Source organism: Argiope bruennichi, chromosome 1, assembly GCF_947563725.1.
Source record: "Argiope bruennichi chromosome 1, qqArgBrue1.1, whole genome shotgun sequence".
Classification (NCBI taxonomy): Eukaryota; Metazoa; Arthropoda; class Arachnida; order Araneae; family Araneidae; genus Argiope; species Argiope bruennichi.
Genome location: NC_079151.1, coordinates 130,303,784 through 130,564,326, shown reverse-complemented (window position 1 = coordinate 130,564,326; position 260,543 = coordinate 130,303,784). Strand labels below are relative to the sequence as shown.

Here is a 260,543-nt window from a genome sequence, read left to right as displayed (position 1 = left end):
GGTCCGCCCCAAAATAGCCCTAGTGTTGCTTCAAACGGGACGTTAATATAACTAAACTAAACTATAGATAATAATGAATGTTTCTTTTTGTGGATATCAAATGAATGTAATGATGGTGGAGGGGGGGGTCCATACATGTGACAGATTATTAGCCTATTACAACTGCAGAAATGAATTATGAAGACAGTAATTAATGAAAAAATATACTCAAAGTTAGTATGTAAATATGTTAAATGTATGACTGAATGAAATACAAAAGCAACTCCTTGCATGTGAATAATGCAGTGTCATTAGACCAGAGGCTGCGACAGAAGTTTGCCGACGAGTTGAAAAGACAACCGATAGGGGTGCAAGCACAATTTCTCTAATTTGGTTTCAAAAACTCATAATAATTAGTTTTATATTTAATTAAAGGAGTTTAAGTATTATTTAGTTTCTTTTTTATTCAGATACTGACCCTTTCTTTTATTGTAAAAAATTTACAAAAATACTTGTAAAAAAATGTTCTCAGTTACTTTTACTTACCATCAAAAGATTGTCAGTAATATTTTTTTAATGTAATAATCACAGCCAGTAAATTTGGTTGTAAAAAACAGATATTTTACTGTTAAATAAAGAATTTGCAATTATATAATTTACTTATTCCAGTGATATATAATGAATTCACATAATCTAGCTACAGTAAAGTATCTTCTTAGCATGCATATTGCACAGGAATATTGACAGATAAGAGTGTTTTATTAAATTTTGTTTGATTATTAACTAGATTTTAGTCTGACAATTCTCACAGTGAAGTAAATAAAATAAATAAATATTAAATTCATTACCGAGGAAGTAACAATTAGATTAATAAAATGACGATTTTAATTTTAGAACTATTATTCATTGAATTCTGAATTAGGAAAAACAACTCTATCGCCCCATTCATGTGTAATATAAAAATAATATTTCCCTAATAATTCTACTTGCAAATAATCGAAATGCTCGATAAAAATAATTTTTTTTCTCATAACTTATGATTACACATTAGCCGAAAAACAAAGATTAGTCAACAAAAATATGACGCCTTACTTACTCACTTGAGAAGGAGTGAAAGTGTTACCCGTCTTCCTCACATAGAATTTTGGATTTGGGGCAAATGCCTTGTAGGACATTGACGCGCAGTCTTGATTTTTGACATGCAATTATCATTTTTATTGAATGATTCTTGGCGATTAGTCCCTGGCATTTAGAAATAGGTACCCGAAAATGGAATTTGTATTTCAGGCATGTAGGTCTCAACCAACTGAAACTAAAAGTTTACACAGAACTACAATTGTAGTCATGAAATCACATACCTAATTTGATATATTTTTGTGCAGGTTGAGGTTCGATCTTGCAACGTTAGGGTTCATAGCCGAGTAACATAACCACTAGACAAAAGTGTACACTCCTCTCCGGAAGTTGTTATCTGGCTTATGATGTTGCCACCACAATAGTCCCCCAACAGTGAGTCGGTAGAGTTTATCGCGCCAGTTATGGCGAGCGACGAACGTGATTATCGCGCCAAGCGTTATGGCGAGCGACGAACGCTGTTATCGCACCAAGTGTTATGGCGGGCGACGGCGAGCATGTGTGAGTGGTTGCTGCCGGTAGATGGAGCCACGACAGCTGAATGAAGGATGCGGTTGTTCAGAACCAGGGTCACCAATGTGCAGGTTGAGGTTCGAACTCGCAAAGTTAGGGTTCGTAGCCGAGTAACAAAGCCACTAGACAAAAGTGCACACTCCTCTCCGGAAGTTGTTATCTGGCTTATGATGTTCCCATCACGAAGTCATTGTATTTTTGAGTCATCACGTTTACGTGCTTGTGAAAGTGCAGACTGTCATAAATCATCTCAATAGACATGGTTCCATATTAGACAAATGCCGACATCTTAGATGTTGAATTGTGCACCAAATTTTTTGCATCTAGCTCTTTGGGTTTTGCAGTTTTGTGTTAATTTATATTCAGACAGCCGGATCAACAGACTACCTCTGAATGGATTTCATTCGAAAATTGATAGAAATCTACAAATTTGATTTAGAGACCATATGCCAAATACCATCCGTCTAGCTCAAACAGTTTTTGAATGATCTTTCTTACAGACAGATAAATGGGCGTACCGACAGATTTATTGCTAAAAATACGGTTTTCAAACTCTGTGAAATTTGAAATGTAAAAATTCGTCAAAATCTTAAGTTCGAATTTTTTTTGATGATTTCAATACTTCGCATATGAGAAAGAGAAAAAAAAAATGAAAAATACATCATTGGAATGCATGTTTATTAAATAATAAATTCATCGTTTTATCTGCCATCAAATCCGCCTAATTAACTATAAACATTTCAATTTCTTGAGAGCAAGCAATGTGTTGCCTTCTTCCGTTGAAACGAAGATACATTTGTTGCGTGCTTTGTAGCACACTGTCACCAAGCACTTCGTTGTGAAAACTGCTACATCATAAATTAAATCTTTTGCTCCTCCTTTCAAAAAAAAAAAAAAAAATCGTTGGTTAGAGCATTAAACTGATTAAAAGATGATGAACGCAAATTATTTGACAAATAGGTCGCGGGAATTTGCATTGGATATCGATTCAATATATATATAAATAATTCCCAATTAAAGATTACAGCTACAGCATTAAAAGTAAATGAGAAAAATAATTAAAAATGCTTTCATTGCTCACAACTATATTAAGTATACAATATTGTTGGCTATTCGGCTTTTAATCTAAAAATAGCATGCAGAATAATCGTAATTTTATGTTATAAATTCCTTGTGGATCGAATAAAACCATAGAATTCAAACTTTGGTGTTTTTCATTTGGCATACAATTGGCTTGAAATCGCGAAGTTCAAGACAACTGCATGCCACTGGATGCGTAATGGGCAGCAATTTTTTCCCTTGTTTATCAACTTTGGTTCATTATTATCTAAAAAAATATTTTTTAATTGTTTTGGGAAATATGATTCCCTTACAACCAATTACAAACTCTTAATGAACAAAATTTAAATAAAAATATTTTGAATTAATATAAAGGATAGTTTGTATTATCTGATAATTTTACCCCCCGGGGGGTATCTCGAAATGAGGATGAGATGTTTCCGGCATGGTGGTTGGATCTCACCACCCTGGAGGGTACACTAATAGGTGGGGGATCTGATTCCTCCCATCGATGACGGGACTTACCTCCTTCGGGGAGGGTTGTACCGTGGCCGGTGACGGCCCTTAGGACTCAACCACAGTTCCCGCCAATGTTGCTGTTGCGGCGGTCCGGTCATTCAGTTTTTATGGTTTAAATCCGTGTGCCTTCGCGGCGGGTCGGAGAGTTAGATGGCTGAATTATCTGATAATTTTTGTTTCGAAATGTTAATGTAAACGTTAAAGCAAAATTAAACATTATAAATTGAATGATACAATTTAATTCTATTAACAATTAATTAATGGGTGCATGATGACACAGTCTGCAAGCCTCAGCAACTAATAACGGTATTTATTAAAACGAATACTCAGATAACAAATACACTGCCGAGATGTACACAAGCAACATTTATAACAAACAATAGTAATCGATAGTAATAACAACACCACAGCACACAAAGAGGCTAGACGGAATTCAGTAGGAGGAGGGAGTCTACGTAGCTTTTTATTAAGGTCTCTCTAAATTCCTGCTATTTTAAACTGTCTCCTCGCTTTCTCTGTACACAACTGCCGAGTAGCTACTACACGATTGGCTACTCATCACACGACTCGATGCTGCTTCAATACTAGGCCCAAAGACTGAGCGCACGGTTTAGTTCTCAATTTTCTAATTGCCCGAACTCCACTCAACCCTTGCGCATCGTTGCACTGATCCATCTGATTCATAACTCATATAATTGATTCATTCATACGACTCAGCACACTCATTTCAACTTGGTCTGCAGGTCTTTTAAAGCTTTCGAGAAAGAAAAGATCCCTATAATTCGCGTAATCGCCAAAAATTCCTTAAGATTCTAGCATCATCCATTTCGTCGTTAAGTTTTTCATTAAGTCCGGCAATCAATGATCCGGCATCCATTCTGCATCCAATACAGCTGTATGTAAAATTATCTTTCTTACGTTAGAATACTGTTGCACTAGGAAACAACAGTAATAGTAACAATAATTAATTCCAATTAAATCGTTTAGTTATATTTTATGTCCGTGATTTCGTCAAATTCTCAATCATTAAAACTGAATTACATTAATTATCTTAAATATGTTCTCTTCATTATGAGCATGAAGTTTATTAATGGAGACCAAACCCATGACATGAGAGTGTTATTGAAAATGTAAAAGTGTAGATCACCTACTTCTAAATTTAGCGGAATTATAACTTCATTTTTTTTTTATCTCGTCTCGTAATACACATTGATATTAAACAGAATTATCTTTCCTTAGATTTTATAAATGGAAGAAAATAATGAGACTAAATATCTGATGAAAAATGGAAAACAGTTTGAATTTCAGGGCAATATATATATATATATATATATATATATATATATATTATTATTATGTTTCAAGCAGAATGCAAGTTCGAAGCAGTGAAGAGACTTTGTATTTTTACCTTCTCTTTAATATCCATCTCGGGAGAGCAATTTATTTATTTATTTACAAGCAGACACATAGCGACACAAAAGCAGAAGTAAGAAAGAAGCGAAAAGGGACGAAACAAATGATCGCTAGTCTTATATAACATGGGATTTCCGGCCACGCGCCAATGCAATATATGTGTTGACCTTCAGAAGGGCAACGGAAGTATCACTTTCATTTGATACGTAGTACTGATGGCGCATTAGTTTTACAGAGGGATTAATTAAACCGAAAGTGGAATTGGATCACGAAATAAGAGAATATTTTTAGAATGAAGTTACTATGGGCTAAATTATATATATACTTGGAAATATATATACTTGGATAAAATCTTGGAAAATAAATAAATTGAAATTAGAATTAAAATATCATTACAATTCCCCCCTCCCCACCGCAACCATGAAAGTGCTTCGGGGCCCTCCACACACAACCATACCTTACAGTGGTGACTAAATTTAATTTAAAAGTATATTGAGAGTGACACCTCAGTTTCCATTACCTTTACATTATACAAATATTTATTAAAATTTCTGTAAATATTAAATAAAAATCTTAATAATCAACAGTAATAACAAAATGTTAATAAATTAAACAGTATACTGCACAGTTATTTTGGCCATTTTTCTGTAAAAACTGAACTATAGAATTTAATTTAATGAAAACAGTCTATGGTATATTTACCTATATTATCTAAAATGCTAAAAAGTCTGACTCAACAAGATTATTAAATTAGAAATGAAATATTAAATTATTAAATATAATATAAATATTGCAATGATTTCACCTAAATGAAATACAGTATGGTTTATGATTTTAAGTAAAGTATTTTAGCTGTAAATAAAAAGACAATATTCAAAACTTCCGGTAACAACTTGGGTATGAAAATAATACTTGCAAAATTGAAATATTTCATATTAAACACTTGGAACTGAAAAAATAAATATAAGATTCAAAAATATTTAATAAATCTTGGAAATGAAAATAATACTTGTAAATTTGAATGGTTTCACACAAAACTTTTGGAAATGCAAATAAATGTAAGATTCATGTATTTCAAATTAATCATTTGGAAATGATAGTACTAATTGCAAAATTCAAAAATATCAAATGAGAAACTTGGAACCAAAAGTAATAAATGCAAAATTCAAAGATTTGAAACAAAACATTTGTGAATGAATGTAACAAATGCAAGACTCAAAATACTCTTGTAGAATTTGGAGAAAAAATATGTAATATAAAAAATATTTGTACACAGTAATAATAGAGGGCAGCTCAATTACTGTCAGTATAAGACTAGTGATTATTTGTTTGGTCCCTTTTCGCTTCGTTCTTACTCCTGCTTTTGTGCCGCGCTGCGTCTGCTTGTAAATAAATTGCTTTTCCGAGATGGATATTAAAGAGAAATTAAAAATACAAAGTATCTTCACTGCTTCGAACCTGCATTTTGCTTCAAGCAAAATAATATTACATATTATTTAGTCGACAGGATAGTTTCCTGTGAAAAATTTTCAATTCCACGTTACATTGCGCCTTCGCAACTTGCCGTGCTCCAAAGATGTTTCATGCTGGCTCGCCCGCTTGCCACTCGCCGAGGCGCTCATCGCTACTCCTACCGGGTTACCTCCCGTGGCATAGCGTCTTCAGATCCGACCACGTCGCTGAAATTCTACGAATGACGATGGTACCTTCCGTAAGCTGTGACCTCATCCGACACTCCGGCTCAATACTCTGCTGTTTTTGTGCTCCTTGTCATCATAGAGAAATTCAAGTTAATCAGTGCTCAAATTTGCCAACGTGGATATCTCCAGAAATACTGTTCTTTCATGATACCATTATCAGGATTTCGCATCATCAGAGCTTCTTTAATGTTCTGGAGTAAACTCATTTGTGCTAAAGTCATCTCTTCTTGTGAAGTAGAAGCTTCCGAATTTGTAAAGAAATGATTTTCTTCCGAGACATCGGATGTCCCACTTTCAGTCACTTCAACGTCCTGAAAGTTTCCACCTTCGTTTTCGCTTCTGATTTCTCCTTCTTCCGAGGAGGAATCAGAATCTTCGTGGAATTTCCTTTCCTTTTCCATATTATATTCAAAGATCGAAACTCTTCTGAAGAGTCAGAAAAGAAACTCTTCTGAAGAGTCTTCAGAAGAGTTTTCTGAACAAGATGAAGATGAATCCTGTGACGGACAAAATAAAGATTTGCAGCTTGGAATTACATATCCCTCATTAGAAAATGGAATAGCTACAAATCCACATGGATCAGATTTTGAAGGTGTTCGATCTTTGAATATAATATGGAAAAGGAAAGGAAATTCCACGAAGATTCTGATTCCTCCTCGGAAGAAGGAGAAATCAGAAGCGAAAACGAAGGTGGAAACTTTCAGGACGTTGAAGTGACTGAAAGTGGGACATCCGATGTCTCGGAAGAAAATCATTTCTTTACAAATTCGGAAGCTTCTACTTCACAAGAAGAGATGACTTTAGCACAAATGAGTTTACTCCAGAACATTAAAGAAGCTCTGATGATGCGAAATCCTGATAATGGTATCATGAAAGAACAGTATTTCTGGAGTTATCCACGTTGGCAATTTTGAGCACTGATTAACTTGAATTTCTCTATGATGACAAGGAGCACAAAAACAGCAGAGTATTGAGCCGGAGTGTCGGATGAGGTCACAGCTTACGGAAGGTACCATCGTCATTCGTAGAATTTCAGCGACGTGGTTGGATCTGAAGACGCTATGCCACGGGAGGTAACCCGACATTAGTAGAGATGAGGGCCTCGGCGAAAGGCAAGCGGGCGAACCAGCATGGAACATCTTTGGAGCACAGCAAGTTGCGGAGGCGCAATGCAACGTCGAATTGAAAAATTTTCACAGGAAACTATCCTGTCGACTAAATAATATGTAATATTATTTTGTTGGAAGCAGAATGCAGGTTCGAAGCAGTGAAGAGACTTTGTATTTTTAATTTCTCTTCCATTTAGCATTCAAATAGTTATTGTTTCGAAACATTATTCAAATAGTGTGGCTCTCAAAATGGTGATCACGAAGAGACAGTTTCAACTTTGAAAAATAAGAAAAAAGCACACGTTGCCATATCTATTGCATATAGAGTTACTTGAGTCGATCTTTTAGTCAAAAATTCTTTAATAGTAAGGACACTATGAGAAGGCGCAATAGTGGTGCAAGGGCCTGAGTAATTTCGCCACAAATATGATCGTTTTCAATATAGGAACATGTTTGAAAATGCTTTTTATTAAATGACGAAGAATTTTCTAACAATATCTACAGAGACGAAACGAAGTGGATGACCTACTAGAGTGTGATTCGTCTATGACGGATTTTTTATCTTCTTTAAACAAATTACACCGCCGAAATACTCTTGTTATTAATAAAAAAATTGTCTCTAAAAATTTTTACATTGTAAAAGTACCTGAAATATAGCAAAAAAAAAAAAAAAAAAAAAATTAAAGATATCAATTGGGGATACAAACTCTAATCTCAAAGAAATTATTCCGACGATTTTGAGAGTTGCCAGATGTTTTTATAAATCGTGAAAAAATTTCTTAAATTATTTGCACTTAATTTTTAATTTATGTAAATCTGAAAAGAAGCATTCCAATATTTTTTAATACAATAGCACAAAAGGAAGAATTAATGATAATTCTAACTAGAGACAGATAAACGAATGAAGTCTAGTGAAAGACAGACGAATATGGGTGAGATATCAGCAAAGATGACAAAGCAGGTAATCGAGGTGAATTGGAGATATCGTCTGTGTAAATATTACGAGTAATATTGCATATATTAATATTCTACAGTTACTTTTTTTATTTCTTTGAAGAATATCCAGACACTCTTTCCAATAAACTATTAACGATATCAAAAACCACCGATGACTTCAAAGTTTATTTATTGGATAAATATAATTTTTTACAAATATAGGCAGTTACACGTTTTTTCCATTGATTCATTTTGGAAGTAAGGTTGCTACTTTTTAAAACTATTAAAAGCTTTTGCAATGCTTTTTCCATTCACAGGATTTGACCATATGATTCTTTAAATGAATCTCCACATATGCTTTCATTGTGAATTGCAATTTATCATTGAAGAGATTTGATTCTCGATCCAATGATGATATAAAATTTATTATTTGTGATAAAGTGTTTATCAATAAAAAAACTGCCATATTAACTGCAATCAATTTAATATTCTTAATTGAATTTATGATGAAATCTAAAATTCTGATCGGGAAAAAAGAAACAGAAACAAGTTGAACTGACTGAACAATAAAATCCGTAATTCAATACAAATTGATTAGATCAAAAGATTCTCTTTCCCAACAAATTCAACCAAGTCCCGATATTGCCTGCATTCTGTCAACAATTAAGAGACTGTCTCAGAAAGAATCTTTCATAAATCTATCTCGGTAGATAATCGTTTTTATCGATTGCATCGAGCCAAGCAAACAAACAAACAAAGTGTGGAGGAAAACTGACAATGCGTGGCGAGAAGATCTTTGGCATGCTTTGATACATCCGCCGGCCTCGCCTTATTTGTTTTACTTGCAGCTGTTTTTGACGTCACAGCACCTGTTCTGTGACACCTTCAACAGAATAGTGCAATCGATCGAATATATTGGCAGGAAGGCAGGTGACTGGTACACATTCGAATAATGATACTTCCTAGCTGGTGAATGGACAGCAATAAAAGATGATTCTATAACTTTTCAAGGTAATGAGTTGGCATGATGACACTGAGTGGCAATTTTGTGAAAGGGTACAAACATTAACCTGTGCTCATCTCATTCTCACCCTTTTAATGCAAGTGCTTTTCTCTTTTTCTTATATAATGTTTCTAGAAAAAAAAGCAATTTATTTTTCATTATTTTTTGTTTTGTAATAATTTTATTTTTTTATTTAAATATATGCAGCATCTATCAAATGGATCATTTAAATTGCTTCCTTTTTTAGATGTTTATTTAAATTACTTGAATAATACAGAAAGCATAGTTTTTGTTGCTATGTTGGTTCTCAATAATAAGGATTAATGCAATATTTATTTATGCGTTCTATTTTTAAAGAAATGTAAATCGTCTGGCAATACATGAGACACATTCGATAAGTTTAGGCGGCAACATGACAAAGAATAATGTTGACAGAAATAATATTGATTCAAGCAACACTTTACCCTTTAAAGATGGATCCTAGCACAGCCCACCTCTTGGTGTCTTTTTGATTTCTCGCCAAACGAGTGGCGATAACGTCGCCAATGTGGCAACCTAGTCAAATTTTCTATATTTATTTATATTATATTTATTTTTTATTCTTATTTTTATTTTATTATTTATTATTTTATTAATAAATAATCAACCTAGACGGATTTTTTTATTTTATTTTTATTATATTTATTTTATTTTTATTTATTATATTTATTTTATTATTATTTATTTATTATTTTATTTTATTTATTTATTATATTTATTATTATTTCTGGCCTTCAAGTATCGTTTTTTAATTGAAAAATAATAATAATAACAAATATTCAATTAGTAGTCAACTTGGCGAGATTTCAAATAAGTCGCCAAGAGGTGGGCCCATCTAGGATTTTACCCACTTTAAAAACTAATCAGAGGTTTAGTGATAAATTTATGAATAAAAATTCATGTAAATAGCGAATGATGAATGAAGAAAAAACTAGCTGGATAGGTCTTTTCGAATCTTTCTCTCAGATCCCTGATGAAGGTGCTATCGACTCTCTCTTTTCATCATAAAAATTTTGACCTTGGGCAAGGTTACGAAGATCATGAGTACTCAATTTTTTAATTTCAGAGTCCCTCACATGAGCCTTTTGAGCTTCGTGTTATGGCGGTAGGCCTAATTCTGGCGATATGCCAGCAAGTATTAAATTCGTCGATAGTGAACAATTTGAGATTAATGGACTTAATCCATATTAATTTTAAAAATAAATTTATTACTATTAACACTCATAATGAATTATCAGCAATTACAAGGAAAGTAATAGCACGTCTACTCAGTATGAATAGGACTGGTAAAAGTTATGTAATTTCTAACAGGATATAGGGGGCGATACCATACATTAAAACACGATGGTATGAACATCCCGGCCCCGTTGAAATACTAATTTCAACAGATAAATTAATACAAATTTGAGAACATAAATACAATAATACATGTTAAATGAAATGAAATATAAGCAAAAAAATTAACAAATAAAGGCAAATACACTAATATATACGTAGTAGAAGAACGATAATTAATAATAAATACATTTTTTATACAGTAAGCAATATACAAACATCTCTGATATTTCTTTTACTTATTTTTCTATCAGGAAGTTTAATACTCACAACTCCAATTTTATTATCTTTCCCAGGAAAAACGTCTGCAATTCTACCTATGATCCATTTGGTACCTGGAAGGGATTCATTTTTAACTAAAACAAGAGTGCTTATTTCAACATTATTTTTGTTAAATTTCCATTTGCTCCTTTCTCGTAAATTATTTAGGTAAGGAATGCTTGAGAAGTAAGATCAAATACAAATTCCAAATGGATCGCTTTCGTAACCATGCATTCAAATAAGCAGACATTAATTTTATTCAGTACACCTTTACCCTGGTTTATGTATTTTACCAAGAATGGACCTCAGAAATCTACTCTACAGTTGTTAAAATCAAAAGTGATAGTAACCCTTTCTTTGGATAAATTACCCATTAATTGATTTGACATTTATTTTTAAAATAAATTATACAATTGTTAACAATTTGGTGTGTTAGATTTCTGCCATTAAGTGGCCAATATTTACAACGAACATGGTGTAGCAAATTGTTAGCACCAATGTGAAAGTATTTATTATGACAATATCTTATAATCATTAAAGTTATAGTATTCTTACTTGGTAAAACTAAAGCACATTTTTCATTGAAAGACAAAAAGGAGTTTTGTAATCTACCTCCAACACGAATAATATTATTTTCATCAATAAAACAATTTAAAGAAGCAAGTTTGCTATTAAAAGATACAGGTTCACCTTTACAGGGGTGTTTGTGGGACCCCAAAAAATCCCCTGAAACTTTTACGGACTTACTACCGGCATTTTGGAGTTTCGAGAAGGGGGGGGGGGAGAGAAATGAAAAATTACAATTATGAAATATTGAATGACCTAATTATAAAAGTTCAATGAATTACTTTTTTTGCAAAATTAATAACCATAAATTTTCAAACATATAAACTACTACATTTTATGCAAATATTTTAAATTACCTGAATTAATTCTTTAAAAAAATTATCTAATTTCTGCTGCTTTTTTTTTTATTTTCTGATGTTTGTGGGCTTGTCTTTCTTTTGTGGTGAACTTCATAATTGCAGGAAGATTGACTTTTATTTTCTTCATTTACAGTTGAAGAAATTTCCTCGAGAACTGCACATGCAGAGGTAGAAGCAGTTTGCTTTTCTGCTAATGTAGAAGGTTTTTCAGAGACTTTTATAGGTGACTCATCTGAAATACATGTTTTTAAGTCCTCTTGATATGTTTTCCAACTTCTGTTCATATTCAGTAAGAGATCTTTGTGAATTGGATCAGTCATTGGATTTTTTGAGCCATATTTTTCACATGAGGTTTCTTTAGAAGCCATTAAATCATATTTAATAGTCTGCACTGCATCTAGGGAATCAATCTTAAGAGAGGTTCTATAGTCAGTGACAAGTGTATCCATTAAGTTGAATGCACTTTCCACTAATGGGCCATGGAAGCAGCTAAGGCAGGCTTTGACCAATTTAGCCAATGTAGGATACTTATAATCATTTGTGAAATCATCTTTTAAATTAAAAACTTTAGACCAATATTTATCAATTGTACACTTGACTTGATTTCCACTTTCATCAGATGTGTAGAGCATTTCTTTGGTGATATCAATATCACTCTGGTATAACCTTATTTCAGCTTCTACTTTTGACTTTTCATTATCACTAAAAATATAGGACATAAAAGATGATAATTTTTCAAAAGCTAATATTGTACTGGTTTTACCTCTTAGCTCTGAATCTAATGCTGTAAAACTAATTAGATATGAATTTTTAAGGGGTAATTTCTGTTTCATATGCTGAAATTTCAAAGTGAAATTCTCTTGCGTACATAAATAAAAAAATATTTCAATAAGAGAAACGAAAAATTTACACGTGCATCAATAAATGAAACGAAAATTTTACACAGCGGAGAAAAAAAAGTTGCGAAGCGATCAATGACAAATAGCTAATACGGCGAAAAATCCCCCTTCTCTACTTATTGGCGCCACGCCAGGAGAGATAAGACCTTTGAACCCAGAGTCACGTGATCGCACATCTGGTCGCGAAGTCTCTCCCTTTTTTTTTCTGCCGCGCCTACTTGCTGAAAAGAATCCAGAAGAGAATGTCCGAGAAACGGGGGAATGAGTCATAACTCGCAATAAGGAAAGAACAAAAAAGAAGTTTTTTCCCCCTTTTCACGCATTATCACTGCCTTTGGAGAAAGAAAGGAAAAGTTTTCACCACACACACTGACCTTGCGTTTTCTGCTTTCAAAGCAAACAAAATCGTCCAGATCAAAATAAATAATTCATTATTATTCCTACTTCCTTTTGAACGACGATCCCCGGAATTTCCGGGTATCGAAGTTCAAAATCCCCGGAATTCCGGGGTTTCCCCGGAGCACAAACACCCCTGCCTTTAATTAAATTTTTAAATTCACTAGGAAATTCTATTTTTTAAACAGTATTTACTAACCATATCTTTGCTCCAGTAAGTTCTTTGTGAATTAAAGGCCCAGTGATGCGTACGTCACTTGCTGACTTGGCATTTTTGATGAATCTGAAAATATAACTAAGAATTCGAATTAATTTACAAAAGTTATTAGTTACAGAAACAATCTTATGAAATAAATCAATTTCAGCTGAGAGTAGAAGAGTTTTAGTTACAGAAGTTTTAAATTCCTTTTTAATGTCATCAATACAGTTGTGAGAATGTTCAGCATGTACAAGCTCTGAAGGATCGGGGCCCTTCCACCAAAGTTTACTCTTGACCAAATTGGGGCATTCAAACCTCTGAAAAGGAGGTCAGCTGAATTATTTTCAGACGATATATGTTGCCACGATAAGTTTTAAGTTAATTCTTGTATTTTTGCACTCTATTAGCGACAAATATTTTGAGAAGATGAGGTGAAGTTCTTATCCACCAACATAGGGAAATTATGGAATCAGAATACAAAGTTATTTCCTGAAGATCAGTCTTCAGTGTAGCCACAACTTTGTTTACTAGCTTGGACAACAGGAGGCAGGTCGAAAGCTCCAACCGGGGAATGAATAGTCTTGAGCGGAGCTACCCTTGATTTACTACAAAGAATGTGACAGTTTTTGTTACCATTCTTGTTGTGAACAGAAACATATACTACAGCTACAAATCCCTTTTCCGAGGCATCAGCGAATCCAAGAAGTGCAATTCTTTCAGGATGCTCTAATAGGACAAATCTTTCTGAGTTTTTCTAAATTCAGTAAGAATTGGACAAATGAAGTCCATTCGTTGAAAACTGTTATAGGTAGTTTCTCATGCCATTCTAATTTAAGTAGCCATAATTTTTGTATGAAGAATTTGGCCTTGCTTATTACAGGTCCTAAAAGACCAAGAGGGTCAAATAGACGTGCGATCTGAGAGAGGACATCTCTCTTCCTGGAGATCGAATTGGTAGGAGGAAGAGAAACTTTGAAACAAAAGGTGTCTGAAGAACTATTCCACAAAACACCCAGAGGTTTTACAGTTTCATCAGATAACTGATCGAAATTTAAGTCAGGAGACTCACTGTTTGCATGTGAGAAACACCATTTGTGCAAGCTCAATCCTGCACTTTTAGAAAAAAGAATAAGTTCAGTTTTTAACAGTCCAAGTTCTTGGATACTGGAGTATCCAGTTAATATATCATCCAAGTAAACATCTTGCAGAACAACATTAGCTGCAATGGGAAAGTTGTCTTTCTCATCCATTGCAAGCTGCTTTAAAACTCGCGTAGACAGGTAACATGCGGGTGTTCCATAAGTGGTCATTTTCAATTTATAAATTTGAACTGGTTCATTTGGACCCTTTTTCCAAAGGATTTTTTGAAAATGTCTCTGTTGGGGATTTATTTCAATTTGTCTAAACATGTGGCATATGTTACAGCTAAAGAAAAAACTATATTTACGCGCACGAAGCATTATAGAAAATAAATCTTCATGAATTGTACCTCCTTTACGCAGAACATCATTAAGATATTTAGATTAGTTTTTTGTGAGCCATTGAAAACTACTCTTAAAGGAAGAGCGCGATTGTCAGATCTAAGTACACCGTGGTGTGGAAGAAAGAATCCATCATCAGATTTTATTTCATCAAATTTCAAAACTTCTTCCATATGATTTAAAGAAAGATATTCTTCAATAAATTCTGTGTAAAATTAATTTGTTATCACGTTCTAGATGTCTCCAGAGTTGATCAAGGAGTTTAGACGCAATAGTTCTAGAATCCCCTAAATTTACATTTTCTTCAATATTTGGTTTGAATGGTAGTGAAACAGAATATCTACCAAAAAGTTTCTTAATGTCCGTTCTTTCAAAATGATCTTCACAGTATGAAAGTTCATCGTTAAATTTAGTTTGCACTTCGGAAATATTTTCTGTTTCCCAAAAAGAGCGTAGGGTGTCATCTACATAACTTCATCCCTTTGAAAGGAAACAATGATTTGGGTACAGTTCTAGAGACGGGTACCATTTGGCGATTTCCAGTCAAATTTTTCAAGCCAAGCCCAGCGGACGCTGTAATCTTCAGAATTGTATTTCTCAATATTATGACTATTTTCAAGAGATTTTTTTTTCTGAAGATTACAGCGTCCATGGGGCTATGGCAGGAGAAAAATTTGGCATGAAGTATACAAAAAGAACAAAAACAAGAATTAGAAATAATTAAAAAAGCACAATTTGAACAATGTTAAATTAAAAAATGCACAAAAATAACAATAAAAATTTTTTTTAACTCACCCGATTTAACGATGTGAATTTCGTTGGTATGGCAGCTATTACTCTTTTTCGATTTCTTTGTCAGGCGGGTACACTTTTATGATGGATTCAAAAAAAACTGCCGGGTGATCAATTTATCCCCGGAGCGGTGACACCGCCTCCAAATGTATTCTGCTAAATGGCCGTCCATACCGTCTTTCACTTTTCTTGTTCCTTTTCAAGATCTCTTACACGCTCCCCAAGTCCCCTCGATTGAATTCGTGTGGGCACCTGTATCCGGGTCCTGGCACATGTAGGCTATGAAGGGAATGAAGCGGCGGACAAACTAGCCAAAACAGCGGCTAATGCTAATCAAGATCGGAATGTAATGAAGCTTCCAAGATGTCATCTGAAGAACATCCTCCAAACCGATATGATGACAAGATGGCAAAAGGAATGGGAAGAAGGCGAAACAGGCCGCTCCACATTCAACATAATACCGAAAGTTTCTCTCTACGCGACCAACTGGAACAGAGCGGATGTCCTTTTCTTCACTGGACACGGCCCATTCCCGACATACCTACACAGATTCCACCTGGCCAACTCTCCTTATTGTAGCTGTGGGGAGATAGGATCCCCAATTCACTATGCCACCAAATGCCTACTGACTCTCTCATGGCACATGAGGAAGCCAGAAACAAGTCTCGAGGAAGAATGGTACAGGAGAGTTGCATCGAATACCCTTTCACGTGGCAAGATCCACTCCATAGTAAACCATATTCATAAATACCAAGACCTCTTCAAAACTACACAATAGCTGAGACCAAAATGCCACTTATCAAAATCAGCCGAAATTATAACTTCAAAAGTGCAGTTCTGACAAAGGAAATCAAAACCACAGGACTCAGAAGGACGTTACAGATTTCTGACTTCTCAGTGATTATTTATATGCTTATACATATCATACAGATGTTCTAAATGTAATTTATCAATTTTTTCAGTTAGTAATCTCGTTTCCCTGTAAGTTGAACCTATAGTGACCATTTGTTTAAGTATCCTTGTCCCCTCTATTCGGTTATTAAGTCACCAAAAAATTAAATACAGTCGTGTAGGATTTGACACCGATGGGATTCTCTCTGGAGAACCCTGGATGGTCTGTCGTCTCTTTCTTTCTACCAACATTTTCTTTCTTTCTTTCTTTTTTTTTTTTTTTTTTTTCCTTCCATCTTGTGCTCATCCAACTGGTTAGATAACTTAGTGTTATAGGCACCGGGGGCACAGGATGGCGTTATGTTATGTATCCGGGTCCTTGAATGTGAGACTATGATTAACTGTCAGGTGCACAAATGCCTCGGATGAAAGACAATCGTACGCCTTCCAGCAGTCAGACATTACTGTGGAACTCGGAAGAACCCATTCTTTCAGTACCGAAATCAAAGTTGGATAGCAATGATTATACGATCCTGCGACAATAAATCCAAATTTAAATTCTAGAATCTGAAATTGAATTTTATTTGGTTTGGATCAAAAATATCAAAAAAGAGTTCACTTCGTAACAAGCAAGAAATCTGAAGGTTGATTAAAATCTTTATCCGAAAGAATACAACCTGTAGGAATTGTAAATACCGAAATATTTATCTTTTTTGAAGGATGCATTTTTATTATCTCTGGAGTGAGGAAAAAGTCAACATCATTCAAGTGAAATGTATCCTCAAAGATCTAAACAGCTGCCTGTGCAAAATGATTAATTCTTGAAAGAGAATTATTTAGACCATGTACGGTGGAGTTGGTTTTTATTTTATTTAATCCTAACTTATCTGCTGCCTTCAACATTAAATAATTATTTTCCGAAAGCCGAATCAAAAACTCAGCGAAGGTTTATTTTGCCCTTTGGACCAAGAAAAAAAAATCATAGCAGTATTGAGCAATCCTTTGCTAATAGAATCGCTTTTGGAAAACAAGGTCACTGCTGACTCAGACGCTTCGCTCGCTGCAGGAGAATTTATTTTTTGATTAGTAATATATTTGTCTTCACATATAAGATATTATGCATCGCGTTAATATTTGTTTTTGTAGTTTATACAGAAAAAAGAACTGGGGCAATTATTAGAATGATTTGTTGACAATTTTCTCCCTTTCAGGAATTGAAAGATTTTTAAATTTATCACATTTATATAATGGATGATAAAAATTACTTTCATTCATGACTCATTTTTTATTTTGCTTGTTTTTGGATAAAAACGATTTAAGCCTAGATGAATTATTATTTCCACTGGCAACGGAAGTTATTTTATTTTTTGCTGAGTTATTTCTTGTCGAGAAATCCGGTTTAATAACAGATTCTAGCTGCATACATCTTAATTCCAAAAATGAAAGGAATTTTTCTAAACTAGGAACTTCAGTCGTTATCAGATTTAATTGAAATAATGGCTAAATCATTGAGATTCCTTCTAAATTTTATTATTTAACACATGCAATATTACAGCATCAGATAAAGGATTAGATTCAAATTTTAGATTTTTTTTTAAAGATCGCATATGATTTCTAACAGTATCGATTAATGATCTAATTTGAATAGGATTTTGGTAAAATCCTAGATGGGCCCACCTCTTGGCGGCTTATTTGAAATCTCGCCAAGTTGACTACTAATTAAATATTTGTTATTATTATTATTTGTCAATTAAAAAACAATACTTGAAGGCCAGAAATAATAAATAAAATAAAATAAATATAATATAACAAGAAATAAATATAATAAGTAAATAAAATGTATAAATAAAAAATAAATAATAATAAAATAAAATAATAAATAAAAAATTCTAAAAATTTAATAAATAAATAAAATAAATATAATAAAAAATAAAATTAAAATAAATAAAGAAACTCCGTCTAGGTTGCCACATTGGCGACGCTATCGTCACTCTTTTGGCAAGAATTCAAAAAGACGCCATTGAGGTGGGCTGTGCTAGGATCCACCCAGGATATTTTCATTTTGCAATTTATTAATCGAAACTATTTCGGATATGTATATATCAACTAACGCTCGTTTATTTTGATATCTATTTTCTAAGGCATTCAACAGAGAATGAAAAGTATCTTGATCACTTTGAATTAACGCTGTTTCGTTTTTTACAGAACTTTTCAGATATATGAGTTTTTGAGTCTCATCCAATGATGGGTTGTTTCCAATAACATTCATAATTGAGATTTGAAGAGCTCAAAATCTTGAAATTTTCCACTAAATGTAAGCAAAGGTAAGTCGGGTATTCTAATATTTGCTTTTGGAATAGTGTAAACAGTTTCGCTTTCATATTTGGAAAGAAACACAAGAAGGCTTACCTTCATTTCTTGAGCATCTTCTTCCAATTCAATAGTAAGTTCTAAAGCATCTTTTAAATCCACATCATCAGGAAGAGCACATAATTCACACTTTATTTGATCGTGTCCTCGCAGAATATCATTGACTGATGTTAGTTTAGTGTTAAGCAGTATAGTATCCTTTTTGGAGTTATCGGAAGGCTGGAATTCCTTGATGAAGGTTTCAATCTTATTGAGTTTAGTTTTAAATGCGCCTCTTCGACGATTTAAAGCCGCGAGCGACATTTTATAAAGCTATCTCTCGGCTCGACGGACCAATTTTATGTTATGGCGGTAGGCCTAATTCTGGCGGTATGCCAACAAGTATTAAATTCGTCGATAGTGAACTATTTGAGATTAATGGACTTAATCCATATTAATTATAAAAATAAATTTATTACTATTAACACTTATAATAAACGATCAATAATTACAAGGAAAGTAATAACACAACTACTCAGTATGAGTAGGACCGGTGAAAGTGACGTAACTCCTAACAGGATATAGGGGGCGACACTATACATTAAAATAGGAAATAGCAGGTGATGCGAACACTTCGTAATATAGTGAAGAAAATAGAGTATGCATTCCGACTTCTCTTTGTTCCAAATTTGACACAAAACTACGATTTTAGCAACAAGATTGAAATACTGAATTTCATTATCTAAGCGGTAATATTTTTACTTTATCGTATACTAGTTTTAGAGAAAGTATAGTAATTGCAAAAAATTCGAACTTGAGGTTTTGACGAATCTGCACGTTTCAGACCTCCTTGAGTTGGAAAGGCACATTTTTGGAAAATGTCCGTCTGTCTGTCTGTGTGTGACTAAGATAACTAAAAAACGCTTTGAGCCAGACGGTTGAAATTTTGTGTTTTTGAAAAACGAAAGGAAATAGAACAAGTTGCTATATTTAATTCTATGGTTCGCCTTTGTGACCAGCTGTTTCGCCAGGGATGTTAATTGTATTTAATTTCACTTAATTTGTTTACATATCACTTCATGTTCATGTTTCCAAAAAATTGTCATATATTAAAACTTTGTTATTTTAACTGTCTTGTGTATATTTTGCTCATTGAATATATAGTCTTTTATAATGAAAACTGGTTCCTAACATCATAGCGCTCTTAAATACATAAATGTCCGGTTCATCAATCCACTAACTATCGTGGTTTTGTAATTTCACGTTTTTACTCTTTCGTGTATCAAGACCAGAGGGAGCAATGTAACAGTCAAAAAATTCGAAATCGCCATTTTGACGAATCTTCGCTTTTTAGACCTCCCCTTCCGAAAAACACATTTTTGGCATTGTGTCCTCTGTCTGTGAACACGATAACTCAAAAACGTTTTGAGTTAGATTGCTGAAATTTGGTATATGGAATTAGAATCAAATTTGAGAACGAAACCATTCACAGAAAATCTTTTTGTCTTGTTGTGCGAATACAAGTGAACTCGACAACTACAAAACGCCAAGAGCGAGGTAAAATTTGGCGCAGTTTTCGAATCTAAAATACAGATAATTTTTAAATTTTGTATCAAATGGTTGACAGTCTATGTGCTTGCATTTTCACGCAAAAATTCTAAAACGCAATCGCTCAAATATATAGAATTTGAGCATCTTATTCTGGTTTCAGTCGGTTGGAAAAATCACGTCTAAAGCACAAATTCTATTTTCGAGTACTCTTAACTGCTTCCCAAGGATTAACCGCCAAGGATTACAATAGATTTTACAAAAACGCTAGATTCACACCAAATATTTATATTTTGCAGCTATTGTTCGCTAATGCTGTGCAAGTCATTCGTGGCTTCACCCAAGTTCCGCAATTTTATGCTATAGTGGGGAAGGAGCTAGTACCTTTATTAGAAAGTATGCGAGAAAGATTTGTAGAATCCATTCTTGTTGGTTCAAATTTGGAAACAATGTAAAACTGATTTTTGTAAGTAATATTTTTGGTTTAGTTTAGTTATATTAACGTCCCGCTTAAAGCAATACTAGGACTATTTTGGGACGGACCTTGTAATTTTGAACCTCGATCAGATGACGAGGACGACACCTGAGCTGGCCCCTCTTCACATCAACGGGAGGGCGTTTGGTTAACTAATTTAAAGTGCAACAGACCCCCTTACACGACGGTTCGTCGGTGGAATCGGGACACGAACCTGAAACCCTCCAGTTCCGAAGCCGAGACCTTACCACCTGGCCACCGCTGCCCTATAATATTTTTGGAGATTATCGCGGAAAATGTGAAGATGAAATGTGAAATGTGCTCAACTTTAACTAACTAAAATTTTAAAAAAAATCGTCCTTAGTTACACGTTTTTATCCGAAATATATATATTTACCAATTTCTAGCTGTATGTTAAACAGTTTGTCCTCTACAGCACCAATATACACACACATTCATCTTTATAATTTGTAGACATTAATGAAGCTTTCTTTAATAGCCATGTTTTCAAGAAGGAAAAGTTTAAAGTGAAGTTTACTTTTAAAAAGCAAATTCTTAACTTTAAACTTTAAAAAAGTAAAAGTCAGCTTGAGAAACTGTAAAGTAAAAATAAATCTGAGAAAGTACCACGAGCACGTGAATCAAAAATCACCAGATAAATAAGTGGGCTCTTTGTTGCTTACGGAAATGGTGGTGTTATCATTGCCGATGACGGATCATACCTTCTGCAGAAGGGCTGGTTCATAGATCGGTGGAAGTTATTTTATAACTGACCGTAGTACCTTTCTTACTTTTCGCTGTCGCTTGTGATTCAGATACACTGGGTGATCACGTATTTGGCTGGGTTGACGGTTTTATCAATAACTTTTAAGTTGTAGACCATTATTGAGAATGTCTAATCTCTAGAATTGAGAAAAATGCTTTATTTAATTAATACTAAAATTTAACAGCAGCATTTTTCTGATTTTGAACAGAGTCAAAATGTTTTTCGTTTGATTATAGATATAAATCTTTATATTTCGTAGAAATTACAGTACCATCGTAAAGAATACGTTTTAAATTTCAATAAGTTTATCTATAAAAGAATCGAAACAAACTGCAGAAATAAAGTGGAATCAAAAAGTGTAATCTCTACAGCCACTTATTTTGAAAACACTAATAGCTATTTGAAACAGTTTAATATATTTTTTCATTAATAAATATTTGAATTCAATGCCAATACTGTCTATTGCTTTTTACTTGCGACGCAAGAATCATGTGGACTTCGCAACTGTATGTGTTCGCAAAATTTTGTAAGATCTTGTCTTCCAGTCCTTGCGGGTTTCTTTCATCTTTAAATATACACATGAAAGTCAATCAGTATAGTAAAGAAACTATCAATCCATAAGTAAACAATGTGCAAAAACACCTATATAATTTTTCTGAATCTATATAATAATAAAATATAAAATATACATTGTATTTAGAGAGCGCTAATGCTACTGCAACTAAAACACAAATGAACTTAACCAAATTAGAAATAAATATTAAGTTAATAGTCAAAGAATCAAAAAGAAAGATTAACTGAATCCGGCCCGAAGACTTTTTCAAGATAGATAGACAAGATAGACTGTAATTGTAATAAAGATATTTATAAAGATTATATAGATGCTGATAAAGGACATATTATAACAGGGAATTTAAAAATTATAGATTCTAACTCTTTAAGAGATTTGATGGAAAGGGGCACGAAATTTAGATTAAGAGAAAAAGTTAACATTAAAAAAATCTTAATTTCTATCGGACAAGATTTGGATATTTTTATTTCCAAATTATCTAGGAAATACCATTGGCCTCCAGAAGGTTTTAGAGAATGGAAAGTAAGGATTTTAGAAGACATTAAAACAGAATTTAATGCAGACAACGTTAGAACTAAAGAACGAGGAATTTATTTCAACAAAACTTTGAAAAAAGAAATAAAAAATTTAAAAGAGAGGTTTGTTATTACAGTAATAGATAAATCGGCAAATAATTTCGGTTTAATTTGTAAATATTATTATAAAGAACTTCTAACTAAGGAATATAACTCTGCAGCAGCATTAGCGCTCTCTAAATACAATGTATATTTTATATTTTATTATTATATAGATTCAGAAAAATTATATAGGTGTTTTTGCACATTGTTTACTTATGGATTGATAGTTTCTAATTCAACTTACAAATTAATTAACACCGGGAAAAAAGAATTGGATAAAAGGATGCTAGCTTTCGCTAAAAAAATTAAAATAAAAACTTGCTCTTTAAACTACCCTTACCTCTTCCCAACAATAAAATTTCATAAAAAACCAATAAATTTTAGATTCGTAACTTGTAGCACTGGCAGTTACAATTACTATATGGGAAAACATTTCTTTAAATACTTAAAAATTGTCCTAAACAAAATTAAAGAGGAAGATAATTTTATTATCAATAGTAACAAAGATATTTTGGACTTTCTAAAGGATAACAATTTTAATAAGCTTAATACTTATGATTTTGAAAATTTATACACTAATCTACCTCATGAAAAGTTAATAGATGTCTGTACTAATATATATGAAGAATATTTAAATAGAGATATTATTACAAAAACTAATTGGTTAGAGTTATGTAAATTTAATATTAAAGAAAACTATGTTTTTAACGGAATAAATTTTTATAAACAAGAAAAAGGAATTCCAATGGGAACAGCTTTTTCAAGTGCGTTAGCCAATATTTTCCTACATTATTATGAAAAAGAAATAATTAAACTTAACTTAATAATAGGCTGGAGATATATTGATGACTTAATTTTGTTAAATGTGGATAATCCTAATGATATTATTAATTGTTACCCAAAAGAATTAGTTTTAACTCAAACAAACGAAAATCAACTTAAAGCTAATTATTTAGATTTAAATATAGAAATTGACAATGGAAAAACTTTGATAGGTATTTATGATAAAAGGGATGAATTTAACTTTAAAATAATTAAACTTAGTAACTACCATTCTAATTTAAACTCTAAAATTTTAAAAAATTTGATATTTTCACAATTTAACAGAATTAAAAAAATTTGCAATAATAAAAGCTCTTATATCTTAGCAACAAACAATCTCATTAAAAATTTAACTATTAACGAATTTCCCAAAAACTTTTGCAATATAGAAGTTTTGATAAGAGAGGGTCTGTTTAATTTCTGACTTCCTCTGGTTTGTTAGCTTTGAGTTTTAATTCAATAGATGGCGCTTCAAGTTTGATGACGATACATTATGACGAAACGTGGGAGGCGGATATAGCTGTAAACGTGGAAAAATTAAATCTTAGTTTAGTTCAACGAAATACATCTACAATACCACGTTTTAACCTCAAGTAGTTTTCTTCAGATTTGTACTTTCATTTTGTAAGTAATTTGCCTTGTGTTTATATTACTTTTTTTCATGTATCTTGTGGTTTGATTTGCTGTGGTCTTATTTGTTTTGCTAGTGTTTTTACTTGTTTTAATCTTGTGATACTAATTTATCTCTAAAACCTCAATTTTCTGGGATTTTCGGGTCGCGAGGGGTCAATTTGTTGGACGAAAAGTCAGACCCCTCACAGGGGGAGTCCCTGGTTTGAATCCTTGCCTGGGGGTGACCCTTGAAAAAGTCTTCGGGCCGGATTCAGTTAATCTTTCTTTTTGATTCTTTGACTATTAACTTAATATTTATTTCTAATTTGGTTCAGTATAGTAAAGTTTTTCACGTCCAGCTATGACGAGTTCCCGCGTTTTCCAACGGCCCAGGTTGACCGTTCTGTTAATTTGTTATTTCATCTATCTGACCGCATAAATAAAAGCCAAGTGCCATATTCTAGGCTATAGTTTTAATTACATAAATTTGCATTATGTACATGGGTTAATTGTTGTGAAATGTACAGCTTTCGTAATTTAAGAAATATTTTCTTAACCATCAACAAACACAAGCCAACTGGACATGGCAACATCTTTTCTTTATCTGATCTGTGATGATCAAATTCTTCAAACTTTCAAAATCGGATATATTCAGACCTTTAAGCCAGCCTGTAAAATAGTTTGATGTCTCATAGGCAAAAGTCTCTCCAAGTTTTGTCCGGATTTCTCTGATGGAGCACAAATTTATGTCTAAATCCTTCTGAGTTTAATTTGAATCTTTGCAGTAAAATGCCTTTGATGTGTGCATAATTTTCGAATTCTTCTTCGGGGACACGTGCAATGAGTTCGACTATGTCTGGTGGCATCAGAGTTATAAGGCAAGTTACCCAATTCTTTTCTGCAATCCCCATCCTCTTCGTTTATCTTTCAAATAGGGATAGATATAAGATAATATCTCCACCTTTCAATTCAAACTTAGACATGTACCTTAAAATATCCAGCGGGACCAAATAGAAAATTGATAGAAAAGAATTTGTAAGAAAGAATGTTGCTTGTGCTTTTGAAACATATAGTATCTACAGTGTTTGTATATATATATATATCTATATCTAACCAATCAAAGTAAGAAATATTTTGAAAACGAAACGAAATAGTTTCGGAATCGCAACTAGAAATTATTTCTTATTCAAACTAAAACCAAAAATGGAACAGGAAAAACATCATAGTATTCAGAGAGCGCAAATGCAGCTACTTCTAAAACACAGATGAATTGAGACAAAAGTAATAAAAATCAAGTTAATAGGAAACTCAAATTAAACCAAATTAAAAAAGAATCCTGCCTGAAGACTTTTTCAAGGGTCACCCTCAGGCAGGGATTCAAAAAAAGGGATTTTTTTCTGTGGAGGAATGCAGGCTAATAAGTCAAATAATGATTCCTCGTGACCCGAAAATCTATATATTATCTCTATATCTATGCAAATTATTGTGTTACGAATATATACGAACTTACTGCACAGTATCTGGTATGAAATATACGACAACGAAAGTATTGCACATGTGACCCAGAAATGTCAAGTGAAAAGAGCTTTCTTGTTCCAAAGCTTTCTCGTATACTCTTTAATAAAGGTGTTATTCCAGAAAACTTCTTGAATGGCATAGGCATACGATAATTACGAAAGATGAACTTATTGCGTGAATGTAGCATTTTTACTGAATCTACCGTGTCATGGCGAATGTTTTGGCGCTTAATCCTTGGCATGCGGTTAATATTATCCGGAAATAGAATTTGTTTTCGAAGCGTTTATTCCAATTGATTGAAACAAACAAACAAAAACCGACGTAAAACTACATTTGCAGCCACAAAATCGTATACCGGATTTGAAACATTTAATTCACTGCGGTTTTGAGTTATCGTGTTTACATGTTTCTAAAAGTATAGACAGATAGACAGTCAATATTTTGTTTGATTGGGCTCAAAATTTAATAGGTGTCTATAGATTTTATATCTGTTTACCGAATTTTATCTACTTAACTCTCTTTGTTTTATAGTTATTGTGTTAATTTATATTCGAACAGGCGGACACACCGACTTCCTCTGAACGGATTTTGCTCGAAACTTGATAGAAATTTGGTATAAAAGTATATCAAATTTCATCCATCAGGCTCAAAGCATTTTTGTATTATCATGAGTTATCATCATCTTTGAGCATTGAGTTGAGTTTGAGTTATCATCTTTGAGTTGAGTTTTGAGTTATCATCTTTGTCACAGATAGACATGATTCCAAGAATGTATTTTTAAAATTCAGAGAGCGTAAAGATGCATCAATATCACGAATTCAAATTTTTTGAAGATCACAGCACTGTATTTATATATCGTATATGGGAAAGTAAAAAATAAATTCTAAAAAGCACTTTTCTTTATTATAATGTACGTTAATTTGTACCTTTACCAAAGTGGAACTCACCACAATCTTAAATGTTTCACGGTAACCGCTTCCCAGTAGAATTTGTTCATCCTCCGAAGAATTTTAACATAAACCTCCCTTTAATAATTCATCTTTTGCACCACTCTTCCCGAGAGCCGTGAAACGTTTATTGATGGGAACCCTGATTCAATTCAACAAAGTGGTTTAAGGAGCCTAACATCTTTATTAATGATTTGTCAAAATATGCCTCTAAGACCGAAAACTGTCCGACATTCTCGAGGAGGGGGGTTGGGGAGGACTTAAGGATAATTAGATTTTAATTTCGTGGGTGCCATTGTTCTGCAGCGGAATTGCCAGCCGCTTCTCCAGACTTCGAGTTCGATAAGACAGAGTGGGGGGATGAATCTATTTTTAGCATCGTTCTGGATTCTATTTGTTTCCCGGTCTTTCCTGCCCTCAGAATCGTTTGCTGTTCCATTGTCATTCCTGCTGAATCTTCACAAAGTAGTAACGACCACTGTTTTATTCCCTGATGGTGGACCAGACCACATTCCGCAAAGGGGAATGACGAAGAGGGGGGGGAGTTCTCGAGTAATTAAATGAAAACTCTTGCGCAGAAGAATCTATTAATTGGTTCTTAATTAAATTTTTCTTCTGGGGAAAGCATTTTCTTCGGTTAATTGCGAAAGTTTGATTTTGACTTTTCCACGCTCAATTTCGCTTCTTAAAATCGAGGAATCCCGGGGTAAGCTAATGGTGTCATTATTCATTCCGAGCGTGTTCCTCTTTGGGGCATGTATGTAATGGAGCATACTCGTGCGGAAAAGAAGTTGATGAAAATCGCTGATGTGGAAGTGATGTATCACTCCAATTCCAGAAGTAAGTTGTCGATAAAATTAATATTTGCATTTGATTTTGATGAAAATGTGCAATTCTTGCAATGAAAGACATTCTACAGTCGGCTTGATTTTCATTATCCTCATTAAGCTTCATTTCTGAAATCGGTTGTTTCAGAAGATATTAGTGGCCTTTTCTAACTGCTTTCAATAAAACTTAATTTAGTGACAGCTTTTTCATTCTCTTTTATAAGGTGGATTTAAAATAACTTTTTCTGTTTAGAGATTAAAATCTTGGAATAGAATGAAACCAGTTTTTATATACACATTGTGGAAGGTATATGAAAATAAATTCGGCGGAAGAAAATATTATACCAAAAGCCACCCATATCTTGCATAGAAGGGAAATTAGAAAATTGGAAAGGTTGTCAAGACCAAAAGATTCCAATGTTAATTAATGAAAGATTATTTTCTATGATTGTTTTTTGTTTTTTTTTGCTGTATGTCATACCTTTATGTGGGAACTTTTTTAATCATTTAATTATTAATGAAATTTCGTTAATTTATTTTCCATGCGTACATAATAATTATTCTCTTTTTGTTCAAGAGAGTCGAAAATGTCTCATATCGCCAACTCTTATTAATTTGTGAACGTGTAGTTCATCTTATTATACCTTCCACCGTATTTATATGAGATTTGGTTTCATTTCGTTCGTTAGTTTTAGCTGCAGATACCTCGGAACAGTGCAAGATATATTATGACGAACCAATATTTGCAGTGGCGTAGCGAAGGAACCAAGTGGCAAGGGCATAGATGCACTGAGATCCTGTCCCTGAGTTCGCCATAGGAATAAAACAATATTTTATATTATTTTTAAATCCAAGCACCATAAAGAAACGAAAATATAATACCATATCTCAAGCGACATTTTATCTTTGTTAAACCACAGGAGTCAATTTGGGGTGAAATATAAGGATTAAGTCCTGGGCGCTACTGTCCCTAGGTTCGCTACTGTAAACAGATACGGAATGACACTCGAACGAACGGGAACAGGTATTCATTTAAAGAACTATATTAATAACAGTAAGAGAAGAGAATAAGCAATGAGTTACTTAAATTATTATTTGCAATGGAATTGTATTGAAAGGCATAATGTTTGTAATCGTATCAATAAGTGATTTTCACAGTTTATTAAATTTTGTCGGCAAAACTGAAGATCCCATAAGAAGTCGATAGCATCATTACAGTTTCTAACTTTTTTTTCTAGATGGATACGTCTATCTAAAAAACAAGAATTTTTTCTTTAAGGTAGATGACTACATTGAAAAATCCGCTTTTCCCAAATTATGTTTTTTTTTTTTATTATTTAATTTTCTTAATGTTTGAACAGGTTTCTTTATAAACCGTTAGACTTTTGTTTCTAAAACTATTTTTTGGAAAGTTAGACGGATTTTTATCTTTGCATTTATATGCATTTTAATACTGTTTTACATCTTTGGATGCTGTTTTCTCAAGTTCTAATCTTTGGTAGAGTTTTCTTAGGAAAAACTTCATAAATTAAAATCTAATGCATGTTTCCTGTTCAAATTTGGTATAATAATTTCTCAATATGCTTTGGCAGCTCTTGAACTAGAGAAGTAATCCATTCATTTAGAATTATTTTAAGTTTCTTTTGGTGTTTCACAATGTTAAAAAAAAAAAAAATTGATCAGTCGATCATTAAGTCCATTTTTTATCAGTCGAACCCCAATATTTAAAGAATGGATAGAGATACAGCTTATTTTTTGGTTCAGGAAATAAGTGATATTTTTCTTAAGGTACTTGCAAAGTTTTAGGCAAATCATTTGATAAACTTCTAAAACCATAAGATTTTTTACTTTACACCTCTTTTCAGCCAAAAAAACATCCCTTTTCCCAATTTTTAAAAAAACCTTTGCCACTTTGGTTTTAGAGGGTTTTTTTCAATATTTTTTTGTGAAAATTTTAAAAAATACAACTATTTTCGAACATTTTCAAAAAAAAATCATTTCGAACGTAGTCATATACCTTAAAGCAAGAAAATAGGAATAGTAAAAACGTCATATATATTAAATCATATATTCGTATTCTATTTAGAGCAAGGTGTCGAACCTATATACTAGTATAGATCAAATATAAAAAGTCTACATGAGCCACAATCCCCTTTTATTTCAATTTTTTTTATAGGACAGTAGATTTATTTTTTAAAAATAATAACGGGAGCAATTTTGCCAAAATTTTTTCATATACTTTCGAATAAAGGCGTCGACCACCTCTTCTTGTCAAAAAAATTTAGATTTTGGTTTTTAACCGAGAATGTTTGCCAACAATAGTTACGGAATATAAATCTTTGGTTTGAATCTAGCATTTTTACTGAATCATATCGTGTGAATATGTACAGTCTTTTCCCTGACCGATTGAAACCAAAATTAAATATAAATTAAATACATACATTTACAATCGCAAGGTCACATGCCCATTTTCATATATTTAAATCATTGCATTAATGAGTTATTGCGCGGGTATGAATGAGAAAATACAGACATGAAAGAAAGTGCAGAAAATCAATTCTTTTAACAGATCTTGTACCAGATTTAGATATCTACATTTTAGCTGTTAAATCTGTGTACAAATTTTTATTCATCTAACTCTGTTCGTTTTATAGTTATCATGTTCATTTATATTCGGACAGCCGGACATCCTTTGAATGGTTTTAGTTCTACACTTTATAGAAATCTATAAATTTGGTGTATACACCGAATTTCACTTGTCTAGTTTAAATCGTATTTGAGTTATGGTGTTCATTTTCAGATGGATGGAGGGATGAACAGACATAATTCTAAAAATGTGTTTTTCTAAGAAGTCTGAAACGTGACATTCGTCAAAGTCTCGAGTTCGAATTTTTTGACGATTATGATATTTTCTCTACACTTCAGTTAGCAGAAAGAAATTCAGGGTTAATGGTGGGGCTAATATTTTCTTTCTAACATTTGTCAAACATCGCTGCTCGAGTAATATCTTGTTCAGGCTGATTACTTTCAAAACTGGTCCAAGAAGAATAATAGGAATTCTGAATCCGATTAGAGATTAGATTTAGAAAACACGACAAAAATAATTTCTTCCACTGTTAAGTTAATTTCACAGCGGTAGCATATTGCTAAAGTCTCGGTTTCAGAGTCAAAGAGTTTCAGGATTGAAACTCGATTACATTAAAGATTCACCGTGTATATTGACCCAGTGAACACTAAATACAACGTCATAAAACTAACAATTTTAGCGGGTTTTGGTGAGAAAGCTTGGAGACTGCGCGTCAGCTGAAGCATCTTCATGGTCTCCGATGACGGCTCAAAATTACTGTCGTATTCCTTCAAAACAATACACTATTAACAAATATTCTAACAAATATTTCTAAAACTCAATTATACTCGTAACAGCAGTAGAAACTTAATGTTACTGCAGACGTATTGTTTTACAATGGGTTCCTGAAGGATTGGCTGCTGTCACAGGCCGAAATATCGTATCGTTATAACATGATTAGTCTTTCACGGCTGACAATTAATTAACTATCCCATACTCCAGTCCTTGTTTATATTCCTTCTTGTATACATAATGGAATAGCTGTAGGTTGGATGATGTTAAATGGAATTATAAAAAATAAGTTACAAAATTTTTAATACAAATTTTATTACATTATTTTATGTTTGCTGAGACTAAACGCTATATCTTTGTAATGCTGCTTCCCTGTGCAGTTAGTTTTAAAGTAAGGGAGATCATTTTATAGATAGCTCTAACGCAGTGTTTGCCAAACTTTTGACATATGTGTACCCCTTCTATAATTTTCGTAACGCTGAGTACCCCTCGTCAAAAAAAATGGATGTATTTTAATAACAATCAAAAATATATTTATTTTTTCTTTTTTTGTGATATACATAAAATAATAAGAAAAGAGAAATAAAATTATTCATAATAAAATATAAATAAAAGTTACATTGTAAGTAACATTTATGTGGATCAATGAGAAGGCTTACAATATAAATACAATACAATACAATGTATACTTATACAATACAAATACTTAGAGAAGACTTACAATATAAATAAAAGTTATATTGTAAGTAACATTTATGTAGATCAATGAGAAGGCTTGCAATATAAATACAATACAATACAATGTATACTTATACAATACAAATACTTAGAGAAGACTTACAATATAAATAAAAGTTACATTGTAAGTAACATTTATGTGGATCAATGAGAAGGCTTACAATATAAATACAATACAATACAATGTATACTTATACAATACAAATACTTAGAGAAGACTTACAATATAAATAAAAGTTATATTGTAAGTAACATTTATGTGGATCAATGAGAAGGCTTACAATATAAATACAATACAATACAATGTATACTTATACAATACAAATACTTAGAGAAGACTTACAATATAAATAAAAGTTATATTGTAAGTAACATTTATGTGGATCAATGAGAAGGCTTACAATATAAATACAATACAATACAATGTATACTTATACAATACAAATACTTAGAGAAGACTTACAATATAAATAAAAGTTACATTGTAAGTAACATTTATGTGGATCAATGAGAAGGCTTACAATATAAATACAATACAATGTATACTTATACAATACAAATACTTAGAAAAGATTTACAATATAAATAAAAGTTATATTGTAAGTAACATTTATGTGGATCAATGAGAAGGATGAAATTATTTGTGCTGAGATGACAGATCGTCATAATTTGGTTCCCTGTTTGTTAATTTTAATCTCAGATGCGGTTACGCGTCCAACATTCTGTTCTTTTATTTCGACTTAATCTCTACAAATACTGAAAAAGCAACTTCACATAAATATGAACTTGGAAAAGGTAAGATGTATTTCAGAACTTTTTCTATTAAGACCGGGATACACATGTTGTATTTGTAACCTGAATGATGTTAAGGTACTTCCCCTATGTTTCATTTTCAAAAATCCGTCTGAAGCCAATTCCAACAATTACTCTTCTTCTGCATACGTCAAATCTTCTGTTATGGATGTTGTGTTAATATTAAACTGATCTATTATCCATTCAATATTTTTGTTTAAATCAAGGAAATAGTTTTATAGAGAGGGACAGTGGACCATAGATGATTGGGCCTTCTTTCATTTTGGACAGAGTCACGTGATTTTCTGGGGGGGGGTGACTTTTGCCTCTGTTGTAGCTCCCATCAAACTCTTATTGTATCCCTGTGGGTATGTTATACCCCACTTTGGGAAGCACTGCTCTGACGGATGCTGTATCGACGCTAGGTTAGTGATTCCCACCCTAGGTAACCATTTGGCGACTTGCCAATGAATTTAGCAAATTTGACTACAAAATTAAAGGGCCCTGAATTTTCGAAAATCTTGACAGTAACATCTTTAGAATCTCAGTTACAGCGGTTGATTTAGCATATTCAATGTCCTGTAACGACACCTATAAAATTTTTGAATCAATAGTCGAGTTAAGAGAAAGAGTAGTTAAATGGATTCTATCTTTCGAATATTGATCTCAAGCGAGTTCTTTTTGAGCGCTTTATGATGCTTCAATTGTTTAATAATAATTTTCTGCAAATGCTGTTTTGTATACGCTTTGACTGCATTTCGATATCTGGGTTTCATGCTGTAGCTGGTTGTGTGTATTAATGCCAAGGAAAGATGCCTTCTTGTCTCTTTTCTTATTTATTTTGCACACACACACATATAACAACACATGGACGATGACTTCACATATATAAGGTAACACATAATACTATATACAATTAAAGTAGAAATTGTCGCTAACAAAGAGCGAACGAATACTTCTTTTTGCCGCTAACAAAAGAGCGAGCGGTGCCTACTTGCACCAGTTTCACACCAACTCTCAGGGAGAAGTGTTTTCAAAAACAGCTTAAGTGCGCTTTCCCCACATTCCAAACATACATATGGGTTAGCGCATACTGCGCCATCTATGTTCAGTATTAATCTTTACTGTATGAATACATATACAAAGAAACAAAAATACAAATAAAGTAATTAAATAAAAACAAAATATTATAAATAATAAAATCACATAAACATACTCCCACCCATCAAGAAGTCATTCTTGATGCACAGGTAAGATACACAGTTTAACTATAGACCTTTTAAAAAGCCCTTTCAAAGTTTTTAATGTAACTACTCTTATGGCCCCATCCTTACCAGGATGTATAGCTACAACCTTACCAAGAGGCCATGTTGCTGGGGGAATATTGTCTTCTTTAATAATTGCAATATCACCGATTTTAATGTTTGGATAACAATTTTTCCATTTTCTCCTATTTTGTAATGAGCTCAAATAATCGATATGCCATCTTTTCCAAAAATTTAATTTCATTTTTTGGACAATATCCCAGCGCTTCCTCGATGAAAGTGCAGACACTTCCAGTGTCTCAGGTGGACTATTAATTACATCTCCAATTATAAAATGAGATGGTGTTAGAACATTTAAGTTATCTACATCATCATTATCTACACTAACTAGGGGTCTTGAGTTTAATATCGCCTCTATTTGAGTTAATAAAGTATAAAGTTCTTCAAAAGTTAAATTTGAATTTCCTAAAACTCGCTTTAAGTGAAATTTTACCGATTTTACACCAGCTTCCCAGAGTCCACCAAAATGCGGATTACACGTCCGATTCCTTTATTGCTGCATGTAGAGCTGGTTGTGTGTATTAAAGCCAAGGAAAGATGCCTTCTTGTCTCTTTTCTTATTTATTTTGCACACACACACATATAACAACACATGGACGATGACTTCACATATATAAGGTAACACATAATACTATATACAATTAAAGTAGAAATTGTCGCTAACAAAGAGCGAACGAATACTTCTTTTTGCCGCTAACAAAAGAGCGAGCGGTGCCTACTTGCACCAGTTTCACACCAACTCTCAGGGAGAAGTGTTTTCAAAAACAGCTTAAGTGCGCTTTCCCCACATTCCAAACATACATATGGGTTAGCGCATACTGCGCCATCTATGTTCAGTATTAATCTTTACTGTATGAATACATATACAAAGAAACAAAAATACAAATAAAGTAATTAAATAAAAACAAAATATTATAAATAATAAAATCACATAAACACATGCTTTCGTTTCGAATAAAGTATCTTTTTCCGTTGCTAAATCTACTGTGTTTTTTCACCGTATAACCACCCGATTTTATTTTTTTCACAGTAACATATTGTGGATCGAATTCGATGCACAAGATGCTAGTTACATATTCATGATTTTGAATCATTGTTCCTGGATTATATTAAATAGAAAAAATATATATAAATATGATTTTTTTAAAAAGTAATGGATATCACTGAAAATTGCAAATATAGTTGAAATGACGCAAAAAATTATGCAAATATTTAAAGCAAATGCTATCTTGATATGTTTGTTTGTATGATATCTTACTAGCATTCTTTATTTATATGATTTTTTACGTATGATTTCACGGAGAAAAGTTTTTAAATCTTCATCTAAGACTTCATATTATTCTTACAACTAGTTGGAAATGAATCCTCCAACAACTACGTATAAAAAGCTTAATTTGTTCAAATCACCTTGTCGTAATCTATTCTTATCTTGGGCGAACATGTTTCAAAGCATTATGCACTTCTAAAGCTTCTTCAACAACTGCGTTCAAAAACACTGCAACTTAAACATCGGGCCTTCATCCACTTTTTCAATTAAGCAATCATTAAATTCACATAGCTTTTTGAATCAATGCCAATTTCCGGACACTTTACTGAAGAAGTTCGTCTTTCGTTGTTTTGTAACGGTCCCATGTATACGATAAGGTTTTGCAAGTTTCTTTTGCTTTATTTCTTGGCTATGTTCAGAGTGCGGAATATGTGCTATAAATAGGTCTACTAACTGAACAATGTTGCGTAAAAAGACAATTCTTTTTTCCAAGCTTTTATAATATTGTATTCATAATGAAAATACCAAAAACAACCGCAATGTCGAAAACAAATAAATAGATGCGATTTTTTAATGATCTAGGAAATCATTTTAACGATTTAGGAAAAATCTGTTAAAAATACAGCTCTTTTTCCCATTTTGCGATTGTTACGACCGAGATATTCCTAAAATAGATTTCTGTTCAATAAAATAAGTTCTAAAAAGGATGGAAACAAAGAGATATTTTTAAATTAAAAAAAAAAAGAATTTATTTTACTTGGAGAAAATTCTATATACGAAAGGCTTGATATATGAGAAAATTAAGTAGTATTATTGAACGTGTTTCTGTATAAAATCTAAAAGAACTTGTTAGATTGTAATAGTTTTAAAAATCTAGTTGCGTTCAAATAGTTTCTAATATCAATTAAATAAGCGAAATGATGAATTAAAAAAATAATGATTCAAAAGTTTAATAAAAAGAAAAAAAAAAAAAACTGCGCAACTGCTAATTAAAACCAGCTACAGGATTTGAACTGCCCCGGTGCAGCATGCATCTTTGTACTTTCTTGTATACTGTAGTGAATAGCTTATAAGCCAGTTAATAGCTACCCTACCCGATCGATTGCTTTTGTATCGTGGTCATATTACTGGACAGCGAACCACAAGGTCCCAGGTTCTATCCTCGCTCAATTCAATTCACCACAATACAAAGAATAGAGAAAGTATTTTAATAATCAAAAAATTCGAATATTTGAAAAATATGCAGGTTTCAGATCTCCTAAATCCGAAAAATGGATTTTTGCCATTATGTTTGTGAATACAATAACTGAAAGCTTGATGACTGAATATTGGTATGTGGAATTACGACCCTATTTGCAGATTTTTTTCAAATTTCGAACAAAATCCATTCACAGAAAGTTTGTCGGGCTGGTTGCTAGAGTAAAAGTAAACTCGATAAATCCGAAACGGAAAAAGCTAGTTAAAAAAAATTTTTCGTGCACAGATTTAATATCTAAAATATAGATACTGCTCAAATTTTAAATGAAATCCATTAAATGGTTGATTTTCAGTTGATCTGCAATTGTAATCAATGACATTCGATATGTTATTTTATGACTACAGCTGTAGTTTTGTATCAAATTTTGGTGTTAATGGATCGGCAAAAAAAGGCGTCCAAAACGCATATTCTATCGAAGATTCTGTACAAAGGCAAGATTCATGCCAAAGATTAATATTTCATAACTATCGTTCACTAGTGTCTTGCAAGATATTCCAGGTCTTACTAATGGCCCATAATTTAATGCAAATATGAGAGATAAGACTTTTAATGGAGAGTATGAGAGAAATTTTCAGGAAAGATACTTCGGCTGGTTTCCACTGTTCTGCATGCTATTGTAGCTGTATGAGATGCGCGAGGATAGAACCTGGGATCTTGTGGTTTGCAGCCCAGTAGCATGACCACAATACAAAAGCAATTGCTCGGGTAGCGTAGCTGTTAACTGGCTTATAAGCTATCCACTACAGACTCTCCCTCCAGTGAGTCGGAGGTGAGACGAAAGATATGGCTGTTGAGTGGTGATGAGCTATTGATTCTAATTCTCCTGTACCCATTTGAGCATTTGAGAAGCGCCAAGCATTATAGCGAGCGTGTGTGGGTGAGTGGTTGCTGATGCTATTGCTACGTCAAGTGAGTCTGACGACTTTGGGTTGCTGAAGCCTTTTAGTGTTTCTGCGTCAAGTGAATCTGATGACATTGGTTTGCTGTGGTAGATGGCGCCACAACAGCTACACAAAGGTTGAAGGTTCATCGTCCGAGATCACCAATGTAGTGGTATGTTATGCGCGAGGATAGAACTTGGGTCCTTGTGGTTCGCAGCCCAGTAACATGACTATGATACAAAAGCAATTGCTCGGGCAGCGTAGCTGTTAACTGGCTTATAAGCTATCTACTACACTGTAAAGTCTTTTTCCCATGAGCAGGTGTTTAACATTTATTGTTTCTAAAATGGTATGCTAAAGCAAGAAGAATGAGCTCATATGATATCGGGGCACTCCTTTCATATTTTTTGCAATATACTTTCGCTTTTCTTAATATTATATAGTATCACTTAAACAGTTTTATGCTATATAGAACCTCTTAAAGAGTACTTTATTTAATATATATATAGTATCTAATCCATCTGATCAAATTAATATAAAATTTTATATAAATCTGAAATTTTAGTATCAATAATGCAACTTGAACTTTATCCGAATAAACAAGGTGCAAGCTTTGGCTTAAATTCAAAAGTATTACAAAAGTTGCTTTAATAAATCGCAAGTAATATTCGACTGCTAACCGCGTAAAAGTTTAATTTCAGCGCAAGCAACAGAGCTGTAAGCAAAAATAAATAAAACATATGCCATTATTTTCTCTTAGCATAATCATTTTCTGGATGAATTATTAATAAATGAAATTGCATACCATTCGCTTGTTTTATTTGTTGTTATTATCATGTAAGAACATGATATTGTTTTACTTAGGGGGGGGGGAAGGTTGAGCTCTAAATAGCGTAGGCAATGAATATTGAAGTTCCCAATCACGTAGGCAATGAATAAAGCATAAATAGCAATTTTCATCATTATCTTTTAATTGCATATATATTTTTATTTGCTTTTACCAGCATTGCATTATTATTATATATGCTTCTTTGAAAGAAGATGCGTTTTTAAAAGGTTGGCCTGCTTTTGCCAGTATTGCTTTATTATTACGTATGCTTCTTTGACAGCAGATGCGTTTTTAAAAGGTTGACATAGAACTATGACATCATAGCTGTTATTTCATCTCAAAATAGGTCGAGCTCCAAAACTTTGTTTGCCAGCAAGAAAAATTGAAAATGAAAGTTAAAAAATAAATTGAAAATGAAAGTTTAATTAAGACAAATAATGACTTAAAAAATAATAATAATCTGACATGATAACTTGAAATTTGCGATCGTAGATTTCATTTTAATTTTCAGTTTTTTTTCAAATTTTTATACATTTATATTAAAACTCTCCTTAAAACAAGACCTCGGAAGTTATTCATGTAAATTATTGACTGATTCCTTGTTTTAACGAGTAAAATATAGTAATTGTATATGAAACGAGCAAACGATAATTTCTCTCAAAAAATACATTGTGTACTATTTTATATTGCGATTGGAATTTCTTTCGGTTTACCAATAAATTGCTTAAATTATTATTTACCTTTCTCTACAGTCGGTTCGTAATGTATATTGGTTACATTTATTTGTAAAAAATCGTTTTGGTATAATATCATGCCCATGATACCGTCAAATTATCAAAGACTGATGTTATTTTAATTGTCTGACATGGATTTTTTATATTCTATCCATGTACCTTTCTAATGGAAACCAGTTAAATGATATTATAGCTCTATAATAAACATAAATGCCCGATAATTTTCATAAAGTAGTAACATTTTTTAATTCGTATTGTAAAATACACAGATACATTCAACAAAACTCTTCTTCCTTAGCTTTTAGCATTGGAAAAAAATAATGATTAAATATTTAATGACAATTTTAATTGTTTCCCTGGCGATTTCAATTTCAGAAAAACAATGTAATATATTATAGAAAATTAGGCAAAAGAATATTTTTTTAAAAAATTGCCAAATTGTAGTAAAAATTGGCAAGACCATTGAATTAGTATCATCAAAAAAGAACATTTTTCAAATTTTTAAAAGGTATAAAAGTCATTCTTCTGCAATTATATTTTTGGAAGTTATCGTAGAAAATACCCAGAATTCAATATAATATTTAATTAATCATAATTTTAATTAAAATTTTAAAGGAATGTCCACATTCCCTCCCTCTAAACTATATACATGCCAAATTTAGTTACTATAGATTTAACGTTTTGGCCAATAGAGGGTCAGCATACACTATCATATTTATTATTAATAAATGTATTTTTACGTTCAGTTGTTTTCGCATAGTTTTTCCTTTGATAGATTTGAATCAAATTGATTGACGTTTAAATGCGCATGAATAGACAAACAAACAATCTTTTTTTTTTATGTACATATCCCAAATTTAATATTGTAGTGAAAGCTTATAAGCTAGTTAACAAATACGCTGCAAGAGCAGTTGCTTTTGTATTGTGGTCATGTTACTGGGCTGCGAACCACAAGGTCCCAGGTTCTATCCTCGCTCATACCAATTCGCTACATTGGTGACCTCGGACGATGAACCTTCAACCTTCGCACAGCTGTTGTGGCGCCATCTACCCACAGCAAAACAAAGTCGTCAGATTCACTTGGCGCAGCAGCAACAGCAACCACTCACACACGCTCGCTATAACGCTTGGCGCTACTCAGATGGGTACAGGCGCATTAGAATCAACAGCTAATAAATACATCACCACGCAGAAGCCATATCGTTCGACTCACTGGAGAGAGAGTCTGTAGTGAAAGCTTATAAACCAGTTAACATCTACACTACAAGAGCAATTATTTTTGTATTGTGGTCATGTTACTGGGCTGCGAACCATAAGGTCCCAAGTTCTATCCTCGCTTGTAACAATCCCCACAATATTTATTAACAATTGGGTGCTAAAATTATAAACGAAGTTTCATCTTTCCAGCTCGTTACGTTTTCCTCTATTATTTTACCAGATAGACAGGCAAATAATCACAGCTTCATTTCTTTAACGGCGATTTCAAACGAGCAAATTCATCAAAATCGTGAATTCGAACTTTTTGAATTCACGATTTTTCTTATTGAATACTTCATATTCAAAAAAATTATAAATGTTGTTTATTTAATAAAGATAAATGAAGCAGCACAACTCGTTTAGAAATTCTCTTTTGAAAGTTGAATAGGAAAATTACCATTAATATTTAAACTTTCATCGCTGGCTATGCTGTCATCCTTAACATCTGACAACGATCAAAATTACGAAGCCATCTCAAAGTATTCCTTGTTTCTCTTCAACACGGGACCTTCATATATTTAAACTAAATAAATTATTGATAAATTGATTCCAGTATATAAAAATTCCCAACTAAAAATTCTTAATATATATATATATATATATATATTGAATAACAGTTCATTTTATTTATATCACAATGGTCATCGTGACTTAAAAAAAAAAAAACTGTATTTGAAAAATAAAATTGTGATGATAAATTTTACATCATTTTTATTTCTGCTAATAATAAAAGAGAATATGAGTCTCTGCTTGTGTAAGTGTGGCTATTGCCGTCTTTAGGCTCTAATTTTGGCCTACAGCTACCAAATTTGGCATAGATGTACGTTGAATAAATATTGGAAATGTACACCAAAATAATTTTTGGAATTTTAATTAGAAACTTAACTAATTAAGGATATTCCTGACTATAATTCTTGAAAATTTTATTGCATAAACTTAATTTTCACAACATTTTAAAATTTGTTTTTTTCTTCAGTAAATTAATATTTCTTTCTTGCAAAATTGATAATTTTTAAGAAATATTTTTAAACATTAGCTTTTTGCTCAAACCTCCTGAATTCTTACAATAAAATTCAGGACAGTCTGATTGTTTCGTGAAATAATTAATCCCGTGTTTTTCTGCCTTTGTTGAAAAAGTAAAGATTCTGATTATTTATCAGAAGAATCAGAAAGGAAATTACTGTATTGTCAAAGAGAACACGCAAGTTAAAGATAGATTGCCGGATAGTTACGTTTTAATGGCACTATGACTTTATTCCATTAAGAGCGATCATGTGTTTACAATGAATAAAACAGGTATAATAATAAAAAAAATCGTACGGTTTTAATGCCTATCACGATTTTAAAATACTTTGTAAAGAGAACCATAAATAATGCTGTGTGTAAGTTTTAATTCAAATTAAACATAATCAATAACGTTATTATTGGAAGCTGGGTTAAGCAGCAAATGGGGTTATTTTTATTAAATTCTGGTCATCAAAGACGACTGGAATTTAATAAAAAAATGCGCTTGGTTCTAATCATCAGAATTTTTTTAATGTTTCATACTTTTTTAAATCAAAATTATATTTTACATACATTAGAAGCTATAGCACCTTTTCCCCTCGAGACCTTTCTCTGAACACAATAATTTTTTATTTTCCAGAAATCAAAATCAGGTAAGATAACGAAATTTTAATTAATGATAAATGAAAAAAAGCATTATTTTAACAGATTTTAATAAAAATTTTTAAATCTAGATTTACATTATTTTATGTACATCACATTAAAAAAAGTAATAAACCCCTCATTACAATCGTCACCATTTTTTAAACGTTCCATACTTTTTCCATGAAAATGAATTTGCTAATAAAGAACAGATAGGCAGTCTTTTTTTTTTTTATTCTATTTAGTTTGGCGACATTTTCGAACTCCTTCCGAGATTAAAATTTCATTACCTATTTCTCCTCGGAAAACTTCTTAACTAATCTGAGTAGAAGAGAGAGAGAACCCATCTGCATAAACGAAAGAGATATGGAAAAAAAAAAAGAGAAAAAGGAGCGAACGAAATTTAATTGAAACTTGCATTTCTGTCTTCTTTAAGCTCCGTTTTTATTCCCTCTTACTTTTCAACAGTGCTTTCGCATGTAAGTTAAAATTAAACGAAAGAATTTTTCCTTCCAAAAAATTTTTTCGTAAAAGAAGTAGAAGCAGTGGAATGTGAAAAAAAAAAAAAAAAATGGTAGAAGTGCTGCTTACAGGGGAAGAGTTGAATCTTTTCAATTTTCCACCACACGACTGTCTTGCAGATATAGAACTAGAAAAAAAAAGAATGTTGGGAAAATCTGTCCAATTTCTTTCCAGAATGAATATATATTTTTTATGCTTTAGTATTCTTAGCTTCCTTAGTGTGTGTGTAAGATGGATCTGGCATTGCGCCAATCCTACATATAGTTAGAACACAGAGAAAAGGCAATGAAAAAAGAAAGAACTAATAAATGTCCTAACATGGAGATTCTGTCCATTCGTGTTCTGTAATTTCCCGAGGTCCCTCAAGGGACAAAACCACTTACAATGGAATTTGTTATCCAACACGTCCATTGATGTGTTCCGGCTGCCCTTCGCCTTGGCAGTTTCATTAATGTATGGTAAACAAATTCTGTTAACTTGCTCAATTTGCATCTTAATCAATTCGTTAGGTAAAATGCGGCCGAAACCCCAACAGACACGTGGAACAAATAGTCCTCCCCTGCCAGACGAGCGTTCTGGACTGAAAGCTCAATTCTAATTTTTTTTCGTCTCCTTCTCATTATTTCTGGGAGATGTTGCCATGTTTAATAGGTGAATAAATAGAGATGCTTCAAAGTGCCAGAATAATTTTGTTCGTTAGATATTTATTCATTCGATTTTCAGTTTAAAGAGATCAAATAAAAATTGTGAAATTTTTCTGTTTAGAGCAGAATAACATGACGAAAAAAATATGTAAGAGTTTTGAACGAAGTTATCATTTGTTATTAATTCGTCGAGATTATTGGTTGTATTAAATTTCGATTAAACATATTGTTACGAAATTTCCGAGGTTCGTTTGGATAGTGGAAGTTATATGGTGTGGAGGACGCTCAATCACCAGTAGAAAATAAAACAACGACATTTATTTACACGAAGACACACAGGACAGCACAAGGACGACAACTATATACAGCATAGAAGACGATTATCTTCAGACGAGAAGTGCAGCATACAACAAGACTCTACTGCAGACAGTAGCATACAGCTTAGTTCAGCACTAGCTTGACTCCGTCGCTGCTCCGCTAATCCCTGGAAGGCTAGTTCTCCACCGTCGATCCCGACCACTCTTTTGTCGCTTCCGACTACTCTTCGACTACTCAATTCACCACTACTCCCCGCAGATGCAGCTCCTTTTATAGGTATCAGGAGGCGGGGCTAGAAGCCTCTCAACCAATCAGGAACGTCCGAGGCGTATCTCGGTTCCTACTGGACGGATCGGGAAAATTCTCGATGTTTCGAATATAATCTATTTGGCGCAAAGTCGCCAAATTCGTCGCAAAATGGTCGCCAAGTTTTTCGCCAAGCTCCGAGACCTCCAACGCGACACCCAGACTCCGCCCAATACAGATGACTGTAAAACAATCTTTCTGATGATGGAAACTATGCTGGGAAGCCGCATCACAGATTCGTAACAATATGAACATCAAGTTATGTCTAAGAGATTTACTTTCGTTTAAATTCCTTTTGCATAACTTGCTGCTCATGATTTCCCCATCAAAGCCTTTTTAATCATAATTATAACAGATATTAAAGCAGCGTTATTTCTATAACCTTACACTTTTTCTGTTTATTTTGTACATGAACCTAATGAAGTCGAGTCCTATGACATCATACTGTCATTAAAAACTGTTCCGAGTACTCTATTTTGAATCTCAAGTTGCCTTTTTTGATAACGTAACTCCACTTTTTGACTTTTCATGAAAATTATAGGGATATTAAGCAGAATCTTTCTTTCTTAATTTTCAGCAAGGAGAGAAAAATCACACCATTAAATATCTAGAGACAAAATCAAAACGGTTTGAATTTCATTACAATAAGGGAATATGTTGGCTTTATATTACAAAGATCTGTATTTAACTATAACCCCAATACTTTTTTGCTGATTGTTTTTGTAGAAGAGTTTGAATTGTCAGATTTACAGCAGCCATTCTTTTGTGATGTCTCTAAAGGAGAGCATCATTTTAAATACATTCTAAAAATTAACTTGATATTCTGCTAAATTAATTTTATTGGAAATACGGTCCGTTTAATTCAAAAGAACAAAATAAAATGAATTATTAGAATTTTTGCAAAACATATGTCCAAAAAAATTTTAAGAATCCAGAAAAAACCTCCATGACAACTGAAATGACATCATTAAAAAGAGGATTTTAAATTTAAAAATGATAAGCAATTCAAATTTGTGCAGTAGTATTTTCAAAAATTAATTCGAAAAGACCAAACTCCCCTTATCTTTATTTAGCTAAAACTGTAAAAAATAACCGCTCTGAGGTACACATTCTTACCCTTAATCTCTATATCTACTAATAATAAAGATGTATGTGTGTGTGTGTTTCAAATTTTAATAATCTAACGGAGATTTACTTTTGTGATGATAAAATCGTATTGCCAGTCAATAATCTAACAGAGATTTATGAATTTGGTTATAAAATCGTATTATCAATTGGAATAATCTAACAGAAATTTACGATTTAGGTAATAAAATCATATTGTAAAATTCAATAATCTGCAGAGATTCATGATTTGGCATATAAAATAGAATTGTAAAATTCAGTAATCTAACAGCGATTTATAATTTTGGTGATAAAATCCTATTGCGAAATTCGATAATCTAACATAGAATTACGATTTCGGAAATAAAATTGATTTGTAAAATTCAATAATCTATCAGAGATTTACTAATTTTTAGTGATAAAATCGTATTGGACCTTTTAATAATCTAATTCGTCGAATATATGAGTTTTTGTATTCCTGTACACATGGTCATATATAGTCAGACTTTCCGTTTACGAGTTTTGTCCAAAATATGATAAAAACTGACGGAATTAGTGAAAAGAACTGGGAATCAAATTTTATCCTTCTTGGTCTTGCTTTTTCGACGTTTAGATTACCAAAAATATTTTTCTAATGAACCTCAAAAAAATGTCATACAGAAAGATTTATCGAAATCTAAAGGTTGAATATTTTGACCATTATAATGCCTTCTCATTGTATTATTTCGCATTGAAAAACCAGCTGAAATGGTCTCCCCAAAACCTTCTCCCATGCTCTCTAATAAGCTTGTCATGCCAGTGAACGCCTTGCATGGTATTGGCGTACAGTAGTAACGAAATATGAACTTTTGGCGTGAATTTAGAATTTTGGCTAAATCTATCGGGTCATCCTTGGCGAAATTTTTTTTTATGACTAATCCCTGGCATGCAGTTGACAGAATCCAAAAACCGAATTTGTGTTTTAGACGAGTTTTTTCCCAACCGATTGAAATAAAAATTTGACATAAAAATGCACTTGTAGCCACAAAATCCTGTACCAAATTTGATATATTTAAGTCATAGCGTTTTTGAATTGTACAGGCCGACAAACAGACAACCTGTAGTTGATTTGGCTCAAACTCGACAGGTATCTATGCTATAAAGATTTAGTCTGTATATTAAATTTTATCTATCTAGGATTTATTTATTCATCACAAACATGTGAGTTTCATTGACCCATTAAGCATTAGTCAAAACGCCGCGATAGAAACCGCTAACATCCTCATGAAAATGAAATTACGCAATCGTTTCTCTTATCGGCGGAGACAAAGCCTAATTAAAAGTCTGTCCGGGCTCCCAGACAGGAAAGGGAATATTCTAATGAGAAATCTATCTGGAGCAGAGTTGGTTGCTGAGAGAAAGGGCTGCATTTGATCGAGACCTACACAGTCAGATCGTTGGGAATGGGGTTCATTGATGGGACATAAACACGCGTAACTGCGCATGTCATCTAATGTCATGTACTCTGAGCATGCGCTGGAGGTAATTATCATTAGTTGTAATTCAGGCAATATTAAATAGGCAAAGTAGTTAATAATTTAAAGGCCTCTCAACTTTGGGAAGCAGGGGAAAAGCATGCTCCCGAGATTTCATTTACGTGGTATTTTGAGAATACTTGAACTCTATGCCTTAATTTAATTATAAACGCTGTTTATAATTAAATGAATATTATAAACAGCGTTTATGATTAAAAATTTATTCAAATTAAAGTCACGTATTGTTTAAATTTTAAAACCTTATTCCATCAACAATACCAGTTAATTACTTTTTTGCAAGTTTTCAGTCACGCTATTTTATAATTGTAGAGAGAAAAAAATGTGATCTTTCATAGTTTAACTGACAAGTGTATAGTTTCTGTTAGAAAAAATATTCAGTGATATAAAGAATTTTATATTGTTTCTGTTAATAATAGTAATAATAATAAACGAAATGTAAATTTTTATACATTCCTTCTGTCCTATTAGTGATTTTAGTAAAATATTCTTAGCATACTAATATTTTAAACAATAAAAAAAATTCCACTCTTCTGAGATCAAAATTGATCAAATTATGAAGCTTAGAATTTCAATTATTTAGACTAATCAACGACTGTTTCTAGAAAAATGTCCTTTGAATTGGCTGCCTTTTTCGTTATTGAAATTATCTAAATCGAATAAAATAGTGTTGTACTTTGTTTAAAATATTAGTATACCAAAACTAAAATCCATTCTTGTAATTAAATATTATTTAGATAATTTTAAAAAAGTTATATATATATATATATATATATATATATATATTATTACGGAATTTCCGGGGTTCGTTTGGATAGTGGAAGTTATATGGTGTGAAGAACGCTCAATCACCAGGCGGCAGTAGAAAATAAAACAACGACGTTTATTTATACGAAGACACACAGGACAGCACAAAGACGACAACTATATACAGCACAGAAGACGATTATCTTCAGCCGAGACGTGCAGCATACAACAGCATACACAGCAGCATACAAAACAGCATAAACAGCAGCATACAACAGACTCTACGGCAGATAGTAGAACACAGCTTAGTTCAGCACTAGCTTCACTCCGTCGCTGCTTCGCTTATCTCTGGAAGGCCAGTTCTTTACTGACGTTTCCGACTACTCTTCGACTCCACTGGCCCACGACTCAATTCCCCGTCGGTTCACAACTACGACGACTCCACTGGTCCACGACCACTCTTCTCTGTCGCTTCCGACGACTCCCCGATTCACCGCTGGTTCACCACTCGACTCACCACTGCCCGGCAGCTGCGGGTGCTTCCTTTTATAGGTCTCAGAAGGCGGGGCTAGAAGCCTCTCAACCAAGCAGGAACGCTCGAGGCGTATCTCCTTTCCTACTGGACGGATAGGGAAAATTCTCGATGTTTCGGGTATAATCTATTTTGGCGCCAAAGTCACCAAATGGTCGCCAAGCTCTGGGACCTCCTACGGAACCAACTATGCTGGAAAGCCGCATCACATATTCGTAACATTGTCCCCCTCCTAAGGACGTGCAGTCCTTAGGAGGGGGACAATGTTACGAATCGTAGTAGGTCGCTGGATCGTAGTAGAGGCCTCCGGAATGAATTCTTGCCTTGTTTACATTGTAGATGTTCAATATGTGTACCGAATTTTATTCATAGCTCTCTTCCTTTTGTAAATACCTTGCTAACTTACATTTGAACGACGGACAGACAGTTTTCCTCTGAATGAATTTTGTTCAAAACTTATACATACTGTCTGGCATACAGACAGACATGTTTTTTAAATTGTGTTTTTTGAACTTAAGAAGGTCTAAAATATGGAGATTCGCCAAAGTCTTGAGTTCGAATTTTTTGATGATAATAACACTTTCTCTGTACTTCGCACACGACAAAGTAAAAAAACTACAGGCAAATTACGAGTGTCTGAAAGCAGATGTTTCTGAAGAGACCGCTATCCCCTAAGGGGTGATTGATGCACTCGCATTAATTCATTTAATGATCGGACGAGGGTGTTAAATGATAATGACTTCTAGCCGCATACAAGCCTTCTTACACCCACACGCGGCTAGATGATTATCGATGTCTTTGATCTAGCGCGGTGGACAGAACACAAACCTCCTCCGAATTTTGAAGTTCTTTTATACCATTACGCTTACTTAGAAATTTATTAAACCTAATTAATCTATGAAATCTTTATCGGAATTTCTCTAATAATGGCTGATTTGCCAAATGAGGCTTGACTTGCCTGGATTGGGAAATAATGTTACATTATTCGAGAATCCTGAACCCCTTCTTTATGTTTAGTAATGGCCGACATTGGCTACAAACTAGTGCATTGGGAATATTGTTTATATTTAATTTCCCTTGAAGTGTTTAAATATAACTTCATATTAGTGATTCCATCAAATTAATAGGCACTAAAAGTTGTGTTATTAATCTTCTTATATACGCCCTGTTCATTGTATACAACAAACTGGCAACTCCGACCCTCCCTAAGGCACACGAAAACATCTGAATGACCGGATCGCCGCAACAGCAACACTGGGGGAAACTGTAGTTGACTCCTAAGGGCTATCACCGGCAACGGTACAACACTTCCCTAAGGAAGTAGTCCGATCATCGATGGGAAGAACCAAACCCTCACCTTTTCGTGTACCCTCAAAGATGGCGAGAACCAACCACCATACCGGAAGTTTCTTATCTTTAATTACGATGTGACCCCCCCCCAATGAAATATTCATTCTGTACATGAACCTTTTTAATGGAGACTAGTCCCATCACATCATAGCGTTATTAAAAAGGTAAATATACCTTTCTTCTGTCTTCTTAATTTTGCAGTGTTATAACTTCACTTTTTTAGTCGTCTTGTAAACTTAATATGAATAACTCATATGAAACAGAATCCATCTGTTTTAACTTTTAACACTGGGACTGTTGTCTAAGACAACTTTTAGCAGAGTTAGTTCCCAATGAATTCTCATGAAGGTAGCTCAGTTACGATATCAGGTTTTCTTTAAAATAATTTATTAATAATTAAATTAAACATAATTCAAACTACTCTTTAAGAGAAAAACTATAAATTAATAGCATACTTATCTAACATATTTCGTTAGTGCAAAAACAACCCTGATCTCGAACGCCCCCCCCCCTTTTTTTTTCCACGACTGCGACCTTTATATATATTCCTTTCGTTTGAATCGTTGCCAATCGCAGATGGTGAAATATGTGCAGATCGAGTTGGAATCACCTGAGATCATGGCAGGGAAAATTGAGTTAAAAAAATAAACAAATATAAAAAAGAAAGAGGCACTATTCACCTCGTATGCGAAATTAAATTTCGTCTTAAATTTTACAACAATTTGCAACAAGAACAAAATAATGCAATCAAATGTTTGATGAAACGATGAAAGCAATTTAAATTTCAAATGCAACGATATAATTTATTATTGTAAATTAAGCAATAATACTAATAATTTTTTAAAAAATTGCCAAAATTTAGAAAAAAAATTATTAGACTTTTAGATTAGCATAATTAAAAAGACAAATTTTTAAATTTTCTGACTATCAAAACTCATTTTTGTGCAGAAGTAGTTTCATAAGTTATCGCAAAAGACGCCAAAATTTAGTTCATTTTTTAATTAATTAAAATTTATAAAAAAAAACTCTCCGAAATGCACATTTTTATTCTCCAAAGTATATGTACGTCAAATTTGGTAGCAATAGTTCAAACGGCCTGGCCTGTAGAGCGCCAACACACACATTCATCTTTATTATTAGTAGATAGAGATTTGTATTCTGAGATGATATTTGTCTGCATCGCCAATGGCGAACTGATCGGCTCCCTAGTAGCGCCTTTCTGATTTGAATTAACAACCTCGGTTCGATCTCTAACATTTTCTGTATTTCGTTTGTGTGTCGCTTCCTTTATGTATGGTGTAAGCTTTTGCCAACTCAATATTTTTTTTATTCATTAAAGCATATTCATTCTTGTGCTAACTACACAACAATTAGGTATAGTTTATTTTTACTTTAATTGAAAGGACAGAAATTTATTGAAATGCTAAAAAGAAAAGTTCTGGCGTTTAAAAATTTTGATTAAATTTCGAAAGATTACAGAATTTTAAAATATCAAACATTTTAGATGGAGGTCGTAATTGTTTAAAGCAGAAAATTTCAGATTAGTTGTTGTTATAACTACATAAATCTGTTAATCTAGAATTCTTACATAATAGTTATAAAGCATATAAATTTGAAGGAAACGAAAGACTTTAAAAGTTTTTTATTGTGTTTAACTTAGAAAAGGCAATAAAAAAAAAGTCCGATGGAAAATTTTGAATCTCTTCGAATCTCTGATCCGAAACATTGTAGACTTTCTAGGCTTGATTTGACTGAATTTATATTATTTGTGAAATTTTACTTAAATAATAATAACAATAACGTGCACGTAAAAAAAATTAATACCGTCGCAACGTGGTACAAAAGTAATTATTAAAAAATGAAAACTCTACTTCAAAATATTTTTGGATCACACTAAACAAAACTGTTACTGAAAAATCTTGAGGGGTCACCCTCGACAACATTTTTGCGGAAAAATCACACTTGAAGGATCATATTTGACAACACTGTTACGGGAAAACCACACTTGAAGGAAAAAGTCCCTTCTGTGGGTATTCAATAAGCTCAATAATGAATAAAGACGTTTTATTCTACACGACACAGTTAAAAAATCACCGACGTAGTGTCTTCTTTAAAAAATACAAAAAAAAAAAAAAAAAAAAAAAACAGCACTTGTAAAAATCATCTACACACACGCAAGCAACAAATAGTTACGCTTCGAAGTGTGCATTGAGTAGTCACTAGAGATGAGCACTCCAAAGGGAGAAATGACTCGACTACTTTTTCTCTCGACTCAAATACTATTGACTGACTCTGCATCCAATTTTTATAGCTCCCATGACAGAACTCGGTCTGAAAGGAGATATCATATTTATGATTTTATGAACAATGGACTACTTTATTTATAAGTTGCTCGCTTTTTTTTTTGTTTTTACTTTAAAAAAACTTGATTTTTTTTGTGCGTGTATTTATGTCTTAAAATATTTCCTTTTTATTTGTGAATGAAGCTATATTACAACAATATTATTTTAACAATATTATGCTATTAACTGCACCACTATCGAAAATTTGCTATGTAGTAAAACTTTGCCTAAGTTTCCAAATTAGGACTGAGATGAGTAATCGGAAAACAGATATATCTTGGTACTTATTGCAATGGCAATTGTTCGGTGAAAGGGGTCTGACCAGTTGGACAATGGGAAATGTCGTTTTATTCCTTAAAAAGTAAGAAGCACAGGTTTCAAAATCACAGTCGTGGTGTACTCAAAGAACAATATTTGTAGAAACTCACTATAAAAGCAGGCAGCAAAACACTAATTCAATATAGTAACAGAGCTCAGAGGGAATAGCTAGAGAGCTTGCTCCGCGATTAACACTCCAAAGAGAGAATTATGTGATTCATTCGCTTTAACCTCTCGCATTTACATAAGTTTTCCGACAGGCAATGAATTTTCTATATGAATCTCTTAAAAAGCAAAATAGCTCATAATAAAGATTTCACCATAATTCTTATATTTTCAAAAACTTTCATTTTTGTCACCAAAATTGTCAAGATCCCGGATCATTGACCTGACACTGATTGAGCATCCAATAAAAATATTTTAAATCCCTCTTCCTTACCTTCAAACTAAAATACAGATTAAAATAAATTACAGATTTGTAACAATATGCAGATTAACGTAATTTTACTATAGGCTGTGGACAAAATCTAAATTAAAAAAATTTTAAGTGAATAATACGTATTGCATTTAATTTTAAGAAACGGTAGATTTAAGCTTCATTTCAAAACATAGTAATGTATTTCAATGCATAAATTTATGTAATTTTAAAATAATCTGTTCAGTACCTTCTGTCTGTATGTTTGCTGATATTGTTTAGACTCTAATGAACAATAGAAACTGATGGTTAATCGAATTTTATTGCTCCATATCACATGGATTTATTTTTAAGTATTATTTTTTAACCAACAGTTTCTGTTTTACAATTCTTATTTTTGCAAATGCCTTCTCATTGTTCTTTTAATTTAATGCATGATTCAGAATGCAAGCGAAGTGAACTTTTTTATTCATAAGCTACTGGTTCATTTCAACGAACTATTTTTTTTCCCGCCTGCATCGCTGAGATATTCTTTTTTTTCCTGGTATTGAAAAACGTTCATTTCGTAATACCATCATAAAAATATTAAATACCTTTCTCAGCATTGTTCCTTATCTCATTCTCCAAAAATAGATTTTAGCTTATAAAAAAACCGATTTCCATCCGGCAAGCATATGCTCGGAATCTAAAAATCAATAAAAAATTAAATCCAAAATAAATACGCAGCTGAAATGAAACAATTTGTATTGGAAGAAATCGTTTGGCTTCCCGTTGCCTCTCACATTTGTCTTTTTTGATTTTATTATTTCTGTAGTTATGTTTTATTTTTCCCTTCCAAATAAGTTAACTGTAACTGAGAACTGTTTGTTTAGCATAACTAATCGAATAACTATTTTTTTTTGTTTTTGTTTCTAGAAGAAACTGGTATGAGAAAAGTTTGTTTTAAATAAAAATTTGTTTCTGTAGTAAAGTGAAAAATTGTTTTATCGATGGTCCAATGTTTTATTTTATTTTAACAGAGACTTTATTGAAAACTAATTGATTTATTTGAATACGCATTATTTTTGTTGTTAAGGTAAAAGAATTATGTTATAACTACATAAATCTGTTAATCTAGAATTCTTACATAATAGTTATAAAGCATATAAATTTGAAGGAAACAAAAGACTTTAAAAGTTTTTTATTGTGTTTAACTTAGAAAAGGCAATAAAAAAAAAGTCCGATGGAAAATTTTGAATCTCTTCGAATCTCTGATCCGAAACATTGTAGACTTTCTAGGCTTGATTTGACTGAATTTATATTATTTGTGAAATTTTACTTAAATAATAATAACAATAACGTGCACGTAAAAAAAATTAATACCGTCGCAACGTGGTACAAAAGTAATTATTAAAAAATGAAAACTCTACTTCAAAATATGTAGGAAAGTGAGAATTCACGGAAATCATATAAATATATCTCGTAGACAAACTATATGTTTAAAAAGAATGAATTTTATCTATGAACATTTTTGTTTGCTTTTAGATATGAGATAAATTATGTTTTTATTTAAAAGTAATGATTAAATCCTTAATTTTAATCTATTCATATGTGAAATTTTTAATCCTTTCTGCCAAAAGTTACATCCATTCAAACTAAGACTATAAACAAAACAAAAAAGAATATACATACAGTGGCTCAAAAAATTGAGAGTACACCTTACTTTTACTTGATAAATCCGACTTTGATCATAAATAACACATTATCGGGAAGTGCAAACATGTTTTTATTTTTACACGTAACAAATGGTTTAATTTAGAGTAAAAATAAAGAAAGATCAACGAGAAACTTCTAAATTGAAAAGTTTCAGAAACATTTTAAATAAACATACGCAGAATTTTACCTCAAAAAATTGAAAATACACCAATGAAATTCTTGTAATATCACGCATAGAAAGAAAATGTCAGTATTTAGTTGCATGTCTTTTGGCTTTTATAATGGCCTCTAAACGTCGTGATACCGATTCGATCCATTTTTGGTGGTATCTGAAGATATTTTACCCCATTCTTCTTGACCACTTGTTTTAAATGGGTTTTGTTTCTAATTTTGTGTTTTTGGACCACTGCTTCGAGTGTGGCCCACAGATATTCTATGGTATTGATGTTGGGTACTATGGTAGAGTGTGTAACTGCTGATTACAATATAAAAGACACCATATTTTGACGTTACGAACATTCTGTTGCCCTACTGGAAAATGAAATTTCTATCTAAACCCAAATTTTTAGCACTTTCCTTTAGATTGCTGCGACGTATATCCAAGTAAACCATATCGTTTATAATGCCATCTGTACAAATTAAATTTCCTACCCCAAATGAAGCCATGCAACCTCAAATCATGACGGGGTCACCATCATGTTTAACTGGAGGACACAAGTTTTTTTTTTTTTTTTTTTTTTTAATTCAAAACAATATTAGGCTTTCTCCATACTATACGATGGCTGTCACGGCCAGAAACGTTGAGTTTTCATTCATTACTAAATATATCCTTCTTCCAAAGATTATTGATCTTCAACTGATCAGTTTTTGCAAACTTCAAATGCTTTTTCTGAATTTGCAAATTGATGAACGGTTTCTCTCTAACAATGCGATTTTTATATCCAGCTTGTCTAATGGCACTTCGCGCAGTTTCAACCCTTATACTTCTGCCTATGATTTGAAAAGTTTCTGCAACAAGTTGGATGAAACATATGATCGCAGCAATCTAAAGAAAAGTGTTAAAAATTTGGTATTAGATGGAAATTCCATTTTCCAGCAGGAAACGACCCCAAACAGAATGCTCGTAACTTCAAAATATGGTGTCTTTTATATTGTAATCAGCAGTTACACACTCTACCATAGTACCCAACATCAATACCATAGAATATCTGTGGGCCACACTCGAAGCAGTGGTCCAAAAACACAAAATTAGAAACAAAACCCATTTAAAACAAGTGGTCAAGAAGAATGGGGTAAAATATCTTCAGATACCACCAAAAATGGATCGAATCGGTACCACGACGTTTAGAGGCCATTATAAAAGCCAAAAGACATGCAACTAAATACTGACATTTTCTTTCTATGCGTGATATTACAAGAATTTCATTGGTGTATTCTCAATTTTTTGAGGTAAAATTCTGCGTATGTGTATTTAAAATGTTTCTGAAACTTTTCAATTTAGAAGTTTCTCGTTGATTTTTCTTTATTTTTACTTTAAATTAAACCATTTGTTATGGGTAAAAATAAAAACATGTTTGCACTTCCCGGTAATGTGTTATTTATATTGAAAGTCTGATTTATGAAGTAAAAGTAAAATGTACTCTCAATTTTTTGAGCCACTGTATGTTACCGTTAAAGTATATAATGCAGTTATTTCATAGAATACCTAGTTATTCCATGAAATAACTGATCGTGTCCGTTAAAGTGTGTAATATGTTATTAATTTGACACTTTAACTAGTTATTCTATGAAATAACTAGGTATTCTATAAATTAACTAATGAGAGACAGTTAAAGTGTAAAATAAACAATTTATCTAAAATGAAATTAAATTAATGATAGACAATTAAAATGAAAAAGAAGCAATTTATCTAATTTATGCAGCGTATAAATGGTATTTATGGAAACGTACCATAAAATCATTTGTTACATCAAGGATTACTGAAATGACACTTGGAATTACAAAGGACATTATTTCTAAAACAAAAACATTTTTTATTTCTAAAACAAACAAACAAAAACATAAATGCAGTAGGGGTGGAAGGTAAATGTATTTGTCGTGCGAGATATATGATATAGATTATTTTACACTTTAACGAGCTGCAGATCGTTATTCTACGAAATAACTAGTTAAACCATGAAATACAAGAGAGTTTTACACTTTAACGGACACGATCAGTTATTTCATGGAATAGCTACTAGGTATTCTATAAAATAACGAATTTCATACTTTAACGGTAACGTATATATTTTTTATTTCGGAAATTTATAAATGCATCACGACATTATTGAATAAAAATTGTGGTAAACTTGCTGAAATTTTCATTTATGGTGCTGACTTTGGACGGATATCAATCATTTTGAATTGCTGAGATCTTTTGTTTTCACATATTTTATTATACATAAGTATGAATTTGTTTAAAAAGTACTTTTATTTTCAAATTTTTTTCCTAAAATATATTGAAAAAACATCTATAAAAACAAAAATACATCAGTTAAAAGTGCTTTGATAATAAAAAGAAATATTATTTTTTTAGGCTAAAATACATAAGTAAGGTATAGAGCAAAAACTTTCTTAATTAGAAGTTTATTAAATGATTTTCTCAAAATTGTGCAGATAATTTAAATAATTACGTACCTGGCTTTTGAACTAAGAAATAAACTGTCTTTCTATTCTAATCTTTTAGTTCTAGGGTTAGTTCTGTAAAAACGGAATAAGAGAAATTTTTCCGTTTTTACGCGTTATGAAACATTAAAATAGCAATAAAATGTTTTTAAATGAATGGGTTACATATTCTTTAGCTCAGAAAAGCGTAGAACATGCTGGAACATTATTATATCAAATTGATTTAATATATATATTAAATTTTCATTTATAAGAATTTTCGAAATAAGTTTTTACCAAAATTTAGAGTTTTAGAAAAAAGTATTAAAACTTGAATTATGAATTTATAAAAATAACTGTAATATTCTGAAGAATGACCACAGGAATAAAATTCAAAGGTTTTATTAAAAAATTGTTCAAAAATTGAGAATATTAATTAAAAATTATTTAATTTTTTTCACCAAGAATCTAAGAGTTATATTATATTAAATTACAATAACTAATATAATATAATATAACTAATCAACTATATAATCAACAAGTTATATTACATTATATTATAAGAGATGGGCAGAGAAATGGTGCGAGGACGACTATCCCCTACCGATGATGGGACGTACTTCCCATGGAAAGGGTTGAACCGTGGCCAGTAATGGCCCTTAGGATTGAACCTTAGTTCCCAACAATGCTGTCGCGGCGGTTCAGATTTTATTGTTTATTTTTTTTTTTTTTTTTTTGTATTTTCCTTTATAGCTTCCATTATTGCCAAAGAACCAAATTCCTAAGAATGTATGATACAAAAACAGGCTTTCTTCTCCGTCCAGATACAATGGATAACTTATCTAGGGTTTCAATTTATTCATAGTTTTCTTCAAAGCTGGCAAATGGTCTTATTTATAATCATTTTAACGTTTAATATTGCCTCAATGCGCACTGATAATTGTATTGATAATAAACTTAAAAAATAAAAATATGATCTTTTAAAGCAAACAACAATGATATTTGAAGCATAATTCGCTGAAAGGATTCGCTAATCGGAAAATTCAGTTTTTCAGTAAATTAAAAGTTTCAATTTAAATAAAATTTTATTATTATAAAAGCTTCATTTTAAATAAAATTAACTGTTCATGCTTCGAAAAAATTCTTTTTGAAAAGATATTTGCAAATATTTTAGTAATACATATACATATACATTTAATTGAATTTTCGGTATACAAATGTTATTCAAAGTGTAATCCTTAAAGTATATTTCCATAGATCCTTTTATTTGGGCTAATTGCTTCAATATATTAAAAGCGATTTTTTTAAATTTTATTTTATGGTGGTAGAGAAAATCTAGATAATTTCACGGCATTAAAAATATCTGCCAAAAATCATGCAAACGATAAAAAAATAAACTGGCGCAAAAAAAGCTTGCAGGTTTTTGTATCAAAGTATTTACTGGGGACAGAATAAAAAACGTAAGGAGCAATTGTAATTTCAACAGCTAATATTGCTTGTATAATTTTTCACAATTTATTCATTAAAGTATATGCATCTTCGTTTACTTCGCTATTAAAAAGACTGGACGCAAGGATAATAGAAAAAAAGTATTAAAAGCTCCGGAAAAGTTGTCATTTGTGGAGATTTCCACTTAAAAGTATGAAACTATCTATCTTTACAGCTTCTCTCAACGGTCATAGTAAGATTTTCGTGAGAAGAATATCGAATGAGATTTGAGAAGCTTCCAAAAAAGGAATCACCCAGAGCATTTATGGATTGCAAGTATCAGGAAAAATCCAAAATTCGATATTCTGAATTAATTATATTGCTATTTTGATTTCATGTAATTCAGTAACATTTTTTGAAACAAAAAAAAAACTATGTCAAGTTGGGAAGATTTAATTTGAATTAATTATTAATTATTATTCTGAATTAATTATATTGCTATTTTGATTTCATGTAATTCAGTAACATTTTTTGAAACAAAAAAAAAACTATGTCAAGTTGGGAAGATTTAATTTGAATTAATTATTAATTATTATTCTGAATTAATTATATTGCTATTTTGATTTCATGTAATTCAGTAACATTTTTTGAAACAAAAAAAAACTATGTCAAGTTGGGAAGATTTAATTTGAATTAATTATTAATTATTATTCTGAATTAATTATATTGCTATTTTGATTTCATGTAATTCAGTAACATTTTTTGAAACAAAAAAAAAAAAAAAAAAAACTATGTCAAGTTGGGAAGATTTAATTTGAAGCAAAATATTAAATAGATTTGAAGTATTAAACGTCTAATAATTTATGAAGGGTTATGGAAGTATGGTCTGAAGCATCGATATTACACTGACCAGAATTTCCAGCAAGCATAGAGGTTGGAGTAGAGAGACCATGTTTTTTTTCAGGATACGATTTGTTCCTGCATTCATTGTTTCATTCTTAGAATGATGCCAGCTGCAAATGCAGAAATAAGAGAATTCAATTACAAATTATTTTTAAAATACTTTGATTCTAATGCAATAAATTACAATGCTGGAAAATACTCCCACCAGTTGTTCTCAGGGGCAAGTTTCCGAATTGTAATGCGTCTTACAAATAGTCTGCTAATTTTTCTTTATTCGATTCAATTCAAGAACTTATTTGAAATACCAATCACTTAATAATAACTCTATAATAATTGAATTTATTTTAGTAATCTCTTTTACAAATGTGCCAAAATAAAAAAAAATAAATGTAGTCATTTTCATGAAAGTGACTAAAAATTTACTCATCCTGATGTATTTTGTTTAACTATTTTTAATATCAAACTATTTAATATTGTATCATTATCGTAAATTCTCTAAACCTAAACCTCTTGATCTCATCCTATGATGAGATCCGTGACATTCCTCAATATGACGTAACTAGAAGATGAAAAACATTAGGTTTCATAAAAAAAAGAGTGTTTTTTTTCACTAAGGCTAAATATTCAAAAGTTGACAGATAGATGGCGCTGTACTCATTATAATATTTTAATTAAAATACTTGACATGCTGTTGTGGCACTCTTTGCTCAAAGCCATCCACCACAAGTTGATGCCAAATCGGTTTTTAATTGCTCCGAAACCAAAACCCGTAGAAAAAACAAGAATGAAATCGGTTTTTAACTGCCTCTAAGCTAAAAACATAGAGAAGAAAATCTAATGAACTAACCTAATGAAAATGATCTCGGTTTTGAATCATTTTATAAATTATTTTGGTCATTGGATTTATTTTAAAAAATTGGCATAGTTTCGAAAAACATTGTTTTAAACTTTTAAATAATTCGAAATTTTATTCATAATTTATGTATTAATGTAAATAATTATTTGTCCAATAAAATGCTTTTTAAAAGAATTCCGATTTAAAAAGCATACTTGTTTGAATATCGTGTTTATTATTATTATTATTATTTACCTTGGAAAATTGCAAATATTTTGAAATCCTTTGCAATGCGTTTTGGCAATATTCGAAAGACGTTGTTGACCGATAATCAGCTAAGAAAGTCCAGATTAGCTGCAGACAAGTATGTGGAAATAGCACTTTGTTAACAATAGAAGAATGAGAAGATAAAAATCGGGGAAAAGTAACTTCACCCGTAAACAATGATTTATCTCTTTTCTCCCATTTCTCTATTTTCAAACGATATATCTTTTTTAATATTTTTTTAAAAATTTTTTTATCATTTTATGTTCCAAAGAAATACGAAATACTTTTACTTGTTACGAATAATTTAAGACATGGTAAAGGTTTCTTAGCAATATTATAAATCAAAATATTTTATTTTTGAACCAAAATAGAGGTGAAAGAATTAGCATTGATTTATTTTTAAAAACCAAATAACTCATATTTTATATGCTTTTTTTTGTTTTAGAAATAAGTTTCAATTCTCCTTTTAATTCTAGAGAAGGGATCAGTCACTTGCTTATTTCGCTCGCCAAAATGGCGTAATATGACCAAACCTTTGAGCTAAAAAATCCATCAAGCTTTATTTTTTAAAAAAAATCATTAGCATACAACATATAAAATCGACAAAAAATTTCCAATCAAGTTTCTGTGAAACATCGGAGAATAGAGATTTAAATTCTAAGTTATTATGTGACAGTCAGAAGATGGATTTCGATTGTTATGTAATTCGATATTTGATTAGTATTTAAATGACAGATTTGAATTCTTTAAGCCACGCAACAACTTTTTCTTATTACCTGCGGTGAAGCCATACTAGAAACGCAAACGATAATATCAAAGATTTAATGTCATTTAACGTTGGCTTACTAAAGAAAAATAGATAAATAAATAAACAGAAAACTCTTGACGCATATGTCGAAGGAAAGAGGCGGATGTGTATATTCTTTTTAGTTTTTGTCAATAATTTTTTAAAAAATTGTTTTAAATTAATTCTTTCAGACATCCTGTAATTTCTGCAAATTCACTTAGTACACAATCCATTTAGATATAAATTTTTTGTGTTATATATTGAGCTAGGTTCCAACTGCCATAAACTTCTAGAGCTTATTAATAATCCTTTTAAAACAATTATTTCATCAAAGAAATAAAAAGAAAATCTAGAATGATTCAAAAGTTTGGTTATTTGAATTTAAAATGGTACAGTTATTGTTTCCGATTAAAATTTCAAGCTTCATACATAACCTTGGATGCTATTAATTATTAGACAGTAGATACATTTTTCTTTACAAGACTTAAAGAGCATTTTTTTTTGGGTGGCATGAGGGTCTTCCTTGGCCTAGAAAGGAAGAAAATGGCGTTAATTTATTTCTTCCGTTCCAATTATTTCGATGCCAAAGGTTTTTAAGCTTCTATTTATAAATTTAAAATTTTAATTAGAGTTTCTTTGTCTTTCAAACTTTACTACTATTTATAAAATTGTATAATTTTGGTAGGAATGATATTTAGACTGGACTGTATTAGACTTGATTACAAGAATAGAGTCTTTTTTTAATTCATTTTTACTTTCTCATAAACATAATATAGAGAAAGTATTGTAATCGCAAAAAAAAAAAAAAAAAAAAAAAATTGAACTTGAGATTTAAAAAAATTTTTATGTTTCAGACCTACTTCAGTTCGAAATACACAATTTCAGGGAAAAGTCCGTCTGTCTGTCTGTGACAAAGATAACACAAAAACGCTTTGAGTTAAACGATTAAAATTTAATATACGGTACACCAAATCTTCAGATTTCTAATAAATTTTGAATAAAATCTCTTAGGGGAAGTCTTTCTGCTTTGTTGCTCGAATTTAAGATAATACGATAATTACAAAACGAAGAAAGCTAGATAGATAAAATTTGGTACACAGATTTACAGATACAGATACATCTATAGTCAAATGTTGTAATCGCCAAAATGTCAAATGTTGAGTCAAATACAACTTCGGGTTGACTGTCTGTCGGTCTGTACTTTCAGAAACAATTAAACGCAAAAAGACAAAAACGCAATGACTTGAATATATCAAATTTAGTATGGGATTTTCTGACAACAAGTGCAGTTTTGTGTCAGTTTTTTTTTTTCCTTCAAAGAATACTATGTAATGCTCGAGAATGCGACAATTTTGAACAATTAATGCTCGAGAATGCGACAATTTTGAACAATTCTCTTTTAGATTAAATGCATTTTTAACTGCTATTAATGATTACATTTTACCTTTAAAATATTCCATCAATATAACTGTAAATTTTTCTTTCGGTTGTATTTGAAAATTTTAAAACATTCATATTTATATAGAATGCTCGTTAAATGTCCTTTCTTTTGTTTCTATAGCATTAGATCATTATTAGTTATTATGTAATAGAATCAGATCATTTTTGTACCATCTACGTTGATCATTTCTAGAAGATCTGCAGTGATTGAAAACTTCTGTAGAATCTACATAGATATTAATCATTTCTGAAGGACTATGTTTCTGAGGATCGTATTGTTTCGGTAAGATTTACATTAACTTCTATTAGAAAAGTTATGCCAAAATAGATCCTAAAGAAGTAATTTCGTCTGATGCTTTTGAAGAATTGAGCTTCTCAAAATGAAATAATAAAAATATTTGCTTCAGTTTCGAAGTAATTTTTAGCATAATTGATGTGAGAGTAAGAGCTCTTTTATCTACTTCTTCCGGTAGCTTCAACTGAAATACAATGAGGACGTAAAAACTAATTCCATAAATAGAGGAAACAGCGCGCTTCTTCACATTCACATTCCGATAGAGAATCCGTCATTAATCGGTTAACGTCACAATGTACGAGAATTTCCGAACGGCGAGCCGACATTTCACGAACAGTGTGTGACGTCATGAGACGCGAACGATCCGGAGCCAAAAGTTGACGCTGCGCTTGTCTCATTGGTGGGAGAGATTGTGTACGCAACAGACGGCAGGTTGTTTTGCTCTGATGAACGCTGCTTGACTATTTACAAGTTCGTTGCAAAACAACAACAGTATAAAAATTACGGATATTTGTGTACTACAATTTGTGCTTTTCTGTGACGAACCTCATGTGATCTGTAATGAAAAACGATTTTCGTTGTAGCATTTATTTCTCGATTGACAGCTGTACTTTTTATACCAAGTAAGTGAATTTATAATGTATTCTCAGTAATGGTGGTTGTGTACGTCAAAAGTTAGGTTACGCGTGAAAACTAACTTGTTGTGGAGGTCGAAATAAGATATCTCAAAACATGGAAAAAAAAAAAAATTCTTGAACGGAACTTAGAATTCTCTTTTAGAATTTATGACACACTATTTCTAATTTGAATAATGAGTATTTTGTCTACGTATTCAGTTTATTACTTGGTAGGTTTTGATGTAAATGTTAAGTAAATCCTTAAATAATTTCATTTACATCTTTATATTTTTTTTAGTGTAAAATAGTTACCTACGAAATTGCATTCTATCCACTTTTAATTTGAAACTACACGCATGTGTTGTTGATTCGCCAAAGCTGTGTTACTAGATTCTTATAATTTTTTTTAGAATAAACTTATTACAATATCGTCTGCTATTGTAAAATAAATGGATAAAAAATACCAACAAATCAACTTTAAATTATGTATGTGGAAGAATTTGGAAAATTTATATTGGATTTTGTCCGGATTTAATTATTATCACGAACGTGTTTGTTTTTATGGCCTCGTTTTTTTATTTTATTTTCGTATATATTTTTTTTAATACCATTCAGTGCTCGTGGATATGTCACTTTGGACAGATTCTGTAGCATCGTGTGTAATATTCTGAACTAGTGTAAATGATTGCATTTTAGCCTCTAAGTATTCTTTCTACTTTGTAATTTTTTTTTTTTTTTTTTTTTTTTGAGTGTGAATAAGTAGAGTGTTTGTATTTATTCAGAATGGTTTTTGAAATATACCTGCTTAATGCTAAAGCTAATTGAGTATTTCTCTTCAGCATTTATTGTATGAAATACATTTTCATTCATATTAAAGTAATAAAACATGACACTTTAAATCCAACACTTTAGTGTTATAACACTTTAAATCCAACACTTTAGTATTATAACACTTTAAATCCAACAAATAAAATTATATATGAGAATAAAAGGTTTATTTTTACATTTAACTTTACATCATTATTAATGTTTATGAACATATTTTTTTTCATAAAATATAGTCTTTCTTAGCTCGTATATTGTAATGTATCAAGTATTGTTAATAATGTAAAGTTTAATTTTATGCTTTTATATATGGGTAATAAGTGTTTTTAAATATCACATACTATTAGCTGATTTATGAATTATGCTATTCAGGCATTATATATCTGATTGAGGAAACCTCAAGTCCATTTACGATATTTTGCTTTTTTGTTGTTGAACATATTTTCTTAAATGTAGTGAGAAACAGTTATGTTTAATCATAATGCATTTAATAAAAATGTAATTTACCTCTAAATACAAGATTCATAATTTTTTATCCCGATCCTAAAGATTATTATTTTGATTTTTAGGAATATATCAGTTAACAATTCTTCAAATATGCTTTTAAAAATAAATTATAGGCAAATATGTATGCTGAGAAATAATGTCTGGGTTAATTGGATTGGAAATTTAATTTTCTTTAAATGTTAAAAGCAACCATTCGCAAAAAAAAATAGTAAAAATAAATATAGTATGAAATTCTATGAAAAAAACTCATCAAAATAATGTTATATAATTATTTTACATATTGCCTTGTGAAAAATTATCTCGCATAGAATATATATATGTCCTGAAATTCATTCCCCTTGTAATCTATTCAACAATAAGAATAGATTTATTATTCTTATAATTTGAAAAAATACTTATAGAACTATTCCTGAAAGCATATATTTGAAAATTAAGACAATTTAATTTTTCTTATAAGCTTACTTTTTGTAATGAAGAATTTTAATAATATTTCATCTCTTCATTTTGCTTGCTACTTTTAAAAAGTTCTTTCCTTGTCCAAAAATTTATAGTGTGTTAAGTAGTTTATCAAATTGCTTAACGTGATCAAGATTAGTGAATTTCCAAAAGAAAAATTTTAAACTTGCCTGTGTCTATCTAAAGAATTGAGAATTGTACAATTTATTATTCTATTCATACAATTTTATATCAAAACCTTACAAAAAGAATAGGATAGTGCTTCCAAAATGTTTTTAAATAAGTATATAGTTTTAATTTTAAAATATAAATTAAGTTTTGCTTAAATAATCTTACTTATTTATAAAATTAAATTTAAAATAATTTGTAGAACTGTTGAAGGATAGGTGTAATACCAATAACTATGAATGTAGTCTGTAATTTTGTGAAAATTATAGTTTAATTCTTTTTACTTTATTGCACATATTAATAATATTTATCTATAATTTACTTTTTTGCTTATTATATTTTCTATCAGTTACTTATATTTTTATTTTAATAATATACTAATGTATATTTTACAGAAAAGTAATTCAGTATAGTAAAATTTTGTAATTCATAAATAGATAAAGTTCAGCAAAGTGAAGTTCAAAATACAACTCATTACTATTTACATAAATTTATGAATTGCAAACTGCAACAACATAATGGTTATTCTTATCTAAATGAAATATAAATGTATTGTAATTGCAATATATATGTTGGTGATACACATTTTGTAGAGATAGATCAGATTTTAAATATTGAATCTTAACTTGATATTGCTAATATCCATTATTACTTTTAAAAAAAAATATTTTTATGAAAGATTTCAAAACTATTTTATAATTTGACATAGAATAATAAATTTTATTTTAAGTGGAAAAATGATTTTTAAAATTTATAAAATATCTTACACAAAACCTTATATCTTACATATAGCAACCAAAATATTGTTTATAAATTATCAGTGAAAAAATTAGCAGAATCAAAGATCATCAAAAAAGTTTGCATATAAGGATCTCAAAGTTTAATATTAAAAAAAAAAATCTGCAGGTGCAGTTTCAGTAAGAATATGAATTTTATTAATGGCAGCTATTAAATAAGCCCAAAAATTACTTTTCGGGAAAACTAAAGATAGTTCCATTTTGTTACTGTTCGAAATGCTTACTTCAGAAACAAGTTTTATAAAAAAAATTTTGAATTTTGAATTTCTAGTATGAAATGTTTTAACATGATAATATTTTAGGTTTGATTTACCTTTTATTATTTCTGAAATTTAATTACTTTGAATTAGGTAATGTGAAAATAAATAACCTGTACAACATGTATGTTTATAAATCAACCACTAAAACAATGAAAAATCTTGGGAAATGTCTTGAAAATTAAAAGAACTAAGAGAAAAATGTGTGCAGAAATAAAATTGATATTACTGAAAGGCTTATTTTTTAAATTTTAAATATAGTGTAAAAAATGTCTCATATAATTATGACATGACTTAAAATTATTGAAAAAAGGTATCAGAATTTCAATTGATATTTTCCCCCTTAAAAGTATAATTATAATTTAGAAAATCTCTTTCATAATAAGTATTTACTACCCAAGAAGTAATTGCTTGACCAAATGTGGTAGTTCTAGATTCAGCCTTCTGGCCTGAAGAGCATTTTGCACGATTTTTAATAATATCGCCATACGCACATTCGCTAATAATAGGTAGCATACGAACAAATGGACATTATCATATTAAAACTTCGTTCATTATTGATCTAAAATTGTTTGCATCAAAAGAATAGTAAATGGTAAGACTCAAAATTAAAAAAAAAATGTACGCTTAGCATTGTTTTGATTTTAGGCTACAGTATGCGATATTAAATAAAATCCTCAACATTATTTATATTCATTTCCGTGACATGCAGCTGTGGGCACAATATGAAGAGTTAAGCGGGTTGAAAAAAAATAATAAAAGGAACCTTTGAGCTGGATTCACTTGACAGAGGCCTTTTAGAACTAACAGTATCTTTCCTCCCTTGACGTGACCTGCCTGAGAGTTAACGGCCGCTCTTGACGGAGCGTTGGCGTGTGGATCCATCCACATGTCCATTTTCCCCACTGTTATTGTTAAACTATTTATTTTTTAAATATCCCTAAAGCACTAGCGCGTTACGGAACCCGTATTTCTTATTTGCAGGTCAAATATAAATTCTAAAGTTACATTTCAGCCATATATCTCTTGAAATCGATTATCGAATTCTTCTCAGCTCTTAGCGTATATTGTAAATATCTGTTGTAATTAGATGCTTTAAATTCTTTGTTTAACGTTTGGCTTTATGTTATTTTTTTTAAATTCTCATATAGGATACGGAAAAAATCGTTGTGTTATGTGACCGTTGTGTTATCTTTAACATGTTTTTTTTTTTGCATTATTTAATAATTTAAAAGATTCCCCTATTTGATTTTAATTACCATTCAGCACTGACCAAAACATATGTTAAAGTAAAGCATAATTTACTTGTAAAAACAAAAGAAATTTTAAAGTAAAGCATACTTTACGTGTAATAACAAAACAAATTTAAAAGTAAAGCATAATTTAAGTGTAATAACAAAACAAATTTTAAAGTAAAGCATAATTAATGTATAATCATGTAATAAGTATAATATTTTTATTGTCTCTTAAAAATTCTAAGTACAGATTCGTGCATATATGTATAGTTTCATCTTCAATATCTATTTTCTTAATTCCGGAAAAAAATCGTTTGATTTTCTAATAAACACGATTGAGAAAAAATAAAATTCTTTTTTAAAACTATATAGTGTTTAATTATTTTATGAAAGTTATTTGAAAACATTCATTTCAGTATTGGCATGCCCATAAAATATGTAAGTTTTCTCAGATGAAATCGACATTTTAGGTCTATGAATAAAAAAATAATACCATGCAAATTTTTCTTTTGAATGGTATCGGTAATTTAAAAAATATTTATTCATTTGATCAAAATTGATACATTTCTGCATTTTTCCTTTTATATTTTTCTGTTCCTGTTATTTCTACTAGTTTTGGTCTAATAGTTATTTTATAAATAGTTATTTCAATGTTTCTTAAATAATGATTACCGTCTACACGGTCAAGTTTAATAGTTTTCCATTTTAGTCCATTTAGAATGTTACATTACTTGTAATTTAACGGCTAAGCACTTAAAATTGATTTTACTTACTATATTTACAAAATTTATTATTTGGGAGATGATTCTTTTTAATATCTCTCATCTAAAATACGTGATGTATTATTTTTATATTAAATGAACAAAACGCAATTCATTCTTTTTCTATCAACTACCAATTTTTTTACTTACATTTTATAACTATAAACATGTTTTTTAAGCAAGAAAAACTTTAAATCACTATATGTCTGAAACATTCATCATGCAGTAAATCTGATTAAATTAAAAAAATATATATTTTTATCAATCTTTATCCAAATCCGTGAAACAGTTATACACCATATTATTTAAATGGAATTTAATATTTTAAATTCAACTGTTAAAAAAAGGAAACGTAAATTAAATGCGTATGAATGTTTTTAAAGTCTGAATAATTGTTTCAAAATCCTGAAACTGCCAACATGATAAAGGTTCAAAGTTTACGAAAGTTAAATAAACAATTATTTAATCGAGAAATAAGATCGTTTGCGATTAAATATAGGTATCGATTTAAATGAATTTTAATAATTCCTTCGAATTTATAATAGCTTCTTCTGCAGTTTACTTGACAGAAGTACACATATACAGCTTCTTAATATCAAATGTTTGCTGACAATTTCCGCATACTCAATTTTTATAATTTCTGAATACATGTATTTGGTAAATATAAGAATACTTCTTTTTTATTCGTTTTATACTTGGAACTATTTTACTGATTAACGACGCATTGATTTACAGATCTGTTTAATTTTTGCTCTTTTCACTTCTGATGTAAATAATTTATTATGTCAACAAACCAATCTTGCTACAAGTTGAAAAATTTCAATTCGTAAAAAATTGCAGATGCAGCATTTCTTGATTAAATGTTTAATCGGGCATTCTATAACTTTTCTCTTTTACTGGAATTCAAAGTTCGATTTTGTCGTAACTATCGGTAAGTTTTGTCATTTGAAAAAATCGCAACTCTCATTATTTAAAGCTACTCCAGTTAATAAATTACGCTTCGCTGTCATTCATTATCAGGATCACTGAAACTTGACATCTTATTTAAAAGTAACGTATAATTACTAGGAAAATGAATAGTAATTTTTCCAACATTTCTCCCGGGAAGATATTTTTCACCTTTTTTTTTCATTGTGATGTTAATAGATTGCTCCGCTTAATGTTGTAGAAGGTAGTAATTTTTAAGTTATCTTTCATACTCTGCGATTTAGTTCAGAATGTGCGAAAGATTTATCGTTTTTGAACAATATAATTTTTGTTTAAGTCTTCTATGAGAAAATTCCTTTGTCCTGGTTCTTTTCATTGTTCATCTTATAAAGAATCTCTTGTTCTGACTTCGCTAGTTTGAAGTGCCTGAAGATTGAGTTTTTCGTGGGCGGAATGTTGAACAGAATAATTTAAAATGGTGCTACTGTAAATGCTTGAGTTTTCTTTGAATCAAATTAAATGCCACACAAACTGTTTTTTAAAAAAAATCTATATTAAGGCTTATCTTAATAATAGAAACATTTTATTTATTAATGCGCATCCCCTTACCCCCACCCCTTTTTTTTAATATTCTTAGTTGCAAACCCTTCTTTTTAGATATGTGGGGATATAGGATGATTCCTCCACTTAAAATATTCAGAGCTTCAAGAAACGACGCAACACCATTTTTAACAGGAACAAGAGTATATTTATTTTATACAAGAACAAAACATAAAGAGTTAACTGAAGAAGTTGAAGTAGCTCTTTCTAGCTGTGAAAGAAATATTAAGTTCGTGCCGGTCAGATTACATAGTGAGTAGTGAAATAGCAGTACCCACAGATATACTTCGTATTCCGCTGAAACATGTTTTATAAAAAAGATCTTGAATTCGAAAATTCTAAAAGAATTGTTTTAAAATGCACATTTCTGAAGAATTGACATAAACAGTTTAAAAAAATATATAAATTCGATATTTTATGCAATTAAATAGAATTTCTTTGTTTCTCTATATCTAAGATCTTTCAGGAAGCTATATCAGTTTTCAAAAATTTAGCTTTTTTGACGTTTAATTTTGTATGTATTGTGTACACGGGCCGAGTTTTCATTAACTTACAACTTTGAATTGAAAGCATCACTACGCTTCACTGTGAAGATGTGCAATAAGAGAGGGCCTAAATTAAAATTATTTATCGTCATTCGTACCTTCTTTCTGTGTATCTTTTTAACTGTCCTATTTTATTGCAAAATATTTAGTGAAGTGCTGAAAATGCAACATTATTTCTACAGAAAAGGTCTCTGACATTACAAAGCAACCTAACCGATTTAGAATGAAAATAAGAGATGGGATAAGAAATTCAGTAGTTTTAATTGTGTTTATAATGATTTCAAGAAAATGATTTTACTTTTTGCACTATTGTATACCTCTGAAAATTGTCACTTTGAAAATTTTGTCTATCAACTTTCCTTCCCAAGTTTCTGTTTAATTAAAAAGAAAATATAATATTTTTTTGCAACGACTCGCAAGTTTTAACGAGCTAAAACAACTTTATATACATTCTTTTTTCTTTGGGTATCCAAATTTTTTAAAATTTAAAACTGAAATATCCTTTAATCCATTTTATTCAAAGTACAATTCTTCTTTTATTATCTGAAATACGGGTTCTTTTTAAATCGCTGGCGTGTTTTTCTGTTCTGTTTGACCTACCGCTTCGGAGGATTATAAACTAAAAAGAAATAAATTGTTTTCAGTTTTGTGTCTTTTGACCCAATACCGCAGAAACAGGTTTGTAAGAGAAAGAAGAGAAAACAAATTCTCAATCGACAGCTCGTTGAACCTCTTTTTCATTTTTAAGACATGTGCAAAAAATAATCTTACTAATCTATGAATTTTTTTTTTTTTTTTTGAAAAAAAAAAAAAAAATAGAATTCGGTATCAGAAGAGGATACGTTCCATATATCAAAAATAATTCTGATTGCTCGAATATTATTTATCCATATTACGCGTGATCAAAGTTTTTGAATTTTAATCCAGAATGCTGTGGAATTCTTACTTGCAAATTTGGGATTCTTTGGAATAAATGTAAGTATTGGGCAATATTAGCAATAAAATAACTGATTATTAAAGCATTAAAAAAAAGAAAAAAAAAAGTTGGAAAATATATTAATGCGGTTGTTTTCATATATATAATTTTTTGTACTGTTTTCCTTTAAGGCTGATTTATCCCTTGTTATGATATTAGAAACTAATTATTTTTTTAAAAGAACGAAGTTAAAAAAAATCCTTTTTAATATAAGTTATTTATTAACTACTGAAAAACTAAATAATCTAAATTATTTCTTGCAAATTCTGGTTAATTTTCGTGAAAAGTGAAAAATTGAAACTTGTAATCAGATTATGCGTATTGTATTTAGAAGTCATTTTTGTTAATTTTATTTATGAATTTTAATCTATCTTCAAAACACTAATCTATTTCTTTTATTAAATAGTAAAATGCATAGCAACTTAGAGGATCTTTTTTCAAACAAGTCCTGAGCGACATTTCTTTGCTTTTAAACTAACGATATTATTGTGTTCATAATCGAATTTTTTTTTTTTTTTTCCGTATGAAATAATAACGTAATCTGAATAATTTTTCGGAGGTTTTAATTTTTGCTAACATATCGTTTTCAAATTTTAGAATGCATATATTTTTTTGGGAATTTAGAATCGGGTTTTGTTGTTATTCTTTCCATTTATTTGTATTTGCTATTATTTCTTATGATGGAAATTTTAATGGCATTCTTTTCAGCTTTAAAAATCGTTTTCTGAATTTCTGTAGCATCAGTTGTAAAATTCTTGCTTTTAATAACATTTATCTATAAAATGAATCTATGAAGATGCGCTTATCAAAATTGCCATCGATGTTTTGTGAAAAGAAACCATAGCCATCGGTTAAATAATGAAATACGCTTTAAACTTTCAATGTGTTTCAAGATAATTAGTAATGTTTCAATAAATATTACATGGCAATGTTACAATTGCGAATAGCCTACGGATTCTTTTCTTACTGTTTTTAAATCCTGTTTCGCATTCAATGCGACATTGTCCGGGAACTCGCAATTTGGTCTTTAATCACGGTCTGTCGCTCATCCATAAAGCAAGTCTATTTGCTTAAACAAGCAGAGTGAGTGCTATCAATCTGTTGAAAGTTTGTTAAATTTTTGTTTTGAGGTAAGATGACCGTCACTGATTTATAACGGTGCGGGTAGATTAGGTTTGGATTGGCGGAACGGCAAATGCATCGTCATCATGATGATGACGGCGTTCATTCATTATAGCGGAAAAAAATAATCGTTTGTTTTCTCAGTAATAACTCCCCCCCCCCTCCCCATGATAATGTTTTTTTCCTTTTTCTTTTTTTCCCGATATTTACAGCAAATATGGCTTGAAGGTCCTATTAAACAGTCGCAACCTAGTAATTTGTTTATGTATAATAGGTAAAGTACTTAGGAGACCAAGCTTAGCACTGCAGTTTGGTATTTTTTTTTTGGTAAAATTGTAAATAAAATCCTATTCTATGGCCCGTTTAAAGTTATAAGTCAAATCGAATTGAAATAAATATAAAAGTCAAATGCCCAAAATAAGTCAAATCGAATTGAATTGCGGAATCAAACATGGGAAAAATGCATGGGAATCAGAAACCCTAACCAGTATTCCATCTCTAATACGCTTATGTATAGAGGCCACATTTCAATATTTAGTTATAATTTTGTGTGTGTGTGTGTGTAAAATAGCATTTTATCAGGAAAAACACTTATATAGATAACTTAAAAAGCAAAACCTTATCTAAATATAACATTTGATCCAAATCTTTAGAGCTGTTTCCGAGATACGCGAAATAAATTTATATATATACAAGAATTGCTAGGTTTAAGTTAAAAGATATGTGATTTTTTGTGTTTATTCAATGTTCACTCAATAAATTAAAAAAAAAAAATTCTAGCTTTAAAATTTTAGCTCGAAAATGACCTCATGTACTAATAAACGGGACGGTAATTTTATTAAACTACAAAAAATATTCTAAACAATTTTTTTTCTCTTTCTGGCAACATAAATATGAATAAAATAAAAATCGATTTAATCGATGTCGAATATAATTTTAAAAATCTGTCGATTTTAAAGAAATGAAAGTTGTATTCTTTCAAGAATTCAATCAAATGAATCAACTAAGCACAATCATTAGTACAGAATTTTAAAACAATTTTTGGGGATTATATATATATATTTCCATGTGACCTTTGATTCAATTTTTTTCCAGTATTATTTCCTTGTAAAGTACATAACCATTCTCCAACGACCTTGCCTTTCATACTTGCCAGACTTGATTTGTTTTTGCGTGGTCCGCGCGTCATCACTTAAACACAAGACTAGTCTTCTGTATGCACGCAAGGACTAAAAATGTACATTCGGGGCTTGTTAGAATTTTATTTTTTAATCTACGAGATACAGAGAAAGATTTTTCTTGACATCTTGACTCGTAGAAGGATAATTCAGAAATTAATCATTGTTACATACTTGTAGAATCTGGCATCACGCGATTTTCGTATTGAGATGTAAGGCAATTTAAAAATAGTCTTGAAATTAAAGTAGCTCTGGATATCGCTCATTTTTTTAGAGATAGAGATTTTTATTTGTAAATCGACATCCATGTTGAAGTTTATCATGCCGTGGGAATTTTGATAAACATGTTTTATTTTATTTTCCTCGAATTGTGATTGTTGGATCTGTTTTTGAAACGTTCATTTATTCTCCATTTCATCGTCTCATTTTACTGGGTGAAATATATAACAGTCATTTCCAAACTCTTCATGTTTTTCACTTTCTTGTATACATCGTAAAAAATTTTTTACTCGAGATTTTACGAATCTCCACGTTTTATATCTCACTGACTTCAAAAAACACATTTATGAAAAATGTCCGTCTATCTGTGACAAAGATAACCCAAAAGCGCTTTGATCTAGATGGATGAAATTATTCCAGGGCAGTTAAAAAAATTTACTCTAGTTATCCTATTCGCAAGATAATATAGGCAAAGCTTTGTACGCATATATATATATATATAATAATGTGTGTGTGTGTAATGATATTTTTAACTCTGATTTCAATTCTAATTAATTTACAAAGTTTTATCTTAATTTAGCCCATAGTAACTTCATTCTAAAATATTCTCTTATTTCGTGATCCAATTCCACTTTCTCTATTTAATTAATTCAAGAGAAGCTTTGTAAAATTGCTGATTCGGTTAAAAGTCTAACTTTCCCGCACTTCGCTTGAAGGGCTAGAAAAATGCCCAGTAAGCACATTCTTTTTAAAACCTCACTGTGTTTCCCCTGCCTTGTCGGCGCTTGTAGCGAAAATCCCTTTCGAAATCTCATAATATATTAGCAATGTAAAGAAATATTTTCCCTATCAAAATCTCAGGTTATATAAGAGCAGGGATAAAATGTTCAAGAGCTTTTCCCTCACTTCTTTCTGTATCGTTCCGTGTTGTGTGTGCTGCTCGTCGCTGCTGCTTGTAAATAATGCGTGCTTATCCAAGATGAGATAAAACGACGTCACGAAATCGAAAGTTTCTTCACTGTCTTCGAAACTGCATTCTGCTTTACATAAAATAATGCATATATATATATATATATATATATATATATATATATATATATATATATATAAACATAATATAATATATTTGAGCAGTTTCGTGGCCGAAGTGAGAGCAGACACTTTGAATTTTTAAACTTTCCTTTATTCCATCCCGGGAGGCATAATTTATGTACGAGAACCGATGACGAACTGATGTCCGTTCACAAGCAAGACAAGAACAGAAAAGAGCAGAAAGAGGCCAATGATTATATACTGTGAGATCTTGATAGGGATTTCTGTACACCTGAGGATTTAGGTAAAAGGAATAGATATCTTTTAAAAGAATTTGTTTAGCTTGACAGATTTTTATCCTTTCACGTGGAGTGTGAGAACCGCTGATTTAAGCGTTTTTACTGAGGTCGTGTAGAATTAATTAAATATAAAAAAAAGGTGGAATTGGATTAGGAAATATAAGAACATTTGAATGAAGTTCATATGGGCTAAATTAAGATAAAAATTAGGAAATTAATTAGGATTTAATTTAGATTTGAATATATATATATATATATATATATAGTATGGCCATGATCGGTGAAGAATTGAAGAAATTTCCCCGAAGTCTTATCATGAGAAGAACTATTGCAATAAGTAGTCTCCTTATAGGAATCTATTTAAAATTACATCTTGTGTTGAACATGAACGAAAAAGGAAATGACACTCTTATTATTATCTTTAAAATGTCGTTTCGATGTTTTTCTATAACTTTCTTTGCTTCTATTTTCTCATTGTTCGAAACGAATCACAACTCAAATTTATTTCTGTTGGCGAGCGTGTAAAGGATAAATAAAAAAACCCAAAGCTACCAATTCTCTTGAAACCTTGAATTTCGTATTACAACATCATTTTCTATCATTGCATGCTGCGCTGTCATTTTTTTTTTAATGTTGAATGGAGCGTTAAATTCGGTTTAAAGTAAAGGCAGTTTTTTTGACAGAGGTATTTCTTTTTTGTTTTGAATAATTTGACGTATGCGTTGCAGATAACATGTGACAAAACATTTCTTTGATTTGTCGTCATGTTTTCAGTATCGTGCATTCGCATTTCCTCGCCTAGGCAATATTTCCAATCCAGACTGTTCTGACAAGTGAAATTTTAACTTAATATGCATCTTTGCACAAATCATAGCGATAATTGTAATACTGTATAGCAAATTTAGAAGACTCATCTTGGATGGAATATTTTCCACTATCGTTCTGATTTTATTTTTCGTTTGCTTCATGTTTTCCCATTGTTTTATGCTTGTCATTAGCTCAAAAAAGTAAGGTTATTAATATTTCAGTTCTTTTCTTTTCTTTTTCTTGTAAAATTATTCTGTTAATAGTTCAAATATATTGTAATACTTTATTTAGATGGTTTTATACATAATTTCTCATTATAAAACTGTTGGTGCAATTTTAAATGAAAATAAAACAGTTTCTAAAGTTTTCGTTTTTTATTCATTCTCAAATTTACTTATACAATTTCTTACGAAGTAAATTACAAAATTTATTCATGATTTATAGATCTAATAAATGTATTTTTTGGACCAATATTTGATGCCTAATTTTACAAAATTGTATTGTTAATAGGCTAAACGCTATTGTATATTTGCGACATGCATAATACATAACTCGATAAAGACACTCTCTAGGGGCGATCGTTCGATCTAGTGCTACCAAATTTGGCACGTAGTAACTTCTTAGATAGCAGATGGTCATTAAATAAAGAATTTTTCAAAAATCGAAATGTTAATGTTGTTTTTTTAAAAAATAACTTTGGAGCATATTATCACATGAAAACTTATTCTACAATATTTAAAATTTGAGGATATTAGCTTTTTTCCTTTAATTTTTATAAATAATTGAAAAATATTGTGAATATATTTTACAACATAGCTCTTCATTGTTTAATTACTGCATCGCATCTGTATACACGAGCATTGCAGCGATTTTAAACGAATTTATGAGTTCGCGCATATGTAATATTTGTGCTATATAAGTAAGAGTAAATTTTTAAATATAAAATAAAAATATACGAATTGAACCTAATTTTTAATATTATGTAAGATAATGTAAGATATTTCGGGCACGAGGTTCTAATCTACATATTTTATATTGATGTTGTAATCTTTACAATTTTTTTTTCTAAATGCAATCGTAAAATTATTTGTTCTAATACTGTGTTCGCACAGCGTTATTTCAACTGATAGCAATTATTGAATTAACAATCTAACTCGACCTTATGGCCCTGAATTTTATAAAACGTAGAATGATATATTTTAATTAGTTATTTTATCAAATGAAAATTATCGCGTTGTCATTATTTAACAGATTTTGATTTATAGTTTATTTATATAAGTCTAAATGGGACAGATAGTATGTATGGCTACACTGACCTGCGTTCGGTCAAACCGATAATTTTTATAGAGATACTAGTAATATCGTAACTACTTTTATACGATAACACACACACACACACACACACACACACACACACACACACACACACACACACACACACACACACACACACACACACACACACACACACACACACACTGTTTTATAGAATTGTATAGCATTTTTTTAGACAGTTCCGGTAATTGTAATGAATAGCATTCTTCAACTTTTCATGCTAAATTAGAAGAACTGTATTTTTTTTTTTTTTTAATTTGGCTTTGCATTCCATATCCGTAATTATTTTTTTTATAAAATAAGATACGAAAAGGATCGACATTTTTAGACATGGCTGGTGCCGATGTTAATATTTATATTATATCCTGATATATATTAAATATGTGGAGTCCAACTTCTTACTGATTTATTTGGTTTGAAACTTTGGAGATTGATTACCGAATCAGGTGTACTCGTCGTCAGCAACCAGGATTAAATTTTTTTTTAAATATGACATTAATATAATTGATCTTTTGCTTTTATTAAGCTTTTGAGTTGAAAACATTTTAAACCCGGGCTTTAAAAAAAAAGATAAATTTTAAGGGCACAAACCATACTTCATAAAACTGAGATTCATGGAATAAAAACACAATCGAAATTCTCTTAGTAGTGACTATTAATTGCATTGCTTGTTTTAAAATAAGTTTAAAAATTAATTCATGACATTTTTAATATAAATTGAAAAAGATTTTCAAGGAATGACGAGGCCTTATATTTAATTTTCATTAGCTATATATTGTAAAACGCTAACGTACTTGGCACAGAAATCGCTTTTATTACTTATTGCCGAATGGCAGAAATCAAATGTAAACAAATCTCTATAAAAACATATCAGAAACATCATCTAAGCATCTTTATTCAAGTATTTTGATATCCAGTAACTGTAACTTTTTCGGTCCTATGGGATAACAGCCTTTGTCGCTATTTCCCTCACTGTTTATATTCAAGTTCAAGTTCTTGCTTCATTGAATGTTTTTACTGCTGTTATAATGATTTTTACTGAAATTAAAAAAAACTCTGCAGAGAGTTTATTGTGTCTCCTGAAATCCAATCAATCAGGCAACAAAATGTAAAAGAAATAAGAGTTATGTAGAAAGTTTAATCGAGCGCAAAAATAGGCTTAACCATCGCCAGATGATGAATTGCAATGACTTACGGAAATGGATGACCATATCTTTTAAAACTATCTCAGATAAATGCTGTTTGTATTACTTTAAATGACAAAAAATTACTTTTTAAATGATATCGGTTTCATTTTACAATTTTTTCATTTTTTAAAATTTTTTTAATACACAGTCTAACAAAGTTTTTTATGTTATGATTAAATTCACACTCATTCCTCAAAACATTCAATTGCATGCTTTTGTCAATGTTAAGATTAAAAAATTGCTTCCTTGGCATTAACTCTGAAATAGGATTTTTACTTCTACTTTTATTCGTAGAATATACATTTTTAATTTGATCCTACAGTAATTTGTAACATATTGTTTCAATTAAATTCACATTTTTTATCGTATCAATAAGATGAATTTGAAAAAAAAAAAAAAAATACAACCCACATTAATCATTTAAAAACATAAAAAATAATCTGTGCTGGAGTTGGTCTCCAAATGCGGCTAGTTATAAATTAATTTATAAAACCTTTTAGTTACAATAACGTCTGCTGTAATCGTAGCGAAATATTCCGAAACTAGTAATTTTTCATCTACTTAAAAAAACATTTGTCTTATCTTTTAATTAAATTCGCGTGTTTTGAAAAGATGGAAATCAGTAAATGAATGTACTTCCACATGCCAATTCATTTACTGATTTTCATGACTAACATTATATAAATGTTTACGAAGTGTGCAATTTTTCGTTTACTCAATGCAGTGCGTGCACGTGTGTCCTACATACCGAGACAGGCAAGTAAACAGCCATTACCACTAGCCATGGCAACAGAGTATTCGCAAGGCTTAGGCAAATCAATGTTAATGATTATAACTCTCGATTCCTTTCTGCACATGATACGGTGAATCAATATCTAAATACCTAGCGGATTGGGCGTCATGAAACACCAATTATTAACGCTTTCGAATGCCGACGCTACTGACTGCTGTATTCATTCACATTTTAAGAGAAGTTTGTGAGTAAAATGTTTAGTTGCACTTCGTAGATAATGCATGAAGGTATATTTTATTATGCAAGCATCCTCTTCCCTCGGGTAATGTGATTGGTTCTGCATTCAACGTATGTCTCTGGTTGATTCGAGTGGTTCGGTGCAATCGTGGGCTAAATGTGTTAGTATCGATGACACGGGGCTGTGATAATTACGCCTGGGATATATTTTGTACAGTCAGAATTCGCTTTTATGTATGAGCAAAATGAATGAATGAATGTATGTTATTAGAATGTTTCGATTTCAACTCGTATGAAAATGTTAATTAATGTTGTTAATTAAATCTGTTAGATATGAATTTCTTCAAATAATTCTTTTGGAATTTTTTAATGATAATTACGTTTGGACTATTTTATTATTATTCCTGGAATATATTTTATAGACTCAGAGTTCGTTTTTATGTGTGAGCGAAATAAATGTCTATTATTAGAATGGTACGATTTCAACTCGTATGAAAATGTTGTTAATTAAATGTGCTAGATATGAATTTCTTCGAATAATTCGTTTGGAATTTTTTAATAATAATTACGTCTGGACTATATTTTATTATTACTCCTGGAATATATTTTATAGAGTTCGTTTTTATGTATGAGCGAAATAAATGTCTATTATTAGAATGGTACGATTTCAACTCGTATGAAAATGTTGTTAATTAAATGTGCTAGATATGAATTTCTTCGAATAATTCGTTTGGAATTTTTTAATAATAATTACGTCTGGACTATATTTTATTATTACTCCTGGAATATATTTTATAGAGTTCGTTTTTATGTATGAGCGAAATAAATGTCTATTATTAGAATGGTACGATTTCAACTCGTATGAAAATGTTGTTAATTAAATGTGCTAGATATGAATTTCTTCGAATAATTCGTTTGGAATTTTTAATGATAATTACACCTGGAATATATTTTATTATTACGCTTCGAATATATTTTATACAGTCAGTTCGTTTTTATCTATGAGCTAAATGAATGCCTGCTACGATTTTAGCTCTTATAAAAATGTTTTTTTTTTTAAATGTACCACAGTGAAGATCACAGAATTCATGTTAAAAATGTGAAAATTTTATATCCTTTAACTTACTTTTTCTCTAATAAATTCTCGAAATGTGCAGTGCAATGTCAAATCCCAAATCCTTCGTAGACAATCGCGAGAAAAAAAGTCACCCAGTTTTATTCTGATATAATTTATTATATAAACATGAAAATAAATCCTCTCGCAAGCTGGAAGGCATCCTTTACATCTCACTATCTGACAACATAAATTGTTGATGTTAGAGTTTAGTTAGTTTAGTTTAGTTATATTAACGTCCCGTTTTAAAGCAACACTAGGGCTATTTTGGGACGGACCGCGTAATTTTGAACCACGGTCAAATGACGAGGACGACACCTGAGCTGGCACCCCCCTCTCCACACCACACCACACCAGCGGGAGGACGTTTGGTCAGGACGGATTTAACGTGCAACAGACCCCCTTACATGACGGTTCTTCGGTGGAATCGCGTCTCGAACTTGAAACCCTCCGGTTCCGTAGCCGAGACCTTACCACCAGGCCACCGCGGCCCCCCTTTTTTTGGAAAAAAATTGTTGAAAATAATTTTTTAAAAATTACTTTATTTTGCAGTTATTTTCTTTATATTAAACCACCTTTTTAATACGTTGAACATGGCATGTAGTTTTCGCATGACAAATGAACTGATTTTGCTTAAAATGGAAGTTTATTTTTAATTTTAATTCAATTTCTGTCTGTCAATGTATGTAATTTTTATATAAAAATGCTCATCATCATTCTACTATAGTGTTTTGAAAACCATTTTCTTGCCCTTCAAAATTCTATGCAGACATAGCATAAGAAACTTCTTTCTTCGTTGGAGGTAAATAATGATTGATGTAGTGAGGGAATGTAATGATCTGTAGTGTCTAATAATAGATGACCCATCGGTAAGCCCGCATGTCTAACTACTGAACTCACTGTGACCCACCGGTAGGTCACGAACGTGTCGAGATTGATTATGAGAGTCATTATTCAATTTTTCAATTCTCTAAAATCAAGGGTGGGGGGGGAATCATTCTTCTTATAGGAAATTATGAATGAGTGTTGAATTAAAAACATCGATTGGTTTCAAATTGATTACATGTTATTTGATTGCATGTCTTTAAAAAAAGGCTTGATGGCATTTTTAACTGTTTCTCAGCAAAACTGAGATTCTTCTCAGCAAAGAAGCATTTATTTTTGTCTGTGGCTTTCAAAATTGCTTCGAAACTTCCCATTGGTACCTCTGACCGACTTGCCGATATAACTAGGCGCCCTTGACCTTCAGTGTTTGAACTCGTTTTGTGGGGAGATCCTACACGACTTCATGCGGTGTCTACCACTGCATTGGTCATCAAAACTTGTCGGTTTCTCAGCAGACGGGAGGAGGTAATGCCCTATTATAAATCCGTGATTTATTTGCAATGTATTGTTTACACTAATAAGCTCACTATTTATTTTTGCCAGAAGAATAAGAGTTACTTAATTGGTATTGTTATCTGACCTGTTAGAGGTTTGTAAAGAATCAAGTGATCGGGGAGTAAGATCTTGTCTTTAGAATTGGAAAATCACTGGCTCGAAATTGGATTTCATCTAAGATCTCTCATGCATGTAGACATGGTGTTTTGTTATGTCTACATCCGAGGGATTGAATGTGAATATAGGCCTGGTGTTTATTATACTTACATCAGAAGGACACACCAACATGAAGTCAAGCAGCCTTACTTTGGTGTGGCTTGGAAGTTTAATGAACGGAGCGCTAGTTTAGATTCCGCTTATCATTTAATCACGCTACTGAATTACTAGGTTAATCTTATAATGCTTCAGTGTCGCTTCAAAGATGGCGGTTTATTCTAACAAAATTAAAGATTTTAAATGCTCAACATGGCAATGTTTTTTTTTAATCAGAAAATGCCTTTCTTTGGGATAACTTTTTACTGCAACAGCTGTCATTTTTAACGATATTTCAATAAAAAAAAAATCTCTTTTAATTGATGGTATTGCTTGAATCATTATAAAATAAATTTGTGTCTTTACTATTTTTATCAATAATCGACTGCTGGTAAATAAACCTAAAAAAAAAAATATTTGCTTCCAAAATGTTTAGGTATATATGTGTGTGTGAGGGGGGGGGAAGGGATGAGAACCCACTTGAAATAATCCTTTAATAAGAGACATCGTCTTGAAACGAATAAACAGCCATAAGAGCTCTCTGGCATCCATCGCATCCTCCTAACCGGAACAATTGGTGGCACTCGCAGCGATGGCGGGGCATTATTGCACGGCACAATGGCAGCGTTATTAATTTCTAATTCGAACTCCCCCCCCCCCCGCCTCCTGTGCGAACCAATAGTTCCAGTCATAAATTGCTCTCCTTCCTAAAAAGCCAGTGTCTATTCTATTATGGATTGATAAAAAGAAAAGAGAAAGAAAACAGGCGTGGCTGTCAGTTGCATTGTCGAGGTCCCTCCGTCGGAAGTTGCCATTGTGTTCCGTTCCTCATGGAAACTTGAGTTCGTGCCTCGGCGATGAGTTTAACGGTACATGCTCCAGTGAATCTTCATTAGATTCGTTTTTTTTCTTTCTGTTGTTTGGGGCATTCCCCCTGCCTTCCTCACCACCTTCTTTCTTTGGTTCCATCGCGTTGTGGAGACGGAGTTCAGGTCAGTAAGGGTCATGGTCGCGCGTGGGCCCCGTACCCTCTCTCTCGGGAGTGCGTTGAGTGTGTGTATCTGTGATAGCTGGCGTCTGCGGAGTTTTTTTTAAGTATTACTGCTATCAAAACCAGTTATTTTTGGGCTGTTTTCCTTGAGGTTCTTGTTTCTTTTTATTTGTTACTGTACGAGTGAATAAATAAACAAGTTTGTTTATACAATACAATAAACAATTGTTTGTGCAATATAGTTAAAAGATTTTAGATATTTATAGCATTAACCAAAGGTTTAATAAATGTGATTGTATTTTAATTTTTTAAAATTATATTTAAGTTCAATTAATATGGATACATTTAGCTGAAAGCTCTAAATTTCCAAAGTCTTTTCTACCTGTGTTTCAAAATAATGAAACAATTTGGGCGCTTTATGGAATAGTTCATGAAAAACATATTTTCTTGGCTGGAAACGAATTTTCTAATCGAAAATTCCGGCATAAATGTCGAGGAGAATACTTATTAAGGTTTAATAGACAGAAGATGACAATCATACAATGTTTTCGTTGTTAAGAAATATATAATATTTTAATAATAGAAATATCTTAAATAGGTAAAAATAATTCATTTTAAATTGAAAGCTTTAAAAATTTATTAAATATCGAAAGAGTCTTTTAAAATTCATGTGAATATAGAAAGAACTTAGCAATAATAAAAGACAATCAACGATGCTCGAAATAAGATTTCTTCCTTTTTTTTTTTTCAATTCATGCATTTTTTCCGTCCTTGAAGGAAGTATATAAAGAAAAAAAGGGTTGTCAACAAATTTTTTATCGAGATTTTGACGAGTCTCTGCTTTTTAGATCTGCCCAGTTCCAAAAATGCTAATTTTTGGATATAGAATGTATATGTAACTACAATCTAGCTAAAGAAAATATGGCCAAAATATAGAATAAAATCCATTATAAGTGTATTTATTATGATAGTTAAATGTTTTACACGGTTTTTCCAGTCGTGTTGAAGCGAATTGGGTCAAAACAGGGTAAATATAAATTAATAACCGTGGCTTTACTGGCTGTAATTCGACAAAAAAAAGTATTTTAGTTATGAAAGTAAATACCTCCTTTGAAAAATCATAACATTCAAATTTTCTTTTCCTCGGATAGTTATATATGAGTTCTATTTCTCTCTTTTCCGATAGGCTACACACATCTCTACAGTAATTAAACCTCTGCCACATCCAGAAATTTCGAGATGTTTCGTTGCCTATTTTCGTGAAAGCATTCGTAATATGATTCGGGCAATGGCGACACACACATAGTACTATAATGTCGCCCGGAAAAAAGAAATCATACTACGTAAGATAAGGAGATTTTCAGATCCATTGAAAAAGAATTAATTTGTGAACACCACACAAACCAATTCGTTGTCTCTTGATACATCAAACCTCTTCTTTCAACTATTTAATGTGAGAGTGCGTTCTCGCAGTATCTAGTTGTTCACATGGAAAAGTGAAAGTATGGAAATAATAATTTGCTGCGTTTTTTCACCTTGTTTGAAGCATTGAAGATTAATATTAAGAACCCAATGGTAATTTTGTAATTAATGAAAGCGTTTTGAAACTTGATAAAGATAAATTATGTACATTATTGTTATTCTGTTTTAAAACTCTAACAAGTTATTTTGTTATTTCTTAGTCAAAAGAAACGTGTACTTGTGGCGCTATATTTGATGCTTGTGTTTTGTCTAGAAGATTTTATTTTAAGTTGACTTTGAACATGCGTACACATCCGCATACAAATCCATCTATCCTGACTAATTTTCTTTGCAAATTTTTGGAGGCCGCTGTGGCCTGGTGGTAAGGTCTCGACTTGTGAGCCGTAGGGTTTCAGGTTCGAGACCCGATTCCACCGAAGAACCGTCGTGTAAGGGGGTCTGTTGCACGTTAAATCCGTCATGCCAAACGACCTCCCGCTGGTGTGGTGTGGTGTGGTGTGGAGAGGAGGGTGGCAGCTCAGGTGTCGTCCTCGTCATCTGACCGCGGTTCAAAATGACGAGGTCCGTCCCCAAATAGCCCTAGTGTTGCTTTACAACGGGACGTTAATATAACTCAACAAACAAACAAACAATTGCAAATTTTTGAGCGTTGAAAAAAATATAAATGCGACAAAATGTTCTTAAGGTCATATCTGTTTTTAAAATATCAGCCTTATCGACGTGATTTTTCGAAAAAATCAATTTCACGCTCGTTCGATGATTTTCTCATACTAAAAAGACTCGAATTATAAATAAAATTTATCTTTAAGAATATCCCATTCTTGTGTAGTTCTTTACGTCATTCCTTTTATCATCTCTAACTCTAGAGTAACATAAAATTAGTTAAAATGTTAAATAAGACGTTGGTTTATAACACTGACTAATCATGAAATGCTAATTCTGGGAAGGAGGCTCACTGGCACTTTTCCAACTTAATGTCTATTAGTAAACGGGCTTCTCGGGAGAATTACGACACCAGGCATCGCATTAAAGCGACAAATTCATTATGCAATACTCCAAACAGTGGTGAACAGTTACCAGTAAAGGACCAGGACATCCTGTATTGCAAATGGTGCTTTTCCAGAAATAGAGAGAGCGAAGAATTAAATGTCTTGTGTAAATAAGCAATTATTTGAATTCCGAAGCGGCACAAATTAGCTATGAATTTGTTGCCGGATTCAAAATCAAAACTCGTGTTTCGTAACATCGTTCCAAATTAAAAGCTTTTGTTTGTTGTGCAGTATTTATCTGTCAGTGTTTTTATTTTGCCGATAGAATAAATGGAATAATTAGCTCCAACTGAATTTTTAGAACTGGTTGGAAATTTTGTTTGGAGAAAGCGTAACATTGTGTGCATTTAGATGTTTGATGATATGCGCATTTACGCATGTCTTTATACTGTGTGTATCTCAACCTAGCCAGAGGCCATGCGGGAATTTACGTATGTCATGAGAATTGATTCCATTATGTTTAAAGGATTTGATTGCAGCCTTTCGATTCAAGTACAGTATTGCTTATAATTGAACGTTCACTGATAAAATCATTTAATGCAAGAATTCTGTATTTTGTGCAGTTCATCATTTTACTTTCCACTTTCAAATGATTTGTATGTATATTGTTTTTAAACATATTACCTATACTCGAAATAAATTACAAAAACGAATATATATATATATAATATAAATTTTATGTAAATTTATATTATATAATATACATTTTATGTAAATTTATATTATATAAATTTACATACATTTTATGTAAATTTATATTATATAATATAAATTTTATGTAAATTTATATTATATAAATTTATATACATTTTATGTAAATTTATATTATATAATATAAATTTTATGTAAATTTATATTATATAAATTTATATACATTTTATGTAAATTGATATACATTTTATGTAAATTTATATACATTTTATGTAAATTTATATACATTTTATGTTAATTTATATTACATAAATCTATATACATTTTATGTAAATTTATATACATTTTATGTTAATTTATATTACATAAATTTATATACATTTTATGTTAATTTATATTATATAAATTTACATAAATTTATATATAAAATTTATACTATAAAATTAATTATATAAATTTTAATGTAAAGAATATAAAGCATTTTATTATAAAATAGCATGCTTAGTATAAAGCATATAAAGAAGAATGAATTAAGTTTTAATAAAACTTTACAAAATATTTTTATTTTTTAAAGAATGTTATTGTAGTTGATTGTTTGTTCTCATAATTAAACTAATTTCCACTTCGACCCATTCTTTTTTTTTTCTTCCGTTTTGATTATATTTCTCGAATTAAAATTGTTCTTATATGCAAGTTATTCGACCATTTGTTTCTTGAAGCAGTGCTGCAAGAATGCTCATCATTTAGCTCTTTTGTGTTATACTATATCGCCATCATCTCTCCCAGAATAATAATAATAAAAAAACGAAATGTAAACAAATTTTCTTCTGATTTTAGGAAATCTATTTATTTCTTGAAAACTGGCTTTTAATTTTGGGAAAAAAAAAAAAAAAAAAAAAAAAAATTAAAGGAATGGAACAGACGAAATTTTACATGTTCGTAAAATATTTTACCTTAACTTCATATGCTGCTTCTATTAAGAGAATAATATAAAGTTTATAAAAATGTTATTTCATAAATATGTTTCTTTCCCTGTAGTATTTCAGTATATTTATCTGCAATCTTGTAATAAATTTAGCATTATTATTACACATTTATGACGTACATTAAACGCTATCTTAGATATTTTCTGTTGTTGCTTTTGCTGTCTATTCTTATGATGTCAAGTCATATGTGACCTGATGGAAGCTGTTTCATTTTCTTTTCAACTTGAATATTTGTGTTTGTAGATCATATTTTTAATTGTGGCTGCCCCAAATTGGATTAAAAAGACTTAACACATTTTTAATCCCTTTGAGGTCTGTTTAAGATACTCTGATTTTGACCGTAGTGGTTGAAAGAGTGCTTTTGAAATTGTTGGAGGTATCTCAACAAATCATGGTGTGAATTCTTTATATGTAAATTATTTCAGTGGTTATTGATTATGTTAATGGATAATCCATAATCCTACAATATGAGCAGCCTTCTTAAATATTTTGTGAAATAAAATGTTGCATGCGACACATTTCCATTATACAGTCATGAAATTTGATTCATGTTTATCGTTATTCTTATCGTGTCATTCAAATTTAAATTAGCTGACTTATCTACCGTCTACGGACGACTGCTGTTATACGACTTGAATTCCACGTCGTTAAGTACAACAAACTTTCGCTGTCAGTGACTTGGCATTGGCCTTGGATGCGATCATTGCTCTATTTTCATTCAACTGTTCCATAATGGATCATCCAGGAACTTACCAGACTTGCATTAGCGATTGTTTTTCATTTTCGGGTTTACGCGCAATCAGCGGTCTCGAATTCTGCGAAATGAACTAGGCTTTAATTTGGAGACATATCCATTGTTTTCCCACATCTGCCGCCTGGTTCCGGATTAGCATCGCGCTGATGAGCGCTTCGGTTGTGTGACCGGCGATTTCATTTGTTTCCTGCTAATGAAATCTTCGATTCTAATACGCAGTTCATAGGTTTATGGGTAATATGCAAATGATCTTATTGAAGGTTATCGATTCTGCGGATTTTATTCAACGGGATTGTAAGTAGAATTCTTTAAATTCGATTAGTTTAAAACCTTTAATAAAATGGTATGTTTTTGAGCATTTACTCCTCTTTAAAATTTTACTTTATGAATTCATATAATTTTGAAAGTGCCGGAATTTTCTTTTTAGTTCGTGCAATTGTAAAATTAATAGTTTCCAAAAATTTATTCCTTTTTTTAGAATTTTGCATCAACTCTAGAGTTTGTAAGCACTGGAATTTTCTGTTCAGTTCGAACCATTTGTGAAATTAATAGTTAATTTTCGTCTCTGTAGGAAATTATAGATAACAATCAACCCTAATCACAATCGTTTTTCAATATGAACGTGCTGCTATATGATGCTTATATACGAACGGCAACAAATTTGTGATGTTCATTGTTTGGATTTTGTAACTATATTTTTAACATAATATTAAATTTTCGCTCCTATGGGATAACAGTCTTTGTCGCTTTATATTCAAGTTCAGCATGATAATGTTGTTGTTGTTTCTGACGCTGTACCACCTGCATAAAACCAAAGATCTCTAAACAGTCCAAAACTAGCGGATCCCTTAAAGTCTCAAAAGTAGTAAAATTTAAACATTTAAGAATATGATTGGAGGAGGCTTGATCCGACTCGCACCAAGGACATTCAGCAAAGGTCCTCCGGCTGTGTTGGAAGGTGAGAGATTTGGTGTGTCCACTCAAAAAACGAGAGCCGTTTGCTGTTTTCTAGAGATATCCAGACGGTGACACCAGGCGGGGACTACAATGTTTTTCAAGAAGGCGGAACTTTCTGTAAATTGTGCGATATAATCAGCCGGAGTTGTCTCCTCGAAACTTTCTCGCATACTCTCTAATGAACTTGCCATCTTTGGAACGCCTTGCTGGACATTAGTATATACAATACAGTACACTCCCGATTATCCGCGGAATTGGGTGGCGCGGCCTCCGCGGATAATCGGAAAAAAGCTAAAAACGGGTATAGCAAGAGAAAAAAGTTATTCCAACTTTGAAAAATCGTTTTATGTACAATAAAGCGTAAAATAAACAGCAGGAAATGTTTAACTAACGCTTATTATTTTAGTATATCACTCAAAACTAATCGAAAATGCATTTTGTTAATGAAAACAGAAAAGTGCTTTGTACTTACGAGAGGCGTCAAGGATACACAGAAAAATTAATACATATGTACTGTTTTAATACTGTAATGTATTATGTAATTACAAAAGCATAACTGTAAAACTACACCTTTTTGAAGAAATCAGTCATTTGTGTTTGCTTCTTGCTTTGGAAACATTTTCTCTTTGCTTATAAGGGAAAAAAAAAAAAAAAAAAAAAAACTTAAGTCCGGCAGGCGCGGATAACTCGCCCGCGGATAATCGGGAGTCTACTGTACTTACGAAATATTAATTTTTGGCGAGAATTTAGCATTTTTACTGAATCTCTCGTGACATCTTTGGCGAGTTATTTGGCGATTAATCACTGGCATGCGTTGATAGTATCCGAAAATCGAATTTGTATTGTAGAGACTTTTTTCTCAACCGATTGAAACTAAAATGTTACTCAAAAACGACACTTGTTGTCACAAAATGCCATACCAAATTTGATATATTTAGGCCACTGTGTTTTTGAATTATCGCGTTGACATGTTTCTGAAAGTACAGACCGACAAACAGTCAACCCTTACTTGGATTTGGCTGAGATTTTACATTACTGATATTAAGTCTGTGTACCGAATTTTATATGTCCAACTTTCATCATTTTATTATTATCGTGTTTATTTAAATCGAACAGCCGGACAGACGAAGCTCACCTGAACAGATTTTACTCAAAATATGATAAAAATCTGCAAATTTGTTATCAAGACTGTATATTAAATTTCAACTATCTAGCTCAAGGCATTTTCGAAATATCTTTGTCACAGACAGACGGACATTTTCTAAAAATGTGTTTTTTGAACTCAGGGATATCTGAAACGTGTAGATTCGTCAAAATCTCGATATGTTCGTGTATATCTCTATATTACTTATACGAGAAAGTGAAAATCATAACACACAGAATGTATTGTTCTACAAGGCGGACCTCTAGATTTAGAGCTCCCAAATTATGTATGTTATTACTTCGTGATTGGCAGATGCTTACTAAGAAAAGTTTCCCAAAATTTTAATAAATTAAATTAATCAATATTTACCTCATCTTATTACTGCTTTAAAAAAAAATCGATTTCAAAAAACTTCCATTACTATGGAAGTTTTTTGAAAATATTTTAAATAAATTTTTCTAATTAAAAATAAATACATTTTGCTTCAATACTCTTTATTAATGTCATAAAATTCCAACCAGTAACAACCAGTTTTATGGGGGTTTTTTTTTCTTTCTTTTCTTTCTTTCTTTCACCTTTTTTCTTTTTTTCTCCCTCTGTGAAAGTTAATGGTTAAAATAAATTGCTTTATTTCTAAGAAGAATTTTCATTCGTAACATAATAATGTTTTTATGTGGGCATTTTTTCTCCCTGTAAATTGTGTGAAATAAAATTCATTACATGTGAAATGAATGTTGCGACTGATGCAGTTAATTCAGACATCATCGAGATAGATGTAGCAAGTCTAAAACATTATCATTATTTGGTATTTCGGATTAGAAACTAATATTTTCTTTTTTTCTTTGTGTTATCATATTTGTGAATAAATTTCTTTTTTTAATTAACTAATTAAATTTTTAATAATGATATTTCATAAATCGAGAACTAGAAAGTGTATTGGTATCGAAAAACTAGGTAGCATTTTAGGATTGAAGAAAAGACAGTATTAATTATCTTTTCGATGCAAACATAATTTGTTTTGTAAAAAGTATAGCATAATTCTATTTGAAATAATGGTTCCAGTTATTTAGGATGCTAAATTGTTTGAGATTTTTTTTGGTGAGACAACAAATAGATAAATTAATTTTTAAGCGAGAGAAGAGTTCTCATTGGATTCTTCAAAAAATCATCTGAGAACCATTACTCAAAGAAAAACGGCAATTAAAGGACTATTCTGAGTTAACTATTTAAGCTGATGGTACAGCTTAGTTTCATCAGTCATTCGCTTTTTTTATATCAAATCTAGATCCCTTAAATTTTTATTTAAATAAAAGAGTAGCGTTTATAATTCATAATAGTTTGAAACAAATCCTCCATTCTACGTCATCTAATGAAATTGTGTGTCAACTTGCTCAAACATTAATTTATTTGAGTTCTTTCGTAAACTTATTAGTAATTTAAAATTAGTTCTCCGCTGCAATTAAAAGTTAGCGTTTTCGCCATCGGTTCTTCCATGTATCAGTTTAGTTACTGTACAGTCTAGCTGAAGAACCACAAAAAAGAGCCATTCGAAGTAACTTTCCAACTTCTTTTAAAATTGATTATGCACCGACTCGTGGTTCATGAACTGCGTGCTTGTCGTGTTTTTAGTCAGTTGTGGAGAATATTTTAATGAGCAAAGCCGTCACGATCAGTGGTTAAAGCGGGCACATGTGATGCGGAGTTGCCAGCTTTTTTTTCCTATATCGTCTGTAACGCAAATAAGTTATTAATTCGAGACTTCCTATTTTAGTTTACGTTCCATTTTTATAAAAAGACTAAAATATCACCTTAATTATCAAAAAAAATAAAATAATTTTATGTTAGTTTTACACTCGGCCCGTTATAAGATGGCGCATGCGTAGAAAGACTGATAAATGCTGTTTGGTTCATGGCAAATCCGACGGGACAAAAACATGCAGCTATATTGTATTTTTTTCTTACTGCGCATGCGTTTTGTAAAATTTGGCGGTTTTTTTGGGGGGGGGCATGAAAAAATTGATCACTTTTTATAAATTTGTTCCGACATTTTCTGCTCTTTGTTATTTCTGATACGAGGTTGTTTGTGTGTGTGTTTTCCATTTTATTTGCCATTTTTTCTATAGTTTTCCAAATTTAAATATGTTGACCATTGTTTTTTTATTTTACCATGTTTCTTTGTGTAAAAATATCCATTTATTTAATACGATACGCAGTAAAAAAGAAAAGTTCAGGGACGCCAAGACGGCTAATATGTAGTCAAGAATGGAATGCCTGAATCTATTTTATGAAATTGTGGTAAACATAAATGTTCCTTTCTACGCATGCGCTGTCAACTGGTCGAGTGTTAACCCATCATTATTGAAAAAATCTTTGCACAACGGTGAATTTAGAATACAACTGAATAAAGCAAAGTATTCAAGCGAAAAATTAACCACTAAAATTGACCACTTGCGTGCTATGCATTTCATTTAAATAATTAAGACTTGAATTGAAAAATGTGATATGTGATGTTGAATTGTTTGTGTTGCTTATACATAACTAAAAAGGCTTGTTGTAAACGAAATATTTTCTACTTTTATGAACTTACTATTCATCTATTTAGTTTATATTCAATGATTTATTTTGTATTAGTTTGTGTAAAGATAGAAATTATATATTACATTTGGAAAATGCAAATTTATTTTTTCTTGTCCACATATAACTGTTTTAATAACAATTTGTAACAGCTCCCAGCTCTCATCAAAGCCCTTTCTTTTTATGGATTTGCGGAAGAGTTGGCAGAGTGTTTGAACTCATGGTTCTTAATCTCCGGACGTTGGCTTAGCATTAATATTACTTAGCAGGATGATGATGATTGTATTTAGATAATTACTAGATACTTAGTAAATATTGAAACGAATTAAATATAAATAAAAAGTGATTATTACATAATAATATAGTAATGTGTAATCTTCAAAACCCCTCAATTTATCCTCATCGCCCATGTAATTTTAAATGGTGAATATTGATCTTTCCAGCCAGATGAGCAATGTTGAATCAGGGTTTCGTATTTCATAAAAAAAAAAAAAAAAAAAAAAAAGGATCGCGATAAAAAAAAAAGTGGAGATATCTTTCTACATTAATGTTATATTTAAAAAAAATAGAAGATGAATCTTATATATATGACATCACCTGTTTTAAAATTCCATAAAAAGGACACAATAACTAAGTTTCTCGCACTCAGTAATATTATATCGGAGTATTTCTGACTTTTTTCCCCCCCATATCAGATACTATGCGGTTTTGTATTCATATCAGATGTGAAAAAAGTAATAACTATTGACACCGAAATCTTTTTTTTTCTTATGGAGACTTCAGATAGTTGATATTGTTTATTAAGCAATGATATGATACTTATCTTTTTGTCGCAGTTCTGAATTGTAATGTTTATCCATAAAAGTTATTGTGTTGCTATAGCTTCAGACTGGGATATTACCAAGCAAATCGATTAACTCGTTTTTGTAAAATGCCAATAATATTTCCAAGGACTTATTTCATTTTTGGAAAATTTTTGTATTTATGAACAAAAATTCCTTATATGTAAATATTTTTGAGGACCTTGTATCTAACAACTAGATGCTTAAATGATCCTTTCTTATCGATTATTACAAATCATACGCTATCTAATATCGTATATGTAGAATTGTTTTAAATTTTCCAGTACTGCATTATATAAATAACTTCCCCAAATCATAATGGCAAGAATATGTGCAATAATTAATGGTTATGTTATGAAGTTGTAAGTTCACTAAAATGCTTATCGCAGATATTCCCTAACTTATCAATCATGTTTATCAAGTTGGATTTGAACAGCGATAATTATTTGACCCTTAAAAATGAGACATCTATTCTGATAATAAATTTCTCCAACAGGATTATTTTTACTTGTTTGAGCAAGATTTCTATTTGTTATGTACCAGGATTTTACCCCTTGTATTCTCAGTTCATTTTTTAAATTGATCTTTTATTTCTGTCTGGAGCTTTTAAATCTTTCATCGTTATTTAAAATTTTTAAAGAAATGAATAATAAAGTTTGATTTATTAATTGCGTCCTTTGCTATAACTCATGTTCGCTCCTTGGAAATCAAAATTTCTTTATAAAAGATAAACATACAGTGAAACCCTTGATTTGCGTTTTAAAACGTAGATATCCCACCAAAATCACGACTGGAGAAGCATGCACATGTTTCTGTTTACTCGGCGAACATGTTATCAGTTTGCTTGACATTTATCTCCACTTTCATAATCTTTTAAAAACTTGAATAGCAAGCAGGCTTACGAAGCGATAATAAATTCTTTAAAATCATTGTGCTGACATGCAGTAGCCTCAATAGCATATGAACGATAAATGCAATCTGAATTACTTGACTTTCAAATTCCTCATTTATTGAACTGCAGTGGAAATAAAATTATCGAAATTATTAACTGTAATTGTTGAAATTTTATATTAATATTTAACCTGCTACTTTTTAGTAATTTGATTTGATTATATTTAGATTAACCCTTTAAAGGGCATAATTCAGGGGTATTGACAAATAAAAAATTATCAAAATTGATGATATAAATGCTAAAACATCCAAAGTTCGCTGATTTGTCATTTAATTTATGAAATAAGGGGTGGTAAATATATTTACCAGAGATCGTTCAAGGGAAACTGAAAGTGATAAGCATATTTACCCCTGAGCGTTAAGAGTAAAAAGTATCATCGAATGTTCGCTGGTAAATATACTTAGCATTTAATTTTAGATAATTTAAAACAACTTTATACAATTTTTGTAGTTAGAAATCTTGGAATTGTTTTGAATTCAAATTAAGTAATGTGTTACATTAAAGTTTGAAGCTCATTTTGCATTTGTTAGGCTGTCTGGGCGGATTTCTACTTTGCATGAAAATAAAACTGTTCAAATCTGATGCAGTTCTATTAATAACATTTTAGCTAAGCTTTGCGTTAAGAAATAAACTAAAAATGTCATAAATGACACTATTCAAATAATCAGTACACCAAAAATAAAGTCAAAATATGCATAAAGTCATTAACAGGAAGATTCTGAATTTTAAGAAATTCCAACTGCATCAACAGTTTTTGTTCATTTTTAAAAATGAATGTTGAATTTAAATGAAATAAATTCAATAACAAATAATGATAGTTAAATATTAGAATATCTTGGATATAAGGAACACAACACAGTGGTGTCATATTTCTGATAACTTTTTCAGGAGTTAAAATTTAATGACAAATGTCGGAACTTCATGTCTCTATGAAAACCCTTACATCGTGAACGGCCAGTGGTAAGCATATTTACCACTTTTGAATATAAATGGTATTTAACTACAGATTTAATGTTTCTGAGCTAGCTGAATCGTATTTTAAGCATCTGATTACCCTATTTATCATTTTGCAACACTTTTTTGAGCCTTCATAAAAAATCTTTTATAAGTAGTAAAAATATGTACCAGAGAACGATAAAGGGTTAAAGCATTTTATTTTAGTTAATTGGAAATGAAAATGATCAAGATACAATTCAAGCATCAAACTAACCATAGCAGTAAATTGCGTATTTACTTTTTTTTGTCCAGAATCCTATTGGGGGGGGGGGAGAGGAAAAAAAAGTGTCGCATACCATTGTAGTACTGAATGGAACATTGCTTCGAATAGAATGTCCAATGAGGGAGAAGGGAAAAACATGTTCTCTTCTTTCGTATCTTATTTTGCAAGACATTCCTGTGCTTTTTTTTTTTTTTTTTTTTTTTTTTGAAATTCATGGCTTTTGTGCACTCTCTGTTGTTCCCTTGTATTTTCCAGACCTGCATACCATACTTATCGATGCGTTGGAAGTGGGTGCTCTCTTCGTTTAATGTAAACGAGTTTTTTTCCCTTGGGCGGTGTTTCTGTAAAGAACGTGTGTTTGCATCTTCATATTTTTAATTATGTTTCTGATGAATTCACTTTTCTGTCTTTTGCAATCACATAACTTTTAAAATTATTTAAATTCAGTGTATCTAGGAAACTTAAATACACACAAAGGATAAACATTTCTAACTATTAGTCATTATATATTATAAGTTAATGAGCGTGGACATACATTTATTCTCAATACGTTTATATTATTCATTCAAAATTGTATACAGTTCGCTCTTTTCCTCAAAAGGTGTCAGATGCAATGTCTGGCCTGTAAATTAAGCCGTTGCACTCGGATGGTGCCTCTCACTCACCATTCAAGATGGTGAATCATTTTTTTTGATGTTTTATTTATTTATTTTTCTATTTTGATTTTAAAAACGAAAATAAAAAGATATATAGATTAATTTTCCAAAGAAATTCGATTTAAAACAATTGTGTATATTTATTTTTCAGAGCAATAAACAAATCTTTGTGTATTAGGTGAATAATGAAGCATCGAATTACTTTTCCGAGTTCAAACGGTTAAAATGGCACTACTGTTGCTAACAGAACTGTATATATGACGTCAAAAGAGAAGAGCTTGAAAAATATGAGTCTTGAGTGAGTTGAGACCGCGTAGTTGCGGTGAATGAACGAACAAAAATTACATTCTGCTTTTGAGTGTTTCGTTTTGAATTATGATATTGAAGTATTATGAAGAATTTGAGATTAGAGTTGATTCCAGCGGCATATGTTTCATGCGTAACAAATGGCGACACTCTTCTTAGCGCGCATTTAACAAAATTGTGTAAAAAAAAAAAATGTAAATTATTTACTTTGTATTCTTTATCAAAGGGGTCATTTTATGTATATTTGATATATATCAAATGTGCTGTGGCAATTCAATTTTGAAAAAAACTGCGTCTCTTTCCTTTGCTATCGTGATCCTTTACCATAACATATCGTCTATCAAATCTAGTTTAGAGACGCATTTATTTCTATCTTGCGATTTAATTTCATTGCTGCTGATTTTGAACGAAATGATTAGAATTGTAATGTATTTCCATGGCTAGATCTTTGCTACGATTGAAGGCCCAAATCTTGACTCCTCCATAGATCTGGCTATATATAATGTCAAAAGTCATCAAGGTGATAGAAAGTTGAAATTTTGGTATGGAAGTGCCGGCTCAATTATTGACCTCGTCATCTAATTATTGTTCAAAATAATGAGGTTTTTCCAAAATAAACGTTGTCTAATCTAAAATTTAATGTCGGTAAACTAATTAATGGTTGCTTTAATTTTTTTTATTTTATATATTATTATTATTATTTCGTGGTGGCCTGTTGGTGTAAGGATCCTCGTTTCGTGTCACTTCGTGTATCAAGCTTGAAACAAATTAATTCCGTCATGGCTTGCTATCCTCCTGCTAGTGTTGTGTGAAGGAAGGTGTCTACCGACGTTCTCATCCTTTGACCATTGTTCAAAATTATGAGGTCCGTCCTAAAATAGCTATTGCGTTTCTTAACAGGATGTAAATAAACTAGTAAATGCGAAATTTAGAAAGCTAAATTGAACTTTTCTTTTTTATGAAAAATTTGGCAATGAGTTAGTAAAATATATTGATTTTGTTCCTATATATTATGACTTTATTTGCTATTTTTACGAAGTCTTTCAAGTTTGAGGTCGCAATAACTTTATTACCTTTCCCGTTATGGAATTTTTGAGATCAGCAGCTATTAAACTGTTTGAACAGGTTTGACATCAGTAAAATTGCTGGCACTTATTTTGTGCTTGTTTGTAACATCCTGTTTTTCTTCTGAGTTAAACTATGTGGCTTGATTTTTGAAATGTTTTTATGAGGGTGTTGGTAGATGTATGAAACGAAAAGAATTTGGCTGAACGGATGAATGAGTCGATTCGAATAATAAATAAATTTCTTATGTACTCAATATGCACAGCTGAAAGAAATGCAAAACAGAATTGTAAATTTGGATATTGCGGAACTGAATGCAATTGCTTTTTGTGTCTTTGCACACAGTAACCATTTCTTGACTTAAGCAAAGCTACTTACTTTGTTTATTGTTGTTGTCTTATTTCCGTTTTTAAAATGGGAAATATATCTTAATCATAGCAGAAAAACTTTTGAACATACCTTCAAAATTTTGTTTATATATATAGTATATAATATTTTAAAATCGAATTTAAACTTATTTAATTTCCTAATTTTTTGCTCAATTGAGCACCTATTAAATTCTTTCTAAAATGTTCTCTTATTTCTTGATCCCATTCCACTTTTTCTATTTAATTAAGGCAACAGAAAGGGCTGTAAAAATACTTTCATCAGCTCCGAGTAAAGGGATAAAAAAAATTCCTGACATAAATAAATTCTTCTAAAAGATCTTTATGATTCCCTTGCCTGTGGTCGACATATGTAAGAAATCCCTATCGGAATCTTATGGTATATAAGATCAGGGATAAATAATATCTCTCTTGCCCTTTTGCCCCTACCCGCGTCAAGGAAAAAAAAAAAAAAAAACATTTTTAGAATTATATGTTCTTGTTTGTCTGTGGGAGCAATTATTCAAAAACATAAGGAATTAGACTGGTGCAATTTCCTACGTAGGTTCGTCATCAAAAATAGATAACAGATCAGCATCAGACTTTGAGCCAAATCTATCAAATTGCTTGCTTATATATATGTATGGACCCCCGGAGAGGCACCTCATATATGGGGTTGAACCCCCCACCCCTCAGAATGGGGTGACTATCTCTATTCGATGACGAGTCATGTCTCCTAGGGGAGAGATTTAACCATGGCCGGTGATGGCCATTAGGACTCAACCATAGTTCCCGCTTACACTATCACGGCTTTTGGTCTTTTGGATTTGGTTCAAAGGTCAGGTCAGGCTGTAAGTATTCCTGTGTATGTAAACACGTTACTTGAAATATACATGAAAAAGGAATTTCGCTTATCGTCTTTCTGTTCGAAATTTTAGATCTGTATCCAATTTCTTACTCGGACTCATACCGGGTTTACACTCGGCCAGTTGGCAGTGCATGTGTAGAAAGGCTGAAAAATGTTGTTCGGGTCATTACAAGTAATTGTCCCGAAGGCACAACAACATGCTACTGTATTGTATTTTTTTTCTTCCTTATTACGCATGCGTTTGTAGAATTTAGCGGGTTTTTTTAGGGGGGCGTGAAAAAATGGATCACTTATCATAGATTAATTCCGACATTTTTTGCTCTTAGTTCTTTCTGATGCGAGGTTGTATTTTTTTCTTTCATTTTATTTGCCATTTCTTTTATATAGTTTTCCAAATCTAGATGTATTGACCTTTTTTTTTTTTTTTAACCATGTTTCTTTGTGTAAATATCCATCATTTTAATACGATACGCAGTGAAAAAGAAAATCTCAGGGACGCCAAAACGACAGTTTATAGTCAAGAATAGAATGCTTGAATCTATCTTATGAAATTGTGGGCAAACATAAATCAGTCCCTCTCTACGCATGCTCTGCCTATTGACCGTCTTATAACTGGCCGAGTGTAAACCCAGCATGAATATGAATAGATTAAAAAACATATAATGGATTCTCCATATTTTACAACGAAGCTAAACGCAAAACTAGCCGTTTTATTGTGGATGCATACGGGAAAATCGAGGGAAGAACGCTCCCTCTGGTTCTTTTATCCAGTACGCACACTATCCAAACGGGCTTTCAGGAAACTCATCAATGGGCGATTACAATTGCTTCCTTAATTGTTATCGACATCGGATGAGTCTACACAGGACGCTTTAGTTGAGTCACCTCTTTGGCCTTGAACGGCGCCGATTTCCTTGCATCTAAATATCAACGAACTTCATCCTTTTGATATGGAAATTCAGCTCTTCCGTTTATGGAACCTCTTGAATGGCGGGGCGGGGCTCCTTAGCAGCTAGCTCCTGTGTAGTGAAGTGTGGACGAAGAGATAGCGTGCTCGATCGGGTTGAAAATGAAACAGGGTTAAGTGGGTCTATTTTGGTGACATACTCCTCGAATACTGGCGATAAAAACGCAAGAAGAATGTTTTACGACGTTCGGATAACTGCAGTTTGGGTCTCTCTTCACTGGCTGCCTTGAATGAATGAATGAAGGGAATAAGAAAGGCGTTCATTCAAGACGCGGGAGAAGGACTTTTTAACTAGTGACGCCTGACTAAAATGTGTTTGAGACTAATCATGTATGGGATGAATATTTTTCGCCGTGAATTTTCTTTAAAAAAGTATTTTGCAATTTAATTATGTTTGGAATGTAAAAATTTAGCTTAATATTGTCGTTTGTAGCGTGATGCGACGGTTGATCTTGAGATATCGAACATTTATCCAGTGATCCTTCCGATGATAGCAAAAAGTAGAGCGCCACATTCAAGTAGAAGACGCGATAAAAGAAATCTGCATTACTACGGTCGCCTTGTTATGGTTTATTGCTGAAGATAAATGCTGCCATCAATTCCTCTCCCCTCTTTTTTCTAGTTCCGATTCCTGTTCTTTGACCTATGCATGAATCATATCCTATTTCAGCAAAACACTATCTCTAAATACAAAACTTTTAAGTTGCAGTTTTCTTTTAATTAGAAAATAAGTTAATAAAAGATGAAATAAATTATCCGTTTGTTTCTTTCGCCTATAAGTGTTAAATTCATTTCTGTTATATTGTTTCAGTAATTTTTTTTACCAGTTGACTCCTTTTAAAGCTTATCTTAATAGAATTAACTCTTTGCACTCAGAAAATGAATTCGATGCCTAATAATTCACCTAATACAAAGACTTGTTTATTGCTCCGTAAAATATATATTATTGTTTTAAGTCGAGTTAAGTTAACCCGTTTAATTAATTTGCATCTTCTTACTATTTTGTAGGTATTTTTAACAATCAAAATTAAATAAATAAATAAAAAGTCAATATGATGCACCGTCTTAAATGGTGAGTGAGGCTCCATCCGAGTGCAAATAGTTAAAAAAGTATGTTTTTATGTAGTATGTCATTATGTAATATATAATGTTTTATATTATTATGTAGTTGTTATTTAAAAGTATATTATGTTGCAAATCTCTTAAATAATTGGGACGAATTCAATCAAATTTTGTGCATTTATATCGTTATTATTTTAGTCAAAACAAAAATATTATTAACTTTAGAAAAGTGTAAAAGCTATTTAAATATTAATAAAATTATTCCTTAAAACGGATTACCTTAAAATTTAAAATGTCACCATTTCAGTGGTACCAGTTTCATTTCCGAGCAATTTTTCTTTTAATGTTTATCAATTTTCCAACTCTTGATAAAGAATTGAATAGATGCAGTAGAGGAGGTTATAAACAATATATTCGGGAAATATCATAATCTAAATCTGTTAATAGACATCTAGCAGACGATTCCTTTTCAGACATTTTATAACTGCTACTATTTTTATTTAATTAAAATATTATTAAAAAGTAAAAGCAAACGATTTTTTCTTTGATAAATATATTTTATTAGTGTTTTCGCGTTTATTTTTTATATAATCACTAAGGATCAGTCGTAAACCTTTTGGAATTTGGCAATGTTTGTAATATACGCTTGTTAAGTTAAAGGAATAAACAAGCCGATGGAATTCTAAAATGCTTGGAGTATATTTTAGTTTTTAAGAATTTAAGATGCTCTGCAAGCTATAGTTTGAAGCTTAAGTAAACGGGTAGTTTTCTAGAAAGCATGCAAAACAATCCATTACTAGGCAGTAAGACTTTGAACTAATGCACTTTTATTTTTAATATTTCTCTCTCTTTTTTTAAAAAATGTTTTTTAATGTTTTTTACTAAAAATAAAATTGTATATGATAGAAAGATTTTGTGTTCGATACTATTTTATATAAAATAAACTTTTGCATTAAAAACAAGTTGTTTTAAAAGGTGTTTGTTTACGGATGTGTCGGGATTCCGCTGAATGCTAATATTAGATAGATTCTTTATTTTTCCCATACAGCGCATTAAAAGATTCCTCAAAAGTACTTAAATAGAATGAAGAGTTTAATAAAGTTTTGTAACAATGTTATTTTTTATGAATAAAAAGAAAGTTTTATTCTGAGCAACGCTAAGTATTTCATTTAGCACCGCGCTGGAAAGGAGAAGAGAGAGGGGGGGGGGGAAAATGCTTTTAACATCTGAGCAACATTTATTGTTTTGTGATAATTTTGACTCATTTCAGTTAAGTATGTTTGCATTTGCTTATCGCTTATCGTAATCTTATGTTTCGCTTTAGCATATTCTAAACATATATGTTTTTATTTGTGGGCCTTAAAAGTTCAACATTTATGGCACTGAGAGTGAAAGAGAGTAGTGCAGTAATTGTGATAGTTTTGTCTAGACGAATAGCTTGTTTTTAAACCAGCGGAAATAGTTTCTCTAAAACTTTCTCGCACACTCTCTAATAAAAGTAAATTTGTATTTTAGGTGCATTCCCCGATTGAAACAAAAATCTGACATAGAATTACTATTGCAGACACACAGTAACATACCAAACTTGATACATTTAAATCATTCAGTTATCGCTTCAGAAAATACAAAACGACAGACATTCAACCCCTTGTTGGTTTTAACTAAAACTTTTATAGGAGTCTACCCTATAGATATTTAATCTGTGCACCGAATTTTATCCATCTAGCTCTCCTTGTTTTGTAGTTACCTTATATTCAAACAACCGATCGGACAGATTTCCTTTGAATAAATTTTGCTTAATATTTAATAGAAATGTACATTTTTGATGTAAAGACTATATACCAAATTTCATCCATTTAACTATAAGCATTTTTGGGTTTTCTCTGTTGTCGTGCAAAAAGTGAGGAAAGAAAGTCTCGGATATTGTCAAAGGTCCGGAGACCACTGCCGTCAGCTTTGGTGCTTTAGGACTGTAAAGGATCTCCCGAAGTGGATCCATCAGCGGTAACCAGCCAAGCTTTACAGTATCAGTGTGTGGGTTTTCTCTGTTACAGATATCAGGGGTGTTTGTGCTCCGGGGAAACCCCGGAATTCCGGGGATTTTGAACTTCGATACCCGGAAATTCCGGGGATCGTCGTTCAAAAGGAAGTAGGAATAATAATGAATTATTTATTTGATCTGGGTAATTTTGTTTGCTTTGAAAGCAGAAAACGCAAGGTCAGTGTGTGTGGTGAAAACTTTTCCTTTCTCTCTCCAAAGGCAGTGATAATGCGTGAAAAGGGGGAAAAAACTTCTTTTTTGTTCTTTCCTTATTGCGAGTTATGACTCATTCCCCCGGTTCTCGGACATTCTCTTCTGGATTCTTTTCGGCAAGTAAGCGCGGCAGAAAAAAAAAGGGAGAGACTTCGTTCGACCAGATGTGCGATCACGTGACCTGGGTTCAAAGGTCTTAATTTTGCAAAAAAAGTAATTTATTGAACTTTTATAATTAGGTCATTCAATACTTCATAATTGTAATTTTTCATTTCTCCCCCCCCCCTTCTCGAAACTCTAAAATGTCGGTAGTAAGTCCCTAAAAGTTTCAGGGGATTTTTTGGGGTCCCACAAACCCCCCTGAGATATACAGAGATAATATCAAAAACGAGAGCAGAGAGATCTCTGATTTTTTTTTTTTTTTTTTGATGTTTACAGTACTTTCTCTATACTTCGTATTCGAGAAAATAAAAAGGTTCAGAGACAAAATGTTCTAAAATAACAAATATTGGTTAACCAGAGAATACATATTATGTTGAGGAATTTTACCTTCTAAGTCGGATGAATGAAATGTCCTAAATGCGTACATGCCAGTAGCATTTTTTTTTTTTGATACATTACATTGTAATCAAAAACCGATTGTTGGAAATCTCCTTCGTTTGATGCAAGATTACATTGTGTGGTCACTTCTAACTCGGCCATTTCTACGTAAAAATATTTTGAAACCAAATTTGAGCATTACTGACACAAATATCCACCACCCCGTCTCTTTGCTATTCAATTAATTAAAACTTAAGAAGTGCTTCCCTTTATTTTGAAATACTATTGTTAGGAATTGAAAGTAATCCTTGAAATTGTGTTCTTTTTCTTGACAAATAATCATTAAAGAATCATCGCATGTTTAGAATTTAGCCGTTTTCATTGGTATATTGTATTGATAGTGACCTCGTTCGGATCCATTTACTGCTGTTATTATTTAGACTTTTACGCTCAGACATTCACGGAAGTTTTCTAACCTAGCGCCAGAGTGTTTGTGGAAAGTTGTTTATTAAATTGTACAAATAAAAAGTAATTAAATAACAATTAATTTAGCTGCTTGTTATAAAATTATGCATGTAAATAATATTATTTATTGAAAGTATTGAAAAACATCACAATTTATTTTAGTTAAATTATATATTTTTTAATTAAATTTCTCTTTAAAATAATTGTAACTAATAATAATAAAATTTAATTAAATATTATTAACATTATCTCATAAAATATTTTGTTTTTCTTTAAAATTCAAAATTTTATTATTCCAGTGGATACCATTTTCATTACAAAAATTAAACATTACATTAAAATTTTTCTTTTAATTTTAATTATTTTCAACATTTAATAAAGAATTTAAATAGACGCAGACGATTTTGAATTGGAGAAATTTATAAAAGTTCCTTTTTAGGCAGCAATGAGCCATTAAACTAATATATATTTATTTTTAATATTTCAGTTTTATTTTTTAAAATGCTTTTTGGGGAAGTTCTATATTAGTTTTGAAAGAATGATAGTTAATAATGGTTAATAATAGTTAATACCCACATTGCCAATGGCGCATCATTGGGAAAGGAAAAAAATTCTGTTCAAAACTTATGATTGATGTAAATCCAAATCACAGATTTAAAAGAAAAAGAAAAAAAAAAAGGAAATATAAATATAAAATTTAATACAAAGAATCTAGTAATTTTCCTCAGTGAATTCTATCAGAGCTATTATAAATTATTAATGCTTGTTTAATTTGTAATGATACCATGTTTTTTTCATCATTATGTTGACTATTTAAGCTAATTAATTATATTTGATCTGTACATATTTTTTTGTATTGGATCGTCTTTATCATGGGCTTGCTCACATGAACACTCTGTCAGATGGTAGTCAGTTACATATTGGTCACCCTCATCTCCACATGGATTGTGCCAACATAATTCCTTGAACATACGAATTTACTCTATTCACCTAGAACGTCCGGAGGTTATGAACCTTGAATTCAAGCACTCTGTGATACTGTCCTCCAATCGGCAAATGAACATATGAAATGCTCTTCTACTATGTGGGTCGTTTGATTGGAATGTAATAAATGGGGCTGAATTATTTTGTATTCGCCGTGTACACGTTTAACCTCTAAATTGTATGCATTTCCGCTGTTGTTCTGTGGAAGTTTGGAGAGTGGGTATTGGATATACGTGGTTTAACATCTTATCACGGTTCAAAAAATAACGTCCGGCTTATATATTCATTGTGTAACTTTAGAACTTCATTTTAATGTTATAGTTTATATATATATATATATTTTTTTTTTTTTTCGTACTAAGCATTTTGCCAAATTCGTTGTAAGAGTTATAGTAGTGAAGCTGAATTTTTAGTCAGTTTAACTAAGAATTATTTTAAAATGCATTTTATTAATGTATTTCTTTTTCTTTAATTCTTCTCATCAAAGCATTGGATAAAATGCAATTTCTTAAGAAACAAACCCCCTTTCCCTCAATGAAAATTTTGAATTCAACCGTGTCAAGAGAAATGTGCTTAAAGAATTTCGCGTTCCTAATATTTTAAAACTGGATTGTAAAGGTGTGTTAATTTATTCCGTAAGATAACTTACAGTCGCAAACTGTAAGCAAATAATTGAGGATATTACTCTAGTGTGTGAGAATTACCGCTATTTCTCTCTAATTCTTGAGCTTGAATGGTCGCGTTGTCTTCTAATTTATATAAAATGTTATGTAGCTTTAATATTGTTTAAGTTTCACCAGGCAGACTTTCTCTGAAATTATTGTAACGTGAATGGCAACAGCTGCTCAGAATTTAGCAGATATGCAAAAATTATTTCTCCAGGGGTGTAATGCATCTTCTTTCCAAAAATTGCTTTCACTTTTGTTTAACAAAAATTCTTAAATTCAGTGAAAGTTGTTTTTCTTTTTATTTTTCTTCTGCGTTTGTAGCAGCCTTAAGTAAGCAGAGCTTGATAATTTCTACCAAAATAATCATTACTTATATATTCATATTTATTTCATCATTTCTGATTAGGGATGCTAGTTGTTATTAACTTCTGAAACGACAAAAATAAATATTTTAAGCCGCATAATTAATTTTTAACTATCAAATTAACTATCATTATTTTGTGATAGTAGTGTGTCAACATCGAACTTCGTTATATATATATTATAAGTTTGTTATAATATATATATATTATAAGTTTGAGTTTAAGTATAAATATATATATATTATAAGTTATATATATATTATAAGTTTGTTATAATATATATATATATATATTATATATATAAGTTTGTTATAAGTTTTTGACAAATTTTTTGAAAAAAAAAAAAAAAAAGAAAAAAAATTAGATGCTTCAATTTCTAGTTTACAAACCATTATGAGATATCAATTTTTGTTAATTATTAATTATTCAAATTTATAACAAGTTAAATTAATTTTATCTGATAAGTTAGGTGAATTTCTATTCTGAAAAAGCTTACCTTACTCCGAAAAGCATTTTAAAAAATGTTGTTGAATATAAACTGTTTGGCATCAGTAATTTTGTTTTCTTTGCATGTACTTTTAATCGGAAATAAAAAAAATATTGATTGTAAATCATAAATAAAATTATGTATGAAATTGACCCACTGCCTTAAAATTAATCATTATAATTTAATTTTGTTAGGGATTATTTGCATTTATAGTAGAAGAGAAATTCTTTATCGTATGAAATTAGATTTAACACTAAGCTTTAACGGGAAAAAAAAAAAAAAACGACCATTGGCTAACGACCTCCTGCATATTTAACACTGAAATGTAACTAAGAAACAAAATCTAACTAAAACGAGCTATTTTCTATTCGTAAATTAGACAAACATTTCTTTTTTGATAAGCGAAGTATGGAGAAATTCCACAACAAATATCTCACTAAGTTCATTTTCTCACTGCTATCTTTTGATCCCCGCGCTTGTGAAAGACGAATTTATCAAATTTTGCTTTTAGATAAGAGAAAGTGAAGAAAATACTACAAAAAAATTGTATGTTTGTAACGTCTTTTTAGAGTTATCTCCATTTTTTTTTTCTTGATTACATTAGGTTCGTAAATCCTGTTATCTAAACTTAAAGCTTTAGAAACACTCATTTGCCTCATTCCCCCCCCCCCCCACACCTCCATCATTCTCTTTTTTAAATGAAAGTGGATTTTATAAAATTCTTATGTTTATTATAGCCTCAATTATTTAACATTTGTATTTTCCTAATTCAAATAATTAAAAAAAAAAGTTATAATTTGACTTTTTTTTTTTTTAAAGCAACAAATGTATAATGCATACCATTTAAAATTCACTAGAAAAAAAATGCTTAAATTTCATAAATTTTTTATACGTCTCTTTGGATTTAAATATTTATCAATGTCAAAATACTTAGAGACGCTAGACTGCAATTTGTTTTGTGTTTTTGTCCTCCTTTAAATTCAGACTAATATATCATATCCTTATATATTTAAAGTATTCTTACTACATTGTAGAAAGTATAGCTATATCATAAAAACGCCAAATTTCGTTGATATATTTTTTTTGGGGGGGGGCGAAAATGATGAAGATTAGTGCGAAACAACAGCGAAGAAGAATTATTTACTTTAAAATGATGATTTTTTTAAAAAAGAAATTTTAGAATCTACACGTTTCAGATTATTCGGGGCAATTCTTGTGCTGAAATTAGATTAAATGCCCCAGATTGTTCCGAATGTGAATTAAAATCCCAACTTGTCCTGAATTAAAATATGTCCTCGATTGTCTCGAATTTTCCATAAAAAGATTGCCCACGTTAAATTTTTCAATACAAAAAATAGTCTACTTTAAAAGTAAATTAAAAGCTTTACCAGATTTAATTGTTTAAAATCTCCCTTCTGTAGAATTCACTTTCGTACTTTTAGTATATACGATATACTATTTACTATACTAATAAAAATAAAAAAATATAAGAGGTAATATAGTCACGTTTTGAATGCAAATATCATAGATTTTCAGTTCGCTTTTCTTTTATTACATGGCTTGCATAAGGCCTTGCAATGCAGCGTTTGCAACAGTAGCTGCTACATGGACTTTTAAATCAATGCTGGCTGTTAAGCATAGAGGAACATACATGTACGACTCCATGTGACAGGGATTTAAAAAATAAAATCATTTAATTTTTAGCCGAATACTTGTGATTATTTCTAATTCGATTTTGTTTTATCACTTTAAAAATACGATGACATATAAATGCATTTGACTCGTCAATTTGTCATAGGATAACATGCGATCGCACTGAAGCGATCACACTGAATTTCACGTAGAATTTTGATTGAGGTTTCCCATGTTTGTGAAGTTAAATTAAGAATATATCATGATTTAATTTAAAGTATATGTCATGTTTTGGAAATATATTTTGATTTCTAGAGATTTGTAGAGAAGTTTCTAAACTTTTTGCTTTTTATGGTGTTAAAATTTGTTTTCATGTTGTAATGAAATCGTTTTTCTTTATTTATTTGTAAACGTTTTTTTAATTATAAGGTGTATTTTTATATCAATGTTGAGAAACGGAATGTAATATGTCTGCTATTTGAAAGGCAGTTGATTAGATATGCCACAATTAATATTTTTCTATCTTAATATGCTAAGTTAAACATTTTATGAAGCATCGAGATGTATATTCAGCTTAGATACTCATTTAAATTTTTGTTACGACCTCTTCGGAAAATGTGTATCTAAATTGTGTCGCAAAAATTTAGCCATGATGAGTATTCTCGTCAGACACAGAGTATGTGTAATATGAAATTATGTTATAATGAAATGACTTTTTTGTTTTGTTTCAATGATCACATTTATTTATTTACTTAAACTAACATGCATTTTTTGTATATGACCAAAAGAAACAAAACATTAATTCACTATATTAATTTGCTGCTAGAGAATGGTATTAAGCAAAGCATAGTGCAACGCATAATAATCTTTTATTATGTTCCTTGATTTCGATTTGGCCTTAAAATATTTTAAACATCTTGAAATTTATGAATATGTCTGAGTTTTTACTAAAATTGTAATTCAAACCGCAAATTGTCACTATTTCTTACTCCTGACGAATAAACTCGTCGTAACGCAAAATGTTGTACTTTTTCCATAACGAGTGTACTCGTCAAAAACCGGTAACTGGTTAATCTGTAATTTGTGATGCTTTGAATTAAGAGATAGAAGTTTAAAAATAATTTATAGAATTATTTTTTTTCAATTCATGTTCAAAGTATCTGATATTATTGACCGCATTCCTAGTTATATTAATATAGTTAAAATATCGATTCTTTTATTTAAAAATTTGTAGCCTTGTTTCTACAAGTGCTAAACAAATTTAAAAATTCTCTAATTATACTGTTATTACTGTTAAAATAATTTTCGCAGGGCTTTAGTTAATCCCATTTGACCACAGTCTCATTTCACCAGTTCGGTTTATTGCGTATCATTTTGTTCAGCGAGAGTTCGTTTCCAAAGCGTGTTTATTTAATGATTTAGCAAGCCATTATGAAAGCGCGATTTTCCTTTTGGAAAAGAGTAGAAACGCTCACAGTGTTGTAATGACAACACATTCCATCTGCTAATGGCTTTTCACTAAGATAATGATCATGAAATAGTGTTAGAGGTCCCAGTTAGAATTCAGAATCGAACAATTTCATATAATGCAATCTACATAATTTTGAGCGTTGCTTAAAATATTTACTTAACTGTAATTGTATTTTATTTATCAAAATAATCTAATAACCGAATAATATATGCCAAAAAATATATATTTATATTATTTTAAATACGTTATTATAGATAACTAAATACATACTATAGAATAGATACTTTAAAAATACCAACTATAGAATAGATTTTAAACATCCAAATTTCAAATTTAACTCACAAGGGCAATAAAATAGAAAAAATATTTTGTGATTTTTAAATGAAGGATTTTTATTTATTAACATTTCTTTCTATATTTTCATGTATAGAAAGAAACATTTTTGTCTTTAATTTTGACATTCCAATTGAATGAAAATACTACAGTTATTTTAAACTGTTTTATTTGCTTGGTTTTTGAGTTGCCATCTACAGTATTTAATTAAATTTTAAAACAGATTTAAAAATCATTAATAATATATGAAAAAAATTAAATTTCTGCAGTTTTTAAAAATCGTCTGATTTAATTTATGTTCACATTTCGAATAAAAAAACATTTCAATAATGAGAAAATTTTGTTTTATAATATTTTATATAAAATTATTAGACATATAAGTATTTTCATTCCGGGTAATGCCGAGTTATATTAACTAGTTTGAAATAATTTTAAATCGTCTTGTGGAAAAGGAATGTTATTGTCTAGCTGTATATAAGGATCTTTTTTCATCTTTCGAAATTTGCGAGTTGAATGAATAGCTTTGATTAAAATTCTACATTATAGTTATCTGATAATTTATTTGAAAATTTGTAAATCAATTATCTGCAATTGTCTTTACATAGCATAGAGCTTAATTTTTATAAGAATTAAACATGGTAAAAATTGTCTTTTCATTGATTTTTCATGGTCGTGTAGAAATTATATATATTGATAATTATACTGATGTTTCATGGCTTGTTAAATCAAAGGTGAATCTTACAGTGCTGTTAAAAAAAAGACTTAGCAACACAAGACTACTACAATGACAGCTGTGGATATTACATAAATAATAAATAATAATAATTCGCATATAAATGCATCGAGAGATTTTACATAAAAAAATTAGGTAAAAATACTGACAATAATTAAAAGTGACACAATTTCTAACTTTCTAAACATTATCGACCCTATCAATTCACCAAAATAGAGCATCTTTAGTGAGAAAGAAGTCAAAATAAGGAAAAGAGTGAAAATGCCAAAAGTTCATTTATTTAGTTTTGTCTGAGTCTTTTGGATGAATGTCTTCAGGAGCTTCCATACTTTTCTTGAGTGAACTGCTTCATAATTTTTTCCTGCGAAGGTTTTCCTTGATTTCTTAGAGCATTTCTAAAAATCTCAGCATTTTCTTCTTTGGAATTTAAGATTTGTTGAAACTTGTTATGAAAGCTGTCTTTGCTGCTTTTAGCTTCTATAGTTGTTGTACGAACGCCCCCCCCCCTTCTAGAATTTTCTTTTCTTTTTCTTTGAATAGGGATGCAGAATTTTAAAAATGCCAAAATTGAATTTCTCAGTAAATTAAGAAATTAAAATCAATTTATTACTTGTATTTATTCACTTTCAACAATAATTTTTTCTCTTGTTTGATCTGTACGCACTATATTCAGTGTTTTAGAGGAAAAAGTATCATCTGCACTATCTATATTTACTAAAAAACGGAGCAACTTTTTCATTCGAAATTCGAACATAATTTTTAACTATCGCCCTCACATTCCATTTCACGGAACAAGAGTTTATTATTATTACTTAGCTGTAAAAAAAAAAATAAAAAAAAAATCGTATTTCCAAACGTGCGTGCTTCTTTTTTAACCTTTGCGCTTTTAAAAATGAAGTGCATGTCTCTTATCTTCTGGCCCAGGTTGAATTTACAACCTCCTCAAAAAGCAACAAACATAACAGAAAAATATTTTCATTTTCCGCCCTGGGGGAGATTTTTATGTTTGGGAATGCATCCATAAGTGGGGCAAGGAAAATGTTTATCAAAGCTCGCCGTAATAACCCTCCATATACAGGCCAACAAAAGGCGGGCACCCTCTATTATGATCGTGCACCCAAACCACATATAAAACTGAAATGACACCTCTGACAAAGACGAGCCCTGGCAGAAACGAGTAGCTGTACCGGAATGGTGCGTTTTTCTTCGCTAACTTAGTAAATCTCTCTTCTTGTTTTGGCATTGTGTATTTTTGTCACAGGTGAACTCATTTTCCTTTCTTTGATTTTTATTGTTTGGGTGTTTGTTTTTTAAATTTGAAATGCGTCTATTGATTTTTTTCATTAGCTTTTTTGACCATATTTTAAATTTTATTATATTAATGTATCATATTTAAAAAACTATATTGTAAACGGGATTTTTTTTTAGTTGACGAGACTTCGTTGTGAAATGCTGAAGTTCAAAGGAAGGGATTTCGATGTAACGTCCTTCCGATAGAACGAATATCCGCATTAAAATGCTATTTTTAAATCTGCATGAAGATTTGTGACGTAAATTGAACTTTTTTTTGGATATCGTTTTTAATTAGGAACTAACTACTGCTTTATAGATTTTGGATTTACAATTTTAAATCATGACCAACAGTGATCTTGATAAGAAAATTTGAAATAAATTACCACTTCATTTAACAGATTACGTATAATGCAATAATTACCCTTTGCAGAGGGATGAGATTTTATAACTTCATTATGAGATAGATGAAAATAATAGACGAGTTTCAGGAACAGTTATTTAATTATTTTCTGTGTTCCACATTTCACAAGACAAAACAAACACGAACACGAAAATACACGACTCTCACTAGAATACAATCTAATAATGACCCCCAAGAAGGATCATGGGAAATATACCTTGATGTTAATAAGGTAACGCCACCTGTTGTATCAAAAGAAAAAGTAGTAGAGTTATGTAACCGCTACACCTTCAAACAATGCAACGTGGTTATTTTTTTAGTAATGTTTTATAAAATTATTAAAATATATTCTCAGGTATTGGTTCCTCATTGCATAAATAAATATTATATCAATAATCTTGTTACCTTTTGTTTAATATTATGATCCCTTATGTTATCACATATTTTATGCAAAATTAAAGGACAAAAAATGTGTCATTGACAACTAAAGTTGACCACCTACTGAAAAATGACGTTTTATGTTCCTACACCTTTAACGAATCTAAAGAAAACTCTTTGAAAAATGAAAAGATTAAAAAAAAAAAAAAAAATCTTTTATTTTAAATCGACTATGTAGAGTATCAATTATCTTTTTTTTAGAATTGTGTTCTCTCTTACCTTACACTGACCTATTCATCTGAAGGATATAGAAAATGGTAATTAAATACCATTTTCTATAGCGTTGGTTAGAGGAAATGTGGTTTCAAACAGTGGTTGCTTATCGATATTCTGTGTAATGGAGCTTCCTATTTAAAATGAAAGTTGTATTACAAATAATTGATAAAGTATATTCGTATTGAAAGACTTGTTTCTACACTAGGATTAAATTTGAAAGTGGACGCGTGGCTATGTCCATTCTATCAGTTTCATGTATCATCGATGGGTATTTTGGTATTTTGTGGCTTTAAGTAAGTGCACATTGTAAAGCTCTTTTTTTTAATAAATTGGTTAATTTAGTTTCACATTTTAAACTTAACATGTTAATGATTTGTTTAAGATAATATATATATATATATATTATTTTACTAATTGTTAAAATGTGTAATATCTTGATTTTTTTACGACTCATAATTTTGCGGCATCCATATTTATACAGATTATTATTTCATTTAAATGCTTGTTATTAATAAATAATCTAAGAATTAGTTAAACATTGCGTAAAGGAAAGCTGATCAATGTTACTTTACAGAATGTTAATATTTTATAATTGATAAAATTAATGGCTTATTATAAACTTATTTATTTGACAAGTTATTACACCGTATTAACCACACGGCCTGCGGTTTCTTTCAGCTCAGTGATCCTAGGCAGGTGCCTATTCTACCTTGTCGGAAATCGCGACTGATTATTATTGACGATGAATTTACTTTTTCGTAGTCCTCTTGCTTAAAAATAAATTCTTGTTCATTATTTCATAATTTTTTTTGTTGTCTATTGCTAATTCGATTGTTTTTTATTACATTTTATCTACTTGATGTAGTGGGAAATACACTAAAGTTAATAACATGTTTGGTGAAAAATTCTTTCTTTTATTTATAAAACTATATGCGATCCAATTGGCTTTTTAATTTTGTAAATTTCGTTCAAATTATAATTATACTGGCTGTAAAAATATCTTCTGACTGTTTCTTATGCTAAGCTTTAGGTATTTTGTAATAAAAAAGACGTGGTGAAAAATTCAAGCGATTTACATTTATATTAAAGTTGTATTACATTGTGATACTATTCATATCAATTTATCATCATGTTTTGTATAATCTATTATAGATGAAACATTCACAAGGGATATAAAAGATTATATATATTTTCATCACCGAGATAGTGTTCTGATTCATTTATTATTAATTTCATTAAATTTGTTGAAGGACTTGGCTGTAAAAAGCAGATTTTGTTTTTGTTCAGTAATGATTTTTATGGAAGAATTTGTCTCTTTCAATTCCTTAATTAAATATCTTCAAAAATAAATTGCAAAAAATTAGCATAGTTGGTCTAGGGACCCAGATTGATCTGTGCATATTTAAAGTCACTATTATTCACCAGTGTTTCAGAGAATTATACACATACATTTTCTATTTTAAATTATAGAATTTCCATCACTGTTTGTTTGTATTAATTGTGTATATTGTATATCCTATCGATATTTGAATATTTATGTTCGGACACTTTCATTATTAAGTTCATTCTCCCTGAATATTTATATTGACATACGAGATGTATTTCTCAAGGCTCCTTGATCTGACACGTGCTGTCCTTGATGTGTGCCGTTTGTTGTTATCTTCGTAACATCTATTGAAACGTTTCTGTTCTTTCATTAATAATGCACCTTTGCCTTGTTTCATGATGAGTAACTATCACTTTCTTATATATTTCATTATCTTATGTCTTTTTTTATAACTCTTTCGAAGATCATTTATGTGGTCAGATGCCAGCTCGAAAGGTTAATATACAGGATAATACAGGTTAATATACACGCTACGTTAATATACAGTCTATTCACTTTCATCGTGACCCAGTAGTTCATGTTTTTAGTTGGAAAAATGCTTTAAATTACGTTAATAATTATATTATTTTTGTTGTGATAGTTAATAAATATATGCATTGCTGAAAATATTAAGAAATTTAAACTTTATGTGGTCTCCCGTCTTAGTTACGTTTTCTTGAAACACGAATATTTTAAATAGAAAAAGTGTTTTCAACTATTTAAACCATTTCAATGCCTTATTCGAAGGATGATCATCCATTCAATGGATTGAGGCAGGCGTTGATAAGTCTGCAATAATGAAATTCAAAACTTCGTAACTCGATAAATTTTAATTGCGGAAGAATGGAACTTTTCTTGACACTCTTACATTTTAAACAAAGAATATTTTACTGAATATGATTAAAAAGAATGGGAGATGTTATAAAAATTTAAATTTCATGGATTAATTAATTAAATGAAATTTAATTGATTTATCTGATGTCATTAGGACAACCTAATATTTTCAGTAAATAAATGTATGTCTGAAAAAATAAGGATTTCTTTTTTTTTCCATCAATGACTGACTGAAACAACCGAAAATAAATTCTCAATGACAATTCATTTTTTTCCCAACCCGAACTATAGTAGCGATTTTAAAATTAGCTATTGGGCCAGGATTAGAACGGACATCCTGTATAAGAAAATCCTTAGCATTTATTTTGAGTTAGTTTGTTGTTTTTGTATTTTATTCAATCAATTTTATCAATTTATCTTTACATTTTTTTTCAATGCTTGAACGAATTGAATGTCTGTATGTATTCGCATGAAAATTCATATTAATTCATATAAAGATGACTGATATTTTTAAGAAAGATAATTCGTTGATATATTACTTCGTGTTAAAATAATTCTTGCGAAAATGTTATTGTATTGCTTAAAACAACGTGCAGTTGCGTATGTTTGACATGTGATTTTGACATTAGATGAATTGATTCCATTTTATAAAAAAATGCTAATATATTTGCCAAACAAATATGAATATATTGCAATTTTATAAATGGAATCAATTCATCTAAAATGTACAGAATTCATAATTGAATGTACAAGTTTCAACAAAAGAAACCAATTTTAATTGAAGGCAGATATTTAGATTTTAATTTGGCAATAAATATATTAGCATTTTTTATAATTGATATAACAAGATATTTTATAAACATCATGAGAAAAAGGTGTATATGAAACCCAAATTAAAAAAAAAGCAATAAATTTGCAAAAATACTTTGTTTATAAAACATATCTCAGGTCACCAAGATACAATTGTAAGTAGAGGAACTACAAAATTAATTAAAATTTGTACTACAAAAAATGTTAACTCTGGTGATGATTTTGCTCATGATTCATCTAGATACAGTCATATGCTTGTGGTATGTCTTTTAAAAATTGATTTTTAAAAAAGTAAATTTTAATAGTAGCTTCTTTTATTTATTGAAGCAAAGACTCACAATTATTGTATGATGTCTTAATTTCGCAATGTATTCAACATGATAATAACAAAAACACAAAACTGGATTGAAAATATGTGAAAAGGAAACTGAGCAGACACTTTTGCACCTTGTCGTGTGCGCGATTATCTTTCCCCATCGTCATCTGCGCCTCATTTCCAAAGTGCCATATTTTCCTCAATTGTCTGTGTGGACAGCTTTTCCATAAAACATCTTCCACTGCAACTGCAGGAAACTATTTACTTTTATCCCTTGCTCGAAGAAGCCAGCTCGCGGTGTGACGTCATTTGATGATGACGTCATTTTATTCTGTTCAGCTGTTGGACTGTTGTCCTCGTGACTGTATTCTCGAGAAATTGCGAAGCAAAAATAGTTTCCTTCAGCGAAGTTTCGGTTCGCACTTATCGAGCAATCCATTCCGCTCGCTTATTAATTTCTCATTTCCCCTCGCAATCGCCCCAACTTCCGCCTGAATCATTGTGCATTTCCGTTTGGGCCCCGGAAGGCTGGAAACACTTATCTAAACTGCAGTTTCTATGTGTATTCCCGATGGAAATTAATGGGTTGCCCCCTCTGGATATGTATTCTATCTGATAATTTTAATGGTCCAAGAATTTTGAGGAACAAATTTGTTAAGTACCGGGGTTGTTGCTGTAAAACGATTTTCACCGTTTACACCGTCACACCGCTTTTCTCCCCGTTTAATGTGAATGTTGGTGCGGAAGTTAAGAAATTCGATTAGTTGGAGAAGGGAAGTGAATAGAAATGCAATTGTAGAAAGTGGAAGTGAAAAAGATTTTAAACTCAAGTTTGGGAACAGTGGTGGATTTTGATAATGTAGGTTCTCATGGTCACAAAATTGTTTTGAATCTCCTCCAATTCAAAGTCGTAAATTTACTGTCAATCTAGAACTACATACACGTTGAATTACTTGTATAGTCCGTCTCTTAAGATTTCGGGGCAGGATGGGAGCGCCTTTGGAGCTTGTGCGGGAAAAAAAAAAAAAAAAAAAAAAAGCATTGCTAATATATGAGCCGAAAATATCGAAATGAAAGATATCTAAATTATGGCGAATTTTTGAAACCAAAAAATGATTACTTTAGTATTGTATTCATAATTTATTGTTTCGCGTATAAATCCGGATAGAATACATTTAGAAGACATGAAACAGTTAGAAAAATCGTAGTTGGAAAGATAACAAAAATGAAACAGTGATTCAAAATTAAAAAAGAAAAGATTTTAATTAAGATTACCTGACATATCCCGAGTTTGAACTGTTTCTCTGGATGTATGCCAAATTTTAATTATATGTCCTGGATTGTCTCAGGGTATATTTATAATGAATACTGTCATTTGAAATTAATTTTTTTAAAGTTGGTTCAAATAAATTTTTAAAATTAACAGTAATGTGAAATTAAATTCTCCTTTCTGTCTATTATCATGTCTATATGAAGTGACAAGGCATTACGGATTAGTTAAGACATTTTCTTTAAATATTCTTGTCTTCTAGAAAAAAGAATCATGTATTCAAAAGTGTTTCGTAATTGAATTAATTATTATCTAGACGGAATTTTTATAAATGTTAGTTCCTGAAAAGAATTGTCTTTCTAGTTTTCAGTATACGTAGAATAGAATTTGCTGAAATCGATTAATATAGATGAATTATCCGGGTGGAAAAATATTTAAGTATTAAGAAAATTTTTGTTTATACATTTTAAATCTGTATTTTTTCTAAAATGTATTCATAATAACAGTTGTATTGTCGATAATCTTTTTAATTATTTTAGAAATTAGTACAGGATCTCGCTTTCGTCTTTCCAATCCTAGCCATTGTCTTTGATTATACCCTCAGAATTCAAAATATCTGATTGAATCTGGTCATATTATGTTATCTGTCTCATAAGATTTTCTGATAACTTTATTTTACCTAACATTTTTTAAGACGATACAAAAATAAAATTAATTATTTTCGCTTGATTTAAGTTAATGCTAAATAAATTTTGAAACGATGTTTGTAAATTAGTGTTTCTTCAATGTGCAGTATTACTCGTAGGCATATTTAATGTTTATTTTTCTCTAAAATTATTGATAATATGATGGATTAAACTTGCCCTGAAATACTCAGTTATAGTCACTGATGCGACGACCAGAACTGTGAAAGACAGAAAGACCATTTCAGAACGTTTTTATTAAAGAATTATGTAACTAATTTTTTTCATGAAAACGATATTTAATTTTTATTAAATATTCTCTTTTTCTCTGTGTATTTTAATATTTTAAAAGTTAAATACTTTCATCATTTAAACATATAATTGGTATTGGGTTATTTGGTGTTTATATTGTTCTGTGAAGTGTAAATATTTTGGTGTTTTTATTCTTTGTATTTTCTATTTTTTTTTCTTTGCATTTATTTTTCCATGCGTTATTGCAACAGAATTTTTCTGTAATGCACATGCTCAAATAAGCAAATTACCTTAGATGTCTACGCTTCTGACTTTCGTAGTACTAAGCTTAAACGAACATCCTGCTATTGAAGCATTTAGGACACGTGTCTCTTTGTCTGGTTTATTTATGTATATTTCTTGTCTTTTATATTCGAAACTAAGTTTTTTTAATATTTAAGTAATTTTTTAAAAATTTAACCAATTTATAATTACAAATTAATTATAATTAGTTACCATTTATAATACAGTTATTAATTATATTCAAATGGTGGAAATCTTGTGATACTTGAGATATTTGAATTTTACAAAGTTTTGAAGCCAGGTTTCAAAACATTCGAAATTTGGTAATCATAGATTGATTACTTATTATTATTTTTAATTATGCTTGTTGAATCAAAAATTTTGTATTTAAAAATTTCATAATCATTAGTAACTATAATTGTGAATTTGCGATTTGTGATTTTTATATAACTATTATAAATTTAATAGATTGTCCCATTATATTAATCCTATTCGAATCGGCATCCTATATTGTACGTGTTTTTGATAGATTATTTTAGCATTTAATTGAATTTATAAAAATACAATGTGAATTTACATTTGTTGTTGCCTTTGCGCAGTTATTATGTTCTTATGGCAAAAATATTTTTATTGTATTTTTGCTTGTTTTTGTGTTTTGGTTGTGAACACTATAAATTTTGCATTTAAGAGTAGGACTTCTTATTTTGAATATATTATAGCGGAATAGCATTTAGTATTCTTATTAAAGGATTTTCGTATTCGTTTTTTATTAATATTTTATTCCGAAGCTGCATTGTTTAATCGTACATTTTTACAGTGACTTCATTTATTTTAGAAATCGTCTATTTTTCTTTTTAGGATATTATTCGTTGAATATAGCAAAACTTGTAATAAATCAATCCAAAGTTGATAGAAGGAAAATTTTCACTTCATTGTTGAGAATGTCATTGATAATACCCATTGTGAAATATTTATACAGTCATTAAAATGAAACGAACGAAAAAACACCTTCCCTACCTTCTTGGATATAATCTCACTTAAAGCAAAAATAAAAATTAAAAAAAAAAAAAAAAAAAAACTCTTAAAAACCGATGATCAGATGATTGCTCTGGTTTCAAAGAACTTTTTGGCCTCTCCAAGTGAGAGTGAAGAAACTAAATTATAACACATGGATTTTTATGAAAAAATATCTGTTTATTGCACGATCTTTGAGCATTAATTATTCTTTGGCAGACATGCTCAATATTTTTCTATTTTTCCTCATTTGTTTCTGTTCATGTGCTTGTTTCAATTGAAGTTTTGTTAAACGAATGTGGCATAACTTTCTCCTTGTACTTTTTCAAAATGAATGAGTCCATTGTGCTCAAATTTCCATGCGTATTATTCCGCATAAATTCTAACCACAAGGAAGGAAAAACTTTGAAAAGTACACCCTTAAGTGTTTCAGAGAGCATCCGGTGTTTTGCATTATTTTATGAACTATTTATATTTATCCTCAATTTTCCTTTTTTTAAAACTCGTCTTTTGCTTTCCATTTTGGCGGCCTTGGGCTGAACTAAATCAATGACTGATCAATCGAAAGTGGGTAGGTTTTTAAAATACGGCGTTTCTTCCTTCTATAAAAAGCTGAGTCATTCCAATGACCAGTTTTGAAGAACCTCTAGCATCTTTGCTTCGGGAAAACGCCAGTGTTATGACTGGGAAAACCGCATCAGCAGGTGCAAAATTTTTGAATAATAAATCGACATTCCTGAATTGTGGTTTCAGTTATCCAAGAATGGAAAGGCACTGATGGCATTTTGCATTCATAATTTTTATGCACCTGTATCATATTTCCTGTGGTCCAACCTTTGGTCTTGGACATTCGCAAAATAATCGTGTTTCTTTATAATATTAATTTCGAAGTCGAACAATGATTCTTAAACTTCTAGAATTTGTGAGAGGCTGCCTGAATATAATTCAATTATAGTAGTTTATTTACACAGTATGGTTTTACATTATGAGATTCACCCTTTTAATAAATTGGTCATTGTAATTTTACATTTCAATACATTTTTAACTCAATCAACGGATTAGTTTATTAACTATGCTCAATTATTTATTTTAATTATTTTTGTAAAAATGTTTTTTATTATTATTAATTGTGACTCATGTCTGTCACTCCCCACATTTGTATATATTGTCGCTTAGATGAAGTTAGCGTCTCGACTAAAGTGAAAGATAGCACTCACTAATCTCAACTTGAGACTTTATTTAAGGAACTAAACCGTAAGAAATCTGTTTTTATCCATAAGACAAAATAACTCGAATCTTCCAGATTTAGAAAGATACAGAAATTATAAGAACATTCTAGAACAAACGAGAAATAGCAGAAAATAAATCAATAACGAAACTTTTTTTAGGCAACTTCAACCTGCAGTCAGATATGAACTTGCTAAGTGTCGCTTTCAGTTCATAGCATCTTACTATTGAGCCATTCAGCCCGCGCCAAGTTAGAGCAAGTTTCGTTGCGATATATTCAAACAGATTCTTGGTGTTAATAAATACTGTAATAAGAAAATGAACATAACTAAACAAATAGGAATCTAATCGAGTATGCGTGACAAAGCGTTTATATTAATATTTAATAATTCATAGAATTTGTATTTTTTACAAATTTATTTATTTGGCAATAGTTTAATAATATTTTTAATCGGGCTCCCTCGGGCTTTCTAACCTTCAGGCCAGTGGCCTAGACAGCTGACTTGTTTGAAATTCGCCACTGCTCGAATGTTTTATAAATTATTATGCATTAAAATATTTAACATGGGATCAACACAAGCATTTCCAAGATCTTAAACCTTTCGAGTTCCATCAGCTGCTAAATGTCTTTTAATATGAAGTTGAAATGTTTTAGTTGCATTTTCTAATTAGTTATGTTTGTTTTATTAATTATAGTAACGGCTGACAATTTTTAAAAACCTTACTTTTAGTTTTTGTCGTTGGTATTTAAGCCGTTTTTTGAGAATTGATATGATTTTTTGAATAATTTAAAAATGAAAATTAAACTATTGTAATTAGAAAAGTAAAAAAACATCGAAAAACATTTTTTTTTTTGACGTATGCCTACAGTCCTCTGTTCATAAATATTTCGGAATGTATTGGTAGTATACTTGTTTTTTCTCTTCTAATTCTTTTAGTTGGATTTTAAAAGCATTGCTATATCTGTGGATTTTGTCAAATAAAAAAATAAACTATTAAAATTATATTAATACTCATTCTAAAAAATTAAGTTTACTCTGTGATAAAGAAAATGCTATTTTATATTAATTTTATATTGGTTTTATAGTTTGAAACCTTCTGTGATTTATTCAGTCATAATTATTTGGTATTACATACGTTATGGACAGCAAAAACATTTTGAGAAATTTAATTAAAGCGAGTTTCAAGAACTTTTTTAACTAGTGTGCTACAAATATTATACATTCTTTGTTTTAATTATTTCTTACTATCATTCAATTTCAATTTTTTATTAGTATCAAGGAATATTTTTTTTTTTCAAATTCACTTCTAGATGATTCCCTGTATTACGAAATTAAAGCATCAAGAATCGATTAATTGACAATTTAATTTTGAAAATATTAAAATTATATATTATCATCAAATATATAAAAGTATATATCATTTTAAAACTCTAACACATCATTCAATAAGCGTAATTAAACACAAAACAAAATATAACAAAATTCCATCTTACAAGTCCGAAACATCTGAAATGAAATAAAACTATATAAAAAAAAGGATAGAAAAAATTGAATCACTGATGCAATAGATACCGCTAATCAACGAACTTAAAATCCTAAAAGGATTACGCCCTTTCTTTAATTTCGAATTTTTAATGAACACAAAATTGTGATTAAAATGAAACTGGTATGCAAGAATCTCAGAAAATTCTAGCAGGAAATCAATTCACCTGGCTTCACGATAAAATAAATGCACCTGCCATCTAACCTCTAAACCATATTGCTTTTCTTGCTGCAAAATTTTAAATGAATTCCAAGATTAAATGTAGTGGCAATAAAGTTTTGAAAGTATTAAAACAGTGTATTTATTGTCTTCAACGGTTGTTCGACGTTATCATGTGAGCGTAAATTAATCAATATCTTCTTTTCTTTTTTATTTGTATAACTTATCAGCACTTATCAGATTTATCATTCCTAGAAAATGAATGAAGTTTTTAAATCGAATGTATTAAATGAACTGTTTGATCTGAAGTTGTAATATTATGTTTCTTCTCTTGTGAAACTTAAAATTTTGTAATTTACTTAATTAATTCCGTATTTTCGTTAAGATGATTGGAATGTTTAATGTTTCAAACGTTGATATATTGTGTGTGTTTTCAGAAATTTGATATGCGTGTTTTTAATATTATGATTTTTGGTAGTTTTAGAAACCGGATATGTTTATTTTCTGTAACTGCTGATCGTAATTCTTAACGAATTGTTGATTTAATATTTTTAGTTGGAATTCTAAATTTTTTTTTTCTTCCTATGCAAATTAGCTTTATGATTCATTTTTAATTTTTTTTTTATTATTTTGTTCTTTGATTTTATTTTATAATGCCGCGAAAAGATTTTCACGGGTTTATTTATGGTTATTTGTATGGAAAACATTGAGTTTATTTTTATTTTTTTTACAGCAAAATCTTTATCTAAACTATCTGGATTGGTCTACTTGTTCGGCTTTAAGAATTCAATAAATCATAAATTTTTGATAACAATTCAGTGGATTTACGAAGATGACTAAGATTTTAGGTATAAATCACGAATTTTTGATATTACTTTTGTGCATTTCGTTAAATATTTCATAGGTATAGTCTACTTTGTGGTAAAATTTTGAATAAATAAATATTAAAAAGATTTTATGAAACTCTTTCTTTGTATATAAAATATTTTTTGGTGAAAATTTAATTTTTTTAATATTATGATGTGGACAGGCTACCATATACTATGTGTAATTAATGCATGATCGCAAAAGTCTTTGAAAACATTTAACAGAGCAAACCAGTTGTATCTAGAGATATTAAATAGGACACTAATTTCTTCTTAAGTGAAAGTTGCTTACTAAGAGAATTTTAGGAAGGTTTTTAATGGAAATTAATCAATTTCTTAATGTTATTCCTCGATAATTTCGAATTATATTATTGCATACAAATTATTTTTAAACTAATATGAATTTTTTTTAAAAAAAAACTGGTTTTTTAGTAATACAAATGATATTGATGTACACGTTTTGTCCTCTTATTTTAATAAAATTTAAACATATCTTAATCTTATAATTATACTTTTTGTTGTTTTTAATTAAGCTTTTATAAATGCACACGTTTCACGGTAGAAAGCACTTTTTGTGTATGTGCGGATTACCGTTGCTTTAATGAACAGTTAATTTTTTTAAATGTTTTAAGGCTCAATAAAAAAATATCTGAGAATGAAATAGATATTATTGAACAAAGAAATTTTTAACATAATAAAACAAATTATTTGTTTTTTTTAGCATCCATTCTTTTTGTAAATTGCATAATGATCAGTCACAGTCATTAGTCATTATTCACAGAAAACAAAGCACGATGAAATCAGCCTATACGAACCAAGTCTAAAACATCGCCATGCTATAATGTTTCAAACATGATATTCCAATCTACTAACTCTTCTCTTCTTTTTCGGACTTTTTTAACATTTAAATATATTAATAGTACTGGTTGTCTTTTTTACATTACCTAATAATTTTTGGTACAAAATTTGGATTAAATATATATTGTAAGTTTTAGTTAAGGGGAAAACAACAACAACAACAAAAACAAACAATTTTTTCAGTTTTTGTCATTACAAAAATTGCTATTGCGATAATATATTTAAACATTCTTATAAAAAATATAAACTTTATTAATTTTTCTTATATATCTTAACTTCCAGATATTGATTTTTAAATCTTAAATTGAAATTTTTTTTAAAAAAATCGTAATATTTTAGAAAAAAAAATTATTTAGAAATTGCGTTGTAATATGTTACTTAATTTTTAAATATATTAACATTTTATATGCTACTTAATTTTTAAATAAATTAAATTATAACATTTCATTTGATTTGAAGTGTCGTTTTTCCAGCTAATATTTTAAAATACCGTGGAATTCAGAAAGCGGAAAATTAAGACGATTCAAGCAATGGAGTATTTTTGGAATAAAAAAAAAAGATTAAACAAAAAAATCTTAACTCTATAATAATTAGAAAAATAATTATTCTATGGCTTTATTGCACGAAAAGCTTAAAGTTCCATTAAAGATCGAAATTCCATGCTACTAACTTCGTAATCATGTGCTTATGACTCCGTAAATAGGTTAAGCATAATGTGTTACATGTTGTTCAGATTTTTCTTCATTTTTTTTTTCATTCTTTTTACTAATGCGTAAATGGTTAATATATTCAAATGTAATGTTCGAAATTCTTCTCCTAAAAAAGAATTTTTGATCTATGTTTCATTTATTCCTTGGAGCTTAAGAATCCAACAGCTGTACGTGTGCGCGCTCGCATTATGCTTAATTCTGCTGCATCAGAAATTTTGTTTTTCTTTTATTGTTTATCCAGAATTTTAGCTGTTGTGTTCCGTAATTATTTTCTGGATCCCTTTGATTTATGCTAATTACTTTTCCAGCTCGTTCTGAGGTCATTTAGCGAACATTAGAATAATTTTTTTTCTTTATTTGCTGGAAAAGTTAAAATACAGGGGCACAGTGTTTACGATTCTCTAATCGACTGGTTTTGGGGGCTAATAATTCCGACTAAGCTTTGATTTCTTTCGTCAATAGTTCGCCAAAGTTCGGCTCTGAGATTTTTATAATTACACAAAAACTTATTTGTTAATTCAAAGAGAAGGTTGAACTGTGATATTTTTGGAAAATAGTAATTCAGTTTTGTGCATTGAATTGAAACTTTGTTTCGTATGTTTATGGAAGTAAAATTTTAAAAATTCGAACTTTTTGTCTGAAACATTCTAACAAGATTATACTTTAAATTCGATTTGTCTATTTTTTTATTTTATTTTTTTTAAATTTTATTCTTAATTATATAGCGTGATATTATAATGCATATAAAATTTTTTTCTATCATCGCGATGTGCATGAGTATACATATTGTAAAATATACATTATTAAGTAAGTACTAATACTTAAGTAAGTAAGTATTAAGTAAGTATATTGTAAAACATACGTTATTAAATATATTATTGTAAAATATACTTAAAATTATTTTTTGAATATTTATTTAGCTTAGGGAAGAAATTGTGCGGTTATGAAATTTTCTTCTTTTATTAAAATTTAATTTGGATAACATTATTTTTGTGCTATAATATTCTTAATAAAATAAAATAAATAATATGCTTTAAATTGTTGAGGAAAAAGCGTTAACTTTCCTATTATTTTTTAATTAAAAATCTAATTAAAATTTTAAAAACTCTTCTGCAGTGACCACCTGCTACTAAAGAACTAATAGTATGCCAAATTTCACGGATCTGGATCCAATGGTCTGTGTTATTCAATAGGCAGATAGTATATAACTTTTAAGCTTTATGGTGTTAAAAAAAATGTAAAGAATAATAATAATAAAAAAAATGATTTACGTAGAGAATGAAGTGTCTTTTTTAGAATTCTTTTTCTTTATTTCTTGCAAGAATTATTTTTAAAGTTTAATTAATTTTTAAAAAAATAATGTTGAATAGATAACTGAAATTGGATCTTACGTTTTTTTTTAAACTTAGTTTTATTTAGATTTTACTTTTATATCACTGGAAGTAAAATCTGGTAAAATAAATCATTTCTCATAAGTAATCTAAATCAATGAATAATTAATCATTTGAAATTGTCAATTATATAAATACTAGCTGCATTTAGCGACAACCTTGTTCATTTAGATTGTTTTCTGATTGAATTTTGTATTGCCATGCATTCTTTTACATATTTTATTTTTATTCTAAACTTCAATATTACTATTTAATATATTGTTAATAAAATGTATTTTTATTTTTAAAGTATCATTTGACATAAATTTTATTTTTTGTAAAATTTATATACAAACATATTTGTTATCAAAATTTCTGACTCCGTTGTCGCTGGACAGCATATATGTAAAAATAATTTCACCTAGATGCGTGGCCGATAAGAAGAAACTTTTGAAATTTAACTTCCATTTATTTCTTCTTCATGGGAGTCATAATTTGTACAAAGTAGAGAGGCGATAATAAAATGACGTCTGTTTACATCGCGATGTAAGAACAAAAGAACTGATATTTTCCCCTTTAGTGATTTTACTGTGAGATTCTGATAGGTATTTCTTTCCCACGTGTCGATTTAGACAATTGAATCTTGGGTATCTTTTTAAAAAGATGTACAGGTGTTAAGGATTTTTATCCCACCGTTCCTAGCGTGGGAACGACGGAGTCAGCATTTTTGTTAATCGCATGTTAGAAATAATTAAATAAAAAAGTGGGATTTGGATCAGGAAATAAGAGAGTATTTTAGAATACAGTTAACATAGATTAATTTAAGATAAAAATTAGGTAAATAATTAAAATTTAAATTAAGAGATATTATTGCATACATACACATAATATATAATTTAAGCACATATTTTTAATCAGTTAGTGTGGCCGAAGAGCGAAGACACTTCGAATTTTAAAACTTCCGATTTATTCCATCCCGGAAGGCATAAATTATGTAAACGACGATGAAACTGCCGTTCGTTCACGACACAAGAAAAGAGCAAAACGCGAAAAGAGACCGAAATATTTCCCCCCTGTGATTTTATGCTATAAGATTCTGGTAGGGATTCCTTGAGACATGTAGATATAGGAAAGGAAAATATAGGTATCTTTTAAAAGAATTTTCTTAGATTAACAGATTTTTACCCCTTCACTTGGAGCGTATGAAAGTGCTGATTTTTAGCAGTATCATAGAGCTCGTGTAGCATTAATTAAATGAAAAAAAAATGGGAATTGGATCAGGAAATAATAGAACACTTTAGAGTGAAGTTAACATGGGTTAAATTGAGATAAAAATCTGGAAATTAAGATTTAAATTAAATTAAGAGATATCATTACACACACACACACACATCGAGTTTGATTTTACAATCTTTACAGCCTTTTTTTCGTTTTATAATATCCATTGGATAGAGTGATTATTACTTTGTCACTGCAGGTAATATTAAATGACCGAAAATCAGTTACCAGTTTGAAAGTCCACCCTCCACAGTGTCGGTTAGATTCCCGATACATATTTGACATGCCCCTACCACTAAGTAATCTTCGGTTCGATTTCCCACCACCACTCCTCCCCCTTCTTGTAAATGGAAATCGAGTCTCCCTTGACACCACAAATGGAGTTCGGTTTCCGCAGTAAAATAAAAACGAAATCGAAATATGTTCCTATTAATTTTTTTTTCCTTTTTTTTTGGTTCGGCGGGAAGGGTAAAACCGTTTATTTTCCCGAATAAGTCTGCTATATTATTTACGACTTTCCTGCTTGAAGCCCGGGATTTGAAGCTTTAGTTCCACTTGGCCTTAAGCCAATATAATCTCTCTCGGTGTTCGTGTCACATTCTGGGGTTTGATCGTGCGCTGCGTTGGAAAAGGACTTGCTAAAGCGCACACCCTCTCCAGTGCCTTTCATTCTGGATGCTGTGGGTTCTTGCAGTAATAAAATAATAATAATAAACTCTATGCTTTGATGCTCTTTTCCGGAAAAACTTGAACAGATTCATTTTGTTTCTTTTAAGAAAGTGGGTTGTTTCATTTTATTCTTGTTGCTGGGCTATTGTATTTGTTCCCTCGTTGTAAATGACCTGGAGGTTTATTTAATTTTATACTTGGCACTTGTTGCCTTTATTTTATTGTACTGTATAAAATAGAGACAATGATTTGATTGCCACATTAAAGATTTCTCTCTCTCTCTGTGTGTAAGTTGCGATATTCGCTGATGAGAACGTGATGGAACTGGGGAGATATTTTAAACATTCATTGTTAAATGTTTTTGTATATATGAACAACGAATTTATGCTGTTTGTAAAAGAATTCTGTTTTTTTTTCTATACATTTTCCTATCTTGTGATAAAAAACGTGGAGAGTTGTCAATTCGAGATGCAATTCATGTATGCAGACTTAGCGTGTGTTAAACTCAGCGGGGCCAGATGAATTTCTTCTGGTGGTGGTACACTGTGAAAGTGTTAAGAGGGAGATTTCAGGTCTGTTTCCGTTATCTGTCAAAGGTTCGAAATGAAGAAATCTGTTCGGAAACAGGTCTTCAAAACCAATGTCAACCCTTTGCATTCGAATGGCGCCTCTCACTCACCATTCAAGACGGTGCATAATTTTGACGTTTTATTTATATATTTTTCAATTTTGGTCGTTAAAAACGTCTACAGAATAGTAAAACGATGCACTTTTTCAAAGAAATTCGGCTTAAAACAGTTATGTATTTTTTTTTCCAGAGCAATAAGCAATTCTTTGTATTAGGTGAATAATTATGCATCGAATTCCTTTTACGAGTGCAAAGAGTTAATTTTACTAAACTAGACCAAACCTGTTTTTTTATTAAAAGATCGTAATAAATACGTTTGAAACCGAACTTATTGGAAAGACAACCTAGCTCTGTTTTTTTTTTTTTAGGGGCGTGGGAATTAAAACATACATGTGGAAAGCGAATGCTGAATGTTAATCGTAAACATTGGCGAGAAGGTTAGAATATTAAACTTGTAGAAGTAGTTGTCCAACATGCATATTTGATAATATTGTAACAGTTTGTTTATTTGATTGCCTAATTAAAATTTTTCCATGATATTGTGCTCTTCGAACATAAGTTTGAATCTTCTCTTGACTAATCAGACTTCCGAAGTCAAAATAGTCATGTAGCCATTCTTTAGCAACAAAGCTCTTGCACTCATTTCCATAATATTCCCTGCTGAAAGTTACAGTTTATATGAAATTAATCATTTGGAATAAAATCCTGTACTTTTAATGCTGCAGTGTGCAGGAGGCGAAATTATTGGATTTCCAGAATAGCCAAGTAATTTATTATCCGTAGTGTATTTAAATCGAGTTGATTAAACTGAAGTTGTTTCAAGTCCTGTATTACCACTTGCGATTTATTTCACGAATTTCGTGAACGATGGCACAAATTCTCTCCTGTACATATCATAAGTTCCAGGCTGTTCATGAGAATATATTTCTAGTAAACTTGTTTGCCAATAGGCAGGAAGACAATCGAAGTGCATGTGTGTGACCGTTTATTTTTATGTGCGAGTTCAGACTGTTATGAATGGGCAACAATTCAGCGCTGCATAACTTCCGTCAAAACATCAATATGTTTTTGTGATCGTTGAATAGGTTACAAATTGGATGTCAAAAGAATCGTCATTCATATTGTATAATACCGTGTGAATGTTATGCCAAGGGAGACCAATCTGCGTGCTCATCGTGATCCATCTGAATTGAACTCTGACGATAAAATCAATTCTCTTTTAATGGTTAATTGATTGTATTCTCTGCTTTTTAACAAAAAACATTTATGGCAGTCATAATATTTTTTTTCATCTGTTAGTCTTCTGCTTTTGATTTATATGATTACATTCTTTATTCGATGATAATTAATGATAAATCTCATTCTTTAACATGGGTCTCTTCCGCTTCTAATTTTGTTCCAATTTTTGCGTCTTGCATTCCCATGAACTTGCCTCCTATCTTCTTTTTCAGACTTAAAACTTGTACCATTTTTATTTATTTTGACTAGTTTCATAGAAAGATAGAAATTTGAACTTTTCACTCGCTTTATCAAGTGTTACTGTTGTGAAATTTTATAAATGTTTTTTTATTTTAAATGATAAAACACTTTTTCAATATTTTTTTAGTGGAATTATATGATAATTCGTTCGCTTTACTAAAATTTAATATCAGCCGCCTTCTTGTCTCGAATTTGAGAAAAATGGATTGCCACTGAACCCGCAATATTTATAGAATGATTTATTAAAAATTAAAAGTTAATAAATTAATAGGAAAAAAAAAAAGAATTTTGAATGTTTTTTATTGCCATTTTTAACTTTCATCAGGTCTCTTGCATCGGGGCAAAGTATTTGCCTGCGGTCTTTTAAGCCATCAACACTTTGCTTTGAAAATAAGAAATATTTATTTTTTCCTTATCTTGGGCTCATTTCCGACACTTTAGCATTCCTCTCCTAACGGGCCTGGAACTGGGACAAAATCCGCAATTGACTGTACTGCGCAAAAAATAGATAAAATAAATGTCGTGAAGTTAACGTACACATCTATACAGAAAAACTGTCTCAGTGGCAAACTTTAAATATCCAATATAAAAACGATGTGACGGAGAAGAAAAAATACTTTCTGTTTTGTAATATTCGCATCTTGTAAGTTAGCAAAATGCTCTCTCTTTCCTGGTAAAGAAATGCAAATTTAGCTGCATGTTTCTATATTTTGGTGCTGCTATTCTGGTCACAAAATGAAAGGAAATAGTAGTTATTTTTTCCGACTTGACCACGCCTGCTTCTTATCATTTTCTTTATATATATATATATATATAGTGCTCGTTTTATGTTCTGATTTCCAATCATACTATCGCCATATCATTTAATCCGTGTTAGTTAAATGGAGTATACTCTCGTCTGCCCAAACTAATGGTGCGGAAAGGTAGGAAGGATGGCAAAAAATCTAGATATGCCTTTCTATTAGTGTTGCATCCTATTCTGCCCATATCATTGAAAACAACACCCTTATGAGCATGACAACACTGAAACATAATTATAGGGATAAAATTTAACATATGGTTATATCATCGTAACTGTAGATTATTAAATTTTGGACTGGATCCATGCATGGGATGTATGTCTGTTCATCCATTTGCCTGTGATTTTGCCGATTTGAGGGCAGTGTCACGGAGTTCTTGAACCAAGATTCTTAACCTCCGGACATAACAGGTGAATAGAATAATGGTATGGCCGTGAGATTACTTAGTAAGTGGATGCGCATAAATAATAAAGATATAATTTAGGAGATTATCTTATTACTAATTAATCGAAAAAATGGTGAAAAATGAAGATAGATTTTCCTCGAATGTTTTACGACAAATTCGGTCCAGAGTCAAGCGGGTGTGGTAATACTATGATGATGACTTAGACAGGAAGGAGATGGCGATGTCTCTTAGCATTTTTTTGGTATTTAATGGGCGCAATTTTCTATTTCTTTAATTACTTTTTTTTTCTTCTTCTTTTTCTAATTCTTTAAATTTACTTTTAATCCAAAAAGATCTTAGTCTCGTAATCTTGGAAGGTTTTCACAAGAGATTATCAACAAGATTCTTTGAAAACATCGCATTTCGCATGTAAACATGATTAACTAAAAAAAACAAAAACATATAAACTTTGCTGGATGAATGCGATTTGATTTTTTAAAAAAAATTACAGCAAGTCACCTCATTGCCACAGAACTAAGCCATATAAACAGGGATTATTGTGACTGACTGTTATGCTCATTAACTATCCAAATGTTTACATAAGAAAACAACGGCCAACAAAAAAGTAAAGAATCTTCAAACCGTTGGTAAAAGGCTAAAAATGTTTCTCTTCATTTTTTTAAAAATATTTTTAAATTTCCAGAGTATTGTAATCTTGTGGGATGTGACTTGACTAGCGGTGTTGATACTAAAATTGTAGCATGTTGAAACTAGTCGATCAAAGAAAAGAGACGGCGAACTTTGACACAAAACGATCTGTTTTATGGAGGTAAAGTCGGAAGAAGGTCACTCCCTATTGATTATATTCGCTTTTGTAGAAGTAATTACATCTGAAATTGTTCCCTATTGCCCAGTAATTTTCATTTACATTGTTTGCTTTTAATCTTTCTCCCTTTCTCAGTGACCTCTTGGGGCAGCCTGGTGGTAAGGTCTTGACTTCGAAACCGGAGGGTTTCGTGTTCGAGACCCGATTCCACTAAAGAGTCGTCATGTAAGCGGGTCTGGTGCACGCTAAATTCGTCGGGATGAAATGTCCTTCCACTGGTGTGGTGTGGAGGTTTAGAGAGGAGGGTGCCAGCTCAGGTGTTGTCCTCATCATCTAAGTCGGTACAAAATTACGAGGTCCGTCCCAAATTAGCCCTAATGTTGCTTTAAATAATATAATTGAACTGAACTGAACTGAACTCTATGTTCTCTTTCTCTTTCATTTTGATATTTCAAGCAACTTCTTTCACTTTTTTCAGGTAAAAGCATCAGAAAAGCTTAGTTCGCCTCAACGTTAGGATGATGCGCTACGTAAATTTTCGCATGAACTTTTAATAAATGATGATAAAACTGCAGATTCTCCGAAAATTAATGAGATGTATAATTTTCTCAGGAATGATACCCTCGGCAGTCGTCCAAATTATTTCGTGCGCATCCTCCCCTCCGGATGGAATCCATCAATTATTTAAAGAACCTTCATTTCCTTTCAGAATTTAACATTGTTATCTTATTTTTCTATCTTTAACTATTAGGTTGGAATACCATTAAATATTGTTTCTCATAGATTTTGGCAAAGTTTTCTTGTCTTTTGCTTTTTTTTTCTTTGCTATTGTTTCGTTCAAGAATAACATTCCTTTGATTTAGGTTTTGTTTTTCTTTATCCTACTATAAATCAATTTTTATTTCATAAACTAGTTATGAAGATATGTTTAAGCATTTTTTTTATCACTTTTTCCATGTTTTAATTCATTTTTTGCTGGTGGGGAATTTTTTTTATTATTTTATATGTTGATTGATGTGCGTGGAATTGTCCTACCCCCCCCCCCCCAATATTCATGTTTCGTCATTGTGTTAAATATTTATGGTTTTCAGGCATGAAGTATTTAATACTCATTAATACATTCGCTATCATTATGTTCTAGCATTCATTTTCATTTTGATCTAAACCACGTTATCGTGTATTACAAACCACATTATGACGTACTCAATTCCATATAGCTTTTGGGGGAAGGGAATTATTATGCATTTAAAGTTGTGATTAAATGGCTCACTGAATCTTAATTTTGTTTTAATTTTTCTTTCTGCCGTCTCCTCGGATTTGTTAAGTACATCGTATTACTTTGTTTTATATAATTTCCGATTTATTCGTATTCATTTCAGTCTTTTTCAGAAAATTCTTTACAACATGTATATTGTGTTTTTGAGCTCAAATATAAGTACTTATATTGTTTACTTGATGCCTTCGGCGACTAGCTGCTTCACCAGGAATACTAGTTGTACTTGCTTTCAATTAAATTGCTTATGCCTAATTTGATGTTCATGTTTCTCCCAAGAAAAAGGCATTGAATTAGAGCAGACATTAACCCTTTATTTGCCGAATTATTTTACCATCAATTTTTCAAATTTATTTTTGAATCATTAGTTAAGTTTTGGTACAGAATAAACCCAGAAAGAAGGGAAAAACCTTTTTAATTAATTAAAATAATTTAATTAATCAAATTAATAATTTAAAAAATGTTATTTTTAGTTCACATCTACTACTTTCTATTGAAATAAGTTCTTCGTGTTCTTTCGAATACTGTAAGAAAAAAAAAAAATAGTCACATTGTGAAGACATGAGCCATATTTAAACGGTACTTCAAAGTACCATTGGCAAATAAAGGTTTAAAACCGTATTAAATAGTTTTACACGTTTTGTTCATTGTGTGCGTGGAACATCCTAATGGAACCAAGTGCCATGACATCATTGCACTATTAGGCAGCGGTGGCCTGGTGGTAAGGTCTCGGCTTGTGAGCCGTAGGGTTTCAGATTCGTGACCCGATTCCACCAAAGAACAGTCATGTAAGGGGGTCTGTTGCACGTTAAATCCGTCAGAACAAACGTCCTCTCAATGGTGTGGTGTGGTGTGGAGAGGGGGTGCCAGCTCAGGTGTCGTCCTCGTCATTTGACTGTGGTTCAAAATGACGAGGTCCGTCCCAAAATAGCCCTAGTGTTGCTTTACAACGGGACTTTAATATGACTAAACTAAACTAAATCATTGCACTATTAAAAATGCTAATGATCTTTTCATCTGTCTTCTAAATTTCACGGTATAGTGGCTTCATTAATTTTTTTATCTAAGTCAAATTCTTCTTAGTTAACTTTTACCATGGAAGCTAATTAATACGTGATGACTCATGGAAAACAGTTTTGAATTTCAATTCTACAATGAAATCTGTTGTTGAAAATTACAAATATATATATATATAATTACCAAAATTTATGAAATTTTTGTTTAATAATTAATTTGGTATTTTTAAAAAGACATTTTTTTAATTTCAAAATTGTGTAAAAATTGATTTTGCGCCAGTGTTTTTTGAAATTATGGCGGAGGGAGGAAACATCAATATTTCGCTCAATTTATAATACAAATTTCAATTAAAACACTTCGAGGTCCATATTCCCGCCATCCAAACTACATTTGTGCTAAATTTGGTAACTCTAGGTCTAAGGCAACAATACATACATTCATCTTTGTTATTAGTTGAAATTTCCCCACAATAAAGTTAATCCCAGCTCGCCGAAACTCGGCAAAATCCCGGGACCAGACCATAGGTTCAAAATAAGAAAATTTTGTGTAAAATTATTACAAAAAAAAAAAAAAAAAAAATCTTATTTTTAAAAAGAAGTGTTAGATAAGAACCCCACGCCAGTGCCGTGACCTGGAAAACTATGTCTGCTCTCGGTGATGTTGAACTAGAACAGGATACATCGTGCGATTCAAAATTACGCATTCATTTAAAATCTGGAATTTTTTAAGCCTTTAAATATTTTAAAATTGATTAATACTGTTTGATGGTAACCATTAGATACAGCAAAATAAATTTAAAATCTCATTAGAAAATAGCCCTTAAATAATTACATTATGTTTGTATGTAGTGAATCGTATTTTGGTGGAAGATTTATTGTTTTGGAGCGGTCTCTTAATAATTTTTTTTTTCTTATTTAGTTTGTGATTAAAAATAATAGAAACCACGATCATATAATAAGTGGTTAACCGATTGTTTTTGTATTTTTTGTGCAAGCCGATAGCCTTTTAAATAGCCTTCAGACAAAACTTGTTTATTTTGCTGTTTAACCTTTCAGCGGAGATCACGAGTTAACTCATCATCACAAAATACTTTTTTTTTTTGGTAATCTGAAGCTGTTGAAGGAAAAAAAAAAATCTCACTGTATCAATGGAATAATTGAATATTTGTTCTGAGCGTGCATTATTTGTAGTGATGACTTCATAATTACTTGCATAGAAAGTAAAAGCGTGATTTCGTCTGCCCTGACAGTGAGTGAGTGAGAGTGAAGTTCAACCCTTTACCACCCCTACCCCAGCCAGTGTTTGAATAAAACATATGTCGTGTCATTATTTATAATGATGTGGTAACTCCCGGCATTAAACCGAGAATTGTGTGTGTGCCCCGGCAACAACGCAACCGCAAGTGTGTGGGCCATGAGTGGCACGTGAGTGTTGTGTGCATGTTGATGTTGTCTCTCTTCCTTCCCCTTTCAGCACTTGAAAAAACAGCTTTTTGTGGTTTGGACGTCTGTTGACAGATAGAAAGCGGTGCAGCACAGAACCTTTTTCGTGCTTTTTTTTATTTCGTATCGAAGCTTGCAGGAAGTCCTTAGAAATAGAAGGGACGTAATTGAGTCACAGATTTCGGGCTTCCTGCTTGTGCGTGCCCTTTGATAATACAGCGGTATAGAGGGGCGTCAACAGGGGACCCGTAACGAGCTGCGTGACATTTGGTCAATTTTTTCGGTCCTGAGAGCCGGGCGAGAACGACCTTCTTCGAATTGCTCGCCACTTGAGGTAACAGAAAAGTTAATCTGCTTGTTAAAGTGCTTTGGGGAACTCAATATTCTGTTAGGTTTGCGAACGCATTTTGATACACCAGTTTCCGTAAGTCGTTAGTCTGCAAATGTGTTGTTAAAAGGGAACGGCTGGCTGTAAGGATTACCACTTGTTTGCTTTCTCTAGGTGTTGTTACCAATCGAACTTCAAAATTCAACTTTCATATGTTTATATATTTTTCTGAAACGTGTAGCTCTTTATTTTGGGAGTGACTGCATATAAGTTGAGGTTTAATAATTTTTTTTACGTATTTAGTTTTTGTTAAATGTTTTTTTAAATCTTTTACCGAAATCTTTATTATCCATTTTTTATACTTTCGTTCGGAGAACGAAAGTATAAAAATATACATGGGGGGGGGAGTCAAAGAATAATGATGCAAAGGCAGGGAAATCGCTTTCATAAGGGGGGAAAAAATGCTCAAAAATAGAAGTAAACTTTTCATTTTTATTCTTAGTACTTACCTCAATATGCAGTGCAAATGAGTTGCGAGTAGGGAATAGTTAAAATACTTTGTAATAATACCAGTATGGGTGGTCTTCCCAAAACTTTCTCGCATACTCTCTAATAAAGATGTTATTTCAGAGACCGCTTTGCATGGAATTGGCATACAATAATTACGAAATATGAACTTTTGGCATGAAATTTATTATTTTTACTGAACATATCATGTCATTCTTGGCGGGTTTTTGGCGATTGATTCCTGACATGTTAATATAATCCAAAAATAGAAATTATGTTTTAGACGCGTTTTTCCCACCGATTGAAACAAAAATTTGAACTCAAAGCTACACTTGTAATCACAAAATTTAATCACAAAATTCTGTACTAAATTTAATATACTTAACTCATTGCATTTATGAGTTGTAAGGGTTTACATGTTTCTGAATGTAAAGACCAATAGACCGGATTTGGGTGAAATTTTTATAGAAGTCTTCCCTAGAAATATTCTTTAATTGATTAATTTTAATTCTTTAATTGCTGTTTTGTATTGTACGGATTTTGCCTAAAATGAAATTAATACTTGTTTGTGAGTGAAATATTGAAATTTTAATGGCTGGTATATTTACAATAGTAACAAATATGTATGCTACATGTAAGATGCAATTACTACTACTTATCAAAATATGCAATCCAAAATTGTTTTCCTTTGCACTTGTAATTCTTTATATCTTCTATTTATCTTTCTTTATTTCTTATTATCTTTCAGTATCATAAAAATGCATATAAATTATTTCTGTTCTTTCTAATACAAATGTCTCGAAACGTTTTGAGTTGGTTGCCAGACTCTTATTTAACTTGACCAATGATTCGATACAATTTTCTTATCTTGGTATTCAGTGACGAGAAGCATGAAATTTCATAAAGGTGAAATTTAGAATTTTAATACAGTGTGGACAAATGAAATCTAACAGGATCATCGGGGGGGGGGGAAATGGAAACGACGGGAACGTTAAATCGGGAAGCATTTTTTTTTTTTTTTTTCTTTCAAAAAGTGTATTTAGTTTTCTTCTCTAGAACGGAGTTATACAAGAAACAATCATTTTTACCAAGATAGGTTTCGCATTCGTCTGACCACTCATCACCAAGGAAAACTTTTTTTACTTACCTGCGTGTTTCCGTGCATTATTTCGTATAACTAAAGGAAAAGCATTACGTGTGTTTTTAGTTATTGCATTCATTTGCGCTCGTGTTACCTTGTTCCTTGTAATGGAAAATATTTAATACATTTTTACTTCAAGGCAAATTACCGTGATTGTAATTATTATTATTAATAATAATGTTGAAATGGGTGAGCGAGCATAGTGATGAAATTGAAGACTCATATGGTAAACACTGCAAGCACGGAAGATAAAAATACTGGGAAATCAGTAAAATATCTCATCAGCACATAGGTGACCATTTTTTACTTGCAAGTGTTTTTTACGCTTACCATTGCTCATTTGTACTGGCTTAGCGTAAGTCAATTTACGACCGGAGCGCTGAATGATTTTTTTTTTTCTTTTTTCGCTCCCAGTCATTATTATTGACTTTCCAAATATAATCGGCGTCCGGGACATGGTATTATTTTTCCCCCTTTCGCTTTTAAAAAGTTACATGAACGCACTAATCCATTGTCTCCTTGTCACCGACCGGAACATCTATATCCCCGGGTCACCACGCCACTGCTCACTTGACATTTTTGTCAGAGAAATTGTGATTTTTTCTTTATTCTTATATCGTTTAACATTGATATTAAATATACACTTATGAAGCTTCGAAGAATATTACATCTTATATAAGAATTATTGAATGTATCATTTGTAGACAGTAGCACAAAGCACCGAGACATAGTAATGGAAATTGATCATTTTCTTACTGATTAAAGTAGCTTTATGTTCTTAAATTGAATGGAATTTTTTTTTCAGTAAATGTGGCGTGGATGTGTGTTGTTACGTTATTTTTTGTTCCTGTTTAATTCTGTTGAGTAAAAAAAAAAAAAAGAAAAAAAAGTGCGATAGCCGAATCTGTTTGACGTCACACAGGGTGTAATATCAAATTTATGCAATGAAATATGACTAAAGTAAGATATTTATTAGCAAACTACCCGGTATATTTAATTTTTATGTTTGTATTCTATCAGAACATTCTCTTGAGTAACGCCTATTTCTGTCTACTTTCTGTTAACATCTGGCCTTGTATAGAAACTTTTAAGTTTTAGAAACTAAGAAGTTGGATAAACTAAATTTTCCGTTTGAGAAATATATAAAGACCGTTAGCGAAGTTTAATTTTTTTTCTAAGGACTCCAATATAAAAGAGTCGATATATTTTTCTTCCTCACTAAGTTTGGTTCATTGCTCCAGCATTAGTTACGGCCTTGACTGAGTATGTTCGTAAGCTTGGATATAAACACAACTTCATTTTTCTTATTGAAATTTTAAATTAAAAAAAAAACTGTATGCTGATGAAATAAGCTTTATAGATCTTGAACCCATCAGTGCATCGTATAGCTATTTGGCTACATGTTTTTATTTACATTTTTAAATTTCGTATGACAAGTTCCAAGAAATAACAATGTTTGGAAAGTCATTTTCAAATACTTTTTTATAAAAATTTGTAGAAAAGACGATGTATTATAATAGCGGTAGTAGAATTAGATTTTAACTGTAAACTTGGAAAAATATCAGGATGGCTGTTGTATAAATAATTCTACCATTAAAAATATAATCGAAATACTTTTTTTGCTTCATTAAAAAATATATTGCTAAAAAGGAACTTTTATTTTTATTGCAGAATTGTTATAATGTAATTTGGGACTCTGAAATAGTGTTTAATTTATAATGTAACCATTTGGTATATTTTAAATTTTTTTAATTCAACGAAAAAATACTTTAAAATTATTTAAATAATTTTCTTGAATTATATGCAGCTATTCGAAACACATTTTTTTTGTAAAAAAAAAAAAAAATCATGCATTGCAAGATTAAATAACCTGAGGGCGGATACCATATTTCTTACTAATCTCATAGATTGTTTCTAAAAAAACAAACAAAAAAAAACCGCATTTTTATAATTTTTTTCTATGAATTATAAACTAAAATTCAGTTTTATGCTCGATTAAAAAAAAAAAAAAGATGCATCATAAAAGATATGTTGATTTTGAAATCACGGAATTGTCTTTTACTTCATTCCTTGTATACATAGCTTTTGACTATCACAATCCACTTGATTTAGGTCTTCAATATGTATGGAGTCTGACCTGCCTGTGCAAAGCTTCTTTTTTGTTCAAAGATTTCTTATTGGATATCTGATACTCTTCGTAACGATGGAGGAAAAAAGGCTGATGAGGCAGTAGAAATTTATGCATCTGACACATACAATTCATCGTTCAAAACTGTGGCTAATTCTCGTGACAGATTTTTTGAAGTCTGGATTTGTCGTCGTGTTATCGCGGCTCCTTTGTTTCGCAAGCAACGTGATTTTTCTTGCAGGTTGAAATACTGCTAAGCTCATGCATTCGCCCACGCGTTTTCGTGTGAAAAAAAACGTCTTAAAAAGAGGTCAACCGTTCTCCTGTTACATTCGTTTTTAAAAAAGACTAAAAAGATGTCCTGGATGCGTATGCTAATGAAACGCTGTCTATTTAGACATGTCCGGGTATAGCTCATGAAGGATTTGTCCTAAGATTTAGACAGTGTCTTATCAAATTTTGCAAGTTCTGAAAGCGAATGAACAGAATTGATTTTTAAAAAAAAGATCGACAACTTTTGATATAAAAGATCCTAATTTAATCGCTTATAATAATTAAAAAAATTATTCCTGAGATATAAATGTAAACATATTTTAGCACTTGCATGGCCGAATAGAAGAAATTTTTGAAATTTTAAAACTTTGATTTATTTTACCATGGGAGGCATAATTTACTTACAAAAAATAAATAGTAAGAAATACGTCAGTCTACACCACGACACAGGAGCAGAGGAGTCCAAAAATTTTCCCTTCAATGGTTTTGCTGTTAGATTTAGATAAAGGATTTCTTTGACACTTATAATCCTGGGAAAGGGAAACTTGTCTTTAAAAAAATGTTGTTAGCATTAGGGATATTTATCTTTCCGTTCAATGCGTGAGAAATTGCTCACGTCAGCAGTTTTACAGAGCGCGGGCAGAATTAATTAAATAGAAAAGTGGGAATTGGATCTGGAAATAAAACATTTTAGAATGAAGTCAGTATGGGTTAAATTAAGATAAAAATTAGGAAATTAATTAAGATTTAAATTAGATTAAGAGATATCGCTACATAAGTATATTTTCGCCGGTAACAAAAACTTAGTTATATCTCTAAAAATAATTATATTTGTGTTAAAATAATAAAATTCCCACAAATATTGCTCTTCTCGTTTAATCAACAAAAGCAATGCACTTCCCTTTCCTGGTAAAGTGTTTATACATCCGGTTGCAAGTAACTGTTTTTACTTTAGGCACGATTCTGAACTAACACGATTTGGAATTAGAATTCTCCTCGTAAATCAACATTAAAAGAATTCTGTGTCAGAAAACAATTGCTCTTGAAAGATTGAGCACGTGTTTTATATTTTATAAACCAGACAATGTATTTAGGATGTATCTACAAAAATACTGTTGAAATCCTCATGCTAAGAACAGCTTTTTAAATATTACAAACTAACCGCTGTTACAACCAGCTAATTCGCCGAAAAAAGTGGTTATTAAAATTTTCTATATTAAATATTTTATGTAGTTTTTCCTTCGTATACTAACTTAGCTAACTATGTTTAAACATTAGATTTTTGCTGCATATTTGTAGTTTGTGCTAATTTAGAAGCTGTACAACGTTCTGTTCATTGTGGAATGCATTCCTCTAATTTTTCGGCATCTCATCTAAAATTTTAAAGTGATTAAACGTCAGCTAATGTAATAAATTTTTATTTTAAATAAATTTATTCTTTTAAAATCTGAGGGTAAAATGTATAATTATATAGCATTGAAATTTGTACTACGAAAACTTTTTCGTAGTTTCAGTATATCTCAGAGGATTATTCGTTGGAAATTTCTGTGATTGAACAAAAATTAACCCTCTGAAAGCGTAATTTTTTAAAATCACTACTTAGATGCAATCTTTGCAAATAAATCAAATCGATCTTTTCAAATATTTTTAAAGCAAAGTGAACTGATACTATATGTTACACGATAATAATATAATAAAAATCTGTAATCGTAAAAATAAACTCCCTAATCTGCGAAAAACGCGGGATGCAATAGAAAATGGACTGATTGCCAACCCGAGGAAATCGCGGCATACGCAGCTGGAAGATTTATACTACATTAAAAAAATGTTTTTAAAGCTATAAAAACAATAATTCTTTTTTATCATCCAATTATGTTACAGGATAGAACAGTAAATTTTAAAAATGGGCCCATTTTTAAAATTTTTCGTCATTGTTTATTTGTGAAGTTAAATATCACTTTTAATTAAAAAAAAACATTTCAAAAATTTCGTTAATGCTTACTTTAAACAGAAATCTATTCAGCATATAAAAACACATTTCGTATTTCTCAGATTTCCACTAACAACAATGAAAGAAAATTTCAAGGTGAAATATTTACAACAATAATGAAAACTATTTAAGTTTTATGTCAACAATGAAATATATAAATTTTTAATTAATTAAAATTATTAAAATATAATTCTGATGTGCACATTTCTACTCTCGAGCGTATATATGACAAATATATATAATAAGCGTATATATGTAATATTTGTAAGACTACGCCAAATAGTCTTTCCTATAAAGCATCAATATACACACACTTCATCTTTATTATTAGTAGAAATAAAGATAAAAAAGGCATTTTTATGCTCATTTTTAATTTTGCTTCAAAGCTACGTATATTTATCTGTATGACTGAATATGACTATTGAGCTACTGTTTGCTTATTCCTAAACTATTACAAACCAGAATTGCTTCGCTTTCTACCGTCATTTTTGATTTCTGTTTCTCCTTGAGTGATCAGAATACGATATATTGTAAGGCCGAAGTCCTTTCCTTGCTGTTCTGTCCGTCGCACGTGCGCAAATGAACCACAGAAAAACCTTGTGGTGACATATCCGCTCTGATCGGATCAAGGACAAAAACTCGACGTTGTTTTCATTTGTAATCTCATTTTATAATTTTCTTTCTCTTTATTCCATTCTATCCACCATAATATTCGATAACTGCACATTTAAATTAGTTTAATATTTTTTATAAATGTTTTTGGTAAATAAATGATGATCAAGTTAAATATATAAAATTCCAACTACATCTGGTGATCCGGAAGTTTAAATTGTCAGCTTTGCAACTACTAACATGTGTTCCAGTTAGGTATATAAACCATGGACAGTGTTTTTTTCTCGACTTTCTCGTGTATTTAAACAATTTAGCTCGCGTTTTCCACCCCTGTTCTTCTTTTGTGCACTTCTGCATCCCTTGTACATATAACAGGGTAGAGAAGTGCCGAGATGGAGGTGGGAAACCCTCGAATGTCACGGCAGTCCGTTAAGTGTAAGTGCACACTTCCTTCAGGGGTGTGATTCTTCCACGGATCCGCGATTTTTCACTTTTATTTTATTTATTTATTTTGTCATCTTTTTCTACTTTTTAAAGAATTTGCAGTTCAATTGTATAAAAAGAAGGACTATTTTAAAGGTAAAGTGGGTAGAAATCTGTAAGCATGAATTCAGCAGCAAAGGACTACAGAAAAGTTCTTAGCAAAATAAATAAATTGTGACATACAATTAAGTCTAATCAAAATAAACTGCAAAGGAAATATCTGGCAAAGCTACCGAATTAGAGAGAAATATTCATTAAACAAAAACGAGATCCCAAATATCAAAAATTTCTTCTACATCTGAACATTGTACTCAAAATGAAGCTGCTTGTTGCATCGGTGTGATTGATGCTCAAAAGCAAACTTTGAAACTCCTAGTAAGTCATACCACTGAAAGATCTGTGAAAACAAACAAACGATAATGTGCCCGAGATATGCCGCAAAGGTCTGTTAAACATTAAAGAAATGTTTGCTAAAATATGCTAGTGAGATACAGCTACAATAATGTGTTGACTTTCCCTTCATACTTGTTGCCCTATATAGTACATTGAAATTTATCCTGGACAATATATTCCTTAAAGTGTCGTTGGGAAAATCATATGCTGTTGACTTCTTATATTTATTTTCAAAATATTTATAAAAATAAAAGCGAGTTGAGCTGTGGTTTTAATAACCTTTTCTATATATTGACTATTTAATTCTATACTTTAAACACATTTTTATTCAAACGTTATTTCATGTCCCTCTTTTAGATATCCTTCCTCCCCCCCCTCCTTTTAATAAATCACATCACTGTTCCTTATATAATAACGCAATATGAGATGCATTGTGCTTTGTAATATATTAAAAAAAACTTTGTAGACATTTTGGGTACCTCATTTTCCATCGATTGGATCGAAAATTGGGCGCAGAATTGCAATTTTGGCTGAAAGTCCCATATCAATTTTTTTATTTATTTAAGTTATATTTTTCAGTTATCAAATTCACATAAATTCGGTATACAATCTAATAAAAGGTCTCCCTTTTAACAGATATGGATCAAATAAAATTAATTCACCTATAATTTTGATGACAAATTTGCATACCAAATTTCATCTATATAGCTAATTCTCCGTGTTTTTCAGCTTTCGTATTTACATTCAAACGGACGGGCAGATGAATTTCTTTTCTGCTGATTTCATCCAGATTTTGGTGGAAGTGTACAAATTTGATATTAAAATAACATATCAACTTTCATCGTTGTGTTAACTTATTGTGTTATCGTCCTCATAGACAGACAGACAGACATAATTCCAAAAATGTTTTTCTCGGACTCTGGAGTATTTAGAACATCGTTAAAATCTCGAGGTCATATTTTTTCGACGATAACGATACTTTCTATTTATTTGCATTCGTTTTTGAGAGAGTAAAAATAAAGTTTTTAAATCCATTGTTTCTTCGCGAACGGTATCCTTCTAACGCCATTCATTTGTAAATAATTTATAAATTTGTTACAGCCTTCTAAACAGCCTATATGTTTATTATAATAAGCGATTATGACTGAAAAATCTTATGGCTCTGATTTTATGAAAATTTTTTAAATCCTTTGAAGTGCAATGCATTATAAAGCTTTTTTTGACGCCATTTAGGATTTCAAAGAGCCTTAAGTATCTAGGCAATTTAAAATAAACTAAAAACTGTTGTGGGAATATTTTGTTTTTACCCCCGCTTCTCGCCATTTAAAAGAAACTGTTACTTTTCAAGGCACTGTTAAGGAGCTCTAAAACAAAATAGCATTGTTTCACTCTACGAACAGAGTGGGGAAAAAAATGCTGCCTAAAATGTTTTCCTTCCTGTTAATTATTAACCCGCTAAGCGTTTTAGCTTCAATCTCCGTCGCGTTTAAGACTTTTCTTTTAACACCGTAACATACCCCCCTGTTAAATACGTATACATCTCCTCGTCGACCATAAACGTTAGCCGTAAAAGAGTACTAAAGGTAGGAAAGGTAATGGCTTTCTCGGCCTGCCCAATATTTTTCCCTTGACACCCGAGTGCGGATAAATGAGGGCCTGTAAAATATTCTCTTCATTTCCTGCCTTGAAAGTGGAATGTAGAGAAATGTAGGATTGCATTATTCTCGGGTTATATTTGTTCTTCGAATGGTGGCATCGGTTCTTTCTCAGTGCAGTCCTGGAATAATTTATAAGGGATGGTGTCCCTTACCTGGTATAAAGTGTTATTACCTCTGCAATCGATCAGTGGCCCGGTGTCTGAAAAATCTAGTAAAAGTCTGGTACGGCATAATGGATTGTTTGGGTTGTACTCTGATTCATTGAGGAGCATTTTTTGGTGGCGATTTAATTGGTTCCTGCTATTGGTTTTAGCTAATTCATTTCGATTAAGAGATTGTTCCATTTTGTTATTTTCTTCAATTGTACTACATGAATGAATGAGTGATCAATCGCTAATTGTTTGTTAGATTCTATAATGCATTTCATAATGCATGATGTGAGTGACAAATGTATCTAATTTTTTAAAAATTCAGTTTAAAAGTAGTTTTTCAGTTCTGATTTGTTTAATTTCTTTTCTATATAAAAATGTCATTCGTTATTTTTTAATAGCTTAATGACTGTGTTGTTATATGAATTATTTCTGAAACTCAGAACTCTTCTTTGATTAATTTAAATTGTAATAGCATCTTATGATTTAATTAATAATACCAATGTATTTAGGGAAAGGCAATAAATGATCGTCCCAGGTTAAATACGGTGCATCTTCATAACTACTTCGCTGCGTAGAGTGATATAGTTACTGTAATCAATTGCAAAATGACCATTTATGACCAACCATCTCCTTTGGTACGGATTGATGCTTGGAGTCAAACCAAACCAAAAGAGGCAAAACCACCTAAAACTCCTTCCCATGGCCGGCGTCCGCCTTACGTCAGGCGCATTTTGCCCTCTTTCCCCTTATTTGTGGTTATGCGGAGACATTTGATATCTGTTCATTTTATCAACAGTTTGCGAGAAGCTCCCGATCGACCTCCACAGGTGACAGTGGTTCTACAATGGGTTAGATGGAAGATTTACATCCCATATCGGTAAAGGCAGCCGTCCATGGGACGGAGCTTAATCCTAATTACTGAGATGCGATACCTAACTCGCCCAACATTTTGCCATTATTTTCTCCTCGCCTTCTTTTACTAGGCCCCAGGGATTTAGCCTGTGGGTCTGGGAAAAGGTACAACCTGCCATCGGAGATGATGTTCACCATTATTGCTGTACACGCAAGAAACCCTAAACTCGACATGCTGAATCTTTTATAATGCCATATTTAATATCTCCATTTTAAGGAGAGATGAATATTTATTTAGGGGTAAATATGCCTTACAGATATTTACTATAAATGCGCCATTTAAATAAATCTAAGCCATCCAACGTACTGAGGGTAGTTAGTCTTCCTTCAGTTAAAATATCAATTAATTACTTTCTTTTTCTTTATCATGATGCATAGCAGCTTGAAAGATTGCATTTAATGAGGACTTGAGAAAAATAACTTATCCGATTTGTGAAAAGTATATTTATTGATAGTTCAACAATGTGGTCAATCATTGTAAAAATTTTCCGTGGGATTTTGGACTATATGGTTGATACATGTGTGTTTCAGTCATATCCTTGTTTTATCTTATCTTTTTTAAAACTGTTTAAATTTTCATCCATTAAAATGATAACGATTAAAAAAGACTTAATGACTAATGACTTTCTTTTTGCTTTTCAGTTTTTAAAATGATACGTCACAGTCTGCTTTTTTGTACAGTCTTCATTTCCATATTTCATTTGTTGCAAGGATTAGAAGATGGGCCAAATGTGTGTGCTAAACAAGAAACGTAAGTTGTTTTTAAAAATAAAATTAGAAATTGTATCTCTACTTTTTTTCCATGATTTTTATGAATCCCATTTCGAAGTGTAGTCTTTTCTGTATTATAAAATTCATCGCTAGCAGTGCTTTTTTTAATTATTTATTTCTATTTTCCTAAAAGTAATTTATACGAATTGCTTTAAATAGATTTTTTTTTGTGTGTAATTTGGTAATTTGATATTCCTATTTTCAGGTACTAATACAGTAAAGCTCCTTTTATATATCCTCCTTTTATATATCATTACAATTACTGTTCATTGCCCAATAATCATGATCATTTTTACCTTTTATTATTTTTTAATAATTAACTTAATGGTTAAATAAAATTATTTATTTATAAAATTTGTTTTTAATCTCTAGACGAAAAATTATAAATAAACACGAATGTCTTATATCACTTGGTAAGGAAGTTGAAATTACAAAAGAGAATTATGCTGTTCTTGTTTAACCAAGCTTGACATTTTTCTTTAAAAAAATACAAATTCTAGTATATTATGTGAAATGCATTTCATAAAAGTTGAATTTCAAAATTAATTTCTAGAGTGAGGAAAATGTATGTTCATTTCTGGCTCTTGATTTTTTTAAAAATCGTCCTTTACAATTGAATAGGATCTATTGAAAATTATTTTACTTTCCATTTTACAGGTATCTTACCACTGTCAGAGTATCATACAATAAACCATATCAAATACGTTCATTTACATGGTGTTTAGCATTCCCACCTAGGTGTTCAAGATATAGGTAAGGATGAACAGTTTTTTTTTTTTTTTTTCGCTGTCCCTTCAATTTGTTTGCCATTTGGTATCTTCTCATTTATTGAAGAAAAATTATATTTTAACATGATAATATTTAGTAATTGGTATGTTTTCTGAAAATTGCAACATGAGTGAGGGGACATACATGATGAACAAAACCATTCCGAACAAACCATTTCTAGAGCTGTTAAATATGGCACATGGTAAGTTTTAGGAAAATAAGCTCTTACTAAAGAAAGAGAATTTTCACAAATTTTAATTAATTGTAATTTTAAAGTTTTCCTTCAATAATTTAGGATTATATAATCACACAAAGACCATTTTTAAGCCACTTAAAAATTCAGCAAAAAATATTTTTCAGATACGCCAATTTTGTCATGTTTCTAAATTTAACAAATTTAGAAACATATATATATATTTAATATTTTACTATAATACTTTTTCATTGTTTTAATGATTGCATGTATATTTGTGTTACTATATGCACACTGAGGTGGCAAATGCCTCAGTGGTTATACCTCCTAATAACGTGTCGGACCTCCTGTTGCCCTCTGAAGTGCAGCAATTCGAGATGGCATGGATTCAACTAATCGTTTGAAGTTCCTCGCAGAAATATCGAGCCTTGCTACCTCTGTAGCAAGGCTCGATAGGCTCTGTAGACGGCTATGTAGACGTTCATTGTTGTGAAAGTGTTGCCGGTACAGGATTTTGTGCGCGAACTGACTTCCCGATTATGTTCCATAAATGTTCGATGAGATTCATGTCTTGGTGACCAAATCATTCGTTGGTATTGTCCAGAATGTTCTTCAAACCAATCACGAACCGGTGTCGTGCATAAAGTTTCCATCGTTGTTTGTATACACGAAGTCCATAAATGGCTTTAAACGGCTTCCAAGTAGTTGAATATAACTATTTCTAGTGAATGATCAGTTCAGTTGGACCAGAAGACCCAGTCCATTCCACATAAAAACAGCTCATACGATTATGGAATCACCAGCAGCTTGCACAGTGTCTTGCTAACAACTTGAGTCTGTGACTTCGTGGAGTCTGTGCCACACTCGAACCCTACCACCAGCTCTTACCAACTGAAATTATGATTTATCTGACCGAGCCATGGTTTTCCAGTCGTCTGATGTCCAATTGATTTTGTCACGAGCCGAGGAGAAGCACTGCAGGCAATTTTGTGCTGTCAAAGACATTCGAATCGATCTTTTGCTTCCATAACCCGTTAAAGCCAAATTTCGCCGCATTGTCCTAACAGATATGTCCGTCATACGTCCCGCATTGATTCCTGCGTTTATTTCACACAGTCTTGCTTGTCTGTTAACACTATGGTTCTACACACTCGCCGCTTGTCTCGACCCTCTGGTGCGGTCGGTCGGTCACTGCATGGACTATGGTGGGTAGACAGATATTATTGGCACTGTGGATTTCGGAATATTGAATTCCGTAACAGATTTCAGAAATGGGATATCCCATGCTTCCAATTCCAACTATCATTCCACGTTCAAAATTTGTTAATTCCGGCCATAATAACCTCAGAAGCTTTTTTTTTTTTTTTTTTTTTTGCATGAATCACTTAAATGCAAATGAAAGCTCTGCCAGTGCGCTGCCTATATCTATATATTGTTCTTGATACTACTGCTATCTGTATATTTACATATTGTAGTTTTCTATCTTTTGTCACCTCAGTGTATTACGCCATTATTAAGTATATTTGTGTGTGCATGTTATCTCTGATGTAATTAAAAGTCGATTTTAAATACAAAATATGAACAAGTCACAGTATATTGTTTCGGATAGAGGATTTTAATTTCTCTTCATCCCTCCCCCGACTGTGTTTCGGAATAGCCTTAGGAAAAATTGGCTGTTCTTTTATGTGTGTATTTGAATTTTTATGCTCATTTTTTATTATTATTTTCTTAGAATCGCTTATACAACAGGATATAAAACAGAGGCAAAAATAAACACCAGGACCGTCAATGCTTGCTGTAAAGGGTTTGTTTTAACGGCTGCCGAAGACAGATGTGTGCGTAAGTTGTGTTTGACTTCCATTTCTTTACTTCGTTTTTGAGTATGGCTACATTATTTTAACTATAAAATATGTATTAAATAAATAATGTCCATTTATTTCTTGGTTCACTATTAATGCTTGTATATTTCGTATGAGTTTTATTTTCTTTGAATCTTTATATTACAATCTTTACTGAAGTTTACAATATTTGATTTTCTTTAAACAAGTTGTTGTCAATAGTTAAACAGACTTTTGGTGCTGTATAATATATTTATGTATTATATAAATTCATTGAGAATAGAAAAATTAGAATTTTGTCACCTTAATATTTAAATGTTCATCTTTTATATAGAAAGTAGAATTTTTATTTTTGTGTTTACAAATAATTTATTCAAAATTGTGAGAGAATTATGTTTCATTAAAGAAAAAATTCATTTGGTTTTTATAAAGCAATGATATGGTTACTTTTTTTTCCCAAGTTATTTGGCCTGTACTGAATTGATTTTATGTTCTGCAAACTGTTAGCCTTTAAAAATTAGAACTATCCTTTGTTGAATAATTGCATTTGAAAACTCTTAAGAATAAACAAAATGTATATATTTTTTTTGTTTCTATTAGAATTTTAATAAATGCTATTTATATTTAATGATTTATGGAATTTTAAGTAGGTTATTTTAAGCCAATTGCATATTCTGAATGAAATTAATTTATATTATCTGACATTCTCAACTTTTTTTGGGCAGAAATAGAAAATACTCTAAATTGACGTATTAATTTCTAAAAGTCTATCTTGATATTTGCAAATGTCTCTACAAAATTGCACTTCACAGGACTCATTTTTTCAGAACAAAAAGTTAAAACTTTCCTTTTATCTACTTAATTTTTTAAATACAGTGAACCAGTTTTAAAGCAAGTTAATTTCTTAATGAATAATTTTTTTAAGTATAAAATAATGAAATTATGTTAATTAAATTATTATAAATTAAAATTATTTTCTTAGCATATTGCACAAATTCCTGTATTCATGGTATTTGCATTGGTCCTGAAGAATGTGAATGTCAAGCAGGTTTCGGGGGACCTACATGCAACATTTGTAAGTACCATTTTAATTTCTTCATTTCTTGCATCTTTATGAATTTCTTTTAACTTTAAACATTTGAGATAATCTGCCTATCAGCTGTACTAAAAGTTTCTTTTTTTCTTTTCATGCTTTTAGTGTATCATGGTAAGCATGCAACTCTTTGCTTTATTCTTCTAAATTTCTTAACTTTGGAATCTTGCATATCAGTTGAAAACTATTAACAAAATAATTATATCTGAAAATTCTAATTAATAATGCAAATTTTATATGTTATTACAGACATCTTTTTTTCTGTATGTGAAATCATTTTTAAATTAAAAGATAATTTTGAATAAAGCCCACTTTTATGTTAAAAGATAAGTAAACTATTGAAAACTATAATCTGAGAATTCTAATTATATGTGTAAAATATGTGCAGCATATTAGTGCATGGATTCTTACGTTTTTTGTTTTTTTTTCCCCTGTATGTGATCTCATTTTTAAATTAAAAGATAATTTTGAATAAAACCCACTTCTATGTCAAAAAATAAATAAGAATTTTAAAATTAACTGTGAGAAAAAAAAAATTCCATAAAAATATTTATTTAAAAAACTGAAAAAAATAACATTTTTATATCAGATAATTTACTTTGCCTACTTTTTAAGAATTTTCATTATTTAACTTTGATATAAAATGTTAAAGCATCTGAACAAAAATAGTAAAATGGAATTTTTGTAGTTCTTAATTTTTCTCTCTCCTTTTATTGACACTGATTTTTAAAAAATTTAATTGCTAAGTAATATTTTTATGATTAATATTTTATTTCTTTAAATGTTGTGGTTTTAGCCCACTTAATGAATTGTCAAATCTTCACCAAAAAATGATCAATCACTATTATTTTTTGTATTTTTATTAATCCTTTAAATAAAAATTTTAAGACATGAATGTTATTTCTCAAAGCTAATTTTTTTTTCTTCAACTTTTCAGCTTGTCCTTCTGGCAAATATGGTCCTCAATGTGAACGAGATTGTATTTGTCAAAACAAAGCCCTCTGTGATCCTGTAACTGGTACATGTTCATGTAAACCTGGTATGTCCTCTGCTTTTATTAATAATTAGCATTTGCAAGTTAAACTAGATATGAGTCTCAGTTTTTCTCAATTTACCTTTATTAGCCTTCATAAACTAGTAAAAAATAATTGATTTCACAGAACTGTCTTTTTTCCAATTTCTTTTTCAACAAATTTGCAGGTTGGCAAGGTTCAGACTGCAGTGAACCCTGCGATGAAGGCTTTTATGGCTACCACTGTGAGCAAGAATGTCGATGTGAAAATGGTGCTTCCTGCAATCCTGTTTCTGGTGCTTGTGAATGTGCTCCTGGTTATAGAGGCCCTCTGTAAGTATAAACTTATTTACCTATATGTTTTCAATGGCATTTTTAATACATGTAATTGTCCTACCTCATGAGTGAGGATTTTTAAAATGATTGAAGATTTGAAAAGGATATTATAAAATAATAATAATAATAATAATGATTGAGATGAGAAGAAAATGAGACTTAAGAATAAATTCCATGTGTTATAGAGAATATAGGTATTGCATAGTATAATTCCTTTAGAATTCTTTCTTTTAAGAGTAGCTCATTGATATCAAAAAGTAGTGATTAACTTGAAATGCTTGTATTTTATATTATTTTAAATTAGCACAATGGCAAATTCATCATTGTAGTTAATACTGCCATGTTTCTTATGACACAATTTTGGGGAAGATTTTTTCTTCTCTTCTCTCATTATTGTTACTGAACTAAAAACTTTTTTTTTAAGTCTTATAATAGAATACATTGGCTATTTATCTACTGAATATGTTAACTAAAGTAATTTTGAAAGAAGTAATATGTTGTTAGAAAAGTGGAAATGGTGATAGTTGAAATTTTCATTTCCCAGTAACTACATTTTAGGGGGGGGGAGAAAAAAGGGCATACCAGTTCAGTAAAATAATTAACTTTTATATTAAAAGTTTTTGATGGCTACAATTGCTTAAAAACTAAGGAATGAAAAGTTATTTTTAACTTCTAATTAACTAACCTGCTATTTAATCTATATGCATCTGACATCATCATTATTCTAACTCTTGTGAAATTTAAGAAGGAAAGGATGGCAAGTGAGATTTTCGTTTCCTCATATAACCTCCAAATATAATCTATTTTTGCTTCCCAGCTTCTGAAAATTTAATTTGTTGTAAGTATGAAACAAACTCAATTTTGCACTGTTCTTCAGACATGTTAAATGATTTCAATTGTAATTATGTTACATTAAATTTTGAACCCATTGTGTTCCTAAAAATTAACATATTAGAATGATTGTCTTTTTATATATATATATTTGCAGAGTGAATCATAAATTCTTCTTTTAAAGATTCAGTTTTTGTTAAATGCTGTGTTGCCAAATTTTATTTTGTAAATTTGCTTTTAATTTAATAATATTGCTTATAATAAATCATTTTTTATTATCAATTAACACTTTTTTTTTTTTTTTTTTGTCTTGGTGGGAAAATGTTAAGCTGTAGTTTTGGAAATAAGTATAATAAATTCTCAATTATTGTTTGATGGATTGCTGCTGTTGTAAATAAAAATTGTATAAAAGTGTTTCCATGTTTTAAATTTTCTGCAGAATTCTGTTATCTGGGTTCCCCCCCCCCCATGACACAATTCTAGAGATCATCAGAAATGTATTCAATTTTATAAAATGTTTTCAACTTACTTTATTTTTTTAGATGTACAGAACCTTGTCCTGAAGGTACTCATGGAGAATCATGTGCTAACAAATGCGATTGTCAGAATGGTGGCACCTGTGACCATGTTACAGGAGACTGTTTCTGTCCATCTGGATGGACTGTAAGTATTTACAAATATATTTTAAGCACATGAATAAAATATGACATTGTAGCTTCAAATCATGTAATATCGTAAAATATTTTTTTATAACTTATATTAAGGATTTTCATCTTCTGGTATAGGTGTCATTAGTGGCTGATATTTTATATTATTTTGGGAATTACAATTTATGCATGAAAAATTTTAATTGATGTTCTCAATAAATATGAAATTTTACCCCTCTTAATATTTCGTTTTAAAATTTATTATTCCAATACAAGTTTTTTTTATTTATTTCTGTTTCAACACCCAGCCCACCCTTTCAGTTGGTGCTTCTAACAATTGTCCATTGGCCATATACTAGAATACTGTACTATATAATGTTCCATTTTCGAAAAAGAGGTCAGTTTTTAAATATTTCTGTTTTATCTCAGGACTTCAAAATAATATAATTCCTCAGACAGAACAGAAATGTTTCAAATGTAATTTTTTGTTAAAAGGAAGAGATAAAAAGTATATTCCTATTAAAGGAATAAACTTATAATGCTTCCCAGTTTAATGCATAGATTGACAGTCTTTGCTATTAATTAAAAATAAATACAGGATATAATTGCTAATTGAACCTGATTTGAAATTAATAAATTTAAAACTCTTCATCTCTAATGAATCGTCATATTTGATATTATCTATTACTACCAACTATTTAATGATAGCATGTATTAATAAAATTATTTATGTGGTATAAAATTTTAAAAGATTGAGAGACCTTGCTCAATACTATTGAAATTTTCACAAAATTTGTTACATATTTAAGCACTAATTTTTTTAAGGGTGCTGTTTGTGCTAATCCATGCTCACCTGGCTATTATGGCAAAGGCTGTGAGGAAAGGTGTGTGTGCTATAATGGAGCATCTTGTGACCATTTAACTGGAAAGTGCACTTGTGCAGCTGGATATCGAGGTGAGAGGTGTCAAGATGAGTGCCCTCTTGGTACCTGGGGGCTGAATTGTTCAAATGTAAGTTTATATGATTCACAATTTTATTTTAAATAATTTTTTTTTGAATTGCATTATATGCTCCTGATTGTAGAGTAGTAAAACCATTGTCAAATGTGGATATATTGATCATGATTTTCTGCATACACATTATCTAAATTGTTTCTGTTTAATTTGCCTAATGTTAGATATTTATTTTAATACAATATGCTACAGAGCACTACCATACAAAAATGATTCCAACGAAATTGTACAAAATTGGCAACAAAAGACTTTCAAGAACAAAAGAGTTATCTGTGAATTAAACATAAAATGGTGAATGAAGAATTAGATGATTCCAGAAGACATTGAAAGCAGTTACAGTGAGGAAAATAAAATGCTAAGTTGAAAAGTTGTTAATAGAAGTTGAGAATTGTTAGTGTCTGAATTTGACAAAAGATTCATCCAAATAAATAAATAAATAAAAAAAAAAAAAAAAAGAAGATTCTGTATGAGAGTTGACAAAATTTTTCTACACATGGGAAATTTTTAAGAAGTTTCATCTGTCATTATCCTGAGCAAAAAGAAAAACACTACCTTTTTAAAGAAATAATATATTATGTACCTACTTACAAAGCCGTCATAAAAATTTTTTTATTAACATTTGTTTGATTTTTCACCTTTTTAATCATGACTACATTTAGATTTATTTAAATTATACATATATTTTTAATTTGAACTATTTAACAAAGCTTTTTTCATAGAAGATTAACTTTCCATAGTACATTTTCTCCATGCACTTGTAATCCCTGCATTCAATGAAAATGTACTGTTTTTTTTTTTTTTTTTCATTATTAATTATTTTTCATTATTATCTACTTCATCCATCCTTTTTTAAATTATAGTCCTAATTAGTTATATACAACTGTATTTTCAGAGTGTTTGTATATCTATAACTACAAAATTTTAAATTTCAATTGCTAAAATTTGCCTTTTAAATAAAGAATTTGTTTTCACTTAATTAATTCTAAAAATTATATTGCAACTAGAAAAATATTTATACAGTTTCTGTTTTGAATGTAGCCATGATTGTCACTTTAGCCTTTATTTTGTTTACACTGTACAAACAAATGCACAGTTGTTTACAAATAAAGAGAATTTTAACATAAGGAAATATCATACATCAAATTTTCTGGAATGGGATTTCTTTTTTAAGCTAATATTCCAGGGAAAAAAAAAAAAAAAAAAAAAAAAAAAACTAATTGCAAAATTTTTACTTTTTTAGACAAAAAAAAAAAAAAAAAACGAATAAGTAAAATCAGAAATATTCTAGGAATAGCAACAGCTTCTGTATATTATAAAAACGATTATTCAGTAATTCCTATTTCATTTCTCTTAGAATTGTAGCTGTGATAATGGTGCCAACTGTGATCCTGTTGATGGTACATGTATGTGCCCTGCTGGATTTACTGGAGAACGATGTGAAAGTAGAAGTATGTATTCCATACTTGTAATAAAAATATTGTATGCCCTTGATTTAACATACAACAGATATAATTTAATTAATATAGAGTATTTAGTTGTTGAAAGATAATTGTGATGCTAAACATTTGACCTTTCAAATATGCAACTGTAAGAGGATTTTTTGTTCATATGATAATAACTTGCATTTAATGTTTTCCACTTGTGTTGTATAGTATAATATCTACATAATACAATTCTGATTTTATAAACTTAATATTTTATGGACAACTTTTAAACCTCAAATAATCCATTATTTTGAGTGTTAATTGTTTTTATATCAAATTTTTATGTATGAGATTCAAAATGATCTTCTTTATTGATCCCCCCCCCCAATAATATTGATAATTATTTTTCCCAGTCATTTTAGTTCTATTAATATTTTATGAAATATAATTAGTTTATTTGAGACAAACATTCGTGTATTCTAGTATATACTTAAATGTATTTTGTTTTGAATTATTAGCAAATATTTTTTAATTGCTAAAGCAATGCGTGCTGAAATATTCAGTGGATGAAATTGCAACTATTTACTTTTTTTTTGGCATAGGGATTTCTATAATAATTTAGATTTTTAAATTAGACATACTTGTTTTTATTTATATTTTGTACTTTTCAACATTATTGTCAAAAAATTTAGTACAATTTTAACATTTACTGCTAAAAATCTAACTGAGTATTGAATATTTAAAAGATTTCTTTTTGTAAGATTATTTTTTAAATAATTGTGTAATTCTTTGTTGTACTTAATTTTGACCTTTAAAAAAAAAATTTTTTTTTTAAAGAAGTATACTATTATTGAATGCCATTCTTTAAACAAATTTTGTTTATTTCTTTTAGTATGTCCAAAGGAATACTTTGGTCCAAAATGTGATCAAATATGCCAGTGTAAACAAGATAATACTGAACTGTAAGTGGAAATGAATTTCTTATTTAATTAAAAATTCAAACTTATTAACTGATTGTTGAACTTGTTTTATTGTGTTAACATAAAAGAATGTGGGAAATCTAGAATTTCAAACTCTATGTAGTTCGTTTTGATCATATTGTTATTGTTTGGTTTTTCTTTAAGTTCCAAATATACTAAATTCTATAAGTTTGCTACATTATTGCTACTTTTTTGTTCAAATATTTTAAACATAATTTTAATTAAGGACTGTATCAAATTCTTATCAGTTATTGCATTATGAAACTCATTTCTGTTATCTTGTTTATTGTTTTCTTGAAGAAGAAACCTGAATGTTCAAAATTCCCTGATATGCATGTGAAAATCATCTTCTGATTTCATTTCAATTTGTAATGATCATTCATGTAAAAAAATTTTTAGAAGTTTAAATTTCAAATTTTCTTTGTTTTGTATTTAAAAGTTAAATTGTTAATAATTCACATCGTTTATTCTGTTCATACTCCAATTTTATTATAATAGTAAAAAAAAAGTATATATTGAGTTTCAATTTTATGTTATCTATTAAATGCTAGCTTTTGATTTTTATGTATACTTTTCCCAATATTTTTTATTTAAATACGTTTTTTACACTAGCTGTCATCCATGGTCAGGACGATGCAAATGTTTACCTGGGTGGACAGGAGATTATTGCAGTCGTCCTTGTCCTCCACTTACCTATGGACTGAATTGTGAACAAAACTGTGAATGTTACAATGGTGCTCTTTGTGATCCAGTAAATGGGACTTGCATCTGTGAATCTGGTTACATTGGAAAGAAGTAATTTTTTAATTATTTGCTTTTAATATTATGGTATTGCTATGTAATTTTTTAATGATTTTTTTTCTAATAAATTTAACAAAATTGTGATTTCTAATTATATTTTTATATTTGTGTTTTGTACCACAAAATTTGTTTGCATTATTTTTATTAAATTAATGAATAACATAATTTTTTTTCTCACCCAGCTGTTAAATCTTTTAATTAAATGCATTTGAGACTTTTTTTTAAATTATTATTATTAAGTCTATCTCAAAGTTTGAGTGTTCAATTTTCTAGGTATTGCTGAATTAGCAACATAAAAGCAATATTGTTTTGATTTTTCTGGCTTTCCTCAATTTTTTGCAGCAATGATTAAGAAGAGCAGAGGGCATGAAAATCTTGAAAATTACTTTAACAAATCTAGAGTAATATAGAACTTAATTGATGTGTCATATTAGATAATTAGAATAATCAGTTTAAAATCAACTGGGCATCCTTCTTTGATATGCGTATGAAAACGGTTTTTTAATAATCTGTTATATTTTATTGTAGTGCATTAGTGAAAAAAAAAGTTTTTTTCCCCCGAAATAGTTATTTAAAAGATGTTCTATTTGGCTTATTTACTTACTACCCATATGTTAAAAATATTTATATGTATTGATTTTTAAAAAAATTCTTCATTCATAGATAACTGGATAAAATGTAATTTATGATGCAAAAGAGATGTTATTTAATTTCATTTTATGTATTTCAAAATTTTATTCTAATATTTGAATGTAAATTTACTTCCTTAGCTGTGAAGACAAATGCCCTGTTGGCAAATATGGCAGAAATTGTGCCAATAATTGTACCTGTGAAAATGGTGCCAGTTGTTCTCATACATCAGGATACTGTTCATGTACACCAGGTATGAAGCAATTTTATTTAAGAAATTTTTATGATATTGGCATGAAACATGACTAGTTTCATAGAAAACATATTAAAACCGCATTTGACTAAATTCATTAATTTTTTATTCCACAATTTCTGAAATATCGCCCTGTTTGTTAAAGTGTTTATAAAGAATTAAATTTGTAAATAAAATTGTTAGTATGTTTTTTTTTTTTTTTTACCATGTTTTGAAAATGCTGAATTTTATTTCCAGTTGGTATATGTCTTTCTAATATTTAATTCACCTGGCAGGTTGGAATGGCATTAGCTGTAATCTCCCTTGTCACCTTGGAATGTATGGCGTGCAGTGTCAAAACAAATGTCAATGTCAGAATGGAGCTGCCTGTGATCCTGTATCTGGAGAATGCAGCTGCACAGCTGGATACACAGGAGATCATTGCGAGCAAAAGTGCAAAGTAAATACCTTATTTTGTGTTTTCTTCATTTTATCATTCTATGAGCATTTGTGTTCGGGAAAAGTGCAACATGTGTCAAGATATTGAAAAGTTAAATTATTGCTTCTTTGTAATCCAGATTACATGAATTATCAATATTGAAAGGAAATATTGATATGTCTGGCATTTGAAAATTTTAATAAAGATTGTAATAAAATGTTATGCAGAAATTCCAAAGCATTTGTAAAAGCAAATAGTATAGAATGAAAAGTCAATGTATCCAATTCAGTAGCGCTTCTGAGTCATTAAATTTGAATTTTGTAACAGATTTAACTATATATTAACATCTTCTGTAAGGAATTTTAAACTGATTCTGTTGTTGAAATTAATCGTGTATAATTATTCATATAAGTCACCTGTCTAAAGATATTTTAATTTAATTTTTTTTATTGTGCTTCATATTTAATTGAAAAATATAAGAGTGAATTTATTTCTCTTACTTTCATTTTGTTATTCTTTCCAGATTTCTTTTCATACAAACAAATGCTTAATTAAAAAAAATAGCAACTATTATTTTTCAAAAGTTAAAAGTATTTCAAGAAAGCTGAAATGTATTTCGTTTTTGAAGAGGGAAAAACTCATTCTGTATTTGTTTACTTTCAGCATGGTTCATATGGGCTAAGCTGCTCTAAAAAATGTGACTGTGACTGGAATCATGCTGACAGCTGTGACCATGTTACTGGGCAGTGTCATTGTCATAAAGGATGGAATGGTATGTTCATTGGATTTGTGTATATGTATGTATGTGTGTGTGTGAGAGAGAGAGTGAGAAAGAGAGCTAACATTGAACAGGAATATGAAATATGTTTTTGTTTTGTGTTGTTTTAAATTTTTTATAAATATTCCACAATATTCATTTGATTAATAAAATACTTTATAGAAATATCTCAATTTTAAATTCTCCTCAGGTTACAAAATGTGTTTATAAAATCCTTATTATAAAATTTAGCAAATTCTTTATAGCAAAACATGTGAATAAATTGAAACACATGAACATGAAAACTGTTTGATTTCTGAATTTGCAGAATGCTTAAAATATTAAACCTTTGACTTAATCCATTTGCTTTATGATGCAGATTAAATGTAATTTGAAATATAATGTATTCTAAACTATAAAATAATGAATATATATTAATATATTCTAGAATATAAAAAAATGAGTCAAGTTAATATTTTCATGATATATAATGCTTGAATACTCTATTCAAGCATTATATATATATACTTCATTTCTGTATAATCATTAAAATGTATGCAAAAGACTATCACTTTTGTGAAAATAATAATTTTTTTTGAAATCCAACTTTAGGTATAAGATGTGACAGTCAATGTGATCGTGGTCAATGGGGACCTGAGTGTGGCAATATTTGTGATTGCAAAAACAACTCATCCTGTGATATTACCACTGGTCTTTGTGTATGCGAGAGAGGATGGACTGGCAAGAATTGTGATCAGAGTTAGTATACGAAATGCTATACATACAATTTTGTTTATTTTGTCCCTAAGTCTTTTTATTTATAGAAATTGCTCTGTTCTAATTAAGGAGAAACAATAGCCTGGTGGTTAGCAAAATCAAAACATCGTGGATATGAAACCCAGTTCTTTTGATAATCCAACATACCCAAATTATAAATCGACCTGTTGTACTTTAATGCATGAGTTGTTCGAGATATTTATTCAAGTGTTGTACTATAATCCTGCTATTTTGACAAAATTATTAAATCTGACTTCTGTTCAACATTATTAAATCCATCCCAAAATAGTCCTTATGTTGCTGTGACTTAATTTAACATTAATCTAACTAAAGTAATCTAAATGTTGTTGATTATGTATTTTTATTTCCTGAACTTTTTACTTTTTACGTATTCTTAAGAATAGTTTTACTTTCTTTATGTTGGCTTTTTCCTTTAATTTTATGACCAAAGATGAACACGGTGTATGATAAGAAAAATTTTTCTTTCACAGTTTGTCAACCTGGATACTTTGGATACAACTGCTCAGAAACATGTCCACTTTGCATTAACAGTAATGGAACTTGTCACCATGTCACTGGGCGGTGCCATTGTAACCCAGGTTTCACTGGTCTAAGCTGCAGTGAAAGTAAGAATTAAATACTTCTTCTCTTTCTCATGAAATTTTTTTATGCATCCATTCTTCTTTTTTGCATTCATTTGAACCAATTTAAAATGTGGGCATAATTTAAACGAATTTTTAGCATGTCCCTCTGGTCATTATGGAGCTCGATGTGAATTTGTTTGTAAATGCAAGAATTATGGGCAATGTAATCCTGCTACTGGTGAATGCCAATGTCCACCTGGTTGGAAAGGGGACGATTGCAGTATTCGTAAGTTTTTTGTGAATTATTTACTTTTATAGATAATTGAAATGAATTGAATATATCACTCTATTTCATTTTTAATGTATGTACATTAAAAACCTATATTTTCCTTTACAATACTTTGAATATTTTTGTTAAATTTGAGGTCTAGTATTTATTTCTTAGCATTATTTTACACTTCTTCTTCTTTGTTGCATGTAGACAATTTATTTCTTGTTAATTTGAGATAGTTTAGTACTTGGATAATACTTAATCAATAGAAAAAACAAATTAGAAAAGTTATGATTTAAAATAATTTAATTCATATATTGTATTGTAAATTATATGTAGGATATTTCTAAAAATCTTGCCGCAGACTTTAGGATTAGGTCAGATACACAGATTTTTTTTTTTTTTTTTTTTTTTTTGCTATAGAACTTGAAATTGTAAACATAAATAGACAGAACATAATTGCATTATTTGTGAACTAAAATGTTTCACTTTTTTTGTTGCTTCTTTGTCTTTTTACCTTTTTCATGATTTTTGCTTATTGATGGTATTTTTATCATACAGATATCTTTCTAATTATATTTATGATTTTTTTTTATTCTGAAGATTGCATTTAAATGAAAGAAAACATGATATTGATTTTTAAAATTTTATCACTATTATTGTAACTGTGGGAACTGAAATGTTTCTCACAGAATTCTTGAGTCAAAAAAAAAAAAATCCAAATTTCTATTTAATTTCCTTGAATGGTATACAATTGCTAGGAACTCTCATATTGGTAAAGTTTTTAAATAATCATCTTGTAATTTTTTTTTTTGACAGAAGACAATTCCATGTTTCTGTTCACCCAGTCTATGCTTAAAATTTATTCCATAGTTTCTGAAACACATTGTATACTTTTTCATCAGAGATTAGAAAACACTATATTTCTATTTGTCTTTCCAAGGATAATTTAGTAAAATAAGCTTAATTATTCACAATTACTACAGTATTCTTTATACCAAAGGTTCTATATTAGATTCATTTTGAAGGAGTGGTTTTGAAACAAGGTAGTAATAAAATAAAATTTACTTAGTAAAAGAACAATCCTTATTTTTTTTTCTATTTTTATTGTGATTTGATTTTCTCTCCATTTTATTTATAAAGTACTTTTCATATTTGCTCAATCGTAATTATTTCTACAGTAATTATATTTTTTTATATAAGTGTTCTGAATTAATTCTTTAAAAATGTAATTATGTTGAAGAATCAGAAGCCTAGTGTACATTAAATCAATCGGGGTAAAAGGGTCTTCTTTCAGTATGTATGGAAGTTTAAAGAGAGAATGCCTATCAATTATTTCATTAAATAAATACTTTATGAATTAATTTTTATTATACACTTTAATAGTATTGTATGCAAAAATGAAAAAAAAAAAAAAATGTTCTTGCACACTGCATTAAGTTTTAAAATTTGTAATATTTTTAGCTTGTCCAAATGGTACATTTGGCCTTCTCTGTAAAGAAAATTGCAGCTGTTTAAATGGAGGGTATTGTCGCAGAAATGATGGTGTTTGCCGTTGTTCTCCAGGATGGATGGGTTCACGTTGCACAGAAGGTAAAATGTTGCTTTAGCAAAATTTATACCAGAATGTGAATGTGTTGCTTTCAAATGAATTATTGTGCAGTTTTTGTATTTTCCTTTGCAATTATTTTCTGAAATCAATAGTTTAAAAAATTAACATTTGATCATTTATTGGAATTCTTTTTATTCATTTGTTTCACGCATGAATTAAAAAATTTCATGCTTTTCACTTTTAATAATTAATCAATAACAAATTATTTACTAAAACAAATAAAATAGTTTAAGTTGTAAAAAGTTCAAAGAAATTGCTTAAAAATCTGGTTGTATTTCTGAAAAATGTACCATTCTTAAGAAGGAAAATTTGTTTTTCAAAACTGTTGGCCCTCGCAGAACTGGAATGCTCAATACTGTTTATTGTTTTTGATATTATATTATGCTTAATTCCTTTACTATTTACAATATTATTGAAGAATTAAACGTTTTCTAATTACATTCATCTGAAGTGTTATATAATTCTTACTTTTTTATTAAAAGTATTAAAATTCTATTGATTACCATTCAGATTCTTCAGTTATAATGAAATCCGTCATATGCTTTTATTTATCTAACCAGATATTTATGCGTTAATTTTTTTAAAAAAAATGCCATAATTTTCAAAGCTGGATACTAAAATATGTTAATTGTAAATTATTATTCAATAATATTAAACTAAATACTTTGACATTAAGTTTCATAATTCTCATTTTGTTTATTTATTGATTAATAAATATAAATTTCTCTCTAAGTTAGAAGATTTATTATGTTAAAATGTTTTTTAATTCAAATTACAATAAATGTGTTGCATTTTTTTGACAATAAAATAAAAATAATTTTTTGCTTTAGTTTTTTTTTTTTTTTTTTTTCTTAAATAATTTCCCATGCTACTTGTTCGGTTAAATCTAAAATGCCTTTTAATATAATCAAAAAAATTTTCTTTAGTGTGCCCTGAAGGATATTATGGTGATCATTGCATGCAGCAGTGTCAGTGCAAAAATGAAAACTACATATGCAATGCCATATCTGGCTGCATTTGTAAATATGGTTATGGAGGAGAAAACTGTGAGATACGTAAGTAGCCTATTTTCTCTCTTTTTGTATACCATTCTATTATAAATATACAGGGTGATTTTAAAATATTTGACAAAAGTGAAAAATTGACTATAAATCACTGAAATAGCAGAACAATGGTTTTATTATTAATATTGTGTGTGTGTATGTGGAAATGGCACTTTGATGTGGTAAAGGATAATGATGAAAACAACATTTGAAATATATATAATACCTGTAGTTCTCATTCTTACAAATTTGAAAGTCCTCAAAGTCACTATCAGGAAAAGTTTGAAATTAATGTTTAGAACTATTTTAAAATGTATATATTTAACATGACCATATATTATTCTATTACAATGAGATTATGTCTATAGAATACTGTAAGCTCATTATGTTTATCACTACTATCTTAATCATTTGAGAACCTTGGGATAGTATAATCGGATACTCCATCAGAACCAAACATGTCATAATTAAAATATTTATGATTCTGTGAAAATAAGCACCTTATAAACTGTTATAGAGTAAAAAAAATTCTGATTCACTGATTAATGCCTTGCAATTCCACCAACCAATGCCTATTCTAAAGCAGTTCCCACCTTCTTTAATTGTATTCATGATTTACTGTGGTAAATATATTATCGATATTTAAAAATATTTATATATTGCCTCTGTAAAAATATGGTTTTGACTGATATGCATATTTATATTACAACAATGATGGTTGTTTATTTAAAATCTTACATGTTTTTACTTTTAACTTGTTTAAGATTGCAACTAATTCTTTTTGTTTTTAAATTTAAAATAAAATCGATATACAAAATTTTTAAGCACCTTTGATTACCACCAATTTGCCTATTGCATAAGATGGCACTGATCTTTATGTAATATATTTTTCTGAATTTCCAACATTTCACACATTGCATGATCCAGTTCATTTCAGTATTATCTTCAAAAGTTATCTTAATATTACATATGATTCGTTCTTTATTCAGATGGCATGAACGGCTATGCTACTTTAATAAGTAAATTTGACATTTTTGTTAACATATTAAAAAGTTATATCTAGTGCAGTAAATATCTAGTTGTAAGATTTCTAATGGGTACTAGAAATTGCCAGAAATGCTGGAAATTTCTGCTTGTGTATGCCACCAACACCAGTGCTTTCAAGCTTCTGTAAAAATTAAATTGTTTAAACTATTTTTTTTTTTCCTTTTTATTTTATCAATTTTTCTTATAGATCTGTTATTTGTATTTTCTTTAAATATCAATGCTTTATTTACCACTTTGTGTGTACTCTTTTTATTACTAAATCCGCTTATTTTGGTTACCTCAAGCATTTATATTTTTGTAAAATATTTTAGAATCCCCTTATATATAAAATTACTGGTGTTTTAAAAATGCATCCAAACAAGTTTAAAGTTTGTAGAATTTTTTTTGGTCTTTTCCAATTTGATTAAATTTTTTAATAAAAATTTTTGTCAAATCTGTTTAATTGCATAAAAATTTCAGAAAGGATTTTAATGACTATTCCTTGATTTAATGTTTGATTGATATATTCTAGGTTTGATGGGCCAGAGTGTTCAAAAAATGGATGAAGACAGTTCATCTACGAGTGCTGGAGTTGTTGGAGGTGTTACTTTAGCTGTCATTTTATTAATAGTAATCATTCTAGTTATCCTGTATTACAGAAGACGTCTGAAACGATTAAAGGATGAATTAGCTTATGTGACGTAAGTTGTCTTGACTATTATTTTGCTGCTTTCAGATGAATATATAATAAAATTTCAAATGATAATAAATTCAGGACTGCTTTATTTATGTAACTCAACACTAATTTCATGTAAAATAAGATTGATAGAATTTAATATTTTTTGTATATTTTGCTTTCATAAATCTATATGCAAGGCAAATTTTTAATTCCTGATATACATTGTACAGAAATTGAATGCAAAATATGTTTTTAATAATTTTTTTTTTCATCCCCCCATAGGTATGCAGCTGATCCAAATCCATCCCCAGGTATGGAATTTTTTATTATTATTGCTTATAAGTATTTTAAAAGTTAAAGATATGGGAAATTTTGTAAATATTTCATGGATATATCATGGTTTAGAAATTTTTATTGCTATGCATTGTAAAACGAAGTAGCATTAAAAATCATTCAAAAATATTTATAGCATATCATATTAAAATTATGTGTGTGAGGTGTTATAAGTTACTAGTGGTATATATTGTAAATATATTGAATAAGCCTTATCTCTCTTTATTGCATATTAATATTTCCTTTTTAAATCCTGTTAAATTTCAAAGAGTGAATGAATTGTTGTATCATAAATATTTAATTTCTTGAAACTTGTTGCAGATCGTAGACATTTTGACAATCCCGTGTATGCTTACCAAGGTGTTCCACCTCCAACTACTTCTCTAAATAATACAGGAACAAAGCATATTTATAATGATTTGGGAATGAAGAGTAACCTAAATAAGGCAAAATTTGGAGACGAAGATTCCGAGACTTATGCTTGTGCGGAAAAAGGTATACAGACTAATTTTTTTAATATATATACTGCTAAAATATGACTTTTAAAAATTTGTGTGTATAATATAACCAAATATGGCCAAATCTGGCAAATGCATCCTTATGAATGTGTATGTGATTATTTGAAATAAGTTACTTAACTAATCCAGAATTATATCATAACTATTTCATTCAATTGTATTGAAGACACTATGTTAGATATTAACTATTCTAGGTTAAAAAATTTTGATGCTGCAAATTTTTTATGTTGTTTCCATTTTGATAAGAAGAATGTTTTAAAGAATATATTCTATTCAATTCAAAACTCCAACGAAATTATCTGTCCTTAATTATGTAACTGCCAATTGGGAAAATGCCATTTTAGATTTTGGCCAAGTTTTTTATATGCTTCACTTCACTTTCATGTATGGGGATTGCTACATTTAATAAATATGATCCATTTTTAATTCTAATAATATTTTTTATGTTGAATTGATTATAAACGTGGAAAAATAAACTGAGTATTTCCAAGTTGATGTGAATTACAGAAATGAAATACCTGTTCCATCTGTGAAGTAGTATTGACCTTATGTAAGCAAAATAAATGAATAAAAGTTTTTAAATGTTACAAATTAAATTTTCAAACATTCATATCTGATTCAGAGTGTCTGATCAACAGTTTTATCTTATATATTAATTTAAATGTCAGCAAAATGGCATTACAAATATTCCTACATGGTGATCAATAGGGGCCCAAACCAACTTTGTTAGACAATTTTGCATACATAAAGTTTCTAAATAATTGTTCTTAATTCAAACTAAAGATTCAATTCATAATATTGCAAATATATTCTATAGTTGTGTTGCACACAAAGATTATATAACTTTAATAGGTTATTTGTTTTTCTCTGGTCTCTCTCCAATTTGTGTGTTAATATGAAATTTTAAAATACTCTCTAAAATGGATATGCTGAGCAAAATCAGAATGCAGTCATATCTCAATTTTAAGATATTCTTTGAATCTTTAGAACTGGGGAAATTTTTTTCACAAATTTCAAATTAACGAGCAAAAATTCATGTATAGAAATTCAATGACAAAAGAAAGAGTAATTAAAATCTAAATAATGTCCTTTTGGATTTAAATTGATTTGTTTTCTCATGTTTTTTAATTTGTATATTCACAGGTGCATGTGGTGGCCTGGGAGAAGATGTATGCTTAAAATCTAAAGTAGATTTGGAATATAATCCTAACATTTATCACAGCATTGAAGACATTAAGCCCAATCTTTCCAAAAAAGAGCCATTTTATGATGAAGTAAAAGACAGGAATTTTGATGGTAATTTCTTCTTATTTATATACTTTATCTTTTATTAGCATTTGTATATATCTGTTGTATAAATCTCTTATTCCTAATTTTCATATATTTGTGACTAACACCAATATATTGCAAACATTTTTAAAAATTTATGACCTGTTCATCATATAATGATGAATATTTGTATCCCTAATATTTATGTGTTTTTAAAATTTATCTAAAATACGTTTCTAATTTAATAAAGCAATTTACTTTTGTAATTTGCTGATGCATTTCTGATGTAAAAGGAAAGTTTTAAAAACTTCTATTAAATCATTTTAATTTTTAATTAATCACTTAACATATTTATTTATCAATTCTTCATATATGTTGAGTTATTTTTTTTAATTATAACCTAAAATCAGTTAAAAAAAAGTAATCTGTTTTTCTTATTTGAATAAATTCAACAACACTATTCCAAAATAGAAGGAATTTAATTGAAGTAATTGTAAAAAAATTAATAGAAACTTGAGTTCATTCAAAATATTTTTTATCATGTGAGAACATGATAAATGGTTAGGGGGTTTTGAAGCTCGAAATCTCGTAGGCAATGAATATTGAAGCTGGAAATCGCGTAGGCAATGAAAAAAGCATAAATGGCAATTTTTATCATCATTTTTAATCGCATATATTTTTTTTACCTGCTTTTTCCCGTATTGCATTATTATTATGTATGCTTCTTTGAAAGCAAATGCGTTTTTAAAAGGTTGACCTGCTCTTACCAGAATCGCTTTATTATCACGCATTGCTTTATTACTGACAGCAAATGCGTTTTTAAAAGGTTGACGTAGAACTATGACATAGCTGTTATTTCATCTCAAAATCGGTCGATCTCCAAAACTTTGTTTGCCAGCTAGAAAAATTGAAAATGAAAGTTTAAAAAAATCATCATATATATAGCGAGAGGGATAGAGAAGTCTTGTGATTGTTTCAAACCGGTTTAAACTGGTTAATGACTTAAATGAATTAAGACAAATAATGATTTAAAAAATAATAATGTTCTCACATGATAACTTGAAATTTGCGATCGTCGATTTCATTTTAATTTTTTTGGTTAAATTTGTCCTGATTCTTTAAAACCCTTAGTACTTCTTTTAAAATATTTTTTCCAGTATTCCTTGTACTCATTCGTGCATATTTATTAAACTGTGATTAAAATACAAAAATTTAAGAAGAATAAGGCTCACTGATATTTAGCATAATATTAGAATTTATTTAATATTAGTTGGGTTTTTTTTTTTGTAGTTTTATAATTAGATTTTAATTAACTTAATTTTCTGATTTCTTTAAAAAATTCGTTTTTCTTTCAGTTAAGGCATCTGCGTCCAGTGATACTGGTCTTTACGATCACCTGCAGCACAACAGACCCACCAATGACATCAAACCACAATATCATAGAATGGAGGACTCTTTAAAGAAAGGACAACGTGCAAAAGACCTGTAACTCTGTTGTCACTGTGTTCTGTGGACACAATTCCTTAGATTTGCAGTGAGCTTATGCATGACACCCAATTTTAAAGTTCCAAATATCACTGGAGTGGAGTGGAGTGGAATGGGGCAAAAATTAGTTTTACTGTAGAGTATTTAAAAATTTCAAGAACTTAGATAAAACTTGAAATCAGAACTGTAGTTTCTAAAGTTCAACAAAGAAAGTTTCTTTATTTACCGTCAGAGTATTTATGACTGTAGAATAATTGTTGTCATGAAATGTGTTTATATAATTTGAAAGTAAAAGCTTTCATTTTATGGTGCATGAGAAATCTGCACTTATGAATTGTCATGCTTATGTTAAAGGGGAAAAAAATGGCATAGAACTTTTATGGTGCCATTTTTTTCCCATCCATTTATCAAAATTTCATAGACTTTTGAATGGTATTTCTAGAGCAGTATAAAGTTAGTAGAAATGTATCATAGCTGTGCATTAACAATCAAAAATTAAAATATCTAATGACAGTATTTGCAATTAAATTATCTGCTGTACATTTGCAATTTTATTTATAAGCTGAAAAATATGGTTACTTTTCATATATTTAGGGAGCTTTTAGTTTATTTCTAATGTTATTTTTAAGTGAAAAAAGTAAAGCTGGTTTTGAAGTTGAACTCCAATAGGTAATTTTACATCGTGGATGAATATTCAGTAGGCATCACTATGTGCACTTGAAAGCACACTACCGAATTCTGGTTAGCTATATAGTATAGTCAGATTTTAACTGTGATCTTGAAGCAGTCTAGTTTTTGTTTTTATATTTTGTTTCATTTTCGAATGTGTTCTTGCAAAAAAAACCCATGACTTTTTGTTACTGTCAGAATTTGAACTGTAGTGATTTGGAGAGTGCTATGAAACTGCGCTTTCCAATGTTTTAAGTCTAAAAACTTTTCTTAATTTTTACAGAATACACAGATTTAACTTAGATGCAATGCATTTGACTATCAAAATAAGCAAATAATAAATAAAAGGTTGTTGTTATATTCTAATTGAGCTTTTAGTATGAACGTTCAATTTTTAGAATTGTTGTGTGTCTGTGTTCATGTTTATTATTCAATTTTATCAGTACCTATATGTAAATATATGTATATGTTTTATTTTTATAAAGTGTAAAAGGTAATTTAAACCACTAAAAAGACAGTTGAGTTCTTTATGTAAATTTAGTAGGAATATGAATATACTATGTAATATTTTTAATTCTGAAATTTTTATTGTAATATTTGATCAAGGGTATCTAGTTTTGATAATTAGTTTTTTGAGGTGTTTTTATTATGTATATTTGATGTTAATACTGTTCTAAAAATGTATTCTCACTTTTTTAATTATTGTTATTCTTTTGCAAGATTGCTTCAATTTAAAATGAATAGAGTTTTTTTTTTTTTTTTTTTAGTTTAAAAAAAAATATTTTAACAATTATTTTTAATTAACATCAGTATTGATTGAAATTTTTTTATATGATTGAAATATATATATGAGTTAAATAGCACTGTGCAAGTATAGCTTCTTTTTTCTCATTGTAAAATGTTTGAATAGTTCACAGCATTTAAGCTCATTTTACACTTTTTATCTGATATTTTTTATCAGATTTTAAATTGTTTCATAAATGTATTTTAAAAGTTGAACTTTTATAGAATAATGCATGATTAATTAGTTAACCCACACATACAAATGCTGCCATGAAAACTGTAAAATAAAAACACAGGTGGTTATTAAAAACTGAAATAATCTTACTTCTTTGTCTTCTTGAAATGTTTTTCTCTGTGTTGAATTTACAGATACAATTTTTGGTGTATAAGTTCAGACAGTGTCTGCCATCACCATAAAGGGATACAAGTACAAAAATCTTTGGGAGTCCTAAAATAATTTTTAAAAATAAATATTAAAGGATTAAAAAACAAACAAATGTGATGAAAAATGCATTTATTTAATTTCACTTATATCATTTATTCTTATTTGTATTCTTTGCAATGTAGCGCAGGACATATAATTTTTGCAGTACTTGTTGTGTGAAGCCTCGCAGTTAGAAAAGTTAAAAAATTTATTTATTTTCAAACATAGACAACCAGAACATGTCTGGCCTTCAAACGTGCTCCCCCCCCCTTTTTTTTAAGATCATTAAGAATTTTTTTCACCCTAATAATAAGGTAATAATTCAGCATGATCATAACTAAGTATGTAAAGGAAGTTAGCCAGTGGTTATCACTTACTATTTAACCGAGTCAACAAAGTCATCAAGACTAGCCAAATATGAAGGACATCTGTGCTTTATAGCTATACATTTGTCATATACTTTCAATACTAACATTACCTTACATCCCTTTGTTATACTGGAATTTGTATTGCAGGCTCACCAGAATTGTGTTTTATAGCATTTAATTCTTGATAAACTTGAGGACTTTCTCATATAATAAGGTACAGATAATTGCATCCTCCTAATGGCCGGTTCAGAATAAAAGCATTGAAAATTGTTATTGCCGTTTTCTTTCTTTTTTTTAAAGAAAATTATTAAGTTTATTTATTTATTTTAAACAGATTTTCAATTGCTGTAATTGTAAAATTAATTATCTGATAAGTTTTAATATATGAACAATGGAAATCTTTTCATTGATAAAATTTAGCTCCTTTGCATATTGAATTTCATAGCATTTTAATTTGCATCTTCTATCAAAATTTGGCATATGAATATGATGCCGTATAATTACTGCTTAAGTCTATCTTTATTTTTATTATTATTTAACCTTTAAAAACATCACCTCTTAAATGTTGTGATAAAAATGAGGCAGAAAAAGCATTGAAAAATAATAGTTTAAATTTTGTTATACTCCATGAATAAATATTTAAATCAAATGTTTATTTCATTATTATAAGAAAGAAAAAAAGGAGTTTCTGCCAAATATTTTCCCCCCATCTATTCAGTATTTTCGTGTGAGACTGCTGCAAGTTGATGATACTCTTAAATCTCAAACAAGAAACACTCCAATCCTCATAAGATGTGTATTTATTTAAATATGTTGTTATTCCATTTCCAATCAACAAAGTTTATTTTGGGGCATACCTCATAATTTTGAACTAGTCAGATGATAGGACAATACATGAGTTATCTTCACATTAATAGGGGAGGGTGGACATTCGATTCCTGATGTCAGACTTAATGTGCACCAATCTTTCTTACATGTGTCTTTGATGGAATCAGGTTCAAACCAATAACCCTCTGATTATGAAGTCAAACCTTGTGATTGCAGTAGCACCGCCACCCCCCAGTATATGCATGAACCTTGGGGAAGGAATTACAATCTCATTCCATACCTCTGAAGTGGTATGGAAATTTAGAAATAAAGCTGGCTCAAATATTTTTTTTTTCCCCTTTTTGAATCAAATACGTTTATCATCTCATCAACCATTATGAGGTCCATCGCTACTAATAATAGAGGTGTAAGTGTGGTGGTGCTTTCCAGGATAAGACATTTGACCTAAGCATAAGGAATTGGCAGAAATGTTGTTTGAAAACTGGGAATGCACACTTGGAAACAATTTTTAAAAATTTTGATTAATTCACTGTTTGGGTGAAGTTCTGGCGTTTTACCACAATGACTTCAGAAAATATTATTGCAAAATAATAATAATAATTTTTGGATCATTTAAAAATATCTTCATAATATCGATTTAACTGTCACTGATTTTTTTTTCTTTTTCTGAAATGTCGTCCAAGTTTTATTATTATTTATTTATTTTGCATAATTTTAAATAATATATATCATTGCTGCATAGAAATTCAAACAGGTTTAATGTTTCATCAGATATTTAATCAGGATTTTATATCATTGTTGAAAGTTAGATTCTGTTTATTATCTGTGTAGTTTACATAAGGAATCAGAAAATAAAATTCCACTATCACAAAAGACAAAATAAAAAATAGATTAATCAGATATTTAGGTTTTTAACCTCCTAACTGATTATTTTCTTTGTCTGATTAGATGACTTCTATTGTGGGATTTTTTTTTATCGTTTTGATTCAAATAAAAATTTCGAATACTTGATTCATTCGTTATTGAGTAAATTCCAAATAGTTTTTGTGTTGAATCGAAAGTTTATGAATGGCTTGGCTGTTATTTAAAAATGTAAATCGATACAAATGATGCCAAACTGGTTAAGGGATTAAAGACACTGCTTCATGGGACTTAATTTTATTAAGAAGCCCCATGCATAATAAACAGAGCAACTGTAAAATTAAAATAAAATGATTTTAATGTAGTTGACGATTATAGTTTTAATATTTTCTATAATTTGTAGCTTAAAATAATTTTTGAAGGAATTGCGAATATCAAGTTATGCAATTAAATTGAAATTGGACCCACCTAATATTCCTGGCAGAACTACTTGGCCATGAAGATTTAGTTCCTAAATAAAACTGTAAAGCAAGATATTAATGTAACATAATTAAATTGGCCCTTCGTTTAACGTCAAATGTTAATTTCAAAGTAGATTTTTATGGGAAGCATTTAAAATACCTTCATATACATAAAAATAAAAGACAGCGGGGGAAAAAAAATCTTGATTTGTAAAATTTATGTAAAATATATAATATAGTAAAATTATAAGGTAGTAAATTAAACTTTAAAATTTTTTTGAATAAATATTAAACAAGCATCAATATTTTTCCTTACTTTTTGTGATAACATAAAAAGTCCAAAAATTGCTTTCCTCAATTTTATTCTAGTAATAATTATTAAGTAATATTGTGACATTTTAACATGAAAAAAACAATCTCACTATCTAGATTACATTCTGAATAAAGTTCTCGATTGAAATATAAAAAGTTTTCCGATAAATTTTTAATTAATTGTTTCCAGTTGCGCTTTTAACTATTTTTCACTGAATAAACAAACAGGCAATGACGCAACTAGGGTGGGGATAGGCAGAGCAAATGCCCTGAGCGTCATGGCCAGGATCACAAAATTGTGGTGCAATATAATTGAATTTAATACAAAGTACCTTTTTTTATTTATTTACTCTTATTTCCCAAAAGTAAAATAACGCCGAAAGGAAGAAAATTTCTCATTTTAATATATTTAATATTCTGTTATTTCCATTAATTCCCACACTTAAACCTCTAATTAAATTCTGCACACAAATATTTCTGACTTTGACAAGCGAGTCATGAAGGTTTCAAAACGCTTTTTGATCAATGGTAAATATATCTCAATAATATAAGTTAATCATGTGAGCAGGATTCGATAAGTTAAACTTTCGAACCAAATATAATGTATGGAAGATCATAAGGCCTATTACTGCTTTGAAATGCCTAGTATATTGTTTAAAATTGTTATAAACTGAATGAGAACTGGGAATAAATTTCATGAACAATAGAAATTATAAACAAGAAGGAATTTTAAGTGATGGATGGGGTAACCAGTTAATAATTGGATATTTTTCCTGCTAGGCAGGAATGGATTTATTTTGCTGTAAATTCGCATCAAAACAAACTTGAAAACGAATCTTTCAAAAGCGCCTTTGAGATGCATTAATTTTAAACAAAGCATATTTTAAATATTCCGGAACTTGTTTTCATCGAATTAAATTTAAGAAAACATTTCAGTAATTTGCCATAATCATTGAAAATATGTAAAAAAAAAAAAGAAAAAAAAGTATAGAATTTCAAGTTCAAATCTGTTTTTTTTTTTTTTTTTTAATTATTAATCTGACTCTTTTTTTTTATTATTCTGATTCAAATCTTTTCTTTTTAAAAATATTAACCGAACTTAAAAATATATATTTTAATTCAGGAATGTTATTTTAAAATTAAATGAAGAGAATAATGAACTAATATACTGCATTGAAAAATAAAATTACAAATTCAGCTTTAAGCTTTTATAAATGAAAATGTTTCGAATTTTTATGAAATTTATATTTTTTGGAGTTTAATTAGATGATCTAATTGTAGAGGAATGACATTAATTATTTAATGTCAAGTACTGTGGATGGTTGATTAAAAAGTACCCATAGTTTTAGAAATTATGAAAATCTTCTTAATAATTATGACATGACAAGAATAAAAGTCACTTTATACTTAACATCATACTGAGAGAAAGACTTTAAAATTCGTAAGATATAAAATCATGTAATACCTTTTAGTAAAGAGAAAGAATTGTAATCGTCAAAAAATATGAACTTGAAAATCTCCATATTTAAGACTTTCCCCAAGTATAAAAAATACATTTTTAGAAAATGTCTGTCTATCTCTGACAAATATAACTGAAAAATGCTTTCAGTTAAATGGATAAAATGTGGTATGCCATCGTTACATAAAATTAGTAGATTTCTATCAAATTTTGAGCAAAATGTGCTCAGAGGAAGTCTGTCTGTTCGAATATAAGCTAACACAATGAGAACTAGATGGATAAAATTCGGTTCACAAATTTAACATCTATAGAGTAGATACCTATTAAATTTTGAATTAAATCCTATTAGAGGTTGGTTGTCTGTCGGTCTGTACTTTCAAAAGCATGTGAACGCGATAATTAAAAAACATTGGGATTGAAATTACGTAACAGTTTTGTCTGCCATCACAGACAGAAAAGGGATGCATTTTTGACTTTAGAATTAACACATATAAGTGTGAACCAAAATTAAATAAAGATTTCTGTTTCATCTAAAAAGCTTCATAATGATATGTCAAAAAAAAAAAAATAATATTTGAAACGTTTTTGAAAATTTTTTTTAATGAAATTTTGCATCCCTTGCTTAGGAAAGGTTTGATATAGTAATAATTTAAACCAATAAAAAAAATAGACAAGACATTTAGGCAATTTTTTGTATGAAAATTTTCGTATATTAGAAAAATTTAAAAACAATATATAATCGAAACAAGTTTGCTAAGAGCCCCTGTCCCTGATATTCTTGAAGGCACCCTCTGAATAATCACATGTAATGTACATTTCGATTATTAGTTTGAATTTAAATATAATTTGAAATGTTTTTACGCATTTTGACAATATTTTCGTTTACAATTGTGTTTATTGATTAAGATAACTGAAATCACTTATTTTTTAATAAATAGTTTAATTCATCTGTTGGAATAATTAAAATGTATTGACCAACAGCTTGGCCAAATTAGTTCAAAAATATTTTGTATGTAATGATTTAGATTTACCTTCAATTTCCATCACTGTATTAAAAAAATGGGAGGGAAAGGAGAGAATATGAGAATTGTAGTTTAAAAAATTGTGAGGGGCGCTAATTTGATATTTGCTATAGGCGTCATTTTATGTAGGCATGCCTGTGCAAACAGGATTATAGTTAATCAGGTCTATGTAATTTCAACCCTTTCATTCCTAAGATCATTTATTTTCAGGTACCTCTAGAATACTGGAACATCCAAATTTTTCTTTCAAAAATGGGGGGGGGGAATCCCTACTCCTACAAAATCCGCAATGACTATCCATAGTTTTCAATCCTTTGTATAAACAAAACGAGTTATCACCAAGGATGTGCTTGCATTACATCTTGCATCCCCAGTTTGAAACAGAAATCGACAGGGTCAAATTTCCACGGCCAGTTGGACCGGGTCAGTAGCGAAAGGGTTAAAAGGTTGATATAAGAAAGATAATCCTGCTTAGCTGATGCTTTTTAAGCAAATGTATATTTTGAAAGTTCTCAGAAAACTTACTTCCCTGTCCTCCAAACTCATCCGTTATTGAACAAATCACATGCCACAATCAATCAGACTTGATGAAAGTGGAGAAAGGGAATGTATCAGTGATGTTCAGGCGCCTGTCGTTGTTTCGCTGAATGGCCGTTTAGGACCTTTCAGTACTGATAAAGTTAAAGACAAGACAGTTCTTATTTAATTGTAATTTCCAGTAAACTACTGTACTTCATTTTCATTATCCTGAATTGATCGCCAGATTCTTATGAACTTCTAGTCTTTTCAAAGTACTGAACCAGCTAACTATTTCTCTTCTGTTGCATTTCAAACTAAGAATGTTTTCTGTTCTGAAATCATAAAAAGTACCTTCACTAATTTAAGACTCTCATTTTACAATTTGGCATTTACAGCTGAGCTGGTAGTTTTAAGCCTAGTATGGATATTTGGTATAAATTTTCAACTTTTCACTATAAAATGAAACAAAAGATGTATTTGAAATATATTTCTAAAATTAATTTGTGATATATGCTGAAAGGAATAAACAAAATTATTTTTAACTCATTAAACGTTTTCATATCCCTTTTTTTTTTTCGCCCTTAGTAAGTGAACTTACGGGAGTAGATCAACTATATGGAGTTTTTTTAAAAATTATTTCTGAATTATTATTTAGGAAATGTTATTTTTCTATATTGGTGCGGATTTTCCTCACCGCCGGGTTCTTTTGATAGTGGGTGTATGGTGTGAGAACACAATCAGTAGGTGACAGTAGAAAACAACGACGATGCTTATATATAGGAAGACATGAGTGCACAAAGACGACGAATACACAGACGACAAATATTTACAGCCGAGACGAACACAAGACAGCACACAGCAGCAAACAGTAACCCACAAATAGTAATCGTCCACAGCACACGATGCGACCAGACAGAATCCAGCAGGAGAGGGAATCCTCGGAGCTTCGCTCTATGGTTTCTCCAACGGCTGAACTTCTCACTATCTCTTCTCGCTTTAGCTGCCGACTCACTACTTCTCGCAACTGGCTACTACACAAAAGATACGACGCTGCTTCCACAATAGAGAACAAAATTCGGCACACAGCAGTTCAGCACTCGCTCCACTCACCGTTGGCACTCCGCTGTTTCTTCGCTATCCTCCCGAAGACTCGTTACTTGTCGGCGACTCCGACTACAATTCCCGACGACGACTCATAGCTTGAGAGTGCCGGCCTTTTATAGTTTCCGGGAGGCTGGGCTAGAAGCTTCTGGACCAATCAGGCGTATCTCGGTTCCTAATGGGCGGATCGACAAAATTCTCGAAGTTTCGAGCATTATCCATTTTGTCACCAATCTCTGTCACTGATTCGGCATCCGACAGCATCCAATACAGATGACTGTAAAACGGTCTTATGATGACACTATTCATGATGGGAAGCAAAATTACAAGTTTTTAACAATATAGTCTCCTTTAACATCTAGATGGTTAGCTGAGTCTTCACTTAAAATAAATAATAAAATAAAACTACCTGTGTTTATTTTTTCACTATTTAAAGCTGCTTACTCAATGGCAGCTTGTTCATTAAGGGTTTCAATTCTCTCTAACTTCATTTTTCAATGTTGCTTTTTCTTTTTTTTTTCTATCGAATTTCCGCACCTTTCCAGTTTGATAGATACTCTTCGTTTACTTGTTCAGTCTGAGAGTTCGATGATGAACAAAAATTGAAAAAGAAAATAAAAACTTAAATAATCAGATAGAAAATGAATCAAACAAACAACAGAGACCAGAGGCGAGGCGATTCTCCTTACTTATACAATTGAGTGATTGATTTGAAGAAAAGGGCAACTCTTTTCTCCCTTTGAATTTACAGACGTTTGAGCTGCATCGTACAAAATCCAGCTCCCATCCTACATCTGTCTTGGCTCTATTTTTTCCATTTATCTTTCTTACTGGACTGATATTTATGAGTTTTGGTTTTGAATATTGTTGCTTCGATTGAAACAATCTATTTCATTGAATTTTCATTTGTCGTTATTAAAAATTAGGCTTAAAAAAAAGAAAAGAAAGAAAGATAAGTACGTAGATAATTTTCCGAAACGTTATTCACTTGAAAATTTTTTTGAGGACTCAATTATTAATTAATACTAGTAAAAAAGTATGAACATTGCAGAACATTTATTTCGCACCTTATTCAATATTCATATTTGAACGAGGATTATTGGGTTGATTGAAGGAACATGTGTGGCGGAGATACTCATATGTGGTAGAATTCTCACTTCAACCTTCATAAAAATGTCCTTTTGACAAAAAATTGATATATCATAAATTAGTTATTCATTATGCTCGAAATGCCACAAGCATATTGTTACAAAATTGTAATGTTGTTTGCTAGCGCAGCTAATTCCATCGCAATGAAGACAGATTTAGAGACAACACTGATGAATGCTGGATTAATGATCCCACCCCAGCCCTCTCAGATTTGGCGACAAAATGGAGGATTCTAGAATCAACAGAAATTTTGCAAGTAGAACCATTTGTACGCGAAATATTAAGATTCTTTTAGAAGTTTTACCCTGCTGCGGAAGCTATAAAAAGAAGGGAGACTGAACTGGAGTTGAGTTTAAGCGAATAGTGAGAATATTGGATTGTGAGCCAAGTCTTGTAGTCGAGTAATGAGGCAGCATTGATCGGTGTGCTGAATAGCCAGTCAATGTTAAATTGAGCATTGCTTAATATTGAGTCGGAGTCACGTTCAGCTAAAGTGATTAGATAGTGAAGTATAGCAGACGTTTGGAGGGACGTGAATAATTGTGTGAAATCTTTCTTCCTGCTGAATTCTATCTGAGCGTTTTGTGCCTCTACGGTTGTTTACAATCGATTTACTGTTTATTATTAAGTTCTCTTGCGTACACAAGAGTATGCTGCTCTTTTGCCCGCTCAGCTGTGTTTTTGCTTTTTGTATTTTCGTGTTGAATAAACATCTGTATTTGTTATGGAGTCTGTAAAATTGTTTCAATATATACATCCACTATGAAGAACTCATTTATTGTCATTGGTTTTCTGGATATTCGGAAATTTTTTCGCAACTATATATATTATATATATATAGACAAATTTGAATGGAATGAATCTTGGACTACTTATGGAAAAAGAAGCCTTTTGAAAAATGCAATACCTTGATAAATATTTTTTGCAGCAATGCTAATTTCTGTACTGATGAACCGCAACTATGCTCTCTATAAATATCTCACATCCGTCTTTTAAACCTTTCTTGGTAGGCAAATGCAGTATGCTCTCATCATAAGCGACGCACTTCATTGGAAGCGCAAGCTACATTCACACTAAATTCATAATTTTACACTTAAGAATTAGACAAAGATAGCAGCATAATCTACATACTTCAACACTTATTAGAAATGGGCATGCGTCAATAATATCTACACTTTTTCCAAAATATCATTTCCTTCTCCTTGCATATGATAAAAAAAAGCAGTCAAATATAAAATCATTGAGAAAACAAATTATTTGATGAAAACTTTTCTTCTTCTAATGGTTCTTATAGGAGCTTCCAACTATAGGTAGTCGGCAGGTGCTAAGTCTAGATGATAAGGAGAATGCCCCCAGTGTTGTCTAATGAAGTTTCCATCTTTTCTCGTGAGTGTGTGCAACGCCAACTTTGTAAGTCTTATATTATCCAGAGAAAGAGAGAATTTTGGGCCGGTATGTGCTGCTTTAGCTATCTCCAAAAGTTTACAGAAATATACTACATTAATTCTTCGGCTTCCACGAAGAAAATTGACCTACCTTATTCCGATAAATAGTAAATCGAGTGGAACCGAATTTTCAACTCTTCGCAATGATTTTTAAGCACTCAGTGCTACATTTTAAAAGATTAAACTTTTTCATTCGTCGAAAATGAAAATTTGATTATTATCCGTTATGTAATTGGCTGCTGTTAAAGCTGCCTAAGAAAAAACACCGTTTTCTTTCGCTTTTTATATTAAAATAGAAAAACGATATCCCACCGGTAAAAAATTCAAACTTTGTTTATTCCATCTTGGGATTGATCTACAAGTTGCCATCCACAAAATGAGACAGCAAAAAATATTTCTTAAATAACGTTGCCATTCTAAAATAAACAAATAAATAAAATAAAATATTAATACATTTTCAACATCCTCCCACCTTTTGATTATAAATAATAATCAAAATATAATACTATTAGTTAAACACAGTTAAGAGATTCAATAAATGGCAACGTTTTACAAATTTTCAATTAATATTTAAATATAAAAATGAAAATTAATGTGAAAATGTCCAATCAAAAACAAAATAAATCACAAGTTCAGTCTCTCTGGCAATTTAATTCTTCTTCCGGCTCTACTAAATTTCATCTCGTTGCCAGAAGTACTGTCAGAAGTTTTGGTGATGTCATTTGACTTATTCAAATCATCTGGTGTCATCGAAGTGGAGAAGTCATCAGAGGATGTTAACTCTAATGGATATATTCTTTGAATTGGTCGCAGGAAATTCTGCTGTGAAGTTTGCACTCGAACAAGTCGTACATGTCCATCTTTACCTGGTATGATTTCTGTGATACGACCTAAAGGCCAGACAAGTCTCTTTTTATTATCTGCTCCCACCATAACAATGTCACCAACAGTAACTGTACATTTTCTTGATTTTTTATTTCTCCGCTGTATGAGAGCACCCAAATACTCAGATCTGAAGCGATTTCTTAAGTCTTTAAGCACTGCTTGTCTGTATTTGAATCTATTGCTCACAGAATTTTGCTCTACAGCATCTATATCAGGAAGATTGCATTCATGCACATCTTGTATGAACATCGATGGAGAAATTGGTTTTATAGCTTCCTCTTCGCAAATGTAAGTTAGAGGTCTTGAGTTGATTACACGCTCGCAGTCTGCCAAAACCGTTATCATCTCCTCATAATTGAGACGTGCCTGTCCTAACACTTTCTTCAAAAGATCTTTTAAAATTCTAATTAATCTCTCCCACCATCCGCCCCACCAGGCAGCAGTTGGAGGATTAAACTTCCAGCCAATAGAGTTTATTGCTCCATATTTTTGGATGCGGTTCCAATCCAGTTGTTTTAAATAGTTGGCTGCTCCAACAAAATTGGAGCCATTATCGCAGTATATTGTTGTGCATCTTCCTCTGCGAGAAACAAATCTCCTAAAGGCCATTAAAAAAACATCAGTCGATGCAGCAGTAACAAGCTCGAAATGAACTGCTCTGTACACTGCACAAGTAAAAATCAGAACCCAGCTCTTCTTGTCTTTAAGGAATAAAGGTCCAGCCATATCAACGCCAGTTATCTGAAACACCGCAGCATCCTTTACTCTATTTTCTGGAAGGGGGGGACTTATAACTTCTATGTTCTTTGAGCTATATCTTTTACACGTAATGCAATTGGCCACCACATGTTTCACCGCTTTTCTTCCATTTAGGATCCAGTACTTTTCTCTAAGTGCATTCAATAGTATCTGGACTCCAGCATGACAGTTCTTAACGTGAGCATTATAGATTAACCGCTTTACCACTTCATGATTTGGAGGAAGAACAATAGGTTTAAGAAAATCTTCACTGTCCTTGCGATAAATAATTTTAGTTTTCAAACGGATGATGCCAAGATCGTCTTTAAATACTTGTAGGGTTTTTAATCTCTTTTCTTCTTCTGGGAGAAAAGACTCATTCTGTATCATAAATAAAACCTTCATTTCTGCTTCCTGAAATTCTGTAGCGGTTAATTCACCATGCTTCTTCTCAGTTATATTTTTGCAGTTGTTCATGAAGCGGAGGATCCATGCAACAAGACGAACTATTCTATCATAGTTCGAAAAATATCTGTAGTACCAGTTTGCAACACCACAGGCTTCATTATTTGATAATATAAAAGTCGTCTTAGACTTTTCCTTTCTAATCTCTTCTTCATTCCAATCATGGTTGGTGGAACCCATAATGTTTTGAAATTCAAAAGCATTTTTCATCCATTGTGGACCCTCCCACCACAAAAACCGAAGGAAGTCTCTATCCTCTTTACGAATACTAATTTGCAGAAAAGCTTTCCTGATGTCAGCTATAACGCCAAGCTGTCCCTCTCTGAATCGAAGAAGAATATTTGGAATAAGCTCAATGAGATTAGGACCACATTCCAAGCACTGATTCAAAGATGGATAATTTGCTAATCTCGCTGAAGCGTCAAACACCGGACGAATTGGAGTAGTGCTGCTGCTTAGTTTTATCACTGCACGGTGAGGTAAATAATTACCATAAGAGTTCATTTCGTTGGTAGGAACTTCCTCGATTATGTCTTCATCTAACCAATTTAGAAGAATATTTTCATATTTCTCATACATATTCATAGCTATAAGTTTTGAGGTAGTGTAGTCGAGCCTTTTCCTCGCCAAATCCAAGTTGTCGGGCAAAGGTGACTTATCATCAGACCATGGTAAACAAACCTCATATCGACCATCTTTATTAATTGTTACCGTTTCTAGAAAATGCTCCTTGGTCCGAAGATCAATCTCGTTCTTAGATTTTTTCTCAACAGGATCATTGATTCCGATTGAATCTAATTTCCATAAATTTGTGATTTCAGCTTCATTTACAAATAAGGACAGCACTGTTAAAGCCAGGTTTTCTTCCGAAGATTCTTCCTGTGGTACCTTACCCATTAAGGTCCATCCTAAGAAAGTTTCTACAGCGACAAGACCTGAAGATAAGACTTTTCTTTTGCCAGTTAACATTTTCCCCATAACGTCAGCTCCAATTAGAATATCAATGCCTTCACAAGTATCGCTAATATCAGTTAGATTAATCTGATTTTCCTCTAATTCTTTTATCCAGGGACCTTTAAAAACCGGTCTAATATTGTCACAAATGATAGATTGATCCAGAACTTCAAAATTACAGCCGAAATCTCCAATCAAATTTCTCAATTTTACTTTATAACAATTATGTTTAAATTCATTAGTGATAACGCCACCAAAAAGAGAATGTACCAATTTTTCACATCGAACGGGTGTATAATTCATTTCTTCAGCTACACTTTTCAAAATGTAAGATTTGTGTGATGCAGAATCAAAAAGTAACCTCACAATTTTCTGTTTATTATCCGATACCACTTTAGCTTTGAGAGTTTGAAGAAATATCTTAGGGCTGTGTTTATTAAAATTAGCCATATTAACATCTAGTGCGGGTTTATCTTCTTTTCCCTCTACAGACATCTTTTGCGAATCAAGCACATCACACATTATAGGAAAATGTTTTTTAGAACATATCAGGCATTTTAAAACTGCTCGGCATCTTTTAACTGCGTGAAATGGCGATAAACATGCAAAGCAGCATCGTTTTTCCTTGACTATTTTTTGTCTTTCCGATAGAGTCATTTTTTGAGCCGTAAAGCAATCTGAACTTGAATGTTTACCACCGCAAAAAACGCAAGATTTCTTTACATATTTATCTGCAGCAGTCGTTAACAAACCTATAGCTGTAGGTACTTTATTTCTCAAATTCTCCGAGCTATATTGTTTCTTTTTCAAAGGTCTGTATTCTTGGCCCTTTCCTAAACCGAAACCGGCTACAGCCAAACATATTCTTTCTTCTCCTTCAACTTCCGTTTTCAAAAATTGCATCAAATTATCCAATCTTCCTTTCGCGTCAGAGTTAATACTGGAAATATTACTACGATTCCAAGCCTTTAAAAATTCAGCTGGGAAACACGATTCAACCATAGGATACAAAATGGATGCACATTTATCTGTGGTTACACCTAATGTTTCTAATGCTCGTAAATATGATTCAAGCTTATCATACAAAGAAGTTAATGAAAATGTTTCTTTTGTTTGCACAGAAATAATTAATTTTAATAATTCTCTCACATATACTTCCACTAAAATATCTTCTCTACCAAAACGCGATTTTAAACCATCAATAGCCTTTTGATAGTTGGCGCCAGTTGGCGGAAAACTTTCAACAACCTCTCTAGCACGAGAACCAGAAATTGTTGCTTGAACTAGGTACTGAAATTTGTCTTCTGGTGCGATATCCTCATCTTTATGTATTTGCTCAAATTGACTCCAAAATGGGAGCCAATCTTTAATATCGTCGCCAAATTGTCTAAATTCTAATCTAGGCAGTGTAAACTTTCTCTTATAATTATTTAAATCAGCAGTAGAATTAGCAGAAAATGACTGACCTCTATTTTGAGATTGTATTCTTGCCAATTCTATTTCTTTTTCAATTTCAAGCTGCAATCTTCTATCTTCCTTTTCAGCTTCAAGCTGCAATCTTCTATCTTCCTTTTCAGCTTCAAGCTGCAATCTTCTATCTTCCTTTTCAGCTTCAAGCTGCAATCTTCTATCTTCCTTTTCAGCTTCAAGCTGCAATCTTTTATCTTCTTTTTCGGTTTCTTCTTTTAATTTCCTTTCCGAAATAACATTACTTAAAAGTTCTTGAACGAATTCTGGATCATTCTTATATTCACAACTTTTTAAAATAAGATCTTTTAATCCAACTATCGTAATATTTTCTGATACGTCTTCTCCAATTTCAGACGCAACGTATTTCAGATCTTCTTTTTTAAAACCTTTTATTGCTTGAAACATCTTGATTTATTTTGTTTCGAGAAAGTCCTGTCGCGGACGCCAAAAAATGTTAAAGCTGCCTAAGAAAAAACACCGTTTTCTTTCGCTTTTTATATTAAAATAGAAAAACGATAAAAATGTTAAAGCTGCCTAAGAAAAAACACCGTTTTCTTTCGCTTTTTATATTAAAATAGAAAAACGATATCCCACCGGTAAAAAATTCAAACTTTGTTTATTCCATCTTGGGATTGATCTACAAGTTGCCATCCACAAAATGAGACAGCAAAAAATATTTCTTAAATAACGTTGCCATTCTAAAATAAACAAATAAATAAAATAAAATATTAATACATTTTCAACATCTGCTATATCATCGATCAAGAGGATAAATAAATGAACGAGGAAAAATGAGGCCAGATAAATAATAAAAACGATGCCAAACGATTATTCAAGCAGCTTATTATTGTTGTTATGGCAACTAATATAAAAATCGTCTGCCAAATTTAAAAGAATTGTTTATAATTCACACTCTTATTTATTTATGTTACTAATATAAAAATCGTCTGCCAAATTTAAAAGAATTGTTTATAATTCACACTCTTATTCATTTATTTTGCCTGAATATATATAATTCAAGCACTCAGACAATGTTCGGCACTAATGATCATTATTATTGGTGGAGTTTTATTTTGAGAAAGAAAGTTCAAGCAAGTGTACTTTTTAAAAAGTTTTATTATTCAACCACATTGAAACTAACTGGACAATTTCTAGTTTCCATCACTAGAAAAGCTTATATTTACAAGGCTAATGGTAAATAGGACAGAAATGTGTGCGTATTCTCAGAATTCAGTACATTCGTTATACAAATAGCTAATCAAACTCAAGTTACATTTTCACACTCAAAAATACTAAGGATAATATACATTTCACGTATTAGTAGTGAATATATAACAAAGCAATGACGTAAGGAATAAAATATGATTGCATATCTTCATACAAAACGATCTCTAAAGCCGTTGCATGCATTCATCCGCCGACGGTTAAAAATTATCTTGACACATACACAAAACATACTTACAGAGCCAAAAATATAATACTTTGAATAAGTAAAAAAACTAGTTAATAGCGCGACACAGTTAGTACAGCTTACCTATGTACAATGACATCGCCTAGAGTATTGCCAGAGGAAAATATGCTAAGATGTTTAATCACAATTTTTTATGTGTTTATCAATAGAAGCATTTAATCTATATCAATAATAGTACAATAGTATAAAAGCTAATAATCAAGTTTTATTGCTCATACATATTTATATAATAAGTACTTTTCCATTAGCATAATAACAGTCAAGTATGAATGCTGTCTTGAAATATCAACTCTCTGCTACAGAGCCGTTTCATCCAACGGACTAAATATGCTGTAGCTCAAAAGCGTCTATAAAATATGGGGTGGCATCGGTTTTAAAACTTTACGAAGTTCATTATATTTTAAACAAAAAAAAAAAACTTATAATTTTAAATATATCAAAAATGTGATTAAGCTTCCAAGAAAGGGGGGGGGGATATAATAGCTATAGAAAAACATATCAGAAAATATGGAGTATGCCAAAATTATTATTATTTATTTAATGCCAAAAAATGTAAAGAAATGAAGATAAACATAATTATATCAATCAAGTAAATAGTTGTAAAATAATTTGCTGGGCTATATATACATATATAAGTATATGGCTGCTATATTAACTTATAATTTCAATAATCTAAATATATAAAATTTCAGTAAATACCTTTTTTTATACAATAAATCAAAATGCTTATTTTTTGTATCAATCAAATAATTTTTAAAATGTTAAGTGAAATAGTTTTTATTATATTAATTTAACTATTATAAGTATATAACTGTTTTGCATTAAATAAATATATAAAATAGAAAAATACTTTTTTTTTATAATGTAACAATTACAATTTATCATTATATGATGACAACTGACTTGTAAAATCCAATTTTAAAGGATAGAGATTTGAAAAATTATAAAGCATTTAATCTACAAAGAAGTTTTTTTTCCCCATAGCTCTATCTACATCTTATTTTGGCTGATGTCATATTAATGGAAAAGTACTTAACAATCAAATGACAAAAAGCATCAACATATCATTTAATAAACTGTATAAAATAAATGATAAAATATTTAACAAATATTTTATTGCATATAAATGGTAAATTAAATTTACTGTCAATTCATATCTGACTACTTTTACTTTAACTGTTTTTTAACTCATCAAGTAAAAAAAATAAAATCTTGGCTTTTGAATATTTAATTCATTTAACTTTCACAAAACATCACTGGAGGGTAATTTCAAACCACCCTATAACCTACAAAAATGAATAAACTGCGCTCAGAATATCAGCAATATAACACACTCAAAACTTTCTACATAACACGGTTGCTATACATTTAATAATTGCTTAATATTTGAATACATGGAAAGATTGACAAGACACCAGATGAAAAATTTAACATCGAGCTTGACTACAGCTATGAAATTCCCAATTCACTATCTACAAAAAGGTGTTATCACTTTCAGAAGAATTTATCAATGAAAAGAGAGTAAAATTATTTTACAACTATCCAATTTACAGATATTTTGGATAGCTACAAGCGCCATGAATTCACCGGAAACAATATATCAATCAGATAAATAATTAATTGTTATGATAAAAAGTTATGACATTTCACAAGTATACATAAAAAAAAAAAAAATCCAGTTTAATAAGTTGGTTCTTTAAGGACTGTTCAGTAAAGACTGGCACAATTTCCATAGAAAAAAAAATAATAATTTGTACTATATAATTAGAATTATTAGACTAAATCATTTTTATCAAATGTTTAAAGTCATTTTTATTCAAAATGCAATATTTTACTGAACATAATAAAAAGTTTCCTTTCCCCTCTCTCTCTCTATATATCTCAGTAGCTTTCAAGAATTCAAAATCATTCTCTTAATACATGGAGAATCAGAGTGATCTACTCACTTACAGAAAATTGAGTAGTAAATGTAGAACTTGCGCTATCTTTTGGAGAAACTGGAAAGTATTTCAACTATGTAAGACTGCATTCCAAACTTCACAGATGGAAGCTTCATTACATTATATGCAAAATTATTTAAATGCACAGATAATGAAGAATATTCACCTTCATAATATTTCAGACATTTTAATATAAATATAATGCTAATTGGAAAATAATGATTATAGAATGAAATTATTTCTATGAAGGCTATAACTCAAAATATGACCCAAATATGATTTTACTATACAATAGGATATTAAGATCTAATAATTTTACAATTCCCTATGCCTAAAACAGCAAAGGTACTTATTAAATGTATTAGATGAAAATAATTTTGATATTTTTAGCCAATGTTTAATGAACAGTCAAAAACCTTTGGTTACAGATAACTATCACAAAAGCCATTTAAATACATCTGAATAATAATAACTAAAATTTCCAAGAATGAGACTCATTAAACCCAAATCAGATTTCCTGTAGATAAAAAATAACTAAAACTTGAACGATTTTTTTCCATAGTTATGTGGTACCAAATTAGCAATTATAAGCAAATATGATGCACGAAAATATTTTTTGAAAAATGTAATCTAAGTTAATTTAGTAAAACTAGCTAAATTTTAACTAAAATTGATTTACAGCATAATTACTAAAATAAATATGACTAATAAGCTCACAATTAATTACAATGTAAATTTCTTAATAAATATCTACTCTACAAAATAATCATAGAACAGATATTGAAGAATTAATGCTATATGAGTTATAAGAAACTTTCTGGAATTAAGAACAAAAATTTACAAAATTTAATTATTGATTTTCCCCCTAAGAATAAGGAATTTTAAAAAAATATTCAGTTAGCTTAAAACACAAAAAAAAGGTATCAAAGCAATGCTAAAAGTATAAAATGTAATTTTATTTTTAAAAAATGCACATAATAAGAGAATTTTTTCACTCAGAGGAATAGTAATAAATGACAAAATATTAAAAGAAAAAAAAAGGGGGGGGGGAATCCAAGAAGAAGAAACATCTAAATCTAAATTTAAAATAAATCCAAAATATATTTTTTCCCTGAAATTTTTAATAAGCAAGTGTGAGAGAATTCAGGGAAAAAAATAATTTATTGTCTATAGTTTATTCTATTATTAAAATCACAATCTCTTTTTGTAAAATTTTAAATATGTAAATAAATCTATCATTTAATTATATTGAATTTTTATATAGAAAAGGTGACAGAGTATATTATAATAAATGACTAATGAGTTTTTTAATTAAGTGTTGAAATATGAATAAAATAATTTTTGTTTAGGGCATGAAGTATTTGGTGCATATAATCTCCAATTTAATGAAGCCTAAATATATTTATATATCTTATAATATACAAATTTGAGACTGAAACCGCACTATTGTAGAATGCTGTATTTCAGGGGTTCTCAACACATAGTACAAATTTTATACCAAAATTTTAAATGAATTTTCAAAATTAATAAAAAATAGCATTTTTCTTTTAAACATGTGTATCAGGTTGCAGTCACACTGGCCATTATATTATGATACTGTCCTAGATAATTAATTTTTAGATTTTTCATAAATAAATTCCAAAAAATAAGTCATGCAATTTTTAATTAAAAAAAAAAGGTATGGATATATATATTTATGATAAGATATGAAATTAGTAATGCCTTTCAACTCATCACATCTTTGCAAAATTGAATTCTCGCCCATGCAATAACTTTATGAGACATGACTGTAACTTGATTGATTTAATTGTGAAATCAACAAAAATAAAACCCAAGATTTGGAAGTTGTTAAGCTACATCACTCCTCATTGTTAATGCATCTTAATAACTGTATTATTATTCACTATATATTATAATATAAATACAATATTTATAATTCAAGGTGACGTAAAATTTTCATTTAAAAATATAGTTGAACAATGCAAGGATACTTGATTGGAAAATGCTTTATGTTGGCATTTATATGGCGAAAAATTTTGAGAACCCCTCACATTTTTTTGTTATCACAATTTAGAATATTACAAAATTATATTGACGGATAACTGATCAAAGATTTATGCTGATTCATTTTTTCAAAACTTTAATTATTGATTGTATTGATTTTACTGTTTAGGATGTAAAAATGTCACATGATCATATTTTAAAGTTATGAATCCTCACCCTGAAAAACTTTAAAATGAAACTCAAATTTGTATTTTAATTTAAACTCCAAAATGCATTAAGTAGTATATAATGCATATCTAAAAAAACGCCTTAATACAAATTGAAATTAATATTTCATCAACTTGATTGACATAATACAATGCAAGATTTTCGATATCAATCACATTTTACTTTATTCTTATTATCACTTGACAGGAAAAAGAATCAAAGAAAAAGCATAAGAAAGCTACACTGAAGTGCAACTAGCTTAACTAAATTTTGCCAGATAACTAAACATAAAAAAATTTTAAGTTGATAACATAAAAACTAACATTCATAACACAAATATATATATATATATATATCTAAAAGAATTTATGTACATAAGATTCGCCAAAACCAATCCTAAACATATAATTTGTATATTACATGAGATCATTATTTCATCCATTTTCCAGCAATTCTAGATTGCTGGAATATTAAAATTAAAAAAAATCCCCCAGATAAAAAAAATCAAGTAAATGAATATTATCTCTATTTTTGGTTTTATAAAATCAAACTGTACACAGGGAGGAAAATATTTATATACAGAAATGTATTTACGTATAAAGAATCAAAAAATTAACACACTGAAAAGCAATTTATCATGAACAGCAATGAAATAAATGCTAAAAATTTTTCTATATACTTTGCATTCTGCTGTAATACATTTATTGATATCTTATTAAAAATTTTAATAATTCTATAATTCATTAAAAAATGCTGATATAATTTAAAGCAGAAAAAAAGAATATGAATTTTTAATCAAAATTCTTTTCAAAATTTTATTCACAATTTATTCAGTTATGAACTAAGGGTTTTCACAAATATTCATTTGTGAATTCATAAAACTTATTTCTATTTATTAACCTTTTATTGAAAAGGGGGCGATAACCCTATTTTTATTTGAAATCTTATGCAGAAAAATAAAATGAAATAGCATGCACATCAATTTAAACATTATATATTCAATTTTTCTTTATAATTAAAAGTTTAAAAAAATAATATAGAAGATTCCAACCTATTATTTTAATCAACAATTTTTTTTATTAAATATTTAATTTTTTACTAACACTTGGTGACACAAATTAATGCTATTATTTCTTAATTTCAGAGGCATTTTCAATCAAGAGAAGTTTAAAAACAATTTTTGGGTATTGCTATTGAAGAATGTGGTATAAATACAAGATGTCAAGAATAAGTAGATTTAATAAAAAATTTGAGATCGCAAAATTATTCCTTATTTTCTCAATATCTACAATTAATAGAACATGAAACCATGTTTCTAAAAATTAAAATATTTCAAGAATTAAATTAATTAAAAGTTGACAGCTTTATATTCTTTCAAATATTTTAAGCATCATTACAAATTAAAATCTATGAATTGATAAAAATAAAAATTTAATCAATTTTTGAACAACAAAAAAATACCAAAATGTTGTATCACAATTCTCCTACATTCTACAAAGAAATGTTGCATTAAAATATACTTAGAGTAAGGTTTATTCTATACATTGGCACAAATACAGAAGATAGTACACAAAAACCTATCAAATGAAAACATTTGAACTTCTAAAGGGATTCCAAAGAACATTTAATATCATTACACTTGTGCGTTTATTTTTTTTTTACAGCTTTCAGCTTTAATACAGTTTTGCCAAATTTATACAAAGCACAGTTTCATCACATGTTGCAGGTGCAAAATTTGTACTTTTTTAATTCACTGTCTGGCAATTATAGAATGTTCCCCATTTTTACTTTTTACACCAGTGCAACAAATTAAATGCCACATATTTAAAACTTAAAGAAAATATCCATTTAATTAATAATTTTAAATTTAAAAAATATTTTAAATTAATGTTACATTCAGGAAAACATTCATATAATTTTAATAAGAAGTTGATGTTTGACTAGTAACAATCAAATCGTTTAAAAGCACCATATGCCACTTCATATAAATTTGAAAATAATAATTAAAATAACATTTTTAATATGAATTAACAATAATATTCATCTACCAAATTTTCAAATGTAAATTTATATTGGTCGAAACATAGCAAATATTTATAACAAAAGAACATATCATAGATCAATGCTATAATCCATTTCAAGTATTTAAAATAATGAAATTAAAAATAAGAAAAATGCAATATTCTACAGACAGCCTTTAACTTCATTTAATGTCACATGGAAACATTTGATTATATATATCATGTTTTTTTTCCAGTAACTATTTTTGATCAAGTAACAAAGAGCATGTTTAGAACAAAACAATGCAAGGTCTTGAGGAATTCAATTTAAGGAATCACACAATCAAGGGAGGGGAGGGGGAACTACAACAAAGAGAGGGGATAAAAATTTCCTGGGTACTTTAAAAAATGAGTTTAATTTTCACCTTCTTATATATATAAAAATTAATATTATATAATGAGTACTGAAATAAATTAATTAAATATAACTAATGATAAAAAAAAAATTATAATTCAGTTTGCCTTTTTTAGTGTTAAGAAAGTTTTATTTGAGAGGGAGAAGAAAATGAATGTTTACTTTTTTACTCAATTACCTGCCATATTTATGATCCTAAAAATCAATTTTTAAAGATTATATTAACATCATTGTATTATTGAAGATTATCAAATAGGAATAAACACTTTAAGCACAAAAGTTAATTTTTTCTATAAAGGTCAGGGATAATGTACAGTACTTGAGTATGCTAGTAATGCATTACACAGAAATAATTATGTCATACAGAAACTATTGAAAATTTCAGCAGATTGAATAAATCTATCAATGGATACTTTTAAATACAAGACTTATAAATGTATTAAAATAAATCTTTATAGCTACATGTAAAAACAAGACTGCAGTTTAAAAATATATATATGTATATGCATATATAAGTGTTATATGCTTGAGTGCAAAGTAAAATGCAAAGTGATTTTTAGTCACAAAAGACCCAAAAGTGAAAATTAAAGCATAACTATACAGAGAAAGAAGACCTAAAATAATAAAACAAATGGTAAAACTCTACAAAGGATCTAAAGAAATGGATAAACAATTGTTGAATTTTACATTCAACTGTTTTTACTTTACTTCGTACTGCAGGTCTCCATCTTCATTCTGGTTCAGCTCTAATTCCTGTGCAAATTTCGAAAAGTCTGTATCACAATCTCTCAGATCTTCCAGTGTTGTCTGCAAATCTGAATCTATTGTAAGTGGTGGATCTAAAAAGTTGGCCAAATTGCGCCTTGCAGAACTCATATCTACATCGCCAGCATTTTCCAGCCCTGCCCATTCCATCTGAATAGATGGGGCAAGGGCCTTCTCGCGATTCAGAAGGTCACTGCCGAGCACAGAACTATCCTGGCCAGAACTCAAAAGGGGGAATGAAAACATTTGATTTGTCACAGGTGTTGTGGGGTGTGATCTAGGCACTGGGTCCTCTACAGGTTGAGGCAGAAGACAATAATTATTATCTAAGGTCTGAATCATTTGATGCAAAGGAACGGATTGACTTCGATTAAACAAAGAATGGGGCAATCCATCACCGCTGTTCTCACTGTTCTTCAATAAATTCTGTATCTCTGGAGAATAAGTATCCTTCACAGCAAGATAAGGTTTAGTGTAGATGACAGAACTTGAAGCATGTCGTTGACGAACTTGTTTGAAGTTGGACTGGTTGCCATTGATGAGCAAGTCACCTGCACTATCATTTAGAAGAGAATGGGACAACAAGGATGCAGCCTCTGTGACACTGGAAAGATCTGGAAGATTGCTTGTGCAGCTACTCGAAGATGATGCTTGCTCAGAAACTGGAGACAGCGGTGTTGTGGCATTTGAACCAGAATTATGGCGAGATCTCACTTCACTGACCGATGGAAATACAAAATTGGATGGTGGACACTGCTCATTCACCAAAGGTGACAATGGAGCACTCCTAGATAGGCATAAATTTCCAGTCTGGTATGGTCCACCTGGACCAGAACTGTGTCTTGAACGCAACTGTCCCATATTATTCATTGACTGGCTATGCATAATTTGAGGATTATTAACAGAACAAAAAGTTACAGTTTTATTAGAGCTGTGACTTGAATTATGTCTTAATCTACTGACAGGTACTGGAGTAGGCTGGGGAGAAATAAATGGGGAGGAAGAGACAGAAGAAACACCAGAGTCAAAATTCTGAAATGGTGTGTGGCGGGACGTACTGTAAGTGCTCTGACCAGAGCTATGGCGAGAACGGCACATGGATACTGGAGTAGATCTTGGAGAAATAAATGGACTTCCTGCATTGCTGGGAGGCTGTGAAGGCCCCACAGCAATGGACATCATATTTCTTGGGTACTGATTTGGTACTGGCGACGATATATTTGGTGCATTATTGTTTAAAGTATCTGGAACAGGAGTATGTCTAGGAGATATTGGCATAAAATTGAAAGCACGCCTTCTGGTATTAGGACTTTGAGGAACAGATGGTACTTGAGTATAGGTATTGACTCTTCCAGAACTAGAGTTTAAGACTTGGTGACTCACATACTCAAAAGCACTAGACAAATTATTAGTATCTAAGCTTTGTTTTAGATCTGATAAGCCAGTGTTCAAATTAATTTCTCCCTTCTGTGATTCATGTTTTGTAGAATTTAAAAAGATTGTAGGATCAGCAAGTTCATTTGTATTATTTATATTAGCATTTGATTCAGGCGATAAATCAAAAGAAAATAATCTATCAATAGAATTGACTTGAGAATTATTGGAATTAAGCTTATCATTGATAACTGTAGAAACAAGATCAGAACTACACAAGTTATTTAAATCTAACTGATTATTTAGAACATGTATTTCATTAGATAAAAGGCCTTTCCCGGTGATTGCTGATGTACCAATTGTTTGTGACAAAGTATTATTTTGTATGATTGTAGATGGTGCTGATGATGCAGGAACATCCTTCAAACTTGCTGATGATACATTTGACCCTCGTTTAGGAAGATTTTGTTCCAGCAACATTCGAAGTTGTGACAACTGCTTCACTTTATTATTATTACAAGTTAGTTGCCTTTGCTCAGATTCATTTTTCTCTTTCAAGAGTGGTAAAGAATTTGTTGAAGAATTAGCTGTAACTCCACGGAAGTAATCAATAAGAGCATCACCTTCAATATCATGTACACTAACTTCTTCCTCACTCGCAACAGCTTTTGGTTGGATGGGTGTTTCTTGCACTGAAAGACAAGTCAAATTATTCGTCTGATAAGTATCATTTGAATTTGATAAAAATGTTTTAATTAAATCTACACTTTTGTTAATGTCTAAATGGGCTCGCTTGGCTGCCACAGATCCACTATTTTCACTTAAATGCCTTTTGAGAGAACGGTTATCTTCTGATGGAAGACTGGAGTCCAGACTATCGCCTGCAAGACCAGATTTTAATATAAGCTCAGATATGTTACTAGTAGACAAATTAACATGTGAAAGACTTGAAGCTATTTCAGCACCATTAAGATTAGTTTTAGGATCATTATTTTCTAAAATTAAACTCTGTTTCTCAGTTGCTATATCTTTTGGAACAACAAAGCTGTTTCTTCTTGAATTATTTTTCGAAGGGGGAGATTTTAGTGAAACAATTTTGATATTAGAGGTAACATTCTTAGATACATTATCTTCATTACTTTCTGGACTATTTGCAGACTGTAGCCAAGCATGAGAACTACGTCTTCCATCATTCAATTTTGATTTAGGCTTGTTCACTGAACAAGATCCTACAGATCCTGCTCGAGCTCTCATAACTGCAGAATAATTGTCGACTTTTACTGGCTTTGGTTGAATACGCTTGTACTTAGGAGGTGAGGCAGCTTGCTTACTTATATCTGTAAGCTGTGGTAAAATTATTATTCCAGGGAGACTTTGGGCTACACATACCGGAGTTTTCCGAGGTGAAATGAGAAATGTACTCTTCTTCTTAACATTGTCTTCAATGTCATTTGAGCTTCCTGGACTTGGATGTGAATTCTTATCAGCAGAAAGTTGGTCAGAGAAGGCATCCAACTTTGTCGGACTTTTATTATTGGGAATTAAAGATATTGATTCCATTTCAAATTCCTCTTCCTTTATTTCAAAGCTTGAATTATCCTGAAGCAAAATTTCCTCAGAACTGCCTTCACTGCTTTTTGTAGGCAAACTATTTGATTCTTTATCCTGGAAACAATCAGAACAACAATTCAACATTTTTTACTGAACTATTAATGATATTTTATAACAGAATTCACAAATACACAAAAGAGTAAAATTTCATCAAGATAAAATATATTAAACAAAGATAATTTTTAACTTTATGATGAAATAATGCTGCCCTTAAAAGAAGAGAAGCAGCAGAAGACAACAAAATAGATTTATTTTTCTGCTCAGAAGGCAGCCAAGTGATATTCAAAGCATCTCAAAATCCTGAACATGTTTAAAGCTTTTAGACATGTGCTAATGAAATTACAGTTTTTTTTCAATGAATTAAAACATTTCACTGCAATCCGACAAAAAAATGGCCAATAGGAGAAAAAAATTATATGCAATAGAATATCAAATAATTTGAAATAAGAAAACTAATAATAAGAAAATAAAGAACAATACTAAAAAGAAAACTAATATATGAAAATTTATAATAAGAAAACATGGTCAAATGAAATACAGTATTACTTTCCAAAAGAGAGATGATAAAAATCTAAATCTTTTTCATGAAATTACTACAAAAGAATTTCTCTTAATCTAGGAAAAAAATTTCAGATGCCTGCTTTAATTTGATTTAATATTGTTAAATGCTTGTAAAATATATATTAAATTAACACAGTTCCCCAGCATGCAATTTTAAAAATAAGGAAATGAATTCAGGATTCAAACTTTGCCTCTGCATGATTTCGTTTAGAAACTGACTAATTTGAAAACTAAAGAGTTATAAAAATTATTTAAGTACTGCACTCAATGAAAAGTACTTACCAAAGAGAAATCAGTTAAATCAATAGATGATGACAACTTGTTTTTCTTGGATTTTAAAATTTTCTTTTTTGATGAAGGAACCTTGGCTTTATTTGAAATGCTTAAATTAGAGCGCTGCTCTTGAAGTTTTTTCTTCTGCTCTTTGATTAATTCTTTTTCTTGTATTTTTCTTTGAAGATGCATTTGAGCATCACTTTTCTTCATGCCACCTTCACTGTTTGCAAACCCTGGAAGGAAAATAAATAAATAAAGCAGTAATCATAAATATATATGTAAACACATTATTTTGTTTGAAGCAGATGGCAGGTTTGAAGACATAGATGAGATATTTTACATTTTAAAATTCATTTTAATTCATTGGGAAAGCATAATTATTTACAAGCAGAGACGCAAACAAGGCACGCCCACCACAGTGCGTACAAAAGCAGAAGTGGGGAAGAAGCACAAAATAGATTATCCTTCGTCTTATATAACATGAGATATGGATAGGGAAAATATTTTTTTACAGTGCTAACATATTATTAAGATTCTGATAGGGATTTCCAATGCATGTGAATCACAAGTAAGGGAATCACAGGGATCTTTTAAAAAGAATGTGCTTAATGGACATTTTTTTACCCCTTCACGCGGAGTGTGGGAAAGTTAGACTTTTAGCCGATTCAGCAATTTTACAAAGCTCTCTTGAATTAATTAAGTAGAGAAAGTGGAATTGAATCACGAAATAAGAGAATATTTTAGAATGAAGTTACTAGGGGCTAAATTAAGATAAAAACTTGGAAATTAATTAAATTGATATTAGCATTTAAAATATCATTACATATATATGTAAACAATTTTTGAAGCAAAGTCGTGGTCGAAGACAGAAAAAACACTTTGAATTTTTAACTTCATTTTATTCCCATCCCGGAAGGCATGACAAAATGAGGAAATTCTAAGAGAGGAAAAATAATTTACCCAGTGTTTAAATACTATGAGATTCTAATAGGGATTTCTTACACATGTCGAATTAAGCAAAGGAATTATAGGAATCTTTTAAAAGAATGTGCTTGGTTGGACCATTTTTTTTTTTTTTTATTCCTTCACTCAGAGCATGGGAACAGATGACGAAAGAATTTTTACAGAGCTTTCAGTTGCATTAATTAAATAGAAAAAGTGGAATGGGATCAGGAAATAAGAGAATATTTTTAGTTAATAAGAGCTGAATAAAGATAAAACTTTGGAAATTAATTAGGATTAAACTAAATTTTAAAATATAATATAACATGTATAAATGCATATTATTAAAAAATAAAGCAATTATAATAATAATAATAAAGTTACTTGCAGAGTAAAATTAATCATCTCTTTAACCTGCAATGAACTCATCTCTACTAATAATAAAGGATAATGTGTCTATGTTTCTTGGCACACTATGTGCCAAACAATTTGACTTGGAGCTAATAAGAGAGAAATTTTATGGTTTATAAACAGAAGAAGGTCCCTCTCCTCGAACATTTTTTAAGTTTTTAGCAAATGTGTTTGGCAAAATTTAATTGAAGCACTTTTTTTTAAATAAATGCATTCTAACTTTAGTCTGTATGTAAAACACTTTTAATAGGTTTTAAGATATGGAAAATAATCTTTCTATTAATATCAAAATAATGTCAATAAGCTTTTTGTCAAATTTCAAGATTATTATTTTTTCTGATTCAAATAATATTCCAATCTATTCTTTCAACAAATTCAACTAGAGTACAGCAAATCAAAAAGGTAGCAGAACTTACAATTAAAAAGTTGTAATAAATAGTTTTAAATAGTTTTTTGCTCAGATATACATTTTCTGAGTACACATAATTATTTCTTATATATTGTTTAATATTTGCTGCAATTATAGAAAAAACTGTAGTTTCATTTCAAAAAATACTTTTTTTAAATTGTTATATCATATTTATTTGGAATTAAAATGCATTTCAATTGAGCTACAGACAAACTTTGAAGTGTGAACTGATGTAACAAAAAATCTTTACTATTGATTCAAGATGCAACAATTTCATTTTTGATTTTTAAATTAATTGTTTGATCTAAAAATTCAATATTTTATTGGTTTATAGCAATTATTTTTAGAATCTTTAGTTATATCTACCATCTTTCAAAACTAACAATGTATTAAATTTAAAAACTTCAACTCAAAATTACTTCACCGAAGATCTTCCATGCCAAATTATCAATATTAAATTTAAAAAATAACAACTAATCTAAACAAAATGGAAATTTTATAACTGAATCATTATGACTACTAACTTCGGTAAATTAACTGACAGATGAAACTGATTAGCAATAAATAATAGATACCTTTCTCTAAAAGTTCGGGAGATCCCTCTAAAAGGACAGTAAAAGCTGCTACAGATCTATTGTCAACATACATATATTCCAATAAATAAGATGCCAAGCTCTTAAGAGATGTAAATTTTCTGGAGAAGAGTTTTTCGGCCCATTGGAAAATAATGTGACAGGATGCAGACGTAGTTTCATCCATACCGGCTTCTTCTTGGGACTAAAACATAATTTATATATTATAATGGCAGCTCTCAAGGGAATAAAACATCTTAGAAATATGCAATTAAGAAATTTCTATATATTTTCTTAACATGATGTATTTTTTAACCTTTATAATGATATATTTTTAATGATAAGAATTATGACAACAATATTACACAATTAAAAATATTCTTAGCGAATAAAAAAATTTCTTTAAATCATGATTTGATACTAACAAGAATAATTTAATGAGGCATACAGCAATCATTTACAGATATTGAACTGAAAAATGATATTTTAAAATTCAATTTTTAACATTTCAGAAATATTATTATCTCTTTCACAGTTCTCCATCCATAATTAAAAGAAATAAATAATTTAATAGTAAAATGAAACAGCTTTTTAAAGATAAAACAATGTTGAAGAAAATTAAAACAAATTTTTTACAAGAAAAAAAAAAGATAATTTATCTTTATTTTTTTTAAAGCAGAACTCATGATTCAATAATAAATGAACATGCCTCTGATAATATCTTTACATATATATAGAACACTGAAGTGGAGACAAAATCAGGCTAAATTTGTTAAAACATTTACAATTGTTTACATGACTGCGGAAAATCTGAGATGGTGCTATTATTTAATGTTTTCTTTAAGTTGCACAATATGAAAAAAAGAGTTTAAGTCAAGCAATTTCAATTATAAACCAAAATTGTTAAAAATGAGAAATCAATGTAATAGAGGTGTAAAGTGTCTTTGTGCATGGACAAAAGTTCTCAGACTATAGGAGTATCATCAATTTTCGTTGTCAATTAATTTTGCCTTTTTTGAAATATAGCTAACTATTAAAAATGCTGTATCATATTACTTAAGTATGATTTAAAATGAAATAACTTTGACATAGCTCCCCATTGGCAATATTTGGAAAATGACACCTTTAAGTTTCTGGGTTACAAAATAAGCTAAATGAAAAAAATCGTCTACACAAAATATTGCGAATGGGGACTTACATCAAATTTAAAATGATATAGCATCTTTTTGTGATAAAATATAGCTAATCCAGGGGTGTTTGTGGGACCCCAAAAAATCCCCTGAAACTTTTACGGACTTACTACCGACATTTTGGAGTTTCGAGAAGGGGGGGGGGGGAGAAATGAAAAATTACGATTATGAAGTATTGAATGACCTAATTATAAAAGTTCAATGAATTACTTTTTTTGCAAAATTAATAACCATTAATTTTGCAAAATTAAGACCTTTGAACCCAGGTCACGTGATCGCACATCTGGTCGAACGAAGTCTCTCCCTTTTTTTTCTGCCGCGCCTACTTGCCGAAAAGAATCCAGAAGAGAATGTCCGAGAACCGGGGGAATGAGTCATAACTCTCAATAAGGAAAGAACAAAAAAGAAGTTTTTTCCCCCTTTTCACGCATTATCACTGCCTTTGGAGAAAGAAAGGAAAAGTTTTCACCACACACACTGACCTTGCGTTTTCTGTTTTAAAGCAAACAAAATTACCCAGATCAAAATAAATAATTCATTATTATTCCTACTTCCTTTTGAACGACGATCCCCGGAATTTCCAGGTATCGAAGTTCAAAATCCCCGGAGCACAAACACCCCTGCTAATCAAAGTTGGCTGATATGATTAAATGAATTGTATTTTGAATGCCATTTGTGATGATTATTTCAATGTTATTGATATATTAACATATATTACAATAGTTTATTAAAACAGGGAAAGAGAAGTAAATTTCCTTTTGATTTTCAAATATTTTAGAATTATATATTTTAGCCATCTAACATTTGCATATATCTCTCTATGCTACTAGAAAATTTCAATTTTAGAGATTTATAATTCCGTTTTTAGTAACTGATGGCAAAATAATCTTTGTAATTCATGCAATTTAAGTAATTTAACTTAACTTTTAGTTAAGAAAAGTATTTATAAAGTACTATTACTAGTAAAAATGGATAACTAAATGGTGAATGAGTAAAGCAAGCTAGAACCATGCAGGTGTGTAACTCTCAAATATCATTTCCCAGATTGCTGGAAACCCAACTTTCAACTACTACACATCTTAAATGCACAAATTTCAGATTAAATTAACATAATTGATATAAATGCTCACAAATAAAGATTCTATATTACAGAGTTCTCTAAAGTCTTACGAAATGAAAATTGTATTTTTGAGTTACAGGGTGAGGAATAATATAAAAAAAATTAAAAGAAGCAGAATGTTTCATGTTTCTTTTCCTTTGTATGTTTTTCTTACTCATTTAACAATTCTATTTCAGCTTTTTTTTAAGCCTTATGAAATTAAAACTGAATTTCCAAGTTATGGTGAATAATTTAAACCACAAATACCAGAGAATGCCTCGCATAGCATTGGTGTACAACAGTTATCAAATATTTTCGGCATGAATTTGGCATTTTTACTGACTCTATTGTCTAAAAATTTTGGCAATTAATTCCTAGAAGCATTAATAATATCTAAAAATCAAATTTGTGCTTCAGACACATTTTTCTCAACCGATTGAAGTAAAAAATTGACATGAAAATACACTTGTAGTCACAAAATCCCATACCAAATTTGATATATTTAAGTCGTTGCATTTTTTGAATTGTCACATTTATATATTAAGCACAGATTGACAGAAACTCACCCCATTGTTTGCTCAGAATTTGACAAGTGTCTGCTCTACATATGCTAAATCTGTACACTAAATCTTATCTATCTAGCTCTCTGAATTTTGTAATTATCATGTTAACTTATATTCGAAAAGCTGGGCAGAAGGACTTCTGAACAGATTTTACTCCAAATTTGATGGAAATCAGTAAATTTGGTGTAAATACCATATACTAAATTTCAGTTGTCTAACACAAAACCTTTTTGAGTTAACTTTTTCACAGACAAATAAACATTTTGTAAAAATGTGGTTTTGGAACCCAGAGACATGTAAAGCGTTCAAATTTTTTGACACTTAATATACTTCCTTTATACTATATATATCAGAAAGTAAAAATTGTAATGAGTAAAGGTTTTTATGTTTCACTTTCTTTATATGTTTTTCCAAATTATCTGACTATTTTATTTCATTTTTAAAACTATGCATTAATGTGCCTAATTAAAAAAAGCCTTAAAAAAAATAAAAGTTATTGTTACTATACATATATATTCCACGTCTTTTTCGAAACAACTGCAGTGAATTCAACCAAATTTTGTATACATTACATCAGACATGAAAAGGGATTCTCAGAATTTTTCAGAAAGCAAAAATTAATTAACTATTCAATTAATTAATTTTTTAAGTAATTTATTTTGTCTCTTGGCAATACTTTTATTTATTTTAAAATGATGATTTAACCATGTTAACCTAAACTTAAGTCACTCTTCGAAACCAAGACATTTCTTATACTTCAGTATTTGTAATGCTAATATATTATATAATAAATTATGCAGAAAATTAGCTTATGATTTGAAATGATTTTTACAAATTGATTGTTCAGAAGATATTTTAACTCTAATTAAAAACAGATGATAAAGATTTTAAAGAATAAAAGAATTTTATATATTATATTTTATACAAAAGTAATTTTTATATTAAAAATATTATATATGAAAGGATTTCAATTCTGAGCTACAGTCGTATATACTAACAAGTTATTTATACAAATGATTCTTAACTTATCCATGGAATTTTTTGGAAAGAATTTTAATATATTATTAGCTTGAAGATATTATATTGCTTCTTTCTTTATATCTTACTATAAATATTATAAATGTTTATCCATTCAAAATAACAAGTTGACATTTGATAATTATCCATACAAGTTTTTAAGAGATTGTTTTCACATAAATTTTTTTCCAAAAACATAAATAAGAAAGAAATATTTGTCATTTCTTCATACTTTCTAAACACAACAAACATCAGTTTCGAATACTCAGAAAAACTGCCACATTTACCTCAGAATTTTCAGTTTCTGCATGCATATCTGGTAATGTTGGAGATTTCAGATTTAATTTTTTTCTCAATCCACTGTAACAGTACCTAAACAATAAGGGATAAAAGTTTATTAATTATTAAACAATTAAATAATCTTATCCACAGGAACAATACTTAAACAACAGAACTTATATAACTAAAATTAAAACTATTACTCAGATTTTTTTTAAAAAATATACAAAAAGTTATCAAATACAAAATTTTACCTTGAATTTCCTCTAGTACCGAGTCTACGAGGTTTAACAGATGGAAAAATTTGCTTCATCACTTTGCCGAAATCAGCTGCACAAAGGGAATCTGTTCCAGACATTTGGCAAAAAGCTCTGGAAAAGAAAACAATGCATTGGAAACATAAAAATAAGAATTTCTATTTATTATCTATCATTTATAATAATGTGAAAGCACCAATTATGAAATGTTCAAATATACAATTAATGTGATATAGTAATGTAATGGATGCCAAAATCAGCATTAGAATTATATCTAATTTAATAAGGTATGACAGCAAAGATAATAGCACAGTATTATTTTTTTAAAAATTAATTCTTATATTCTAAGAGTAATCTGTTATACAAAGGAAAGAAAATTAATCAATTTTCATAAGAAAATCACATCCTTCTGAACAGTTTTCAAAAGTGAATAACAAATTTATAAAATGGCATTAATTTCTTGGCTACTAAATAATGCATAAAAATATTATTAACAAAAAATTATAGATTATAAAAAATTAGATAATAATTTTTTTATAGATTATAAAAAAAAGGGGGGGGAAGGATATTCTATGGATATTTAACAACAAGAAATAAGTGGAAAGGAAATTAATTGTCTTAAAATCTAACAAAAAATAATGAAGGAAGTCAGATCAACGAACTTTAACAAGTAATTTAAACCAATAATTAATTAACTAAGTGGGACAAATTTGATTATACCAACGAATTTTATTATTTTGTTGAACAGAAACAAATAAAAATGAAAGTCATTTCCAAAAATGATTCATAGAACAGATAACTCCATTTCTTAACACCTACTTCCTTTTTATCAATAATTAGCACTTCCTGTGCAAAGAAATATTAAATTATCTTGTTTTCTCTTTGAGAGCATGAAACTCTCTTTTAAATAAGAAAATGCAAACCAACTACATAGATGAACAATATTTTATGATTTTGTTTTACAATTTCATAAACTTATTCAGAAAAACAAAATGTTTTTTTGAAATGAGGAAAACTTGCAGCTGTTGGAATTTTTTGATAAATTGCACTTCCAATCTTATGAAAGCACAATTTTAAATTACATATAAATAGATATATAAAAATTTGAGACTTTAAGAACTAGATTTTATTATAATTTACCAATTTATTATTTTTAATAAATAAAAATAAATATAATATCAAAAATAATACCAAATTCACTTTTCCCCCCTCCAAAGTTAGAATGGATAAAGAAAAAACATTTGGCAATAAACAGCACTTAGCAAATGGTTAAGTTTCAATTTTTGAAAATTAAATTTAGATTAACAAAAATGAAAGATTTGCCTATTCTGATTTTCTAAGCCCCAAGAAAAGTAGCATGTAAATTTAAACTAATTTTGCTTAAAATAAGACATTAAATCAAAAGCATTTTAAGTGACAAATAATAATCATGAAATGATTCTCAAACAAAAAGTAATTTTTAGAATAATTTCTGATTTCCGTCCAAACACATCTTTAAAACAAATTAGAGTTTATTTAGGTTCAACCATAAAACTAACTCTTGATAATGGATGATACTGGGGTAAGAGAGGAAAAGGCCAAATAAATTATAAAGTTCAGAAATTTTATACCTAAGTTTGTGCTCATTAAAATTTTTTCTAATAATTAGAAAAAGAAAAGGAGTAAAATTATCCCTAACAAACTTCATTATTAAAACTACATATGTGTTTTTCAGGGGGGGGGGGGGGGGAAACTAATAATTTCAAATTTTTATTTTAATGTATGATATTTGTTTTAATAATGTAAGGAGTTTATATTTTGTAGTGAAGTAATAAAATTTCAATACTTGCTTTAAATATTGATTATACAGTTTATTAGATTAAATTTTTTTAACAAATTCATTAAATTTTTGCTAACAAATAATAATCCAAAATTGTTTGTACTGTAAATATCAATTCAATAAGAAGTATAATTATAATTACATATTTAAAAGTTGGGGACAAAGAACTATTTCACTGAAATAATGCAATCAATGGAAATAAAATCATAAAATTAGTACATTGAAAAAAAAAAAAACATACTGGTATTCATTATAAACTTCTTGCTTTGGTAATGAAACATCTGGATCTTCTTCAAAGTGACTTTGAATCCAATTGACTGCAACAAATCCCTCTTCATCAGCTTTTTTCCCAAGTGGATTTTGAGTTTTTCTAAAATAAGTTATAATGACAGTAAATGAATCATCTGCAAATATTTAATGAATAAAAAACAGTAAAATCTGATATGTTTAATAATTTCATAACACTTAAAAAATCTGAAACAAGTAATGCTGTTAAAGAAATAAAATTTGTAGGAATCATATTAAAAAATCATACTGGTTTTTTTGGGGGGAGGGGGGGGTTCATTATGATGCTACTGAAGACGTTTTCTAAAATATAAATGAATATTTAAAAAAAAAGAATTTACCATTCATGAGCTTTTGAATAAAATATTCAATCATTCAATTCAATAATACAAATATTTTGAAGATAATATTTAATCACTATTACATTAAAATAATTTTTTTCCAAAAATGGGATTTAAAAAAAAAAAGAAAATATAAAGTACCATTAATATATAATTAATTAAATTGATTGACTTAATTATTGCATTAAAACTGAACAATAAAAGCAAATGTAGCATAAAATTTAAACAATTAATTCATAAATATTTGTTCAAAAATAAGAAAATGCATTGCAGCTAAAGGAGGGGGGGGGGGAAAGAAAAAAAAAACCCACTGGTTTGCAATTTGGTAATTTTTTTAAAACTTTAATTAATATTTCATTAGTTTAAATAATAATACTAAAAAAAGAATGACCAATACAATGAATATTTTGCTTAAGAATTAAACCTACAACATAGAATATGGTAATTTATTTCAGATAATTTGTAGCACAAGGCAACTATCAATATTATGCATTTCAATTTTGAAAAGATAAATATTGCATAATTCTTCTAATAACAAAGATTATCTGGATTAAAAATAAGGTTATTAAAACAAACAAAAGAGAGAGAGAGAGAGAGAGAAATACATTAAAAAATATAGGATACAAACATTTTGTTTCTATTTTTTTCTTTTAACAATACAATTTATTTATTTATTTCACTCACGGTTTAAAAGGATCAATTTCTAGAGAAGCACCAGTTGGTAATTGCAAATACAGGAATAATTTCTCAACATCTGACAAAGCTTTTACTTCATTCTATAAATAGGAAAAGGAAAATTATTAAAAAGTATTCATTGAATTAATAATGGAAAAAAGCATTCAGTTATCAAATATTGCATTTTTAGAGCATAAAAATAAAGTGAAATATGCAATTCTGTATTGAAAAGGCTTTTCAGAATCATATAATAGTATTTCATTTAATTACTATATTTTTATGATTTAGTAAAAATTAAATAAGCACATATACTTAAAAGAAACAGAAATATATATATTGCATATTAATTCAATTCTAATTATGGCTTAATATGTAATTTCTAATCTATTAGAGGTAGGCATACATTTTCAGTTTAAAAAATACTTTAAATATGATTTTTTAAAAAATTACATTGTTTGAATCAATAAATCTACAACTAAAAAATTATACAAATTTGAATATTTATACAGTAATTTGGTAGACATATTCAACAATCAGACAATACAATGATTTATATTTCCATCCCATTTAGGCTATTATTTTTGTAATTATCTGAAAAGTGTTAAAGAGGAATACTATCATATATTAATTTCATATTTATATTCAAAGACAGCCTTCTCTATAAAGGGGTCTAGGTGCAAAAAAAAAAAAAAAAAAAAAAATTATTTGAGGCACTAAATTTTTTTGTAAAGTACAAAAAAAAAAATTTACAATCAGAATACTTTATACTATTGTGTGTTTATTTATTACGTGATTTAGTTTTTACTATTAATTACTTAAGCAAAATTTCATTTTTTTTTTTTTTTTTGATGCTTAGTATAGCAAGTGTACTTATGTGTGTTTCGACGAAACTTAATTGCAAGAAATTGTGCAGTTTGTGTGGAACTTTCTTCACAAGTTGAAGCTTGAATTGTAACTTCTAAAATCAAAGCAATATCATTGCCAGAATTACTTCATAGACAAGAAAACAGATCTATTTGTGACTTCTTGAAATTTAGCTTTTATACTTTTATCTTTTCTACTAATTTTCTTTTTTGATACAGATAGATATTTCCTTGAAATAGCCATTATTAAATCTAACAATATTAAGTATTTTATGGTGTAAATTATCGAAATACTATAGGTAATCTAACCTACAAGACAAGGTGAATGACCTTAAATCTATTTACTTTATGTTTATACTATGTTGCACAATTGCACCACACTGTAATATATCTGTAAACTTTGTATATTCATTCCAGTTAATTTTCTCCCTCTCTTCTTTACACATTGCTATTATTATTCAGAACATTATTTTAGTTCTTCAACATGTTGGAGGCCCCTCAATCTCGGAGCCCCAGTGCATTGCATCCGCTGTACCCCCAATATGGCCAGTCCTGCTTATATTCAAAGAAAGATTTTTTAAAAATTATGCTATGATATATCATTTAGCTTTCCTCATACTATTTTTTGAGTTGCCACTGATTATGAGGTGTCTTAAGTTAGGAGGCAACAGTTACTAATAGAAAAGAAGACAATAAAATCTCAAAAGTGAAAGACAAGAATACAATTTTTTTGAATTAATAATGCTAGATTCTAGTACTTAAAACCTTCAGTCTGAATTTTTTTCCTCCTCAGTTCACTAATTAAAATAATCAAAGCAATCTTAATTTAATAAATTATAAAGAGAAAACTAATTGGTAGTCATATATTTGAAAGGAGAAAATAATGCTTTTAAATACCTGAAATCGAATGAATTGTTTTGCATATGAATTCCACGATTAAAGTCATGAAATAATTTTAAAACTTGCAATTAACAATAATAATAAAAAAATGGAAACTCTAAATAAAAATTATGTATATTACTTATGTTATAGAATCATTTCACTTATAAGTAAAAATAAAATTAAATTAAAAAAAATAAGTATATACATATACAAGAACATTAATGAAAGATGTAGATATACTTACTAATATTGAAGAAACTTTTTCACGAACATCGGCACTATAAAAAGATTACAATGCATTAAAATATTTCTATACAATTTTAAAAAAATAAATTGTATAAAAACATTTCAAAAATAGATAAATTATTTTGATTTCTGTGAAATTTCTTTATAGGTTTAAAATTCAAAGTTTAATCCTTTTAATGCTATTTAAAGTCATATTTTAATATTTTCATTACATTTAGAAATTGATATTTAGAAACATAAAGTTTATCATTGGTGATAACATTTGTTCCCTATAAAATTTAAAAATAAATACTTTATAAGATTTAAAAAGAGATTATTACATTCCCAAATTCCCATTTCAAATTTTATTCTAAAAATAATAAATAATTTTGAATAATTTAAATGAATGCCAAAAAAATTCTGCATAGTATCTAAATAGATACTATGCAAACTTAAATAAATAATTAATTTTATTCTTTATTAAATAACTTTTATTTAATTTTTTACATAAATATAAACAATCTAAATTATGCTTTTATCATAAGAAAAGTAATCCTGTAAGTCATAAATTCTTTAAGGAAAAAGTATGATATAGAATCAAAAGCAATTTCTAAAACTGCAGGAGTTTCAGGTTCAAATATTGGTGATAAAAGTTATAAAAGACTGCATTGAAATCAGAAAAATATGTTACTTCAAAACTAATGCTAAGAATTTAATACCTTTAAATAATATTAAAGTCATAACTTCACACCTTTTAGCATCACTTTTAGACAGATAATTAAATACCTATTTCAGATGTAAAAAAAGTTAAAACTCTAATGCAGAAATATTTAAAAATAATAATAATTAGCAATGAATGAAAGAAAATTTCAGGAATTAACTGTGAATTATTTATCTGAAAAACCTAATTAAAATTTTGATAAAATCTAAATGCATTATTTTCAAAATGCATAAACACTAAATACAGTGAAATGGAAAGTCAAAATAAAAAATATCTACGACATTAATTAATGCAGCAATTGCAGAATAAAATCTTTTTTTATTATTGACTAATCTAAAAAGAGAGAGAGAGGAGAGAGTTATAAAATAATAATAAAAACATCACATTTTTTATTTTTATATTATCATTATTTTCATAGAATAGATACACAATATCAAATTTACTTTTGTTACAAAAGGCTTAAAAAAAATAAAAACTGTTTTTTCTTTTTAGAAACTTTAAATTATTTTTGTTTTACCAACATAATCAAATATGTTTATTGGGAGATATCTCTATTATTGATCTATAACAGATTATTAAGAAATATCTAAACAATAATAATTAATAATTCTAATATTAATTTTAAATTATATAAGCTTTCAGATGTCAAAGGCGTATATTTTCAAATAATATTTTTCCTTTAAAAATATTATTTGAAACTATACGCCTTTGACATCTGAAAGCTTATATGATTTAAAATTAATATTAGAATTATTAATTATTATTATTTAGATAGTTCTTTTTTATTAAATAATTAAAAAAGCTTCAACCTTCATTGATGCTAGCTAAAATGTCTAATCATGAACATTTTTCTGGGTTTTATGCTTAATTTTTGTCACAACTATCACTGATCAACTTTCTTAAAGATACTTCAGAAGAAAGTTTAATTCTGAATGCAAAAACATCAATAATATTAGAATTAATCACATCAATTAAGGTTTTCTTTACTTTTTTAAAATTTATTTTATTCTTTACCCTACAGTATTTTTTAAATCTTTAGTTTGCAATTGCAAAAAAAAAAAAAAAAAAAAAAAAAAAAAATTGATACTATTTAAGATGGAATTTTCTTAAATTGAGCTTAATAAGCATTTTATATATATTATACAATCATTCATGTAATTGATGCCTACAGCATTCCAGATGTGAGAATTTGTTGCTTTTCATTATTTGAGAGGTCATCTAATTTATCCAAACATTTAAAATAAAAATTTAACTTTCATATTTCAAAAAATGTAAAAAGTTTTATAAATAATTGCAACCTAAGACAATAAAGCAAAATGAAGACAAAAGAGAAAAATAGTACAATAATATTTTGTCTTGCTACAAAAAAATACAAAATCATAAATTATTTATAAAAAAAGCAGATACTTAATTTCAACATAATGCATTTACTAGATAACTAAAATCCTATTTTAATATATTACTTTTCTTAATTTATGGCAAGCAATATTTAAAGAAAAAAAACACTTTTTTTCTTTGTTTAGTATTGTAAAAATATACAACATAAAGTAAAACAATTCAAAAATTTTAAGTTAATTTGGATCAGTTATATGTTTGTTCAAGATATATAAAATTTAAAATTATTTAACACTTTTGTGAATATAAGACATTTAAAAAATACAGAATCTTTACAGAACGTATTATGAATTTTTTAAAATCTTTTTCTATTAAAATTCTAAATGTTCATTAAACAATATGAAAAGAGATTTTATTGTAAAATTTATAAGTGAGATAATTAAAATATTACACAAGATAGAATTTATTCTAAATGCAGCTGCAATATATTTTTAAATAAATAGTTCAACAATTAAGTAATTAAATAAATCACTTTGAACAAAGGGAACTAAAATGCAACAGCACAGAATGATTTATTTGAAAATCAAGTTACCTCAAGTTATGTTAGGCATGCAAATATAACTAAGATCTTACACATTCTTTGTACAAATCTTAAAAAATCAAATATTAAGGCAGCAGTTTTAAATTAGTCTACATACAAAAAAACTAATTAACAAGCCATTATGTACAGAAAAATTTAACAAAGCACTTTTTAATTAATGAAAAAGTTTATTTTGAGACGAAATAAATACATAATTCTATTTCTTAGATGACATTACAAGAAAATAAATAAGATTTATAAGATTTAAAAAACTTAATTTATATAAATTTAATTTTTATTATAAATCACATTTATTTATATGCAATACAGATACGTGTCTTTATTTTCATTGAGATGCTAATCATACTGTCCGAAAAGATATAAGAAAATAAACAAATTTAGAAAGCAAAGAATTTCAATCAAAACAAAGACGGATCATCGTATGTATATTTTGAAAGGGGAAATTGCATTCATTTATTTAAGGAATTCAGTATTTGTGTAATGATACACAGTAGTCAAATTTAAAATAAACATCAAATTTGACATTTTTTATGAGGTAATAAATATAAGATTACACTTCTTGTTATATTTACCTCAAAAATTGCTCTAAGCGTTCTTGCATCTTCTCGGATTTCGGGGGCATTTTATCATTAGGTTTGGGAACAACTTTTTTCGAACGTACTTTCTTAGATGAATTTAATTCCGGGGAAGAATTAGATTTTGTATCATTAGGATTGGCTGGATCACTGGATTTACATCCCAAGCCATGATTATTTAGCAAGGCGTCTTTGTCAGTGTTAAGAAGGATGGATTTCTTCCTAGTGTTTTTACATTTCTTAGCTATGATGGGGACTCTTGATTTATCTTTAGATGATTGAACAGGTAGTTGTCTGTTTTCGAGTTTCATAGTGATAGCATTCATCACTAACAGAGCAACGTGTTTGATTAAGGAAAATTTCAAGAGAGGGTGATAAGGCAACCATCTTGAAAACAGCAATCAGCTGAGCAGAAAGCTAAGGGCGGAGTTATACAGCAGAACTTTGTTTGGGTTTCTAAATTTTTTAGGTTTCGTTAATAAATCTTTTTACTGTCAAACAAGTCTTTAAAAAGTAACAAAAGGAAATGCAAAGAACCTTATAATTTTTTAAAATTAAATTAATATCTCAAAATCTTTGTGAGTTTTGCAAATGAGTAAAATTTTGTAATCAATTACAATATTGCCTTCTAAAACAACATAACTATATTCTTTTGCTTTATATAATGGCATAATTCTTCAATTATTAGTTTTCAAATGTTAAATTAATTTATTGTTATTTTTCTAACATATTTATGAAATGACTTTTCTAATTCCTAAATGCGATTCTGAAACTATCTTATATCTTTCAAAGTTAGAAAAAAATATTATTAATAACTGCACAAATCTTTTACGAATAAACGAAATATTTATTGATATTTAAGAGTTTATTATTTTGCACGTCTTTAAATAAGCCCATATGTATGTAGGTGTCGCTAGCACATTGACAAACGTGGAATAATTGTTTTAGCTTGCCTATGGCATTGTTAGCTATGGTATGTTGCTTGTCTAGTGAGTGTATTTAAATCTGTCAGGAAGAGCAGACAATTAACAAGTATTTATTATCAATTAATTTTAATAAAAAGCAAAGGCGATGGCCAAAACTTATGATTATTTATTTAAACTCTTACTAATCGGAGATTCAGGGGTAGGAAAAACGTGCATACTCTTCCGATTTTCTGAAGATACGTTTAATTCAACATTTATATCAACTATTGGTAAGTTACTTATCTCAACCAATACCGGTTATTTAATTGTTTACTATCGATCAGCCTATTTTGACATTCTTAAGTATATGGCAGATTAAATAATGGGAGTTAATTTTATATATTAATTTTTCTTTTTTGACGTTGTTGTAAATATTTCTTTACTTGGTTGTTTATTTTCCTTATGTAAAAAATCTTCATTTAGATCTGACAGTACTAAGGTCAGATTTAAATACTGCTACGGAGAAGTGCTAATTAGCTCAATTTAAGTGTTATCATTTTGTTCTTGTTATATTAGCTCAGTATGATAAGTAATAATAATAATTTATGTAATTTTTTCCTGCAGTTGATGAAGTCTGCATAGATATTTTATGTATTACTTTCCTTGTAAAATTTTATTTAATTTTTTTTAAATTTTCAACTATAATATGATTTTTCAGATTTAAATAAGAGTTTTACATTCTGTAAGTTATATTGCATTCCATAAGTGAAAAATTTCCTTTAATTTTTAATAATATTTTTGTATCAAAACTATTTTGTTTTATATAGACTTATTATTCCCTTTACTCATAAAGAATAAAGAGAAAACTGGAGAATATTTTGTTTATTGTGAAGTCATTTACTTTTCCAATTATATGAAAGTTTTAAAAGTTTTATAGGTCATTGTTTCCTTTCAAAAAGAGATAAAAAAAATATTTAAAGTTTAAATTTAGGATTTTGTTTTGCTTGAATGCACAGTCTTAATCCCTGATAAACTAAACCATAAAAATGACAACTTTTTAAAATTCTGTTTATTTTAATGTTGTAAATTAAATGTAAATTAATTAGTTTTAATAGGATTATCTTGTGATAATTTTATCACCAGAATAATTATGCAAGGATTAAAGGAAAGGCAACAAACATGTAAAATCATAATGAAATATATAAATATAACTGTTTGATTGTCAAAATTCATGATGTCAATCATGATTTAATTTTTTGTAATGCATTGTTAAAATATTTATTTTATGTACAAAATTCAGGGATATAGTTGAAAATTGGTATATGCAATACTTCTACAAATTCGGTATACTATCTAGATTATAATTTTTACTTAGAAATGTGTAAAAATTAAAAATATTGTCTTATAATTTTTTTAATCAGTTGTTTTTTAGTTTTTATCACTTCATTAAAATTAATATTTTGAGTTATATAATCAAAAATATTTTTATAATTATTGCTGTGCATTTTTAATTTAGATTTTAATAAAGATTATGGTTATAAATTGGTTATATGGTTAAATTGAGTAAGAATTTCTTTATGCTTCTTCCTTTTGGTTAATTATCATGAAATTTAAAAGTTTCATATAATAAATTAAAAATAATATATACATACAAATTGTAGTGTAACTTTTTAGTTCAGTTGTATTTATATCTTCATTGCAACTTATTTTTATATTGACAATATGAAGTTGATCATGCAGTGCAGTTATATGATAATAATGAAGATTTTCTATTCTGAAAACTTACTTTCAGTAAAAATAAAATTTAAAGAAATTGCTGTAGCTGCATAGATAACTTGCTTTAAGTAATAATAATTTAGTCTGAATTTTGTATTAAAGATTTAATGTATATATTTTTTTCTTACTTGGAAAGAATGACAACATTGGGAAATGTTTTTTTAATAGTTATATATCTCATGTGTCACATAATATAATGTTTTCTAACAATTAGTTCTATTGTCTTCATATTTTTGCAGTTCTTATTTTTATCTTAAAAAAATAAAGATGATTGAATTTTATCCAAAACCTTTATTTATTTTGGTACCTGTGTATTTACTGTATGTCATCGATTAATCACCAAGGGTCACAGGTTAATAGGATTCTTTTGTAAATAATGTTTGCCAATAGTGTATGGTTAAAATAGAAGGATCTACTTTTTAAAAAAAATGTTACATGAAAAAATTTACTCTGAAATTGATTTTCAAATTTGATAGAAAGTTCATGTGTTAAACTTATCTGAAGCAGTCTAATAATTTTTAAAAAAAAATCCCAATTGCTGCCAATCAGTATAATTTACCGAAGTTTCCATTTTTACATTATTCTTTTTATAATAAAATTAATTATTCCCATGAATAATTTGAAATGTATTTGGTAAATTTCATTTTAAATTATGCATTATCAAAATTTAGTTTATTAAATAAATTTTCAGAGAGTATGAAAGATAGTTTTTAAAATTATAGTTTACTTTTATTTTAATGGCTTAATATCTAGAAATAATTTATTAAACCTAATTAATGTAGATTAAATCATTTTAAGAACTGTTTTATGTCACAAAGCATCTAATATGAATCCAATAATTACACTAATTATAAACTTTGAGAATACATCTGTTTATTTAGTCATATTTAATAGTGAACCTTTTATTGCTGTGTTAATTTTTAAAGGCTTGTTTTATAAAGCAAACAGAAATATATAAAATGCACTATCCTTGGTTGTCAACTTTTTCAGTTCAAATGTTTCATAAAAATGAAGAATAGGTACTTCAGGTCTAATGAGTACAAAACTTCTTTTAGCTCAGTTACGAACTATTTTATTTATAGCTGTCATTTTTATTAGCTAGTTTTGCAACGAGACAATGACTTGGAAGTTCTAGTCAATTTCTAACTTTATGTCAAGTAAATTGCTTCTGTCTACCCAAAAATTTAACAGATTGCAAAATTTCTTTTATTGATTTGTTTTTCTCCTCTTGTTTATTATAGGAATAGACTTCAAAATAAAAACTATAGAGTTAGATGGGAAAAAGATTAAACTTCAGATATGGTAAGTAGATAGCGAAATATTTTTTTAATTTGTTCCTTAATTGTTAATTTATTTTGCACATCTAAAAAGATTATGTATAAGCTTAAGTATTATTTAATTTAGTGTACCATTTATGTATTTCAAATGATGTAAAATTAAAATGACTAAATATTTTTTTCTTTATATTTCGTCTAGCATGTTTTAAATAATTTAAAATGATTTAGAAGAAAGTGTATATTATAATTCTTATTTAAATTAAAATTAGAGAAATATTCACTTAAATTAATCATATAAACATTTTTTTTTTGTAATTAAGTTAAACTATTTTATTATTGTTTTTGTATTGCTTTTTGGATAGATCTATTAAAAATATTATGTGCACTTTTATATACTCACAGTTGTTCTCTTTAGGAAAATTTATAACTATATTTCTTATTGTAAGGCTATTTAAAATAAAATTTACTGAATACAATGATATGTGAAATTCTTGAAACAGAATTCTGCGTAACTTTTAATATGTAAAAAAGGAATGTAGGACAAGGCAAAGAAAAGAAAGGTTGAATACTTGTTGATCATATCTTATTTTTAATTTGTTTGATACTTGGGCATTATTGTTTTGTTATTAAATAAACTCTTGATAATTCATTATCTTGTACAATTTTCCATAAAGAATATGAAAATATTAAAGTTTAATATATCATTTTAGTCTATTTCTTTTCTAAAATCTAATTTTAATTTTGAAATTTCTAATATAAATTGTAGCCTTTGTTGGAGTAAGCAATTGGATAGAATAATGTGATGATTATCATTTTAAGCAAACATCTGAGAGTAATTGTATCTTTTCTCATAATGCAATTTTTAAAAAAATATTTAACTTTTTAAAAATTAATGATTTATTAAAACAATGATTAAGAAGTAAATATATAGTTGTTTATAATTATTTTAAAAAATTTATAAAATGCTTCAAATTACTTTTTTCAAAATTTTTACTTCTTAATGTTAAATTTTTAAAGAAAGCTCTTAATATATAATTTCAATACTCAAATTCATTCGCATTACATTACTTCAAGATACCTTTTTTTTTTTTTTTTCCTTCTCTTTTTTAATTCTAAGAATTCCATTCTCTTTCCTCCCCACTCATCATGGCAGAAAGTTTTCTGCAATGTTAGAAATATTAAAAAAAGTGTTGATTTGAAAACTAATCTGTTACTAGGTTGTACAATATAAATATTTTTTATGTTCAAATATTTAGTTAATATATTTCTAAAAGAAAAATGTCTAATACAGGCATTAGAAGCATTAAAACTCATCTCCTTCAAGAAATAAACTTTTTGTGGAAAGAGGAAAAGGAAACTGATAAAGTAGAAAAAGTAAAAGGATGCAACTCTTTGTTGTAATGAAATCTAAACCTATTTCATTGTTCAATCAGATAATTCAATCTTGTCTTTTTCTTCTATTGTGACAGTTATGATAAGAAATTACTTCCTTTGGATATTTATGCCTAAGTAAAATGTTCACTTTTATTTTTAACAATAATTATATTTTAAATGCTCCTATCTGAATTTTTTTTGGGGGGGAGGGGGTATTTATGTAATTAAATGAATTGTCTTACGTGTTTGCATATTTTGATACATTTTATTATTCAATACATCTAATTTGATATATCACAGTCCACAAGGACTGTCTTTCAACTTGAGGTCATTGAATTTTTTTTATTATTTTCATGTCACTTCAAAAATTTTGTTAAATTTTATTATATGAGGGACTTTTTTCCGACAGCTTCCAATTTATATTTTTTAAAATAGAGCAATAAGTATTTCCCTTTAATTTTAGCCTCTTACTACAAAATTTTTCTTCATGTGATATTGCAATATAATGCAAAAAAATTACCCTCTTCTCCTCATGTTTTAAATATTTTATTAAGAATGTAAAATATATTAATTTCTTTTTAATAGTTCAACATGTGGCTTAAAAAGCAAATTTTTAATGAAATTTTATAAAATTTTATCTTTGAAGTTCTTACAGTTGACATTTTATTTAAGAAATAACAAATGACAAAATTTTATAATTTATCCTTTCCTAAACAATACTGTTCTTTTCTATTATTTATTTTGAAATTCAATTTATTTCTGTACTACTTTTAATTTCATACTTTTTAATTATATTTATTATATCTATAAATAAAAATTTTTTTGCAGTACTAATTAATTCATGGAGCATTTATTGTTGTATTAGTTGTATGTTTATATTGTGAAAGAATCTATGGTATTACTTTTAAGATCATTTTCAACAGAGTTGTATTACTTAAATTTTGCATTGTTTATATATTTATATATAATATTATGAAATTGCAATATTTGAGGAGATATAGTTCACCGATTCAGAAAATACGTAAACATAAGAAGCATAATAGTTGAAAATTCTTCTAAAATTATATAGATAAAATTTTAAATGTTAGTATCTTGCTCAAGAAAATTTGCATAAAGCAATATTAAGAGTTTAATGAAAATAAATCTAATTAATATGAAACAAATCAAAATTTTTGACTTGCAGGCTGGTCACCAAAAGCTGTTAATGATGTAATTATTCTAAAATATCCCTATTGTAAATTGCTTTTTTTATTATGTCCCTTTTTACTACATCACTATACTAGTTATTCTTTAGATAACTGGGTAAATCTTCCGTAGAAATAATTTATGGCAACTTAATCCAAATTAATGAAATGCAATCTAAGTGAATGAAGAATCACAATGAAATTTTTATAGATAAAATAGTAGATGTAGAAAAACATTTATATACTACTCTTGTAGTGTACAGCTATGGAAGGAAATAAGTGTGGCGCCAGCTCTCTCATTGTAATCAAAGATTTTCTAGTAACAGCTAGCAACTTTTAAAATCTGATGGCTTGACTAACAGAAGTTAATGGCTGTAATTAATTAGAGTTTGAAGAATCAGTTCTTTTAAAAAAAAAATTCTGCTGTCTGCAAATAATCACTCTTTTTTCTGAGCTTCTCTCCTCACCTTTTCTTCTCTCACTGTCTTGATTGATATGACTCTGAAATTAAAATGTAAGCATTTACAATTTGATTAAATAGAATTTTTTGTTTATCCTCTTCATATTTTTTCAAATGTTGATTAACCATTATGAGTAGAATTACTCTAATATAATCTTTTTGATAATATATGTTTGTTTTTTCATTAATCTAGCAATTTTTCAAACCATGCTTGTATATTTGATATATTTCATGTGTTGTCACTAACTCTTTGTTTGCGATGAAAAATCCACAAATGCTCCAAACCCTCATCCTTTTTCCTGCATTTGTCCTTAAAATGGTTATACAAGGAATTAGTACAATTTACAAAAGGCTAGAATATTATGTGCTACAAATTTATTACTTTTAACAACATACAGTTTTATAAAACAGTATTTCTAATAATAAAGTGATTCTAGATTTTTTCAGTGGTAATTAGAGATAGTGTATTCAATCTAGATTGCATATGGAAGAGAGCAATAGAAGAAGTTTTTCATTAATTATTAAATTTAATGTATTTTGAATTACTTAAATGTTTACTTATAATGATGAATTTTATGTTTCTTCATAGGGATACTGCTGGTCAAGAACGGTTCAGAACAATTACTACTGCGTATTATAGAGGAGCTATGGTAAAAGAAGTTCAATTGTTAAAGTTAATTTATTGCCTTTAAAGAAGTAAATGTTTTATTATTTTTAAAATTTTGTTATATTTTTAGGGGATTATGCTTGTTTATGATGTAACAAATGAGAGGTCATTTGAAAATATTAAAAATTGGATTCGAAATATTGAAGAAGTAAGTTATTAATGCATTCCTTAATCTTCTCTTTTAAAAAAAACATTTTCTTTTGATTCTCAAATTCACCGTTTGAATTTATTTTGATGTATTTATGCATTATTAATCCTATAATTATTTTGGCTTTGTTTAGCATGCTTCTACTGATGTTGAGAAAATGATTTTAGGAAATAAATGTGATGTTAATGATAGACGACAAGTTTCTAAAGAAAGGGGTGAACAGGTAAATTTTTGTATGCTTTTAATGTTGATTTAATATGTTTTGTTATTAAAATTCTGTAATATGCTAAACTTTTTTGAGTAGTTTTAAGAAAAGCTTTGCATTTTGTTTAATCTTTTCGTATCACATAAAATGTTTCAGTTTTCTTAAAAAATAATTTTTAATAGAATTCTGAAGAATTGTACCAAATTTTTGAAATATTTATGATGTAAATATATGAGAAATAATCAGTTTAGCCAATCATATTAAATTTATAAGACTTTCATTAAAATTGTTGTAATATAATTGGTAAAAATCGCTACAGTGATATTTATCATTTAATCGAACATAAAGAAATTAGTTTAAAAACCTATTCCTAATATTAAAATTACAATTTCTCTCTATCAAAAAGCTTATTTGTGTCTTTTAAATTCAAATTAGAACTTTAGTAAAATATGGAAATGATATTTGATTAAATTTTAATTCATTGTTTATCTAAAAAAAAAAAAAATAATCCCCAATACCTGAAATATGCTTCAAATAAAATTCTTATAACCAGATTAAATGGAGAAGTAAATTTGAGGATTAGAAATGCTTTATATCTGATTTTCCTCATAATCTATTTCAAAGAAAAAGGAAGAATGGAGAATATGACATTTGTTCCATTTTATGTTTCATGGTTATTTATTTTAATCCTTTATAAGCCTTTTTAAGGTAATATTTAATTTTTAAAACTCTATAAACTTTAGATTAATATATATCAAACTTATGCAACAAACTTAAAAAAAATATTTGAATTTTATATAAACTTCAAATTTATTTGGTTCAGTTTAATTTTAGCTTTTATTCTTATCATCCTTTTCATACGATTCTAAAATATTTATTATGGGCTTTTACTTTTGTTGAATAACCTCTCCTTCATTTCTACCTTAAATTTAAAGCAAACTTTCGTTTCTGGATTATAAAGTCAGAATCTTTCTTGAAATTCTGCCTCTGTGACATTCAGTTTTTGTAATCAAGTTCCAGTAATAAAATAAAAAGCTATCTAATGAAATTTTCGTTTTTCTCTTAATCTTGCTTATATATGTACAAATGTAATAATAGAAGAAAGATATATTCATGTAGAATTTAAGGAAATTTAAAACTGCTTTGGTGTTCCTTTGAATTCTATAGTTCTATATATAGAGTTAATCATATGAAACCTTGATGAATGCTGTTATATAAGTATTTGTTTACCAATTGCCTGTTTCTTTATTATTTATCCTATAGAATGTTATTAAATTCGTTTCTCTACTGATATGTTTAGTGCTGCTAGTAATTTCATTCAATAAATTTTGTCAGCATTTTGAAACAATTTTTGGCATTTTAATATTTCTATAAAATTTATTACTTGTGGATATTTATGGCCCTCAGGTTTTTTATCACTAAAGGAAGGTGAAATATGATGAAGCTAGTAAGTTGCATTCTAAATATTGGAGTTCAGTAATGTAAGCATAGTTTGAAAATTGCCTAATAAATAAGAAACTTTATATTCCTACAAGTATCCAAAATGCTACATATTCTTAATTTTTTGAATGGTATCATTTAAATTACAATTGCTTAAACAAAAGATGTTTGTATTTTTTTAGAGATTTATCATTCTCTGTAGAAATTCTTTATTTCATTAATCACTGAATGCTTTTCTTTTCTTTCTTTTTATTTTTTTTAGCTCGCGATTGAATATGGAATCAGATTTATGGAAACAAGTGCTAAGAACAGTATTAATGTGCAAGAGGCATTTTTGTCACTGGCCAGAGATATAAAAACTAAAATGGAAAAGAAAATGGTAATTTTCATGCATTTTTTAAAAATCTGTCTTTATGATTTTACCCAGAAATATTCTTTCATTTTAAATAACAGTTAGCACTTTTAAAATGTTTTACTAGTTAGTCAAGTTATTTAATTGCATTGAGCCTACTGATAGTAGAAATATACTTCATAAAAATGTACACAAATGGATCTTATTAGACAGCTATCCATATATATATATATAAATTACTGTAAGGTTTTTACTTGGTGTAATAATTTATATGAGCCTGCAGTTTATTATTTAAATTCATAAAATCATTCCGAACCTTTTTGAATCTGAGCTGATTGCATTTGTAAATTTAATATTTTTATTACCATTGTAATTTATCATTGTTTATAATGATAAATTACAATGTTATATAACATTGTGATTTTAAATAGTTTAGTATTGCATTTTTAAGTACTCTTTAAGAATAAGATATTTGTATAAAGCTCAATTTAATTGAATAATTTTTAGTTTTCATAATTGTATTTAGTTTTAATGTTCATAATTGTATTTAAATAGTTTTTGTAGTTCAGCAACAGATTGTAAAACCCTCCGTGCTTTTGCGCATGCATTAGGATGGGTTTAATTAGTCAAAATAGGGGTGAAAGGAGGAGATGTTTACATTTAACAATGAAGACTCGCAGTTTTCTGAGATGTAAACATTACAGATAATTATACCGGAAACGCGCTTATCGTTCCACGTCTCGCCCCTTAATGAGATAGGGTTGTCTCGGAATCCGTTGACAAACTATATCTGCAACTTGTTCTGGTAATATGCCTTAAATCCTCATCAGAAAGAATATGAATTATTTTTTAAAGGTAGTATAATGTAAAATTTTTAAATTTCTGAATGGAAATTAGCATAATAATAAATTACTTTAAATTTTATTTAAATTTATTATTATTATTATTAAGTTGTATTTTACTAAATTTTGATTTGCACTTTAAATAAAATACTTATAAAATATAATAAATATCATGCACAATAAATTATGTAAATGGAATAAAAAATAGGTTTCAACGAAATGCAATTATGCTATATTCTTCTAACCAAAAAATAATGCTTGAAAGTTGCTTAACTTGGTATTTTATCTTTAAATTGCTTTTTTTAGTGTAATTGGATAAGATATGAAAAATGTTTTGACCTAATTATTTCTGCGTCAGATTTTTTTAAAATTTATTTTTTCTTTAGCTTTGTATAGTTGATAATGCCTTGTCATATATTTCCACCTAGTTAAAAATAAAACTATAAAAAATGCTTATAAACATTGTTACATTTGATTTTGTACGTATAATGTGAAAATAATTTTGCATGGTATAGGAAGTGAATGCTTGTTCTCTATGTTATGCTTTAATCTCATATTCTAATAATAATACTGGCATTTAAATCATGGGTAAAGTACATCCTAATTCATTATATTAATACTCTTAATTGCTTCTACTTTATTAAATTTAAAGTGTACCTGTTAAATATTTTCACTTGGGGATACATTTGAATTATTGAGAAATTCAAGAAATATGTATATTTGCAGCATTTTTTGAGGGGGGGGGTAATCCTAATCTTTACATTTGTTTATATTTTTAGAAAAATATTACTTGTAAGTCTAATACTTAGCATACTCAGTTTGTCAACTTTTTAATTCAAGAATGATCTTAAGTCATTTTTTAATTTGTAGTAATTGTAATGAATATCCATTGATCACTTTAATTCTATTTTAGTTATAATTGAAGGCTGCTATATCAAGTCACATTAATTTTGGTCCTCATTTATCATTTTGTTTCAAAACTTTCTTTTAAAAACATTTAAGTTTGTTTTTAACTGTTATTTTTTCATTAAATGAATTATATTTTCTTTGTCTCTTTCAAACAATGTTTGCTGTCTGTTTTTAGATTTAAAAACACTTTTTTGCACTGCCAACTATTGGTTTTGATTTCATTAAAATAGAAGTGAGATGAAGAATAAATACAGAGTTTATTTTTAATAAATATATATAGAAGCATTCTTAGTTCTGAATATATATGATGCAGAGAGAAAATGAAAACCAACTTAAAAATCGATATTGAAAAAATAACTGAAAAAAAAATTAGCATAAATAATTTTTAAAAAGTTCTCATTCACTACTGCATTTTTGAACTGTTATTTATATGGTTTATTATTTTATATAGGAAGCTACCCAGCCATCCAAGACATGCGGTCATCAGTTGAAAGCAAATGAACCAGTTCGAAAGTCGCGGTGGTTCTGTGGTATTCTATGACAAACTTTAAAACTAATTTGTGTATCAAATCAATTATATTCAGTATCATAACTGTTGTACATAAGAAAGAAATAGGTGTGAAAAGTGGTTACCTGAACAGATTCCAAGGAGTTGTACACATAATTTACTGATATATTTTTGTATGTTGTACATATCAAAAGGCTTTGTCTTGCTGGTGAGTTTCAAGCTTCATTTTGTACTTGTGGCTTTAGAATGCGAACATGGCTAAAATTGTGAACTGTACTTAATTATTCATTTCTGTATTAATTCAGTGAGAATTTTGCTTATGATACTCCCCATTATGATGGTTTGAAAGGAATAAAATTATTTTGTATAAATATTTTCTGGATTTATACAGATTTTGATCTATTACTAGCTTGAAGCATTCTATTTCAAAAATATTCTTTAGCTTGATATTATGATTGTCTCAAAAAAAAAAGGCTTTATATGTTGTTTTCTGTTAATGAAACAGTCTATGTACCGCATTAAAAATTGTTGTCGATTATGAAATGTAATTTTATAGTTGTAAAGAGATTTTATATCTCTCTTTGAACTTTATTCATTGAGTTCGTTTTATGAACTCATTTTGTTATGTGTTTTTGAAAGGAAAAATATGTCAAGACTTTATACAGAATTTATGATTATCATGTTTAATAAATTTATTTTAGCATTTTATTTCTACTTGTTTCATCCTAAAAATGAATTTGTGTGAGTGAAGTTATTCTTTATGATTTTAATTTGACCAATTTTAGTCGAATTCTTTAGAATAAATATAAAACAAGTGTTTGTATTATTCTGATTAAAATTGATCCATTAAGGAAAGATTATTTTTCTTTTTTACATATGATTTAAAATCCCAATATTTTCTCTCAATTGATCTTGTCTTATTTTATGTTTTCATGCAGTGCAAAAGAAGAAAAAAAAAGAAAGAATTATGTAATAAAATTTTGTTACTTGTACAAGTATTTTCTGAACAAAGGGAGGGAGCAAATGTTTTATATCTTTATATGTCATACAGTAATATTATTTTTGATTCCAGAGATAAGTAAATTACATTTTTTTTTTTCATATCTGTTACAAAATAAAAAATTAACTAGTAATTTTGTATTGATGATTTGGCAAGAAAATTTTTCTTATGGTTATGTAATACAAGCAATTGCTATTATTATATTAATTAGTTTTCCTTTTTTCACCTTGAGTAAAATAAAGCATTAAGATTAAGATGCTAATTTTTCTTTTCTGATACCATTTGTTTTTGCATATTTACCTTATTGCAAAATTAGGATAAAACTGATTAAAAAATGGTCTGTATGAATTACATTTTTATTTTTTACATAATTTATGTCACATCAATCATTTCTTTATATGAATATGTGAATAATCTCTTTTCACTGCTACCATAGTTTATTTTCTTTGCAAAATGAATATGTGCACTTTGTTTTTGAGACTGTGAGCTGTTTATGGGGAAAAATGTTTTGTTTTTAAAAATGAATTTCAAATGAAATATTGTTTTATTAAAAAGAAATCTATATTTGTTATGTATTAAATAAAAAATGTTTTGCTGATATATAAATGACAATTTTTTAGTCATTTAATTCCATGCATGCCTATATTCATAAATAAGATTTATCTGAAAGGTAAAACACAAAAGTTTTGGAATTCAGTATTCTATGACCATTTTTGTGTGTGAATTTCATTTTTTCAAATGATTTTGTTTTGATATTTTTAAAACTTATTCTTTGTTTTTTTTTTTTTTCTTAATTAAAAGCATGTATCTTATTAGTAAAGTTGTTATTAAAGTTATCTCATTGAAAGAAAGTAAATAAGAGTAATCAAAGAATGTTGAAGTACTTCAGCTAATCAATTAAATATTTCATGCCCAAATAAATTTGCCTCTTTCATCTCATTTGCATTTTATATTCTCCTTGTTTAAAACAAAATGGTTATCAAGGTAAACAAATAGCAGTTATGCATATAGAATTTTAAAAACTAAAGAAGCAGTTTAATGATGTGATATTATTTTGTTTAACATAATTTCTTTTTCTCTTAAATATCTATTATATATTTCGCACCTTTTTTTTAATGCAGTGCAATTGTCATTTTGAAATGTTAAATTGTATTTAGGAAGATCTGAAGAAAGGAAGAAATTGTACAAATTCTTCATACTTTTTTTGAAGAATATAAAATTACATACTCAAGTGATAAAAATTAACTATAGCCATCTATAGTTAGATGCATTGCATTGTTGCTAAAAATGATAGCATGAAATGCTTATAATAAAATTTTACTGTATTTATATATTTTGACTTTTTGTAAATTGTTTCATTGTACCTGAATTTAAATATTTAATAATAATTTAATAAAATAGTTATGTTTCTTACTTTGATTGAGATACTTTAATGCATTAAATTATATAAAAGTATATATTTTTAAAAAAAAATGTTACAGTTTACAATTAAAGTGAGAATACTTGAAAGAATCGTTCATCAAATTGTCAGTTGTTTAAATTTTTAGATATATTCTACTTAAATTCTCACTTGTTATTTTGAGACACAATCCTTTTTGCTCTCTCTTAAGATTAAAAAAATGATAATCAGTTAGTCTTTTTGATGTAAATTTTTATTTGTGCCTATTGGTTTTTCATGTAGTAAATTTGAGTCATGTCAAATTTTAAGTGCAAGAATGTTAAGGGATATCTGTTCTTCCATAATTATTATTGATCCATTTCAGTGGTAATCATCACATATGAACTTCAAAACCATGAAATGTTTTATTGTAGTTGATAAGTATTCTAAATATCTAAAAATTGCCTATACATGTAATTAAAATTGCACATAGATGCTTTATTCTACCAGAAAGCTATTGTATATTGAATTGGAGTAAAAATGCATTAAAAATATGAGAAATGTGTTTAAATTGTACAGAAGAATTTTAATAAAAGCCACTGAAAATCTGTTAAAATTTTTTAATTTCATTTTGTGACATTAACACAGATAAAAATTAATGATAAAATACTATATTAAAACTGTGATGTAGATTAATATGCATGAGTTTTCTATAATTTTAGTTATAATATTACTAACGTCTAATGAAATTATACATGTATTGCCATAATACTTATTTCTGTACCATTAAACCTAGATTGCTTTGTTATATTCATTTATTCTCCTACTAACTTTAAGCAATTTAATAACAATAAAAATTAAGTAAAAGGATGTTGCTGTATTTTATTTTCATTAATCAAATTTCATTCATAGTGATGCATAATTTAATAAAACATCTGGTTAATCCACTTGCTTGTAAAAAATAAGTAAATATCAGTTACAGAAATAGAAGTTTCATTTTATTAAAAGCACAGTTGTATTTTCTAAAAATGCATTAAAAATAAAATTAGTAACCACATTCTAAGGAAATGTCTATTTTTTGGAATGTTCTCAGACCATAAATAAGTAGCATTCTTTATGCTAATTAGTGTGGGTAGAGATGACCTTGTGGCAAAATCTTAATGCAGTCTTAAAGTGCTTCTACTTAAATTACTAAACCATTCTATTTGACCTCATTTCATAAAAGATCTTCAATCAATATTTACATTGTCCCAATTAACATTTTTTTTAGTACACACTAGAAACATTTTCTACATCTCGGAGATAACCATCTGAACATGATTCCAAATTACCAAGGTCCCTAATGTAATAATACTTGTATTGCTTTCTAACTTATTAAATTTAGCTATTGGAAAGCATTATATTATAATTATTTTATGATCCTTTATTTGGCATAGTTGCTCAAATGCTTTAAAGGGATATTGTAAGCATATCGTCATTCACAAATTTTATGTAATAATTAAAATAAATTCTTTTTTAAAAATATGTATATATATATATTCTATTATATATATCTTAGTGTGTGTACATTCACACAAAACATTCACCATATGGATTAATCATTTGGAGTAATATCCCATTCACTTTCTATTGTATGTAGACAACTTTGCATCATCTTTTATCCCCTAAATGTGTCGCAAAAGTGAAGTAATGTGGGTAGGAAGGCAGCAAACCCTTGAATGTCACAATTCGCTCACGTTTATAAACCAGTCTCCTCTCCGATGTTCACGATGTAATGCAGTATGGCATGCTTTGTAATATAATAAAAATAAGGAAAAAATTAAAGAATGTATTTCCTTCCATCAATTGGATCCAACTTCTGCATAGTTTTAGAACTTTTTTCTAAATTTGCAGTTACATTTGCAATACTGATGATAAATCGGAATACCAAATTTCATCTATATATCGCTTTGCATTTTCAGTGTTCACTTGCGTATGGATGCACCGATTTCTTTTTGATGGAATTTTGTCTGAAATTTTAATAGAAATCGTCACATTTTATGTTAAAAATAATTTGTTCCTCTAGGGCAATGCATTTTTGAGTAATCATATTCGGAGACAAATTGGGAGGTCTGAAATATGGAAAAGCAATAAAATTTCTAAATCAAATTTTTTACTATTACAATATTTTCCCTTTGTATGAGAAAATGAAAAGCATCTACTAATAATAAAAAAGAATGTGTGTGTGTTTCTTTGAATGTGCACTTAGTAGGCCAGACCGTTTCATTCAGTGCTACTAAATTTGCCATGAAAATACTGTGGAGAGGAAGATAGTGCACTTCAGAGCATTTTAATTAATAAAAAATTATATAATAATTATTATTTTTCTGCGATATCTTCTGAAAATATTATTGCATAGAATTGATATTTGACACCATTTTAAAAATATACTTTTTAATGTTGATTTAATTTTCCTTGCAAATTTTGACATTTTTCACTTTCTTGTATAGAAATCATTTTTAAAAAAAATCGAACTCGAAATTTTGAAGAATCTTCGAGTTTCAAACTTCCTTAAATCTGAAAAACATTTTTTTTTTTTTTTTTTTTTTTACGAATATCTGTCTATAGCTCTATAATTCGTCAACGGATTCTGGAACGACCACATTTCGACGACTCCATCTCATTAAGGGGTGAGACGAAAAACGATGAGTGCATTTCCGGTATTACTTTTGACCTTGGATTTTCCCTATTACATACTAGTAAATGTAAACCTCCTCCTTTCATCTTTCCTTTCACCCCTATTTTGAAGAATTAAACCCATCCTAACGCATGCGCAAAAATGATGAGGGTTTTACAATCCGTTGCTGAACTATATCTATCTGTCTCTGAAAACGATAACACAAAAACGCTTTGAGCTGGAAGGATGAAATTTGTTATATGGCTTTTACATCAAATTTGTAGATTTCTATAAAATTTTGAACGAAATCTGCGTACTTGGCTATCGAAACGTTAACATGATAACTATAAAACGGAAAGAGCAAAATATTTAAAATTTGATACACATATTTACTATCTAAAGTTTAGATCCACATCAAGTTTTGAACCAAATCAGATATGGTGTTGATTGTCTGTACTTTCATATGTTTGTAAACTAAGCTGCGTAGTGTGAAATGGATGCAAAAATTAAGCACCTTAGTGAAAAAAATTAAGCACTTTCGTACTTTCAGGAATAGATAAGAATGTTCTACTCATAGGATTTTTTTGTCTTATAATAAATTATAGTTTTTATAAAAAAAATTTAAAAATATATACTTTTTAAATGTTTTTAGTCTTTGATTAAAAAACAGCATTTTAAATTTTAATTGATGTTTGGATGTTGAATCCAGCCTCATCATTTATTTAAATTGGCAACATTATCTTCAGCAATAATTAATACAAAGAAACTCTGAAAATTTGAATAAAGAGCAAATTGAGTAGATTCAATATATGTTAAAGATTCAAATAATTGGTAAATTCGACAAAAATGGGTTTACAAAATTGTTTTCACAAGACATTGAGGGGTAAAATTTATGCTGATTATACAAAAAAAAAAAAACAAAAAAAAAAAACTGTAATCAGTTACATATTAGTTCAGAAAACTTAATTTATTTATACTAGATACTGCTGACAGATTTTTATCAGAACAATTTTAAATCTAAATTTAATTTTTTTAAAAAAAAATTAGAAAAAATATAAATAACTTCTACGTCTTAGTAATTTTTAATTATTTATGTGTACAATTTAAAAAAATTTACACACAAAAAGTAACTGACTGTTTCCCTCGCCTAATTTTTAAAAGACTCAACTCACATTTTAAAATTATAAATCTGACAGTATTATTTTGTATCGACAAATTAAATTAAGTAATACATACAGCTTTTATTTTAATGTTATTTTTATTAAAAAATTGATTATATAAGAGATTTTCTATTTATATAAATATTTATATGAATAAAAATAATAAGCATAGAAACAAAAACACTATTATTACAGTTAATTTTATGTTTTTTAAAGAAATTTCTCATTAAAAATTTCATATTCTACGTCTTATAAAGGTATTTTTTTTTCTATCCTTCTTTGAATGCTTTTGCACTTCACTACGAGTGAAAAATCCTTTGCTTTATTAGCTTTTCGTGACAGTTCTTTAATTTCTACAATGTATAGTATATGTGGGTTGCTGAATATATTCAAGGGAAAGTCGGTAGCATTCATTTTCTATGGAGGATAATTTACAACTGCTGTACGCGATACTTTCAGCTTTGTGTTCACTAACGGATTTTTGCATCAAGTTTCTTTATCGAAACTGAATTCCAAACATATGTACACTATGAATTTGCTTCTTTCGTTCTAAAAAATAGGTTTACAAAGGTGAGTGGTAAGAATTTATTGATGGAATGCGAGTAGGTATTGGAGAGGTTCGATAATGATGACGGACCTTTTTTGTATTTTAAAGATTTTATTGTTTCTCCGCTTTCGGGAGTTGGTTTGAGCCTTGCCTTTCGGCGTGCTGCTATGTCGATGATGTTACAAAGACTGACTGTTTTTTACATATACTGCTAGAGGGCGTTACAAGTGAGAGGCGGGGCAACATGCTTACGTAACAGGTATTTTTTTGAAGCTTTAAAAGAGGACGACATCCATCAAAATACTATAGGAGAAGGTCAGATTCGAAAGCTGTTGAGAAAATCCTTCTATTGCTATTACAGTTAATGCAAGCCTTCCAAGGCCATCAAAGTAAATGAGAAGTAACAAGTGGCAACCAATGGTAATCAGAATCAAAGCAGTTAAATATCATAAATGTCTTTCATGTACACTTTTAGAACAACTTCTTCCATCACTGATATATCTATTTCTTTTACGCGCCATACTGTATTCTTATTTTTCGTCGATCGGTGCTAATCTGCGTACATAAAGAGTTGAACATAGTCACCAGGCGTAACTAAAATAAATTATTCGCTATTTAGAACTCTAATTGTAAAAGAAGTTCAAACGCTTTTCTAGTTCGCAACTAGTTCGGTATATTTCGTATTTAGCTCTTTCGGAATAATCATTCTAATACTTCAATATACGCTGGTGCCCATTGTTGAAAAAAGAAAATGTAAAAAAAAAGTTAACTAAGCATTTTTTTGATATGAGTTGAAATTCCTGTATCCCTTCACCGAATGTTTTCCTTTCGTCGGTTTTCTTTTTTGATATATCCAGTAAACAAAGATCTATGACTGTTTTAGATTTATCGTATTCATCGTCTGCGAAAACAAAAAAGGAATATCTTCATTGCACTTCTCGAAAAATTAAGCACTTTTCAGAGCCTTTTTTTCCAAAATGAAGCACTTTTAAGGTGCTTAAAAATGGTTTTCAAATTTAAGCACTTTTTAATGACTTTTCGTGACGCTATGCACCCTGTAAACACTTTAACTCAAGAACGCAATGATTTAATTCAATGAAATTAGTTATGTGATCTTTTGATTACAAATTCAAGTAGTTATATGTCAATTTTTTTCAATCAGTCAGGGGAAAAAAAGAATAGTCAGGGGAAACGAGTATATTTTTTTATACTCGTTTTCCTGGGGCTTGTACATAAACCGCATTTCAAAGATTAACTAAAAAAAAGTTTAAGCTAATTGGCTCTTTTTTATTAATTATTCGCAAATGGATATGGTTAAAAAATGCAGGCTTTATGTTAGTATACAACAAAATAGACAATACTCCCGAGTAAGACTCAAAATGAAAATCTGAGCACTGGTAGCATTTACGATCTTGCCTAAAATATAACATTTATGCTAGGATGAAAGAAAATAATACATCTATCAGAGAATATGCAAGAATGTTTTTAGAGATAGTCAGGGGAAACGATAGGGATGGTTTAGAGATATTTTTTTCATAATTTTCAACACTCAACCTCACTATTGCAATGATAGTCAAACGGTTTTCATTGTTTCGTCAAATATTTCATTCTACTATTTTCTTTCATTGTTGAAAACTAATAAAGAGAGATTCTGTTTATTTTTGGAGCAGTTCACATGCGTTATCAGAAAATGAAATTACATTGTCACAAAAGACAACGTGTAGTTTGAAATAGATTATCGGGCAATGAAGTTTTTAATATCACTTTTACGTTACGGAAATCCATTGAAGTAAAAAGGATAATTTGAACAATAAATCTATTAGGTTCAAGGCTGTTAATATCGATCACAAATTGATGTTTAAAAATACTTTGTACAAGGAATCATTATCAAAATACGTCGAAAAGATTTAAATAGAATGAAACTAATAATATTCCAGCCAGATAATTGGGCGCCATTACATTTCATGAATCACCTGACCTTATTAAGTGAGCGATCTGGTAGCTATCTTTACATTTTAAATCAGCTATTAAATACTGTAGGATTTAAATGCGGATGTTAATAATATAATTTTTCTTTATATCTCAAACAGTCAGGGCCAATATGCTATTATAAGCTGTATTCAAATTTTAATTAATTTAACTTGGTTAATGCAAAATATTTTTATTTCTAATTAATCAGTAATTGGCATCCTTTTTTTTTCTGGTTTCTTGAAATATTATAAATACAATATAAAAATGTTGCCCATTATTTGAATTTACTTCGATTGATTTAAATTTTCTTTACTTCTAATTAGTTGGCAATTTGATTTTTCCTCTAATCTCTTGATGTTCATGTATATTCATTCAAATAATTTTTAAACTTTAATTATTCGAATCTGTTTAGAATAATTCTAATTCAAAACTAAACATTTGTACTCTGAATTATATCAGTTTGTTAAATCTGTCTGCATTTTGTATTTTAAATTATCTAAAGAGAATAAATTTTTAAAACCCTACATTCGTAAAAAATTTATTATTGTACAATATTCACTCAAAAGCACAGTAAAAGAATTATATACAGTGGCTCAAAAAACTAAGAGTACACCTTACGTTTACTTGATAAATGCGACTTTCAATATAAATAACACATTATCGGGAAGTGCAAACATGTTTTTATTTTTACACATAACAAATGGTTTAATTTAGAGTAAAAATAAAGAAAAATCAACGAAAAACTTCTAAACTGAAAAGTTTTTCAGAAGCATTTTAAATAAACATACGCAGAATTTTGCCTAAAAAAAATTGAGAATACTCCAATGAAATTTTTGCAATATCACGCATAGAAACAAAGTGTTACTATTAAGTTGCATGTCCTTTGGCTCTTATAATGGCCTCTAAACGTCATGGTTTTCGTCGACCAATTTTTGATGGTATCTGATAATATTTTACCCCATTCTTCTTGCACCACTTGTTATAAATGGGTTTTGTTTCTAATTTTGTGTTTTTGAACCACTTTTTCGAATATGGCCCAAAAATATTCAATGGTATTGATGTCGGGGTACTGTGGCGGTGTGTGTATTCGCTATTTACAATGAAAAAGACACCATATTTTGACGTGACGTGCAATCTTTTTGGGGTCGTCCTGCTGGCAAATGGAATTTCCATCTACACCCAAATCTTTAACACTTTCCTTTAGATATCTGAGGCCATATGGTTCATGCAACTTGTTGCAGAAACTTCTCAAATCATAGGCAGAAGTGTAAGTGCTGAAACTGTGCGGAATGCAATTAGACAAGCTGGATATAAAAGTCGCATTATTAGAGAGAAACCGTTCATCAGCTTGCAAATTCAGAAAAAGCATTTGAAGTTTGCAAAAACTCTTCAATTGAAGACCAATAACCTTTGGAAGAAAGCTATATTTAGTAATGAAAGAAAACAACATTTTTGGCAATGATCGTACTGTATGGAGAAAGCCTAATATTGCTTTGGATCCAAAATATTTACGTCCTATAGTTAAACATGATGGTGACTCCGTCATGATTTGAAGTTGCATGGCTTCATATTAGGAAATTTAATTTTCATAGATGGCATTATAAACGATATGGTTTACTTGGCTATACTTCTCAGCAATCTAAAAAAAAAGTGCAAAAAATTTGAGTTTAGATGGCAATTTCAATTTCCAATTGGACAACGACCCCAAACAGAATGCATGTAACGTCAAAATATGGTGTCATTGTAAACAGCAGTTACACACACCACCGCATTACCCTAACATCAATACCATTGAATATCTGTGGGCCATACCCAAAAAAGGGGTACAAAAAAACAAAATTAGAAACAAAACCCATTTAAAACAAGTGGTGCAAGAAGAATGGGGTAAAATATCTTCAGATACCACCAAAAATGGGTCGAATCGGTACCACGACGTTTAGAGGCCATTATAAAAGCCAAAAGACATGCAACTAAATACTGACACGTTCTTTCTATGCGAGATATTACAAGAATTTCATTGATGTATTCTCAATTTTTTGAGGCAAAATGCTGCGTATGTTTATATAAAATGCTTCTGAAACTTTTCAATTTAGAAGTTTTCCGTTGATTTTTCTTTATTTTTACTCGAAATTAAACCATTTGTTATGTGTAAAAATAAAAACATGTTTGCACTTCTCGGTAATGTGTTATTTATATTGAAAGTCGGATTTATCAAGTAAAAGTAAGGTACTCAATTTTTTGAGGCACTGTATATATGAATTGAATAGATGGAGAGTAAGTTATTTAAAAGCTTTATTGTTGTATTCAGAGCACCTTTATTCTCTTTTTATTACTTATATCTTTATCGAAATAATTTTTACTATAATCATTATAACTTCCTTCATTAAGAATTAACCTTTAGTGTTATTTTTAGCTTAAAATTATCATTTTGTCTTGTTCATATTTTTAGAGCCACTTCTTTTTTAAATGAAATATTTCGGATAAACTGATTTTTTTAGTCCCATTTGTTTCGAATTAAACAAGTTCCACCTTATAATGAGAAAAAAAATCCATTAAAGTTTATTTCTTATTGAAAAATTCAGATAATTGTTATTTTAAAGCTGTCATTATGAAATAAAATTGTACTAAATAAAAGAAGGATGATAATTTTTTAGAATACATTTTAAGAACATAAGCTTTGTATTTTCTTTTGGTCAAATTTAGAAGAACATAAAAACATTTATGATTTCAATTTATTAATTCAGGTTTATTTTATTATTAGTACTTGAAATCTTAAAATAAAGTTAAATAAAATTTTTTATATCAATTTTAAAAATTGCTCAAAATGCTAAGTTTTACATATTATTCGAACTATTCTTCTAACAAATTTATGTATTTTAAATTAAAACAGATGGCCTTTAAAAGCAATTAAACAATTTCAAGGTTCATTTCATTTGTAATAGTTGTTTCTCGAATGAAGTCATTGCAGTGAAAATTTCTTCTAAACTTTTATATTAATTTTTAGTTTGAAAATTTTGATGGAGACTTCCACAAAATAATTAAAAATTGTATTAAAAAAAGCAAGCACTTTTCAAACAAATTTACTTTAAATAATTTATAGACTTTTGTATATTATAAAAAAGTAATTTATTTCAATATTTTTATTAAAAAATAAATTTAAATTTTCATTTTTAACAAATATAATTGAATTTTTATATTGTGCGGGTTGAGGTTCGAACTCGCAACGTTAGGGTTCATAGCCGAGTAACATAACCACTAGACAAAAGAGTACTCTCTTCTCTGGAAGTTGTTATCTGGCTTATAATGTTACCACTACAATATGTTGTGTTTGAAGATTCCTAAAAAAAAATTGTTTATATAAATTTCAATATAACTATATTTACCATCATTTTCAAATGGTAACTCCAAAACTGGCAGCATATTCAGTAGTTATATCCTTAATGAATGATCAATCACAAGCATGTTCTTAACTTCACATCATTTTTACCTATTTTAATACAATAATAATTCACTGAACTCATCAAGTTTCAATAATTTCACTTATTTCCAATATTGTATTTGAAATTTCATTTTTTTTCTTCTCTCATGTCTGTTGAGCTTTATAAAGCAGAATTTCTCTTTCACTTATTAAGATTTCTTACAGGTAATGCTTACTTTAAGAAACTTAAATTAAATTTAAAATTAAAATCTTGCTAGAATTTTTCTTTCTGTCCATTTTATAGAACAGAAGCTAAAACATAATATATAATTCACTGATGTCTATTGATTTGTTTTCAAATAGTTTCTCATATTCAGTGAATATCTTCTGGAACCAGAAATAGTGATTTTTTTTTTCTTATTTGATTTATATTCTTTTTGATGAACCCAATCAGTGATCATTCTTTGACTACAAATTTGTACATAATTTTTGCATGTCTAAATTTTGTTTGAATAGAAAAATTTTATACATTATACAGAAAATATTTTCATACTAAAAAACCAACATTTTTTTTTTTGGGGGGGGGGGCAAAGTATGTTCCATAGCATACATTTTCAGTATTCTAATATGATTGATTTAGAAAATATTTAACTTATACTTAATAATAAAAAGAAGAAAAAATATTGTACATGACAATATAGAGATGCAAAATAAATTTAAATATATCAAAAAATAAATAAGGATTACACAATATCTGCCCATTATTTTTGCTTTATTATGCATTATTATGCATATTATGCATTATGCTTTATTATGCATATTAAATAATTTTCAGTAAATATTTGACAGCAGTTTGTTTTTAGCAATGAAATTAATTTAAAAATGCTTATAATCTTTTTTTAAAAGTTTAATTATTTATGATCATTTTTATTTCAACATTCAAACAACTTTCTATTTTTATTAAATTGTTTTCTTTTAATGTAACTAACAAATGAAAATAACTCATCTCATTCCTGAAAATACCGCACAAACTTAATCTGAGAGTAAATAAAATAAATATGTGCTTTGAAAGAATTTGCAGTCATCTTCATATTAATGTGATTATAAAGTAACATGAAGATGATTATTATTTATTATTAATTTACTTGAATTCTTAAATTAGCATTCTATTCTGAAACATGACAGTTATGGATATGCACCTTCAAATTAAAAACAATGACATTAAATTAAAATGTGTTTTCATGCCCTACCCCTCACCTTCCTAATGTTTACTTCTTGAAATACGTGTATAATTCGAAAAACGATGAAAAAACAGAAAGAAAACAACTAAGCTATTCTTTCTTAACTCCTTAAGCTAAGAATGAATATTGTTTAAAGGAATTGTTTCTAAAATAATAATAAATTAATTCAAAATTTTTTAATAATATCAGTTAACTGATAATAACATTTCTTCTTTTTTTTTTTTTTTACTTACCAAAATAATTAATGGAAACCAATTATATACTTTTATTCTTCCTCATAATTAGAATCAAGTACTCCTGATATTACAAGCCACATATATTAAGTAACTTATATGCTTAAGAACAATATATCAATACAGTTACATAATACTATCATGCAGAATGTGGAATCGTATGTTGAATAAAAAATATTACATTATATATTTATTTAATCAAATGGCATGTAAGCTTAATTTCTTCACTTTTTTTTTAAGAAAGTTTTATTTTATATTTATGCAAGGTTCCCCCCCCCCCTTGTATTTAGAGGCATAAAAACATTTTTACAGATAGAAAATAAGAACTAAAAGATACCTGAATCTAAATAAAATTTCAAAACCCAATATGTTTTTTCAACATTATTTAAAAACTGTCAAAATATTAATTTTCTCTTAACCTCTCACATCAACTGTCAACATCAACTGAAGCTAAAACAATATGTATGTATATAAACATATACCTAAATAAAAATGATCAAGCTAATATGGCTTCCTTTAATGGTAGTATCTTTCATAAAAAGAAATTTTTATACAAGCACTTCTATATATTAACATTCACTGTTCTGGGAAAGCTTAAGAGATTTAAAAAAATTAATAGTTAAATAATATTGTCAGCAGATATATAATGTTATTCATACTCTGGGGTCATATTGTGTGCATTGTCAATGTTATCAAGTTAATGTCTCTAATAATAATGAAGAAAATGTTTCTACCAACAAGAAGTATTCAACAGAGCAGGCTGTTTGATCTGAAGATGCCAACTTTAGAGTATATGAGCTTTACAAGAAATACACCTTAAAATGATTTTTCAAAAATTTTAATTAAGTAAAAATTAAGCAAAATTCCTGGGTTTTTTTCCTACAAGTTTCTAAAAATATTATTTAAAAAAAAAATAATTGGCACATTATTTCAAAATTCAATAAATTATTTTTTTAATGACACCAAATCAATAAATATGTAATCCCCCTCCCCATTTTAGAAGAAAAAAAAATATTTAAATATATTTATACATAATTTGCAGTAATACTTTTCTTTATTACAAAAAAAAATTCAAGTAATCTTCACTGTTCCATCAAATATTCTTCGATTGTTAAAAGCCAAGAAATGAAGTTTATAATGTCAATTCTTTGGCAATATCATTATCAACTTTTGCTATTCATTTTTATTTTGTTGTGTTTTGGAATCCAAACAAAGTCCATTAAGGTATTAAATATAATAGAAAAAAAATTTGGATTGCAAAATGACTGTATTTACTATGTTGAATTTTTTAAATGCATGCAGTCATTCCAACTAATATGCTAGTGGCCCTGCTCACATAATCCATGTAAACAGAAATTTACTAGTTCAATATTAGAATTTGGAAAAATATCAGAATGTGATTTTCATGCTATTTTCAATAGATTTGTTGACTCCATAAGAAGTTTCATATGCACTAAAAGCAGAATACTTACAAGTCACATAAAATAATGCTATACAGCAACTTGAAATTTTTTTTTAAGTATGACCATAAATATCAAGTTATGCATAAGAGATTTTTTTTTTAACCAAGCACAGTTAATATTCAAGACAAATCAAAGATGCCAAAAATTTTTATAAATATGGAAATAATTCATTTACAAAATTAAAATACGATCCTAAAAGAATGAATGAATAACCTATTTATTTAATACAAGTGCATTTGAATACAATATTCAAAAGACATTATTATAGAGTGCACATCTCTGCTGGCACAAGTACACAATAATAGATGAACAAATGTCGTTATGAAACATTATTCCGCTTACTAATGTTATTATGCTTTAAAATCAACAACCAGGCCATGCTTCTTCTCTATTTTTCCTCATCGTGAATGTTATTTTATTCGTCATATCTTCGTTATAAATTGCTTTACAGATTTCAATGTTTACACGACGGCGTGTTTGCCATGGTTTCTCATAATACAAACGACGACGATAGTGGGCAAAGACGCCTTCTGAACTTAGTATTCTGTTCAGAACACTTACAGCTCCATCCACATTTTTATTTTTCACCAGCACTGTTCGACTAATAAACTGTACATGACGAAGATGGACCATTTTAATTGGAATTCAAGGACATATATTATTAAAAAAATCCCGGCAACAAACCTTTAACTGTGATTTTGTTTACAAATAAATCATTCCACAGTCACAGTTAGAAAATAGATAGATGTAATTACAGAAGTATTTCTGTTAATAAATGCAAAGTCAACTGCGTAATTCACGTTTTCCAATATAATAATCGATCAATATTTTTTTTTAATTTCAATTGATAACATTCTACTGAATCGTAGAATATCAGTTTAATTGACATATGCAAATAAAATTCTTAAATATAAGGGAAAAGTAAACGAAAAAGATAAGTGCCTTTGTTTTTGAAGAGAGTAAAGCTTATGTAATTTATCTAAGATCGTCGTTAATTTCTCGTACATGGAATATGCAAAGAGATAGTATTATAATAGTCAAATGTACGTATTTCAGACCTATCGTGTCTAAAAACAAAATTTTGGAATGATATATGTGAGTCTGTGAACACTATGACACAAAAATGTGCCAAGCTAGATTAATGAAATTTGGTATGTGGTCTTCATATCAAATTTGTTGATATTAATCATATCTTGAGTGAAATTCATTATCCATAAAGTTTTTGTCTGGGAGCAGTTATGTACGATAGATACAAAACAAAAAGAACTAGATGGATACAATTTAATCCACAGTTTTAACATTTAAAGTGCTGATCTGTTTAAAATTTTAAACTAAATCCGTTCACAGATCGACCGTTTGTCTATTTATAGATTTCATGCCTGTAAAAACGATAACTCAAAAACTTCATATAAATAAAATTACATGTGAATCTTATTATTAAAATTGTATTTCTCTGTAAAATTGTAAATTTAATCGTTTGATAAAAATGCATCCAAAATTCATACTCGGTTTCTCCACTATACTTTCCTAATCAGGACATCAGAAATAAAAATCTGATAATCTTGACTTTTGTTGACTTGCCCAAGGTTAACTTGCCTAGGTTTATATGAAGAGGAAGGGCTTTGATTTAGTTATATTAACGTACTGTTGTAAAGCAACACTAGGGCAATTTTGGGACGGACCTCTTAATTTTGAACCGCGGTCAGATGATAAGGGCGACACCTGAGCTGGCAACCCCCTCTCCACATCACACCAGCAGAAGGACATTTGGCACTGACGGATTTAACGTGCAACAGACTGAATTTATCACTTATTCACACTGAATTTATCACTTATCATTAATCAGGAACCCTGCCATTTCTTAAAAGTTTTTGTGCAATTACTTTATGGTCGTGACATCTGGTGGATTGTGTTCATAATAACATTTAAATTCTCTTTGAAAAGAAATGATTGTTTTGATTTCATGAGATTTCAAAAACTTATCGGACTTCTTCCACGTATTCATAAAATTTCCCCCAAAATTAATTTCTTGCTTCCATTGCCTATATTTATGGACTGGTTATGGTATGTCTATTCCATAATAAAAATAATCTGTATAGAGATTATGCAATGTAAAAAATTATATATTGTTCACTTCAATGTTTATTTCGTACTAGCCACTTTTGGCAATCATTGATTCGTCTACTTTATCAGTTATAATATATGAATAGTTTTATGAATAAAGTTTAAGTTGCAAGTTGTTTAAGTTAACTGATTTTTTTTTTTTTTTTTTTTTTTTTTTGTAATTGGAACTTAAAAGATTTTTTTATACTGTGAATTGATTTCCAGTTGGAAATTCTGAACATAGCAAGCTGTTAGTTTTGGCAGATAATATTAAAAACTGAATATTTCATCAAATGACTACTCTAAATCAAACATAAGTCCTAAAGTCATGAATTTTTGAACAACCAAATCGAAACTGAAATCTAAAAATCTAAATGATTAAAATTGAAATTCATTTGCATCCTGAATCAAATTATAAAAATGGAGGATCTTCAGATATATAAATTCAAAATTCATAGCTTATACATAGGGTAATTAAATATAATATTGACAAACTCGTAAATGAATGAATGCACTTATCCCCTGACTCTTCCCAAATATTTATTTGAAAATAATAGAAATGCATTTTATTTTAAAATTAATATAGCATAAAAGAAAAAAAAAGGTGATAATTAAAATAAAAATAATCTTTATAATTCGGAGCAATATTAAAAAGTAATGAAAAGAAAATTAAATATAATAAGAAACATTTTTTGGCAAAAAATTATTCACCTCTCTTTTGCTCCTAATCATTGTTCAATTATCTGTCCCTATATGTGATATTCTAGTTGAGGTTGTAGAAAAAGTGGTTGCATGTAATATATTGATTAACAAGAGCTAAGTTTCCTCTCGACTTTCTCATATACTCAGAAAATTAGCACCTTCTTTTCAGTTGTCTTCATGTAAGTCAAAACCTCCTGAAAGTATCATGGAAGCAAGGTTGGAGGGAGGCAGCAAACTCTCGAAGTGCTCGGGAAATTCGCAAGAGCGAATTCCCTCTCTCTCGACACAATTTCCAAATGCGTACTATTCGGGTTTTTTTTTTTTTTTTTTTTTTTTTTTTTTGTAGTATAAGGAACAAAACTGAGTATGAATTTTGGACGCCTTTCTTTCAATAGCGGGGCTGTAATTTGAATATAATTCTATATATTACTTAAAAATTCTTAAAAAACATTACTTTTCAAGAAATCTATTCACCTCGGCATACAAGTAAATTAAATGTATTCCTTTAAATAAAATTTCACATATTACAAATTTACTTTTTCTAATAAATATGGAAGGAAAATATGCAGAATACTTTATATTTTCATTAAAAACAGTTAATGAAATTATAAAGTATTTATATAAAGTACATATTAAAGACAAAAGTTAGTCATTATTTATATTATATTTTACGATATGGAAACAAGTTCAAAACTATTTTAACATTGGAAGGCCAAAATTTTGTTAGCTCATAATTTCAAAACGAATAGACCTAGACTAATGAAATTTGGTTTCCAGAGAGAACTATTGGAGAAATTTTAAAATTTGAAGTGTTTTAAAATTTTGTTCTTACTTCAATATATAGATGGCTGCTTATAAAATTTTGAATTCAAAACTCTTTAAGAGTATTTTAATTCTTTTCGAATGAGACGTTGTTTTTTTATAACCGTACAATGAATGATACGAGAAAATAAAGCAGGCTGGATCGGTTTTTTTCCCCTCTCAGCTGTACATATGTAATAAATGGACTTTCTTTATTAGCATTAAATCTTATACAAGCAGGAAAGGTCTTTGAACTGACCCTGTAAAGTCAGCGAGATTTCATTTTTGATAAAACTGTTCCGGTAGAATTTCAACATATGCTGAACTTTTGTATTATCTATGCTAGACAAGAAATAATTCAGTAGGGTGAGAATAAATTTATTCGTTTGTTGATTGGTACAAAATATTTTCTAAAAAAGAAATCAAAGGGGCTGAGCATTTAACATCATTTCAGGATGAATGCAAAAGCTCTGAAACAAGTAACAAGGTCCCATAAGCGTGCTTTACAATTAAGACAGAAGATAATCAAAAGCCTGCTCTTGACTTTTGTAAAGTAAAATGCTGTTTGTCAAAAAACCATCCTTCATTCTTTTCAGAAAGTGATCAAGAAGCATTTTGAGAAATGTTTCTTCATTCTTTTGTATATTCAATCTGAAAAGTATAATATAAAAATATTAGTATATTTTGCATTCGAATTTGAAATATACAGTCATTATAATTATAAAATAAAAATACACGAAACATTTTGATCGGTATGTGAATATCTGCATTCAGAGAAAAAAAAATTTCATAGAAAATAAATGTGTTTGAAAATTTTGAAACTTGATAACTAAGCGATTAATCAATGAAGATAATTTATAACACAGATAATTTTATTAAAACATCTAAATCATTAAAAAATATTCAACATGATTATTATTAAATGTTCACATTTTATTTATATGAAAATCATCATTCATTCTTCTTTATGGCCTGCCACCATCAAATTAGGAAGGGACCAAGTTTGGAAAATTTCACCTAGCGACAAATATATTGCAAAAGAAGAAAACTGAATCTTCTCTTGAAAATTTACTATTATTCCTAATGGAATTCTGTCAAATGAGCTAAAAAAGATTTTTTTCGACATGTTACTTGATAATCCAAACATTTTTTTTAGATATTTATTAAAAACTAGCAAAATTCGGTAAAATCAAAGAACTAGTCGCTCATCTACTGCCACTAATTTTCTCATTTTTTTCTCTAATTTCTAATTCAAACTTACAATTTGACTATCAAATAGTTTGCCGGGAAGTTTATTTAAATTTAATCAATCATTTAGATATAACTATGTTTACGGAATAATGTAACTGTACGACATTAATGATGTGTGATTTTAAATATCTTACATATACTCCGTTTATTGCGTACATGAAACTTTTTAATGGAGATCCATCTCATGACATCATGGCGCTGTTAAGAATGTAAGAGTGTGACAAAACTATTTTATTAATTTCGTGGTATTGTGACTTCATTTTTTTTTAATCCGTAGCATAAATGAATAGATATTTTTTTAAAAATCCATCTTTTTTAACTTTCAACAATGGCAGAAGATCATGCAATCAGATAGTTGATGAAACAGTGAAAACGTTTTGAACTTCAAAACACAAATGTATTCTATTTGTTAAGAGCGCCTTTGGCTAAAAACTAGATTTAACTTTAAGCATACTAGAGCTATAACTTACTTTCAGAACTCTAAAGTCAGAATTAATTGCGCGCGAAACCAATATACGTTTTTGTATATGGCAACTATACAAAGTAAGCAATTATACATACCAGGTAAACAGAATTGTAAATAAGAAAGAATAAAATGGAGTCAGATTAACAACGAATGAATTATTTCACATTATGAACCCACATCTTTGAATCTTATTAGAGGAGAAGCGACTGAATAAAATGAAATTCAGATAGTCTCAACACTATTGTTGGAAATCAGGAAAAATATACATATATATATTTTAAATTTCTCCAAATAGGCAAAATTTTGCATAAATATTAATACCGTATGATTAAAAAGAAATTTTTTTAATTTTTTTTAATTAGCATAAAATTTACTTTTATGTGATAATAGTTTCGGAAGTTATCACGGAAAAGGCCAAAATTCAGCTTAATTTTTAATTAATTAAAATTCTAACTTAAAAAAAATCAAAGAATCGCTCCGAAATGTCCATTTCACTTTTCAAAGTATATAAGCGCCAAATTAGGTAGCTGTAGGACAAACAGTCTATATACATAAACTCACAAATTTGTTCTTATTATTAGATGTACCGAACGTTAAAAAAGAATAACTCTTGCAGTACACAAAGTTCAATAACTATACAAAACATTTAAAAATAAAAGTTTGCCTTGCCAGTTAAAATATTGTATATAATGAAAATTTCAAGAAATATAAGATATACTGAAATTATACAATATTTTTTTGAAACATAGGATCCTTAATAATTGAAAGTACGTATAAATTTTCTTTGTAGTTAAAATTATTTGGTAAACTGTGAATGGTCACAATAGATGGCGCAATTACTTGTATTCAATGCTACAGAGATTTCGTTCCGATCGTGTGCATTATCAATCATTGCAATGACTTTTATAATTAATTGTGGATAAGCATCGAGCAATGTTAAGATTTTTGTTTGTGAAAGGAAAGGTTGAGAGAAGTTGAAAGAAATCCATTCTGAAAATGGTAAGATTGTATTGACAGGGCAGAATGGAAAGATGAAAAATGTTTAAAAGAGACGAACGATTATGATCTATAAAGCAATCTGAAGATCTAGAAGCCCAGTGCTTTATTCAGCTAGTAAAAATATTGTTGATATAGACAATAATGTACGAGCGAACTATCGAATGGTGTTGTTTGAAATAAAGTGATAATTCAACATGCTTGATGGAGCTGCCTGGGACACTGTTCATCAGAAGCTAAAGAGAAGCAGCAAAGTGTGTTCACCTTTGGTTCCGAAACAACTGTCGAAACACCATATTAGTTGCAAATTGGCCAATAGTCTGAAACATTTGCCACTCTAGAACAACAAGGATAAGGATATTTTGGGCCTGATATTGTCATGGGAGATGAGACCTGGGAAATGTATTTTGCAGCGGAATCAACAGCTGCGAGAACGATGTGACTTGTCTGCTTGAAAAAAGATCAAAGTTTCACTTTCCATTGGGAAATTGAAGCCCACTGTCTTCTGGGATGTAAAAGATGTGCTCTTTGGGGAGTACTACTCCTTGAGAATATTATCAAACTCAAACTTACTGTACAACATTGACTAAATTACAGCATATTATTTGCGATAAACGAGCATATTAAATGCGATATACGGATCCATTAGAATCTCACTCTTCCATATGTGTCCCGCCCCATTCATGTAAAACTGTAGGGTTACAAAGTTTTGGAGCAGCATACAGCTAGCATTTGGAATATTCAAGCTTTTATCTGTTTGATAAATTTTTCAGATGATCTAAAATTTTACTATAAGGATTTGATATTTACAACGACCCAAACGGACTATGCTACAGTGTCTCTCTACTCTTGGTCAACTATGCTCTATCAAAACATGCTTTTCAAATTGATACAGTTCTGGAACAAGTGCCTCGTTTATGTCAAATTGGTCGTTGTGTCGAACAAATGAATGAATAAATGCTTGCTTTTGAATTTGTTATTTCCACTGACTTTCCAGCTAAAGAAGCATGGAAATTGCTATATGTGCAAAAGAAAACAAAATCCTTTGCCTCTAAATATTTCGTCCATACACATCTTCTGGTTCACACATTCGACATCAAAACTTTATATATTTGTTTGATATATTTATATTCTGTTCTGTATTCTTCTATACATTCGGCAAAATACGCAGTTACCCAATTTTTTTAAATCATCGTATATTTGTAAGTAACTACAATCTTGGCAGTCATTTTGGAATATCCTGTGTTTCTTTAACAAAAGCAAGACAAAAAAGATAACACCTAATATATAGTTTCTTTAATATGTTGACTGTCATGTCACCTGTTTTTGGGTGATAGCAAAACTTCTCATTCAGTATAGAATTCAATGCCAGTGGGACATGTCTATAAGGCCGGCCATCTGGGAGGGGGGTGCGGCGGATGCTATGCACCGGAGCCCCGTGATTGAGGGGCCCCTAAATTGATCAAGAATTAAAATAATGTTCTAAACAATAACAGTGGATTGGAAAGAAGAGAGGAAGAAATTTAACTGCAGCAATCGAAGGATTTGGAAGTACACAAAGTTTGCATAATGGATTACAGTATCGTGAAAGAATGTAAAATATTATAAACATAAAGTAAATACATTTATTGTCACCTACCATGTTAGATTGCATAAACTATTACTGATCAGTCATACTATAAAATGTTTAATATTGTTAGATCTAAGCATTTCTATGCCAAGGAAATGCTCCTCTGGGTGTCAAAAAAGAAAATTTGCAGAAAAGAAGAAAAGTTAAATTTCAAGAAGTCATAAGTAGATTTGTTTTCTTGGATATGAAGTAATTCTAGCATCAAAATTGCTTCGACTTAAGAAGTTACAATTCAAGCTCCAACTGGAGAAGAAAGTCCCGCTCAAAGTTCACAGTCTTGCAATGAAAATGTAGAAACTGTGAAATTCGTTAAAGGACCATAGGTTTATATGAATTTGATCGAATAAGAAAATTACGACCGAAATGACAATAACAATGTTCAAGTGAATACAAATGATCGTGACTTATGGGGAAGTATAACTGATAAGTTTAGAATGTTTTGTGTTAAAACCGAACCTATACAGTACAAAGGATTTTTTGCTAAGGATAGAAGATCATTTTCAACAACTTACTATGAAAAATAATGCTAAATGATGAAACCCAGCTTCACAGTTGGTTAAATTGTTAAGAACGCAAGACTCGGTGTTTTGTTGTTGTTGTGTACTAGTTTTTTTAAAAGAAGTGGAAGTCTACACAATTTATAGGTGATTCTAATAAAAGGAGAAAACCGTCAACTACAATTAAAGATCGTGAGTGTTTTATTTGTCTCTTTAATTCAATTATTGCTGGGAAAATATTACTAAAACAACTATATTTGTGTTCGACTATTGATTAAATAAATCAATATAAATAAGGAAATGGAACGACTTAGATTGCTATTTTAAAGAATTGTAGATGTGATTCTGTTTTTAGCATGTAATAATCTTCCACTTTGAAGAACCCATGAAATAATAGAATCGCTTAATAAGTGAAATTTTTAAAAATTAATTGAATTATTAAATAAATACATCTAAATGGATCATATAAAACAATATATAATGAATCAAATAAACAATATAAAAAATTTGAAAAATAGAATTGTGCATGATTCATCATATAGATCACAAGAAGCAAATTATTCCTGCGTTGGGAAATGAAATCCATAACAAAATTAAAGACGATACAAAAGCAACTACAGTATCCAAACGGATGCACTCTTGATATTTTCCATAAGGGGCAAACTTCAGTCATGATTAGGTATGCAAATTTTGGAGAGAAAAAATTAATTAAAAAATAGTCATTTATAATGTTTATTGAAGCAAAAAATGTGATAAGACTAGTGAAGAATTAGCAAACACTCTATTGGAATATTAAGTGAGCATGATTTAGATATTATGAATTGTAGAGGATAGTCACACGACAACGGTAGTAACATGAAAGGGCAATATAAAGGCGTACAATCTAGAATAATTGCTCTAAACCCTCATGCAATTTATGAGCCTTGCCTATGACGGTCTTTTTATTTATTAATTTGTGATACCACTTCCAGAAGTATATATTGTTGGAATTTTTTTTTTTTGGGGGGGGATATTGCACCTATTATTGTGCTTATTTTCTGCATCTACAAAATGATGACAAATTCCACAAAAGCTTTTAAATATTAGTCTTAAATTATTATGCGATATCCTACGAGAAGCGAAAATATATTCGGTTAAAGCAGTGTGTACCCGATTTGAACAAATTTGTAATGCCTTAGAAGAATCTACTGATGCAAATAACAATAGCACAGCGGTATCCGAAGCTAAAGTCTATTGTATTCAATACAAGAACTACCATTCATTTTATGTTTAATATTACGGTTCGCAATATTAGCCAGAATTGACACTATCAATGAACTGTTTCCATGTGAAAATAGTTGTTCTTGATTTGGCTTTTAATTTAATCAATAAAATTAAAACTGAAACCCAAAATTTAACAACTTTCAGACGAAGCAAAAGTGATAGTACGTAATTTGAATATTTCAGAACATTTTCCTAAAAAACGAACTCAAAAAAAGAAAAAAAATTATATTCTGAAATAGCAGAAGATGAAGCTTTAGAAAACCCGGTAGAGGAATTAAGATGCTATTTTTTAACACTGTAATTGATACTGTTATTGTACAGATTGAAGATGGATTTAAAAATATTTCAAATTAATCAATGATATAAAAACTTCAGAAAAACATGAGTTAAAAAATGTTCCAAAAACTTTGTAAAATTTTTTAACAAAGATGTAGCTGAAAACATAATGCAAGAAATTGGTTTGTACGGGATCTGATTTCCTACGAAAAGGATGTAAATAACGCACAAGATACTTCATTACAAACTAAATAATAATTGTAATGAGTTATTTCTAAATGCATTAATTGTGTTAAAAAATTTTCACGTTGCCAGTTATTTTACCAAATACTGAGCGCTCTTTCAGCGTATTACAATTAATAAAGAATTGTCTTCGGTCAAACATGTGTACAGAACATTTACATTTGCTATATTAAGCATCGAAAAAGAAATTGTAATTTTCTGAAGTAATTAATAACAAAAACAAAATCACGCATTAAATAAATATACAATAGTATTATATGTTCGTGTTTGTATGTATTTTTTTCTTCTTATTTTACAAAAAATTTAGGGCCCCAAATAGTTCTTTGCATCCAGGCGCTTTAAAGAGAAGGCCGGCTCTGCACGCCTATGATTAGTTTATATCTCCTTGTTTTAACACGTTTTTCACCGTGTGAATCATTTGAGATTCGCATTTACTAACTAATCAGACATGTTGTTGCTATTGAAGTTGCTGCTGCTGCTGCTGCTGCTGCTTATGGTACTTATCATAGACAAGCCCACTGACGAAGTCAGCGATTTTAAGCCGATTTTAAAAATTGTCGTCGAATCGGTAGAGTGGTAATTAAACATTCTCTTCTTTACTATAATTAAGAAATAGCATAAAAGTAAGCATTTTATTAGATAATAGCTTGAATCACAGGCATGATTCATGGAAAAGAATGTGTTAAATTGCGAGTTGCTGAAGAAAAGAATAATAATACAGTATTTTATTAATGAATTTTTTTTTACTAGATTGCTTCTTATTAAAGTAGACTGCTTAACTTATTCGCTGTTTGAGAATTCGAATTGTCATTTATTTACTAAAAATTATCTAACCACCTATATGGAAGTTATTTCAGTTATCTTTATCTAAATTTAATTCTTTTTTTTATTAAAAATGAATTTATTAGATCTAGAATGGCTTACATTATTTCTAAATCTTTTACTTCTTCAGCTATAACCACGTCTTCGTCTTCCACTTTTATCACTCGTCTGAGTCGGATGTTGTTCAGTCGATTTATATAATCCTGTACACGAAATATTTCGTTTTCCATCATATGCAGTATAACGGATTGATCCAACACATCTTCGAATCGATCACTCAATCTGTAATGATAGGAATAATGGTCAAATTCCAGAGAGCAAATGAAACCAGCGAAATTTATAAATCAATAATGCCCAATCACCTTTTTTTTTTTACCAGAATCATTTCGAAGTTAATTTAGTATTAAGAAAATTAATTGAATTTTTCAATCAAAAATTAATTTATAAGGAGTAGTAAGTTTAAATGGCATCATAGTCATACAACGTAATCATGTATTTTATTTAAAGTGCATTATTTCATGTTGTTTTATGTACGCTGCGTAACGGTTTGAAAACGACATTACATCCATTTTTAAACGCCTTTATTATACACTTTCACTTAATTATACATTCCACTCTCCATTCGACTATGTTTAAGATTTTATTTGTTTTCATGCACTTTCACTTAGCTTCGCAAGCTTCATGCTCTTAAAAATGGAATTTTGCAAATGGTTATTCATTCGTCTTTTGATATACTTGAGTTTTGAAATTTCGTAAACTTATATATTCTTGATGATAATCATTATTTTAATATTTTCAGAAGATAATTATAAGTTAAGTTATTAATTAAATTAAATTTTGATTCTGGTGCCATCCGATATTGCATTTCAGAAAATATTAATTTAAATATTTACATCACAGTTTTTACAATTTAAAATAATATGAGAGTATTAAAAATAAAAAAAAATTACTTTTTAGAATATTAATAAACGTGTATGCTTAAAAGTATTTTTTAAAAACATAGATTGGTTGAATTATTCTTGTAAAAAAGAAGTTGCAATAAGAAAAGTATTGTAAAATCAACTATACAACTTCTAAAAATTCTGTCAAATATTCGAATTACGTTGTTGTTATTTATTTTTCAATGATTCATTCGTTCATAATTTTCGGTATTCAACTATGTAGCTTTGTTCGACATCCAACCGATTATAAATAATCTATCAGCAGAATTTTGTTTTTTCTCCATTATGCATTTATTTATTTTGATTATATTAGATTGCGTTTCACATAATTTATGTATATTATTATCAGCGTGTAATCTTGTTTTCCTGCAATGTTAGTCTCCTCGCTGGAAAAAAGGATTTACAGATATTCTTAATGGATGCTGATTTTGATGAGCATCTGGCGATAAAGGTTCCAGAAAATGCAAAAATTATGGCGCTATCTTTATTAGAAACTTTTTTAAAAATAATCTATGGAGATGCTTTTAGAAAATTTCATTTGACGCAACTTCCTATAAGGAAATTTATATAAATCCGTAAAACTGAAGCTAAGTAATTTCTTTCTTTGGAGTTAGAAGTAATTTCTTTAGCTGAGCAAGTTCTTAAGTTGCGCTCCAAGCGTTATTTTTTTGTCTGCTTGTGTTGCTGTAAGCGCTCTTCTTTGTGTATGCATCAAGCTATCGATAATCTGTGTTTTAAAAAAGAATAAAGCATTATTTACCATTATCTAACGCAGGGCTTTTTTAACCACATATCCACAGGAGAGTTCTTGTAAGATTATTATGCATATAAATATAACAGGTTCTTTTGAAACAAAGATTATTTTAATATCGTTTCAGTCTGGTATTGACATACCGAAACAAAAAGGTTTGTCATTTTTTAAAAATGTAAACTGTTTCATTCAAAGAAAATTTCAAAAATGACTTATTGTTCTTAGTTATAGTTCCGAGCTTCCTTAGAAAGAAAATAGTTTAAAATCTCAAATCCAAAAAAGGTTTTTTTAAGTTTTCGCATTTCTTGTGTCTGATGTACAGATGCTATAGATGTTCACAATATATATATTTATATATTTGTTTACAATTTGTCCGGTTTAGATTCGTTCTTTACCCATGAGAACAAGAAGATCATTACTTTAAAAAAAAATCACTTACTTTTCAATATAATCAGAAATCAATTTCGTTAAAACAGTATTCTCGTTTTTCATCGAATCTATAAGCGAAATCATTTTAGCTGTTGCTTTCTTCATTTCTTTGAATTCTTCCTTTAAATTTTCATCAATTTCTGCATCTTCATTTGGAACATTCGCATTTGCAAGTTTTTCTCTGAAATTAAAGACCATTGCTATATATATATATATATATATATATATATATATATATATATATATATATATATATATATATATATATATATATATATATATATATATATATATATATATGGTGTATGGAGCGTCATCTAGGCGGCGCTCGTGTCAACACTCAACAGCCAATAAGAAGCTATCTGATTCCCGCCATGAAAACTGTATTCAATACTGTAATAGCGTTCATCGATGTAAAGCGGTCCAGCCTTTCGTCCGATTCATTAAATTCGTTTATGTTAAATGAGTGTGTGATTCTCTTAATATGAGCCATCTCTAAGCATTCATCTCAACCGGGCTTTCCCCTAGGGCCCGAGAGAGATATTTGATTTGATATATAATCCGGTTAGTACAGGCCTGTTTATTAAGCCAGAGTTAACATTTCTCTACATGTGTGTGTGTGTAGAGACATGTTAACTCTGGCTCGATATATATATATATATATATATATATATATGTGTGTGTGTGTGTGTGTGTGTGTGTGCATATAATTTTGGCAGTTACGTGGCCGAAAGGAAGACTTGAAATTTAATTCGATTTATTTTTCAACGGGAGGCTTAATTTGTGCACAGATACAAAATGTGAAACACGTAAGTTCACACCAGAACATAAAAGCAGAGTGAAATTTTTTTTTCTTTCTGTAATTTTATATTGAGATTTTGATAGGCAAACTTCTTTGACGTGACTTCAGAAAGTGGGTCTTAGATATCTTTGAATAAAATGTGTAGGTATAATATTTGTAGAGTAGATGCGTAGATTTGTATTCCTTCGCATACGAAACAACGGAGTCAACAATTTCTTAGAGCGCGTGTTAATAATTAAATAAAGAAGTAGGGTTTGGATGAGGAAATAAGAGAACATTTTAGAAAGAAATTAATGTGGACTAATTTAAGATAAAAATTAAGAAATTAAGATTTAAATTAAATCAAGAGGTATCATTACAGGCTGAATTAATATGAGTAAGAGAGTTGAAATCTTGTAGGTTAAATATTATCAGATCATCAGTGTAGTCAGCTTTCAGATACATTAATGCATAAGAGCTGCTGCGAAAGTAACTCGTGAATTGTGTTCTGTTACCTAATACCCGTCAACAATTCCTGCATAGATCTCTTCCATAGCAGGTATACCCCGCCATCGGAAATGGTCCAGTGCGAACTCATCATCATTGCTTAACTGCAGGGCAAGTCGCTTACTTATCCGCCAACTATTATTCATATAATGTGTTGCTCCCCCTTTCTCGGAGAGACTTTCTATGCCCGATAAGTTCGTAAAATGTGAAAATGAATATCAAGAAATGCATCAAGAAATATGAATCTCGGTAGTTGTTCGGCATTTTTTTTTTCAGATGGCACTACTAATTTATCGTTTTGTTTCTTATTTTCAATTAATTAATCTCGAACCATAAAGAATCGCGAAAATATCGTTTGGTTTTTCTAACTTTTTATTTCTAACTTTCGCATTCTGGCAATATGCAAATTAAGTAATTCTTTAACATCTTTTCGCTAAGTTCATACTCGTACTTTTATAATGATAACAACATCTTATAATGATAAATGTTTTTCAACCTCTAAATATGTTGTAAATATTAGAATGTCATTTTTAAATCAAGCTGCATTGTATTCATTGGCACTCACACATGGCAATAGAGAACTGTGGCGGAATTATTTACTATAATTATTTAATATTTCAACTACTGCAACACAACATAACGTCGAAATGTATTTGGAGGCACCGAATCATGGAAAGGATTATCACGAATGCATCTAGAAATATTGACGTCACTAATCATAATCTTCTAATAGCGGCTTACTTTTCAGGTTCCTCTTCTTCATTTTCTGAGGGCGAGAGTTTTTCCTAGAAATACAACCAGTTTCAAGTTAATCCAAAATGCGAAACATGATTTTTCATCTTTTAACAACGTCTAGCATTATATATATATATATATATATATATATATATATATATATACATCAGAAAAAGAACAATAAAATCTTTCTTTTCACAACAAATTCAACCTGGATTATTATCTTTGCTGAAGCTAAAAGTTTACTTTTAAAATATCGGTTTTCAGATAATTTTTTATAATTCGCATTTCTATTTCGATTGAAAAAAAAATCTGCTGGTATACTTCGCTAGCTGCATTCGTATATAAATTCAATTCTTATACTTACTTTCAAAAAAGATTAATTAAATAAAAATAATTTTAAAAAATTATAAATTATAAATATATAAAAAAATGATTATATAAAATTAATAATAAAAATGATATAAAATTAATAATAAAAATGATATAAAATTAATAATAAAAATTGAACAATAATATAAGACTGGATCCAAGAATGAATCAGAGATTAAATATAAAAAAATTGGCTTTATAGGTCTCAGATTTTTCAAAATTTAAAAAGAAAATTCTTATATATTATTTCTATAAACAACATTATTTATTTCCTCAATTCATACAAATCTACAGCAATGAATACAGTATAAACGGATAATATTTTTTTACAAACTTCTGACATAACATATTATACGTTAAAACACATGATTTGTTTAAAATTTTAGTTAAAAGAATGATTAAAAAGCCGCATATTTTGTGACGAATCGACAATTCACTGATTAACGAATATAAGAAATGAACCTCGCATCGCCAAGGTGCGCCTTCTCAATGTTACGTAATCGCATTTTTTCGAGATCGACTCAAGTTTTCAGCTGTGCAAGTTGAACATGATAAGTAAGAAGTCCGTATTGTGTGCTTATGATTTTTTTAAAATAAATATTTCGTAACTGTTCGCCAATGCCATGCCAGACATTTGGAGCCTTACCTGAAATCTACAAAAAAAAGGAGGATAATATTTATATTAAAGAGCATGCGAAAATTTTGGGACAGCAACAACTGCTATTTTTTTTCTATTTTATAGAACTAATCTATATAAATCATATATCTTCTTTAAGAATTATTGAATTTAACAATATTTTTCGTATCAATAACCGGAAGCGATAAACAACGATTACAGAATGATTGCATTTTTTTACAACAAATATTGTATATTAAGTGTTATTATAAATCATAAACAGACTCAACGAGTAAACTGTCATTGATATTTTTTGTACGCACTTTGCTGTGTACTGAAAATACAAAAAAAATAAAATAAATAAATAAATAAATAAATAAAAATGTATAAGTCAAAAGAATGCGGCATTGAGTTTTTGACGAATCTCCGCTTTTCAAACTTCCTCTAATTAGAAAAATACAATTTTGGAATTATGTCTGTCTGTCTATGAACACGATAATAAAGCGCTTTGAACTAGACGAATGAAATTTGATACACTGTTTTTAATTCAAATTTGTAGATTTCTATCATCTATTGATTGGAAGTCTGTCTGTTTGCCAGTCCACATATAAAATAACACTATTACTACAAGACGAAGAGCGCTAGATAGGTAAAATTTGGTATACAAATTAAGTATCTAAATTGTACATATCAGCCAAATTTGGAATCAGATCCATCTAGAAGTTAACTGTCTGTCGGTCTGTACTTTCAAAAGCATGTAAATGCAAAAACTCTTATGATTCACAATAATTTAAATATACGAAATTTGGTATGTGATATTGCTATTATTACTGTAGTTCTGCGTCAAATGCTGCTTTCAATTGGAAAAAGGAAGTCTAAAATACACATTCGATGTGCTAATACTTGTATGATAACTGCATTCCAGCGATTAATTATCAAAGAATAGAAGCTAATAGTAGGTCCTTTCGTCACTATGTTCGTCAAAAATATACTGTTAATTATATACATTCATTAGAAAGTAAGCAAGAAAGTTTTGTGGAAACCACTTTATTTTAATCCAGACAAATGAAATCTGGTGTAATCTTTGTATAATTCTGGATGTGCATGAAATAGAAGAATTCCAGATAATTTAATTTCATGAAGCAAATTCGATAGTTGAAAATATCAAAGAATTTTTAATTCCTCGACTTTTAAATGATTGGAAGGAAAATGATACCAGAAATAAGGAAGAATAGAAATTACCGTTTCTCCATTAGATATAGAATGAAATGTTTCTTCCAGCCACCTTGATTTTACTGCATTTTCTTGCATCAGAGTGTGGTATTCGGAATGCTTTTCTTTCCCTTTTTCTAAAACGATCTGCAACTCTCTTTGAAATTCCTGGCCTTTTTGGTGATTCTCTAATTTTTTTAAATCAAGTATGTCTTTCAATCTTTCCGTATGAGGCTGGAGGGAAAATCTTGAATCAACTTTATATACTTATTATAAAATTATAAGAAGAAAATTTATTTAAAAAAAAGAGAACCTATTCAGTGAATTTTACTGAACATTTTTTGAAAATTGCAAGAAAACTGAGTTGTATATATATTTAGTTAAAAATAATAAATACATTTAGTTATAGTATAAGAGTATGCATTTAGTTATCAATATTAAATCTGTTAATTTTGATTTAGCGGAGAATATTTGGCTCTAGCATTAATAATTCACAACAAACATTCATATAATCAATGATTTGGTTTGATTTAACAAAAAAATATGCACTTTTCTAGAAGCACCTAAAAACTATTTTTATTATCGGTTTGTAGATGGGGACAACCTCTGAGCCAGTGCCTCATTCTTCAGAATTCCACGCCACTCTAAGTCATTTAATTCACGATAAAAAATTTTTTAGCTCTCACTAAATCCACGGTAGGTATTCAGTAAAATTGTTTATTGAAATCGCAATCTATCTATTCGATCCTAAGACAAGACTATCGCCCGATCACTTCAATTACTCCAACAAAAGTAATAAATCAGTTAAGAATACTGAAATCACAATCAACGTAAGCAGGTTTTTCTTCCTATATTTACTTCTTATTGATTGATTTTCAACTTTTTTTTCTGGACATTTACATTCTTTTACATATTTGATATCAGTCATCAAATGAACCAAATATTTTCTCTTCTTTTTAGAGAACAGAGATAATCCCACCGGGGGGGGGACCTCAAAAATGAGGATGAGAAGCTTCCGGTATGGTAGTTGGTTTTCTCCATCCTGGTGGGTACAAGAAAAGGTGGGGGTTAGCTACCTGCCAACGATGACAGGACGTACTTCCCAAGGGAAAGGTTATACCGTTACCGGTGATGGCCTTTAGGACTCGACCACAATTCCCGCCAGTATTGCTGTCGCGATTGTCCGGTCATTTAGATTTTTCCGTGTGCCTTCGGACGGTTCGGATTAGTCAATATGCGATTTAAAACGGAGGAAAGCTAAGTTATTTGCTAACATTACCTTAGGATTATTCAATCGCTGTTACTTTTTTTTTCTCCTTATGAACAAAGCATGCAAAGTACTATAAAAATTAAAAAACATGCAAACTTCGAACTAGAAGTTTTGATAAATCCGCATGAAGAAAACATTAATAACTGAACAGAAGGAAACCGTTTAAGTGGATGTTGGGAGTTCTTGAACTAGAGGTTTCTTATTCTCCGGACATTGCCATTCCTAGAGAAAAAGTGGCATCGCAAGTGCAATTAATTAATAAATTTAGAAGTAACGTTATCATTTTAGAAATATTTAATTTCATTAGTCGGTTCAATTAGCATGATAATAAAGAAAAATGTTAATTTTAACTCATTTGTTCAGCATAATGCCTTATGTTTTTATATCGTAAATTCAGTTCCGCTAAGGAGCTATGTTGGCGGGTGGGACATCTAATCTTAGGTGAGTTATCATGGATTTGTTTTGTGCTTTGAATGTTTGACATCAAAGTTTCGAATTTTTTTCTTTATCGATAATGTCAAAAATCTTTTAGTGGGTTTATAGTATAAACATTAATTTTTGCTAAATGGTATCTCTTAGGATATTATCATTATGGACGACCCATAACATGATACTGCATTAGGGTGCTGTTTTCTTTTGTAGCGTTTAAAGATCTTTAATTTGTGGCTTTGCTGCAATTTATCAGATAAGAGATATTTAGCTGAAAAGGGCTCGAGGCGTTATTTTGTAGGCAAGTAATTTGTTTTTCATGATAGTTTAAATTCATGAGTTGATGATGTGATAAAGTTTTTCTATTACTCCCTGAAATTCCTTCAGATTTTTTTAAATAAATTTTTAAAGATAAGATTTCTATCCCAAATTACACCATAGTAATTTTTTTCATAGTATGTGTATTATGAATTACTTAGGAGGAGAATAAAAATTCCTTTTCCATAAGAAGATGGTTTGGCATTAATTGATATTAATTTGTAGAAGAAACGCATTTTCGAGA

General features: G+C 29.5%; 3 protein-coding genes across 4 annotated transcripts; 2 read left to right on the top strand and 1 right to left on the bottom strand.

Annotated features, from left to right (window-relative positions):
- Positions 1–62,532: 62,532 nt before the first annotated feature.
- Positions 62,533–170,287, top strand: LOC129962869 (protein draper-like). 2 transcript variants are annotated; one of them, XM_056076880.1, is made up of 25 exons: positions 62,533–62,768; positions 147,456–147,564; positions 148,242–148,337; positions 150,278–150,384; positions 151,366–151,458; positions 152,414–152,515; positions 152,677–152,821; positions 154,198–154,318; positions 155,128–155,313; positions 156,671–156,764; positions 157,633–157,702; positions 158,333–158,515; positions 159,292–159,404; positions 159,680–159,843; positions 160,486–160,594; positions 161,192–161,338; positions 161,848–161,982; positions 162,098–162,226; positions 163,676–163,804; positions 164,750–164,878; positions 166,425–166,593; positions 166,854–166,882; positions 167,226–167,399; positions 168,566–168,718; positions 170,047–170,287. In XM_056076880.1, exons 2-25 carry the CDS (start codon positions 147,464–147,466, stop codon positions 170,178–170,180), a joined length of 3,012 nt encoding a protein of 1,003 aa, XP_055932855.1. In that variant the 5' UTR covers positions 62,533–62,768; positions 147,456–147,463; the 3' UTR covers positions 170,181–170,287. The 2 variants fall into 2 exon arrangements, with proteins under 2 accessions (XP_055932855.1, XP_055932847.1); XM_056076872.1 differs by lacking the exon at positions 62,533–62,768 and adding an exon at positions 78,886–78,972.
- A 1,641-nt stretch (positions 170,288–171,928) lies between these two features.
- LOC129962859 (DNA-binding protein RFX7-like) lies at positions 171,929–214,197 on the bottom strand. The gene is made up of 10 exons (XM_056076862.1): positions 213,772–214,197; positions 210,562–210,595; positions 208,582–208,673; positions 207,513–207,641; positions 205,450–205,566; positions 205,204–205,288; positions 201,051–201,252; positions 198,720–198,946; positions 194,835–197,930; positions 171,929–172,076 (listed from the first exon to the last, which is right to left on the bottom strand). The coding sequence occupies exons 1-10, from the start codon at positions 214,098–214,100 to the stop codon at positions 172,020–172,022; spliced, it is 4,368 nt and encodes a 1,455-aa protein (XP_055932837.1). The 5' UTR covers positions 214,101–214,197; the 3' UTR covers positions 171,929–172,019.
- Positions 214,198–214,698: 501 nt separating this feature from the next.
- On the top strand, positions 214,699–229,005 carry LOC129966726 (ras-related protein Rab-8A-like). The gene is made up of 7 exons (XM_056081270.1): positions 214,699–214,969; positions 217,697–217,757; positions 221,340–221,400; positions 221,488–221,565; positions 221,699–221,788; positions 223,473–223,589; positions 225,765–229,005. Exons 1-7 carry the CDS (start codon positions 214,846–214,848, stop codon positions 225,852–225,854), a joined length of 621 nt encoding a protein of 206 aa, XP_055937245.1. The 5' UTR covers positions 214,699–214,845; the 3' UTR covers positions 225,855–229,005.
- The last annotated feature ends 31,538 nt before the right edge of the window (positions 229,006–260,543 follow it).

What these genes read in the sequence shown, in the direction of transcription:
- LOC129962869 (XM_056076872.1), top strand. Translation starts at nt 78,924, where the DNA reads ATGCCGACGCTACTGACTGCTGTATTCATTCACATTTTAAGAGAAGTT. An exon ending in TCACATTTTAAGAGAAGTTT is followed by an intron (nt 78,973 to 147,455) that starts GTGAGTAAAATG and finishes TTTGCTTTTCAG; the next exon opens with TTTTTAAAATGATACGTCAC. An exon ending in GGGACCTACATGCAACATTT is followed by an intron (nt 151,459 to 152,413) that starts GTAAGTACCATT and finishes TCAACTTTTCAG; the next exon opens with CTTGTCCTTCTGGCAAATAT.
- LOC129962859 (XM_056076862.1), bottom strand. Translation starts at nt 214,100, where the DNA reads ATGAATGCTATCACTATGAAACTCGAAAACAGACAACTACCTGTTCAA. An exon ending in CAGAAACTGAAAATTCTGAG is followed by an intron (nt 201,253 to 205,203) that starts GTAAATGTGGCA and finishes ATTATGTTTTAG; the next exon opens with TCCCAAGAAGAAGCCGGTAT. An exon ending in ATTTAACTGATTTCTCTTTG is followed by an intron (nt 197,931 to 198,719) that starts GTAAGTACTTTT and finishes GATTGTTTCCAG; the next exon opens with GATAAAGAATCAAATAGTTT.
- LOC129966726 (XM_056081270.1), top strand. Translation starts at nt 214,846, where the DNA reads ATGGCCAAAACTTATGATTATTTATTTAAACTCTTACTAATCGGAGAT. An exon ending in AACATTTATATCAACTATTG is followed by an intron (nt 214,970 to 217,696) that starts GTAAGTTACTTA and finishes TGTTTATTATAG; the next exon opens with GAATAGACTTCAAAATAAAA. An exon ending in GGATTCGAAATATTGAAGAA is followed by an intron (nt 221,566 to 221,698) that starts GTAAGTTATTAA and finishes GGCTTTGTTTAG; the next exon opens with CATGCTTCTACTGATGTTGA.